General features: G+C 48.4%; 8 protein-coding genes and 1 long non-coding RNA gene across 15 annotated transcripts; 2 read left to right on the top strand and 7 right to left on the bottom strand.

Annotated features, from left to right (window-relative positions):
* Positions 1-55,745: 55,745 nt before the first annotated feature.
* On the bottom strand, positions 55,746-65,996 carry TFAP2C (transcription factor AP-2 gamma). 3 transcript variants are annotated; one of them, XM_078057321.1, is made up of 7 exons: positions 64,701-65,996; positions 62,595-63,080; positions 62,423-62,474; positions 60,996-61,212; positions 60,323-60,441; positions 58,322-58,466; positions 55,746-57,208 (listed from the first exon to the last, which is right to left on the bottom strand). In XM_078057321.1, the coding sequence occupies exons 1-7, from the start codon at positions 65,034-65,036 to the stop codon at positions 57,037-57,039; spliced, it is 1,527 nt and encodes a 508-aa protein (XP_077913447.1). In that variant the 5' UTR covers positions 65,037-65,996; the 3' UTR covers positions 55,746-57,036. The 3 variants fall into 3 exon arrangements, with proteins under 3 accessions (XP_077913447.1, XP_035976946.1, XP_035976943.1); XM_036121053.2 differs by having other exon boundaries at positions 55,746-57,322; positions 64,701-65,025; XM_036121050.2 differs by lacking the exon at positions 64,701-65,996 and adding an exon at positions 63,301-64,366 and having other exon boundaries at positions 55,746-57,322.
* Positions 65,997-136,343: 70,347 nt separating this feature from the next.
* Positions 136,344-141,508, bottom strand: LOC118553849 (protein FAM209-like). Its single transcript, XM_036121049.2, has 2 exons — positions 137,745-141,508; positions 136,344-136,769 (listed from the first exon to the last, which is right to left on the bottom strand). The coding sequence occupies exons 1-2, from the start codon at positions 138,132-138,134 to the stop codon at positions 136,518-136,520; spliced, it is 642 nt and encodes a 213-aa protein (XP_035976942.1). The 5' UTR covers positions 138,135-141,508; the 3' UTR covers positions 136,344-136,517.
* A 137-nt stretch (positions 141,509-141,645) lies between these two features.
* On the bottom strand, positions 141,646-180,336 carry RTF2 (replication termination factor 2). Of its 2 annotated transcripts, none has more exons than XM_036121045.2 (9): positions 180,185-180,336; positions 175,882-175,976; positions 175,084-175,177; positions 173,095-173,234; positions 168,886-168,964; positions 146,474-146,587; positions 143,442-143,496; positions 143,225-143,320; positions 141,646-142,363 (listed from the first exon to the last, which is right to left on the bottom strand). In XM_036121045.2, exons 1-9 carry the CDS (start codon positions 180,251-180,253, stop codon positions 142,185-142,187), a joined length of 921 nt encoding a protein of 306 aa, XP_035976938.1. In that variant the 5' UTR covers positions 180,254-180,336; the 3' UTR covers positions 141,646-142,184. The 2 variants fall into 2 exon arrangements, with proteins under 2 accessions (XP_035976938.1, XP_035976939.1); XM_036121046.2 differs by having other exon boundaries at positions 141,646-142,360.
* Positions 150,855-162,889, top strand: LOC118553845 (putative beta-1,3-galactosyl-O-glycosyl-glycoprotein beta-1,6-N-acetylglucosaminyltransferase 7). Its single transcript, XM_036121038.2, has 4 exons — positions 150,855-151,695; positions 156,043-157,071; positions 158,014-158,109; positions 161,210-162,889. Exons 2-4 carry the CDS (start codon positions 156,102-156,104, stop codon positions 161,431-161,433), a joined length of 1,290 nt encoding a protein of 429 aa, XP_035976931.2. The 5' UTR covers positions 150,855-151,695; positions 156,043-156,101; the 3' UTR covers positions 161,434-162,889.
* A 6,133-nt stretch (positions 180,337-186,469) lies between the features above and the next one.
* Positions 186,470-227,482, bottom strand: CASS4 (Cas scaffold protein family member 4). Of its 2 annotated transcripts, none has more exons than XM_036121031.2 (7): positions 227,153-227,482; positions 207,750-208,172; positions 202,549-202,650; positions 194,252-194,332; positions 192,052-193,362; positions 190,468-190,545; positions 186,470-188,444 (listed from the first exon to the last, which is right to left on the bottom strand). In XM_036121031.2, exons 1-7 carry the CDS (start codon positions 227,186-227,188, stop codon positions 188,034-188,036), a joined length of 2,442 nt encoding a protein of 813 aa, XP_035976924.2. In that variant the 5' UTR covers positions 227,189-227,482; the 3' UTR covers positions 186,470-188,033. The 2 variants fall into 2 exon arrangements, with proteins under 2 accessions (XP_035976924.2, XP_077913446.1); XM_078057320.1 differs by having other exon boundaries at positions 207,912-208,172.
* Positions 227,483-234,374: 6,892 nt separating this feature from the next.
* CSTF1 (cleavage stimulation factor subunit 1) lies at positions 234,375-244,459 on the bottom strand. Of its 3 annotated transcripts, none has more exons than XM_036121037.2 (6): positions 244,312-244,459; positions 241,420-241,620; positions 239,549-239,826; positions 239,204-239,401; positions 237,972-238,362; positions 234,375-234,989 (listed from the first exon to the last, which is right to left on the bottom strand). In XM_036121037.2, exons 2-6 carry the CDS (start codon positions 241,586-241,588, stop codon positions 234,730-234,732), a joined length of 1,296 nt encoding a protein of 431 aa, XP_035976930.1. In that variant the 5' UTR covers positions 241,589-241,620; positions 244,312-244,459; the 3' UTR covers positions 234,375-234,729. The 3 variants fall into 3 exon arrangements, with proteins under 3 accessions (XP_035976930.1, XP_035976927.1, XP_035976925.1); XM_036121034.2 differs by having other exon boundaries at positions 244,272-244,458; XM_036121032.2 differs by lacking the exon at positions 244,312-244,459 and adding an exon at positions 244,097-244,191.
* Positions 244,422-269,584, top strand: AURKA (aurora kinase A). Its single transcript, XM_036121042.2, has 9 exons — positions 244,422-244,660; positions 248,337-248,383; positions 251,342-251,621; positions 253,141-253,195; positions 254,459-254,650; positions 255,789-255,927; positions 265,960-266,108; positions 268,683-268,857; positions 268,983-269,584. The coding sequence occupies exons 2-9, from the start codon at positions 248,342-248,344 to the stop codon at positions 269,166-269,168; spliced, it is 1,218 nt and encodes a 405-aa protein (XP_035976935.1). The 5' UTR covers positions 244,422-244,660; positions 248,337-248,341; the 3' UTR covers positions 269,169-269,584.
* On the bottom strand, positions 250,444-253,088 carry LOC118553850 (uncharacterized). The gene is made up of 2 exons (XR_013442099.1): positions 252,331-253,088; positions 250,444-252,266 (listed from the first exon to the last, which is right to left on the bottom strand). It is a non-coding gene; the product is annotated as an uncharacterized LOC118553850 (long non-coding RNA).
* Positions 269,585-271,554: 1,970 nt separating the features above from the next.
* FAM210B (family with sequence similarity 210 member B) lies at positions 271,555-280,729 on the bottom strand. Its single transcript, XM_036121048.2, has 3 exons — positions 280,482-280,729; positions 274,025-274,200; positions 271,555-273,823 (listed from the first exon to the last, which is right to left on the bottom strand). Exons 1-3 carry the CDS (start codon positions 280,665-280,667, stop codon positions 273,607-273,609), a joined length of 579 nt encoding a protein of 192 aa, XP_035976941.1. The 5' UTR covers positions 280,668-280,729; the 3' UTR covers positions 271,555-273,606.
* Between the last annotated feature and the right edge of the window lie 3,005 nt (positions 280,730-283,734).

Below are 283,734 nucleotides of genomic sequence, written 5' to 3'. Positions count from 1 at the left end.
CATGACCTGAGCCAAAGGCAGTCGCTTAACCAACTGAGCCACCCAGGCGCCTGATATTTTCTATTCTATTCCTTTTTTTTTTATTATTGCTTATCACAACCAAGTACATATCATGAGTCATGATGAGTCATGACCTTCAGTTTGAAAACCCTGCTCTCATCTGCAGGGATTCCATCTGCCACCATGGGCTGGGTACAGAACCCACAGGAAGGACTGTCTTGAACTCTGTAATGAAAAACAGGGTCCTCGGCTTATGAAACGTGCTTCTGGTGGTAAAGAATGCGATGTATTGGGTAGAAAATGTCAAGTATCAGCAGGAATACTTTTCTCTGTTGGCGCAAGGTACTGCTTCTGATGTAGAAGAAAGACTTCTGTTTTTAGGGCGTGAAGAATTGGCTGGGGCCAAAGGACTAAACGCACTCTATGCAAAAGGGCTTTCTAGAACCCAACTAGTAAGTCAAGACTCACTGTCTTTTCCCTGCAGATGGTGGGTACGCAGCAGATGTCAGTTCATTAATGGAGCCAGTGCAGAGGGATGGGTGGAAGCAGGAGCTATGTGGACAGGTGGGTCATGGGTTGTAATGCCTTTGTCCCTGGTGTTACCCGTGTGCTTTGGGCTGAAGTTCCATAACCCCCAGCAGCCTAACATGGGGATAATAATTGTGCCTACCTCTAGAGTTGGTGAGAAGGTAGGTAGAGGGTAGAAGGAAGGTGATATAGACCTTAAGCTCAATGCCTGGCATATAATAAGTACTCAGTAATTTAAAATACACACACTCAGGATGGTTTCCTCTCTATAATTTCTCTATTGAGAGATTCCATCATTTTAGAACAAGACAAAGTGTAAATGAATAAATGAGTGTGTTTCTTCCTTGAGATGGTGTCTGAGCTAGCGATAATGAGGAAATGGAAATTTTGACCATGTTACTCTGAGCTCCTTCAGGATCCACCCCTTTGTGGGTCTGATGCACTCACAGCGGGGCTTTGTTTTACCTACCTGCAGGGAAACCCACTAAAGTCAGGGTTCTGTTGCCTTCTAGCAATGCCAACGTGAAGGAAATTCAGATTGCTGGAGAGAGGTGGTTACAGGCGGGGAAAGGCTGCCCAGCTGGGGCATCTCTCTTCCTGCACCTGTCCCCCACCCACTGAGCCCAAATGACTCCCCCCGCCAACCTCTGGGCTCCCATTTTAGCCCCCCTCCAGTCCATTTTCAACACAGCAGCCAGAGAGGTCTTCAAAACCCTAAATCAGATCGTGGCACTCCCAATGCCTTTTAAATAGAACTCAGTTCGTTCCTGCAGACTGCCAGGCCCAGCAAGTGGGATCTGGTCCCTGCGTCCCTCTCCAGGCTCATGTCCTCACTATCCTCCCTCGATCACCAGCCTTTGTTCAGTTCCCCTCACAGGCCAAGCTCTTCCTTCCTTGGGGCCTCTGCATCTGCTGTTCCGGGAGCCTGGAAGGTTCAGCCCAAGGATCTGAGCTCAGATGTCACCTCCTCTACAAGCCCCCCCTGATTACCCCATCTACCACTGTCCTCCCCACCCTCATGTCTGTAACACGTTGCTCATTTTATTGTCCTGTGGCACTGATCAGGGCCTGAAAGTACCCTGTTTATTCCTGTGTTCAGTGTCCGTCTCTGCTATAAGAATGGAGAACCCATAAAAACAGGAACCTGGAATCCCAGAGCCCAGAAGAGTTCTGGGCACGTAGTAGGTACTCAGCAATGAAAGATCTGAACTTGGACGTGACTTTTCCTAAATCATAAAGCCGGAATGGGTTGCAGTTACACTGGGTATCCCAGAATTTCACAAACCTGCATATGACCTTTGGAAAAACTGTGACAGAGATGCAGTTTAATCTCTTCTAGAAGGTTAAATCTTGCTATAGAATTTTTTTTAAAACTAAATTTGGGTGTTTGGGCTAAAAAAGCATAACGGAATAAGAACCCATTATCTGTCCCCAAAGGGATTCGCTTACTTGCCTCTCCTTAAAAATTAGCAAGTCACTGAAGTAATATGTCAAGGGTCAGACAGGAACCTGAGAGGGAGAACAGCCAGATGGCTCCCCATTCATCTGCTCAGCCCAGAAGCACACCTGCCAGCATCCGTCAGCGACCTGTGCCAACGGAGGTCACATTTCCAGCTGGGTTTCCAGAAGCGCCTCATGGAAAGCAAGGCTCGTGGGCCACTGAAGCAATGGTCGCAGCTCACCGAGGACACCACCGTGCGCAGCTGGGAGAAGATTAAACGGTGACAGGCAAGTAGCCACAGCCGTCTGCCCAGTTCTTGCCCAAACCCCACAACTCAAGCCCCTTAGTGGAAGTGAAATAAGAAAAAAAAAAAAAAAAACACAACGTCAAGTACAGGCCAAAATCTGTTTTGACAATCACCAGGCTTTTACACTTAAAAAGAAAAGAAAAAAAAAAAAACAAAAACCCTTTCTGTCCTTCCACATAACCCTGAGGTGGTCCACCAGCCATCCTGATCCCAAAACGCAGGTGCATCCTGGCCTCGGCCATGGGGTAGGGAGTTTGCAGGAGTGAGGGTGCGCTCTAACATCACTGCGGCGAGCATTTGCTTGAGGTCGGCCTCTAGAAGATGTGAGCCTCTCTGCTCACACTCAGGTTGCTCACGCCACTTGGTGGCCTGGAGCCTTGTTCGTCCCATGAGCGTTTCCTGGGGCAAGTGAACAGCCCCACTTCGGCGGCGGTGGACAGAGGGAGGATTCCGGGGGGAAGGCCCGGGTTTGCCACGCCGTGGCTGGAGAGCATCCAGCTGGGTTCTCCTGAAGGAGCAGGACAGCAAGAGCCAGCCAGACCTGACCCCACCCTTTACCAGCTGGATGAGCTTGGGCAGAGCACAGGACAAAACCAGCCTCGGTTTCCTTATCTACGTCTTTGTTTCCTCCTGTCCCCTGGGCTGGTCTGGAAACGATGAAATGAGATGATGTATGCAACCACAACCCCGAACACAGAAACATGACTTCCATTCACAGACCCCCGACACACGTGCTTTGGGGCCAGCCCTTCTCAAACCGAACCGTGCCTGCAGATGACCAGGGGGTCTTGTGAAAAGTCCGACTCAGGGGGTCTGGGGAGTGGTCTCAGATTCTCCATTTCTCTCTCTCTTTTTTTAAGATCTTATTTATTTATTTGAGAGAGAGAGAGAGCATGAGCAACGGGCAGGGAGGGACAGAGAGGAAGGGAGAAGCAGACTCCCAGCTTAGCGGGGAGCCCGATGCAGGGCTCGATCCCACGACCCTGGGATCATGACCTGAGCCGAAGGCAGACACTTAACCGACTGAGCCATCCAGGCAGCCCTCAGATTCTGCATTTCTATCAAGCTGCAGATGACATAGGAGCTGCTAGTCTGAGGTCCTACCGAAGACACCAGAGCAGTGCAGTTGGCCGCGCAGAAATAGGCCCTATTTGGACAGTAGATGTGGTCCTAAAACAACATGCCCGAGTGGGGTGTCCGTGTGGTTCCATGACTTCCTCACAGGCCCCCCCAATAGGTCATTTGTGGTCACAAGCAACACTGGGTGAGGGAATGTGCCTGGCTCAGTTCAGAACCATCCAGGGGCACCTGGGTGGCTCAGTGGGTTAAGCATCTGCTTTGGGTTCAGGTCATGATCTCGGGGTCCTGGGATGGAGCCCCACATCGGACAGGCTCCCTGCTCAGCAGGGCGTCTGCTCGTCCCTCTCCCTCTCCTTCTGCCTCTCCCCCAGCTCAAGCTCTCTCTGTCTTTCTCTCAAATAAATAACTAAAATCTCTAAAAAAATAATTAAGGGGCACCTGGGTGGCTCAGTCGGTCTCAGGGTCCTGGGATGGAGCCCCATGTCCGGCTTTCTGCTCAGCGGTGAGTCTGCTTCTCCCTCTCCCTCTGCCCCGCCCCCCACACTCATGCACGCACTCTCTCTCTCTCAAATAATAAAATCTTTTTTAAAAATTAAAAAAAAAAAAGAACCATCCAAATGACAAAACGAACGAGCTAAGGCTTTACGGCTTCTAAGCAACATCATCAAACAGGAAGAACAAGTCATTGTCCCTCAAAGCTCTCTACAAATGCATCCACCAGGCTTCCCAACCACCTCCACCTGGTACCCTACCCCACCCCCTTCACTTCCAGAGGAGGTGCGGAGGAAGAGACGGTAGTGACTTGAGCAGGACAGCACGGCATCCTGGCAGGCGGTCTGGAAGAGGCTGCAAGGCTGAGGTAATGGGGCCCGCCCTCCGTCTCCCACACTGTGTCTCTGTGTCTCTGCTGAGTTTCCCCCACCCTTTCCCTTCTGCACACAGTGAGCTGCTTCGATTGTTTTACTCGTAAGTCTGGTCCAAACCACAGTGCTTGGCACCACCTTCAAGCCTCCCATTTGCCAACCTCTGTTTATCAGATCCAAGGCGTGCTCTTAGGGGCTGATCGGCTGACAGGAGCCCTGTTTCCAGCCCTGTTTTTGAGAGGGAAGTCCAACTGTTATATAAAGGCCACTTGGAGCCCCATTCTTTCCTCCAGCAGGAAAGTGCTTTTGGAAATGACAAGGTAATTGGCAAGATGAGGATCACGGTGCGCGTCGCTGGCTCAAATGAATGACAGTCGTTTCTGTCGTGGCCTGTCCCAGCCTCCCTGCTTCTGGGTCCAGTCGGAGGGTCCCGGTGGGCAGGAGAAGAGGGGAGGGGATCAGAGGGAATCTTTAGATGAACTCTGAGCGGAACACAGGACAGCCAGTGATCTCTTCGGAATGTGAGTCTGATCAAGTCAGCTAAGCCTCTTACGCCTGTCATCGCTAACTGTATGGCACTCCTAAGACCAACCAAATCCTTGAATGGCCACAGACACGTTTCCCAGGCTAGTCCCCTGCCAGCTCATCTCCGGCCACCCCCACCTCGCTCACTATGCACCCGTCACATTGGCTTCGTTTGGGTGTCCAATACACATCCCCTTCCGCTCTGTGCTTTTGCACACGCTGGGCCCTTTGCCTGGAACACCGGTCCCTCTCTTTGCACCTGGTCTAAGGCCCCTGTGCTTTGGAGCTCCACTCAGCAAAACTGTCCCTAGCCTCCCTGATTAGGTCGAAGCCCCCTTTTAAAAGCAGCCAGAGCACCTGTCACCTCCCCTCCCCAACAGCAGTTACAGCTGTGTCTGCACGTTCACGCCTCGGATCTCAGCACCGGGCACAGGCGAAGCACTGGATCATTATTTGAGTTCCTCTCAAAGTTTCCTGCACTGCAGAAAAGTGCCCTACAAAAATCCATTTTCAGGCAAATAATCCCAAACAAAGGCGTTTCTAGGCTAAGTCCCCCCAGCCTCCCCCCAGCTTCCCAGGCCTTCCTTTCAAGCATACATCACACACTGTTAGTTTTATGTCTGTCTTTCTTGCCCAAGTGTCAAGCGGGCAGATGGGGTGGGCTTCTAGATAGAGACCTTGTGGCAAGAACTTGAACGCAAAGGATTTCCTTGGGAGGTGAGCCCATGGGACATCTGGTGAGGGGGTGGGGATGAGAGAAGCTACGTTATCAGCTCCCACCCAAGTGACTTAGCAAGTGACGGATCTTAATGCTGCTGGGGAATCCGGCAGCTGTCCCAGTGGAAGGGTTGATGCACCGCTCCTCTGTCATTGGCTGAGGACTCCCGCAGGGGACATTAATTCCCAGCACTCGGCCTGCCCCAGGAACCACAGATCTGACACTATTACCACAGAAAGCCCTTGGGCAAAGAAATGCCAGCCAGGTGGCAGCCAGCGGGCTGGTATGTGCTGACATGGGAAGGGCAAGCCCCCGCCCCGGCAGACCTCCCCCCCACCCCCCGCTTCATTTCCAAGGGAGAAAAAGGTCACTGTCCCTCAGTTGTCCCTGATGATAATTTCCTCCCTTGACCATTCTTGGTCCCATCCCGCACTTCCCAAGAGTGTATTGCCTTCCCTGGCGGGGACCAGTGGCAGCCGACAGGACAGTATCCCTGGGCCACAGGCCTCTGGCCAGCCAGGGGGTGAGGGCTAAGTGTCCTTCCCTGCTCAGTTGTGTGCTAATGGCCCCCTGGGGACAACAGGGCTTCCATTTTCCCCGTTCTTGCTTATGAATGCCTCTTACTACAGCACTTTGGGCAGGCGAGCTTCTACCACTGAACCACCCATGCGCTGATATACTACGGTACTTTGGGGCACTTTGGGAAATGCACACAGACTCAGCTAAGTAAGGTGACAGAACCATGAGGGATTTCCTTGTTTTCAGGCACCTTTTCTAATCTTCCCAGTTAAGTTACAATAAACATCACCAATGAATGGAAGGAAGGAAGGAAGGAAAGAAAGAAGGAAGGAAGGAAGGAAGGGAGGGAGGAAGGAAGGAAGGAAGGAAGGAAGGAAGGAAGGAAGGAAGGAAGGAGGGAAGGAAGGGAGGGAGGATGGAAGGAAGGAAGGTTGGCGTCTACCATCATTAGTCTCTGACTCCAAGCACAGCGGTTTTGCCAATGCTTGGAGAGATGTGCTGGTAGAGATTCTTCTTTGGGGGGTGGCTTCATGCCTAGCCCCTTCAGGCCACTTAGCCTGAAGGCAGAAAGAAGGCAGAAAGAAGGCAGAATCCTCTTCCTTATTGGAAAAGACCAGAATCCACCCAGAAGCCCACCGTAGGGCAATCTATGCTTTTACTCAAGTCAAACCTCCTCATCCTGGCTACAGGTGTGACTCTGGGTCCCCACAGGTCCTTCCAAAGGCAGGAATATTCTCTCCACACCTCCCGGCCAGCTCTGGCTAAAGAACCAGAACTGCCTACAGATGACTTTATCTTTTCTTCTCAAATCCAGGAATTGGGGGGGATTTGCCTTGGGTTATACTATAAGTGAAAGATCAATTAATAAGAGAAATCTCCACAATTAACACCAAGTCACCCCATTCTGCCTTTTCTTGTTAGCACATTTCTTTAGAAATTAAAGCAAACAAAAAGATGAGGGTAGAAACATTCCTTCTTTCTTTTCCCCAACTGGGTCTCATCTGAAAACTCAAGCAACTCCTGGAGGCATCACTGGGCTTACTTGTAAGTAAATCGATGCCCATACACCTACAGAGACCTGTGTCTTTCCATTCATTGAGGGTCTCCTGCAGGCCCTGCTCTAGGCCGCTTTATTGCCTTATCAGGTTTAACCTACAGTCATCTAGCAAAAAAGGGACGTTCATGATGTGCATGTTCCCAGTGAGGACACAGACTCCCAGCACTTCGGTACTGACTTGCCCCGTTGTCAAGAGGGCTCAAAACCAGTGCCCTGGCCAGCCGAATGCTACCACTGTTGAGTGCCCGCGGCTGAGTGCCCACACTCTAGAAAACACAGAACGAATATGGCCTGTCCTAAGCGTTCAACGTCCACGATATCCCGTTGGTCCCACCTCAGATGCAGGACTTCACTGCGGAGGCTTCTCCCAGAGCTGCTGGGATGTGGCGAGATCCACCGCGCCCCGCCTCCAGGACGGACCACAGAGCGCTCACCTGCTATCCAGGTATCTGAACACCCCGATCGTCCAGTGTCGGTTCAGAAAATAAAAGGAAGAAGCAAAGCAAGTGTCCAGATTCACGACCACAAGCAGTGGTCAAACAAAGAAAAGAACCCAAGACTGGGGCCTGCGCTAAAGCACGTAGGGGCTCAGTCTCTCTTGCTCTCCAGTTGGCCTCTTAGCCTTGCAGTTTCATAGAATCACCCACCCACTGCCCCGCCCACTCCCTAGCCCACTCCCTCTGCCCACTGCCCCGCCCACTCCCTAGCCCACTCCCTCTGCTCACTCCCTCTCCCAGTCCCCCACCCCGTCCCCCACCCCCTCCCCCACCCACTCCCTCACTCACTTCACCCACTCCCACTCCCCCTCCCCGCCCGCTGCCCCTCCCACTGTCCCACCCACTGCCCCGCCCACTGCCCCGCCCACTCCCTCTGCTCACTCCCTCTTCCACTCCCTCACTCACTTCTCCACCCACTCCCACTCCTCCTCCCCGACCACTGCCCGCCCACTATCCCACCCACTGTCCCGCCCACTGCCCCGCCCACTCCCTAGCCCACTCCCTCTGCTCACTCCCTCTCCCACTCCCCCACCCACTCCCTCACTCACTCCCTCACTCACTTCTCTACCCACTCCCACTCCTCCTCCCCGACCACTGCCCGCCCACTGTCCCACCCACTGTCCTGCCCACTGCCCCGCCCACTCCCTAGCCCACTCCCCTGCTCACTCCCTCTCCCACTCCCCCACCCACTCCCTCACTCACTTCTCCACCCACTCCGACTCCTCCTCCCCGCCCGCTGCCCCGCCCACTGCCCCACTCCCCCTCCCCACCCGCTGCCCCGCCCACTCCCTTGCTCACTCACTCCCTCATTTGTCAAAGAGGAATCAAACCAAAGACAGCGCACAGGGCCTTGGAGCCCCTCACAGTAGGCACCATCCCTCTGATAAAAGGGTCTTTATCCATTCATTCATTTATTCCACAAGTAGGTACTGAACATCTACTCCAAGCCAGACGCTGGGGACCCGTGCTGAGCAAACAGGCTGCTTCCTGCCCTCACTTCACTGACAGAGCAACACAGCGCTGAGGTTAAGAATGGAGGACCGGGAGCCCTGCATTCAAATCCCAGACCCCTCTTCTTTCTAGCTGTGTGTCTTTGGGCACCTTACTTAACCTCTCTGTGCCTGAATTTCCTCTACTATAACAAAGGATCCTGATGGTCCCTACCTCATGGACTTAGATGAGCAAATCCACGTAGTGTTTAGAAGCGTGCCCGGCATATAGAAGCACGCAGTAAGGGTTAGACTGCTCATTTCAAGCAAGTGGAGAAGACAGACGTTACCGGGTAAATGTCTGATTCCAAATGTCCGTAGATGGGTGTCAGTGTAGGAAACTTCCACCTGTTAGTACAGTGTCTAACTGATTTGCAATCGTTCCTTTTTCTTTGCTGTGCTGGAAAACTCCAATTTTTGAGAAGGGTAGAACAGCTACGGCTCCCACCCCATGGCCACGCCTAGAAAGGCAAGTATTTTCCCTCACCTGGAGCCGCCTTTGGCCCCTGAGCACCTCCCCTCTCCAACAGCTGAGAAAGGGAACCCAGGTTTGGTGGCCAATGACTCGGGCATGTGGGCATATGGGCCTTCGAGGTCTCTGGCCAGAGAAAAGAGGAGACAGCGTGTTTGTGGCCCCAGAGAGGACGGGGAGGATCCCGAGGCAGGAGCAAGGCAGGTGGCCCATGCCCAGGGTGCGGGGTTCCTACAATTCCCAACCTCGCACCGCACATTCACCTGCTTCCTCGTTTTCCATCTGGCCCACCTCACCTCTCACTCACTGCCAGGTCCACAGCACCCAGAGCTGGGGAGGAAGCTGACGGCACACGTGCTAGGAAATCGGTCAGATGGCAAGTGGAAGAAGGCAAGGGGCGCTGCCAGGCCCAACACAAGGCCTGGGAGACGCTGGGACACTCGGCAGGGTGGGGAAGGGGGCGTCCCCCACATGTCCCTGAGCAGGATGAACCCCCTTCCCCCCACCCCCCGCCCCTACCATGCTGGGCCCTGGCTCATCCCGATGCTACAGGCAGAGAACCATGCCTGACCCTTCCCACAGGCGGGGCCACTTTTCAATGACCTGCTGGGGGCAGAAGCCCCTCCCTGAGAGAGGGCTCCGAACGGGGGTCTGCACTTACACTTGGTGGGGAAGGGCTTCACCCTAAACGCTCGACTTCTCCCTGGCCTGTCCCCGCTTCTGCCTGCCCAGCCCCCCTGCGTGCTGGTGGCTGAACAAGTTCCTGGTCCCAGGGACCCGGGTGGAGCTGCGTGCTCTGCTTTTGGGGGGTGGCAGCTAACGGCTGTAAGGCTTGATAGAGCTTGCAAACTGCTGGCCCCGGGAGCGCCCAGCTCATAAAAGTGTCACTTTGGCCCAAGCGGCGGGTTTGTTCTGGTTAATGATGTTGTAAATGCGCTGGCAACAATTTTAATCGGGAGGAATTGTGATTTAAGTTTGAATCGCATGGAATTACCGCTTCTGTGGGCCAGAAATGGTCAAATATTGGCAACTCTATTTGATTATGGTAACGTAAAGTGAGATTTTTCACTCAATCCTGAAAAACTAAAGGCAGCAGTGGGCTGGGGTGAGACATTGGGTGCCCCCCCCCCAGGCGGCAACATGTCAGTTTACCCCAGACCCCACCAGTCCCTTTCGCTCACCAGTCCAGAGAGGCGCTGGCTGCCAGGCAGCATGGAATGTCTTATGCGGGAGTAAGTTAGTTTTTCTCGTTATTCTTGTCACTCCTCCTTTTGTTTTGTCTTCCATTCATTCACTCATTCATTCAACAAGACGTTTTGAGTGCTTACCATGAGTCAGGCACTGTACTCAGCACTGAGGATAGAGCATGGAACAAGACAGCAGAAATGTGGGGGAACACAGACAAAACTGATATAAATCCATATTGTGGGTGGTGATAAATGCTAACGGAAAGTCAAGCAGAGAAAGTGGGCTAGGAGTCTAGGGCAGGGGGCGAGGAGATGGAAGGGGAGGCTCAGGAAAGCCTCCCTGAGAAGGTGACACGGGGAATCCTGCGGGAGGTGAGGGGTGAACCCTCAGAGCATGCCAGGTGGAGGCAGCCGCACGAGCAAAGGCCCCACGGCCAGAGCAGGTGTGGTGGGTGCCAGATAAAGGGAAAAGAGGATATTTCCTGTGTTCCATCTGTCAAAGCGTGGGGAGGCAGGAAGATCGCTAGAGCTTAGAGTCGATGTATTGGGAGAAAGGAGAGAGCGTGTTTTCCTTACATCACGGTTTCCGCGACCCATGTGGCCCCTCAAGAGCCCGTGTATGCGAGCCCTGCATGATGCTGGTCATGTTTCAATGGAAAAAGAGCAAGAAGCTAGGCAGGCTCGAGGAATAGAAGGGCCCCTCCTTCCCCTGTGTCCTCTCAGTACAGTGACCACGTAACCTTTCATCAAACCGGGACACAGACCCGAAGCCCCATCACCTCTCCCTTGGACCACAGGCCCCCCCCACCCTGATATTCTGGCTGCTTCTCTGCTCTCGCCCCTTCCTGTCCATACTTACCAACCCCAGCCCTCGGATGAGCTGAGGAGAACAGGAGCTTTCTCCTTAAGGGGGCCAGGGTGTAGGGACCTGAACAGTCTTCCACGTCAGGTGTAGGGGTAAACATCGGGACATTGCCTCTCCTGGGCAGTTAGGCAAGATGTTTCTGGAAACATGCATGGCCCAGCAAGTCCAGCACAAGGATCTGTCTTCAGAAATAAATCTTTAGAGCAGTACATACTAAGCTTCAAGGATATTTGCCACAGCAGAACGCAAAATAATTTTTAAGTGGAAATCAGCTAAGTAGCAGGAGGGGGTTTGTTAAATACATTATGACCTATCCATCAATTTGAATACAATCCTTACATTGTAAGAAGCAAAATTACACGGAGAATATTCAAGGGCATTTTGCTGAGTGAAAAAAAAATATATATATATATATATCAAAGGTGATATACCATGTAATTCCATTTATATGACAAATGGAAATGACAAAATTATAGAAACGGAGAATAGACTAGCACTTGCTTGCGGGGGAGGGGGCTGTCACTATAAAAAGGTAACAATGAGGGGTCTTTGAGTGGCACTTGTTATGGGCTGAGTGGAACCCCAAATTCCTGTTCAAATCCTAACCATCAGTGTGACAGCATTAGGGGGTGGGGTCTTTGAGAGGTGCCAGGTCACAAGGGTGGAGCCCTCATGGATGGAATTAGAGTCCTTATAAAAGATGCCCCACCTTCCCTCCCCCTTCCCTCCCACCACGCGAGGACAGAGAGAAGGTGCCTGGCATTGGGAGGGCTCGTAAGGGTGAGCCACAGATCCCAATAAATCGGCAGCATTGAATGCTCAGATAGAGGGGTATGCTCTGTGGTTTTCCATATATTCTAGATTTTCTCTCAGTAAGTAAGTGCTATGCTGGTATTTAAAAATTCACTTCTTGGGATGCCTGGGTGGCTCAGTTGGTTAAGCATCTGCCTTCGGCTCAGGTCATGATCCCAGGGTCCTGGGATCGAGCCCCGCATCGGGCTCCCTGCTCAGCGGGGACCCTGCTTTTCCCTCTGCCTGCCACTCCCCCTGTTTGTGCTCGCACACTCTCTCTCTCTGACAAAAAAAATAAAATCTTTAAAAAATAAAAAATAAATAAAAATTCGCTTCTTGGAGGAGAAAGAAACAAAACTCCGATTGGAAGGAGGAAACTTTATTTTGCCCAGACTCAAAACCCTCACCCCTGCCCAGGATAAACTGTCCACTTCCTGATTCTCCAACACACCCCGACTCCCACTACCCCAAAGCTCACCCCATTGTCTCTGTCTATACACACCCACCCCTCTTCACGACTCAGCTCAAATGTGACTCTCCAAGAACCACTGCAGGGGCTGACCCCACGCGGCTTCCCCATGCCAGCATGCCTCTCCACATAGGATTCCTCAGAGTGGGACTGATCTTTTTTATCTTAGTCCCCTTATATTTATTAACCCAGGGCCAGTCCCCTGTGGGGGCTCCAGAAACTACCACGGAAGAGCAGAGGGGCGGATTGACTCCTGATTCCGCCCCCAGCAGCCATGAAACTGGGAGGCTTCTTCACCCATAAGCGCCAGGAACAGCAGGTAGGACTCTCACAAAGATAACACGATCTCTTCCATAATAATAATTCTACAAAATAATTGCTGTAAATTTGGAAACGGGGTATGTCAAGTGCCCAGTGCAGTGGCTTGCTTCCTCGTTCATTATATTGATTAATAACCGAGAATGACTACAAAGGCAAGCTGTGCGTGTGGCGTATGTGGCCACGTCACTCCGAGATCCCCAGCGCTCAGCCGGTCGGAGCACTGAATGCCATGGCCAACAACACCTGGGGGTTCAGGAACCTCAGGACCAAAACAGCAGCATTGGACTAAGGAGGAGGACAAGGCTAGGGACGGGAACAGGATGGGAAGGGGACGGGGGGTTCGAGGGGGACGGGAGGAAGAAATATTCTCGGAGCAGGTTTCTATGCCCTCTTGTCAACGCTCTGCAATCTTCCCAAGAACCTCCAAGGTGGTGGTCTTCATTCCCAAATTCACCTCATGGTCCAAAATGGCTGCTCCAGCCCTACAGCCGTACATCCAACTTCCAACAGCCAGAAGAGGAAAGGGAAGGAGGAGGACGCTGCCCAGAACTTACACACACCAGCTTCTGCTGATATCTCACTGGCCAGAACTTAGGCACATGGTTTCAGCAAGCTGCAGAAAGCCTGCGAAATTAAGTCTGTATTCTAATGACCTTGTGGCCAACTAAAGGTCGGAGGTTCTTTTATGAAAAGCAGAGTCTCTACCGTTTACATATGAGGAAACTGAGGCACAGACAGGGAAGTAACTTGTCCATGCCAACGTAAGTAAAGGAGTCCCTGGGAGGTAAATAATGGCTCCTCCGAAGATCTCAGGTCCCAATCCCTGGAACCTCTATGTGTGAGCTTATTAGGAAAAAGGGTCTTTGCAGATGTGATTAAATTAGGGCTCTTGAGATGGGGAGATTATCCTGGGTTACTCAGTGGGACCGAAATGCAATCCATGTATCCAGAGGGAATGTGAACATCTCAGCCTTGGAGAGGTGTGGCCGCAGTCAAGGAACACTCGCAGCCCCCAGAGGCTGGAAGAAGCAAGGAAGGGTCCTCCCCTAGAGCCCCCGGAGGGAGCACGGCCCTGCAGACACCTTGATTTCAGCCCAGGGACACTGACGTCAGACCTCTGGCTTCCAGAGAAAATAAATGTCTGCCGTTTGAAGTTACCAACATTGGTGCTCGTCTCTTACAGCAGCCTCAGAAACTAATACAGAGTCTTCAAGCAAACCTAAAGCCTGGCTCCAGAGTCAGTGGGGGAAAATGCTAGGGACCCTTCCCAGCACTGTTGGTCAGAGATCCAGACTCAACTCCTACCCCTGCCCACTGTGTCAGGCCGCGGGCCACAGACACTGGGAGAAGGGGAAGGCAAGCTCATCACCCGGGGTCCGCCGTCTGCCCCAGGGCCACAGGATGCTGGTAATGTCATCAGCAATTTTCCCACCCAGGGGCTGGCGTGAGCAAGGGGGAGGGACCTAATTGAAGAATGAGCTCACTGGGAGGGTTATTTATTCTACTTATTCTATTTATCCTGGGCCATCAGCCGCTTCCGTGTGGTGCCCACGCGCTGAGACAGGTTTTGAAGTGTCCCCGGAGAACTCCTGCAGCTCGTGGGCAAATCTCGGGGGCATGCACGCCCCGAGCCTCCTCCTCTTTCTTGTAAATGTTTTCTTCTGTTTTCCCTTCTGCGTGTCTATTTCATATCCTACCCTAAGCCTCACCACGTTGGGTTGACTGGCGACTGGGCTGACAAGCCACCCAAAGCCTGGGGCATGTTCTCAAAACCTCCCTTTCTCTCTGCCCTACATGGTGTCCATCCCCCTATCCTGCTGATGCTGCTTCCAGAGCTACTTCCACGCCATCCCCGTCCCTGCATCACCACCATCCCCGACCTCATGCCGGTCTGCTCCCTCTCTCTCCTGACCCCAGCTGCCCCCCTCCCAGTCCACTCCTCGTGCTGCTGGGGTCCTTCGCACCAAGGGAAAATCACATCAGGCCACCGTGGGGGTTTAGTGTCCCCCCAAATTCATGTCCACTCAGAACCTCAAAAGTGACCTTCTTTGGAAACAGGGTCTCTGCTGATATAATTAGCTAAGATGAGCTCACACTGGAGCAGCTTGGGGGGGGGACCATAAAACCGGTGACTGGTACTGATGAGAAGAGCGGACACGCAGAGATACACACAGAAGGCCCTGTGAAGGCAAGGGCAGAGGTTGGAGCGATGCAGCGGCAAACAAGGAACGTCAAGCATCCTTGCCTAGAGCATCAGAGGGAGCACAGCCCTGCGGACGCCTTGATCTCAGACTTCTGGCCTCCAGGAGTACAGGAGAAAATGTCTCTCGAAGCTCATCTCCTTGGCTCCCCAACTCCTTCAAGGTCTGGCCCGGCCTGTACCCCGACAGCAGCTCCCACCCTATCTCCCTCTGCCTGCCTTCTGCTTTTATTCCCTCAGTGTGTCTGTGTCCTTTCCCTCCATGTCTTGTTACCTCTGCTCTCTCTGCCTAGAGCCCTCCACTGAAGGGGTGTTGGTGGCAGCAAGAAGAAGGAGGCCCAGGGCCCAGTTCTCGGAGCCTCAGTTTCCTCCCCCCACCCGCCCCCAATTGATACCACAGTGCATCTAGCCCGAGTGCGGGTGAAACCTGGAAGAGAACATGGCTCCCACTATTCACTGATTTTTCCAGGACCTTCTGTGTGTTTTCAGTTTCTGAGAATCCAGCTCAGTGTCCTTCACTCCAAAAGGTATACCCGAAATATTAGCCATATATGGACTTCTTTTTTTTTAAGAGCATGTCTATTTTAGCTCCAAACTCTGAACATGACCAGTTGGATATTTTCCATCTGGCACCTCAACAACCAAATTCTGTGACTTCCAGGTCATTCCACAGGTACTTGCTTCGTTTTCTCCCTGTGAAAGGCCCTTTGTTGCTCCCAGGAAGTGTCACAACAACAAGGGACAGTTAATTTCACTCCTCTCCCTGGGCTGGACTCAGGCCAGGAAGGAGGACAGGCAAAGGACCATGGGGATAAGGGTCAGACCTCCCACTAGAAGGTAAGCTCCATGAGGGCCGAGGCCTCCGGTCTCCTGCCCCCCAGAGCCAGCCCCGGGGTGTCGAGTGAATTAGCCACGGCAGACATCTCTTGCTCCATGCCCAGAGTCTGCTCAGCTCTTTCTGCGGTCCTCAGCTCCCCTGATTTACTTTATTCCTTACATTTTTCTCACTCAGCTCTCGGGGAACACATGAGAACCCAGGCCAATCAGACCATTCTGTTCATTGGGTTCAGGGATCAGCACGCGACCCAACAGGGCCGATGACTCACAAGGAGATTGTCACTGAGCTTCGGTAAAGTTCTCCCTGTTCCTCTCATTCTGGAATCAGGGAGGCCATGTTGTCCTCGAGGAACCAATGAAGGGGAGAGAGAAGTCGGTCCTTTTTCTATTCTTAGAGCCCCAGATCCAGCTTTCCCTAACCAGACTTGATTTGCCACCTGGATTATCATTGTTACGTGAATCATTCATTCTTCTTTTTTTCCCTTTTCCTTAAATTAGTTTGGATTGAGTTTTTGGATGCATGCGACCAAAAAAAGTCCTGCCCAATATAAGAATGAATGAATGAATGAATGAATGAACTATCCTCCAGTTCCAATCAATCGCTCTTTTCAGCACCATGCCCACATATCCAGAACACAGGGCTTTGCACAAAGATGAGGGAGTTTAGGACCCTCCCCTCAGACTTCAGAATTCAGTGTGACCCAGATGTCCCCTGAGGCCTCTCGACCCTTGAGATGACCCTCATCTTTCCACTCCTGTGACCGCCCTCCCCAAAGATCTTCCCATTCCAAAGCTCTCCCCAAGACTTCTGTGAATTTCAATGCATCTGACCTTCTTGAGGGCCCCTCAGATTCCCTGGATTAACATGGTGGATGGTCCTCCGGCCGCCTCTCTGTGCCTTCTCTCTTGCACACCATAAAAAGCCAGATGGGAGAAGGGGCCCTTCCTCAACTTCCACATACCACCCCCTTCTCCAGTCTCCTGAAACATTCACGGGGAACAGTGGGAAGGGAAAGACATGTGCTCAGCACCTGGGCCTACAGCTCAGCATGCACAGAGCTTCTCCTTGATCTTTACACATCCTTGTTCTGGAAAGACCTTCAGCCACACCAGCCACTGGGGTCGTCACTGATTGGTCCATCACACATGGCTCCCAGCTCCGTGCGAACTCTCCATCTACCCCCTGCGACCCTGCGCAGGTCCCTGCTCCCTCCAATGCAGACTCAGCAAACATCCTGCAGAGCCTCCCCCTCTAGCAACCTAGCGCTTTGTTTGCACGAAGTTTCCTCCCTCATAAGAGTTCTTGGAGCCACTGTGAAGGTTTTTAATATTTTCCACTGTCTTGCAAAGTTAAAATTATTATAGTTGCCATTTAGAGGGAGCACCTACAGTGGGCCAAACCCCATCCTGGGCCTATTTTTGCTGATGGTGAAATTGAGACTCCAAGAAATTAAATAAACTTGCCCAAGATTGCACAGCTTATGAGTGGAAGAACCCAAGTCCCAAAGCCCAGACTATTTTTCCAGCTGAAACGTTCAGTCCTCGAATGGCACCTCCTGCCTTTAGGCCAGTGCTGCCCAGGCCGCTGTGGTGACGCATTGCTCTCCGTCTGGCCACCCACGATGCCCGCCATGTGAAGACATCAGACAATATGGTCCCTGTGACCAAGGGTCTGAACAGTGAAAATTTTATTTTCATTAATTTAAATTTAAGTCTACATTGCCACACGTGGCTAGTGGCTCCCAAATTGGATACCACCACTTTAGAAGAACCTGTTTATTGGTCTGAATTTAGAGCTTTGTACAAGGATGAAGGGGACCCTTGGTGTCTCAAAAAAGGAGGGACACGGCTCGGTCTCACACCTCCCTGTCACGTGAGCTGACAGCCCACAGGCAGCTGTCTCATTCCAGGCCACCCCTCCCCAAAGCCCATCTCTCATGTCTCCCCCCAGGACCTCACTCTATTCCTGGAGGGAGCTATGCTCTGGCCTGGCTGGCCCAGGCTGGGCCCTCTGCCTAGAGGACGAGATCTCCATCCTCTGTCCCACCAGCCCACTGACCTGGTTAAGCCCTCCTTATTGTCAGGGTCTCAGCTGACATGTTGTTCCTCCCAGGAAATTGGCCTTGACCCCTGAGTTGGGTCCACAAAGTGCACTGCCTTTTCCTTTAGATGCTCAGCACGGTCCTAACTGTGTGCAAACTGCTCACATGATGGCGGTCTCCTCGGCTTCCCTCGAGGTCAAGCAGTGGGTCTGACTTACCCTGTTCTGTATCCTTTGCAGCCAGCTCAGAGCTCAGTGCATAGTCGATGCTCAGGAGGTATTTGTCAAACAAATAAATCAGTCAACTGAGCTAGAGACTGAAAAGGCCCAACATTACGTTCCCTATAGCTCCCTTTGGACCTAGACCATGAGTGGGCAGTTTTTCTTTAAACGACCAGGTAGCAAAAATGTTAGGCTTTGTGGGCCATACAATCCCTGTTGCCACCACTCAATGCTGCCATTGTAGAACAAAACAATTGGAGCCGCCATAAACAACATGTAAATGAATGGGCATGGCTGTGTTCCAATAAAACTTTATTTAGAAAAGCAGGCGGTGGAGGCGCCTGGGTGGCTCAGTCCGTTAAGCGGCTGCTTTCGGCTCAGGTAATGATCCTGGGGTCTTGGGATCGAGCCCCACATCTGGCTCCCTGCTCAGCGGAGAGCCTGTTTCTCCCTCTCCATCTGCCTGTCACTCTGCCTACTTGTGCTCTCTCTCTGTCAAATAAATAAATAAAATCTTAAAAAAAAAAAAAAAGAAAAGACAAGCAGGCGGTGGGCCAGATTTGGCCCCCAGGTGGTAACTCCCCATCTCTGCCCTGGACTTGAGTGGGGAACGTCAAGTGGAAAACAGGGAGAGAGGGGCAGCAGCAGAGACCTCAAGGCTCAGTGCCCCCGAAGGAGGGTGACAGAGCATTTCCTCCAGCTTTCTGTACCTCCACTGATGGGGAGCAAAAGGAAAGTTCCTCAGTGGAGCACTTGGGCAACACGGGGGATGCTTCCTAACGCTGGGGAAGGGAGTGGATGAGCCCAGGTCGCTGGTTTGAGACTCTGGCCAGGGCACAGAACCAACTCCTGGAACTGGGGAATTCACACCCACAATGGAACCCATTGACAGAGAACAAGAGTGGTGTTGAAAAGCTGGTGCGTTTCTTGTCATAGTTCGCCAAGGGGATGTGGTGAGCTGGGCTTTCTCCACATCCTGCTCTTGCTGCAAATCTGGCACGGAGGGGCCTTCCTGTCCACAGGAGAGCCCCCCACTCCTGCTCCTGAGTCACGGAGTTCTGCTCGGGAGCGCGTTCAGTTCTTTGTTGCGGCTGATGGAGCCCGGAGCTGGTGCACGCCACCTCCAAAACCGGCCAGTGATTGCTCCGGCCAGTAGCTGGGCTGCCGGGGGGCCTTCCCCTCTGCCCCAGCCTCCCGGGGATGTGGCTGTCTGAGCAAGAGATGGAGGGTTTTTCTATCTGCTACCTTGGAATGGGCGTGTTTTGCTGTTTGTTTAACTGGTGCGTTTGGCTTGGTGTTGGGCAAAGGGACTTTCTCTTTCATAAAGGCCGGTCTTTGTTTCGCAGGTATTCATGAGAGTAGCTTCCATTGTGGCCCCAGTGCATCTGCCCTGAGGGAGGGTGGAGGAGGGAGGAAAGGCATCCGAGCCCTTGGCACACGGTCCTCTGGCACAGGGTCCTCTGCTGACTCCACACTCGGCCAGGCGTGCGCCCATCCTTGCCCACGGTGATAACCTGCACAAAAGACACCCTCTGCTCTCCTGGGGCAAGGCAAGCTCCAAGGCAAGGAGCTCCCCAAGAAGAGAAGCAGGCAGGCAACCCACGGGCCAGTGCAGAGGCCGCAGGCTTTGGGGGCCGACGCCACTTCCTCGGCTTCACCACGTGGAAACCTTAGGCAAGCGCCTGAAGGTCTGAGAGGCTCCTCATCCCCAGTTACGCGTCCTGTCCTAATGCTGGTGGGTGCTTTAGGAAAACCGGGTGCAGAGTGCCTGGCACAGAGAGAGGATCTAGTAAATGGGGTCCCTGCTATTCTAAGGGCCTTCTATTCTATTGTCTTTGCTTCTCCTGCTGAGGAGCTTTATTCTCTCAGAACGGCTGCCCCTGGAGGCTACAACCGCGGCCACACTGGGTCAAGCCTCGCAATCATCCGACATCACTAGTGGAATTGACAGAAATCCCAGGGAAGGGCTCCCATTGGCTTAGCCTGGTCACGTGCTCTGACCCTCCAGCCCAGTGATTGGTGCGGCTCGGTCACCTGACCACAACCCGGCTCCCGGACAGCATACTGTGACTGACAGTTCTTCCAGAATCGCTTAGCGCCGTTTCCCAAAAGGATGGCACAGAGATTCATGGAAGACATAGCAAAACGTACCCACCTCCCACCCACTTCATGTGAGAGCCTGCCCGGGAGCCCGGGGTTGCCGCGGGTCCCCCGGAGACTGTCAGGAAAAGCCCAGAAGCACGCACGGGGCTCCGGCGGCCAGGAAGCTTCCAGCACTGGTCATCAGGCAGGTGCACCACCTCCAAGTAAGCAGAGGCCCCCGCGGCTGCTGGAGCTGGAAGTGTGGCCTTTCCGGGGGGCTATCACCTGCGGAATAGACGCAGAGAAGGAGGACAATGGAAAACCGTCACAGCACGTTCTAGAACACCTTAGAATAAGAGGGACTCAGGTCTTCTCATTTGGATCTGAAGACAGGGCCGGAGGCGCCACGGCTAGCAGCGTGAGCCCCTGGGTCCAGGAGGTGAGGGTTCAAATTCAAGCTCTGCCACTCATTCGTTTGTTCATTCATTCATTCATCCAAATATATGTATGGATCCCTCGCTATGGGTCCAGCACTGAAGAGACACAGTGGTCGACAGACACGGCCCTGCCACCACGAGGGGACCGTGTAGCCAGGGAGGCTGTTGTTAAACAAATACAGGCCCCGTTAGTACATAATCCCAACGTGAAACAGATTCTGTGCTGCAAAGAATGGAAGGGAGGGGGTGGGAATTTGAAGGAAGAAAGTAGAGAGGCAGGGGTCTGTTCGAAGGCGTGTCTGTTAGGCCAAGAATCACGCAGCAGGAGAGAACAGGATGTGCCCCAGCTCTTCTAATCACCGTGAGGAACAGAAATGATAGGGGTTCTGAGGAGGGAAGCAAGAGATAAGCCTACCATGAGACACTCAGACATGTCACCGGCGGTGTGGACCCAGTGAGAGGCTGAGAGACGTGAGTGCCCACCCCTCTCAGGTGTTCTGTGCTTGGACTGGGACTCCCCTGGAGCTAGGAATGCCAAGCGAAGGATTGTACTGCCACAGAACCGTTTATACCTGATGCGGTGGGCATTTGCTGCTTGGGTCTGCCCCACACCCCTCCTGAGGAGCTATTATTCTCCCCGATCGATGCAGGGCTGCCAGAGTGACCCAAATTAAGCCAATTCTGGTGCCCCATCCCCTCCATTATCTGAGGCAGGAATGGGAATGGAGCCAAAACTGCAGGGAAAGCAGAGATACTCAGGGCTAGATGATGAGAGAGAAATAAATAGCCATCCTCTGAGCCCCTGGATCCCGCCACACCTGAGGGCAGGATATCTCTGATTTTTTCTTTTTCTTTTTAGATCCATGAGATGATACACTTTTCTCTCTCTCTTTTTTTTTTTTCTAAGTAAATCTGAATTTTGTTTCTGACATCTGAAACCCAGATGGACATAAATTCAGGATGTTCGAGACCGGAGAAAGAGAATACATTGCAAATGCCATACAATACATGACATCTCTTTGGAGCCTGCGAGGCACCTCAGTATAAATATGTTAATAATTCTAAAGCAACATGGACAAATACTCACCCAGGTTGGGATCAATAAAGAAGGGCTACAGAATAGCCTCATGTCAGGTTTTGCTGCCAAATGAATTGTACCAAACATAAGAAAAGCATTTTCTGCTTTCACAATGTGTTAGGTTTTGCATTTGTGGCTAAGGGATTGTGGATCTAAAATACCACAGAAATTCATTCAACGAGCACTTATGGAACACTTACTGTGGGCTGGGCCCCACGCAGGGTGTTTTCCAGAGATAACTTTCTGAGCCTTTACCGCAAAACTGGGTCTTAGGAAGACGGGTGACCCTGCCGAAGTCATACAACCCTAAGGACTGGTCTTGGGACACGAACCCAGGTTTGGCACCAAAGTGTGTACGTTTCTGTCACCCAGGTAGTTTGCAAATCAGTCTGCACTGAACTTTCCATTAGTCCCCAGCAAGATGAGAAAACTAAGGGCACGATGTTGACTTTTTCTCTAGGTAACATGTATTAAAACCTGAGGACTCACTTTTACTCTGATCATCTACCTGCTTTCTAGCATTCAAATGTCCTCTCTTGAAGTGACAATGACTCTAGACTCCTTTAAATATGGAAAATAACCTTCACCTCTACAGCATTGACCAAAAATTGGTGAGAAGACGTTCCCAGCCTACGAAATTCAACAATCCGAGAGGCCTAGAGTCCACGGCATCCACCTGCTGAGAGGTGGGTCCTCGTGGCCAGCTGCAGGCAAAGCCTCTGCTCGCCATCCCGTCACCCGTGGCCCCGGCGCAGAGGCTAATGGGAAACGACACGTGTGTACTCGAGACCCAGCTGACTCCTGAGTGGCTCCCATCAAAAGCAGCTTTCTCTCTGCAGGAACATCTGTCACATTCACACCATGCCTGTCACAGAAGCAATTGCTGAATCAGTTCCCCAGGGAGTGAGAACCTGACGTCTCATTTGCATGGCTGGGGTTTTGGGGACTGGAAGTGCTGCCTGTCCCTATTCTATCCCCAGAGTTGTCCACGGCTTTTAAGAGATGTCTTGAGATTCCCTTCTTGAGACAGAACCTCTAAAACGCCTAGCCCCGTGCCTGACACAGTAGGTGGGGGAGAGATACCAGGTTCCTTCTCTCTGAAAAAGGATGAAGAGGATTGTCTTAATAAAAGAAACTGCTCCAGGGTGTGAGGGAGTCTGGTTTTGGTCTAACAGAGAATATTTTTAAAGAAAGGCTTCATTAAAACCACGAAATACCAATCCACACCTATCAGAATGGCTGAAATCAAAAGGACTGACAACCTCGGTGCGGGGGAGGGTAGGGAACCAGAGCGCCCGTACACCGCTGGCGGTAACAGAAACTGATATGTCCAGTATGGAAACCTGTCGGTCAGTAACCACAAAGTACATGTGTGTACCCTGTCACCCAGCAATTCCGCAATTCCAGAAATGAGCATTATTTCCTCCAGAGTATAGACAAAGCATTCGTGGCAATTTTATTGATAATAGCTCCAAACTGGAAATAACCCAAATGTCCATCAACAGCAACAAAAAAAGTAATACACTAATACTAGAGTACTATGCAACAGAGAAAAGGAATGAACTAGAGTTACTAAACCACAGATGTTTGCTGAGCAAAAGAAGCCAGACACAAAAGAGGATGTATCATATGATTCTATTTACGTGACATCTGTGATAGTTAACTCAATGTGTCAACTTGGCTGAGCCAAGCTGCCCAGACAGAGGACCAAACATTATTCTGAGTGTTTCTCTTGACAGTGTTTTGGGGTTACATTAACACTGGATTCTGAGTAAAGCAGATTGCCTTTTATAATGTGGGTGGCCCTCATCTAATCAGTTGAAGGCCTGAATAGCATAAAAGACTGACCTCCCAGAGCAAGAAAGAATTCTGCCAGCAGACGACCTTCACACTTGAACTACAATATCAGCTCTGCCCTGGGTCTCCAGCCTGCCAGCCCACTCTTCAGAATTTGGACATGCCAGCCTCTCTAATTGCAATTCCTTAAAATAAATCTTCCTCTATATATTTAAACATCCCATGGGTTCTGTTTCTCTGGAGAACTCTAATATGACATCCATAACCAGTAAAGTTCATCTTTGATGATAGAGATAAGATCAGCTGTCACCTTTGGTTGGGATATCAAAAAGGAGGGAGATGGAGGAGCCCTCTGGGGTGTTTGCGATGTTCTGGATCTTGATCTGGGTGTTAGCTACCCAAAGGATTATCTTTGTAAAAATTCATCAAGCTGTATCCTTCAGATCAGTGCAACTCATTTTATGTAGGTTATACCCCAATAAAAACTATAGAAACAAAACAAGACAAAAACATTGTTTGTCATCCCCCAGGCTCCATGCAACCCAGGGCTCCTTCTCTGCAGCGGGGCCCACGGGACTGGCCGGCGTGCCCAGCCGCTAGCCTACGGGATGAAGCTGCATAGCTCAGAACTCACTCATTCCGCAACAAACATTCAGCAAGATTCCTGGGCACTAACCACTGGGACACAGAAGGCTCGTTCCCGCTCTTAGGGAGTTTACGCTCCACTGTGGGAGTGGGGAGTTGCATTTTAATTACAGAATCACACACATAAACGTAGGATCCTTCACAACCCAGACAAGTGCTGCAGGAGGGGCTGCTTCAGTGAAAGCTGAGACCCTGGGGGATTCAGCCCGTTTGCACAAATCAGGAGGAGATCTTGAGAAAGCCGGAACCGAGCTGAGGTCTGCAGGCTGAATTGGGGGTGAAGAGACAAGGGAGGCGGGATAGGCTCCTCTCTACAGAGGGAAAACAAGGTGCAGAGTCCCCCTGGCTTAGAGACCAGAGCAGCCACGAGAGAGAGGGCAAGGCCAAGTGCTGGGTGAAAGCAGAAGGGTCTGTGGGAACCAGACCACCAGACCACACTGGCCCAGAAGGCCGGGACAATGCTCTGGGTTTGGTGTAAGGCCGTGCTTCTCAGCTGGGAAGGGGTAGTCTGGAGGAGGCAACCCTTCCTGGGGCCCTTCGGCAACACCTGCAAACATTCTCAGTTGTCCCAACTTGGCGGGGGCGGGCAGGGTGCTTCTGGCATCAGTAGGCACAGGCCAGCTTGCCAAGCATCCTGCAGTGCACAGGATGCCCCAAGCGTCAATGGTGGTGAGGGTGAGAAACCCAGCTCTGAGGGAATAAGGCCTTTGTGGTTATAAGCAGAGAGGACAGGGCATTTTGAAAATTTCCTCTGACGACAGTGTGGAGAATGGAACAGTCTGATGATAATAATAATAACAACAATAACAGCCAATAGCAGCTGCTGCCTCTTTACTGAGCACCTACTATGTGCTAGAGACCATGCCACCACTTTATGCACATCAGCTCACACGATCCCATGACAGCCCCATTTTACAGATGAATAAAGTGAGTGCCAGGGAGGGCGATTCATTCACCTGAGATCACCCAGCTGGAAGGCGATGGACTTGGGCTCTCGAGGCAGGCAGCGGCTTCCGCCCGGCATGAGCAGGGCAGCCTTCCGTCGGTGGAGCTCCAGCTCAAAGACGCGTGTTCCCTCCTGCTGGGGACCTAGGGGGCTGCTGCTGTTAAGCCTCACGCCTCCCAGCCACAAACTGTTTGGACGTCATAGTTCTCCCCCACACATGACCCGAGGATGACGTGACTAATCATGCCTGCCGCATGGAATTATTCTGGAGAGTAAACAGGTGCAACCCCACCCCCTGGTCAATTAGGGCTGTCCTTTAATCCTGCCCGCGACATCGAACACGCTGTATTAAGACCACATTTCTTGCAGGCACAAAAGAGGGAAATCACGTCATGGCGCCCAGAAAGCGCTCCCGGTTCCTTGTGGCAGGGAGGCGTCCAGCCCCCAAGGGACACCCCTCCCCAGCGTCCTTTGTTTCATTTCCATACGGGGAAAGATGCGCCCCAGCACGTGCCGAATGCCGGGAGGCTCCTGCCCGGCAGCCCCAGGGGAAGAGCTTCTCCGGGGAGAGGTGAGGACCAGGTGGCTGGGACTAGGAGCCTTCCCTGGGATGGTGCTAACCCAGAGATAGGGGTAGAATCGCCGCGGACAACTACTAGGTACCCATCCTCCATTCTTCCGGTAACAACAATCCAACTTTCCTTTGGGGAGCCATCCCTCCCTCACGTTCAGTCTGCATCAGCCTGTGGTCGATGCCCCGCCCACTCCGGGTCACATGACCCCCCATGGCCAATCAGCATGTTCCAGGCCAGGCCAGGGAATCCCCACAGGCACCTGCCTAGACAGCCTGCTGAGGCTCAATCCTAGATACTCAGAATTATTGCAATAAAGAAAATCTCTCTCTTAACTTGGAAGGTCTGAGTCTGACTAGGGGTCACCTCACGAGGACAGCCAGTGTGACAGTAAAGCCAACAAAGAAGAAGGTAGTGGGGGCACCTGGCTGGCTCAGTCGGAAGAGCAAGCAACTCTTGATTTTGGGGGCCTGAGTTCCAGACCCAGGATGGGTGTAGAGATGGGTGGGTGGATGGATGGATGGATGGATGGATGGATAAGAGTAGAGCCCAGAAAGCTCGAGACCACGTCCGGAGAAAGTCATGTTGAGCCCCTAGATCCATCTGTGCCTGCTGCTTGCATATACTTGAACTTTTCACATACACAAGTCAATAAATTCTATTTTTTGCCTAAGCTGCTTTGAACTGAGATTCCTGACACTTGCAACCAGGGAGCTTCAACAGTGATCTCAACTCAATCCCATAAGTATCTGTTGTGCCTGATCAGGCTCAGTCCATACCAGCCACTGTAGGTTCTTAAAGCAAAGCAGGCTACAGGTCTTTAGCCATGAAGAGATGACAGAAAAGAAAAACCTTTTCTGTTACCTGTGTCTAGGCAATAAACAGACTCAAAAGCAGAAGGGTCATCCAGTCTCTTTCCATTGTGAATCACAGAAATCTGACCGGTATATGCTTAAAAAACAACGTATTGGCTCTTATATCAATGATTTCAATTTCAGGAAAAGGTTGGATCTAGGTGCTCAAAGATGCTTTCAGTAATCCTCCTACCTCTTAGACACACACACACATCTGCTCTCATGTAGACTCTTACTCTGGATCACACCTTTTTGCTGTATCTGTCTCTCCATCCATCTATTCATCCTTCCATCCACATACACATTTCACTGATTCTCAGGTACATATTTTTTCACATATTAATATCTCTGAAATCAGAATGTGACTTCTATCCAGAAGTATGTCACCGTTTAATTGGCAGGCCTTTTTTCCTTCTTAGTTTTACATAAAACACTGAATCGTATGTCTTACGATCAAAAGGATTTCTTTTCCATGGCTAGCTCTCTAGGTATCAGCCTCTCCCACTGAAGAGGGATTTCTTCCATGTAGTGGGGGGAGAGGGAGCATGACCAGAGACAGCTCTAACATCCAGAGGAAGGGGGAGCTGAGCTCCCCATGTGTGTGTATGGAATGACAAGGAAGGATTCCGACTGGCCTGACACAGGTCATGTGACCATCACTGTGGACAGGGACATGGGAGGGAGCGGAGAAGGCTGTGATTCGCCAGGCCCGCCCACACACAGCACCCCAGTACTCCCAGCCCAGCTTCCACAGTCAGATCCACAAGCAGAACAGGAGGACAAACAAGGGGGCCAGGGATAAGGAAGGGATGTGGGACAAACATCATCGACAAACGTCTTCAACCAACCACATTTACGATCCTGAATATTACTCAAAGCTGAGGCAGGCTGACCGTAGAAAAACAAATGAAAACAAAGAGATGACCCATAGAAATCACTCTCAATGCCCCCTGATCAGCACTATACACCGTCCACTCTTCGGTGCATCTCAGAGTTTCCTGCGACAAATCACTACGCGGAAAGCTAAGCTGCGTCAGCTGGCTCAGTCGCCCGCTTGCAGACCAGCGCAGTTTCCAAAGGAGCCCGCTGACACTGGCTTGGGCTGCTCAGCCCAGCACGCGGCCTTGGCACGGCCTGGCAGCCTGCGACAAGAGGCAGACAGACCTCACACATAGGGCCAGCCCGACCTCCACACACATGGCCCCCAGCCTGAGCTGCTTCTTGGCAACCCTGCTCCCCAGGTCTCCACAACGGGGTCACGGGTGGGGGGGAGAGGAGCGGGGCCTCGGATGGCTCCACTCCTGGTCTCTGTCCTTCTCTGGTGTGAGCGACAAACGCTGGGAGGCCCATGCTTGTGCCAAAGTGCGTGCGTGTGCATGAGTGCATTTGCACACATTTGTACGTACCTATATGTGCTTATGGGGCACATGCGTACATGCAGAAGGACGTGTACATATGTACCTGTCCACCGGTCCTGCCTCACCTGGGGCTCCGCCCCCTCGGCCACCTGCTGCCACGCCCCCCCAACCATCCCCAGTGAAGACTGACAGCTTTCAAAGCTTTTACCTCTCCACCTCGTGACCTCCATTCACTGCCCAACACCCCAAGGAGGCCACATGGGTGCTACCATCCCTACTTTCGAGATAAAAAAGAGAGCTACTGGGGCGCCTGGGTGGCTCAGATGGTTAAGCGTCTGCCTTCGGCTCAGGTCATGATCCCAGGGTCCTGGGATCGAGTCCCACATCGGGCTCCCTGCTCCTTGGGAGCCTGCTTCTCCCTCTGCCTCTCTCTCTCTCTGTGTCTCTCATGAATAAATAAATAAAATCTTTAAAAAAAAAAAAAAAAAAAAGAGAGCTACTGAAGCAGCTGCCTATGGTCACCCACCGGTTAGCAGTAGGACAGACCTTTGTCTCTGACTTACATCCCCGTGATCCTCCCCCGGAGAGGGAGGCCTCAGACTCATTCAGATAACAAAGCAACATGTCCGCCCATCCTTTCAACTAAACAAGCATTTCCTGGGTGCCTCCCAGAGCCCAGGACTGGGGCCAGGTGCTTTGGATACAGTACCTCAATCCTCCCAACAGCCCACCGGCTCCATTTTGTACAGGGAAGCTCAGAGAGCTTACGCAGTGTGCTCTAGGTCCCGCAGCTGCTGTAGTCGATGCTCCAAGACCAAGGCTGGGAGTGGGAGCCCAGCAGCTCACAGCTGAGCTCCTCCCTGGTAATTGCCCTTGGCCTCAGAGAGCTGCCTCATCTGAGCCGATGGCCCCTTCCCTGGGAGGCAGACTGCATCCAGTGACTGGTAGATACAGTCTTTCCCTTGGTTGGGGACATCTCTGAAGGGCCAACCCAGCTCAGAGCCCCGCCAGGGGACGTGCTGAGACCCCCTCTGCCCAGTCCAGCACTCCATTAGTCATCCTGCACACAAGTCTCTGGTTCCAAGTGTATTTCCCAAGGCCCAACTGAAGACAGGTAGGAAGCCCTGGGCTGGGACCTGCACCCAAGGCTGATGGGCTCCGATGTCCAGCGCTTCCCCACCTGCCCGCCTGGGCCTGACCTCTCACCTGCAACACCCCGCGAGGGGCCTGCTCCCTCCTCCACCGCCAGGGTAGGGGAAGCAGTGGGTTGTCTTGGAATGTGGAGCTGCCAAAGGCTCTGGCAGGAGAGCCCGTTTGTTTTCCTGGAATCTTGACTCACCAGCCCAATTTAACCCCTTGGGGGCCACACTGAACCTACCTACCTCCTCCATGCAGCTTCGCCCTGACCCCTCCCTGAGCTCTCCACACTCAGGCAGCCCCGTGTGGTCTGCTGATCCGTCAGCCTGGAATTTTCTTCCGCACGCTCCAGACAGGCTGCCCCTCCCTTGTGCCTCAGCTCAGGACCACCTGCCCTCCGCAGGTCCTGCCAGCACAAAAGATTCTTCTGAGGCACTTGGAATACTCCTAACGCTCAGGCTACTCCTGGGGACAACGACATCAGCGTCTCTTGGGAAAGGGACATTCGGCCTGAAGGTCCCCATGGCAGAAGGCAGCAGACCTTTCCTATAAAAGGCCAGATACGAAATACCTCCGGTGTAAAGCCCTTTGTCTCTACTGGAGCCACACGTCAGCCCCTCCCAGACAGCACAGAAGCCGCCATAGACAATACGGGTGTGCTGTGTTCCAATAAAACTTTATTTACAACAACAGGCTACAGCTGGACTTGTTTGCCAAGCCCCCTACCCAAGATGTGCCAAGATTGAGAACTACCACTGCAAAACAAGCTAAAGACAAACAACAAACAAAACAACCCTGTCACTCGTTGTGCGAATCGGATTCTCTCCCTTGTTCGCACCTTTAAAAAAATTCCGAAAGAAACAAGCTCGTCTATCAGTAGGGACAGCCCCCGTTTACACCTACTGTCCCAGCGTAATTAGCGAAAGTGTTCGGTTTCGCTCTCAAAAACACCCTGGTGTTAATGACAAACATCAACAGGTTGATGATGAGTCGGCCATCCCCAATCTTCAGCCCCTTATTTCAAATGTTTGTGTTACCAAAATGACCTCCCACACAACAACCTCACGCTTTTTGGGCCAGTTAATGAAATGATCGATTTTTGCAACGGGAGCCTAGAACCTACGTTTAAGCTAATCACGAAAAGAAAGTGAGCGACTAAATCCTGCAGGCAGAGAAGAAATGAATCGTGAATCTGGGGCAACTGAGTTGAATGGATGCTCACCACTGCTTTTCAGATATTTAAAGACTGTCCTATTAGTTTGAAGTTGGTCGTGTTAATCAAGGCCATTGCTCCTCCCAGAGCCTCCAGACCTGGGAGGAAGGGCGGATGAGCAGGACCCCTGCCTGGTTCAGCGAAGTGAAGGAGGGCACTGGTGAAGGGGCTCATGGCTCCCCGTTCAGAGCAGAGCCAACTGGCTCCCTCCCCTGCCAGCAGAGAGGGCAGTTGGGACCCAGGCCAGCCTCAGATGGAGACTTTTGGATGTGGCCCTGGCTCCCGGGGGGCATGGGGAGGCTGCAGCTGCCAGAGTCACTTGGCAGAGACCCGGGGTCAACTGCTGGCCCAGGGGAGGCTCTTCCTCCAAGCTGGGCGTATTTAGGAGCCAATCCTTTGGTCAGAAGGGAAGGAAACACATTCACAGCAGCTTAAGCACCCCGGGGGGGATCTTCGGTGGAGAGAGGGCTATATCACAGAAACCAGGGATGGGAAGGTCAGGGGCTCCCTAGGAACTGAAGACCGGGAGGCCAGCAAGAGTCACCCTTGGGGACTGCTCCCTATCTCTGCTGCCCCGAAGCATTCCTCTGCTCTCTGCCCTGCCCCTGCGTCCAGAGTTCTGTTTTCTGTTGGTTTTTCACCATCTTTCATTTGAGAACCCTCCCTGGAATGTCGAGTGATCTGGGCTATTTATTCACACTTACAAGTGAGACTCAAATGCTATTGGGTGAAGGATGAGGCTCATCAACCCAGAGGTCTCCCAGTAGGGGTCCAAGGTCCCAAGTCACTTCACTGGGAATGGCGCCTCTAGGACTTGGCCTCCTGGTTTCTCCTGAAAAGCCCTGCCAAACCTTACCGATACAAATTTGCAGTATTTGGGGGCACCCTTCTATTAGGGAGATATTTGTTGTTCCTCTGAAATTCAAAGGGAACTGGGAATCCTGCACTTTTACCTGGCAACCCTACCTGAGAAGAATCCTCCAGACTTCGCTCCTGGCTGCTAGCATTCTGGAAGCTGGAGAAGACACTGAGCATTTCACTGCTCAATCAGTAAACCTTCCATCAAACTCCCTGTTTCCAGCACATGATCTGCAGCCCTGTCGGGGTTGGCGACTCCAGACTCAGGTTCCTCTAGCTCCAGCCTTCAGAGGAAACATCTAGTCTTTTCCTGGGATGGGAAGGGGTAGATACTGAGCTAACTAGTGGTGGAAAGATGCTCCTTGTCAAGTCTTTCAACCAATCTGCCTGTTTTCCTTCTCACCCCAGGGAATCCCTGAGATCTCCCATTTCTTTTTTTTTTAAAGATTTTATTTATTTATTTGACAGAGAGAGACACAGTGAGAGAGGGAACACAAGCAGGGGGAGTGGGAGAGGGAGAAGCAGGCTTCCTGCCGAGCAGGGAGCCCAATGCGGGGCTCGATCCCAGGACCCTGGGATCATGACCCGAGCCGAAGGCAGGCGCTTAACGACTGAGCCACCCAGGCGCCCCGAGATCTCCCATTTCTGACCATTTCTGGGGCTCTCTGTAATGAATGAGCTCACTCTCCCCACCCCCACAGACAGAACTGCACAGAATTCTCCGGGATGATAAGCAAGTTACCGTTCCTCCGCTGGCTTTCCTGCTAGCAATCGCTCTGAATCTCTCCTCTCCTGCTCTCTGTCCGGTGAACGCATGCTTCTTCATTCCTTCGGGGCCTCCTTGTGAGCTCCGGGCAGGGAGGGGTGAAAACCATGTGGGTTCAATCTGCCTTGCTGAGCTGGTGGTCCCTGCCTCTCTCTCCCTCTCTGAGAGTCTGCCTCCCCTGCCACGGTCATACAGGCACAGACATGGCCCCCGGGAGCCCACTGGACAAGTCAGGGGAGCCCACTGGACAAGTTCAATGCCAAATTCCAGGGAAAGAGGCTCTGATTGGTGTCCTCTGGGTCAGGTGTCTGCACCTGATTCAGGTAATCATGCAGAGACAGGTCACCCGGCAGTAAGAGCCCACACCTATAGAGAGGAGGACAGATCTCAAAGAAGGGGGCAGACACCCCAAATAATGTCTAATCCAGGGTCAGGAATATTTTGTAGGGGGGAAGGACAAAGGGAGAGGGAGAGAGAGAAAATCCCAAGCAGGCCCCATGCTCATCACAGAGCCTGACGCAGGGCTCCAACCTACGACCCTGAGATCATGACCTGAGCCGAAATCAAGAATCGGACACCCAACCAACTGAGCCACCCAGGTGCCCCATGGGGTCAGGAATCTTTGGAACATCCACTGGCTGTGGCTAGAACCTTAGACTATCCTCTGCCCACCTGTCCACACCTGAGTCCCTACTCTCACCTCTTCCCATCCCTGCTGACATCACTTCTTCTGAACTCCCACTGCACAGGGAGGAATGAATCACGATTTTCTGCAGCACCTCGGTCACCAGCTCTGCCAATCCTACCTCAAAACACGATTTTCCAGACTGTCCACATCTCCCCGTCCTGGCCATTACTCTAGCCTGGGCCACTGTCACCTCCTCCCTATTCTGCAATAGCGTCCTAACTGCTTTTCCTTCTCTGACCTTGTTCTCCTACAATCCAGGCTACAGAGCAGCCAGAGTGGGGTTCTTAAAACACGAATCTGGGGCACCTGGGTGGCTCAGTTGGTTGAGCATCTGCCTTTGGCTCTGGTCGTGGTCCCAGGGTCCTGTGATCGAACCCTAAAGTGGGCTCCCTGGTCCGCAGGGAGCCTGCTTCTCCCTCTCCCTCAACCCCTCCCGTCCTTGTGTGCTTTCCTTCTCTGTCTCTCTCAAATAAATAAATAAAATCTTCAAAAAAGAAAAAAAAGGACAAATCTGATCATCTGGTCATTTGCTTAAAACCCCTTCTATGCCTCCCGCTGCCTACAAGGAAGTGTCCCAATACCATGATTGGCCTTCTCCAGCGTCATCTGCCACCAGCACACACACAGTCTCCTGCCGTGACACTCGGCTTACGTAAGCCTCTTTACCGAAACACCCTCTTCCTTCATCTCCCCAAGACTCGTCCCCATACCACTTCCCCCCAGAGTCTCTCCTGACTGATGCAAACTCACACAGCAGCAGAGGACCCTTGGCTCTGCTCCCATATGATTCCCTCTATCACTATATTCAGACCCCGGCAACAGACTTGTATAATCCAAAGTGGTTTCACAGACAAAGCATTAAGCTCTTTAATATATAGAAGCCTCTTACAAATCAATATTAAGAAGACATCTGAACAGAAAAAAATAGCAAATTTACTTAAAAAGCATATTTATTTAAAAAAATAAAAATAATAAGCATAATAAAATATAAAAATATAAATATAAATATAAATAAAAAATAAAAATAATAAAGTAAAGAAAAAAGACAAGATGCAAAGAAATGTGTAAAGTATAAAGGTATAAAGGATACAGAGGGTGTAAAGGGTCTATACCACACACTCCTATTCGCACAGACTTTCTGGAAGGAAAGCATTAACAGGTTAACGGTGGTAGCCTCCAAGGGGAGGGGTGAGGGTCAGTGAGGAAAACTAACTTTTCAGGAAATATATCCCTTTTGTTCAGTTGGAACTTTTTTTTTTACCACACTCATTTTTTTATTTTTTTTTTATTTTTTTTTTATTTTTTTTTTTAAGATTTTATTTATTTTTATTTATTTATTTGACACAGAGAGAGAGACAGCTAGAGAGGGAACACAAGCAGGGGGAGTGGGAGAGGGAGAAGCAGGCTTCCCGCCGAGCAGGGAGCCCGATGCGGGGCTCGATCCCAGGACCCCGGGATCATGACCTGAGCCGAAGGCAGACGCTTAACGACTGAGCCACCCAGGCGCCCCCCACACTCATTTTTTTAATCCAGAATTTTTTTTTTAAGATTTTATTTATTTATTTGACAGAGAGAGACACAGCGAGAGAGGGAACACAAGCAGAGGGAGTGGGAGAGGGAGAAGCAGGCTTCCCACGAAGAAGGGAACCCGATGTGGGGCTCGATCCCTGGGATCATGACCTGAGCTGAAAGCAGACGCTAAATGACTGAGCCACCCAGGTGCCCCAAATCTAGAAATTTTTAAAATTAAAAATAACAATCCAGGGTGGTATCCCCCCTTCCTCCAGTTAGTAAATCCCTTACAGGCAGAAACACAGTCTGACTCATCCCTGGGCCTGGGAGCCTCACGATGCATGCAGTTCCACAAGGAGCTCGACTTTCCAAACAAATGACCCCTGCCCGAGCCGAGGTCCTGGCCTGACACCCACGCTTCCTCCAGGCCTAGGTCTCTGCACATCCCGGGAACCATAAGCAGTGGCTAAATGTAAACGCTCCTCACCCGGAGTGCTGTCCCCAATTCCCCCACCGCCCAGCCGTCCTCTGCCAGGCTCCCCTCCCGCCTGCCCCACCTGCCCTGGTTCACTGGGTTCACTCGGGAACAAGCTCCCCAGGGTGTCTGAACAGATGCAGAGGGAGCGCTCACCCTCCGCCGCTTCCTGGCCGCGTGTCCTCGCAGGGAGAAGGAACACGGCCTGATCTGACACATACTGAGTATAACTCATTCTTGCAAATCTGTGTCGGGCACCCAGGACGGGCCAGGTTCTGTTCTAGGCACAGCCGTGAATTGTTCAGGAAATACCTCTGTGCTCAGGAGCTAGTGGGGGTGGTGGGAGGTCTGTCTCCTACGTTTGGGGGTGGAGGGTGGGTATTAAATAAGAAAATGTGTGCAAAGGGCTTAGCCCGTGGCTGGCACACATTGAGGCCAAAGCAAACCAGCATGATTACCAGCACCCTCCTCCTCCTATACCATCAGCCCTTCCCCCGTGTGGCCCAACGACTCAGAGGCAGGAGATCTATCATATATATATATACGTCTTTTATAGATGATAGATAGATGATAGATAGATAGATGATAGATAGATAGATAGATAGATAGATAGATAGATAGATAGATAGATAGAGTAGCATACCTAAGCAGCAAGCCAGCATCTCATGGACATCACTAATATGGGCCAAGCAACCGTGCATGACCTTTAGTGTCCCTCTCACGCGGGGGAAACATCATTTCTGGTAGTAACTGAATATAGTTTAAATGCTTAAGGGGATGGGCGCCTGGGTGGCTCAGTTGTTAAGCATCTGCCTTCGGCTCAGGTCATGGTCCCGGGGTCCTGGGATCGAGTCCCAATGGGGCTCCCTGCTCAGCGGGGAGCCTGCTTCTCCCTCTCCCTCTGCCCCTCCCCCCTGCTCGTGCGTGTACTTTCTCTCTCTCTCTCTCAAATAAATAAAATCTTTTTTAAAAATAAATAAAATAAATGCTTAAGAGGAGACAGGAGTGATTGAAATCTCATCAACGTGGAGATAACGTATACAAACTGCTTGGCAGAGTGCCTGGCATAACATGAACATCCAATGACGAAGATCCCTTTCTATTATTACTGTATTTTCATTTTTATTTATTATTATTTTTCATTAAGTCGTCTGCCTATGGGGTCCCTCCCCTGCAGTCCCATCTCCAACTCCAAAGGGAAGTGTCCCCAGGATCCAGCCCCAGCTGCAGATAATGCCCTCCTGTCCCACTGGCCCGAATGCAGCTGCAGGAAGAAAAGCTGAGAATTCCTCCTTCCAAAGGGTTGTCGCAGGAGTGGATCCAGCCCTGGTGAGGCGCCTAGCTCTGCCGTTCCCTGGCCATGTGACGCTGGGACAATCCATCGTCCTCTGGGCCCATTTTGGTCTCCTCTGGCCCGTTGGCAGGGCCGTCAGGAAGCGCCGACGGAGCGCGTACACCAAGCGTCCCAGGCATGGATCACTAGCTTCAGGGCAACCCCTCTCTGTGCCCCATTATCAACAGAAAAGTCTGGGTGTCCGGCCCGCACCTGACTTCCTCCCGGTGGCCCTGCCCTGGAGGCCGGGCCTGTGGCCCCAGATATCTGCAGGTGGCCTGAGCCACCGATCGCCCCTGACTCCTCAGGGGAGTAGTTGTGGCTGAGATGCGGTTATGCATCTTCAGGAGTTGCCCTAGGTCTCTCCCTCCCACCCTGCTGCATCGGGAGGTGTGGGCGATCCATCGGTCCCTCACGGCGAGGCCGAGGTCACGGTCAAGGTGGTGTCAGCAGGTGTCTCCACTGTGAAGTAACTTCTCCCCTTGTGAGAAGGTACTCTGAGGCGCTGTACCTGCCCTCCTATTACTCCTACAAACTTCCCACCCACTCTACTAGCTCCTGGGGCCGCCCAGATAAACCCCCACTGCTTTCTCCCACGGCGCTGGAAGCCAGAAGTCTGAAATCAAGATGTGGGAAGGGCCATGCTCGCTCTGACAGCTCTAGGGGAGGCTCTTCCTGCCTCTCCGGCTCTGGGGCTCCAGGCCTTCTTGGCTTGTGGCTACATCACCCTGATCTCTGTCTCCATGGCCACGGGGCCTCCTCTTCACGTGTCTGCATCTTCTCTTCTGTCTCTTGTAAGGACACTTGTCCTTGGATTTAGAGCCCATCTGGCTATCCAGGATGAGCTCAGCTAGAGATCCCTAATTTAATGACATCTATAAAAACTCTTTTTCCAAATTAGGTCACAATCATGAGATCCAGGTATTATGACATGGACATTTCTTCTGGGGCCACCATTCAATTCAGTGCACCCAGCCAGCCCCATCCTTGCTCCTCTCATTGAATAACCAAATGAGTTGGTCCCCCAATCCCCTTCCTATCCATCCCCTGCCCAAGGTGATCTGAAAACATAACCCTGAAACCCTCCAGAAGCTTCCCGGTGCTCCCAGAATTAGGTCCAAACCCCACACCTCAGACTGCAAGGCACTGCCTGCCTGCTGTCCAGCGTGGTCCCCACCACTGGCTTTCCCACGCCACCAGTCAAGCCACCCTGGCCTTCTGCCGACTTCTCCCCCCGGCCGGGTTTGTTCTCATCTCAGCACCTGCTGTTCCTGCTGCCAGGAATGCTCTTCCCACACCCTTTCCAGAGCAGATCTTTGTCGTCCTTCAATTGTCCACTCAAAGGGTACCTCTTCCAGGCAACACAGACCACCTGGTCTACACTGCCCACCCTCTGCCCCGACCATATGGACCTCGAGATGGGCTGCGCTTTTATTGTATTTGACCATTTTCTTGTTTATTGTTTGTCGGTTCCTAGATCATAGGGCTTCGCCTCATATAATGCCTGATTCATGATAGAAACCAAAAATCTACTGAATGAATGAATGAATGAATGAATGAAGTGCTAAGCATCTAATGGTACCTGGCACTCAGGAGCTGCTTTGCACATATGCCAGGCCCAGTGGAACCAAGATGAGCAGAACATTTTCTGCTCATCCGGTGGTCCATTCTCAGTCCATCTTCCCCTAAGCTGTGGGTGAGGGAACACTAGTAAAATCAACACATCTTTACACCAATGCCGCAGAAGAATCACCAGAAGTCATCAGCCTCCGACACATCTCATGGGGGATCACGGTGGAGGCTCGGCTCCCGGAGCCCAGCGCTCTCCTCAAGAGGCGAATCCAGCCTTAAGCGCAGACTTCCAGGACCCACCTGGGTGGATGCTGGATCCTCTATCCCCCATCTTCCCACAGCAGCCCCAAGTGGTGGAGGCTTGTGGCTCCCGTCCCACGGGCTGTCTCTGCCATTTCTGGGGGAAAAGCACCTTCATTAAGTCATTTGGGGAAAACATTCCTTTCATGTACACCCCCCAACACTCACCCACTTTATGCCATTTGGTTGAGACAGAGATATGGCCAGCCCAGATTCACTGCCTCGCTGTCATGTGCTGAACAAATGTTTATTAGGTATTAATCTTCACCATAACGACAAGCTCTTGCTGAGCTCTCCTTGCCCTGGTCCCCTCTTTCCCTTTTTGTTTTCCTCCATAGCATTTGTTCTTATCGAACATGCTATCTACTTCACTTGTTTATTTCTTCGTTCACGGACGTGCTGGAACAGAAGACCCAGGAGGGCAGGGATCTGGTGCATAGGTGTCATGGACTGGGCATGCTCGGAGTGAATCCATGGCAGAAATGGATTCCCACTGTGTGCCAGGCACAGTGAAAGGGGCTTGACATATATGATCTTTATGACTCCTCAAAATAAGCCTCTTATTTGGGGGACTACCCTTACTGCTATCCCCATGGAGGAAATGGAAGCAGAGAGGTTAAGCAACTTGTCCAGAGACACACAGCTGGTAAGAGGTGGAGCTGGGACTCAAACCCAAGCAGTTTGACCTTGAACACTACTATTCAGTCGCTCTGCCTACCGGAGGCTGGGCTGGACTGGAGGCGCACAAACATGGATAAAATGTGGCTTCTGACCCCCTCTGGATCCTCCCGTCACCAAAATGAGCATGCAATCAATCCATTACAGCATCCTGCTAGATGGGCTATTTCAGCCAGGGCAAAGGAATGACAGGTCAAGTGCACCTGGAAGGGTCCAAGAAGTCTTCTCCAAGGAGGATCGCAGAGCCAGACCCGCCCCATGAAGCTGCACATTCACCACCAGCCTCAAACCCTGCGTCCGGACCTCTCCTGGTGCGGGTGTCCCTGCTGTCCCCAAGAGGCACGCACAGCTACACTCTCGGTCCCACGTGGGGCCGCCCGCCAGTACTGCCTTAAAATAAAACCACACGCAGGACCCAGACAGCGGGCAAGCACCCAACAGCAGTGGATGCGCATGGCCCCGGGAACCCTCAGCAACTAACTCTCCACGGGACCAGCAGGGAAACCGAGGCTGGCGAAGTTTCATTTATTTACCCAAAGCCACACTGCTATGAAGTAACAGAAACCGGACTCCAACCCAAGCGGACCCTGCCTCCAGACCTCTTTTCCAGACCCTTTCTTGGTTGTTAGAAAAAAAGCCCAGGGGCGCCTGGGTGGCTCAGTCAGTTGAGCATCTGACTCTTGGTTTCGGCTCAGGTCCTGATCTCAGGGTCATGGGATCGAGCCCAGCACAGAGTCTGCTTGAGATTGTTTCTCCCTCCCCCTCTGCTCCTCCCCCTGCTCATGCTTCTCTCCTCTCTAAAACAAGTAAGAAAAGAAGGGCATCTGGCTGGCTCAGTTGGTTAAGCAACTGCCTTCAGTTCAGGTCATGATCCCGGAGTCCCAGGATCAAGTCCCACATCGGGCTCCCTGGTCAGTGGGGAGTCTGCTTCTCCCTCTGACCCTCTCCCCTCCCATGCTCTCTCTCTCAAATAAATAAATAAAATCTTTAAAAAGAAAAAGGAAAAAGCCTGTTTGTTCAACGTCAACTTTTAGAAGATACCATAGTTTTTCTTACCTTTTTTTTTCTTTTAACATTGCGGTTTTTTGAGGTTTTTGAAGACGGAAAGTCCATAGAAATAAACGGAAAGTGGGTGGGGTTGGGGTGTTAAGACTAGAAAGCGGGGGCGCTTTCTAGTGTATGCTCTCCTGAAGGGACCCCAGTTCTGCCCTTCCGTGTTCCCTCTTATGAATGTAATGAGCAGGGGCACCTGGGTGGCTCAAATGGTTAAGCGTCTGCCTTCGGCTCAGGTCATGATCCCGGGCTCCTGGGATCGAGCCCCGCATCGGGCTCCCTGCTCAGCAGAGAGTCTGCTTCTCCCTCTGCCTCTGCCTACTCTCTGCCTACTTGTGCTCTCTCTCTCTATCTCTGTCAAATAAATAAATAAAATCTTTAAAAAAAAAAAAAAAAAAGACTAGAAAGCGGGAGTACCCGGTTTGGGAATTGAAAATCACTGGGTGGGGCGTGCAGATTTTCATTTCTCATGCAAATGTATCTGTCCCAATCCTGAAAGGCAGGAGGTCACTCCTCCGCTTTTTCCAGCTTTTTCCTAGTGGGGGGCTAAGAGTGGGGTCCACACAGTTCAGAGGCTCCACCAGACACCACTCAGGGGCAGCATTCCTGTGGAAGGCGGGGCTCGCCCACCCACCGTTTGGTGGTCCCATCTGTGAAATGGGAAGAGGATGGTACCTAACGCAGAGTGGAGTCACTGTGAGAATCCCATGGGGCAAAGGGCATCAGCCCAGGGGACATGCAGTAACTGGTGACCGTCCCCATGGCTAGACGTTGCCTCTGTGGCCGACACCAGGCCTATTTGAGTCCTCACCAGATCCTAGAAATGAGCTGGCGCATAGTAGGTGCTCAGTGAATACCTTATAAATGAGGGAATGATAATGAGGGGCCTAGGGGCGCCTGGCTGGCTCAGTTGGTGGAGCATGTGAATCTTGATCTTGGGGTCATGAGTTCGAGCCCCACATTGGGCGAAGAGCTTACTTAAAGGGAAAAAAACACAGAAAGAAAGCTCCATTGGCTGTCTTAATATCAGATAATGAGGGATCCACAGGACTTACCAAAAGGATTTCAAAATTCCTGGGTTGGTCAGGATGGCCTGTGAGCTCTTTGCCATGTGTGGGGCCGAGTGAAGCCTTGTCATGGGGCACAGTGCAAAGTGACAGTGGGAAGGTAGGGGCTGTGTGGTCTCTAAATTCCTCTGAGGTCAGAGTGAGCTGTCAGGGTCCCAGGGTGCGTCCCTTGGCCTGTACTGGACCAGGCACATAGTAGGAGGTGCTCCTGGAAACTTACTCATTACATTCATTTTTTTTAAAAAGATTCATTTATTTATTTATTCATGAGAGACAGAGAGAGAGAGAGAGAGGCAGAGGGAGAAGCAGGCTCCCTGCTGAGCAGGGAGCCCGATGCGGGACTCGATCCCAGGACCCCGGGATCATGACCTGAGCCGAAGGCAGACGCTTAACCATCTGAGCCACCCAGGCGCCCCTGCTCATTACATTCATAAGAGGGAACATGGAAGGGCAGAACTGGGGTCCCTTCAGGAGAGCATACACTGGAAAGTCTTTTTCTTACATCACAGTTGGTTTTTTTGTTGGTGGTGATGGTTTTTTTTGGGTTTTTTTGTTTTTTTTGACAGAGAGAGAGACACACAGAGAGAGAGGGAACCAAGCAGGGGGAATGGGAGAAGGAGAAGCAGGCTTCCCGCGGAGCAGGGAGCCCGATTCGGGACTCAATCCCAGGACCCTGGGATCATGACCCGAGCCGAAGACAGATGCTTAACGACTGAGCCACCCAGGCGTCCCTCATCACAGTTGTTTTTTAAAGAAAAGCAGCTAAATGGGGGCCGCCTGGGTGGCTCAGTCTGAAGCGTCTGCCTTCGGCTCAGGTCATGATCTCAGGGTCCTGGGATCGAACCCAAGTTGGGCTCCCTGCTCAGCAGGGAGCCTGCTTCTCACTCTCGCTCTGCCTCTCCCCCTGCTTGTTCTCTCTCTCAAATAAATAAAATCTTAAAAAAAAAAAAAAACCAGAAGCAGCTAAATGATTTCAAAAGAAACTAGACACAATGGAGAGTCTCCACCATAAATTCTGGAACCCCTGGTCCCTTGTATATTTTCTGGAAGCTCAAGGTGAAGGAGCAGCAGAAGTCTGGTGAGACTCCTTTGGATTCACCAACTTGGGATCTCACTCTATGGCAAGCGGGCCCATCATTAAGGTCCTCTTGCCTCTCTTCAGGGACCTTGTCCCGAAAGGTTGGATTAGTGCAATTGTCCTTGCTCAGAAACCACCACCAAGCAGAGCCAACCAGGACTCACAGAGCGAAGAGCTGCTAGGGGTGTTTCTGGCGGCGTGGGGACCATGCCCTCTGCAGCATGCGCCTCTGATCTGGCCATCCCTCCAGGTAGAAGCTCCCACCACCTAAACTGTGAATTTGTCCATTTGCGGGAGAAAGCCCAGAACTCCTCAGCAGGCCACACACTCCGGCTTGAGGAAGCAGGGACATTGGCACAGGCAAAGGCCTCCTGCGGGGTCTCAGGGGCGGGGTTGCTGGGCCTTTCTCCTTTCTTTGAAACAGCTTTATTAAGGTAGAACTTCCATCCCACAAGTCACCCCGGGCAAGCGTGAAGCTCTGAGACTTTCCGTGACTTCTGGGGTTGCAGACTCATGACCACTATTCATGTTGAAAACATTTCCATCACCTGAAAAGCGGCCCCTCATGGAGAAGTTTTCTGAGCCATTCACTCTTCCCCTGTGACTCCCGAAGGTCAACTTCCAAGGCCACAGAGTGAAGATAGCCTCATGAAGGACCCGGTTAGGCCCTGTTCTCCGTCCAGGGCAGGCAGCCCTTTGGGGAGGGCGCTGTGTGGTGTGCATACCGTCCCACAGGCCGGCACCACCACGGCAGCTCCTGGGGACAGAGTATGGGGGTCCGAGGCGAGGTCTGCTCTGCTCCGAGCACGAAATGGACCAGATCTTGAGAACCAAAAGAACAAAACAAGAGGTTCTATTGCACTGCAAAGCTGACACAAATCTGGTTTTTGTGATCTTTTTGTCCGAACCCCGATGTGTCAACCAAAGCCCGCATTTCTCAGGCTGCCGGGCTCTGGGCCCCAGAGATGTGGCCGGCACTTGGGGGATGCACTTGGGGGATGCACTTGGGGGATGGAGGAGGGATTGAGTGATGCCCTCAAACCCGTTTGAGTACACGGGGCTCAACAAACGTTTCCCAACTGCAGAGTTTATCAGAGCCTTTGGAGCGCGAATCTCCAAAGGTGGCTGCTGGACCACAAAAGCCGTTTTTCAAGGAAGAGGGAGCTGGCATCTAGAACACTCCTGAGCACCTCCGGGCTCCAAACATGGATTTATGAGACATGGTAGCAGACGCTATTGTGTGTTGGCACCTGCCTCAGAACAGTGCTCTTGGGGCTTTGCCTGGCTCTCTCGTTGGCTAACAGCACCCCATTTCAGAGGGTGCTGGAGCTGAACCCGCAGCCCTCCTCCCCCACGGCACCCAGCTACCCTCCTCGTGAGGTCATTCCTCAGGCACGGGGCCCCCAGGCAGCACTCAAAAAATAACTGTCATGAAAAAAATAAATAAATAACTGCCCCGGAAGGACATATGGCTCCAAGTCGTTTTATTCAACTGATCATTTGCAAATATGCCCGATTCTGGGTAAATGAATGGTCCATCCGCACGATGGAATACTATACAGCTACAAAAAAGTGAGGCATTCCTTTATGTATCGACATGGAAACATCTTCAAGGGGTCTTCTTTCCTCAGCCGACCGCTCCTGCAGCCCTCCTGCCCCCCTGTCATCCTTCCAGTTACAAAGAACAAAGACCTCGGCCCAGCCTGGACTCCTGCTCTCTGACCCACCACATCCCAGCCATCAGCAAAGCCCCTCGGTTCTGTCTTCAAACTCTATCCCCACTCTGACTGACCTTCCAGCAGGGCTGCATTTCAGTCCCTGGGCTGCTCTAGCAAAGTGCCACGAACGTGGCTAAAAACCAGACACCTGTCCTTTCAGGACTCTGGAGACTAGAAGTGTGACATTGAAATGTCAGCAGGGCCGGGTTCCCGCTGAAGGTTCGAGGGGCGAATCCTTCTTTGCTTCGCCCGGCTGCTGGCAGCTTCGGAGCCCCTTAGCCTGTGTCAGCGCCGATATAAAATCTCCCCTCCACGGTCACCTCACCTTCTCTGTGTGCATCTTCCTGGGTCCTCTCCTTTACATGAGGACATTGGCCATTGGACTTAGGGCCCCCCCACCGAAGATGAAAGTACATCTACAAGGACTTATGTCCAAACAAGGTTACATTCTGAGGTTCCAGGTGGACATGAATTTCGGGGGACACTACTCAACCCATTACACTAAGTCATCACCTCTTGTTTGATGATGGCTGTAGCCTCCAAATGTTTATAAGTTTCTGACCTTGACCCCCTTAGTCTGTTTATAATATAGCAGCCAAAGCCGTCCTCTACATAAACCGTCCACGGCTCCACCTCGTCCCGAGCAAAAGGCACGGTCCTTACGGAAGGCGTGCGATCCTCCAGCCTCAGTCCGTCCCACTGCTCCTTCACGATGCCTTGGCACTTGCTGTGTCCTCGTCCGAGACCATGATGTCCCCCCACAGCCTGCTGCCTCACCGTCTCCATGCAACACGTCTCCTGCCACAGAAATGTCCTGTCCTGTCCCTTTTTAATGTTTCTCCAAAACACTTCTCACCATTGAATACTCCGTGTTTTTATGTATCTACTGTGCTCAGGGGCTGGGTTCCCCACTGGAATGCACCACGTGAGGACAGATTTCTTTCTGATGTGTCCCTAGCACCTAGAACAGTGCCTGGAACACAAGGACACTCTGAACTTTGAACACTGAGTTCAAAGACGTGTGGAATTAATAAGTGGATGAATCTGTGCTAAAAATAAAAGAGGGCATCCGGAACGTGAAGCCCCATCATTATAGATTACTGGGGAGGAGGCAAGGGTAGCCCACTAATATTGGGTATGTTTCTTTAAAATGTATTTATCGCAATAATGGGATGCTTTTCTAACTATCAGACCAGCAAAAATTAAGAATGTAATATTCCACTGTGACAAACGACTGGAGACCCAGCCCTTAACGTCGGTGGCAGAGTTTCTCGGGTCATTTTCTCTGGGGGCCAACATGGCCAGTAGAACCAACAAAGCCGTAGAGACATGCACACCCTCTTGGGCCAAGAACTGTACTTCCAAGATCCTTAACTTTCTCTTCACTTGTCTCTTGATCACACAAGCTCCTCCTCCTTGGGTCTGGCTTTTGTCAGCTGTAAACAGAAGGTTGGAAGACAGGTGCCCTTGGAAATTCCAGTTCCACCTCCAGGAGTCAGAGGGAGGCGGCTGGGACCCCATCTCAGCCAGGGGACTTTGGGCCACCACCCTCAGCCTGAGTTACTGCGCAGACAATGACAGTATCTCCCCGGATGGTTATTTGGAAAATTGAAATAAAATAATGCATGTGAACTAATATAACATTAAGTGTCAACTATACTCAAGTTTTTGTTTAATTGGAAGAAAAAAAGAAGTAATGAATGTAACGCAACTGGCCTAGACCTTGGTGCATAAGCAGCGCTCAATAAACAATATTGTTGTGATTTTAACTCTTTTAAATAACTATTGAAAGGGCATAAAAGTAATTTACCCTTCAAACTATTTCTTTTTTTTTTTTCCCAATCAGTGGTTTAGCCAATGACCTCTACAGTTCCTTCCAGTGTTGACAGTCAATAAAGTTCTAATGAGCCCTACCCTTGGGCTCACCCTACCCCACCTCTGCTGGTCACTTAAACCTGAGTAATTTTTAATTCCAAGCTAGACCACACCAGCCCCACCCAGTGGGTGGGCTGATTCCTCAGATTCCTTGTCCCAGTGTGTCAGGATATCGGGAGGTTATCAGGCTTCAGAACCAATATGGAGCCCATCCTGGTGGTGTCATGGCAGCCAGAACATCTGCTTTGGAGCACCAACACTGTGGCTACTTCCATGGAAGGGCCAGCCACAGGCACCCTGCTTTAATGACTTGAGTCCCTGCTAAAAGAAGCTGAGGACAGTTTCCATGGTGTTTTCCTTCCCTGTGACTGAACTTATGAGTCTTACTGGCACAAAGCTGGTCTACTGACTCTTCTGCATCTTGGCAAATTTCGCCGAGACCCAACCCTGGAAGTTCCACACGATCCCTCCCAATTCTCCCCCCCATGCCCAAGCTCCTCCAACTCATCAGCAAGTTCTGTCAGCTCTGCTTTCAAAATGTCCTAGCTCTCTTTGGCATGGCTCCTCCCAGCTGGTAAGCCACCACCAACTCTTGCCTCTGTGCCTGTGTGGTCTCCTAGTTGGGCTTCTGGCTTCCACTCCTACCCACTGTGCTTCATTCTGCCAATACAGTGATTGTTTGTTTGTTTTTAGCATAAATCCAATCACATCTCTTCCTTCTTATAACCCTCCAATGGCTTTCCAAGTAGAATCCCAGTTCCTTCCCAAACCTGTAAGACCCACAGATGTGGCTCTGGCTCTCTCTCTCCCCCTCCTCTCTCTCTGGCCTCATCTCTCCAGCCACGCTGGTCCTTTTGCCGGGAGAGCTCTGTTTCTGCCTCTGCACAACTGGCTTTTTCTCACCCATGAGCTGAAATGTCACCTCCTAAGTTCAGAACTCCTGAACATCCTGAGTAAAGCTTTGCCCCACCACCACCCCCTAACAGGTCCATTCATGTAGACTGCCACGGTGTGGATGGGAATGCCTTGAGGAGGGCAACATGGCAGCATCTACAAAAACTAAAAAGGCGATCCCACGGCCAGGAAACCACCCATCAGTGACTTGCGAGCAAGCGCACTCACTGCAGCCTTGTTTATACCAGCAGGACACTGGAAACATCCTAAACCCCACCAGGAGAGGATGGATAATCTGAACATCACACACAAAAGGACACCTTGCAAAAAAAAGGCAGCTCTATACGAACTGGTAAGGAGCCATCGATGTGATATATCAAGTGAAAAGAGTGAGGTGCCAGACTGTGTGTACAATATTTGGGTTAAAAAAGAAATACATGTAATCGTGTGTCCGTGCCTAAAATATCTTTGTGCACACCTAATTGGTAATGAGACTTGTCTCTAGCCAGGGAACCAGGTGGCGGGGAGACAGGAGTGGGAGGACTCTCATCTCTACATACCACTCATGCCATTTGCACTTCTCCCCCTTGGCCCCAGTTTACACAAAATGATAGTAATAATAATAATAGATGCCCACCACCCAGACATGATCTTGATTGTTTATTTGCAGGTCTTCCCCTTCCAATGCTTTCTGAGAGCAGGGAGCTTGTCTCTGAAGGATGTAACTTTAAGCTGAGTAGTCACAATTTCATGGGCGCCAGAAACAGTGCCCCAGGCCAAAAATGAAATGGTTCCCCAGCTGCTGCAAAATGCAGGGAATTTCACCCTTTAAAGGTTTTCGTTTGCAGAAACTACTTGAGCAGCAACCGTTCTACTGGTTCCCCATTCTTTGCCTATGTGCACGAAGAGCACACCACATTGGTAGTTATATGTGCATGTGATTGATGGACTGATATCTGGTTCCTCTAACAGACTGTGGGCTCAAGGCAGGGTCCAGGGCAGCTTTAGCTTACTAAGGGACTAGGGTGGTAGATAGAAGGGTGGATGAATGGATGGATGGATGGATGGATGGATAGGTGGATAGGTGGGTGGGTGGGTGGGTGGGTGGGTGGATGGATGGACAGATGGATGGATAGGTGGATGGATGGATGGATGGATGGATGGATGGATGGATGGATGGATAGGTGGGTGGATGGGTGGGTGGATGGATGGTTGGCTGGCTGGATGGATGGGTGGATGGATGGATAGGTGGGTGGATGGGTGGATGGATGGATGGCTGGACAGATGGATGGATAGGTGGATGGATGGATGGATGGATGGATATGTGGGTGGATGGGTGGATGGATGGATGGATGGATGGATGGATGGATAGGTGGATAGATGGACAAATGGATAGGTGGATGGATGGACAAATGGATAGGTGGATGGATGGACAAATGGATGGATGGATGGATAGGTGGATGGATGGATAAATGGATAGGTGGGTAGATGGATGGATGGACGGATAAATGGATAGGTGAATAGGTGGGTGGACAGATGGATGGATGGATGGGTGGATAGGTGGGTAGATAGGTGAATGCATGGATGGGAGAATGCCTTGCCTTGACAGAGATTCACTTCAGCAAATCCTGACCTTTTGGTACAAATGAATTTGTTCACTCAGCCTATGGATATTTATTGTACATCTATAAAAGCCAGATTCCCAGCTGCATACTGGAGTTCAGCTATGAACAGATCACAGTGACTCCTTCAATGGCAAGATCTGGGAGGAGGTGATGCAACACTACACAGCTGGTTACCACCCCATGTGACAAGAAGTGTGATGGGAGCTGAGGGGACCCCTAAGTCAGTATCAGCTTGGGAAGGCTCCAGGAGGAGGTGCTGCCCAAGGTGAGACTGGAGCTGAGAAAGAGGTGAGCCAAGTGAGGCTGCAAGAAGACAGACAGAGAGCTTAAACCATGGGAAGGGCAGGAGTGATGGCAGAAGGAGCCCTGAAAACTGAGGCGGCACCATGCTGGAGACTGAGGGAGCCCCTGAGCTTGCTGGCAGGAGCCCATGCTCCCACTGCTCTGCAAAGGTGGAAGGGGCTTCCTTTCTTCTCCCCCGTTCCCCTCTCCGCACTTCCTTTCCTGCTCCTCTCCTCCCCCCTCTGTCCTTTTGTTCTTTGACCAAAGGTTGTTCCATTCCACCTAGTTCAAAAAAGGACACTGACTTTTATTGAACACTAATGTGTGCCAGGCACTGAGCCAAGCACTTTGCACGAGGTAGAGCATTTATCACTCAGTTATTTCTATCCTGCTTCTAGCCCCTCCCTTAAAGACAAGGCACAGGGAGTCCCTCCCAGGAATGTCCCTCAGCCTGCCTGCCTCCAGACAGGATGCTGCTTTCGAAGAACGGTACCCTGGAGCCAGAGCGCTAGTCTGAGCTATCCCATTCACCAAGTCTGGGCTATCCCATTCACCAAGTGAGAGACCTTGAGCAGGCAGCTCACAGCTCTGTGCCTCCATTTCCCCATCTGTAGAATGGGTGCTATACCTACCTCCTACAGTTGTTGGGAAGAGTAAATCAATATGAAAAGTGTCTAAAACAGTGGCTGGCACATAACAAGGGCTCAATAATGTAAGTTCTTTGCGTTTCGGGCCCGATGGCGCTAGGTCAGAAGCACATCCCCTGGAGGCAGCCAGCCCCGCTGTGGGGCGGGCTCCGACCTTCTTTGCTGGGTGAGTTTCAGCCGCTGCTCACCTGGGTCTCTGAGCCTCTGTAAAATGGGCTAAAACAGGGTCACCGGGGAATTAAATGACATAATGCAGTGTTTTCTCTCTTGGTCTGTGGGCTCTTTGTTTCACAGAAGCATTTTTTAGCTTTCTAGTGTTTTTGCTAAACCTAGTGTTTTTCTAGATTTGAGAGCCGGTTTTGCTTGTTTTAATGTGCAAGATAGAACACTCCAACTGGACAAAATGACGCAGAGTGGAAGATCTGTGTCCCTGCCACCCCACCCCTACCCATCGGAAGCCCTCACTGGCTCTGTCTGTCCTCCCCAAAGACTTTCCAAGTGTGTGCGAGCAGTAACAGTAATGTGCATCACTTTTGTCCACAACACGAAAGAAATCCTTCGTGGCACTTCAATTCATTCTCTTGTCAGCTTGAACTACTTAGCAACAATGGACAGAGAAAACAATGAAGAGGAAACAGTTGAGAAAATTCTTTCTGAAGATTTTCTTAAATGGTTGGTGCCTTCCACCACTGAGGTTTTTTCTGTCTTGTGGGAAAAGAATATTAGCGGATGTCAGAAGTGAAACAATGTCTCTGCTCTCAGAAAATCAGGATTTCCTGCCAAAGAGAGTAAAAAATAGGAGGGAAGGGGGTCCCCATCTCGGGGGAGGGGCGACCTCCTCTCTCCGCGCACCTGTCCTGGCAAATGGCTTCAGGTGTGAAACCACAGCCTCAGATCCAAGGTTAGGAAAGGGCTGCGCTGGGATGCACAGCTCTCTCCTCGGGATCTGCACAGGCTCCCTCCATTCACTGATTTAAACATTCACTTACGTATTCACTTAACACTCATTCCTTTCTGTAAACATTATGTCAGGTTTTTTACTTATGAAAGTAATGCTGATTTTTTTTTTTAAGATTTCTTTTTTAGATGCTCAATCCCAGGACCCGGAGATCATGACCTGAGCCAAAGGCAGATGCTTAACTGACTAAGCCACCCAGGTGCCCCTATTGTTTGGTTTCTTTTCTTAAACTTGAGACTATATTGGGGCACCTGGGTGGCTCAGTCATTAAGCATTCGGCTCAGGTCATGGTCCCAGGGTTCTGGGATCAAGCCCCACATCTGGGCTCCCTGCTCGGCGGGAAGCCTGCTTCTCCCTCTCCCACTCCCCCTGCTTGTGTTCCCTCTCTCACTCTCTCTCTGTCAAATAAATAAAATCTTAAAAAAAATAAACAAACTTGAGACTATATAGAATCATGTGAGGCAAAAGTCATCCACTGCACAGAAGTAAATTGTTAATGGTTTAAATAATGCATCTAGATTTTTTTTTCCTATGTTTAGAACAGTATTATTCAAGCTCTGGACCCCTGACATTTTGGACCCGATCATTCCGTGTTGCAAGAAGCTGTCTTGCGCCTTGTTGAGTGTTTAGCATCGACCCACTCACTATGTGCAATTTTCCCTCCCCCAGTAGTAACAACCAAAAATGTCTCCAGACATTGCAAATGTCATCTGGGGAAAGTTGCACCTCCTTCCCAGACCCTCAGGCCCAAACATGATTCCCCCTCCTGGTTCATGAAAAGGAACCACTGAGGCAAGTTTTGATGAAACAGAGCCCCCAGTCTGGGCCATCACCCCCCACACCCACCTCCTGGGGTAAGAAGAGGAAAGGGTGGGGCTTGGGGACCAGAATAATGACCCAATAGCTTGGTGCTCCTATCTTCTCCATCTTCATCAGTCCCCACCCTGTCCTCCTGGCCAAGGAGACTGGTTGGCTCTTCAACGGACATAAATCTGCGGACCCTTCCTCTGTCGTCCCCAGGATCCAGGAGGACTGCCAAATTCCAGAAGCTACTCTGTAGAGTTTATGGCTGCTTGAAAAGTGCTGCAGGTGCCCTCGTGGAATCTGGCAGACTCCTATCAGCTCCACCGGTAAAGCACCTATGGGCACCCAAACTCCCTCCCTCCCCTCCACCATCCAAGCCTCGGTTTCCTCCCACGTCCCAGCCTCCTGACTGGTCTCCCTGCCTCCAGGCAGCCCCACCAATCTAGTCCTCCCCCAGCTGCACGAATTATCTATTTAAACCCAGACCTGGGTCAAAGTCGCCTCTCATCAACGCCAGCCTGCCTAGGAGGGAGAGCAGGAAGAGACCCGTTCCCAGTCATCAAGAATGATGTCAAAACCCTCAACCTAGCAAGATGGATTTCAGACCCTGAAAAAGGGAAGTGGGGAGAAGGAGGGGCTGACTACTTGATCCAGATACACATCTTCCTGAAGAGAAACTTTCCCCCAACGTGTGCATCTTAGCTCAGCAGAGCACAGGATGAAATCCCTTCTGGTGCGTCGGCTCCGGATGCCCACGTGGCCCAGAGCAATGAAAAGGCTCCAGAGGAGGACTGTTTGCAGGGACCACCCCAGAGACCCCACTCTAGCCCAGCTCGGTCCTCGGGATTCAACACAGGTGCTTTTTGAGCAAATGCCCTGACCTGGGCAATGAGCTAGCCAGTGTGTGGTTTAGATGGATATGGTCCCTGGAGGGCAAGATCGACAAGGTCCCTGCTCTCACGGACGAAGACTCTACTAGAAAAGCCAAACGATGGAACCACGGTGTCCCCAGTGCCCTGTGATCACAGGGTGCAGCAGGAGCCCAAGAGGAGGAGCCCATCCCCTCGAGAAGATGCTGGGCACACAGAGCAAGTCACATCCCTTCCTCTCCAGAAGGGATGTGACTCAGTAAAATTTTAGAGCTAGAAGATACTAGATGGCAGTGGTTCCTAAACTAAGGTCACCAAGAGAAGCTTGTTTTTAATAAAATGCAGGTTCTTGGGGTGGGGGGTGCATGGGGGGCACAGTCAGTTAAGTGGCCCGCTCTTGGTTTCAGCTCAGGTCATGATCCCAGGGTCCTGGGATCGAGCCCCACATCGGGCTCCCTGCTCAGCAGGGAGTCTGCTTCTCCCTCTCCGTGATATCTCTCGCTTTCACTCTCTCAAAAAAAAAAAAAAAATGCAGTCCTTGACCCAGTTTCTGATTCAGTGTGTCAGAGGCAGCAGAAGGGCGTTAGGATCCTTGCAGAACCTCCGGTGACCTGCCGGGTTTAACAGCCGCTATTCTGGGGCAGTGCTGGGAATACCCAGAGGTACCCAATTAAATACAACAAGCACAGAGGAGGAGTGAAATGGGCCTCCGGGGAGTTTAGGATTTGCTTTGGCCAGAGATTCTGGGGTGACTGCCCCCCGAGAAGCACAGGTGCCGTCAGCAAGCAGCTCCTTCCAGCAACACGGCTGCTGAGCAGCAACAGGTCGGGGGAGCCACGGACTGTGAAAAGCCTCCATCTGTTAGAGGGGCCTGGCCCGGTGGGGAGACCACAGAGGTGGCCGGCTCGGACGCGGGCAGAGGCGACACCCCACGTGTAGAAAGGAACCCAGAGAAAGATCAATGGGGGGAGAATAACAAGGGAAGAAGAAAGGAGTCCTTCCCTGCTGTGTCCGTTTCCTCGGGCCACCAGCCGGGCAATGTGTCATCTCACGGTTCTGGAGGCAAGAAGTCCAAAATCAAGACTGTCAGCAGGGCCGCCCTCCATCTGCAATCTGTAGGGGAGAGTACCTTTCTTTGCCTCTCCTGGGTGCTGGTCGTGACGGCTGGTCCGTGCGCTCCCTGGATGGTAGCCACATCTGTGCGGTCTCCCCTGCCCCGTCGGCACACGGCGCTCGCCTTCATGGGTCTGTGTCTGCCTCTCTTTAGGAGGACACAAGCCATACTGGCTTCAGGCCCACTGCACTCCACTCGGACCTCATCTTAACTCAATCACCAACAATAGCCCTATGTCCAAATAAGGTCGCATTCTGAAGTACGAGGGTGAGGACATAGACATACCTATTGGGGAAGCACGGTTTCCACCCAGAACACCCATGAAGTCCTCAAAGCCTTCCAGTCTCAGCAAGTGCCGGGAGGCTGGATGCCTTCCATCCATCCAACTCTGACACCCACCTGGGAGGGTCACTCCTCAAGACCAGGATCCTTCCTTGGAAAATGTTGAGAAACAACAAGGAACGCACCATGTGTCATGCGAGGGGGGAAAAAAAAACACTTGAGATTTGACCTTGGAAAACACTCTCCACCAAGCTGTTCCTTGAACAGGTCCCTGGAATTATGCCTTTCGACTCTAATTTCCATGCTTTTCTTCCACCCATCTTCCCCATCAAGATGTTATCCCAAAGAGGCAGGGAAATTACAGTGTTTATGATGGTGCCAAAAATAACTGAGCATTCCATGAAACTATCAGCTCCAATGCAATAGTGATTTTTTAAAAACCAGGAGATCAAGTTTGTTTCTCAGAAGATGATGCTCCGTGTTCCTAATAGACAGAGGTTTTCAAGGTGTGGCACGCCTTACATCAGTAGGCCCTGGGCATGGTGCCAGCCTGGGTTGGCCGAACCTGGAGGGGGCAGATCTCGATGGCTTGAAGTGTCACCAAGCCTCCCCCCCCAAGTGGTGGCCTGTGGATTTCAGAGAAGCAGATGAAGACTATGAACTAGAAGAGAAATCCAGGGTAACCAGGATCTTCAGTAGTTATCACATCAAGGGGCAACAGCTAACCCTGGGAAGAATACACCTGTGCGTGCGGCATCGAAATTTCAAAAGTAAACTTTATCTCCCAACGAAGAGAAAACCCTCACCGCCCACTGAGCTCAGGTGCCTAGAGGAGATGTTTGCTAAGAATCACGGCCACGCCAGGGAAAACAGAGAGCTCCCTCACCTGGAAAACACACTCCAAGGAACCCTAGACTGTTCTCCCTTCCTCTCGCGACCAAAGATAGCTCTACTTCCCACGTTCTCCGCCTGCTTGTGAAGGAAGGCAAATTCAGCTGCCCCCTCGCCACCCCACGCTGCTCCCCAGCAAGAGGAAAAGACTAGGGAGATGTTCACAAGTCCTGGGAAGTCACAGAACCTCGACGGGAATTCACAACAGCTGGTAACTGACATTTCCCCCCAGGAAACCAGGCAACGGGCCCCAGAAGCCCCACCGCTGCCAAGCCTTGAGGAGTTTCTGTCTCTCACCCATCCATGACCCTATCTTGTTTTGTTTTTAACATTCAAATACAGGAACTTAAGGTCTCAGAATTCAGCCCGCCGCTAGGCCCCCCAAGAAGAAAATACTGATGGCCATCATTATGGAATCATTTCAAATGAGAAACAGACTAATCCGTCCCTTTGCTAACCCGCAACTGAAACCGTGGGCACGTGCAAAAGACAACCGTGAACTGCTATTGAAAACACCCACTCCTGACCTTCCACAGAACTTCTAAACGTGCCGTCTGCAAGGCAGGAGGGCATCTAGGTGCCAGGTACCTGGACGGGCAGGTCTTGGCAAAAGACGCACAGCCCTGCCGAGGAGTCTCTGCCATGAGGAATCTCTCATGCGTGGAGCGCTAGGCAAGAGCGTGCCTTCGGACAACGACGGCTTTTCCTGCAGGACAACCAGGAAGCAGCATCTTCATTTCTTCGCCCAGAGGGCAGACTTCACGGCATCATGTGCCTTCATAAAAGCGAGCTCAATTTGTCAGCCAGTGGGCCAACTATAGGGCGAAGGGAAAAGAAGTGTGATCCTCACCATCGTGGGGCTGGAAATAAAACCACCCCGGCCCATGAGAAGCTACAGCAGGGCACCCTTCTCCCACAAACAGGGGCTTGAGGGAAAAGCCGAGGCAACCATAGTTTTTGTAGAGACCTGTTGAGGGGACTTGGCTGTTTCGCCTATCAGCTCAGAGGTGTTGGGAAGAAAAACCTATTATTGTGCCCTGGACCCAGGGGACCCATCCGCCATCCATGGGCTTCAGTGGGAACGAGGATAAAGGACAATTGAGCAGTGAGCCAGGCACAAGTCCTGCTTATGACTCACTTCAATCCTTGGTTGACTTTGGGGCATTTCCAGAACATTGTCTGCATTGCAATTGGGTACACCTCCTAAAAGCCAGACTCTAGTCCAAAAGCAGGTTAAGATGCTGATAAGAAAACAGTCCTTTTTCCTTCAGCCCTTTCCCCCATAACTTCCTTTAAACACCCAATGTCTCACATCTTGATTGAGAAATAACCGCCAACCTAAGACCTCTTTTCACTCCTCTAAAGCAAAGCAATTGTGAACTTGACATATCAACCAGATAAATCCAACTTAATAGGAACATTCAGTGGCCAAGGACAAGCTGCCAAGAGCAAAGTATTAGGTTGGCAGAGTTTAAATTACTTCACATCCAATGCCAACACAAAGTCAGGAATTGCTGAGCTTTTGGTAGAGTTATAAATCAAGGATTATGAGGCTGGAGTTGAAGAAATGGCCTTATCCAATGTGGAAAATCCTTTTGCTCCCACTTCCCTTTGAAGCCCTGCCTCTCGTGCCAAACTATAAACATATCACTTCCTGGAGGGTACGCCAGGACACTTCAACTTGGAATCAAGGACCCGGGGAGTACATTCGAGATCCTCACAAACATCCAGCAAGTCCACAATCTCTGCCAGACTCTTCTGCTCCCCAAGCAGCCCGCAGAGACCCAACGGCCCACTTACCAGGCAAGCGAAATGGTTAGGGTGCCTCGGACAGATGCGCACTGCCGTGTGTCCAAAGATGGGAGAATTTCACTGATTTGAAAACACCAACGAAAGCCTACACTTCCCGCTATTTGCACTTGGTTGAATGCAAAAATCCTCCTGAGGAATGTCTGCCCAAGGATTACCTACAGTCATTTCGTTTCCATTCTCAAAATTTGGAGGCGGCAACCTGACCCTACCTGACCCTAGCTGTTTCTCAAAAGGTAGTTAAGCTTTAGGCAAGAGACGTTATTCCAACACTGCGGACTCTCTCCCTCCGGAAGAAAGGGTCCCGCACGCTTCCAGACAGCCCTAGCGGCGGGAGAGGGGTACTACACACAGCAGAGGGCCAGCGCCGAGGAGCGCAAGGCCCTCCTGCAGCCGAGATGGGACAGCAAATCAAACTTCAGACCTCCCTTGGCACACAACCTTCCTGCTCAGTCCCATTAACAAAGCCACAGCCGAACCATAAATTAAGCTCTGCCACTACTCCACTCATCCCAGAGACTTAGAAAAAACCAAGTTGTAACCCGACGTTCACGGCTTCTATGGAGAATACTTTTTATTATACAGGTATTGTTATACACAACAATTACTCGGGGAACGTTTACAGCCATTTCCAAAAACCTCCATTTCACCCCCACGCACGGTACCACATACCCATCTTCCGGTCCAGCATGATGGGAATGAGACACAAAGTTACTGCTTTGTGAACAGAGTTTCAATTAAATAGAATCTTCCGCATCAAGAACAGAGCCCAGGATCCTCTTAATTCTTAATACCCTGCGTACATATGAATAAAACCTAAGAGAAGTGTTTTAGATTACCCCATCACCTTTAGAAGTTAATATTAAAATCGAATCCCATTTGTCAAAAGTCTTAAGAAGTGCACCCGTATTTACAGACCCCATTAAATTATGCATAAATAAAATCTGTACACTCAACGCACTGTTTCTCAACATACAGAGCCTCCTACGGGACGTGGGGCGGGCAGCAGAAACAAAAACAAAGAAACAAAAAAAAACGCTTCATGCCTACCCCTTTCAAGTTTACTCGAAACACCAAGATGTGAAATAAATATGCAAATAAAGCTTCAGTACCTTAAACGAACATGACATTTCAGAGTCTCTCATTTGAAGAGTTAACTCTCCGAATTAAAAAAAAAAAAAAAAAAGACAAAAAGAAAACACAAGATCATCAGCAGGCTTCATTTCTACAAGTTTCGTAAAACCCAAAGGCCCCCTTTCAACGAGGGGTTTAAGAGTGTCAAATACCACCTATTAAACTAGCTGCTAAGCAGAGAGAATCTTTGCTTCCTACGGTCTGTAGGATTTGATACCTGAAGAAGCCAGATAAATACTTTTAGATAAATATTGAGTGGACACAAAAAGCCAACCATTACCTTAACACTGCAAGTTACTGTCGATCTGAATCGCACCAATCTGACATTTCAACAGCTACCGGTGTGGGTTTTCTCATGAGCCCCGGGAATTTATTTAAAAGGTTCTAAAACTTGTAGCACCACTTTCAGAGAAAAGAATGGGGTTCAAAAGAATAAAATGAGCTTAATGAACAAAGAACCAGCACTTGTCACCTTCCGATCCCTTGTCCAGAGTTAAGGAGACACACTTCAGCGCTAGAGAAAAGAACACTAAGGAATCCGGGAGGGCACGTCAAGATCCAGAAAATGAGTGGAGGCCTTTTTCATGGGAAGGTGGGTCACAAACTGTCCCCCGGCAAGAGGGGTCTCCCAGCCTGTCCGGGTCGAGAATGATCGTGGAGTCCTTTTCCTTCGAGACTCTTCAGCCCTTGGCTCACTCCCATCCTTCATTTTCTGTGCTTCTCCATTTTCTCCAGGGTTTTGCTAGAATCAGCTGGACTCTGGTCTCCGGGGTTCATATAGGATTTGTCTATGACTATCAGGGCCTCTTTGATGTAGTTCTGCAAGGCAGACGCAGCCGCACAGATGGCCTGGCTGCCGAACCCGTGGGTGATCAGGCTGAAATGAGACAAGCAGTTCTGTATGTTCGTCTCCAAGACCGGGGTGGGCCGGTTGTTGCCGTTGGGGGTTCGGTCTTGATTGAGGAGGTCTGTGAATTCTTTACACACCTGCCTGGGAGGACAGTCAACACACACCTGTGAGCTCCATCTAGCTCGCGACAGGGCAAGAGGACAAAGCCCAATCACCCCGAGGAGGACACCCAGGAGGCCACCAGAGCTTTCAAAAGAAATAGACTTTGCTACAAATAGTCGACTGCTTCACACTTAGCGCCTATTACGCGCCAGGCTCTGAGCTCAACTCTTTGCAAGCACTCCCTTCTTTAATCCTCACGGGCAATTAGAAAAGATAACGGGATTAACCCCAGTCAAAGGGCCAAGGTCACCAGGACTAGTGCAGGAGGTGGGGTCAGGATTCCAGCCCAGGAGGGTACTTAACAATGGATAGCCATTTATTTGGTACAGCTCGGTACCCAGACACCCATTTCTTCTTCAAGAACCCCAAGAATCCACATCTCCCCCAAAACTCACTGTTTATACAGGGTAGGTCACTCTGCTTCCTTTTGCCCCATTTCCCGACTGGACGACTTCTGCCTCGTTTACCATAATTTTAAAAACTAATTTACTGTTGGCTTTCACGAGAAATCCTGCAGCTGCATTAAGCAGGGCTTGAGACACTTAGCTTGCCCACGTGTCTCCTACAAATCCAACCCAATCGTTACATTTAAAAAACCAAAAATGTCTTTTCAGGAGGCAGAAGGCACCCACAATCTTGACTGGATGTGACCAGTGTTTCCAACACATTTTTGTAAGATATGGAGACACAATAATGAAAGGGTAGTTGAACTCTTCTGAGCTGCCTAACTGAGCAGCTCCAAAAAACACTCACTACTGAGCAATACATTCATTTTACTTCTTCTTCTAAGTCCTACCCAAGAGTCCATCTATCTGCCTTGTCAAAGAAAGTCCCCTGGCCAGCTCCTTTTGCTCCACACCTTTGTTTACCGAGCCTTTCTTTCTTGAGCACCTGGGACTGTTACTGGGCACCCCTCCACCCCCCAAGTTCAAGATCAGTAGTAACACCCAGCCACCAAATTCAAGTCTGGATACTCACTGGGCAGCCAGCAGCATGTTCTTCCTAGCTGTCATCTCATTCCGCCCTCCAAGATGAGGTCTCGTTAGATATTCCGCCACCGGTTTACTAGGAAATTCTGCTTCACAGACATAGGCAAAGTCCCGAGCCAAATGAACAGCCTCACCTAAAATAATCAGCAGTGACAAGAGACTTAGAAGGCCCGCAGTCACTCCCCGCAAACCTCCCTCTCCTCTTTTTCTAACCCGGAGGGTCCACCAGTCACTTGGCACTTTAAAATGAAATCACCCACAAGGAAAACAACTCAGCGGGCAAGTGGCACTTCCTGGGTACTTTCGGTGGGCTCGCTCCCCTGGGAATAGAGCAGGAAAACACACGGCGTGTGGAAAAACTGACTGACATTCTTCACTGCCCTGGAATAACGCGAACCCATCTCGGACCCCGACTTAAGATTCTCTGAGACACATCCATGCTTTCTCTCGATAAAAAAAGTTATCACTGTGGAGAAGTCGGGAAATTTAAAGATGAGCACGTTGCACAAAAGTCAACTGGTCACTTCTCTTTATGAAACCGTGACCAAGTCTTTGACGGAGAACCTTCTTTTTAAACCAGGGGTGCCCCATTACGGAAGGAGGCAGGGCTCAGGGATGTTTCTTTTCACAAAGAAAGGCAGGGCTGGGTTTCCACTGGAAATGTTAATGTGAAGAGCCCAACTACCAACCTGGACTACCCACGCTCTTTTGTCCAAATCACTCGGGGATCAGAGGGAGAGAAAACCAACGGGACTCATTTCTGACCAGAGATACCTGGGCCAAGGCTGGCCAGAGCTTTCCAGAAACCCAGAGAGTGGCACCCCACCCCCACCCCATCTCCTCCACTTGCCTCCCCAGACTTACTAAATCAGAATCTGAGAACCATTGTTCTGGCACACACTTTCTTATTCAAGCACCTCAGCCTGGCTAGTAAGAAAACCTCGAGGAGCCACATTTATGCGCCACGCACGCAGAACCCACCATTCTCCATGCAGGACAGCTGTGCTCCAACAGGCAGCTAGCTAACAGGCAGCTCCTTTCTCCCTGCCCTGACCTCCAAAGACACTCGTAAAAAGGTAGAGCCGGGCTCTGCCAAGTCCCTTTCAGCGCACAGGAGCGCCATTAGACCAGGGACAGAAAATGTTCAAAAGACTGCCTGGCCACCAGGCGACCACCCCTCATTGGCTCCCCCAGCCCCGAGCGGAGCCCAGCGCCCTGCTGATTGGGCGAGGGGGCTGCTCCGGCCTTCAGGATCAGCCCCTCCGCGCTCCACTCCATTTTCCCCGTACACAGCAACAATGAGCTGGTTTTTGAAAAAAAATTATTTCACTTTTCCCTTAACCGCCCCCCCCCCGCCCGGCCCCCACTTATTTTTAAAGGCTGTAATTGCATTCTTGGCTCCCTTCCAGATTGGGGGTACAGGCCCATTCAATACACTAAAATGTTACATCCTACGATTTTAGGACTGGGGAGAGGGGCCCCACTAATTTTTTTCTTCTTGCGGGAAATGAACAAAGGGCTTGTGAATTGGGTTAATCCCACCGTCTACAAGGGCTTTTCTCTTCACTGACCACAATCCTGATATTGCACAGCTACCCAAGCTGGAATCGGTGCTTCTTCCCACCCAATACCACAACCAGCTTTTTAAAAGTGTGCCAGGTGATCGATGCCATCTTCCAAAAACTGGTTCACTTGGAGGAAATGTCCCAACACCCTAACGGTGAGAGTTCTTAGGTCAGGGAAACCAATTTCTTTTACAGTGATTTTTCTGGAGAACCCAGAACAGGATACTTAAGCCGTCACAGATTTAAGTGTTAACACATTTGATAAAATTACTGTGATTCACTGCAATGAACTCATGACAACTCATCTTCATCTCTGTTTGTGACAGAGCCGTTTTTAGGCTTTCCTTCAGGGATTAAAGACACAGACGACAGACGACACAGCGCCAACTAAAAACACCATAAAACAAAAACAAAACTCCACTGACCTTCTACTAAGGACGTCAGGAGAGTGACGTGTGCAGCTTTCCGTCTCCCGGCTGGCAGATTCAACCCGATCTTGTCCAACTTCTCCCGCAAGGACCGGCCTCCATTTTTAGATTTGGCTCTGGGTACAAGAAAGTGAACTGTAGCTATTCTCAAAACATCACACTTTAAAATTCTAAATTCCTACACTGCTGCGATCAAAACGGAAATCTGTCAGAGTATCTACATTATGTGGATCATAATCAAGTGATACAGGGAGTCCCCTGTAATTAATGCTCTTTCTTACCATCACCAACATTTTTTTTTTCCAATCACAGAACATTGCAAACTGTGCTGGAGTGGATAAATTTACACGTATAAAAACTGTAGCAGCCCCCCAAGCCCCCTGGGGCAACAAAACCCATGGAGCATCCCCCCCCCCCAACAGGATGCCACCACTTCATACATGGAATCAAATCCTAACCAAATGATAATTTGTGAGCGCTGTTTTAGCACTTCCTTCTACATCTGGCACTTTCTAAAAGAGAAGGAATGTACTAAAACTCTAAGCCGATTAGAATTCAGTGTTAAGCATAAAAGTTACATAAATGTTAAAAATACCTCCTTGGTTCTTTTATGTTATTCACCTTCCAACCACCCAACCACCAACCACCGTGGCCGTGTGTCCCCATGTACCTTCTGAGAACACCTCCCAGTAATGAGGCATTTAAGCATTCAGGCGGGGACAATCGCCTCTGGACTTCAGCAACTGTCACTTTGTATTTAGAGGTGGAGCTGAGGAGGGACAATCTTCCAGGGACCGAGCAGAACACCTCACTGGGATTCATCACAGCCCCCACCAGCTCCTTCTGACAAGGGAGACTCAGGGGGTTCTTGGTCATTGAAATAGGACCTGTGAATGAAGATCACAAGTGACAGTCCCGAGAGCTGCACTTAGGAAAAAGGGACCTTTTCAAACCACTCACCAAAGCCAAAAGAGCTCTGTAAGCAAACAACCTGCATGTTAAGACTATGTAAATTGCAAGCAGATTTTTTTTTAAGTCATATTCTTCAAAGATAATCAAATCTGAAATTCACAAGTTAACACCTTAACAAAGCTAATTAGTCACGACCCCAAGCATGGAGGGTTTTCATTTTCGAACCACTGTTAAAATCTGTTTAATTAGAACATTTGTTTTCAAAAGACTACTTCAGTCCTAAATAAATGGCGATTTCTTTTTTTCTTCCTCACTCGACAAACAACCAAAATCACCAGACACATTTAGATCCTTTGCTGACAACTTTCAGTGTAACTGATCACGGTAAATTTAAAAATACAAACAAACCCGTTCTGTTACAAGTTTCCTGGGAAATCCAATTTATTTTCTGAGTTTTTCTTCAAAAACCATTTCCCAACTGATTTCCAGCAGTTTAACTTCCAGTAGCTGAGAGTAACTACCCTTCATCTAGGAGGACTACTCCATCTCCCAAATGGCCGGACTGGTAATCCTGTCAGTACACCGACTTAATTTCGTCAAGACACTCCCAGAGTGATCCAATTTTCCAGTCCCCTCCCCCACTACCCTCCATAAACCCGAGCTCTGGCACATCATCCCACCCTGGTCCTTTTAAAGCTGTGTATTTGGTAGGCCAGAATGTTTCAAAACCTTTTCTTGCAGGTCAGGATTAAGGATCCTCAGCAGATGCACATTTGAAATGGAAAATAGAATCACATCCACTCATTCAACAATTATCACAGAATCGACCACCCAACTAAGGTGTGTGGTGTGTTTTCTTCCAAATTAAATCACAGTGTTAACTCACTCTGGAAGACACACTGTAAAAACACCATCCAATTCAAGGGATCATATTCCCCAGGAGAACGCTATGGAGTAACAAATCCTGATTAATCTCTTAATCGAGGCAGCTCCTAAGAGTTTTACTACCATCCTTTCTCATTTAGTTCGGAAAGAGATCTCTTCTTACTCCGAAAAACCTACCTTCCCCCAGCCCCAGTCAGTCCCTTCCCCAGCACAAATGTCCCAAGCCAGCCACCAAATGCCCCCCACCTTGCCAGGTCATGCGCAATCGGGGGAGGAGAGAAGTTTGCTCTCACTACCTACCTTTGCGAATAACAGTCTGATCGTGCAGAAGCAGGTGCTGGTCGTCAACACTCTGGGGAAGAAACGACAAAGTTTCCCTTAAGTTCGGGGGAGCGTGAGGGGGGTGGGGGTAGGAGAAGCTGGGGGGCGAACAGGTCTGGGCAGGAGGGGCAAGAGCCGAGGCGCCTCTCACCTGCACCTCCTCCATCTGGTGGGCCATGTCGTGGAGCCCCAGGTTCTCAGCCAGGCCCGCGGCATCCAGGGCGTGCGCGTGGGGCAAGAGCAGGTCCGAGCGGCGGTAGGCATCCCTGCGGGCGCTCATGGCACCACCCTCCAGCCCGGAGAGGTGGGGTAGCAGGCCGGCCGGGCGCCCGTGGTGCGAGGGCAGGCCAGCCCCCTCCTGGCTCTGGCGGCCCGGCCAGGCCTGCTGCTGGCTGCCGGTGGGCGCTGGCTGGTGCAGGGGGTTGATGGCAGCGGCGTAAGCTTCTCCCAGATGCGAGTAGGGGTCGGCCGACTGCGAGTAGGCCAGCTGCTGGTAGGGCGGTGGAAAGTAGGGTGGTGGCTGGTATTCGGCGACTCCAGTATGGGAGAGGGGCGGCGCGGGGCTGTAGAGGTGCTGCCCGGCGGAGGAGAGGTGGGGGAGGCGCGGGTTCCCATTGCTGCTCGCGTCGTGGCGATCCTGGGAGAGAGAAGTAGAGACCCCGCTGCTACGAAACCCCGCTACTGCGAACTGGCCGCAGCCACTACGCTGAGGGGCGACCCCCCAGGGGACCCAACGCACCAGCCCGGACCCAACCCGCGGGGCCTGCCCTCCAGCCGGAAGGCACCCGGAGGCAAAGTGCCCCGGGGGATTCGTTGCAAAACCCGAGTCCACGGAGTAAAGAGAGACTTCGAAAAACCTGGAGGAACGCGGCCTCAAAGCCCGGCGGCGAAGGCCTGGGCCCTGCGACGCCCGAGGCGCTCTGAAGCGCCAAGTCCGAATCCCAGGCCTTGGGCCAGGAGAAGCCGAGATCCGGGCCCGGCGAGGAAGTCGGCATGCGGCGAGCACGGTGCGCAGTGCGCTCGCTCACTAGCCCGCACATGGCGGCGCCCGACCAAAGAACCGGGGGAAGCTGCGAGCGCGGATAAAGCGCACAAAGCGGGAAGTGCGCGTCTTCCCCGCCCCAGGGACCCTCCCCTTCCACGCCCTCAGGACAAAGACCTCCGGGTGAGTGACGCTCCCTAGCAGGCCTGCCACCCAGCGCCGCCCGAGGAGCTCGGGAAGGAACGCACCGCAGCGGGGGCTGCCCTGCCTGCTAGCAGCGTCCCGACCAAGAGGGAATAGCAAGTGAGGCCGCCCTGCCCGGCCACGGTCAGTGTCCCCACAAATCGGGGCACAGGGGGAGAATTAAGGACCCCGAATATTGGGCAACCTTGCCTGCGCACGTCCCTCGCCCCAAGGCTATCCTACTTAATTCTTAAAGGACTTATCTCCCTGGGTTCGAGGGGTCACAGGGGGAGCGGGGAGCCGGGAGAAACATGGCACTGTCGCCCCCTAGTGGAAGTGCCCGGGCCTGCCGACAGGGGCAGCCCCTTGAGGTCCCGCGGGCGCGCAGCCCTCCCGCGGCCCCCCAGGCCCGGCTCCGCTCCGCCAGCGCCCTGGCGCACACCGCCCGCCGCCCGCGTCTTCCTCTTCCCGCTCGCCGCCTCCCTCCCTCCCACTCTCCGAAACTCTAGCTCAACCTGTCCGACTGGCTGGAGCACTCCCGAGCGCTTACGGCCCCATCTGGCCTCAGGGCCCCCCCACCAGCACTCCCCAGCCCCCACTTCTCTTAAAAGCCAAACTTCTGTTGTTTTCTTGTTTCCCCGAGGAGTTAGCGGGGCAGGTGACAAGCCCGCCTCGGAGGAGACTCTGCAAAGGTGTCGCCGGCAGGTCGCCTCGTCTGACCCTTTGGACGGAGATACGCTGCGTAAAAGCCACGTCTAAGGGTTGTAGACGAGACGCTCTTCCGAGAAAAAGGGAAGAAGGGCTGGTTTGCTTCGCGAGAGACCGACCGGTAAGCTCTGCGGGTGGGATCTGCCATTCTCTCTCCAGGCCCTGTTCCCGAGGGTGGATGTTTAGGAAAAGGCCCGATTCAGGAAGAGAGCCCCGGAGAAACGGACTAGGGGGCGTCCGGAAAAGTGGACCCCGTCCCATCGAGGGGCAGAGGCTGGTGCCTGCTCGCTGCTCCCGCGCCCTCGCCCAGACCTGGGTCCAGCGGCCCCCGCCTCCCGGGCTGTCCTCGGGCGGGGCCAGACTGCGCCCCTGCGCCCAGCTCACCTCGCAGTCCTCTTCATACTTGACATTATCGGTTATTTTCCACAACATGGCGTCCGGCGTCCCCCAAAACAGGCGCCAGTTAAATCCAGGCTCCCCCCACCCCCCGAGCGGTAAATCCAAAATGGGGGTCACGGTGGCTAGGCGTCTGCCGCCGCCCCCGCCACGAGAGGGCCTCGCTGTCCCGGTCACTGGACGCGCATCGGCGGCTCTGCGAGCGTAGATGCTGCCGCCGCGCGTGTACAAGCCGCTGCCGGGGACCCGGGAAGCCGCGCCCGCACTGTGTGTCCCGGCAATAGCCGGGGGACCCGGGCGCCTTAATGAGAAGGAAATTATCATAACTCCTCCCCGGGGGCCGGCACCAAGGCCCAGGCGCCGGGCGGGGCAGCCCCCAGCCAGTCCCAGCCTAGCTCCGCCCTGCACCCCGGCGGGGCGCCGCGCCGAGAACCACGCTGCGGGGGGCGCGGAGAGGAGGCGAGTCTGCGGCACCTCTCTGACAGCCGCTGACCTGCTAGGTCGGGGTCCCCCTCGCGCCTTCCATCAGTCATCCCCAACACGCGCACACCTTGAGGTTGGCAGAGCTGGGGCCCGGGATCCAAATACCTAAGACCCCCCCCCCTCTTTTTTCCCCAACGCGCCTTACCCCATCCTCCAGAAGACGTTGTCACCTGGACTTAAGAGACCCCGCGTTCGGGTCCCTTAACAGCTGGGGTCCCCCTTATCTCCTAAAATGTCCACCCCACGGAGACTTAAGGTTTGGGCTGGGATCTTGCAGCCGGAGCCCCAATCCCTCCGAGAGACGCCTCCCCTTCCCTCCCTCTCCGTGGTCATAGCGCCAGCCCATTCCTCCGAGGGGCTGGAGGAGGGAAGGCCTTCAGGGGAAGTCGGCCCGGAGCGCCACGGAGCGGGCGGGCCTCCACCAGCCGCGAAGTCTGGACAACGGCGTCTGGCCGCCATCGCCCCAAGCTGCATCTCCGCCGCTGACTGCGGCTGGGGGTCACCCGCGCGCCCTCACCCAGCCCTGCCCAGCCCTGCCCAGCCCTGCCCAGCGCCGGCTCGGCAGCTGCCTCCGACGGGCCAGGCACTCAGAAGCTTCAACTCACCCGGGAAAAGAGGTGCGGGGCCGAATACAACAACCCAAGCGCCACGCGCGGGGGAAGGGAGAAGAGGGAGGGGCCGGAGAGGGACCCCGCGGGAGGGGTGAGTACCCCCGTTCTGAGGACGCAGGCTGAAAACGAAACTTACACAGAAACGCGGCCTCTAGCCCCAATATTTATTTGCCACCCAAACTTGAATGCAATGTGCAATATTAAAGAAATTTTTAAGAAACGAAATCCATTGGCCCAATTACTGTAATTGACCTTTTTCACTGCAAGGGGAAAGTCGCTAATTTTCAAGGGCGAATTTTACTGGGACGTCCCATCTGACTCCTGGATCTGAATTTAAACATTCTGAGAGAATTGGAGAAGGGGACTATTTCGATCTGATTCCGAAACCGATTATGCAGTAATTAATACCCATCGGTGCAGTGCTCCGGGCCTGGAGTGGACCCTACTCCCCATCTACAGAATGATTTGCACACACCACCTTCCTGCTCCTTCTCGGGTTTGTGTGAGCTTTGGCATATCTTTAGAGCCAGATGGGCCTAAAATAGAATAACTGAAATAAAAATGGGCGTCCTCCAAGTGAAAAGTCCTCTCTTGCCTTAGAGTAGACAGATCCGAGGTGATAGTCCTACCAAATGTGAGAACCAAACCTGGAAGTGAAACCACTGGGGGCTTTTCGGGGCTTTGCACTAAAAATACAAAGGACAGTGCACACGCTACCCCGGACACCTCGCTTCCAAAACACCGAGGCCTGGGGTAAAACAACCGAAAAAGCAGCGTTCCTGGTATTCGGGGGTTGGGGGAGGGGTGGGGATGGGGGGGCACCTGTGCCACGCAGGAATCGGACACGGGCACAGCAGGACGTGGAAGGTTGGGGTCCCAGGCGCTCCCGAGAGGGAAGCTGCGCGCCTCCTTCGGGCACTCCAGACTCCCAGAGCGGTGACGCGGAGGCTCTCCTCCACGCAGGGCCTTCTAGACCTGGGTTTGACTCAAAGACCCCGCCTCGGGTGCAACTTGAACAAGTTGTCTCGTCCACGCGGGCAACTTTCCCCCCCAGGCAGGTTTGGAACCTGGGCAGGGCAGAAACGGGCCAACCCCCCACCCCAGGCCCCGGCTTTCATTCCTTCCCGCAGCAGCTGTGGCCGAAGCAACCCGTAGGGACAGAGATGCCTCCTAGCCCGGGGACAGAGCCCCTGAGGGACTGCGCGCCTCCGTTCGGGGAGCCCCGGGGACCTAGATGTTTCCGAACCGCTTGGCAAGGGCCATTCATTCCCCGGGCAGCGCCCGGGTCACCGGCGCTGCCCCCTCTCCCAGGGGCATGCGTTCAAGGCAGAGCGCGGCTTCCGCGCCCCGGATGGAAGGCGGCGCAAACAAATCCTCAATCTTCCCGGCCCTGGAGACCCTGCCCAAACACGCGCACCCTCGGCTCGGGGCGGGAACCCCGGCACGCGCGCGCCCGGGTCGGCGTGCTGGAAGCCTCAGCCCTTCCTTGAGTCTACTTTACTTCTCTCTGCGGAAAGCAGGGAGCGAATGGCTCCCGCACCCAGGACGGACCTCCCTCCAAAGCCCCCGCCCCTCGCCGCGGGAAGACCCGGGCCTGCGTGGCCGCGCCCCTGGGCAGCCACTGCTCCCGGAAGGGTGCCCCCTCAGGACCCTCCGAGGCTTCGCAGCCGCTTAACTGTAAACAGAACTAGGGGATCCCGGGGGTGAGCCTCGCAGAACGCCACGCAAAATCGGGGGTATGGGGATAGAGGGTTGTCAGCTGCTCCCCTCTGTCGCCCCCTAGGGAGGCTGCGCTCACACACGCTTGAAGCCGGGACCCGAGCCCCCAGCCCGCTCCGATGGCCCAGGAAACCCGAGTCGGGAGACGCGGAGGCGTCCGCGTAGAGGCGCAGGCGGGAGTCCGCCGCCGCCGCCGCCTCCAACTTCACACCCCCGCAAACCAGGGAAGGCGGCGGGGCAGGTAGAGCTGGATTGGGGTTGGCCTGAGACTTTTCCCGCCCCAGGGAGGGGGCGTCTGAGCTGCAGGTGGAGGCCCCAGAGCGCCCTCGAGGACGCCGCGCTGCGCGCAAGGTGTCTGTCCCGCCCCTTGGAGCTGCGTGAGCTCCCGCAGAGACCGCGGTGAAGTGGCCCTCCGGGTTAAGCAGAGCCGAAAAGCCGGGGCCTGCAGCAGTCGAGGAGCGTGCCCCTTCACGCACCCTACCCTCTATTCCACAGCCTCCGTTCGCGGCACCGTCACCCCACTGGACAGACACGCTTGGCACCAAAGAGTGTCCCCAACTGTCTAAGACCACTAAAGGGGCACGCCCTGGGGCGCCACATGCCTCATTTCACAGCCACTCCAAAATAACAGCAATAATATAAAAATAGCAGGTTGTTTGGATAGTGCGCAAAGCGCCCGCCGCACACACAGAGCCTTCTTACTTAACCCAGGGTCCAGCCCAACTCCATTTACTGCTCACTTCTAAGAGCACGGCTACAGGCCGGGTGCTTGCAGGGAGGGGCTTCGCGGCCTGTAGCCCTTCCTCGAAAAATCTGCTTTTTACAAATGGACAGAGAGTCGCGGAGCTGAGGGAGCCTGCAGGACCCAAGCTCCGGGGAGGGCCGGGCCCATCTCTGTCCCGGGTCTAGTCCGGGCGCTCGTTTGAAGAGCGCTCGCCCAGCGCAGAGGTCGTGGGTATAGTCTCTAACTTGACAACCACAACCCCACTTCTCAGCAGGCGAAGGTGAATTTTTGGTCGTCCAACTACCTCAAAGCCACAAACATGCCTACTATTCGAGGCCACCTCCCTAGCGGCTCTCTTGGAGACCTGTTAGAGACAAGCCTGGCTCTCGACGCCCCCCCCCCCGCCGCCGCCCCGGGGGACCGCAGCCCTCCAGAGGCCACGCTTGGCTGCAGAGTGCCTGTCACTTCCCCACTATATCCCAGGGCCCACCCGTGCGCAGCCTAACCGCTCCGAGCGCAAGCAGTAGGACCAAGGCTCCAGCCCAGCGTCCCCGGAGGCCTTCTCCGCTCAGCGTCCTGGAACACCATACACCTCCAGGCCAACTAAGCCCGGCGGCCTTAACGCATTTCTCTGATCGCCTCCAGGCGACGAGGAGGCCCACTGGGGCCAGGGGCCGGGTGACGCGGACTCGGCTTCCGGCGCCAGGAGTGGGCAGCGCCCGGGAGCCACCCTGCGCCCCCACGCGCGCCCTCCCCACCCAGCGGGCATCCTCCCGCATGCCTCTCCTCCCTGCCGGTCTGCTCTCCACCCAACACCTCTCTTCTCACCCTTAGGAGCTGGAAATTCATGTCGCCAGCTCTTCAACCTCTGTGAGTTGAGGATTTTAAGAATGGGAGCAACGCTGTAAGAGATCCCCAAGGGCCGAGTCGTGTGCCGAAAAGCGCTCCGAGGTTTATTTAATTAACGGAAGGGGGAAGTGCAGGGGGGTGGGGGGGTGTTCAATTCACAGCCAAAACCGGCTATCGCGATTGGAAGACACACCTGAAAGGTCGTCGTTACTCCTCCCCTGCCCTCCTCCCCTTGGAAACTATAAACTCGCCAATTGAAAAGGGTCTTCCCTGGCGTTTTGAATGATCTTTACGCCTGTATGACAAGCAGTACGCACGAGGACTGCTTCCATCACGAAATTCTCTTCAACGTCGTCTACAGCTTGCGGGCAAAGGACATTTTAAATCTATTTGGTCTCCAAAGCTAGATCTATTAACATTTCTGTGAATTCTCAGACGTCATTTCTAGCTCTGATCGGACTTGAGGCACCTCACAGGTTTCCAGGTCCAGCTAAAACTGAACCAAGGCGCAGTGAATTCCCTGGGGGAGAAGGAGGTGGATGGATTTGGGGCGTCTTCCTTAAGTGCCAGAGAAACTTGCCTGCACTTTGGTTATCACCGCTCTTTGCCTTAAGAACAGAGGTGAAGTGCTGTTGTTTACAAAAACAAACAAAACCCTCCAAAACAAAAAAGCGAAAAACACAACAGCGGAGAGCCCAGTAAAATGCAGTTTTCTTAAGGAAGACGGTCAGCACAGAAATAAATGCCATTTGTTGGCTGTATCTTCAGTTTGAACCTCCTGGGGCCCGCTGAGATCACCCAGACCAGCAGGAGAAGTTGGATATGCTCAGTGATGGTCCCTCCTTCCCTGGGTCCTTGATGGTTTTTACACAGAACCTGCCCAGGCAACCCAAAGTGCTTTTTTTCCCCAGGGAGGTGAGTTGAAAACTTACCCAAGATTCCTTTACATATGCCTTTAGAAGAGAAAGAAGGGGGAGAAAAAGGCAGAAAAACTGCAGGTTTCAACCCCACCTACTGGTAAACGCTTCCAGTTTCTGTTTCCCAGGTATCTTCAAAGGCACGTTTTTTTTTTTAAGTGCACCAAGAGATTTTCATGCTAGAACCATCCATAGAGGGAAATGTACATTTTTACATTTCTCAAAACAAAAACGGATACAGGCACAACCACGATTTAGTGTAAAGCGGTTTAAACATGGTTTCTTAGCCACCGCCAATTTGGGCAAAAATAGAATACAAAACTACAGGGAAACTGAGCTTGGTTGAAGATATAACTAGGATTTTGATTGTTAATATTCTTCTATTCTAGGATCAACACATGCTGTGCTTTTTGATCCTGTTATAGGAATAGCTACAAGGGCCACAGGCCACACAGTTTTGGGGTGGCCACACCCAGGCAATAGAATGGGGCTGGGGGGAGGGGTGTGGACAGAAAACTGACTTTACTTCCTTATGGTTGGGGTTTTGTTTTCCTTTGGGAAGGGGGTTGCAATTAATGTGTCTTGCTTTAATTTTTTTTTAAGTTTTTATTTAAGTAATCTCTACACCCAGCGAGGGGCTCGAACTCATGACCCCAAGATCAAGAGTTGCTCACACCTCCAACAGAGCCAGCCAGGCGCCCCTTGTTTGTTTGTTTTTGTTTTTGTTTTTTTAATGAACACACTAATCACCGTTAACATCCTGAGTTTATTTCAGAATTTCATCCAGAGAGGAAGATTTGTATGTTGTTGTTGTTGTTGTTGTATGTTTCTGGTCCTCTGTGTCTTAGTTTCATAATTTAAAAATACAATAGCCACTGTTAATATCCAAATGTAATGTTTGACTCCAGAACCTGGAGCACCTCGTACCGTCACAATTCATAGTCATGAAAACCTGGCACCGGGGCAAGGTCTCAACCTCCCCACGGTCTTTCCTCTGGTGGGGTCTTCAGGGAAGCTGGAGTGGGACCCCTTTTGGAGAGCTCTCAGCTTCCCCAGCAGCCCCATGGGTCCTTTCGCCTTTGCCCACTCTTTTCAATCCCACAAGCCGGGCTGCAATATCTTCCGTTTACCCCCGGCATCTTCCTCACGTGGCACACAAACGTTGGTTTCCCTGGACCTGCTCCCAGGCTCCAGAGTTCTGCGTGTAAGAACTCATTTCGGTGGGGCCTTCGGCCCAAAAACAACAACAACGTTTAAAAAGCCAAAATGGCACCATGGCAACCCAGGGATTCAGAGGGGAAACCCTAGCCAGCAAAAATCAACACCAAATTAAAAGCAGAACCTAAAAGAAAGAAAAGATATGATTCCTTAGATCCACTCTATACTATAAAATAAATACCTGTCTCCAACCCTTTTGAATACCAGGCACACCAACCAAAAAAATTGTAAAGACTAATACATCTATATATACATTTTCCTCACCTGAACAAAATCTTTAGCCTCCAAAACTAATAATTAGAAATGTCTTGTACCAACATTTCCTTTTTCTAAGAAGCTTAGATATGCTCAAAGAAGATTCAGAACACGACCCTGCCCTAGTTTATCCTATTAAGCAATAATGCGTGTTTATTTTGCTGCAAGATGCTTCTGCTGCTGCATAAGCAAACCAGTTACAACCAAGTCCAGTTGCATTTATTTGTCAGTTGGAAAGTTGGAAAGCATCAGAATCTGGGACAGAGCACAGAGCAGTGATTCCCAAAGGGAAGTCCATGTCCAGGAGAATCTGTAATACCTGTGTGAAAACTCTCAATTCTCAGGGGCCACCCCAGCCAGACTCACTGAATCTAGAGGTCCAGGGGTAGAGCCAGCAATCTCTGTTGTGGCAAACCCTCCAGGGCATCCTGGTACACGCTGAAGTCGGAGACCCACTGGCATAAGTGATTCCTAGGAAAACAAGTGTGAAATCATTTCCTCCCTTGTTCGTATGTGAGACTCTGAAACTGTGTATAATGAATCAAACTTGCATGTTCCCAAACCATAACCGTGTAAATTGGATTCCTCTATCCGTCTCCAGGGTCTAGGTCACATGAACTCTTTTTGTATTGAAAGGTTGTTCTTTAGTCTTATCACAAATTTGTCTTTTAAACAAACAATATACCCTACTCAAAACCATTCATTTATTTTTTTTTTAAGATTTTATTTATTTGTCAGAGAGAGAGGGAGAGCACCAGCAGGGGGGAGAGGCAGAGGGAGAGGGAGAAGCAGGCTCCCCGCTGAACAAGGCGCCCGACACAGGACTCCATCCCAGGACCCTGGGATCATGACCTGAGCCACCCAGGCATCGTGCAAAACCACTCATTTAGATTTTGATTTTGTTTTGTTTTAAAGAAACAAGTCTTTCATTCATGTGTACGTGTCATAAAAATTCAATCATTTGTATAGACTTGGAGGAAAGGTGAAGAGGAGGCAAGGAAGTTTAAGTCTTTTAAACTTTTAAATATGAACTTATAAAAAAAGCATCTGATGGCTTCTCCCTGTCTATGTCCCTTCCCCCACCCAAAGGATTAGATTATAAATCCAATTTTTAATTATATCCAGGAAAACACTGAGGCCCCAAAAGAGGTGATTGATTACCAGAAACCAAGTCTTCCCCAGCCCCATCCCATCCAAATACCCAAGTCATCTGTTTCTTCTTTTGGACCCCCCATCATTCAGACAGGTCCGAAACCACAGGTTCCCCTCACCTGGACCAGCTGGCTGCCCCTATGAATCTTGGTGACCCCCAAAAGAAGGGCAAGTCAGTTTACTTGCAAGGTCAGTAACAGGAGGGTAATGACCAGGGTTGGAACCAGGGTGAGTGAGCAAAATTTAAGACACCAAAAAACTCAGTAATCAAGACAACATTTTAATGCAGGATTAAAAAAAAAAAAAAATCAAAGGAGCACAAATAAATCCTTGATGAACAAAATACTGAAATTGTAAATGAAGACAGGGGGTCTGTTTTGTGGCCCAGTGGTAGTGTGTAATGGGAAGAATTACTTCCAAGCAGCCCCCAGTGCCAAGCCTCTCTGTCCCCAAGCAGGTGTCTGGCGAGAGACGCTGCCTGGCGAGCAGATTGGGCACGCAGGGGCTTTGTATTGAGCCCTGCTTTTGACTGTAGAGCTTTTTTTTTTTTTTAAGATTTTATTTATTTACTTGACAGGGAGAGAGAGAGCACAGGCAGGGGGAGTGGCAGGCAGAGGGAGAGGGAGAAGCAGGCTCTCCACTGAGCAGGGAGCCCAGCGTGGGGCTCGATCCCAGCACCCTGGGATCATGACCTGAACTGAAGGCAGATGCTTAACCGACTGAGCCACCCAGACACCGTTTGACTATAGAGCTTTTATTAATTTTTTTCCAAGTGGGAGGATATTTTATAAGCATATATAGGCACACCTGTTTTTCCTTTGCCTCAGGCTCCAAGCATTGCCTTGCCCTATCTGGCAGGGCAGTGGGGGGAAGCCAAGGCCCCACCATCCTAAACACAAGAAAACAGGGGGCCCAAATGCTTGAACGTCCTATTGTATTCAGGCTTGCCGTGATGATGGAAGGCCGGTGGTGTCTGCCTGTCCTGGAATGAGCCACACCTCCATCTCTTACTCCCATGATTAAGACCACAGGGTTGGGAGCCCAGCCTCCTCCAAATCCCAACTCTTTCTACCTTCAGCCAAGTACTTAAAAGCTCAGTGCCTCAGTGTTTACATCTGCAAAATGGAGAGGGTAACCCTATCTCGTGGGGTTGGCGACTGATGATTAAATGAGATGATGTATGTAAAGTGTTTAAAACAACGCCTGGGGGCACCTGGGTGGCTTAGTCTGTTAAGCGTCTGCCTTTGACTCGGGTCATGATCCCGGGATCATGGGTTCGAGCCCCGCATCAGGCTCCCTGCTCAACAGGGAGTCTGCTTCTCCCTCTCCCTCTGCTTGCTGCTCCCCCTGCTTGTGCTCTCTCTCTCTCTATGTGTCAAATAAATAAATAAAATCTTTAAAAAAAATAAAAAATAAAATAAATAAATAAATAAATAAATAAAGCAATGCCTGGCAGGGGCGCCTGGGTGGGCTCAGCCGGTTGAGTGCCCAACTCTTGATTTTGGTTGATCTCAGGGTTGTGAGATCAAACCCTGCGCTGGGCTCAGTGCTTAGCTTGGAGTCGGCTTCTCTCTCCCTCAGCCCCCTCCCCCGGCTCTATAAATGAATGAATGAATGAATGAATAAATAAATAAATAGGATAAAACAATCCCTGGCATATAGAAGCTTAATGTCTATGAAAGCTTCCTCATTAGGCTTTTTTTTTTTTTTTTCACTTTTATTTGGCTTTTTTCATATGTCTGCTAGCTGACACGTACTAACACCATGCGTGCCTTACTGGTCTAAGCTTTTTGCTTGTGTTCTCTCATTTAATCCTCCTAGGAACTCCTTGAGGTGGGGACTATTACTTTCCTTTTTTTATTCAAATCCTTTGTATCACTTTATTCATTTATTTATTCGGGGGGGAGGGGCAGAGGGAGAATGAGAGAGAGAGTCAGCATTGCACAGCCTGATGTGGAGCTTGATCTCAACCCTGAGATCACGACCTGAGTTGAAATCAAGAGTCCGATGCTTAACCCACTGTGCCACCCAGGCGTTCGTTACAGGACTTCTTCTCCATCGGTGCCCGCGGTCCTTGGTCATGCCGCTTCGAGGGGTGAAGAGGTAGACCAGAGCGGGGGGCAGCAAAGTAAGGTTTATTGAACTATAGCAAAGTGATAGTACAAAGCTCCCGAGGAGGGAGGGTACCTGAGAGGGTTGCCCTTTACTTTCCACTTGGGGCTTGCAGGAACGCAGGAATATAGCGGTTGAGTAACACGTTTGGGGCCAGGCAGGTGGCAGGGAGGGGTAAATAAGACACGAGGCGCTAAGTTGTGGATGACTAAACACACACCCTGATGAGTCGAGTTGTCTCTTGAAATAGCCTGTGGCACAGACAGAACGTGGCCACAGGCTGTTTAGGGCCTGGGGGCCCCCAGGGTGAGGGCTGGGAGACTTTCTGGGGCCTGCAGAAATGCAGGTGTTCCCTTCCCAGGTGTGATGCCTCCCAGCGGAGCTGGGTTCATCCGAACCTGGGGTAGCTAGCGGCACGATCTCTGGGCTCCTTTACACCCCCATCAGCAGGATAGAAACAATGCCGATTTCCTTGCAATCACAATGTGGGGAGAGAGTCTTTTACCAACCCTTCATTTGGGCCAATCGGGTGGCCCCAAGGAAAATGCTACACCTGATTTGCATCTTTTCAAATATTTGTTGGTCATTTGTGTTACTTCTGCAAACCGTTACTGCTGCTTGCCCATTTTTCTATCTAGGTATCTTTTCTCTGATATTTTTTATTTTTTTCTTTAAAGTTTTTCTGCTTTTTTTTTTTTGAAGTAAACTCTACCCTCAATGTGGGCCTCGAACTCTACACCCCCAGACCAAGAGTCACATGCTCCCCCGACTGAGCCAGCCCCTGTCCGATCTTTGTTCAACTACTTCCAGAAATTGTAGTTAACGTTTAAATCTTCGATGCAGTGGAGTTGAAGGGGACACGTAATGGTGGTCTAAGGTAGACAGACCTAGATTTTATTTTTTTATTTTTTCCAAAGGAGAGATCATAGCCAATTGCCTTCACAGTGCAGGTGGAGCGAACTGAAATGCCACTTTTAATCACGTAAGTTGCCTTTTATAAACATGTGGATTTTTCTGCCCCCTTATCTGTTTCCTTTAATAGTCTGTTCCTATGCCCATGCCAGACTCAGTTTCGGTGATTGTACCTTTTGCCCTTGTTTCCCTATCTGTCTTGTCTCCTTGATTCAAGTCTTCCAGAATAGTCTCATGGTCAATATGTCACGTTCTTCCCCACCGCCTCACACAAACTCGCGCGCGCGCACACACACACACACGCAAATCTTGCTTCAATTTTGAGTGGGATTACTCAGAATGTATAAAGATCTGGCATCTTTTTTCTTTTTTTTTTTTTTAAAGATTTTATTTATTTATTTGAGAGAGAGAGAATGAGAGAGAACACATGAGAGGGGGGAGGGTCAGAGGGAGAAGCAGACTCCCTGCCGAGCAGGGAGCCCGATGTGGGACTCGATCCAGGGACTCCAGGATCATGACCTGAGCCGAAGGCAGTCGCTTAACCAACTGAGCCACCCAGGCGCCGCTGGCATCTTTTTTCTTATTTTTTATTTTTTAAAGATTTTATTTATTTATTTTGACAGAGACAGAGAGACAGCGAGAGAGAGAACACAAGCAGGGGGAGTGGCAGAGGGAGAAGCAGGCTTCCCGCGGAGCAGGGAGCCCGACATGGGGCTCGATCCGAGGACCCTGGGATCATGACCTGAACCGAAGGCAGACGCCTAACCGACTGAGCCCCCCAGGCGCCCCAAGATCTGGCATCTTGATACGAAGCTGAGATTTGGTCTCTTTTAGGTCTAGAAGAAAAAGGAAACCACCAGACCTGAGGCAGAGCTCCTAGTTAAAGCGTGGTTCTCAACAGGGTGATTTTGTCCCCAAGGGGACATTTGGCAATGTCTGGAGATAATCCCGGTTGTCACAGCTCAGGAGAAGGTGCTCCTGGCATCTCGTGGGCAGAAGCCAGGCAAAGTGCTAACACCTGACAGTACACAACACAGCCGCCCAGGACAGGGAGAGAGAGAGCACAGACAGGGGGAGTGGCAGGCGGAGGGAGAGGGTCTGACACCTGGTCCAGTGTCAGCAGCGTCGAGGGAGCTTGAGAAACTCTGAGTTACTTTGATTTGTTAATCAAAATCCAGATGGGTGACCCGGAAGATGGCCAAACTGGCAGAGCGCTCAGTGACTCACCTGCAGCTCTGGCTTAGGGCTTCTCGAGGTTCCGCGGGTGGCAGCCCGGGATGGGGGCAGAGGTGAGGCTGAGGCAGCACCCAGGGTCAGCGCTGTCTCCCTCTCCTCTTCGGTACACTCATACGGGTGGGAATCACAATTAGCCCTTGCAGTATATATATATTTTTCTTTCCTTTCTTAAAGTTTTAAATCAACTTTATTGAGATCTAATTGCATTCCATGAAATGCACTGAATAAGTGTACAGTTTGATGAGTTTAGAAAACCAAGATATAGAATATTTCCATCACGGGGCACCTGGGTGGCTCAGTCAGTTTAGCATCTGCCTTTGGCTCAGGTCATGATCCCCAGGTCCTGGGGCCGAAGCTGGCTCCCTGCTTAGCGGGGGAGTCTGCTTCTTCCTCTCCCTCTGCCCTTCCCCCCTGCTTGTGCTTTCTCCCTCTTTCTCATTCTCTCCCAAATAAATACATTTAAAATATATATATATTTCCGGGGCACCTGGGTGGCTCAGTCGGTTGAGCATCTGCCTTCGGCTCAGGTCATGATCTCAGGGTCCTGGGATCGAGCCCCGCATAGGGCTCCCTGCTCTGCGAGGAGTCTGCTTCTCCCTCTCCCACTCCCCCTGCTTGTGTTCCCTCTCTCGCTGTGTCTCTCTCTGTCGAATAAATAAATAAAATCTTTTATATATATATATATATATATATATATTTCCATCACCCCAAACAGTTCCCTCCCACCCCTTTGCAGTCAGTGCCCCTCCACCCCATCTCCAGTCCCTGGTGACCATCAATCTTCTTCCATCACTATAGATTATTTTAAACTGTTCTCAAGTGTCAGCTGTCATAGCAATAAAATGTACACAAGTATGTACAGTTTACATCCGGCTTCTTTGTTCAGCATGTTTTGGGGGTTTATCTATGCGCTGGTGCACTGGTGTTTCTTTCCTTTGCAATGCTAAGTAATATTCCGTTGTGTGTATGCCACAGTTTGTGTATTCTTTTGCCTGTTGGTTGATGGACAGGTGGATTATTTCCAGTTTGGAACTTGTCTTAGTCAGCTCAGGCTGCTATAACAAAATACCATAGCCTAGGTGGCTCATAAATGTTCTACATCACTTTCTCCCAGCTCTGGAGGCTGGGAAATCCAAGATCAAGGCTCCTGCAGATTCAGTTATCTATTGAGGGCCTGCTTACTGGATCATAGTTGGCCATCTCCCTGTATCCTCACACGGTGGAAGGGAGCTCTCTGGGGCCTCTTCTACAAGGGCACCAATCCCATTCATGAGGGTTCCACCCTCATGACCTAATCTCCTCCCCAAGGCCCCACCTCCTACTGCAACACATTGAGGATTAAGTTTCCATGGATGAACTGGGGGGGGGGTGGGCTGACATAAACATCCAGCCCATTGTAGGATTATTACAAATAAAGCCACTTTGTACATTCATGTACAAGTCTTTGTGGGGACATATATTTTCCTTTTCTGTGCTTAAATGCCTAGGACTGGTATTGCTGGGTTATGTATTTATGTATATAGTAATGTATACAGTTATATATAGTTACACATATAGTTTTTTTTTTTTTTAAAGATTTTATTTATTTATTTGACAGAGAGAGAGAATAGCGAGAGCAGGAACACAAGCAGGGGGAGTGGGAGAGGGAGAAGCAGGCTTCCCGCAGAGCAGGGAGCCCGATGCGGGGCTCGATCCCAGGACCCTGGGATCATGACCTGAGCCGAAGGCAGACGCTTAACGACTGAGCCACCCAGGCGCCCCTACACATATAGTTTTATATATAGTTACATATGTGGTTATATACGTAGTTTTATATACAGTTATATTAGTAGTGTATATAGATAGATAGATAAATAGATAGATACTTTTTTTTTTTTAGTATACTCTCTACACCCACTGTGGGGCTTAAACTGATGACCCCACATCAAGAGTCACATGCTCTTCCGACTGAGCCAGCCAGGCGCCCCCAGGAGATATATACATATTTTAAGGAGAAGTAGCTCATGCAATTACAGAAGCTGACAAGCCCCAAGAGCTGCAATCAGCAAGCTGGAGACCTGGGAGAGCCAATGGTGGTAACTTCCAGTCCGAAAGCCAGGGGGCCCAAAACCCAAGACAATTTGATGCGTGAATTCTAGTCCAAAGAGTGAAAAAGACCAGTGTGTAGTCTAGCTCAGCAGCAAGCTGGAGGACTTTCCTCCTCCTCAGCCTCCTCCTTCCATCAAGCCTTCATTTGATTGCTTGAGGGCCTCCCTATTGTGGAGAGCCATCTCCTTTACTCAGCCCACGCATTCAAATGCTGATCTCATCCAGAAACACCCTCACACACCCACCCAGAAGGACTTTTGACCAAATGTCTAGGCAAACGGGCACTCTGGTCAAAATGACACATACAAATAACCATCAGGACATCCCAGCAAAGACGGGGTTGTGGGGTGTGGGGTGGGGGCATGGGTAGAGTCCCTGAGATTTCTAGGAACTCTCCAGTTCCTCACATTCTAAGCAGCTCAGCCTCCCTGACTCTCTTCTCGTCCTCCCTGTCCTGTCTACAGAATTTCCCAGGTCTGGTGCAAAATGAAAGTCCAGGTCCTGGTCAAAAGTTAAGATTTTCAAGATAGTCATAGCAGGGTATCAACCCGAGCACGAAGCCCTTGTCCGCTTGGGACCCCAGGCAGCTGCACACATCACACCCCCGTGGACCTGGCTTGCCTCCTCTTAGGCTCTTCTGCCTTGTTCAGCTTTGCCTGCCCTGTGTCCCAAGCCCAAAGGCACCACTCTGGGTGGAAAGCTCGGTGGTGGTGGTGGTGGTGGTCGTGGAACATGCATCACTGCGTCTCGTTCGGGACCACGGTCCCGGATGCTGGACGTCCACTGTCTGAAAAGGGTTGGTTCGCATACTTTGTCCAGCTTCCCGTTGTTTACAGCCGGAAGGCAACTTCAGTCCAAGCTGCTTCATGGGCCCTAGAAGTGGAAGTTTCGCTTCATGTAGTCTTGATGCCTCTGTGATCCAGATATGGTCTCAGGCAATTGAATCATTTTTCAAATTCCATTGCATAGTAATACATGAGTATATTTGTCTTCTAAAAAATTGTGAGAGACAACAGGTAGGAGTCTGGTCCCATTGGATCACCATTCCCAGTTAGTTACAGGTCTCTCACCTCCCTCGCTCCTGCCTCTCAAGGGGGAACTGATGATCAGTGGTCGGTGTAGCCTTGGTCTCAGCATTTACCTGCATGTTTGAGAACCCACAAGAAACATGGAGTCTTGGGGAGCCTGGGTGGCTCAGAGGGTTAAGCGTCTGCCTTCGGCTCAGGTCATGATCTCCAGGTCCTGGAATCGAGCCCCACATCGGGCTCCCTGCTCTGCAGGGAGTCCGCTTCTCCCTCTCCCTCTGCCCCTCCCCCTGCTTGTACTCTCTCTCTCTCTCTTCAATAAATAAATAAATCTTAAAAAAAGAGAGAAGAAAGGAAGAAAGTAACACAAAGTCAAGGGCACCTGGCTGGCTCAGTAGATAGAGCATGCAACTCTTGATCACAACCCCAGGTTGTGAGTTTGAGCACCACGTTGGGTGTAGGGATTACTTAAAAATAAAATTTAAAAAAAAAAACCACTTTGTAAAAAGAAGAAAGAAACACAATAGGCCTTCTATGACCCAGCAATGCCACACCTGGGCATTTGCCAAAGAGAGATGAAAATGTACGTCCATAAAAAGAGATGCCCAAGAATGCTCTGAGCAGCTTTGTTTATAATAACCCCAAACTGAAAATAACCCAAATGTCTATTAACAGTGGGGTGAATAAATACATTGAGGTATACCTGTACGATGGAGTTCTGCACCACAAGGAAGAAGCATGACCCACCATTAGATGCGAGAGTCTGTTCGAATCTCACAGACATTAAAGCAAAAGAAGCCGGACACAAAAGTATATCCTGTGGAGGTTAAAGTTCAAGAACAGGGGAAGTAATCAATGGTGGTAGAAGTCAGAATAGCGGTGACTGCACTAGTGGTAGGGTGAATGGAGAAGAAAGGGCAGGAGGGGACCTTGAGAGGTAATGGAATGTTCTAGGTCTTCATCTGGGTATTGGTTACAGGAGCATATTTACTCTGTGACTGTTGATTGAGCTGCTCACTTAAGATGCCATGCTTTATTGAATTCTACTCGATTTTTAAAAAGTGAAAACAATAATATAACTAACCCCTAGGAAGAAAATAATTAAACCAAGTATGAAAATCACAAGGAAGTGAATTGAGCCCATGTGACTGATGCTTTAGGTTTAATTGTATGTATAGTGATGACTTTTGTAATAACATTTTTTTTAAAGATTTTAGTTATCTGTCATAGAGGGAGAGAGAGAGAGCACAAGCAGGGGGAGAGTGGCAGGCCGAGGGAGAAGCAGGCTCCCTGCTGAGCAAGGAGCTCGACGCAGGACTAGATCCCAGGACCCTGGGATCATGACCTGAGCTGAAGGTAGATGCTTAACAAACTGAGCCACCCAGGTGTCCCTGTAATAACATATTTTAAATAATGTATTTTGTAAGTCTATTTTAAATTTTTGGGTTTTTTTTATTTTATTTTAAGTAAGCGCTACGCCCAACGTGGGGCTTGAACTCACGACCTCCGACCCTGAGATCAAAAGTCAAATGCTCTTCACACTGAGCCAGCCAGGCACCCCTAGTCTATCTTAAATTATTTGAGGTCTTTAATTATATTTGTAATTCACATTCAGATACACAAAATAAAAACACACTACTGCTTTAAACTATATAAGGGAAATTAGATCTCGAATTAACATCTAAACATTAGATACTTAAGAGAAAAAAATACGTGTTTAAATGCTTTATAATGAAATGGTGTCATATGTTACCATTCTGCCACTTGTTTTTTCCACTTAGAAATGTATCTGGGCGGGGAGGGTGCCTGGGTGGCTCAGCCAGTTAAATTTCTGCCTTTGGCTCAGGTCATGATCTCAGGGTCCTGGGATCGAGTCCCCAGTTAAGCTCCTGCTCAGCAGGGAGTCAGGTTCTCCCTCTCCCTCTGCTCCTCCTCCCAGCTTGTGCTCTCTCTTTCTGTCTCAGATAAATAAATAAAATCTTAAAGAAAAAAAAAAAAAGAGGACACCTGGGTGGCTCAGTCAGATAAGCGTCTGCCTTCGGCTCAAGTCATGATCTCAGGGTCCTGGGATCGAGCCCCACGTCAGGCTCCCTGCTCAGTGGGGAGTCTGCTTCTCCCTCTGCCCCTCCCCGTGCTTGTGCTCTCTCTCTACCAAATAATTTTTTTAAATTACATATATATCTTGGGGGTGCCTGGCTGGCTCAGTCAGGAGAACATGCAACTTTCATCTTGAGGCCAACACTGGGTGTAGAGATTACTAAAAAAATTTGTTAATTAAAAAAGAAAGAAAGAAATATATCTTGAAGCTCTATTTATTTAACTCATGACCCTGAGATCAAGACCTGAGCTGAAATCAAGAGCCGGATGCTTAACCAACTGAGCCACCAAGATGCCCCTAAAATCTTTTTTTTGAGAGAGAGAGCGAGCACGCATGAGTGGGGGAGTTTCGGGGGAGGTGCAGAAGGAGGGAGAGAATCCTAAGCAGGCTCCACGCTGAGCACAGAGCCCGACGCGGGGCTTGAACCCACGACCCTGAGGTCATGACCTGAGCCAAAATCAAGAGTGGGACACTTAAACGACTGAGCCACCCAGGCGCCCCTTGAAGCTCTGACCATGTTCTAATACCTGATTTTTAAACTGGTGCATAGAATTTTGTAATATGAACTCTGGTGCTTTACATTCGTTACCCAGCGGCAGGCATATAGGAGGTGCTCAATGAATACTTGTTTTATGAATGAAAACTCCCCTTTTCTCTAAACTGTAAAATCCTTGAGGGCCGAAGAATGTTTGTGCATTCCCTGTATCTAGGGAGAAGCCACATCACACATACTGGTTAACTATAAAATCTCTTTGACTCTACAATGCTCCCATGAGTCACATCTTAGCTCCCTCACCACTAAGAGGGGGCAGAGGAGGCTCAGAGAGGCTACATAACTTGCCCAGGGCCACACACCAAGTGAAAACCGGAGCTACAAGCTTCGGGTTCTGCAAAGTCTGAGCTTCGCTGAGATGCTGAGCCTCCAGGGAAGGCTATCTCGCCACACAGAGGAACAGGAAGAGGAAGTTCAGGGAGGAAGATGAGGAGGGAAGAAGTCAGGGGAGGCTGAGGAGGAGGCCGCACTGCATGCAGGGTCCCTGGGGCTGGTTGGTGACCCCCAGCCCCCTCTGACCCTCCTGCCCTGCCCATCACCAGCCTGGACGCTCCTTAGAATCTGTCCCCTTAGCACATGAGTCCTTTTCAGAGGGTCATGAGGTCACGACTATTTTGTAACATGTCATTTGCCTCTCTCACTGTGTGTGCACTAGAATTTTCCACAGGCTACATGATGTGTGATATCACCACAAACTGAAGACAGAAGCGGATGTGAGAATCCAGTTGCCTTCTATTAAGCCAGATATTAAAGGGAGTTGCGGAATGTAAAAAAAAAAAAAAACAAGACCACCATTCTCACGATTTTTTTTTAGTTTTGGAAAATATGGTTATTTTTTTCTATAAAATGTTTTTAGGTTAAAACATAGTGGGTTCGTTGTTACTTTCAAATAATGTGGTTTTTTCTGAGTAGGCTCCAAGCCCAGCGTGGAGCAATGCAGAGGCTGAACGCACAAGCCCGAGTTGTGATCAGGAGTCAGACACTTAACCAACTAAGCCCCCCAGTTGCCCCTCAAATGAAAATTTTTAAATGTCTCAGTAATTCCTAATACAGTAAATATTGATAACCCACATCATCAAAGCTTTTTGAGAATTTCAATAATTTTTAAAAATGCAAAGAGGTCCAGGGAGCCTGGGTGGCTCAGTCAGTTAAGTTTCCCACTCTTGGTTTTGGCTCAGGTCATGATCTCGGGATCAAGGGATCGAGCCTGGGGTAGGGCTCCGCACTCAGCAGGGAGTCTGCTTGGGGACTGTCTCGCTCCCCCTGGACTGCCCTCCAAAATAAATAAATAAATAAATCTTAAAAAATAAAAATAAAAAAATAAAGAGGTCCTTAGACCAAAACTTTGACATTCTCTGCCCTTTGGTGTCCTTGGTATGTGGCCACCAAGCAGGTGCTCATTTATGGCACGATGAAGTGGATGCATGAAGGGATGTATGAGTAGGAAACGAATCAGGAATTATGGTTTTGGATACATTTGAGGATAGATGATCTACTGCTTTAAACATCCACAGAAGGAAGAGAAGCAGGAAGGGAGGAGAGCATTCTTCCTCTTGAGAGTTTCCTCCTCTGTAAATGGACAATCATAAGCCTCCCAGAAGAATGTTCTGCTCAGATTCTTCCGTGAGCGCAGCCCTCAGAGTGCCTGGCGAAGGAGAGGGAGGACCAGGGGACGAACACCAGAGAAACCCCCTGGATGCTTTGCCGTCTTCCAGCCACCGTGGGTAGGCCTCCAGTGGAAGTTTCCGGCCCACGTTCTCCTATCCCCTTGAACCCTCCTCCGCCACCCACCTCCAGATGCAGGGATCTCCCATCTGACTGAAGGGAAGAGAAAGTTCAGGAACCATTGAAAGGAAACCCGACAAGATCTGGGCAGAACCAGGGGTCTGCCTGTGCACCTCTGAGAAGGCAGCTCGGGGCGGGGAGGGCAGTGGGGTCTGGTTTCCAGTGCCCAGCTGAGGGTGGAGGCCAGGGTCCCAGGGTTAATACCCGACCCTAATTCCACCAGGAGGGTCTTCAGTCAGACAGTGGAGAGAGGGAAGTGTCGAGCGGCCATCACGAGGGCTGACCCCTTCACAGGGTAGGAGGTGCCTGGCGTCCCCAACCTCTTGGGATTTGTTTTTTGGGGTGGATGGCGGGGGAAGGCTGAGGAGGAGGCAAGGCCTGGCTCTTACTGGACCTGGTGTCAGTCCTGTATGTCACCTTCTCCAACTGGCCTTCCCCAGCCACCCGCATCCACAAGGTCCCCTCCGCCCTGTGATTCCTTATCTCTGCCCCGAGTTGTCTCTTTTGCATTCCTTCATTCCACAAATATTTATCCATCGCCTGCAACGTGCCAGGCCCTGTGCTGGGAAGCTCCTGGTCAACCAGGCCGAGGCCAAAACCCCCGTCTTCGGGGCCCTACTGTCGCCAGTGGGAGACAAACCTTGGCAGAGGATGATTCCTCAACATTTACAGAGGTGGCGCTCGGAAGAAACGGGGGTGGGGGGGTGTTGCGGAAGGAAGGCAGCCTGGCCCGGTCCCGGCATGGGACAGATTTCCACAGGGGGCAACGCTGCAGTCCTGACAGTCCTGAAGGACAGACAGCTCCCTAAGGGTAGCTTAGGGAGGGCAGGAGGGAGCCCCAGGCCCGGGGATGTCCTGAGCAGGAGCCCAGCTCCTGAAGGAAGCTAAGGTGGGGTCAGGAGCTCAGGTTTTCCGCCCACAAACACTCCTCCTATTATCTTCACAAAGCACTGCCCTGCCACAGTGGGTGTTTGGTAAATAAGAGGCTCGTCCTAAACTGCAGGGTGGTGGATGAGCTTGTCCTTCAAGCAGGCGCCGGATGCCCTCCGAGTGCCTCCCCGGGTGCCCGCTCTGGCTGGGGGAGGAGGCGAAGCAGCAAAGCCCGTCCTCCCACAGAGCTTACCATGGGGGGCTTGGGATCGCCGAACACCCACAAACCTCATCCCTAAGACAGGGCAGGTATTAGGGAAGGGGGGTGGTGTCTCAGAGGCGACTCCCCACTGCCCGCTTGAGGGATCCCAGGCACACGGAGGAGGTTTAAGCCTTGCCCTTCAGGGCCAGGTCAGCCGCTCAATGAAAGCCGCTCTGACACCTGGTGCCAAACCACTTGTTTTAAGATGAAACCATCAATTACCTTGCCCATTTGAGTCACCTTTTAATATAGTCAATGGTCCAAGCAAAAGCCACCCACAGGCTGTTTCAGTCTTGGGTCGCGTGAGGATTTGGGAGATTCTGCACCACAGAACCTCACGGATCAGCCCCCATAGGATCTACGGGACTTGCGGAATCCCGCAGGTGCATTCTGCAGTGTAAAGGCAAGAAGTGAAGGTGTTGGGTCAAAGAACGTAGCGGTGCTTCATTTAGTTTCCAAAACGCTGCGACGAGTTTAATGAGACACCGCAACGGTGCAGAGAGGGCCCAAGTCCTCTCAAGGTCACCTACAATGGGCGGCCGAATCAGTACATATTAAAGAGTAGAAACTTCCTAGCTTCTCCCCAGAAGTCACCACGATTAAGAAGTTTGGTGAGTAAAAAATAATAATAATAATAAAAATTAAAAATAAATAAAAAAGAAGTTTGGTGAGTGTCTTTTGAGTCCCTCTTATATATATTTAAGTCCCTATTTCTGCACATCACTTTTCTAAAGAAGATCTTATTCTTCGCTATTTTATAGGAATTTAGCACGTGGCAATATTCTTGGCTAATCCTCTGCACTGCTATTTGTGCGTCAGCAGCCAGATCTCTCCGCATCCGATGGCGGAGGTGGCATGATGATGAGCAGCTTCTCTCATACTTATTGACCACTTGCATCTCTTCTTCTGTGAGCCAACTGCTCATGCTCTCTGCCCACGGTTCGACCGCACCCTCCTTTTACCTGCGTCAAGCGTAGTCTCAGAATCTGTCGAAGCCACACGCAACTGGGAGATGTGCATTCGTGTGTGTTTGAGGCTGGAGGAGGTGACTCATGTGACAGCTTCCCCATGGATAGAATCCAGCTGGCAGCCCCAACCGCATTTATTTTAAGATCCCTCCCATTTGAAGCGCTGCCTTTATCATTTCTCAGGCTCCCTCGCGGGCATGGGTCTGTTGCTGTATTCTGCCCGTCCTGCCGTGTTGGTTAAACAGCGGATTCCTCCGGTACCAAGGTGGAGCGCGAGGGCTCCCAGCCCTGTTTCCACACCTTCTCTCTGCCTTCCTCCTACGCAAGAGCTTCAGGGTCTATTTGGTTCTTCTCCAGCTCCCAACCCTACCCTATCTTCCCCCGCCATCCACCCCAAAAAATCCTGCTTTAATTTTGAGTGGAATTACTGTGAATGCATAGACACATTTTGAGACACCTGGGATCATTATAATGATGAGGCTGAGATTAGGTCACTTTTATGTCTAGAAGGGCGGGGGAGCCCAGCTTCTTAATGCAGAGCCCTCAGGTTAAAAACATAAAAATCCAGACGGGTGACCTGGAGGATGGCCACAAGGGCATAGAGTCCTCAAAGACTCACCTGCAGCTCTGGCCCCAGACTTCTGACACAGCTCGGGGGCAGGGGCGTGGCCACGCCAAGGCTTCCAGCCCTTAAGCGAAGCACCAGCTCCAGGGCTAGGTGCAATGTATTCTCAGTTCAGGAGTTGTTCATATCAGCCGCCTTTCCTCGTAGGAACTGGTCCTATAAGTAGAATCAAATAGATTTTTTTTTTTAAAGCTAATTTACATACTGATCGCTATTAGGTATTTTCATTGTTCAAAACATTTTAGTAGACTTTCATTTAGCAAATATTTATCCTATACTTCACATCCTAGCCAGGGAGAAAAGCCCTGAGCAAATAAATCGGCCACATCTAGGTCCACATCTGGAGATGAGGTTCCCGGGACAGGCGAAGCAAGAAGAGAGAAGTGGGGGTGCTGGGGTGGTGGGGACCAGGCCTCCAGAGCTGGTGCAATTGAAATCGGTGGTCAAAGGGAGGCCTCTCCCCCAGGTGAGGGATCACAACCTGAATGTGTTTATTCATCTGTGAATTTACTGTCCATCTCTTCCCTCGAGTGAGAATGTCAGAATGGCGGGGACCTCATCTGTCCCCAGGAGCCTGGCTGATGCTTGCTGCGTGGCGGGCTCTCTGTTGGAAAGACTGGAAGGGGAAGCAAGATCTACATCTCAGGGGAAAAGTGGGTTAATCCAGAGTGGACTGGCTACCGCACTCTATTCAATGTAGATAGATAGCTTCACACTTTACTCACCCATGATTTTTTTTTTTTTAGATTTTATTTATTTATTTGAGAGACAGGCTGAGAGAGAGAGAGAGCACGAGCAGGGCAGAGGGAGAGGGACAAGCAGACTCCCGGCTGAGCAGGGAGCCCGACACTGGGCTCAATCCCTGGACTCTGGGATCATGACCTGAGCCAGAGGCAGACGCTTAACCGACTGAGGCGCCCCACCCATGATTTTTCTTAAACTGCCACTGTGGTTTCAGTGGGTCCGGGGCAGGGACTTCGCACCTGCTAACAAGCTCCCAGGCGACGTGCTGGCCTTAATCCTCGCATCTTGCTTGCCATTAAAGCAACTCACGGCGTTTGCCAATTTTTGAAATTTTGTCAGTTTTCCTCGGAAGACTGAAAAAAAAAAAACAACAACACTCAGTTGAAAGGGGTCTGGTTATCATGATAAGAAATGATTAAGTTCTGTTGGGAGCGGCAATCCTGTCCCCCGCAGGGGTGGGGGTTTAGAATAACAAACAAGCAAGCGAACAAAAAGTATCTGTTAGAGACACACATTAAAGTTTTTCTGGGAGAAATGACATGAAGTCGGGGCTTTGTTTTAAAACATTGAGGCAGGGAGTTGAGAGAGATGGTTGAAGCCCGGAGTGACAGGACCAGTGGTTAAAAACAGCGGAGGGTCCAGGGTGAAGGGTGGGTCGCCGGACAATTCTCTCTCCTTCGGGATGTGTTTGAAAAGTTCTAATAATAACAAATAAAATGGAAATAAGGCATGAGCCCGATTTTGAAGAGCCGCAAACCTGTTAGGCAGAGTTGAAGCAGGGTCAAGCACGCAATAGCTGCTAGTATTATTCTAATGAGTGACATTATTATTATTTAAAAAACCGCAGTCAGCAGTTATGTCTGAGCATGGTGCTGGGGGAGCAGATTCAGAAAGAGGCGCTTGCTTTGTGGGCTCGCTCCTTCTCTTCTCTTTTCTTCTCTTCTCTTCTCTCTTTTTCTTCTCTTCTCTCTTTTTGCGGGTGGTGGGGTTTAATTCCCTTCTCTTCCTGTGGCCATACCCAATGCAGACCCCACCAACTTTACTGCCTAAAACTACTATTAACATTTTCTCTTAACACAAATATTCACTTAACAAAGGAGCAATTGCAGATCTAAGGAACAACTGTTTATGGTGGCAGGGAGCAGGGCAGGTGAATGGGTGGGGACAGGGGTCTGCTTTGTTCCCACTTCATAACTTCCTGTTGGTTTTCTGTTTTAATGTGTTTTTTTTTTAATGACCCAAGAATGCATGACTATGCTTCAGCTATAAAATATTCTTGATATATGTACAAGTGTACAGCACAGAACATAGAAATGTCTTTCCTTCCCCCTAGCTTTTTCCCAGAAGCACACATTATTCCTGAAGTTAACCAGTTGCTTCTTTCAGACTCTTTCCTCTTCAGTGCCCTCCTTGTGATGATGCCCAGGAGTTCCCTAGTTTCTCCCCAGAAGCAACCACGTTTCAGAAGATGCATAGATGCTTGGAGTCCTTTTTCTATGTATTTAAGATATCTCTGCAAACCAGCTTTTATACATATCCTATTCTTTGCTATTATGCACAAATCTACCACTCAGCAATATTTTTGGCCATCCTTCTGCATTATTATCTATAGCTATATCTCATTTCTAAATATCTGCAGAATTGTCCACTTTACAGAATTTAATCAATAAATAACCACAATAATTTTCTTCTGGGGGGTAGAGGAGCTCAGCACGATGACTAAGACTTGAAAGTTTTGCTATTCTAGGAACTGGAAAGATATTCCAGAGAATCTAGAACTTTTATCTTATCGGGTGGAGGTGAATATATGAGACAGTCTACACCCCATAAGTGTGGTGATTAAAGGGAAGCCCAGCTAGGAGACCAAACAACAAAACAACTCACAGGAACCATGTCTGCAAGAGCCCGGTGGGTGGGCATGATTTCTCTCCACTTCCCAGGTGTAGATGACCGTGAAAGGTGGCTTGTTATCAAAGTTTAGCCAAAATGATGAATGCTCTATTACTCAGTGGCTCCATGTTACTCATACAAACAGGATTGCTGCACCGAAGCAGATGGGGAAACAGGCTTGTCTGTTACTAAAATGCCTACCACGAAGCTGCAATTTTGAACACCCTTAAAAGATGCTACAGTGCCGGCCACTTGGAGACTCGCTGCCTGCCAGTAGCTAGAAGCCCTCTCGAATGTAATTATTAGCATGCCTTGAGCCTTTCCTAGGCACCAGACAGTAGGGTGTTACCCTGTCAATCCAAAACAACCCATGGACCACCTACTAAGCACCGCCCATGATTATAGGTATTGGGCATAGAGCAGTGAACAAAACAGAAATCATATCTGCCCCATGGGGTTTCTGGTCTGTCGGGAGAGACAGCCTCGATCACTTATCCAGAGCTGCAAAGAGTCAAAGTGTGATGGAGGAAGGAAGATGCTCCAGGCCAAACACATAGCATGTGCCCTGCTCTGAACCTAACTTGAAGACCATCACCTACGGACTAGCAGGACAACTTTGGACAAGATAATTAACTGTTTAGAACTTATTTTTTGTCATCTGTAAAGTAATAGCTCAGTCACAGCTCATGTGACCGTGAGCCCCAAAGGTGCACCCTTTTCAGCACATTAATGGGGACCTCCATCGGAGAAGCTTGGTGAAGAGACTGAACCCCCTCCCTGTTCACTGCTGGTCAAAGGTCTGGGCACAGCTGCCTTTGAATGTGGGCACCCCAGCTGGGCTCTCATCCCTAATCCTGCTGTGAACCCTAATCCAGACCTTTATCTCTGGGAGATGGAATTGGTGGTGGGGGGTGGGGAATGACATTCTCTATGTGTTGTTCCAACATCCTTTTCCATAAATGTGTTCTTGGGATAATAATACCAACTTAATTTTTTATTAAATGATCTGGCGTTGGCACGAGGGCAGTCAAAAAATTTAATGGACCCAAAAAAAAAGGGCGCCTGGGTGGCTCAGTCGGTTAAGTATCTGCCTTTGGCTCAGGTCGTGATCCCAGGGTCCTGGGACTGAGCCCACACCAGGCTCCCTGCTCGCCTTCTTCTCCCTTTCCCGCTCCTCATGCTTGTGTTCCCTCTCTCTCTGACAAATAAATAAATAAAATCTTAAAAAAAAAACAAAAACAAAGGGCGCCTGGGTGGCTCAGTTGGTTAAGCGACTGCCTTCGGCTCAGGTCATGATCCTGGAGTCCCGGGATCGAGTCCCGCATCGGGCTCCCTGCTCAGCAGGAAGTCTGCTTCTCCCTCTGACCCTCCCCCCTCTCATGCTCTCTCTCTCTATCTCATTCTCTCTCTCAAATAAATAAATAAAATCTTAAAAAAAAATAATAATAAATAAAAATTTAAAAAAACCCACAAAAACGTAATGGACCTAAGACATTTAATACCCTATCCATGTATATATGAGGGTTTGGCAAATGGTAAAAGATTTCATTTCATATCAGTGGAGAAAAAACAGGTAATCCATACGTGACATTAAAAAGAAGCATTTTGCAGTGAAAACTTAACTCCTTATTCCAAAAAGAAGTACAGTGATAGCAAAGAATTAAAGGTATAAAGGGAGAAAGGAATAAACAAATTTAGTAATGGACATGACGTTAACACCACAACACGAAGAATAATGACAAAATTTACAACATAAAACTTTCAAATATGCAATATTTTGGTATGAAAAGCTACCTGTGTGCTCCCCCCACCCAGCAGGAAAGAACACATGACAGCAAGTCAGCAGCTTCAGCAAATAGAAGTTAGAGTATGTCCTTCCGTACATGTGCCTTTTCTTTGTATTTCCCATGTAGGGTCCAGGAGGTACACACGGGTACAAAACTCAATATAAATGCTGGCACACTGGGCCCTTCTGCAGCCTGTGGTTTTCCTCTCCATGACATGTCCTGGGGATGGTCTGTGTCCGGACAGGTCGCTGTCTTCCAGGAAAGCGCAGACCCACAGCTGTAGCCCACAGTGGTTGACCGCTGGCTGCCCAGCCCTGTGCTGAGCTCCCGACGCCGGTGCCCTGAATTCTGGCCTCATCCCGGACCGCGCTGGGAGTTCGGTTTACTTCCTATTTAACAGATGCGGTCACTGAGGCCCAGAGAATCCACGGGTATGTCTGGGCCTTGGGACCCACATAGGAGGAAGAACACAGAACAAAACAGATGCTGGCCCAAATCCTTCCCTCAGCGGGGTGGCCCCCCAGGCGGGCCTTTGAAAATGCAGGGACCCCCCCCTGCCCCGTGGGAACGACAGTGGGCAGCGGCCCAGGAGAGAGCTGAAGTGCAGCCCCTGCCTCCAGACAGGTCCTTCTGCTCTCCTGCTGGGATGGAGCCCCGTTCCCCCAGTTGGCCATCTTCCCGGACACTGGAGCAGGGGTTCTCAAAGCAGGGTTCCCCCCCAGGCAGCGTCTGCAACACCTGAGAACACGGGAGAAATGCAGGTGACAGGGCCCCGGTTCTCGTGAAGTGAGTCCTGAGATGAGCCAGCAGCGAGTGCTGAATAGATACTGCTGGTCCCTGCCGCAGACTTCCCGAATGCCCACCAGCAGCCAGCAGCTGTGCACGGCCCTTCTCGTGCACACCTGGATGGAAAGAAGCCCATTCAGGAGCCCGGCTCAGACAGCAGGACCCTCACCCTGGCTGAGTATCGCTCCGGTGTAGGGAGCAAGAGGTGGGGTCAGCCCTGGAAGTGGGCTTGCAGTTTCTGGCAGTCTGAAAGTAGGGCTCGATCCCAGGACCCTGGGACCATGACCTGAGCTGAAGGCAGACACTTAACCATCTGAGCCACCCAGGTGCCCCAAATAATTAATTTTTAATGATTAAAAGCAAGACATATGCCTGCCCCCCAAAACAAATGGGAATAGCACAGAAATGCAGAAAATAAGGGCTTGACTTCTCCATTCCCCAAGACATCTACCTCCTCACTGTTACATTTTAAAATGTTGAAGTATTTTACGGATTTGCAAAACAGATGGCCCACTGTGTCTAGCATCCCCACGGCTGGAATGCCTTCTTCATTGCTGTTTTGGAATGACTTTGTGACCCACTCATGTCTAAGTACAGAGAAAGTTCAAGTGTCCTTCTTGGGGAGCTTTCAGTCCAAACAAATCTAAGACATGTGGCCCTGACCTCACACCATATCTCTTCCTGTCTTCTTGGTCTTCTCTTTAACACTGATCTCCATACGTCAGTCCCTCACCAACGAAAGAGGCTTCTTGGGACACCACCTCCTCCATGAGTATCCGTCCCACCATTTCTTGATCCATCAGTTTGGTCCACCCACAGTCCCACTGCGGAGCGCGATGGGTCGCTATCCCTTCCCTGTCACTCTGCGCACATAGCTTAGTTTTGCTCTACGTATCTGTCTTTCAGAATTTAATGCCTCGGAGATAGATTCACTGACCTGCCTCCTAACACGTTCGTCTGGTACTGCACTATTTTGCTTGCTTTAGAGGAAGTGTTAAAATCTTTTCAGGTATATCCTCTTTTATTTTACTTTGCAAAATTGGAGAAAAAAGAATTAAAGGGGGCCAGAGACCCTGGTGGTTGGCTCCTTGGGGACAAGGGTCATCTTTGATTTTGCATTTCCAGTGCCTAATGTGATCAACTCCAGAATGGACAGTTGGGAGACCTGGAAGTCCCCATTGTAACCCAGTGGTCACATCTCCCATCAGTAGCTGGTACAAAGAGCCCTACAGAGCATAGAGCAGGGTTGCCAGATAAAATACAGGATGCTTTTCTTTTTTTCTTTTTTTAACAAATACCTTTTTAGTAGAGGCAGGTTATAAAAATGTAATTGCATAGGGCATAACTTATACTAAAAAAGCATTCATTGTTTATCTGAAATTCAGATTTAGGGCATCCTATATTTGTATCTGCTATGTATATCAATCCTACCTATGAAGAATTCTTTTTTTTTTTAAGATTTTATTTATTTATTTGACAGATAGACACAGCCAGAGGGGGAACACAAGCAGGGGGAGTGGGAGAGGGAGAAGCAGGCTTCCTGCGGAGCAGGGAGCCCGATGTGGGGCTCGATCCCAGGACCCTGGGATCATAACCTGAGCTGAAGGCAGATGCTCAACAGACTGAGCCACCCAGGAGTCCCACCCTGAAGAATTCTTGATTAAAAAAAAGTTTAACATGAATCTAAGCATTAAGCCAGCAAACTCAGCTTCCAGTTTACAATTTATAAGTTTACCAGTTTACAAGGAAGGATTTAAAGACACCACCAGGGAACAATGAGACAAGCACAGTGTGGTACATTGTGAGGGTCCCTGACCAGGTGTGAGGGGCATGGGATGGAAGACTATTCTGCATTAGCAACTCAGGAGACATAATGCAATGCATGAATTCTGATGTGATGCTGGATGATGTGTGTGTGTGAGGGGGGCGGGGGGACAAGGGCCAGATATATTTTCGATATACTTTCTAGAGTTTTGATGGAGAATGGAACTCAGCTTTCTAAAGGAGGTCCCCAGGCATGGGGCTATGGTGTACGGTCAACTGTTTGCAAATTAACTGCTAAAAAAGATACTTGAAAATTTACAAAATCATAGGAAATGAAATCAGAAGGCAAATGACCTAGGATGGAGGAGCCTGCCTTTTATTTTCTACCTTTGTGTGCTCATGTACCTCAGTTTATCTGGATCTTGGGCATATCTTGGTTTTGTAACTAAAAACCAACAATTTCGTTAAAACTAAGACCAAACACACACACAAGGACATGAAAGCCCATCAGAAATGGCCTTAGCACATGCCCTTCCCTCTGCACCAAGATGCTCAGACTCAGGCAAGCTCCCACTTTTGGAGGGTGGCGGTAAGAGGCCCCTTAGTGCTCCTGGGTCTCCGCACTAGGCCCTGGCTGCCCTGAGTACAGAGACCATCTCCTCTTCCTTATTTCCGTAAGGGCCTATTTTGTGCCAGACTGTGTGCTAAAAGGGACCTGAGCTTGTCCTATTGAGGGACAATGGGAGACTACTGGGTAAATGTCTGCACACACTGGGCCCCCAGTTCAGGTAAATGGGCTAATGCCCAGCAGCAGGGCTCAGACCCAGCTCTTTCCTGGCTCACTCCGTCCACTACTGGTCCGGTCACCCACCCGGGGAGCACACCATGCTGAGGACAGGATGGAGGCCAGCATTTGTTCTCCCCAAATCTCTTCAGTAAAATAATAACAATGATGGTGATGATGATGATGATGATGATGAAACATTAACTTAAACACAACTTAAGACAAAGGCTTTAGTTTTGATGCAAATTTTTGGGAGAAAAATGATCATTAATGAGTGAGAGGCCAAGACTGCCTCTTCGAATGGAAATTTCCAGATTGGCTCCTTGGCCTCAGTCACTGCGTCTGTTGCATGGGGAGCACGAAGGTGCCGTGGTCACTGTGACCAGTAAGTGAAACCGTGTACGCGGGTGGCTGGGCACAGCGCTGGCCACTGAATGTCCATCACTGTCAGCTACCATTGAGGCCGGACGGGAGGGTCTCCGCTGAGATTGAGAATTATCCTGACATAAAGCAGCTGGTCAGGAGAAAAGCACAAGAGTTTTATTAAATCTTTCCATGCCCATGGAGGCCTTCAGAAAGGGAATGAAGCCCTAAAGAAGGGACCAAGGCAAGAAGCTTCTATACCTTTGAAATAAGGACAAGATAGTCAGGAGGTAGCAAGACAGAAGGGTTTCAGCTGTAAGCTGCAGGAAGTGACTAGGAGCTGCACAGGCGGGTGGTGGGGGGGGGGGGGACCAGCAGAAGATAAGGTTCTGTTTGTGGGCTTGTTTGAACAGATCCAACTCAGCACTGATTCCCAGTCTCCGGAATGTTCTCCTCTTCCTAGTACGGGGAGGGCAGGCACCTTTCTCATGGGAAATTTTATGGCCTGTTTTTAGGTAGAAAGGAGGAGGTCGGGGAGCCCTGCCCGCATCCGCTGTTTCTCAAGTGCCTTCAGGTCAAAATAATCAATATGCCAAAGCAGCGTGCATGGGGGTGGCGTGTTCAGAACTCTATCCAGGCTTCACATGCTTCTGTGCTTAAGCTACATGTATGAACACAGGGACTGTCCAGGAATACCGTTGCTAAGAAAAAGTTTGCAAAAGCTTTTCACACATCCACTAGGATGTCGGGGATTGGAGACCAGGGAACCCCCATGTATTGCTGGTAGGAACACATCATGGTGCAGCCATGGGGAAAAGTTTGCAGGCTCCTCAAAAAGGTGAACATACAGCCACCATATGACTCATCAATTCCACTTCTAGGGATACACCTCCAAGAATTAAAAAGAGGTATTCAAACAAAAGCGTGTACACAAATGTACATAGCAGCACCATGCACAAGAACCAAAGGTGGAAACATCAGCAGATGGATAAACCAAATGAGGCTCATCCATCCAATGGAATGAAGTATGAAGACTTGCTACCATATGGATGGACCTCAAAAACATCATGTTAAGTGAAAGAAGCCAGTCACAAAAGAGCACATATGACATGATTCCATGTTTAGGACATATTCAAAATAGGCAAATCCACAGAGATGGGTCTGGGGTTCCCTTTCAGGGTGATGGAATGTTCTGGAACGAGATAGAGGTGACAGTTGCACCACATTGTGAACGTATTACATGCCGCAGAATCGTACAATTTAACATGGTTAAAATGGTTTTATGTTATGTGGATTTTATGTTATGTGACTTTTACCTCAATGTAAAAAAGGTGGCATATCAATATGATAGCTTTTATACCGATTTTAAAACCTGCAGAAGACGTATCAATACCTCCGCAGGGAATAAAAGAATAAAAACGTGAAGGGGAAGAAAACTCCAAATTCAGACAGTTTGCCTTAGGGAGGCTGGGCGGAGTGGGGTTGTGGAGAGCCCCCAGGGGTTTCGGCGCTGGCTCCCATGTCCCCTTCAGGAGCTGGGAGCTGAGCACGCAGGAAGTCTTGGTATGTAATGTTCCCTCTTCTTACTTCATGCCTGAAATAGTTTACATTTGAAATCCTTCTGGAGTGAAAGGGGTCAGTCTTTTTCTTTATCGTCCTGGTGTTTCTGTTACCACTTCTCTCTTCTTTCTACCATTTTCCTGGTGAGATTTTACTTTACGCATTTACCAATTTGCCAAATCTGTCCTTTCTTGGGGACTAATGAAGAAGTGTCTTTTTTTTTTTTTTTGTCTTTCAATAATATTATTTCAAAGGATCAATTCTCCACTGATGTGAAATGACATGTTTTACCATTTACCAAACCCCCACTGAGCTGACTGCTTTTCCTTCTACTAGCAACCACCTTCTATTCCTTTTGATCAAAAATTGGAATAATCCAAGAACACCTGGGTGGCTCAGTCGGTTAAGCGTCTGCCTTCAGCTCAGGTCATGATCTCAGGGTCCTGGGATCGAGCCCCGCACAGGGCTCCCTGCTCTGCAGGAAACCTGCTTCTCCCTCTGCCTGCCGCTCACCCTGCTTGTGCGCTCTCTCTATCTCTGACAAATAAATAAATAAATCTTTTTTAAAAATCTAAAAAAAAATTGGAATAATCTGTATTATCACCACAAGGACATATTTGTAGCAAACAAAGCTGAAACAACACGTAACAGGTGCAGTTTCCCATTTTCGGCCCTCACTAGCAAGTGACCTAACCTCTCCGTGCCTCAGTTTCCACACATCTAAAACAGAAATGACATTCTCAACCTCTTGGAGTTTGGGGGGAGGGAGAAGTGAAAAGCAATGTCTGCAAAGCCCTTGGTGAGCATCCAAAGTGGGAGCTTCGACTCTTAAGGAAGGACTCACTTTTGTGGTGAGCTCAGCGTCCACGTTTCTGGGGCACAGGCACTGGAGAAGGCCTGACTAATTCTCGGACTGGTGTGAGTCATATGTGTCATCTTCTCAAGCTGGCCTTCCCGGGCCAGCTGGGTCCACGAGGTCTCTCACCGTGTGATTCCCTATCTCGGCCCTGAGCTGTCTCTTCTGCATTCATGCATTCCACAAATATTCATGGAGCATATGCTATGTGCCCAGCACTCTTCCAGGCATTTGGGATTCAGCAGTGAACAAAAAAACCCCTACAAATCCTGTCCTCGCAGATTTTCCATTCCAGTGAAAGAACCTAATAACTAAATAAGTCAGATACATAGAGTGTCAGAACCCGCCAAGAACCCAGGAGAAGAATAGGCAGGTGAGATGGTCAGGGACAGTCACTGGATGGCATTTCACCAGGGCCTCCCCAGGGGGCATTTGAGTTATTATAATTCGCAGTGTTTCATTTGTCAGTTTCCTTATTTATTGCCTGTTGGTCTATGTCAACACCCCACTGGTGTCCACTGCAAGGTAAGAGCCCCAGGAGGTGGGGCTCTGGTCATTGGTTCACTACGGTGTCCCTAAAGATTACCTCAGTCCCTGGAACATGCGAGCCCTCAATGCGTATTCATAGAATGGCAAGGGAAACCCCCTCTCCAGCAGTGGTCAGATCTCGAAAAAAAAATTATGTTCAAGTGGAACAATCCAGAACTGGCTGATAGCCTCTCAGAAGAATTTCATTCAAATACCTTACAGGGCTTTGCCCATTGCCCACAGCTTCCCAGTTTTTATTCTGGCCTCGAGGAAAAGTTGGAAAATACAAGTGGACCATGGGAATAAGAATGACGGGTGCTCAGACCTCAGGAAAGGTGACAATTTAGCTACAAATGCATCTGATTCGGGCCCACAGTGTTATTACTGGTGCTAATACCTTTATCACCCAAGGGACCTGGAGGCCAAGTGTCAGGGTGCTCATATGATTTATCAGACAGGGCATTTTTGAGAGTGGGGTGAAGCTAGTAGTTGCCATCATGAGATGCCAACCAGGAGGATCTAGGAAACCTGTCCAGTGGTTCTCAGGGGGTATGAGTGGGGCGATTTGGGCCCCAAGGGACATTTGGCTATGTCTGGAGACTTTTGTGTTTGTCACGACTTGTGGTGGGGGTGGGGGGGTGCTGCAAGCAACTAGTGGGCGGAGTCCAGGGACACTCCAAACATCCAAAGGTCAGCAGCGCCTGACCTGGTTTGACCTCTCACCTGCTTCAGAATGGGATTGGGGGTGACTTTTCAGGCTTTTTTGGAGGGGTCTAGGTGAAATTTTCATTGTAATTTTAATTTCCTATTGCAGCTTCCCAGCCCTGGCAAACAAACAAACAAACAAACAAAAAACAACTCTAACTTGACCCGGGAAGCCCCTGAGCTAGTAAGACCAGCATTTGCCCACAGTGGAACTGAGCAGGGCTAAGCGCCCCTGCCCCCTTCCCTGTCCCTCCCGCCCCCCGCCCCCGGCCCCCCAGTTTAAGGTTGCTACCTTCCTGTTTGTTTCAGCGCCCTGTTTTCAAGGCGCCTTGAATACAATCCCTTTTGTTCATGCCACAGAGGTAACAGACTCAACGGATTTGCATTTCTAGGCCCTCATCTGGGCAGTTATATGAATATCAATGCGCAACAGTCCAGCACCAACACTCGCTTTGTTCTCTGCACTCCACCTGGGATGGTACCCTCCCGGGGCCTCCTTACATTTAGCGCCGGGCGGCCCTCCATTGTGTGCATATACCTTGATGTGCAGCCATTAGCCCCTTCCCCCTTAACGGACCTAAGGTTATTCCAGTTTTTCCTGTTATTACAAAGGGAGATAAAAGGAGCATCCTCGTGCACACCTGTTGGTCTCGAGTGTTTCGGCAGAGGAGGTTCCAGGAACTGAAACTGCTGAGTCACAGGGTCGGCTCAGATTTTATAGGGTGTTTAAAAATTCTCCATAGTGGCTGAAGTTTGATTACCGGAGCCATATATCCCCTAAGTAAGTGCATATAGATGTGGGTTCATTTCCTCCTCGGAGTAAAAGAGCCCCACAGGTAAGACCAGACAAAGGCATTCCTTAACATCTGTTACTATTAAGAGGAGACACTAGTTTATCAGAGCCAAAAATTCCCATCTGATTGGATGGTGATAACTTTGTGAGGGCCAAGCCCAAGGTATGGTAATTACAGGAAAAAATCCTGTTTGCTGGGGACACTGGGGTCAGGCCCCAGGCCCGCACAGAAACCATACCTGAGAGAGGCCAGTGCGTGGGCAGTTTCTCTCGCTTCCTGGGCCTGCCCAACTGTGGAGGGTGGATGGTTATCAGGGCCCCGTCAGGTGGAAGGATAGAGACCGAGATGAATGCCCTGTTACTCAGCAATTCCTGGGTGCTTCCTTACGGGGAGGCCCCTGGCGAGCGGTGGGCGCAGCCCGAGTCTGGGACTGAGTGCGCACCTCCGGGCTGGGTCCCAGAACTTTGGGGCGGCACCTTTGAGCCTGGGTCTCTGGAAGGGAAAAGCTGCCCTGTGTAGAGTTTGAACACTTCCGAGGCAGCGGGCTAAGCATTTGCATGTAAATGACAAGCGTCTTTCGAGGACAAAAGCTAACAGTCGGGATGAGACAGACCTGGTCTGCGCTCCCATGGGGCTCCTGATCTAATAGGAAAGATGGATTTAATATAAAATCACACAAATGGATAGTCACAAAGTGTGGCGTGGAGCTAGGGGTGGGGGACTACTCCCGGTAGAAGGAATAGCACTTGACCTACTATGTAATTGGCCAAATTCTGCCCCCTCAGAGTGTAGTCTTAAACAGGTCACTCAACCTCTCTGAACTTTCCCTACAGATTAGGAATAATAACCAGAGATTCACTGTATTGAGCTGTGCCCATGTAATTTATCATCTACAGAGGAACACTTTTGAGAATAATAAAAGGGCACGATTGCTAATGAAGCCAGGAGGGTAGGCATAAACCAGGTTTCCTGCAGGCAATCAGGGTGCATGGCCCCCCATTCGCGTGGACACATGGTGTGTACCTGGCCAGAGCCACTGTGTTCCTGGCTTCATGCTTGGATCAGGAAGTATTGTCCTGATTTACGGATGAAGAAATGGAGCCTCACCCAGAGAATTCACCTGCCCATATTCACCTGGAAAGTGGGGGAAGAAGCCCAGATTTTTACGCAGGACCGTTTGGCTCCCGGATCCAAGAAGGGAATTATTATGCTCTCCTGACATTAGGTTGACATTCTTGCCTTTAGGGTTGTTGAACTGCTGAAAGGGAATCAAGTTGTCTGGCCTGTAGGAGGCACTTGGAAAAATGGGAACAATTCTTAGTGTTAATAGTGAGAACTAAAACCAACATCATCCTTTTGTTAAGCAATACTGAGATCAAGCAAAAGTCACCTCTCTGCCTGTCCCGGGAAATACCTGCTCCTGGAAGATAAGATTATGCATCGGCTCTCACTTCAAAACCTCGCCTCCCTGGCTCACCATTCCAAGGCTCTTACGTCAGAACCTCTGCCCAGTCCCCACCCGCTCCTTGCCTTGCAAGATCCGCTTCAAAATCCCGCAGCCAGGGCCCTAAAACCCTATAAATACCATCCCTAATTTCCCTAATTTGAGACTCTGTTGAAGTGGTGTTGTCCTTTACAGCAGGAGGTCTAATAAACCCAGTTTTGCCCGATAAACAGGTTTTTCTGGTGGAATTAAAGTCTAGGAAGGCATTTAAAAATGTTTTTTGTTATTTTCCTAAATACAAATCACTAAATGTGGTGGACATAATAATGGCCCCCCAAAGACATTCACATCCAAATTCCTGGAACCTGGACTATGTCACCTTTCATGGCAAAAGATACTTTGCAGATGTGATTAAGGTAAGGATTTTGATATGGGAAGATCATCCTGGATTATCCGGGTGGGCCTGGTGTCATCACAAGGATCCTTACAAGAGGAGATCAGAGTCAGTCGTAGATGGTGTAGTGGAATCAGAGGCTGGTGGCTTTAAAAATGGAGGCAGGGAGGGACACGTGGCTGGCTCAGTCGGTTGAGCATCTGACTCTTGGTTTCAGCTCAGATCACAATCTCAGGGTTGTGAGATCAAGCCCTGTGTCAGGGTCTACACTCAGTGCAGAGTCTGCTTGAGATCTTCTCCCTCTACCCCTACTCATACTCCTGTGCTCTCTCTCTCTAAAATAAATAAATAAAATAAATCTTTAATTAAAAAAAAAAAAAAGATGGCGTCAGGGACCCTGAGCCAAGAATGCAGGTGGCAGCTAGAAGCTAGAAAAGGCACAGAAATGGATTTTCCCCTAAAGCTTCCAGAGGGAGCCCTGCCAACTTGTTTTTTTTTTAAGATTTTATTTTTAGGAAATCTCTACGCCCAACGTGGGGCTCGAACTTACAACCCCAAGATCAAGAGTCGGATGCTCTACCGACCGAGCCAGCGGGCTCCCCTCATTTTAGATTTGTCTTCCAGAACTGGAGAATAAATCTGGGTTGTTTTAAGTCACTGAGTTGGTGGAACTTTGTTACAGCCACCATAGGAAACAAGCACAGCAGACGTTCAAGAGTGAGAAACTGCTGTTTTTCGTTGATGTCGGCAGTCTCCGGAGCTAGATTACCTGGGTTCAAATCCCTCCCCTGACGCTACCAGGCTGGGCAACGACGTTGGTTGTGTTACTAAGTAACTCTCTGAGCTTTGGTCTCTTCCTTTATCAAATGAGGATGATATAAGTAACTGCCTTGTAACATTCCTCTGGGGATCAAACGAGAGCTAAGGTGTAATGAGCCTACTCAGTGCCTGGCACATAGTAGGTGCTTAATACATTCATCTCAGCACTGAGGTCAGGAATGGAGGGATTCCTCCTCGTTCATCTTCTCAGGAGAGAGTAGAGAAAGAGCCTGAGTTACTCGGCTAACCAGGCAGTCTCCCCTCCAAGTCCTAACCCGGCGGCCCCGCCTGCCTCGCTTCCGAGATCCGACGAGATGGGGCGCATTCTGGGCCGTGTGGCCGCAGACACCCCGGCTCTTCTCCCTTACACTGTCGCTCTATGTCACTGGCACAGAGCTCATCCTCCGGCATTTCGTGTCTTAACCCACGCAGTCAGTTGTGTCTCTTGACGAAATAACACCCCCGGGCCCACGGCATGTCTTTCGAAGTGGCGAATGCGTCTGTAGGAGCAGCAAGCAAGGTGCAGAAGGACACACGGGCCAGGCGGCCGGGAAAGAACTCGGGGGGCTGAGTTTCCCTCCCCCTGCCCCTTCCCCTCCTGCTCCCTCTCCCCTTTCTCCGCTGCCCCCTTTCCTTTGTTCCGTAGATTGCACAAAATACTGAGGAGAAGGAGAAAGGCAGGAATGGGGGTGGATAATCATGCGAGGGGTTTGAAACCAAAGTTCCAAGACAACAGACAAAGAAGCAAACTCTACAAGTAGATTTTCAGGAAACTCTCTTACACACACACACATTTCTAGAAGAGGGAAAAATGGGCTTCAGGAAGCTGTAAAGGGCCTGACATAGCAATGCCAAACCTGGCATCCTGGGCTCCTTTTACTTTGGAGACGGGCCAGACCTTCCTCCCGAGGTCCCCCGGAGACTGGAGCCTCTGACCTGAGAGGTCCCGAGGGAGCTGCAGCCGTGGCCCTGACCCTCCTCTCGGACTCTGGCGGCTTCCGGCTCTGGACATGGCCTTGCGCTCAGTCTAGGGTTCAACACCGCTTTCTCCGATGGGGGTGAGCCCCTTCCCAGGTACTGCGGAGGCAGCGCCATGCGTGTGTGTGTGTGTGCGCGCGCGCGTGCGAGTGTGCGCACGTGTGCATGTGTTTGTGTGTGTGTGAATGTGTGTGCACGCGCGTGTGTGCGCGTGAGTGCTCGAGTGTGTGCGTGCGCGCGCGAGTGTGTGCGTGTGTGAATGTGTGCGTGCACGCGTGCGCGTGTGAGTGTGTGCGTGCACACGTGTGCATGTGTTTGTGTGTGCGTGTGTGAGAATGTGCACACGCGTGTGTGCGTGTGCGCGCTCGAGTGTGTGCGTGTGCGCGCGTGAGTGTGTGCGCGTGTGTGAATGTGTGCATGCATGCGTGCGCGTGTGCGTGTGCGAGTGTGCGAGTGCTCGAGTGTGTGCGTGTGTGTGTGTGAGTGTGCATGTGTGTGTGGGCACAGGGAGCCGGCCAGGCACGCAGAGCATGCACAGCCCCGTGTGGTTGGTGGAGCAAGGTGCTCATGCACGTTGGCCCACCACCTCGTCCCAGAGGAAGGCTCAGGACCACCCAGAACTGTGGAGAAAAGATACGAACCGCCCCAGGCCTGGTCCCCGACTGCCTTTGAAATGCTGGCCCATCCGCTGGGCTGGGCACTTGCTCCCTAACCCTGCCACCAGCCGGGACCCAGACCTCTCTGCCTCTGGGGCCTGGGCCTGGGTGGGTGCAGCGTGGGAATTGACTGCGTGCTTCAGCGTCCTCGAACATTTTTGAAATAATGACACTATTTTTTTAAGATTTTATTTATTTATTTGTCAGAGAGAGAGCACAAGCAGGGGGAGTGGCAGGCAGAGGGAGAAGCGGGCTCCTGCCGAGCAGGGAGCCGCATGCGGGACTCCATCCCAGGACCCCGAGATCTTGACCTGAGCTAAAGGCAGACACTTAACCAACTGAGCCACCCAGGCATCCCTAAAGACACTTATTTTTAATGTTATTCTGAGAACAAGATTTTTCTGAAAACAACTAAATATGGTCCTAGTTCAAAGATAAACAAAAAATTGGAGGAGGGAGTGAATGCTTTAATATACTCATAGATTTTTTGTATGATAAAAGGTATCATTTCTCTATCAGTGAGAAATGGTTATCCAATAAATCACAGGAAGTTCCATTTGGAAAAATAAAAATAACTCAATAAAGCAGAGCTTTAAAATGAGAATATGGGGGGACCCTGGGTGCTCAGTTGATTGCCTTTGGCTCAGGTCATGATCTGAGGGTCCTGGGATCAAGCCCCACATCGGGTTCCCTGCTCAGTGGGGAGTCTGCTTTTCCTTCTCCCCTCTCCCTGCTCATGCTCTCCCCCCTCTCAAATAAATAAATAAAATCTTTAAAAAATAAAATAAAATGAGAATATGGGACTTGAGCCATAAGCCTCCAGCTGGGCCAGCTTCCCAGGTGGGCGACCAAAAAGGCAGACCCCTGTGGGAATAACATGGGCCCCATTCCAAAATCCTGCTGGACCCTCAGAAATTCTCTGATTCAATCGATCTTCATCTGTTTATTTTGAAGTTGAAGCCTTTGAGCGCCTCCTTACTTTGTAGCATGAAAAGACATTCCAGGATCATCTTGTTCTACTCCTGCCCCAGCCCTAGGACCATGCAGTTCTCTATGGAGTCCTGCTTCCTCTTAGTGCAGAACAGAATTTAGAAACCAAGATCTGGTTGCTAGGTGTGCTCACGGCTACCAGGGTGTCCCTGCTCCCAGGCCCTCTCAGTGGACAAGGATAGGAAATGTGCATGCATGTACGAATATTTACATCTGTATTTATTTCTACATCTGTATTGAAAACCATGCATTCGTATCAATCCTTGCAATTCTAAGTCGGTTTCATAGGATTCATTCTAGCATTCCCTCCTTCCATATTTGGACCTCTTTTCTCTAATACTAATAGGAAGAAACATGGATCCTGTGATTCTCAGTGTATTTACTTATTTTCCCAATCCCCTGTGTGCAGCACATCCCCTGAACCCCTGGGCCCTGGCTCTCAGACACCCCCCTTAGTTGGACACCAAGCCCCGCAGGGCTGTCACCCAACCCTGTTCCAAGGGCCACCACAGGAGGGCTCCATCCCCATGTATGTCCTACACCTTCAGTTCCATTTGACTTGATGACACTTATGGAGGACTTTTGCATCTACGTTCACAAATGGTATCAGATATGTTTTTTTTTTTTAAAGATTTTATTTATTTATTTGACAGAGAGAAAGAGAGACAGCCAGAGAGGGAACACAAGCAGGGGGAGTGGGAGAGGGAGAAGCAGGCTTCCCGCTGAGCAGGGAGCCCGATGCGGGGCTCGATCCCAGGACCCCGGGACCATGACCTGAGCCCAAGACAGACGCCTAATGACTGAGCCACCCAGGCGCCGTCAGACATGGTTTTTATTTCTTAAAGTTTCTTCTCTGGTATTGTACCAACATAAATCTAGCCTCAGAAAATGAGATGGGCAGTTTTCTTTCATTTTTTTTTTTTAATCCTCTGGAGCCATATAGAGATTATCTAGGTTTTGGTAGAACTTTCCTGCAAAATCATCGGGGTCCTGTGGAGTGTCCCCTGGCTGTATGTTAGACTGCTGGGACAGGTGGATACAGTAATGTGATGGATACAGGTCTCTCGAGGTCCCTTTAGGGGATGTTGGAAGGTTCTAGTTTCCCAGAAAATTGTCAGTTTCCTCTAAATTTTCAAACATGTGAGTATAAGTCTGCCTCAAAGTGTTCTCTTATTTTCTAACTGGTACATTTGCTCCTCTTTTCATTCCTAAAATGTATATTTTCTTTTTAACCTGTAAGTACTATCATCAGCATTTTATCTACTTTTTATTTTTGAAGAGCCAACTTTTGGTTTGTTGGTACTCTGAATTGATTCTAATGAATTCTTATTATTTTTTCATTCTCTTCCTCCCATTTTCTTTTGGTTTACCCCAATGTTCTTCCTCTAATTTGTTGAATTAGACATTTAACTCATTTATGTGCATGTGGGGCCGTCTCCTTCCCTGTAGGTATCACCTTAGCTGCATCCACAGGGCTAACAAGGTCAGGTTTTCATTGTCATGCTGTCGTAATATTTTCTCATTGACATTATGATTTCCTATGTAACTCAGGAATGTCTTCAAACTTACACAAACATATAGGATGTTCTTGGTTTTCTTTCTATAGTGTTACATAGAAACATCATAAAATTAGAAACCCAAGGACAAAGGGAGCGATTTGTTCCTAGCAAAACTCAGGTGCAATTTTTTTTTTTCTCATTTACACCAAAGACAATATTTTACATGCACGCCATGTGTGCCTTTCAATATGACTTAGAGTTTGTGGGGAGGCACTAGCTGACCTGTCCGTGTCCGTGCCTCGACCCCACGAACTTGAACTGGCCCGCAGAGATGGGCGTGGTCCGAGACAGACATAAGGCACTGGGGCAGAGAAAAGATGCCCTCCGGTTCCAAGGAACCTGGAGACAATGGGAACTGGAAAGAAAACACCCAAATTCATCATCCATCATGCGTTCATCCACTGAAAACCAGTCTGCTGTCTGTGGAAGGCCTCCTGAGGTCACTGATGCCCCTGCTTAGTCTGAAGTCCTTCTGAGGAAACACACAATGGCAGTCAAACGGGGACTTTCCCGTCGAGGACACTGTGCAGGGATGACGCGAGGCTCAGGCTGGGACACTGGGTAGCCCAGCAGCCGAATGCTCGGGGAAGGTCAATGTGTGGTTTGGGACCGACCTCTGTTGGGGGTTCAGGGGCAAGGATCCTCAGATGGCATCTGCTCCCCGGCCCCACCCACTCCTCAGGCTCTCCCAGGACTGTAGGGGCAGATTTTTTTCATTAAATGATGAGGTTGCCATCATCCCTCAGGGAACTGGGGTATTTCCAGCAAGGGATGCCCCTAGTCCTTTTCCCAGGGGTATACTGTTAAGGGGGGGGTAGGAAGAAATCCCCAGAGACGTTCACACTTTGTACCTTCCTAACTTTGGAGGCTTCATTCATCTGGGTCCTCAAGCAGGTGGGGGCTGGGTGGATGAGAGAAGGAAATGTGGTTCTTTTTTTTTTTTTTTTTTTTAAGATTTTATTTATTTATTTGACAGAGAGAGTGAGAGAGAGCACAAGCAGGTGTGGGGCAGAAGCTTTTCTCCATGCCACAAATTCTGCGCACCTGGAGCCCGGAGCCCCACTCAGGTTCTGTGGATGCCTCCTCGTCAGCACAAAGAAGGACTCGGCTTCCAAAGAGCCATGACCTCCATGGTCTCTGTCCTTACTGGCCTGGTTCCTGAACCCCGTTCCGGGCGCCCACGTGGGAACTTCTGCCCTCGCATCCTCGCTGAAGCCAGGGGAGCAGTGAGTCCACATTCTGCAGTGGCAGCCTGGAAGAGTCTGGATTTCTACTTTGCTCTCTCCCTGAGTCTGTTTCTTCCTCTTTAAATAAGGTCACCCTAACGACGCCCAAATCCCTTCCAGGACAAAACATCCAAACCACCTAGGCATCTTATTTTCTTGTTTTTAGGTAACACTGAAGACAGATTTCGCCCTCAGAAAAACTATACCCATCAACCACTATCAGGAGCGTTTCCAAAAGCCTATGATAACGAAAATCCTATTTCTCATTGGGTCTTTACCGGAGAGATGAGAGTGTTGCTGTCCCCACGATTCAGATGAGAAACTTGAATTCTTCAGCCATATGGCTGGGAGTGGACTTGAACATAGACCTTTAGACCCAAGATTCTGGTGGGACCACAGACTGGGGTCCAAATTCTTGTCTCCACCACTGCAGGGGCCCTGGAGTGTAGGACGGGCAGTGTGTGGTCCCTAAGTTTGACCACAAGATGGCAAGCTGACTCAAGGCATTGCCATTAACAGGGGGGAGGGGGGAGGGGGGAGGGGGGAAGTTATCTGGTGTCACAAATATGTGTTGACACTCTCAGCTAATAATTGACTTTCTTTCTCCAGTCCTGGATCTGGCTTTCCAGAGATTTGCAATGATATTTTTAAAAACAAAAACAAACAATCAAAAAGAAATCAGATCAGGTGGTATATTTCATTTCCAAAGGGCTTCTCCCCGTACTGAGAATAAAATCCATACGGTCAGGTGAGACCTGGGCCCTGCTCCCTCCTCCTACGCTTTCTGACCGCTACAAGAGAGATACACGTGCTCTGGGAACCCTGCCGTCCAGTCACAGGACGCCCCGCGAATCAGGGAGCGGAAGCTACACCCGCTCCGTGTGTGCGGCTGAAAGTAACCACCGGAGGCCAAGAACAGAAAACCCCGAACTCCGGTTGGAGAGTTCCTTCATTCATTCCCTTGTTCCATTCATTCGTTCATTCATCAGTATTGATCCAGCCCCTTCTAGGTGCCAAACACTTGCAATACAACTAGTGGTGATGCCACAGGGTGTCAAAAATATGCTCTAGCCAGCCTCCTATGTCATTAGAGTCTCAAGCCATCCCAAATATCAATAATGGCAGTAATAATACAAATGAAATGAAATTAGCCAAAGATGTGTTTCAGGGGCGCCTGGGTGGCTTAGTCGGTTAAGCGTCTGCCTTCGGCTCAGGTCATGATCCCAGGGTCCTGGGATCGAGCCCCGCATCGGGCTCCCTGCTCGGCAGGAAGCCTGCTTCTCCCTCTCCCACTCCCCCTGCTTGTGTTCCCTCTCTCGCTATCTCTCTCTCTGTCAAATAAATAAATAAAATCTTAAAAAAAAAAAAAAAAAGATGTGTTTCAAATTCCAGAAGATGGCGTTGTCGTGATTCAACACGTGAAAGGCAGAGACCAATTCTATAACATGTCATTGGAATAAAAGGACCACCCATCAGGAAGAAAGAAAAACCTGGTTTCTATAAAACCCAGTTAAGTATCTTTTTATGTGAGCAAAGAATAATTTCATTAATCAAGTCTCTACTTTGATTATTTCGTTTTTTGATGATCAGTCCCAATCAGCTGATCACATGATTCACATATCAGGTAGAGATTTGTGTTTTTCTAGTGCTGTGTAATTACCTTATCCCATTTCCGCTAAGCCCTAACAAAGAAGTCAAGTAAAAATGCTGTGCTTATTATGCAAACACAGCTTTCCTGATCTCTCCTCGGGGAAGAGAGGAGATTATGACTCAGTTTTTTGGTCTGATTGCATTTCGTTTGTTTTGGGAGGATGAGTCAGGGAAGGCTTCCTGGAGGAAATGACATCTAAGCCAAGCCAAGGACAGAGGGATAAATAGGAGCTAACCAGAAGTGGGGACTAGGGTAGGGTAGGGACGGGTACCCAAGAAAGGAGTAGCAAGTACAAAGGCCTGGAGGGGAAGGAACATTCCGCGACCTGACCTGTCCCTGACTCTGGGCCCTGGAGGGCACCCTGGCAGGGGAGGTGAGAGAGGCAGGAAGGGGCCAGGCTCTGAAGGGTTGTGTCAAGGCTTAAGGAGGTCAGACTTCACCTTAACCGCAATGAGCAGTAAGGAGCATGAAATGGTTTTAAGCAAGAGACTGACCTGATTCAATTTTCATTCTAGAAAGATCTCAGCAGCAGCAGGGCAATCATCAGGGTAGGATCCCTACAGGTAGGAGTTGCTGGTGGATAGGGTAGCGAAGTGGGGGTGAAGGGCCTGGGACCTGAGGGACATCTGTGGAGCAGAACGGCAGCTGGAGGTGGACTGAGAGGGCTTCGGGGAGGTGGGGGAGTGAAGGAACCAGGGATGACAGCTCGGGCCTCTGGGCTGCAGGGCTGTGCAGTCCCGCCAGTGAGGAAGCCTGGGGAGGAAGAGCTTCGTTCTGGACACGTGGGGTGTGGAATGCCCGAGAGACGTTCACTTGGGGGTGTCAGTGGGGGGAGCGATAGGCGTGGGAGCCCCCAGCCCCTAGATCATGGGGAAAGCCCCGGGAGTCCAGCTCTGCAGGACCCAACACTGAGAGAGCAGGTGGGGAAGGAGGCGGGGAGGAGGCCGGGGAGGAGGCCGGGGAGGAGGCCGGGGAGGAGGCAGGAAAACCTTGAACGTGTCAGAAGGAAAGCAGGGAGGGAGTTTCTGGAAGGAGACAGCGGTCAGCTGGGTCAAGTGCAGCTAAGAAGCCCCATGACAGAGGACTTGAAGGTGTCCATTGTGTAGCGGAACCTGGGCGCCGGTGGCCCCGGCAGGAGCGAGTTCGGGGGGCCGAAGTGGGCGGGAGAATGGGTGGGGGTTGCGGGAACAGAGGCAATGGGCACAGAGAAGCTCGTTTCTGAAGGAAGGCAGGGAAAGGAGGATGGACGCTGGCGGGGCACCCGGAGCTCAGAGGGTTTCTGCTCTTGCTAATATGGGAGCAGCTCTGTGGCTGATGAGATGCAAGGCAGAGGGAGGGCGGGATGAGTCAGGAGGCGGAGAGAGAATTAAGACTTGCCGTCCTGGAGGAGGTGAGAGGGCGGGAGCTGGGGCACCATGGTCCGGCTTATGCAAGAGCAGGTTGTGCGCTTCCTCCATAAAGCAGGAGCGACAGGGAAGGGAACACGAAGGGAGGAGTGGGCTGGGATGACCACAGGACCGCACCCTTGGGCGCTGGAAGTGGGGAGTCAATCTCGGGGCGTGATGTGGCTTGTCTCCGAGGTCTGAAGCAACCGGCCCTAGAGGTGAGTCGACTTGGCCCTCGAGTGGAGACCCAACCCAATGCAAATGCCCTGGCTCACCCACCCCGACGTTGGCAGCCCTGGGCTCCCTTCCCTGCGAAGCTGCACGCAGGGGGAGCTCCACCCAGCCAGAGGCAATCCAAACAAGGCCTGGAGAAAGTAGTTACCAAGAGAATTCTTTAGCAATCCTTCAGGTCTTGTCTCTGCAGAGAGGAGATGAGTAATGGACAAAGGGCCTTAATCCTCCCTTAATCCCGCACTGTGCCAACTCGGCTCGCACTGCCCGCCTGCTTAGTGACGTACTTGGGAAGAGGCAGCAACTGACTTAGGGTATTTCAAGAAAAAGAAAGGGAAGGCAGAAGGGAGGTGGGAAGGAAAAAGAGGAGCAAAAGAGGAAGATTCCTGAATGTCAGGGAGCTTGAAGGAGAGAAGCTCCCGGAGTGACTTAGCCCATCTGCACACGGCCAGGCTCTGCGCGGGCCGGGGCTCTGGCAGGTGTGCTCCGGCATGGAGCCCCATCCCCAGCCGGGCTCCGGCGGCAGTAAGGCAATCTTGGCCCAAGGCTGTAAGTCAGTAACAGCCATCACAAGTCCCCTCCGTGGAGCACCAAAGTCAGGGGCTCTGTGGGCGTCCCCATAACTCAGGAAGGACCCTTGTTCTGCAGGTGGGGAACCCAGGCTCAAAGAAGGTAAGCGCCCGGGCTTGCCCAGCCAGTGAGCCCAAATCCAGAATCTGAGCCTCTCTGAAGGCAAGGGGGCTGGAGGGCATCGTGGTTTCGTGGTCATAGGAATCCTGTTAGCTGCGTGATCTGAGAGAGGTTGCAAGGACCGACCTTACGGAGTGGTTCCAAGGTTTAAACGAGTTCATATTTACAGAGTACACAGGAAACATAAGTGCTATATTGTGTTTGGCCATTGCACTTGGGGGTCATCTCCCCACCTCCCCATCTGATTAGCACCCCAAATAAGCATATCATCTACATTCCTAAGATGCTGCTTCAAGACAAATTTGTGCATTTCAGGAAGTCCCCACTCCTAACCCTCCTTCTCTTACCTGCAGAATTTCAGGAACTGTCAGTCTACTTTTTCCTTTTTGGCTGTCATGGCTATTTTGGTTTATTTTAAGTGATCTTTACACCCAACATGGGGCTTGAACTCACGACCTCAGATCAAGAGTTGCCTGCTCTCCCGACGGAGCCAGCCAGGCACCCCTGTTATGGTTATTTTAATTAAAATCATTTTGGATCAAAGCAAGAGCTTCTGAAGATACTCTTTGAACAAATCTTAACTTCCCAAAAAGGAAAAAAAAAAAACATAAAAGGTATTAGCTACATTTCCAGGTCACCACTCTGGCAATTTCACCAAACAACTAAAACTGTCTTTTTAGCCGCAAGTGAATAAAATGAGAACCAAAGATGAGTGAAATTTGCCTCAATCAGTATAATTTTTTTTTTTTAAGGAATTTTATTTTTTATTTTTTTATTTTTATTTTTTAAAGATTTTATTTATTTATTTGAGAGAGAGAGAGAGAGCGAGAGCAGGAACACAAGCAGGGGGAGTGGGAGAGGGAGAAGCAGGCTTCCCGCCGAGCAGGGAGCCCGATGCGGGGCTCGATCCCAGGACCCTGGGATCATGACCTGAGCCGAAGGCAGACGCTTAACGACTGAGCCACCCAGGCGCCCCTCAATCAGTATAATTTCATGCTCTTTGCTCTATGGGTGTCCATCCCTACTTCCGGTCCTTATTGCAAGACTCTTTGAAAGGTTTTTTTCTTATATTAAAAGAAAGGCTTTAATATATTTAAAGGAGAGAAATGAAGAGCATCCAAAAGTAAAAAACCATGTTTCTTTCCTACTACTACACTCTACACACACCAGATATATTGGGGGAGGGGGGCTCCCACATCAACCAATTCTCCAATGCTCTGGACATCAGTTGGGTGCCCACGATTCAATTCTATTGTGACGATAACTCCCAGAGTTAGAGCAGACCCCACGGGTTCAGGGCTCAACCCTGTAAGTCTGTCCCCCACTTCAGATGCTGGACATCCAGTACCTCTGACCCACTGGCTATAAATTAGGGTTCCCATGACCTGCCCTTCAGGTTCAATCATTTGCCAGAAGGTTCACAGAACTCAGGGAAACAGTGTAGTTACTAGATTACTAGTTTCTTATGAAGGATACAACTCTGGGGCAGCCAGATAGCAAAGATGTCTAGGGCAGAGTACGGGGGAAAGGGCGCAGAGCCTCCGTGTCCTCTCCACACCTGCCACGTCCTTCCCACACCTGCCACACTTCCAGCACCTCCACAGTTTCACCAACCTGGAAGCTTCCCAAAACCTGCTGTTCAGGACTTTTTATAGAAGTGCCATTCCTTAGGCAGGACTGAGTAAATCACTGGCCTTTAGTGTGATTAGCTCAACCTCCAGCCCCTCTCTGCTCCCTAAGGGTCAGGGGCTGGGGCTGAAAGCATGGACCCTCCCAGCACAAAGTTGGTTACCCTGGCAACCAGCCTCCCTCCGGAGGCTACCCAGGAGCTCCCCACCTTCTCCAGTCATCTCATTACCGTACAAAAAGACACATCACTTTGGAGATGCCAAGGATTTCAGGAGCTCCGTGCCTGGAAATAGGGACAGAGACCAAATATATATTTATTATGTCACAGCGTCTGGAAATGAGTAAGGAGGTACTTAGAAGAGTCATTTATGTACCCCAAACTCTCTAGGCAAGTGGGCATATTGGAGTTCCCTTTGGTGGTCTGCTCCACAGGACCCATCAGAGCCCTTCCCTGGGATTTTTCGACTGGAAATCTTACAGTTCCTCCCTCCTGTTCTTCAGGGAGGAAAACATAAATGTGATTTGGTCAAATTCTAAGACACTGAGTATGATTTACTGAACGGCCAGGTCATTGTCACTTAAGATGACAGCTCTGACCCCAGCAGTTCTAACTTTCAAGTTCTCATCCTTGCTGTGTCATCTCTTGGCAGGACTCAGTCCTGGCGGCCACGTGAAAGCTGACTGGGTGGTTGGCAAGAGAGGAAAGGCTACCCTGTCCCTTCATCTTCACCGCTAAGCCAAGAGATACAGCTCTATTTATTAACAGCCTGCCTTCGAGTTTTGCCAAAAGCCCAGTTAATACTAATGAAGCCGGCTTTTAATGTGCTTTTGCCTCTTGACCTAAAATAAGATTCAGGCATTCCTGGAATGGCGTGCCCAGCGTGGCCCTTACCACTTCCTGTGGGGAAACACTTCTGCATGGATCCATCCTATGATTCAGCATAGCCGTCAATCACAACATCCCAGCTCAGTATCTCCTGATCTTGGAGAAGAAGAGCTCAAGATCCAGATCTGGCCAATCACAGTGCCCCGTTTCACTAGCCACAGTGAATGGCCCAGGAGTGGGACATGTGACCCCAAGCCAAGCCAATCAGATTCCTTGAAATGGGAGGAAAAGGAGATTTGACTTCGAGGTAGAGACACTGAAAGGATGAGAGATGGGATCTTAATGCTCCATACTGATTGTCCCCAGTCCTGGTTGTATATAAAAATCACCTCGGGCTGCCTGGGTGGCTCAGTCGGTTAAGTGTCTGACTCTTGGTTTCGGCTCAGGTCATGATCTCAGCATCATGGGATCGAGCCCCGCATCTGGCTCCACGCTATGGTCGGAGTCTGCTTAAGATTTTCTCTCTCTCTCTCCCTCTGCCCCTTCCCCCCCAAAATAAATAAATAAATCTTTAAAAAAATAACCATCTCACAGGCTTGTTAAAAAACACAGGTTCCTAGGTGAGAACAACTGAATCAATGTCAGGTGAGGAAGGACGTGGGAATCCAGATGTTTTCATCAGCAACATGGGTGATTTTTGTGTAGCCTGCCTGGGTTGACCTCAGAATTCGGAATCACTGATTTATGACACAAAGAAGCCTAGATATGAAGTGAAGAATTCCATCAGCTGCCAGGATATTTTTCCTATAAGGTACTACATATCCATATATTTCAGGATGCGCTAGATTTCCTCCTTGTTCTCATTTCATTGAACAATAATTCTAAAATGTTTGCATGTGGGTTGATTTATGTATATATTTCTCACGTACCCTTTGCATCGACCAAAAACAATACGTCAGCTGTTTTTAATTACTCTTGGGAAACTGTGTCTTTGAGTGTCACATTGCATGGAGAACGGATGATGGGGGGGCCCATCCTTTCATTCAGGTTTTAGATATATATTTCTCTCACAGCCAGCGAAAGTGAAATGAGCCTCCCTGACAACCAGACACAACGTTTCCAACAGAACATAAACAGTGCTCGGAGTAGGTTGCAGACGAGGCTCCACATGGTGCCCATAAAAATAATGCACAAGCCCTCTCTCTTACATGAGTGACTGACAACTCCTCAGTGTCTGTTCCAACCCTGCTTTACTCCAGCTGGATACTGCTTCCATTGTTAAGATAGTTGCCAAATGGCCCATCTTTTCAACAGCGTCCAGAACTGGCCCGTTACTGGCCTGTTTCTCGCATCCCTCCCTAGAATCATCCAGCACAATCTCCAGCTTCCTCCATCCTCCCCTTCCCAAGAATCTCCCAAAGGCTCCTCTCCCCTGGGTGCTTGCAGCAGCAGCTAATTCAGCCCATCTTCACTCGACTGTAGGAATGTTCCTAATAGGATCTGGTCGGTGGGCTGCTAGACCATGACGCGTGCATGCAGGAACACGCTAGCTACTTGGTTCTGATGCTTTTCACTACAGAAATGGAATCATGGCTCAAGCCGGCTTAAAATGTGGGAGCATCTTCTGTCCCATAAGAAGGGCAGAAGCAGAGCAAGCCTGAGGCCCTCACTGGGCTTCAGCTCCATTTCCAACTCTCCCGGCTCGATTCTCTTCCCCACGTCTGCTTCATTGTCCCATCGTGGTTCCAGGCATCCTGTCTTGTCCCCAGGAAGAAGAGCAGACGGGCATCTCCTTCTGTGCATCTCACATAGGAGGAAGGAAACCTTCCCCAGGAGCCCCTCGGCAGACACCTGCCTTCTTACGTCATGGCCATAATTACATCCCAGACTCGGGTCCAAGACACCTGCCGGGAGGGAAATGGCCACCGTGACAAATTAATCTCAAAACACTTGTCCAGAGTGGATGCCAGCACAAAATCGGGGGCCTCTTAGGAAAAACGAAGAGAACGGATGTTGAGTAGACTACCCATAGTGCCCGTGACCGTCCTACAGTGTTGTTTGTGTGCACATCCTTGAGTGTGGGCTGGTGGCGGAGGTTGGCTTGTCTGCCCAGTCTAAGATTCCCCAATTCTCTAATGACCGTGTATCATTTCATAATAACAAAAAATAGAATTTCAAATAAATTTCAAATAAACTTCAAAGTCCAACATGTTTTTTTAAAGCAATGCTATCAATTTGAAAAATGAGCAGAATGATTGCCTCTTATTTCTTTCTGGCTTTTCCAGTTTCTCTGTAAGTTGGTTGGGAGGTGACGTATACATTTGGGGTGTCAGACACAAAAAACCCAGGGGTATAACCAGGCTTGAGAGTTTTGGTTTTTCAAACTCCACTATTGGTACAAGAAACACCCTACTGGCTCAGGAGGAGAAAGGCTCATCTTTTTCAAGTGAAAATGCTACTAAGGAAACTTGGCAGAAGTCCGAGGTTATAGGGTGCAAAGACTATAATTCCTCTTTTATATTAAAAAAAAAAAAAGGAAAAGCATAAGAGGCAACACTTTCCAAACAGTTGTCTTCTCCAGGGGCTCCCGAGGGATCTAGGGCAACAAAGAACCCCATGTCATTCACAAGTCCAGGTAGGGTTTCTGCCTAAGTAAACCCACAGAAGAATCTGGAGAGTGCCTTGGAACTAGGAAAACTAGTTCAAGCTTCTGCCTTAAATCCTCTCCATTGATCCACAGGAAGACTCCCAGCCCAGCTTGATGTACAGTGGACCTTAGCAAGCAAGGAATCCTTTGCTCCGAATAAGACAAAGCTTAAACTGTAATTAAGAGAGGGAGAAAGATTTCAAGGAACTCCTTGTACACTGCTGGAAAATAGCTTGATGTAAAGGGGACCCAGATGCAGGGAACAGAGGACTGTCCTGGACTACCAGGACAGAGTCAGCGGGCTTCCTCGGCAGGTGGCCTAACTTACGGGTTTGCAAAGTTGCAAAAAGATCCAGATGATCAGATCCATGGGTCATGAGAAGTGACTCAGAAAATGCCCCTTTTTCAGCCTGTCAGAGCTTAGAGACCCAGGCTAGGCTAGGAGAGGCTTTGAGGACATTACTTATTGCTTCCCAAACTCACAGGGTGTCTTCCCATGGCAAACCAGGTTTCTGGAACATTCACCAGGGAAATGAATGCCCTCCCAGAGCAGCTTTGGAAATGCTAGTGGAAGGGAAGCAAAATGCAGTCATTAAAAAGGATAGTAAGGGGTGGGGGGTACATGGGTGGTTCAGTCAGTTGAGCATCCGACTCTTGGCTTAAGGCATGATCTCAGGGTTGTAGGATGGAGCCCCGCATCAGGCTCTGCACTGGGCGTGGAACCTGCTTAAGATTCTCTCTCTCTGGACTCTTAATCTCAGGAAACAGAGGGTTGCTGGAGGGGATGGAGGTGGGAGGGACAGGGTGGCTGGGTGATGGACACTGGGGAGGATATGTGCTATGGTGAGCACTGTGAATTGTGTAAGACTGATGAATCACAGACCTGTACCCCTGAAACAAATAATACATTATATGTTAATAAAAAGAAAGAAAGAAAAAAAAGATTCTCTCCTCTTCCTCTGCCCCACCCCATCTCTAAAATATAAAAGAGTAAAAAAAAAAAAGTAAGGGAAGATATTTACTGACTTGAAAGATATCAGAGTATATGGCAGGGTTGGCAAACTCCGTTAAGGGCCAGATAGAAATTTTCAGCTTTGCGGTCCGTATGGTCTCAGAAGCTGCCATGGGCAGTACGGAAATAATACAGTTGTTGACCCTACAACAGCGCGTTGAGTAGCTGTGACAGAGACCATATGGCCCCCAGAGCCCCAAATATTTACAATTTCTGGCCAGTTACAGGAAAAGTGTGTGGATCTCTGTCTGAATCTATTGGGTGGATTAGGAGCCAGGGGAGGGAAGGAACTCAGGGGAAGCTGCCTCCTTGAAGAATCCCTACCCTCATCAGTATCAGAGTGAGAGAATGGGGGAAATCACCAGGTGCTCCTTCAGGGGAAAAAGCCTAGAGCTGGGGCCAACACACCTTGCATGGGACTCGCTCCCTCCCTCTGGGATGCGGGCCCACATCCCCCAGCTGTGTCTAGGCTGCAAGCCTGTTTCCCTTTAGGTCCTCAGGGATCCGGCCCCACCTACCTGACCCTGATCCCCACTGCTTCAGGCTTTCACTTCACGTTCCCATAAAGACAGTATTTGGTGTTTCCTTCCTCCAATTTCCATTCATTCTTCCTCTGAAAACAAGTACCCCCAGCTCCCTCTACTCCTCCCGCCCCACCCGGGCCCGGTGTCTCCCAAGGTTGACCAAGGAGGGGGCCTGGCCAGTCAGCACTCTGCCGCCCCTTAGCCGCAGGGATGGGTCAGGGATGATGATCTAGAAAGAGCCGATGAGAGGTCATGAGACATCTGTCAAGGAAGCCAAGGGAAAGCCTCCGAGGCTGTGGCCCCAGGGGCTCCGGGTGGCAGGCTTGCAAGCACGGGGGGAGGCGGGGGGCTGTCTGAGAACGGAGTCAAGAGAGTAGAAAAGAAGGCAGCAATAGAGAAAGAGACGAGATCCCGAGCACGTCATTGGACAACCTGGGTCCTTAGCCCCATGTCTACCCCTGATTTGCACTTTCCCGTCTTCTGAACGTTTTCATTCCATTTGGCCCTATTTGGGCTTGCGACAAAGAGTCTTAACCAGTACATCCTGCCTCTAGTTCTCGACACATCTCCCGCAGTTCTTCCCATCTGCGATGCCCTTCCCAGTGTGGCCCTCCTGGCCTCCCCCTGCTGATTGTCTAGGGCTCAGCTCGGAACCGCCCACCTCCTCCAGGAAGCATTTCCGAAACCCCGATTGATCACCCTCCCAGGCTTGCCTGGCTACCCCACCCTGGTGTTTGCATAAAACCCTCTGTGTCCTGATTTATAGAACCCCGTGTTTGTGTAGTGACACCCCAGTATGTCTTTGTATCCTCCTACTGTGCTGGAGTAAGACAGAGACTAGCGGCCATGGACTTTGGAATCAGGCATGGGTTCAAATCCCGGTGCTGCAGCTCACCATCAGGCAAACCAACAAACTGCTCAGAGCCTCACATCACAAGGCTATTATGTAATTGTGCAAAGTCCTCAAGGCAGCGGAAGATTTTTAGTTTGATTTTTCTTTTAAAAAATTTTATTTATTTAGGGGCGCCTGGGTGGCTCAGTTGGTTAAGCGTCTGCCTTGGGTTCAGGTCATGATCCCGGAGTCCCTGGTTGGAGTCCCATGTCGGGCTCCCTGCTCAGTGGGGAGTCTGCTTCTCCCTCTGCCCCTCACCCTGCTTGTGCTCTCTCTCTCTCGCTAAAATAAATAAATAAGTAAATAAAATCTTTTTTAAAAAATTTATTTATTTATTAGAGAGCGAGAGCGAGCACGAGTGGGGGGAAGGGCAGAGGCAGAGGGAGAAGCAGACTCCCCACTGAGCAGAGAGCCTAAGGGACAGACGGACGTGGGGCTCGATCCCATGACCCCAGGATCATGACCTGAGCCAAAGGCAGATGCTTAACCCACTGAGCCACCCAGGTGCCCCCACCTAGGGCTCTTTGTAAGCAGAAATAATCTCTGGTTAATTTAGGCCAGAAAGGAATATATTTGGAAGCTAAAAATACCAACGGAAAACCTCACTAGCTGGCCTTAGGCAGGACGTTGGCCAGGGCGGCTCTGGGCTACAGGCCATGTCATCTGGGTGCTCCGGGCTGAGTGAGCGGTGAAAGTGTTCAGCCCTCAACTCAAGAGTCAGGGTTGGAGGGGAACAGCAGCTTGGCTGCCCGGGCGCTCAGCTCCTGTTGCCAGGACAGGACGTGGTCCCAGCAAGACGATGTGCGGCACCAACTTAACTTCCCCGCGGTCACTACGACATCTGCCGAGACCCTGTCCTCAGGGTCAGGTTCACAAGTGCTGGGGGCTAGGACTTCAACATATCTTCTTGGGAGACAGAATTCAACTCACAACATACTCTCTCCAGGAAAAAAAAATCCTATTGGAATCTTAATGGGAATTATACTAAATTTATACCGTAATTTTTCCCTGCTCTTACTCAAGCACATGGCATGTCTCCTTCTTTGTTCCTATTTTGTGGAATATCTTGTTTTTATGTATTTATCTTGAGCCCAGCCACCTGGATGGCACAGATGTTGTGATGTTTTCAGTTAAGATGAGGTCATACTGAAGTGGGGGAAGGCCCTTAATCAACCATGACTGGTGTCCTTATAAAACAAGGAGAGACCCAGTGAGGTGACCTCCACATAAGGATGGTGGCAAAGCTTGGGGTGACGCGTCTACAAGCCAGGGAACGCCAAGGATTTCCCGAAACCACCACAAACCACGAGGAGAAAGACATGGGACAGATCCTCCCCTAGACCCTTCAGACCCAGCAGGGCCCTGCTGACTCCTTGGATTTGGACTTCTGGCCTCCAGAACCAGGAGAGAATAAATCTCTGTTGTTGCAGGCCCTCCAGTTTATGGTACTTTGTTCTGGCCGCCCCAGGAAATGAATACAGGGCGGAATGAAATGAATGTTGAATGAATGAATAAAGTGAAAATCCTGACTCAGAGGGGCTGATAGACATTTCCTTGGCCAGGAGAGGGTATATTTGGAAAATTCCCCCAAACTGCAAAAAATAAAATAAAATAAAGTAAAATTAAATTAAAATAAAATAAAATAAACAAAGCTGGGCAGAGGGGCTTATCAGCACAACCATCCGGGTGGGAGTCCATTAAGACAGGAAGCTTTCTGGAGGGTACCAGCTGCTGGATCCCGCAGCAGGATCTGGCAGGAACTGGTGAGTTTCAGGAACCAGATCCCAGAAGCCGGGGCCCCTCCTGCCCCAGCCCCCCTACGTCCCCCAACACACCCATCTCCACCACCTGTCCCAACAGCTCCCTTGCACACGAAAGGTTCAGAGGTGGATAGAGTGGATCACACAGTGTCTGAGAGCAGAGAGAGCTGTGGCCAAGGGGGGTGCAACCTTCCAGGGCCACACCAAAGGGTTTTTCCTACCTGGAAACTATGAGCACCTTCTCCCTCGGCTCATGATGCCCCGATTTCCCAGAGGCCTGAGTCAGTGGGAAGAGGTCCACTTTCGATCACGCTTTGGTCAGTGCTGGGCCAGGCATCCAGCGGTGGGTTGCCAGATAACACACAGAAGGCCCGGATATATTTGAATTTCAGATGAATAAGGAATATGTTTTTAGTATAAATATGTCTCAAAGATTGCGTGGCATATACTTGTACTAGAAATTATTCATTGAGTATCTGAAATTCAAATTTAAGCGGGCATCCTGGATTTTTATTGGCTAAGTCTGGCACGCCTCCGTGGAAAGCTCCTGGAACCTAGAATCCGCCTCTGATTCAAAGCCTCATTCACACCTCTCCAGATGGGTGACCATGGAGCTGCTAATCACCCTCCATCATCATAACCCTCTGACGGCCCCTGAGCCTGGGGCGTCTGGAGTTGAACCCCACAGCAGATCAGAAATAGCAACGTGCTATTGGTGTGGCCCCTTCAAGCCGTGTCCTCGTTTCTCCAAGGAGTGGCTGCTGGCTGTGACCTCAGTCCTTACTCTGACGGCCTCGCACACATCTCAAGAGACCAGCAGCCTGGGAAACCAAGTGTTTGGGCCAGCGGGTGACTTTGGTTTGCTGAATGAGGATGAATGTTTGACCTCTAACAACAGACAGGCTTTGGGCTCTGGGGGAATGGTATTGAACCCCATTACCGTGCATCATCAAAAACAGTTCAAAGACCTAGAGTCTACTTGGTCCAAAGGCAGAGAAACATGTAACACAGCTCACGAGACTCAAATTTTTTGAACCCTTTATTCAAGAGACTTTGTTTCCCTGGACATCCAAAGCACATTCTTTTTCCTGGTGTAATAAAGTCTTATTATAAAGCACCTACTGTGAGCCAGGCGTCACTGTCAGGATTTCACGGCGCTATGCTAATGAATCTTGGCAATGATCCTGTTCCATCACCCCAAGGCAAACCTCATTCTGCAAATGAGGTTCAAAGAGGTTAAAGAAATTGCTTAAGGGAGCCCAGCTGGGAAGAGGCAGCGCTGGGTTTAGGAAGGTAGGACTTCCAGATGCCAACTCCCGTGCCCTTAACCACTGCCTCCCCCCGCCCCCGCCACAGCCAATGGCCCACGTCCTGTCTATTCGTCTATCCTGTGACAAAGTCTTGTGCCTCCGGGAAGCCGGCCCGGGGCGGAGAGCTGTGTGCCCATCACCTTCCTGTCCACGGTGCGGGCAGGGGAGGATGCTGAGCCTCACGCTGCACGGTGGCTGTCTCTCTAGCCTCGTCCCTTCTCTGAGAACCCTCCCACCCCGCACGCAGGGCAGGTACCAGGGACTGGGAGGGTGGCGGTTGGGGGGGGGTTGGCCCAGGAGAAGGCAGTTCCCATCTCCCAGCTTCTCCCCACCGACCCACTCATTTTCAGTGACGTCAGACCTCTGCCCCGACACTGTCCTGCTCGTTGTCCTTGTGGACAACAGGAGGGAATATGCTAATTAGACGTGCAGAACAACACCAGGGACTGTGCTGATAGCCCAGAGGACGGGACCCTGTGCTCAGAAAGGCCCCACGTTTGATTCAATGCTTTTCTGTAGTTGTCTTGAAATTCACGACTTTTGGATGAGAGGCCCCGACGTTTTCATTTTGCACCAGGCCCTGCAAAAAGCACAGCTACTCCTGCCCAGAAAGAATGAGGAATCTTCAAGGCTCCTTTTTTTTTTTTTAATTGTTGTTGAAACTGCAGATGAGCTTGAAACCTGAAGGGAAAGCGGGTGGCCTTCCTCCTTCCTCATTGCTCTATCCTGGCTTAGCAGCCTTGGGCCGCCGGCTCAGAAATCCCCTTCGAGGAGCACGTGAAGCTTCTACTGGGCAGCTACCCAGCTTCCCCCGGGGCCCAGAGCCCCTCAGACAAGCCGGGGAGCTGAAACCCCGGGGCCCTGGGGCTGGTCACCTCTTGAGCCCGAAAGCATGGAGCCAACATGATTTGGAGGCAGGTGAAGATACAAAAGCAGGAGCGAGGTACAGGGCAGGTTCTCAGGGCCCCCCACCATCACCTCCGTTTCAGCCACGAGAGAAGGGAAATTCAAGAAGGTGGGTCACTAGTCCCAGGTCCCACGGCAGGAAGTGATGGTGACCCAGAGCCCAGAGCTCTTTGCTGGACTAGCTGTCGGATTGCGTTGATTAGGTGAACTCTGTGAAGCCCGTGAGCCCGGCTTGCAGGAAGATGCTAGTCATTGGTGACTTCGGCGTGCGCGAGCAGGGAGCAGGGGTGGGAGGGGACACTGGGCAGGTCAGCGGAGTGATGACTTCTGTTGAACAGTTTTGGAGAATAAGATGAGCAGAAGCCTGCAGGGCATTCCCTTTCCCCGGGCATGCTAACCACCCTCCGAAGCTGCCAGGCTTAAAGGCTGACACCAGGTGTGGGGGCCTCGTGGCCTCAGGATGCTGCTGGAGGGAGGGCCCTGGGCTGACTTCCAGCAGACTTTGGCTAAACGGTCACCCAACCGCACTCCCTGGGCCGTTCCCCAGAACCTCCTAAAAGCAGGGCACAAGTCTCCCCTGTGAAGCCATCCCCTCTCCCAAACCAGGAAGAGGAGCACCACTCATCGCCCGAGACAGAGAGCGGGCGCTGAGGTTCGTCTGCATGAACAGAGCTCACTCGCGTAACCCTTACCGTCCATCGGTTTCCCCCATATATCCTCTGGTCACATCCCCAAGGTTTAGCAGCCCTCAGCGCTCAAACCCTCTGTCTTCTGTTAAAGTGGCACATGACCTACTGAGTCTATCACTTTTTTTTTTTTTTTTATTCTAAGTAGGCTCCATGGCCAGTGTGGAGCCCAATGCAGAGCTTGAACTCACAACCCTGCGATCAAGACCTGAGCTGAGATCAAGAGTCAGATGCTTAACTGACTGAGCCACCCAGATGCCCCTCTCCACTTCTTTAGTTTCACTTTTTTTCTGTGAATTCCTGTGCACATGAATATTCATAAAAATCATATGCCTGGGCGCCTGGGTGGCTCAGTCATTAAGCGTCTGCCTTCGGCTCAGGTCATGATCCCAGGGTCCTGGGATCGAGTCCCACATCGAAGCCTGCTTCTCCCTCTCCCACTCCCCCTGCTTGTGTTCCTGCTCTCGCTCTCTCTCTGTCAAATAAATAAATAAAATCTTAAAAAAAAAAATCACATGCCTTTTTCTTAGGTTGAGTGATCTTTTTTAGTTTAATTCACAGGTCCCCATGGCTAGAATCTAAGAGGGTAGAAGAGAAATTTTTCCTCTAAAACAGGGATCACATCATAGGCGGTCTTTTGTGCCTGGCTTCTTTCACTTAGCATAAGGTTTTCAAGGTCCATCTGTTTTGTAGCATATGTCAGTCTGCATTCGTTTTTATGGCTGAATAATGTCCCATTGCATGGATAGACCACATTTTATTCATCCGTGTATCAGGTGTAATGGACATTTGAGTTGTTTCTACTTTTTGGCTATTATGAATAACAGTTCTGTGAACATTCATGTACAAGTTTTTGTGTGGACCTATGTTTTCATTTTTCTCCAGTGAACATCTAGGAATGGAGTTGCTCGATCATATGGTGACTGTATGTTTAACATTTTGAGGAAATGCCAGACTTTTCAAAAGTAACCGCAAAATTTTACATTTCCACTAGTATTGTGTGAGAGCTCCAAGTTCCCTACCTCTTCCCCAACACTTGTTACCATCTGTCCTTTTTAATCCTAACTGTTGGGGCGCCTGGGTGGCTCAGTCAGTTAAGCATCTGCCTTCGGCTCAGGTCATGATCTCAGGGTCCTGGGATCGAGCCCCACATCGGGCTCCCTGCTCAGTGGGGAAATGTCTATTTATGTCTTTTGCCCATTTTCAGTTGGGTTATTTGTCCTTGTATTGTTGAGTAGTAAGTTCTTCATATATTCTTAGAAAGATTTTATTTATTTTTAGAGAGAGAGAGAGAGAGCAAGCAGGGGTGGGGAGGGGCAGAGGGAGAGGGAGAGAGAGAATCCCCAGCAGACTCCATGCCCAGTGCAGAGCCCGAGCTCACAACCCTGAGATCATGACCTGAGCCGAAATCAAAAGTCTGATGCTTACCCACCTGAGCCACTCAGACGCCCCTTAATATATTCTTTTTTTCTTTTAAGATTTTATTTATTTATTTGTCAGAGAGAGAGAGCACAAGCAGGGGGAGTGGGAGGCAGAGGGAGAAGCAGGCTCCCTGCTAAGCAAGGAGACTGACGTAGGACTCGATCCCAGGACCCTGGGATCATGACCTGAGCCGAAGGCAGACGCTAACCAACTGAGCCACCGAGGCGTCCGCCTTCATATATTTTTAATATTAGACCCTGGTCGGATATAGGACTTGCAAGTGTTTTTTCCTATTCTCTGAGTTCTCTTTTTGCTTTCTTATAATTTCTTTTGAAATGCAAAAGGTTTTAATTTTGATAAAGTCTAATTGATCTATTTTTCTTTGGTTACTTGTGCTTTGGGTTGCTTAGCTTTCGTAATCAAAAAACAAAAAAAAAAGGAAATGCTTTACAGAAAAATAGGCCCAGATGAAATGCAGTTTATTTATTCAACTGCATCTCTGTCCTCAAGGAGCTAACACTCAGCTGACATTCGGTGGGACTTACCCTCAGTGGTTAATGCTTTTTATCTCACTCTTGGTTTCCTCTCCAGGTTGCTAAGCAAAGTCTTTCATATTCTGAGGAACCAGATGGCCCATTAAACAGCTTTGAATTTAAGTGGGATGAGTCATCATATAACGGTACTTAGGAATTCTAAGATTAGTGAAGTGTAAGCCATTTTAGGCTTTTTGTTTTCTGTGTCTTGACTGGCCCTAGCAGCAGTGTTTGCTGACTGAGAAGCTATCCAAACACTGGCAGATGGTGGTTGTGCTACTTGAAGTGACGATCACCAAGTCCTGCCCAATCTGGAGAAAAACGTACCATATGCCTTCGTAATAACCAAACAGGGAAGAATCTAGACATCCCTCAGTTAGGAACTGATTAAATTATGGTACATCCGAACTCTAGAATGATGAGCCCAAATGTGTTGAGGGTAGAGAATTGAAAATGTAGGGGAGGACAAGCTTTTACTCTACCCTCTTAGGTTAGGTACCCGGGGGTTGTGAATTAAACTACAAAAGACAGAATAACTGGAGAAAAGACACACCATTTTTCTTAATATTTATGTGCATGGGGGTTCACAGAAAAGAAAGGAAATTCAATGAAGCAGTTAGAATTAAGGCTTAGATACCATTTTAGCAAAAGAAAGAGAGTTTAGGGCTCAAGGGGTAAGTTGTGGGGAAGTGGCTAGCACATATGTGAGGGACTAATGGACTATGTTTTAAAGTCTGTTTATGCAAACTCATCCCGGTTTCAACTTCCATCTTTGGTGGCAAGAGTCACTCTTCTCTCCCTGGTATGAGGGAGGAGGAGACACTTTCCTCATCGGGAAATTTATGTCCTGCTTTTAGGCAGAAAAGGGGAGAGAAGAGAATTGTTTCTGTCTCACATGCCTTCAGCTCAAAATAATCGTGATGCTAAAGCAGCATATTTGAGTGACATGTCCTGATTGTCTTCACAGGGATCCAATTACAGCACGATGAAGGTATAAATCAGGATGAAGTGTCCTCCGGAGGAAGGAGAGGCTTTCTAGGAGAACTTCAGGGCCTTTGCACCTGCTGCCCACCAGGGAGGGCAGCGATGCAAAGGCTCAAGTGGCCCCTCCTCTGGTGTATTTTTCTTCCCAGCATTTATCCACTCCTGACATGCTGTTGTATGTTTATGTGTTTATTGCCTTGTCTCTCTCACCTAATTGTCTACAGCCTCCAATCAAATTGCAGGATTTGACCACCTCTGTGCTCCCAGAGCCCACACGCTGCCGGCCTTTTGAAGCCAAATGTTTGAGTGTGCACATCGACCACTCTGTTTACCCATCCATCCCCCTGTGGACCCTTGGTTGCTTCCGTGTCCTGGCTGTCATGAATCCTGCAGCTCTGAGCATTGCTGTGCAAACATCTCTTCCAGATCCTGCTTTCGATTCTTGTGGGTTTCTACCCAGAAGGGGAGTTGCTGGGTCCCGCAGTAATTGTGTTTTTTAGCATTTGAGGAACCTCCACACCGTTGTCCATGGCACGTTCTCACCAGCAGGTGCACGGGGGTTCCAATTTCTCCACATCCACGGAAACACTGCTGTTCTGGTGTTTCGATAGTGGTCTGCGGTGGCTGTGGGGGGGGGGGGGTCTCAGTGGGTCCACGTCTGCGTTCATTCATCGCTGTTGGTCACCCCCACCGAGCTCGTGCGGAATGGTGCTCACCGTGTTAGCTGAATGACGACCAGATGGATGTCCGAACGAAGGAGGAATGAATGCGTGGGAGGAGATGGAATTTCTGGAATAATGGAGTGGAGTGATGTGCGTATGGGTGGTATCGGTCCAGACAAGAGGCAAAAGCTCCAGATGTGTCTGCCTGACGTCTAAATCCACACACCAGGGAGGGCAGCGAGCAGCCCCGTGGTCCCCCAAGTTCAAGACTTTGGGAGTCCCTCCTCAGCCTTCCAAGTTCTTCCCAAGCCCAAACCCCGTTGCCCACCCAGGGCAGGGCTGTTTCCTGAGTGGCCGGGAGTGCACTTGGTGGGGCTTCTCGGTCTCGCAGAGACCCGAGCCCCAGAGGGTGAGCAGGGTCTGCCGGGCTGAGCAGAGGAAGGACAAGGACAAGCGGGAGGGGGTCCCGCCCTCAGGGAGCTTAGAGTCTCCTGTGCCCTCCCCCCAGATGGAGGTGAATCCAGTTCACACACAGTGGAGGCGGGGAGGGGGGACCGTAACAGGCACAATCACGGCTCTCCCACGATGTCACACAATTGTGTGTTGGAGTTTCTCCAGCTCGTTAGGGAGGGGATCAGTTGGACGCTCCCGCCGTTTGGAGGGACACCTGGAAGAACCACGCAGGGGCGCGCAGTGGGGACTCAACCGCAGACACAGCGCGTAAGCACATCCCACTCGACGCAATCCTTCTGCGTGTTCCGAACACAAGTGCTTTGCGTATTATCAGTTTTCCAAGGTTTACAGGATTGTTAAGTAGCTCGAAGACCCGGAAGAGCTCCCTGGAAGATGCCTTGTTTCTCAGGAGAGAGCTGCTCACAGGCTTTCCCAGCAGCAGGATCGTCGTAACCCCTCCGAGGCCTGAAGTTGTCCTGTCTGGTGTCCCCACCACTGCCCACCCCCCACCCCCAGCTGTGACAGTCCCCTGAGAACAGAGACCATGTTCTTCTCCCATAGGTGGCCCGGGATGGGTAGGCTGCCCGTAGCTGTCCGGTGAGGGATGAATTGCAGATTTGGGGAGCGGGAAGGAGGGAGCCCTCTTTCCCGGCTTCTGGGGATCTGATATTCTCCCCCATGGCTCCCATCTCTTACAGAGGAAAAGTCCAAAGTCCCATGGATGGTCTGCGAGGCTTCCTTGACTGGCATCCCACATGATCCTTGACTGGCATCCCACATGATCCTTGTCTCTTACCTCTTCTCTTCACTCGGCCCCAAGCACATTGAGTGCCCCTCCATCAAGCCGGCCATGCTCCTGCCTCAGGGCCTTTGCACTTCCCATTACTTCTGTCCTCCAAACTCTCCGAGGGCTAGGCTGTCCTCATGGTTTACTCCTCAGTGAACCCTTCCTCGACCCCAACCATACCGCTGACCGTAAACCACCCCACTCACCACCGTCACACTTGCACACATACCCCTTCCCTCGCTTCTCTGTCTCCACGGTACCCGTGCACACCTGACAGGCTACATATTGGACTTAGGTGTGTGTTTATGGTCTCCCTCCCCCAGGCAGGATGTTTATCTGGGCTGTTCTCCACTTTCTCATCCCCAGAGCCCAATCCTTGAGTGAGTAAATAATCAAACGGCATATATCAATTGTTAATAAAAATAATGGTATTATTATATAATGGCTAGTACTACGAATGCTAGTTGCTCTTAGTAATAAAAACATGATGACCACTCTTACTTCACCTTACCCATTACCGTCAAGGGCCCTTGAAAGCAGAATCTTGGAAACCGGGAGCGCTGTTCTCTGCGGTGGGCGTTGTCTGCCACCTCGTGGCTGTCTCTGGAACTGCAGGCCACACAACGCGTTCCAAGAGCCGTTTCAGGGTTCTCTGCCCACATTCGTTTATAAATCTGTATGGGCATCTCTGGCAGGGATGCACACGGGCACCCCCCACCTGAGGGAAATTTGGCAATACCCAGCAAAACTACACGTGCACTGCCTTTCTACCCAGCAATCCCATGTATAGGCATCCACCCTGAAGATACCCCTCCAACAACACAAAAACACTGACGTACGGGGTTATTCATCGTGCCGTTATTTGTCATTTCAAATTATTGGAAACCACTTGAATGTCCGCATTGAACAGTTAAGCAAACTACCCTCAGTTTTGCTGCGTGCACACCATGAGTACTCTGCGGGCAGGAAAAAGAATGAGGAAGGTCTCTGTGAGCCCATGAGGAGCCATATGCAGGACCTGCTTTTAAGCAAAAAAAAAAAAAAAAAGCAAAGCCCCAAAGAATATTGGTAACATGGCATCCTTCACGTGAGAAAGAGGGCCTCTAAGAAAACACACGTCTGTTCATTAGTGCAAGAGAAACACAAGAAGGGTAAAACAGAAACCAAAGAGGCTGATTCTTATTCCGTGGGAAAGAGGTGGGGAAGAGGGAATGGGGTCCACGCACCAGGGACAGGGACAGGGACAGAGCAGTAGTTCTTTGGGAATATCTTTTCCTGCATCTTTGACTCTCAGAACCACCGCGCTACGTCATATACCTTCATAGACAATGAAACAAGCAAAACCAGCCTGGATATGGGGGAACCCAAACTGGAATGGACCTAACACATGCCCATGGACTCACCATCCCACTGAAGAGGGGGCAAGAAAGGAAGTCGTCCAAGGAACTCTGGAAGAAGCACCTTGACTGGATGCAGCAAGGCTGTGGTCTAGTTAGTAAGTGTGCTCCTCGTGGGGTCGGGGCTCGAATCCTGAACTACTTCATGTGTGTATAAATCCGTAAATACACATCTTGAGAGCTGGGTCTGTCACTGTAGGAGGAAGGAGCTATAAATAGGGGGCGGAGGGGGGTGGCTAGAATGAACCGAGGTATTGGACTGGAATCAGAGGCATTGGGATTAAGTCACGGTCACTGATAAAGAAATACAGACCGGAGTGGGGGATGGGTAAGTCACGCGAGTTTCCCCGGTCCCCGTGGAGGGGGCCGAGAGCTGGGACAGCCCCGTGCAGACCAGCACAGCAAAGAGCCATTCTCCAATGCAAGGAACAAGGTCTCTTTGGAGCAGTGGTTGATTCCAAGGCAGGGAATGAACAAGATGACCCTGGAATGTCTGGAGTCGCCAGAAAGTGAGAAATTGCTCCAAAAAGGGTGGGGCTTGTTCAAAGTACACAGGAGCCGACCTGAGGGAACTGACGAAGTGTGAGCAAGGAAATAAATAACAACAATATTGGATTTTGGGGTGCCTGGGTGGCTCAGTCGGTTGGGCCTCTGCCTTTGGCTCAGGTCATGATCCCCGGGGTCCCAGGATCGAGTCCCACATCGGGCTCCCTGCTCAGAGGAGAGCCTGCTTCTCCCTCTCCCTCTGCCCCACCCCCCCGTGCTCCTCTCTCTCTCAAATGGATAAATAAAATCTTCAAAAAATACTGGATTTTAATACAATAAAATAAATATGCCTATACTGATACCAATAAATAATCAAATAAATGGGGGAGAAAGGACAGGTCTTCCTTATATTAGTCTTCCAATTAATAAATGAAGAAGGAAAGAGGGAAATCAAAATCACCATCAGGCAAATACCAATACCACTGAAATAATTATTGCAGAAAAGACCCGCTGATGGATGCTCACATTAGTGGGTGAAAGTTTGAGGGGCCGATTGGTGTAGACTCAGGGCGTCCTCTAAGATATTCCTACCTTACAGCGAAGAACCCAGCAGGCACCACTCTAATCAAACGATGAAGGTCAATATCAACAGTGTTGGGGCACATACACCATACCACGTCTCTGGTGCTCTTGCCGAAAAGGCCTAACCTCATTCCCATCGTGAGAAAACAAGCATCACTCAACCCAAATGGAGGGACGTTCTGTGGAAGAGCTGATTGCTATTCTTCAACACCGGCAAGGTCGTAACAGGCGAGCTGGGGGACTGTTCCACTGGAGACTAATGTGGGGTGGCTGAATGCGCCGTAGGCTGCTGGCTGGGATCCCAGAACAGAGAGGAATGAGATGAAATTCACTTTAGTTAACGAACAGTGTTGCACCCATATTACAGCTTTTGGTTGTCATGATTCTACCCTGGTTACCTAAGAGGCCAGCGTTCGGGGACGCTGGGGGAGGGGTGTATGAGAACTCTGTGCTATTGTTTTCTCTAAATCTGAGATGAGTTTCGAGTAGGTTTTCCGAGATCTGGATGGAGTACCCATTATGTGCCAAGCTCTGTTCTAGACCCTGAGGACGCAGCAGACGCCATCCCTGTCCTCACGGAGCTTACATTCCAGGGGACACAACAAGAAACAGCTCAGTAAAAAGCATAATGTCACACAGTGATGGTATTGCCAAGAAAATGAAGTGGACGATGTGGTTAGAGTGGCAGGGGAGGTCAGCTGGGTGGTCAGTGGAGGCCTCTCTTGAGCAGGTGACCCTCTGGGCAAAGATCAGAACGACAAGCATAGCAGCCAGGGCCGTGACATCTGGTGGAAAAACTTACCATAGGGAGAGAGGCCATGTGCAAAGGCCCTGAGGCAGAAATGGTGTGGCCTAACAGGTCACGGGGCTCAGAGGTGGGTTGGATGCTTCTGTAAGTCTGTTGGGAAGGCCCAGAGGGTATGCGTCCTGGAGTGCTACAATTCCCATGTGTTTATTTGTATTTCATTAGGACTTCTAGATTTAATGCGTCTCCCTCGCTAGAACATAATGTGGAATCTCACTGTAAAATATTGCCCACCAATCCAAAGTTATAAACATTTTACTGGGGGGCCAAAACATACCCTTTCCCATATGACCTGGCGTAAATCTGGGCGTTTATCCCAGAGAAATAAGACTGCATGTCCACACACAAACCTGGACGTGATCCTCTGTAGCAGATCTTTTTGTGAGAGCCCAAACCTGCAAATGGCCAAAATGTCCCTCAGCAGGTGGATGGTGAAATGTGCACGGAGTGTGGGTGCAGAGACCCACTCGCAGGGAACACAGATGCAGAGTGGAAAAGCCAACCTCGAAGGTCACACATGCTGGGTGAGTCCTCACTCATGTAACATCCTCCAAACAACATCTTAGAGATGGAAACATGCACGGTTGCTGGGGTGGGTGACGGGGGCAGTTCCGGTGTCCACGTGGGGGCGGCGGGCGGAGGTCTCCCGAGCCGGCACAGACCTGTCTCTCGGATGTGGGGGCGCGTGCGCCAGCGTCCCCGTGGGGTAAGATGGCACAGAACCCTTCACACACACCATCCCAATGTCAGGTCCTGCTTTTGTTTTCGTCCCGAAGTTACGCCAGACGCAACCACCGCGGAAAAAGGCGATTCTCTGTTCTACCTTTGCAACTTCTTGTGAATCTATCCTCGTTTCAAAATAAAAAGTTAAAAAAGGACCGTGGGCCACGTAAATGTGGCAGGAGCAGGGAGAGTTTCGGTCCCCGAGCCAACAGTTTGTAACCTCTGGTTTCAAGGAACAAGGTATTCCCTTTTTTTTTTTTTTTTTAATTTATCTATGTAAGAAAGTGGCAGAGGGAGAAGCAGGCTCCCCGCTGAGCAGGGGGCCCGATGCGGGGCTCGATCCCAGGACCCCGGGGAGATCATGACCTGAGCGGAAGGCAACTGAGCCACCCAGGCGCCCCAGATATCCTCGTTCTTGATCCTCGGCCAATATTCCTTTGGTCCCACTTCTCGGATTCAGAGGCCGATGCCTGGGTCAGAGGGAAGGTGGAGGCGTCATCCCAGGCATCAGAAGCAACAGGTGGAGACCTGGCGTGTTTGTGTGTGTCCGCGTGCGGCATTACTTTTTTCTATTTCTGTGTAAAAAATTCCCACAAACAGCGGCTTAAAGCAACACGCATTTATTATCTCCCAGCTTCCGTGGGCCGGGGGTATGAGTTCGGGGAGCGGACTCCTCTGCTCGGGGCCTCACCAGGCTGAAATCCAAGTGTCAGCTGGGGCTGGGGTCTCACCCGACTCGGGGGTCTCTTCCGGGCCACTGGTTGTTGCTAGGACCCATCTCGTCACTGTGGTGTGACCGACAGACCACCGGGAGGGTGTCTGGGCTGGGACGGAGCCTCATAGGACACGCTGCAAACATGGGAGTGACCGCTCCGTCACATTCAAGGGAGAGATTGATTACGCAGGGCTGCGTGCCACCCGGGGACGCCCAGGCTTCCGCCCCCATCGTGCCCAGATACGGGAGAAAGGCCTTGCAGATGACCACGCCAAGCAGGGCACCGGCGGCCCTCCCACTTCTTTGTTAGCCCCGGACCCCTCTCGCCAGAGCGGCCTCCCTCTCTGCAGCGGGGTCTGGCATGGGCCCCAGGCCTGGCGCTCACACGGGTGTAACCCGTGCCCCTGGAGTGGCTTGTTTCTAACCAGTAGCTGATGTGACAGATGTCACTCCTGTGATTGCCTGACTCCTCCCACTGTCCTCGAGGGAGCAAACCCCTGTGAGTGCGCCCCCAGCCCCCCAGGTGACCACAGGGAGCCAGCTGTTATCCTTGGCCTGTCACGTGCTCTTCTGAAACCACAGTGTGGTGACATGCGGAATTGAGTTTATGCTAGGACAGCAGAATTCAGTAGCTTTCTTCAGCTCTAGATCCCGAATCGAATGCATTTTTGCATGAAAATATTGCATGAAATTGACTGGGTTAAGAAAACAACTGTCGTCTAGGCCAAACCGTGGTCTGCAAAGCTCTGTATGAGGCTAGGCAGAGACTCAGGGACACTATTTTATAGAAATTGCTACATCCAGGGGCGCCTGGGTGGCTCAGTCGTTAAGCGTCTGCCTTCAGCTCAGGTCATGGTCCCAGGGTCCTGGGATCGAGCCCCGCATCAGCCTCCCTGCTCAGCGAGAAGCCTGCTTCTCCCTCTCCCACTCCCCCTGCTTGTGTTCCCTCTCTTGCTGTGTCTCTGTCAAATAAATAAATAAAATCTTTAAAAATTAAAAAAAAAAAAGAAATTGCTACATCCAAACACACAGCAGATTTTGTTTTAATGTAGATCCTTGGTCAACTTGCTCTAAGGAATTGTGAGGTTTTGCCTTTTCTTACAGTCCCCATCTTTCTTTGCTCACGACCTGGACAGGCCTACAAAAAATGTGATTTATAAAATTACATGTTAGCCTAGCAGGCAAATGTGGGAGGTTTGTGAAGTTTACAGCTGAATAGATCTGCTTTTCTTGAACACTCTCCCTGGTTGTTAACATGTAAATAAGATTAGCATAAACTAGGGGTTGGCCAGCTTCCTGTAAAGGGCCTGGCGGTAAGTATTTTCAGCTTTGTGGGCCATAGGGTTTGTGTTGCAGTAACTCAGTCCTGCCTGTGAACACAGAAGCAATGAACGCGTGTGGCCATGCACCAGTAAAAGTTATGGACACTGAATTTTGAGTTTCGTGTAATTTTCATGTCATGAAATATTACTCCTCTTTTCTCAATCATTTAAAAATAGAAAGGCCATTATTAGCTCGTGGGTGGTGTAAAAACGGGCAGTGGGCTGGATTTGGCCGTGAGCCATGGTTTGTTGACCCCTGGCCTTTTAGATGCTCTCCAGTCATCTAAAATCTGCGCCATGTTCAGATCACAGTGTTAGGGAACCTGGACTGGATCGCCCGACGGAAGAACCGAGCGGCACCTGGAGATCTTGGAGGATCGGAGGTTTATTTATCGCGGGCGGGCTCAGAGGAGTGTGGTCTCCAAAGGTCTGAGCCCCGAGCACAAACATAGGGGGCAATTTATACACTTCTACTTCCGCATACTTGGCTCTTTCGGCGCCTGCGCGAGGCCGGGCAGGGAGAAGGACCCAGAAGAGCCTCGGGGCAAGGACTGGGACTCTCTCGCCGGCCATCTTAGGACACAGATTTTCCTTATCAACAGGTTACAACCAGAATATTTTTTTGATAAGACAGAACGAGATGGGCAGGTGGCTTTGGTCTGGGGTCTGAGACACACACACACACACACACACACACACACACACACAGACCCACACACACAGACACAGCCTGAAGAATTTGCCCAAACCGTGGGGATTCAAGGATGGAGATTCAGGACTCCTCTGCCTTTGGACTGAGAAGTAGGGAACCTTCCATGGTCTTCCCCACTGGCTTCTCTCCCCAGGCCTGCACCTGAGTGTCTGTAGAGCTGCCCGCTGACCTAGATCGAGGGTCAATAAGCTAATTTAACAGCCTCTGGTGAGTGTAGTTCCCATCAGCCACACTAACATGCCAAAATCTCCCTATTTTTAATACGTATTATAAACATTCATATCGACTACTTTGGGAAGCCCTGGCTAGCTCATCTGTAACCAAATTCCATTGAAAATACAGATCAATTCTCTATATCTTACTCCAACTAGGTATTTGGTAGAAGAAAAAGTCAATACATGTCATCCATGAGACGGAACGAATAAAAAGACTTTCCTGGTGGGAAGAAAATCAAATGTTTCTAGAATCCACCACTCCCTGACATACGCATGCATGCACACACACACACACACACACACTCTTAATTCAATCATTTTCTTTTAAACCTGTAATTAAAGTTGGCCTTTGTAATAAATTATAAACATAAAAATTGGTTCCACCTTTTGCACAAATAGTTACTACAAAAATAACTACAATGAAAATGGTATCCACATCTTATCCCAAATTTCCTAAGCCTAATTGTCCTCCAGAGGCCCCGGGCGCCATAGCCGAGAAGGTTGCCTCCACTACGATGTTGCTAGTCTGTGCTCTTCTCAACACTCACTGGTCTGGGGAGGTGAGGAAGGCAAAAACAAAAGACTAACTGCTGTGGTTACTGGCCTCACATTTATTTTTTCTTCCAGTTCAAAAAAAGAGAAAAAAAAAGAAAAGAAAAAGAAAAGGTGTCAACTTCGAGAATTCTTTTTCTTCAGAATAGTTTTATTGGTTTGCATATGGTTTGTCAACACTCAACTTTGTCTCTCCTACTCTGACACACAAATCCATTCATTCAGAGTCTTCTTCGCCCCATATTTCATAGATGGTAATATTGTGTGGGCCTGCAGGTCCCTCCATGTTCTGAAGCTTACTGCCAGTTGCCATGGCGATTTTCAGATTCCGCACCTTGGACACGAATTTCACAAGGTCCCTCTCCAGTTGGGTTAAGGTATTGAACGCATAGTCTTTGTTGGGGGAAGCATTTTGATTTTTCTTTGGTGGAGAGCGAAATGAACAGCCTCGATGGGCAGGATTCTGCTCCTGTCAAGAAAGATATTCAGGGTGAATAATATCGTTGCCTTTGCTGGTTTTGACACAGTTCCAAGAGAGTCGGGCTCCCCTAAGAAAAGATGGTTCTAGCATTGCACTCTAGTCCAGGGATTGGCAAACTATGGCCCAGTCTGGCCCACCAGTTGTTTTTATAAATAAAGTTTTATTGGAACACAACCTTGCTCATTTATTTGTGCATTACATAAGGCTGCTTTCATGCTAAAACAGCAGAGTCGAGTCGTTGCAACAGAGACTGTATGTGTTGCAAAGCTGAAAGTAGCTACTATCTGCTCCTTTCCAGAAAAGGTTTGCCAACCCCTGCTCTATCAGTTTGGACACAGCGTCATGAAGTGTTGGGGCCGTCTAGCAGAGAACATGCTGTATTTCTCTCCCTTTCCCCGTCTGTCGCTTGTTCAGCCACTTCAGGGAGGAGGTGCTACTTCTTTATACATTTATCCCTTCACAACAGGTCTTTTCCTTTACCTGGGATAATGATACCATTTCCATTCGGTTCGGCAACTTGTAAGAAATAAAGAATTTTAAAACAACAACAATAAGAAGAAATAAAGAATTTCTTCTAGGGAAATTAAGAATCAGGAGCAGTGAATCTGTCTCTGTGAGTAATTTTGACCTGAGACACACCAAGTTCTCGAACCTCTCCTTCATTAGGAAAAAACTAATTTAATAGGGTAAATATCAAACCAAGCTTTTCTTTAGCTGATCAACAGAAGGTCATCTTCAACCGTTAGCCCTGACCCCTGAGGGTCTGGGGGCCGTTGTCTTCCCCAAGGACACGTCAGGAAATGAATGTGCCCGCGTGTCGCAGGACCACGGGGTAGGTGCTTCGCATCCTACTTCGTTCTACCGAACGGCCCCGCCTATAAGGATGAGAACATCGTCTCTCTGGGCCTGACACGTCTGAGACGGAACGAACCAGTGCGGGGTAAGAAACGGAGCCATCCTTACCTTACTCTTCTCACTTTCTCCTCGAAACTTCAGTATCACATACAGTACAACAACAAAAAAAAGCCAGAGCCATTTGCTCCCAAGCCAGCCTTGGGCGTGCTCTGGGAGATTCTGCCTGATCCGAAAGTGCCCTCCGCAAGGCACCTTCCCCGGGGGTTCTTTGACTTTCTCTCTCAGAGGAGGAAACATAAAGGCGTAGCCGCAGGAGAGGCACAGCGGCAAGAACAAGAACCATGTTAGCGTCCGCATGGTGAGCAGAGATGGGGGACCAAGTGGCTCATGGTGGGTCTGTTTGCCTGCGCACCTGGACACTGGGGCCTGGGGCCGGGCCGTTGGTGACGTCACAGAGCCCATTGTGATGACTTCCAGCCAGAGGATAAGGAGGCCCATGTGGTCGCTGGGGAGCAAGGCTCAAAGGGAGGTGGAGAAATGTCCAGCGGGCGTGAGAGCGGGAGGACGGGCACCGTGGGACGCCAGCTCCCTGCCAGAACGTTCTCTCTGACCCCTGGGCTCTACCGGGAGAAGCCATCACCTATTTCTGTTTCTCGCCTGTTGAATCCAGACATGATGGTGAGCAGGGTGGACCGGGCACACGTCCCTGCAGGACCGAGAGCCGGGTGGGAGGGAGGTGAAACCAGAGGCCACGGACTAGGAGCCACTTGTTTGGTTTGGCCTGCCTTGTTCCTGAACATGATTATTTGCCAATATTTAGATGTTGGAGGGACTTGACTTTTAAAACCAAGATTTTTGGCTTCCTTTGAAAATAGGGATGATCTGATCACACTGGGATGTTCTCTGCTGGAGCCAAATAGGCCCTCTAGGTGGCCGTGTTCTCCTCAGGCCCCCACTCCCTCTCGCCTCCCACCTCCTCGCTGATCGTCCCTGAGTGTGCAGCGCCTGTGCTGAGTAAGGGAATAAATTACTTCATTAAAATTGTGGTAAGAACAGAGTACTTTAAGGGAATAGAACGAGGGGACGACTCTAGGTTAGGTTATTCGGGGAGGTTTTCCCAAAAGACATTCGGGTCGTTTGAGGGGCGATGAGGAGGTGGTTGGGTCAACGGCGGGTGCTGATATCTGCATGGGTGTGAAGACCCGAGGGAGAAGGGCCCAGCCTATAGGACAACCGAAGCCAATCTCGGGAGTAAAGCCAGGGCTCACTGCCCAGTGTGTTTGAAACCATCAGTTTTTATTTTTTTAAAAGATTTTATTTATTTATTTGACAGAGAGAGAGAGACAGCGAGAGAGGGAACACAAGCAGGGGGAGTGGGAGAGGGAGAAGCAGGCTTCCCGCAGAGCAGGGAGCTCGACGCGGGGCTCGATCCCAGGACCCTGGGATCACGACCTGAGCCGAAGGCAGACGCTTAACGACTGAGCCACCCAGGCACCCCCGAAACCATCAGTTTTTAAAATGACACGAAACCGAAAAAATCCGGGAACACAAGGCGGCTTGCACCTGTTCCCCCATGTCATCTGATTGACAGACTTAGTCCCTAGGAATGAAACATTCTGCTATCATCAAGGATCCGCTGGGAACCCTCCCTGGGCCTCGAACCGTGCTGAGCTCTGGGCATTGAGCAGGAAGTTCTGTAGGACTACTTGGAACCCCGGGAAAGACAGCTCCTACATGTGTGCAGCTCCTGGGGAGGCGGGGGCCTTCCTGCAGGAGGCGGTCTGCGCGGGCCTTGCAGGGATGCAAATCCAAAGGGCTGATTAGAAAGTAGGCAGTTAAGTAAATCCATTCCTCGAGAGGGGCTCCTTTGTAGCTGCTCCTTCAGGACGCAGCTGGCCGGTGTCTGGAGGGGGTGCCCGGTGACCCTCGGGGGCTCATCCTTGGAACCGAGACTCGGTCTTGGCTCTCCTGAGCAGCCTCACGTGGCTCTTGTGGGACAGTCGCCCCTGTTGCCCAACTACGGCTGCAGAGTATTTTGGGGTGGTCCCGCGTCTACGTGTACCCCGTATGTGAAGTCACCCCCCCAAACAGTGCTCTAAATGTGGCGGTTAGGGCGTGATGCAGCGAGGGGCGCGCAGACTTCCCGTACATGATGACCCCACACAACGGGAATGCTCAGGAAATTTCGTCCCACCTGATTTTTGTTATTTGAAGATGTTGACATAGATTCCACGATAGGAATCACACTGTTTTGGTTTATATTGTGTTCAAAAGTCTGAAAGCACTTTTCAACAGGAGGATGAGTGGAAAAGCAGGTAAGAAGCGGGAAGATCTTTGAGCCAGAATGCTCTCTGGGTCAAAAGGCAAGAACAGGTTCCCGGTGTGGCGTGGCGATCTCAGTTCATCGTGCGGAGGCTTTAATTCTATTTCTCGGAAATACAAGACCGTGAAACAGCCTGCGCCTGGGAGCCCCTGCCCGCCCGGGTCCTGCCTGGGTCCCGGCCGTCTAGCAGGGCAGCTCGGGCCCTGTGGGGCGGGCACAGGAGGCAGGGAGCTCGTGGGCGCTCCTTGCATCCCGCGTGGAAGCCTTGCACAGCTTCCACGGACTCCCCCACCGGGCCAGTATTGGCGGGAGAGACGGCGCGGCGCCCTGACCTGACCCGAGCTGGGAGCGCGTGTGCAGTGCTGTGGGAAGGGAGGTGGTCACGGCCCCCCTCTGTGGGTCGGTGAGTCCCAGGAGACGAAGCCCACCAAGGGCTCTGCTCTTCGGGTGAGCCCTCAACACGGCGGCAGCTCCGAGCCGTCACTGCCTTGCTCTCCTTCTCCTGTGTCCCAGGCACCCTGCCAGGCCCAGGGCGACACGGGCAGACTGTTCCCCACCTCGAGGACAAGTGCCGCTCCTCGGGCCTCTGAGGACTCGATGCCTTGCTGGACACGAAAGGCTGGAAGGAGTCTCCACAGCACGCTCTCCTCCGGGGGCGGCGGGGCTCTGGGCGGGGAAGGCGCAGGCAGAGGCCAGAGGCCGGGGCTGAGGGGCTGAGGCTCTAGCCTGGCTGCTGGAAGGGGGCGGGCGGGGAGGGGGTGACAGGCAGAGTTGGAGGTGACCTTAAGGGGAAGCGGGCGGGCTGAGCTGCTCAAGTTTTAAGGCTGGGGACCCTGTGACGGGTCATGGGGAAAAACTGGAGACAGTCAAAATAATCACTGCAGAATAAAATTAAGGCTAAAATTAGGAAAATCGAAGTTGGCAGAAATAATGGCTGTTGATATAAAAGATGCAACAACTAGGAAATGGTTTAACCGGGCTATACAGGAAATGGGTAAGGAGGGACGCCTGGGTGGCTCAGTCAGTTAAGCATCTGCCTTCAGCTCAGGTCATGATCCCGGGGTCCTGAGATCAAGCCCCACATCGGGCTCCCTGCTCAGCAGGGAGTCTGCTTCTCCCTCTCCATCTGCCTCTCCACCTGCTCATGCTCTCACTCTCTCAAAAAAATAAAATCTTAAAAAAAATTAAAATTAAAAAAAAAATGGGTAAGGAAAAGAAAATGGGCAATTCAGCTTTGTTCTGGAAAAGTCCACAACAAAAATTCACTGAGGTGAATAGAATTCTGATTAAAATGCTTCTCTTTCCAAAACAGAGACGCCCAGGGGCCGAGCTTCCCAGCCCTCGGAGACAGGACATGGGGACCCGGTGCTCCCGCCCAGGCCTCCGGCCTCCCTCCCCGGCTCCGTTTCCTGCGCGCTGATGGAAACCAGCCAGTCCCGCCCGGAGTACAACTGTCTCCAGAAAGCCGTGCTGACATGGGGTATTCTTAGCTCTGAATCAGCCGTCCCATGGGACGTTTCAATGCCTGACGTCAGCACAGCTAAGAGAGACTGATTGTACACAGAATTCCCTTCATCATCTGAGAGAGAAGGGAACTCACGTCGTGGAAACACTCTGGTCACTACCCATGGAGAGGCCGTAGTTTTCTTACTAAAACACTACGGAAGAGAGAAAAATACAGACAGATGAGAGAAAAGGCGGACTTGCTTTATTTTTATACCAAACCCTCAGGTGCCCAACTAAAAGGCTCTCGTCTTGAAAGTGATAAAAGAAAGACCGTCCCTAAACACTCGACCGGCCAGCTCTGCTCGGGGGGCACGGAGGCTGCCGGCAAATAGACGTGCAGACCGAGTGCATGCAAAGCTCACTTCCTAAAGTACCATTTCGCTTGGCCTGTTCCACTGTTGGCAGCAAAATCATTAGAATTTTAGGCAAAATGGGCCAACCACACACCCCAAGGAATCTGGAGTCTTTATCTCAAGCATAAAAAATGCAGCCAACGCATGTCCCGGGGCCGTGGGGAGGGCACGAGCCTGTGGGAGGGGGCGGGCAGGGCCAGCACGTCACCGCGGGAACCCAGGCGCCTCACAAGCACGAGCGACCACACCAGCTCCGAGGTTTGGGGGGACTTTATAGCTCGGCGCAAAGGGGGAGTTAGCAGAGAACGGGGCACAGTAATGCCCACGCCACCCACCCCATGGAAACCGGACGGCGCCTGCGCGGCTTCAGAAACAGTAGGACGTGTGGGTGACCCAGTGGGCGGACTCCTCCTTGGAGCGCTTGGCGGAGCTGTGAGTCGTGAAGAGGGACTTGTAAGCTTCCGATTCTTCGCTGTCGGCAATGGACCTCTTCGTGGTTCCACACAGAGGCTTCCCGACTTTTCCAGAAGAGCTCCCATTTGCTGCTGGAAGAATGAGAAGCCAAATACTTTAAGGTTGGGCCTACAGATTACTCCAAATTTCACATTCTTAAAAAGGAAAAAAAAGTCTGTTAACAGCAGGAATTTTCCTCTTCCTTCCTTGGGATAAATGTCAAAGTACATCCTCTCAACTGCCAACTCCTAAAAACAGATGAAGCTACTACATTTAAGTCTATCATTGAAAACCACACCAGTAACTGTTTGCTATATTCTCCACTCTGGTCCGAGCCCCGTGAATGCTGGAGATCAGATCATCCTCATGAGGGGTGCTATCAGCCTGTCTCACAGGGGCAGGAACAGAAGTACCAGGAGGCCGGGTCCCCTACCCCAGGCCAGGTGGCCACTCCGTGTAGGGTGGGGACTGGAATCCATTAACCACTGTGGGTGCCACTCACAACACGAGGTTACACCTTCTTTTACCTAATACATCTGTGTTTCCTTTTTGTGAAATCAATCTTTCCTCTGAGTTAAGGGTAGTGAGGAGAAATGCAGTGAATTCTGGGCTATGTGCAAACAGCCCTCTGGGACGTTCCCGCCCAGTGCCCCAAGCCTCAGACACTAACCAGTCTCTGCAGTAAATCTGAGTCCAGCTCCCTGTGCAGCCTGGGTCTCCTGGCACCAAATGCACTCTCAGTAAAACAACAATGAGCATCTAGGCCCAGACTCCTTCCACCAGGCTTTGGGGTAGAGTGACTGTTTCTTAGCCTCCAAGAGAGCTCAATAAACTACTTAGAGACATGACTTAGGATGAGCCTGAGCTTTCGAATTCACTCTAATAAAACCGTGATATCACCACCTGGTTTACCAGCCCTCTAAAGAGCTCCCCGTTGCCTCAGCAGGACCCACCTGCACTTTTGGGAGCTGAGCTGGCTTTCTTCTCTCTAGAATCAAGGCTGGTTTCTTCAGGCTTCCCAGTCTTAATTTTTGATGGCCCTGGAGATTCTGTTAAAAAAAAAAAAAAAAGGTAAGCCAAACAAAAAACAAAGCAAAAGCATGAACTTTTGAAAGAAACAGCTCCACAGCCTTATTTTTGCTAAAATAAGGTCCTCTCTTAGTGCCTTACCTTCACTGACACCTGGCTTTGAGACAGACTCCGCCGCCTTGGGCTTCTTTGCTTTCTGTAAAAAGAAAGAGCAAACTGGAGACGTGCTTGAACTCTGTTTCAGTCTAAGCGTGGCTGCCGCTGTCCCGGGAGCCCTGCCGACAGGCCGATGCAGTTCATACCAGGTAGGTGCTCGTTCCGGAGCAGACTCCGAGACCGCAGGAGTCCTAAACCCTGACCCTTGGTGTGTGTCTCCAGTTAACACACTTGTGCCTCAGTCAGAAATATACCTGGAGAGATCTGCCTGGTTCTCTATTTATATTCCAAAAACCACATTCTCAAAACTCTTAAATGAAGACCCCAGATTTCAGTGATAACCATGTTACCAGTGACTTCTGTACACAAAAGAGCTGTTAAACAAGTAACGAAGTATAGCTGGGCACCTGAAGTCCAGCCAGCAAAAAATGTACTGAACCTAACCCAGTCCAGTCACTCTCGTTCAGAGCTGTCAAACTGCTCTGATGTTAGTTTACTGACTATACAGACTTGAGGCTAGGGACACCTGGCTGGCTCAGGCGAAGCGCGTGCAGCTCTTGATCGCGGCGTCATAGGTTTGAGCCCCACGTTGGGTGTAGAGGTTAGTAAGAAAAAATAAAACAAGAAAGACCTGACACTATGCTGAAGGATGCTTTAGCCAATTCTCCTAAACTCTGGATTTTTAAGCACTAGAATTCTGTCACTCATAATAATTACATTGGTCAGCAAAAATTTAAGAAATGAAACTAACCATTCTACAATCTCACAGCTGTGTGAGAAGGGATTCAGTCAGAGAAAGCACAAACAGAAGGATGTTTATTCGGGGAGTTTACTTTAACATGCCACTTTCCTAACTATCCCAGAGGTGGCGCTAAAGACACACGGCCTAATCATTTCGGAAGGCTGCCGTCACCGGAACACGTGGGGAACAGACCTTCCTCAGGCACGGGCCTTGAACGTGTAATACAGACATGCAGAGCGACCTACAATGCTTGTACACAATGTAAAAACTTCCTGTTTGTTTCACACACGCAAGGCACACATTCAAATCCGTGAGGATGATACCTAGTCCTCAAAAAAAGACAACTGTGGATTTTGAAGCCTTTCATTCACAGCTGAGGTTCTATAAAAAGCAAGAGCAGCAAGAAGTTAGGAAATGCTATGTCCTATCTTCGGCTGAGAGTGTATTTGGGAAATATTCTGGTATCCTGGTAGCAGCCTCTGAGAGGCATTCCCAGAAGCCGCAGGGAGCATTTTGCGGAGAGGGGTGTGCGGGCCCCGCTGGGCTGTGAACACCTTGGCAGGAACTCTGGGACCGGAGACCACTCACCACGGGGGCGCCGTTAATGACCATACAAACACCAGGAGCTTCCTCGGAAACAGATTTTTTCGCCTTTCGTGCTTTTTAAAAACAACTTGATCCATGACAGCAAAGAAGAACAAGCAGATCCTTTTTGATAACTGTCAAAAACATCTCAAGCTTTCTTCTTTTTTGCTCATACGATAACAAAATCACATTTAGAAAATGAACAGAGAATGAGTGCACTTACATTCCAGGGGGATAGGGTCCTGCTCTTTCCTCTATGATGATTAAAAAAAACCACAACTCTGAAAAATCTTTAATTATTACGTCACTGGTAAATGCATGCCACACAGAGGGAGGCTATTTTCCCCCACAACTTTATGTCCTCAGGACACTGAAACGGATTTTCTACTACTTCAATCATTCCTCTTAGTTCTGAACACAGAATTTCTCCCACATTTACCCTGAACCTAAACTTTTTTGCTAATTTTTAATTTTATAAATTAAAATTATGATGAATTTTTAAAATTTATTATTTTTAACAATCTCTACACCCAACATGGGGCTGGAGCTCACAACCCTGAGATCTAGAGTCACGTGCTCTACGGACTGAGCCAGCCAGGTGCCCCTAACTTTTTTTTTTTAAATATTTTATTTATTTGACAGAGAGATACACAGAGAGAAAGGGAACACAAGCAGGGGGAGTGGGAGAGGGAGAAGCAGGCTTCCCGCCGAGCATGGAGCTTCCCGCCGAGCATGGAGCCCGATGCGGGGCTCGATCCCAGGACCCTGGGACCATGACCTGAGCTGAAGGCAGACGCTTAATGACTGAGCCACCCAGGCGCCCTATAACTTATTTTTTTTTAAAGAATGAAAAACTTGCTGTCACAAAAGATCATAGGGATCATCTGTAAATACTTAAGAAATAATGAAATTTGCTGCTGGATCCAGAATGTATGGCACATAGAACGACTTAGCTGATAAAACTGTTTTGAGCCTGGTCATTATGCCAAATCAGGAGGCAATGAATCCACTGCTTATGGAGTGGGATCTAGACCCAGGGCCACAAAACAAAGCCTTCCCGTCCCGCGTCCACGCAGAGCTTTGGTCGCAGCTGGGGGTCTGTGGCACCGGCCTCCCTTCCCGAGAGCCGAGGCAGCCCTCACACCTAGAGGCCCCGGCCAGGGCTCAGGAAGGCTGGGGGCGGCTCCCAGTCATGGGGAGGCTGCTTAGCCCCTCACTACCTGAGGTGCCTCAGCGGTGGGTGGGGATCGCAGGCTCCCAGGCCCCCGCAGATCTCCAGGGGACTCCCCAGGACATTCAGACCTGGGCGGCACAGGCTCTCCAATGTGCTGCTCACTTCTACTGTACAAGTTTTATACACCCGGGACGTAAAGTCAGCACAGCACAGAGGTGGTGGCTGCCCCCCCTCCCCTGGGCTGCAAGCGGGCACGAGCGTGGTGACCCTCCTGAGCATGCCCGCCCCATGCAGGTGCTGTCACCAGCCCCACGTCACGGATGAAGCAGCTGAGTGAAGGGGGGCAGAACCGCTGTGCCCCACACAGTGAGCCCAGGCCCTTCGAGGTTGTAAAAGCGCCTCAATCACTGCACGCCCAAAAGCAGGGCAGTTTGGGGGTTTGCCACCGGCCCCACGGCAGAGGCAGCTGGCAGCACCTGAAGACTCTGGGAGGAGTGGACCCCAGGGCTCTGTTACCTTCCCCAGCTTCGCCCTCAGCCTCCTCTCCTCCATCCTCCTCTTCAGCGTTTCCACGTCCTCCTTGGTGCCATTGAGCACGATGACGTCGTCCTCCTGGAAAGCAGCCCCACACTGGAGAGGGCAGAACACAGAAGAGACTCCATCACCACGCGGTGGGCAGCTCAGCTACCCCCCGACGCTCCCCGAGCCCAACCACTGCTCTGCGAACCCTCGGGAACTTCCTGCCTGTACCTCGGCTTAGCCAGCTTCTGAGTGTGAGCCCTGCTTTGGCAAGTTCTGTGTACGGAGTCAGCGTGGCAGGCCCAGGAGGGCTCTGAAAGGGCCTGGCTCTGCAAGGCCAGCCCCACACTGGTGTCTGCGAACCTGGAGGGCGCCCACCATTTCCTAACCGCGTCGGGCTTCTTTCCATCCAGGTGTGCGCCGCGGCCCCGACCCCCAGGTGTGCGCGGGAAGGGCGGTGCCCAGCCGCTGGCTGCTGGTGGGCATTCGGGAGAAGTCTGCGGCAGGGACCAGCAGTATCTATTCAGCACTCGCTGCTGGCTCATCTCAGGACTCACTTCACGAGAACCGGGGCCCTGTCACCTGCATTTCTCCCGTGTTCTCAGGTGTTGCAGATGATGCCTGGGGGGAACCCTGCTTTGAGAACCCCTGCTCCAGTGTCCGGGAAGATGGCCAACTGGGGGAACGGGGCTCCATCCCAGCAGGAGAGCAGAAGGACCTGTCTGGAGGCAGGGGCTGCACTTCAGCTCTCTCCTGGGCCGCTGCCCACTGTCGTTCCCACGGGGGGGGGGGTCCTGCATTTTCAAAGGCCTGCCTGAGGGGCCCACCCCGCTGGTCACTCTCGGCCTCAGTGACTGCATCTGTTAAATGGGAAGTAAACCGAACTCCCAGCGCGGTCCGGGATGAGGCCAGAATTCAGGGCGCCGGCGTCGGGAGTGCAGCACAGGGCTGGGCAGCCAATGGTCAACCACTGTGGGCTACAGCTGCGGGTCTGCGCTTTCCTGGAAGACGGCGACCTGTCCCGACACAGACCATCTCCAGGACACATCTCTGTGTTTCTGACTAGCTTCCCTGGGAGAAACCTCACACGCACATGGCTGTATGTGTCTTGGTGGGGAAAGTGGCCTCTGTGCCCCTTCATGGAGGGAGAGTGCACGGATTCCTGCTGACACCGCCTGGGTCTCTGTCCCTGACCCTCAGCCACACAGCCTTACCAGCCTGCTGGGATAAACACGAGCCGTGAGCACAATCACGTGCTGACCCCAGTGAGGCCTCGAGAGCCTACCATGCCCGGAACAGGAACAGCCACAGACCCAATGTACCCAGAATCTCTTTTCTACAACACATTCTCAGCACAAGACATTGAAGTGCTCTTCTTAAAAAGCTGCCGAGCTTTTCCCAGCACCTCCCAACACACAGGAGAGCCAGTGGACATGTGCTGACCCCCCAGGCGCTGCCTTAGCTCGGTTATTTACTGGGGTTCTCACCTCCAAAACCCACAGCACAGGCCCAAGGCACCTCCTTTCCTAGGAGGGATCTGGTAAGATGTCACAACTGAAGAGACCCCCCCCCACCTTTGGCCCACACATCCTGAGATCAGGGCCACAGAGAAGCCCTATGAACAACAGAAGGGGGGCTGTTACGGCACCTCGCCGGGACTGCCTTCGAAGAAAAGGAGCTTGTTTTTTGCCATCACTGCAGGGAGGCCTCCAGGCTCTGCAGGAGGAGGCCTCCTGGGAAGTCCCATGCTGTGGGAGATTTGGCTAGTCTTCCCTTGGGGGATCTCCTTCTTGAGTAGGGAATGAAAAAGGATCCGCAGGAACAGAATCAGGTGGCAGATACGGCCCAGTGGGGCTGGGGCTATGGCGTCAATAACCCTCCCGAGCACACAACCAAGAGGTAGAAAGGAGTCTCCGTTTGTTCCATTAGCCTGCCCCCTCCTCCTTCCCCACTCCGGGCTCTCTGCGGCTGATTTCCACCAGTCCCTGGCACCCCCTTTCCTGGAGTGTTGGCGGTCAACAGTCTCTCTCCTCTACATGTGACTGTTTAGTTGTCTAGATAGGGCTGTGGACCCCATTCTACCTACAGCTGTGCTGTGCTGTGCCCAGAGTTATATTTTTAAAGTTGAATTAGCCACTAAGCATAAAAAGTCGGGAACCTCTCATGCTAAAAATTGAGATATCTTGCTTTCTCCCCCAAATTCAAAAGATCCATTAATACTAAACCCACACTCTCAAGGCCTCAATTGCTGGGACCTGAGAAGGGCTGCCCCCTAGAGCCTGGGCACGACCCTCCCACTGGCGGCAGGCCCTGTCACGCTCCTGGTGTGTGCCTGACCCCGGCAGGCTGCTGCCTGACCCCCGGAACTTGGCTGAGGGACCCATCCGCTGGGAGCATGTGAAGCCAGAGCAGGAAGCAGATTTCCATCCACGGTGCCAGTGGCCAGGCTGGGGCTCTTCTCTACGTACTGAAGGGTTGAGGGAGGGTTACTTTCGAAAGTGAGGGGAGGGCTGCGGCGGAGACACAGCTGACCCAAAGGGCCGGACCCTCTCTGCTTATAAAGTAACACATATCATGAGCGAAAAACACCCGTATTTTCCTGCAAACACACTTTCCATGTGTACAGTTACTGCACAGGTGAAATCATGTCTTTATTTTAAATTAGCCTCCTTTTATCACTTATAACTTAGATGTCCCCAAAATGGAGAAAATAAATCACAGCACATTCTTAAAAAGGAAGGGCAGAGAGTTATTTCAGAGTTTCTGACAATGTAGAAAGTGTCTATTAAGCTAAAAGAAAACGACTACAAATTACATATCCTTGATCTCTGGATATTCACTTTTTTTTTTTTAAAGCATTAGGAAAAAAAAAAGCCAGCAGGAAAGTGCCAAGGGAACGGGTAGAATTACGATAATATGCTACTCTATCTGCAGATCTGGATCACGAACAATTGGAAAAGTGGTTTCTCAATCACTGTTCTTACAAATAATATTTGCAACAAACACCGGCATGCATCTCAGACCCCAAAATCCCACTTGTGGGACTCGTTTCTTCTCCGCCACCGAAGGCTGTTTCCTGTGTAGTACCCTGTGGCCCACAGTAAATGAACGTGTGCCTCTATGTGCGTACTGACTTTTAAAATAGTGCTTCCCTCTGTCATACCGTAAGCTCCCAGAGGGACAGACTGGCCATTATCCGACTCGGCTGTGGCCCAGGGGTGAGCCCAGGGCCCTGCACACAGTGGGCACCTGGGAACTAGTTGCCGCGTGCATGAATGAAAACACAGCCCGGAGAAATACTTCAAACCAGGATGAAAGGGAGTAATACTTTAAAGCCAAATAGTTCCCCTGAAAGGTCGTATGAACTTTACACTCCCTACCACATGTAAGAGCGCCCATCACACCATATAATTTGAAGGAACAAAAACACACTGATCTGAAAGGTAAAAGAAGGTAGCTCCTTTTTGGCTTCAATTAAGAAACAAAAATCCCCACTGCATTCCTACTGCCTCTCTCGCAAATTATGTGTATATGCTGTAGGTCCACTTTATTAATTAGGATCTTTTTAAAGAGTTTATTTGAGAGAGAGTGAGAGCGAGCATGCGCCGGCAGGGGGTGGTGGGAGGGAGAAGCAGACTCCCTGCTGAGCAGGGAGCCGCATCCGGGGCTCAATCCCAGGACCCCGAGATCCTGACCTGAGTCAAAGGCAGATGCTTAACTGACTGAGCCACCCAGGCGCCCCTATTTATTAGGATCTTCATTCAAAAATTTTTTACTTTAACCAATCTGTATAAGAAATTGATACATGAAGCCTATTGACCTTTGATCCACTTATCACAATAATTGCTCCCCTGTGTTTGGTTTTATTCTGTATTTCCCTTCGAGCTATGGAAGCGTAAAGCTGTATGCAGGCCACTCTATGTTCTCAGCTGTTTCTTCCACTGCTTTTTGCTTAAGAGAATCTTCCTCCTTCCAGGTTTAGGCTGTGAGGTCCCAGGTGGAATCCAGCATCAATCCTCATCCCCTCGGGACGGGCCACTGTGAAGGCCCAGCTCACGAGCACCCACAGGCTGACCTGTCCAACAGGCACTCAAGGTGCAGGGGCCCAGCGGCGGTGGCCTTTCCTCTCCTGATTCTTGCCCAAGAAACCTCGATCCTGGCATCGGAGGATGTCCCTACAAGCATATACAAGGTCTCACCACCACTGAGAGGCAGCACGAATCTGTTTCTGTATAAAAAGTACACATACCACACACAGCCATGCCGCAGCCCCACGAGCTTAGAGAGACTCGACTCTATCCGCCCCGTTAAGAAATCGTTCTATGGCCACAGCGCCATCTGTTCCACAGAAGAGCAACAGGCACCTCGAGTCACCTGCAAGCAGCTGAAGCGAATCTGCACTCATCTGACTAAATGTCAAGCTCAGGTGCCTGGATACCTGCAAAAGGAGAAGTCTCCACGGCATGGGACTCCTGTCTCTTGGCTCCATTATTCTTAGGTCTGTCTGGGGGAAACCCGATGAGACAGCAAGTAAGGGAAGCTTTGAAACCAGAGACGGGAAAGAAGGGAAGAGGACAAGTATCCAGCAGCGGAGAACAACAGAAGGGCAGAGTCACTGTCGGTGAGGCAGAGGCCCCCTCAGCTATGTGCCCTGGCCCAGCCCCGCCCCTGGGGGAGCCCCGAGCACCAGGCCGGGCACAGCTCCCCTGCGTCCCTGAACTGGGGCCCTCTGGAGAGCCGTGCTGAAATGCTTGGATTGTTCCAAATGCCATTTAGGAAGAAAACAAGATTTTTAAAGGACTTTTATTATTTATCCCTTTAATAAAAAAGGGTCAGATAACCACATCTGGCCTCCGATTTTTAAAAGCATTTATAGAATTTGCCCCTCGACTGCCAGGATCTCATCCAGGCTTCAGAACACCAGACCGCTCTGCTGCCCTTCATCTGGGCCAGGCTGCTGACTCGTTGTGTTTCCTAAGGCAGTGATCTGGTCCTGGAGAAATACTCAGAGAAGCAGCCACTACTTTTCAATCTACAGGTCAAAACCAACAAGAATAAAATCCTCCAGGGATGAAAGGGTAACAAAACCTGCCAAACAACTCTGTTCATGTGATTTAAGCAGAAGCCACGGGAAGAGAAGCACTGATTGGAGAGAAAAACCGGGCTGGGCACGGACACCGCCAGCATTCTGCCCCTCGGAATCTGAGGAGCAGCTTCTGGTAAGTGCTTCATTAAGTGACGTCCTGGTCGTGAATGGCAGAGGCTGAGCAGGTACAATTATTAAAATAAAATGTTTTTCTTTGCCTCCTTTATAGTTTTAAAACAGAAATATCGGAAGATCAGTAATATTGTTCAATGCAGATAGAGCAGGCATCTTTTTCTCTCAAAACCAACCCTCCGGTTTTTGTTTCAGCCAAAGAAAATAAAAGTGGAATATTTTCAAGTTTGAGATTTGATTTTTTTTTTAAGATTTTTATTTATTTGACAGAGAGAGAGAGGACAAGCAGGGGGAGCGGCAGGCAGAGGGAGAGGGAGAAGCAGGCTCCCCCTAGAGCAGAGCCCGATGCGGGGCTCGATCCCAGGCCCCTGGGATCATGACCTGAGCTGAAGGCAGATGCTCAACTGACTGAGCCCTCCAGGTGCCCCTTTCTAAGGCCTTTAAAGTAAATATTTTATTTATTTATTTTTTTTAAAGATTTTACTTATTTATTTGAGACAGAGAGAATGAGAGAGAGAGAGCACATGGGGGGGGGGAGGGTCAGAGGGAGAAGCGATGCGGGACTCGATCCAGGGACTCCAGGATCATGACCTGAGCCGAAGGCAGTCGCTTAACCAACTGAGCCACCCAGGCGCCCTAAAGTAAATATTTTAAATACAGTTTTTGTGAGAGAAAAAAGGGTCTAAAACTCAGTCAGACTGCACTTCTTAATGAGCTGCGTATTCCCCACACTTGAAAAATACCACTTACATGCCTTGGAAATTAGTTCAGTGATAGAAAAGTCACCTGTTTAATAATTACACTTTCATGATGGCAACAAAAGTCACGTTTACATTATAGACAAAACCACAACAAGTCACCAAGAATCAAGGCTAGGAAATGTTTGCAAAGCTGAAAATGGCACAGACCCCCCCCATTTAGAGGACCGACTGGCCAGCCCCGAAGACGCGGTGCCCACGGGACTGGCCCAGCGCCCACTAGCTGCTGTGTTGCTGCCACAGCAAGAGCTACGACCGCCCGCGCCCCCGGGGGCCTGCCTGCCTGAAAGAGCCTGTGTTGAAGCGATGACAACGAAGCTCAACCGCTGGTGACCCAGGTCCCCAGGGCCGCGGCCATTCGAGGGGACACCTACTTCTCCATCACAGAGGGAACCCGAGCTGGAAGGAAGGTGAACCGGGCAGCCGTGAGCGCTGCGCGGCCAGAACTGGAGGCAGAAAGGCAGCAGATGAGCACAGCCCAACTCACACGCCTGTCTCTACAGAAGGGAGGGAAAACACTTAGCCCAGGTATGACCCTGAAGGACAATGGATTACACACGGGGCTTGTCCTCATGTAATTATTACAAACTACTGAAAAGATCCGATTCCCTGTGGTGGAGCCACAGTTTACATGGGGTGTGATATCAGCGAAGTGGGGCTAACAACAGTTCTGTGATAAAACGAGACTCTCTTACTTTGACCACAAGCCTAGAAACAAAACCAAAGATGACAAGCCTCCAAACCTCCCAACCTCCTCCCCATGCTACGGCTCTAACACAACGCAACAAACTACGGCACGTGGCTGCCCTCTAACCAAAATCTGTCCGAGTGGTTAAAAAAGCTTTATTTTAATTTCAAGAAGGTATTTCCTTCCTGCTGAATTTCTAGGTTTTGTTTATTTTACAGACCAGATAGGAAATGTGTTCATTACAGTGAGTTTTTGTGTTTATAAAAAGTATAAAAGTATATATACATATAAAAGTATATATATATAAATGTATAAAAAGTATAAAAATGTCTTTAAAATTATGCCATTATGTTTCATGTTTGGGGCCATCCACAAGCGTTTACTGACCTGGCATAGAACACTGTAACTTGGCATATTTGGGCAGGGACTGCTTTTTATTTTTGAAGCGGGATGGATAAAAAGGAACTATACAAGGAAAATACATACATTTTTTAAATTCACAACCCACAATCAGCATTCACAGCTTTTACTGGTTCACAGTTTAAGAACACAAGGGGAGCTCAAAAGGCTGCCTAGTCCATGCTTCATCCAAATGGCATCTGTAATAATGACGCAGAAGGGCAAGGGGCTAATGTCAATGTGAGCTAGAACACTGCTCAGAAGCAAATGGGCTTTTTAAATAGGCAATGATATGACTTTTTATTGAAACCAGGAGCCAGGATTTATAAACAAGAACAAAGTAATTACTAACACATAGATGTTTTACCTGATGATCAGTCTTCTTCCTAAATTTCAAAGGTGATGATGCCTTCATGCATTAATAATTAATCAAAATGCTTTTGGTCACCTTTGTTCCTGCTAAACCTATTCAGGCATTTCTGTAGGGCTCCAGAAAGGCAACTCAATTATTATCAAATAATTTCATTAGATAAAGATATTTTATTTTTTTTTTAAAGATTTTATTTATTTATTTGACAGAAGAGAAAGAGATAGCGAGAGCAGGAACACAAGCAGGGGGAGTGGGAGAGGGAGAAGCAGGCTTCCCACGGAGCAGGGAGCCTGATGCGGGACTCGATCCCAGGACCCTGGGATCATGACCTGAGCCGAAGGCAGACGCTTAACGACTGAGCCACCCAGGCGCCCCAAGATATCTTATTTTTAATCACTGAACCCCTCTTTAAAAATAATCATAAACTCATGTCAACAAGTCAAATTCTGCCATCACAAAACTTCTCTTGATTTGTTGCTTCATTTACTGGAAAGAGTTATAACATGATACAGAATAACAGCATAAAATGAACTCTGAATAATGCAGAACAGGACAGTATCTATGTCCAAAATAAATATTTAAGATTTTTTTTTAACCTGCCAAGCTAAGGGCAGTAACACATGAAAATATGCTCAACATCATTAAACATCAGGGAAGTGCAAAGTAAAACCACAATGAATCACCACCACACACCTATCAGAATGGTTAAAATAATGAATCTGATCGCACCAGGTGTTGGTGAGGCTATAAAGTGACTGGAACTCTCCTACACCGCTGCGGGGAAGGCAAAATGGCACAACCACTTTGGGAAAGAGCGGGCAGTTTCACTGTTAGGTATTTAACCCAGAGAAACAAAAACACAGGTCCTATTACCACCACCCTGGAAACCTGCTGACTTAACATTCCAGAAGTTTTTACACTAAGGGCTGTTTTAATAAAACTGCCATTGCTCCTAATTTGGAATTGTGTTTAAAAGGAAGAGAATATACTTTCACTAACTGCCCCCACTGTGCCAAAACAAAATCTTTTTTTTTTTTTTTGAGATTTTATTTTTATTTATTTGACAGAGAGAGAGACAGCCAGAGAGGGAACACAAGCAGGGGGAGCAGGAGAGGGAGAAGCAGGCTTCCCACAGAGCGGGGAGCCTGATGCGGGGCTCGATCCCAGAACCCTGGGATCATGACCTGAGCCGAAGGCAGACGCTTAACAGCTGAGCCACCCAGGCGCCCCCAAAACAAAGAAGTATGCAAACATCATGATTATGAGCTTGCTGAAGTAAGTCATCAAGATCTTCTATTACGTCAGGGAATGGAAGGAGATCTCCAGCATCACAACTATTGCAAATGGCTACTCAGTGCAATGTGCAGCCTGAGTCCATCCAGGATGGCTGTGCCCAATTTTGACATCATGTTATGGGTAAATAAGCACTGGAAGATAAACCACAAACCCACAGTGTATCTTTTACTTTTATAAACATGATTTGTGGATAACTTTTCAGTTTTCCCAAAGGCTGATATATATTTCAATAATTTGAATACATCAGTGTTAATTCTGAGTCGGCATAGGTCACCTAACCAACTACCATATGTTTTGGTGCTGAGGGCTATACTTTTCAATAAAGCTGCTGAAATACAAAAACAAAAACAAAGGGCCAAAGACTTGTGCGTGAATGCTTATAGCATCTAGTAATATCCTAAAACTGGAAACAATTTCACTGTCCACAACAGATGAACAGAGAAGCTGTGGCATGCCCACGCAATGGAATCCTGCTCAGCAGTAAAAAGGCAAGGACGGTGATAAATGCAATGATGTGGGTGGAATCTCAAAATCAGTATCCTAAGTGAAACAAGCCAAGCAAAAAGCACACGGTGTAGGGCTCCATTTATATAAAGTTACAGAACATGCCAGCAAATCCACTGATGGATTTGCCAGAGACAGGGTGGAGTAAAAGGGGCCCGAGGAAACTTTTAGGGGTGAGGGGAATGCTTGTCATGGTGACCGTGGTGATGGTTTTGCGGGAGTGTATGTATAGAAAAACTGAGCGTGTTATACACCTTAAATATGTGCACTTCAGTCACGTTGCAGGTTGGGGGAGGGCTGCCGCACCCTAAATTCTCCCTCTTGTTCTCTTAGGAAGCTTAAAGGAAAACATTTCATACCATAGTGATGAGAAGGCCCTTGGAGCCTGAAACATGAGCCAGCTGCGAGCCTCGAAGCCCGGACTCCTCCTGGGTGCAGGCATATGCATCTTCGTTTTTCTGTATTTCCGGACTCCAACCCCTGAGGAAGCAGAGGAGGAACCCACCTACCCAGCAGTAGTGGAATGTGGCTTTTATCCGGACGAACTGTGTTCAGCTTTATTTGAAGGGAAAGGGGCCGCCCTCCAAATTGCAAGATTTTGCAAAAACCCTCATGGTTCTCAAATTCTTGCTCATTTACGCACACCAGGAAATTGCTCTAGGATTTCCCAGGAGTTGCATTTCATAACCAGACCCTTGTCTGCAGAAGAGAGCAATTTCTCTTTGGCATATATTATAACAATTCACAAGGAGCTGGCAATGTTTGTGCAGCTTCTCAGAGCTATTTATGTGCCTCAAAACGTTTACTGTATTCATGTTGATGAAAAGGCCCCGAAGAAGTACAAGACTGCGATGCAAACCCTGGTTAACTGTTTTGAAAATATTTTTATTTCATCAAAGAGAGCAAGAGTGGCTTACACTGGCTTTATAAGACTCCAGGCAGATATTAATTGTATGAAAGACCTGGTCCATTCCAAATTTCAATGGAACTACGTCATTAACCTTTGCGGGCAGGATTTTCCAATAAAAACCAACAAAGAAATCATACGCTACATCAGAAGCAAATGGAATGACAAAAACATCACTCCTGGAGTAGTTCAACCACCAAACATGAACTCCAAGACAAGTGAAAGTCAACCGGAATCCACCCCTGAAGGAAATATCTACGTATCTCCAAACAAAAGATTCAAGGACGAACCGCCCCGTAACTTAACAATTTATTTTGGAAGCGCTTACTACGTCCTAACGAGGAAGTTTGTAGAGTTTGTACTAACTGACAGCCGCGCAAAAGACATGCTTCGGTGGTCCAAGGACATCCAGAGCCCGGAACGACATTACTGGGTGACTCTGAACCGACTGAGAGGTAAGAACAACCCAGCAATGTGGCGTCTGTTCAGATCAGAGGCAACAACAGAAGTTTACTCGAGTGAAAACGCTATTTCACTACTTTACTATGGCTCGGTAAATAGCTCTGCATTTTGCAAGACCTTTCACTTGAGGAGTATGGGAGGGTCTGGTTTTAGGGGTCTGAAGTTTGCTGAGGGTGCCCCATGTTCCCAAACCAGCCCAGTTGCTTTTTTGTTCCCTCTCTGAAAAGAAGTCCTACCAGCATCTGAGCAGAAATCTTCAGAAACTTCTTCATTCAGTCATTAAATACCACTACGTACCTACTAGTGCCAGACATTATGCTAGGGGCTCTTTAAGAAGAGAAAATATTAAAAGTAGTAATTTTTTGGATGGCAGATAGGATACCTCAGATAGGTTCCCTGAGAGGCAGAGGGAGAGCTGATGTCCTTCTTTACGTGGACTTATTTTCTCTTTGCGTAAAGCTGAGCGGCTCCTGTAGGGGATGTGACTTCAAGTTCGAACAGCTAAGCTAATCGGTCCAGATGACAGTGCAAACACTGGATCCAGTAGAAACTGGTTAGGATCTTATTATAATCTCTCATATCCACTGAAAATCCTATTTTCGAATCCCCTCAGAGGGCTATCATGGGGAAAACACAATCCCAAGAGACCCAACATCATCAGGCCAAGGGTGCGTTGTACGCGTTCGGTGAGTTACTGGGGATGGAGAAAGGGATGAAAGCGAAGCACAGTGCCGGGACACGAGGCCAGTGTGGTGCTCCCCAGCCGCCCCCAAAGTGTTAGCCCCTCATCAGACCACAGCTGAACACTTAGAGCGAGGCTGGACCCCCACCCCTGGACTCCTGCCTGTGCAGGAAGGGGGAGGGCTGGCGCAGAAGTGGTAGCCAAGGGCTGAGGAGCTGCCTGCGCTGCAATGCCTGGTCTGCTTCCCCCGCAGACGCCCCGGGAGCCACACCGGAGGCCGGCTGGGAAGGAAATGTTCGCGCTGTGAAGTGGAGACATGAGGAAGGAAGCGTTCACGATGGATGTAAAGGTAAAAATCAAACCAAACCAAAAGCAAGCCTTCCCGTTGTAGGCAAACTTGACAACTGCTGCCGGGGTAAGGTCGGGAGACACAGACGACCGTTAGCAGAAGTAGTGAGGGGATGAGTGAGGTTCCAATTCCATGGGGTCAGTTTTTTTAAAAACTTCTTATGTAATTATAATACCTAGCAAGCAAAGCGCACAAATCATAAGTATTTGGGCTGATGCATTTTCACAAAGTGAACACTAAACCGGGCTGCAACTTTAAACAATACACAAGCTAGCCGGTTTCTTCCACCTGCTCCTAGAATTCAAACTCAACATTTATTTTAAAAAGCTCTGGGTCCCCCTGTGTCTCTACTAGAATAGATGAGGGAGTAACACAGGTGTATGCTCCAGAGCAGGTTCTTAAGTAGTTCTTGCTGAAGGAAGGTCTTTTCGCTTTCTGCCCTCAGGAGACTCTCCCCGGGAGCTGTGAATTCTTGTCTGGTGTCCCAGAGGTTTTAGTTACCAGGACAACAGAGAAAAGACAGACCTGGGGTAGGGACGGCAGTGTCCCTCTTTGGTGGACAGGCTAGAAAAGCACTGGCTGACAGCAGGTTCTCAGGCATCACAGTCTGGGGGGAGATGCCTAGGGACTGGGAGGACCGGAACCGGGCTCCTGTCGCGTTGTTCAGGCCTACTCTCGGGGCGCCGGCTCTCCCTGACCCCCCTAAAGCCCGGGGTAGGGCGGCTGCCTGAGAGGAGCACACAGTCTCGGGGAGAAGACGGAGGCCAACGGTCACAGCGCCACGTCCACAAGTCCAGTGGGGAGAGGTGCAAGCACTCTGGGAGCCCGCCCGGAAAGGAAAACGAGGTGTCCAACCTTTATGGGGCCGCCAACCGTGTGGGACAGAGAAGGCAGGAAGAGCGGGGCAGACGTGCGTGCAGGCGGCCGGGGTAGAGCATCCTCTGTCCGAGGGGATCTGGCCTTCCCAGCCACGCAGGAGGGACCACCACATACAACCACCTCTTCTCATTGTGCATTTGGGTGTGGTCCCCGGGCTCGAGTGACAGTAGACCAGCTAGCCACCGGGCTCACCCAGTTTTCAAGCTGTTTAAAAGACTGACCAAAACGTAGCAGGTTGCAGACAAATGAAAAGTGTAAAACCTAACATCACAGTAATTCAAAGACGAGCAATTCCTGCTGCCATGTACGCAGCCACCCTCCTCTGACAGGTACCAGGTCCGGAAGGGCTAGAAGAATTTTCTAGATGTTTTTAATAAATATTTTAGCCAGGATTCAATTAGGGAGCTATTCACACAGTAAGAAGGTGACAGTCAAACAACAGGCTAAGGAGCAACCCTGACCTTTCTTTAGAAAGCAGGTGCTTGTTGCCATTACACACTAGGGTTGACAAGACTGGTAAATAAATGCTCGGGTAGGGGTGGGGCCGGGGGCTCAGATTCCTCCTGAAAACATGATCACTCACAGTATAAGAAGTCAAGAAGGGCTGTTGCTATCAATAATAATGATTTAGAATTCTTAGAGTGACAACCTGAATATTTCAATGTTTGTCAAAAAGCCCAATTACTGTGAATCTTAACAAAAATCATCATTGCCCCAAAGTAAACACTTCAGAAAGTTCTTGCCATTGCTCACTTCAGTGTGCAAACCATCCATAGTAAAGCAGCAATGTGGCCCCTTCCTCAGGCCGAGCACTGGCGGGTGAGTGTGGCAGACCCTGCCCCCCTTCCAGAGCCCGGCTCTGGGCCTGCAGTCCATCCTCACAATGACTCGCAGCTGTTAACTACCATAGTCACACTTTACAGAGAAAGAAGCCCAGGCTCTGAGAAGTGAGGTCACTCCCCATGTCACAGGAAGTGGCAGAGCCGGGTCTCAAACCAGGAGCTGCTGCCTGGGGCCCCTCCACTGGATGAGCTGACACAAAGAGGCAGAGTCACCCTGTTGTTATTTGTAATCACCAAAACAGCACGAGCCCGACTCTGAGGACTTTCCATTCGCTTGTGTTCCCTTCCGGCTCAAACTCATGTGTGTGCAAATGACAGAATTATCCAGTTACAATCAAGGTGCAGCTGAAAATCTTTTCACTCTGTCCTAAGTTTTTCAGACTGCCTGTCTTCATATTCAGACTTTTCAACTGGTGAAATGTAATTCTACTGATACTCCGTGACACTGTACCAAGAATACCTACCAGAAAGATTTCAGTCATGACGACAGCTGCGGCTTAGAGCGCTCACCCTGCGAGAGCTACTTGGCCCTTTACCGGATGAGCGCCTGCTCGCCAGGGGAACGTTCTTTCCACCTTTTTCCAGGCTCACCAACAACACTGGATGATTCTGTGCATGGAGTTCCACCCCTTTCCTATATTTCCCTCAGACAGGTTTTTAAAAGTAGGATGACTGGGTTGGTGTGGAGAGAAAGGAGGGCAGAGCTGGGCACAGAGCAAGGTCTCCAAGATGGGGAGACCGTTCCCTCACACGCAAACTGAGCGCTCGCTTCTCTGGGAACCGAAGGTGGAAATGGAGCCACCTCAGGGTGCTGGTGGGAGGGTGACAGAGAAGGAAGCGCCAAGCACAGCGTCAGGCACATGAAACATGCTACTGAGCTCATCTCGAAGGAATTCAGCACTGGATTCTAACTATCATTCCAACTTTAATTCCTTCCATTTGTATCACACACTCACTCTGCAAGAGCAAGAACCGACGGCAGCAAGGACCTGTTACCACTGATGCAATTCTTGTGAACTACCCACAACCGAGGAAAACAAAGTTCGTAGAACCTAACAGAATTTAGAGTGGGCCAGGCAAATGAGTGCTATTACACCTCTCTCGTGTGTTCACTAATAACGAACATTCCACAGCATTCCCTTAAAGTAGCCATTAAACATGCCAGAGATCACTGACAGAAAAAACAAAAACAACCCTGTGCCCACGGATTCAAAATCCAACACAGAAGCCCCGGTCAGAGCGATCCGGGAAATCATGGTCGGTCTGAGCTCCTGTGAAGCAGGGGCCTTTACAGATGATCCCGGGAAAGTGTCCCTTTTTGTGTGTGAATGTAAACTGACGACACAAAGGCAGCTCGGTTTTTGTGCTTCTTTCTGCAGGCCGCTACGTCCACGAGAGCTGCGTGTATGGACCAGGAGACCTGCCGTGGATCATTCGGTCGCCTGCTTTGTTTGCCAACACGTTCGACTCAACAGACCCTCTGGTGGTGACGTGCCTGGAGCGGTGGCACCGGCTGCGGGTGCTGCGACAGGCAGAGGCTCCTGTGCAGCCTCAGTGGCGTTTCCCACAGGACGGTCACTTCAACAGGAGACCGAGCCACTGAGCGGGAAGCTGCAGAGTGTTTGCTTTCTTACTGCTACGCACCTGTTCCTGACTCGTAATAAGAGAACTCTGACCCAAAGAAGGAAGAATGAGAAATGATTCCTTGATACAAGCTAGTCATCAGATGAATTTAGAAACATGCCGTTGACAAGCCGTTCCTATTAATTGTAGGCCACTTTTTAGCTTTGAGCAAGAAATCAAGAGAGGAAAAGTGACTCAAAGTACTGCTGGGGGCCCCTGGACCTGCCAGCTGGACTGCTTCCGTAAACAGTGGTGGCAAATCAAAACCTCCCAACACTAGATCCTGACTCAAGTTAGATAAGAACACATCTTATTTCTAAGATACTATTGTGTATGAGATTCTAATAAAGAACAAACTCCCACTGGAAACGAAACTCTGCTTATCTACAAGAGTCCTCTTTGGCTGCCAATAATGTTAACTTTGTTCTGGTAATCCTAGAAAAACACAGAAGAGTCTACTTCCTTTGGGTAAAATGAAACTAATCCAGAGTGGAAGCACACTTTCTTAAAAAGGTTGCCATACGTTTCCGCAGCCTCGCGGCGCTAACAGCACCGTCTGCCCTGATGGCTCGCTCTGTGCTACGTCTGGGCTGCCCCATGCCAGTGACCACGACCACGACCATGACCACAGGGCCTTTGGGGCATCTGAAATGTAGACAGTGTGACTAAGTGAATTTTAATCTTTATTTTTAAAAAATGTAATGAACTGAAATTTAAATAGTCACATGTGGCTGGTGGTTACCATACTGAACAGCACTGGCCAAAGGCAGGAATGATCTTAATTTTCTCTACGCACAGATTCGGGTCTCCAAACAGTCCATGGCTTTTTCATCATTCTGTGAGGACTTTCTCTATATTCTCTTTCTCTAAAATAGATTGTGGCATCGTACAAGACTGAAAATGTGAAGTGGCACAACATGGAACAACCAAAATAAAGGAAAAGCAGGAACCACAGGAGAAGACACTAAAGAAATAAATGTGTAACTCACAAGCAGAGTCTAAAGCCTCAGTGAACTGAAGCTTTGCAATAAAATCAAATCAACTTAGTCAATGCAAATAGCCCTTGGAAACCACAAAGCTAAATAGAAGGAAAAGAGGCTCTGAAAGCAGGTCCCACAAATCAAATGTAAGTAACCACAGAACATTAAAATCTTCGTTTCAACAAACATTTCTCCCACTTAGACACCTAATTTCAAGGAAAGCACACACAAAATGTTCAGACTGTGAAAGACGAGAACGCAAGAGCCCCACGACAGTACAGCTCTGCTTTTCTACACATTTTTATAGGCAAACACAGTGCTCACAAATGGTGCCAACTGGCTACGTTCTGAAAGCTCAAATTCACCACGACTGTGTCTCCTATATTTTATGACAACTCACTAGCAAGTTAAGGGCAAAACCCATTAAAAAATAAAAGCTTGTATCTTTTCAAGTTACTTGAAACACAAGCCTGCCTTCATTTTGTTTCAATGTCAACTGAATATTTCATTTCAATGTCAATTCAATAGTCACACATTAGAAGGGTCTAATCCGGGAATCTACTTACCAGATTTGCCACAAGGATGAAGCACTTAGAATGATTTCTGACTCATCTCACAGATGAGGAAACTGAGGCACGGGGCAACAGTGGGACTTTCCAGGACCACATGGCTAAACAGGTGGAGCTGGGATTTGGACCTAAGCAGGCAGCCTGGCTCCAGAGTCCAAGCCTTTACTACACCACCTCACCCTCATACAAAGAAACGAACTCAAACACAGAGCCGCCCTCCAAGGGATCAGATATAATAGAAAAAGCTATCTCAACAAATCATTCCAGTAAAGATAAAATAAATAAATAAATAAATATATAAAAATAAAATAATAGGGGCGCCTGGGTGGCTCAGTTGTTGAGCGTCTGCCTTCGGCTCAGGTCGTGATCCCGGGGTCCTGGGATCGAGCCCCACATCGGGCTCCCTGCACCGCGGGGAAGCCTGCTTCTCCCTCTACCACTCCCCCTGCTTGTGTTCCCTCTCTCGCTATGTCTCTTTCTGTCAAATAAATAAATAAAAATCTTTAAAAATAAAAAAATAAAAATAAAATAAAATAAAATAAGTAAGAGTAACTTAAAGGCATGATGCAATGAAGCAGCAGGAGATTCAGGGAAGGACAAGCTGGGGTTTCAGCAGCGTGCCGGGGGAACAATGGGAGCCGAGGGTGACAGACAGGCAGCCACCAAGGCTGGGACAGGCCAGGGAGGCCAACAGAAAGCAGCAGCCTCCGTTGGCATTAGAACCAAGAAACTACTGTTCACTCTACTCTGAGTCAGACTCTGTGTTCATTTGTAATAAGAAAATTAAATCACGTGCAAAAAGCATGTCTGAAACAGACCACTACTGACTGTACCTTAAAGGTGATGCATTAATTGGGATCTTGAGATAATTTCCCTTTTTCACAGTAGTACCTTCTTGCTAACAATGTAGACTCTGCTGTTCCATTTTTCTATTAGATTTCTCTAACATGTGAAAAAGTTCAAGGCTGCCTGTGTTGCATGTTATGCAGTTCCCTGAGGTTTAATACCTCCAAAGACCATAAAGATCGCAGAAAGCTAAAATTACCCGCCGGATGTCAGAGCTTGAAAAAAAATCAGCATTCGCAGACCACTTTTGAAGATACCACTTTCCCTAATATTTTCTCCCGTTTCCATTCCTTCCCCACGAAAAGACAGCAAAAGAGTAGTGCCCGGCTGGCTCAGTCAGTGGAGCATGCAACTCTTGATCTTGAGGTGGTAAGTTCAAGCCCCATGTTGGGCATAGAGATTACTTTAAAAAAAAAAAAAAGAATCAGCATGAATGTAAATTTTTGTTTCACTTCTGACTTTAAAATATCCACATATCCCACTCAATGACCACAAAGCCTAAATAAATGAAGCAGTGGCAAGTCAAATGCTACTGGTCACAACTCTAACCTCTAAATCAGGGATTCTCAAACTTTATAGTGCACGCAAATCTCCACGGCGGGGGTGTGAGGGTGGGGAATCTTGTTAAAATGCAGATTTTGATTCCACAGGTCTGGAGAGGGACCCAGGAGTCTGCATTTCTTAAAAGGAGGGGAAAAAACCCCTCCCAGGTGATACCAATATTACAGGACCGTGGATCATGCTTTGAGTAACAAGCACATCGTTTATTTGGCAAACTAATTACTCCAATGTGTTTCTCTTTATTACAAGAAGGGAAGAAGACAGTGGGGAATACAATTAATTTTTTGGCTAGTCACTTGTTTATAGCAAAAACAAACCAACCAACCAACCTAGCAACTACATCTCTCTGGAGCCTGTTTACAGAAATCAAGCGTGCACGCCGTGTGTTTCAGAACACACAACCAGAGCGATCTCAAACCCTTGAGTCTCTTCTAATGAACTGAAAAACCAAATGTATATGAAACTACAGAGTGGGAAGTAGAGAAAACGTTCACCCTAAATATCCCTGAGGTTCCCAAGGCATTCTTATGACACTGGTTTCTCTAAATTTCAGACATTACTTAAAAAACCAAAAATATTTGTTTTAGACTGATGCTGTGGCTTCACCTCACTTCACTGACATTTCCCTGATGCACTGCAGTTCCTGGAGCTGCACATGACTCTTCCTTTCGGCAGTCTTGGCAGAAATGGCTGCTGTCCACTTCTTCCTGGGCATCCAGCTCTAGTACCTTTCCCAGGCTTCCCTGCAGTTCGGTGTGGCCACACGACTGAGCGATGGACAACGGAACGGGAGCAGAAGCGATAAGCACCACTTCCCGGCCTGGGCCATAAAAATCTCCTACGCTGTATGCTCCCCGCCCTGTTCCCATCAGTCAGCTGAGTGCAGAATACTCCAACCCCAGCAGGAGTCCGAGTCCTTGAGTTTCCCTTGGAAGAAAGCTGTCCGACCAGGAACTGTCACTGCATTAGACACCTGAACGTGAGGGCTGTGGGTCATAGCAGTTAGCCAACCTTGAGTGATACATTTAGTATTCCTACACTTTAGAGACTTGAATTTAGACACAGGAGTTGATTCCTGATAGCAGTATATAAATTTGTCATTTATTATTTTAAAATGTTATTGTTTGGAATCTGGATCTAAAAGGAAAGTGTCTAAGAATTTATTATAATCCTTCATTTTACATATTAGAATCTGGGGCCCTGAGAAGTGATATTCCCAAGCCAGCGCTGGTGTGTGACCCAAAGCTGATCCATACCAGGCTCTCAGTGTTGGTTATGTGGATGAACGCCTCCCACTCAAGTGGGCCACTGGCTGTCCCATGCTCTGTGATTTTCTAAATTGCACAGTGTCATACGCTGAATGTGTCCCCCACAAAAAAGTTGAAGTCCTAGGCCTCAGTATGTCACAACGTGACCTTCTTTGGAAATCAGGTCACTGTAGATGTAGTTAAGACGCAGTTACTGGGGTGGGCCCTATTCCAACAACTGGTGTCCTTATAAAAAGGAGAAATTTGGACACAGAGACAGACTCCACAGAGAGAAAGCCATAGGAAAACATGCAGGGAGAAGACGACCATCTCATAGCCCTCAGAAGGAACCAGCCCTGCCAGTACTGTGATTTTGGACTTCACGCCTCAAGAACTATGTGTAAATTTCTGTGGAGTCACCCAGTTTCTGGGGCCTTGTTGTGGTAGCCGGTATTAGCAAACTAATACTTGGAGTTTTTTCCGAAAACATTTCCCGAAACTTCCTGGAGGATAGCCAGTGTTCTGTCTTGCCTGCCGGAGGTTTCGACAGCCATGGCAGCCGCCCTCATGAGACAGGAAGAGCTGGCGCTCCTGGTTCTCACCTGCCCTCTGCCCCCTTGTGCAATCCTGACACCCTTAGTTCCCCTTTCCACCTGCTTCCTTCCCTTCCTTTGAAGTGCCCAAGGTGCTGACATTTAAAAGTTCACAAGCGTCCAGTAAAACTTCTCAAGTACCAAAAAAAGGTTTCAGACTTCCCTTGCAATTATTTCCATAAAATCAACTTCTCTGTAAAGCTCTGTGCAGGCAGTTCTGTTTTGCTGCAAGTCTGTTAACGTGGTCACTGATGGATGTGTGAGGTCAGCCTATGAAAAGGACAGCTTCATGCCATCTAAGGGATGGTGACCAATACGGGCAGAAGAAAATAAAAGTCTGGCTGCTTTGGATCAGTCAGTCCCCCAAGCCTGGCTGCCCACTGGAATCGTTCTGGGAACTCTCAAACAAAAGCAGAAATCCCTGGGGCTCTACCCCAACTGTGAAGATTACAGATTGAGTGGGTCTGAAACAGGGGATGGAGCATATACTATTGTGGAGGTTCTACCGCACAAGCCTGGTTTGGGAGCCACCGATTTAGGGTATTTGGCTTCTCTAATAAATTTCAGCTTAATCTGCCACCTTCTCATATTTCTTTTCTTTCAATCCTGGAAGCAGACTTCCAGAATGTACTTGCAAATGTCTAACACATAAACAACACCTTCCATACTACGTGGGAAAACACACAGACCTGAACACAATGTATGCGGAGTTGCCTTCCTGCCCGAAGGAGCCCCAGGCCAGCCATGGGCCGGCTCCCACGGTGCTTCCCCCACAGAAGCCCCGCGCACACCTGCTGCCAAACAGCTCCTCTTGGTCGGCCGTCACCCTCCGTGCGTCCTGCACAGGCCTACATTTATGCTCCCAGAGGCGTCAACGGCGCCGCACCGCACGCCCACCTGGACCTGCTCCCTGGGCTGGCCCTCGAAGTTTCCACCATCCAGTCCGACTCACTTCCCAGGCCTCTCTCCCGGCTGGCACAGGCCGCACTGCCCACGTGAGGACTACACCTCGCACTGCACCTCCGTCTCCACGGGCCCTTCTGATGCAGCAGCTGCTCTCTCCCTCCTCTTCTCAAGAGCCCCCGCCACCCCCGCCGCCCCCACCCACATCCTACCGCCACCACGTGCGACCTGTCCCATAGCTTCAGGCATCCCTGCCCAGGTACCATCAGTGTCTTGGTGTATTTCTGTGAACGAGCCCATTGTTTCTCATTTTACTTAAATTTACTTTAAACGTTAACATTATCTCCTGCCATAAATATCAAAGCAGAACCCCCTGCCACTACGGCAGCCTCTCTCCGAGCTCCGGGACATCGCCCTGTGTTCCCTTCCCAGCACTGGTCACAGTCACCACTGCCGTGCTCAGTTCTCTGAGCACCCCTCTCCAACTGGACTGTGGGTTCCGTGGAGGCAGGGGCTGTATCTGTCTTACCCACCAGGCTATCCCACCGCACCGTGCTTAAGACAGAGGAGGGCCCCTCACAGGCGTTCAGTGAAAGCTGCTGAATGAAAGAACAGTTCACAACAGGGAGAAGCAGGGCGAGGGGCCCAATGAAACCCAAGCAGAGTTAATATGGGTGAAAATACAAACAGGAGCTGTTGGCATCCATGACATTAAACTAAGTGATAGGTTTTCCGTGGCCAACAGAACACCAGAGACACAAACGTCTGGGTCTGCGGCAGCAACACGGGAAAGCAGGGCCATCAGCATTTCTGTCATGTGAGCTGCATGGGGGAGCTCCTACATCAGGTATTTGCTCCCTCGTGTGAGCACTCACTGAGGACATGCGACATGCTCTGGAGGTGAGAGATGGACAAGTCTTGCTCCTTGCTCTCAAACACTCACGGATGGAGCACAGAGGATTGTTAGGGCAGCGAAAATGGTAAATACATGTCATTATACATTTGTCCAAACCTACAGAATATAGACACCACCAAGGGAACCTTAAGAGATTTGGGGTGATGGTGTGTCGATGTAGGTCCATCAGTTGTAACAAATGCACCCCCCCACCCCGTGGGGGCACTGATAATGGGAGAGGCTGTGCGTGGCGGCTGGGGGGGAGGGAGTGCAGAAGGAATAGAGAAAATCCCTTACTTTCCTCTTAAGTTTGTTATGAAAACTACTCAAAAATAATAATAATGAAATAAAGTCTTACAGAAAAAAAAAAAGGAAAAAAAACAACTGTTCCAGTCCAGTGGGGAAACCATGATGTAACTACCAATTACATTCTGATGAGATCAGTGGTATAACAAGGTGCCCAGGGAATGGGGAAGGTGGCTTGGCAGCAAGGGTTCACAGAGGAAGCAATCGCTCTGGAGCTAAGGTTCACGGGGGGCATGACCTCCCCCAGCTGGCAGGTCAGGGCAGAGGGAACAAAGGCACACACAGGAGGTGGTGAGGCGGCCCGAGCTCGGCCGGAGCTGGCCAGGCAGGCAGGGACACGTCACAAAAGGCAATCTGAGTCTACACCCAGCAAGGATGAGCCATGGAAGGGTTTTAAGCAGAGAAACAACGAATTAGATCTGTTTCAGAAAGAACTGAAAGATGCTGAAATGCCACATGGAGGGAGGGACCCTAAACCATCTGATTTCCTCAGCTACTAAGACGGAAAAAATGATATATGCCAACAACTCACTGTGTGACAAACTTCTGCTTTTATCTCTTTCAAGGCTCGTTCAGAAAACACACAACCACAGCACCGCAGGAAGCAAAACCTGGAGAAATAATCCAAAATGGAGGATGACTTAAATAATAATTTAAAAATGATCACCCAGATTATCGGTTAACATTTGTTCAGTCTGTACAAAGGCCAAAAACTACAAAGAGAAAAATGGTCACATTTGATTCCGTTAAGGAAAAAGAAATTAGTATGTCCCATATATATTTATTTATATACTACTTTAAACCAGAAATATAGGCCATAGTCCCATTCCTGGTCCCTTGTAATAATCCTTTAGAATAATGTCTCTCCTACAAAAAAAAATAAATACGTTAAAGAAAAAAAAAACCCACAAACATAAAAAGTCAAAAGACAGAACAGGAACTCTTGGGAGAGACTATTTTAAATATGTATGAGATTCAGTGTTTTTTTTGTTTGCTTTAGATTTTATTTATTTATTTGAGAGAGAGAGAGCACAAGCAGAGTGAGCGGCAGGCAGGCAGAGGGAGGAAGAGAAGCAGGCACTCCACTGAGCAGGGAGCCTGATGTAGGGATCGATCCCAGGACCATGGGATCATGACCTGAGCCGAAGGCAGACGCTTAGCTGACTTGAGCCACCCAGGCGCCCCGAGATTCAGTGTTTATGAATATTCAGAAAGGTCTCAAAAAGCAAAAATAAACAATGTATTAGAAAAATGGGCAAAGGCATTAACATGCGATTCATGGGAGAAATATAAATGGCCAAAACATAAAAATGCTTAACCTCAACTGTAATTAAAGAAATTCACTGCAAAACAATGATGTGCCATGTTTTACGTATCCGGCAGTAATGAGAGAGACTAAAGTTATCCAGCTAGAAACAGAGGAAACAGGCATGTCTGTTGGTGGTGGGCACAACACAGTGCGTCTTAAAAGGACAATTTGTCAGTATCGAGGAAAAAAAGCACTTTTTGGAGCATCTCCTATAGAAACATGCTCACGAGCGTGCAAATGCATAAATATGTATTTATGAAGTTGTGTAGGACAGTGCTGCTCGTAACAAGGAAAAAGAGGAAAGCACCTAGATGTTCATCAACAGAGGAATGGTTACATAAATTATGAACACTCACACAGCTATTAAAAGAAGCAAGGTAAATCTGTATGCGAGGCCATGAAAACATGCTCACATTAGACAGAGAAGTAGGAAACAAAGAGGTTACAAGATATGTCTAATACGTTTCCACGACTCTAAAGAATATACATTTATTTATATTTCCAATGTCAGAGGTGTAGGGAAGTGTGGAGTATGTGTGTTGGTGCTGGGCAGGTCTGGGGTGGGGGGGGCGGCGCTGAAACTCCAAACAACTAAGAATGCTGCCATGGGAGGCGAGGACTGGGGGAAAGGGGCAAAACTCACCTGCACATTTTACTTTATATATTCCTCTAAAAATGCCACAATAGAAAGTCCCTCCAATTCCTTAGGGATTATAGTGGATACAGATTGCCTTAACAAAAACCCAATTAATAACACTGTACTACATTCATTTACTGTTGTTTAGGACCAAAAAAAAAAAAATCCTTTTTTATGGATACTTACTAATTATTAATAATTTAGAAAATTATTTGTTTAAAGATTTATTTATTTATTTGACAGAGAGAAGCAGCAGAGGGAGAGGGAGAAGCAGACTCCCCGAGGAGCAGGGAGCCCGATGAGGGACTTGATCCCAGGACCCTGGGATCATGACCTGAGCCGAAAGCAGACACTTAACGACTGAGCCACCCAGGCACCCCAGAAAATTATTTTTCTTTAAACAAAGGCTCAATGTTTTCATTACACTAGTCATTTATTTCTATTTTTCTCTATATTTAAATCTTTATTATATAGGCTTTAATAAATGTATGATTTTCTAGTGTGGAGGCCATATTAATAGCAGGAGGGCAAAGCCAAAACAGGCAAAGCTCAATTAACTGGGAAGAGAGAAGAGAGGAGATTAACCAGTGAAAAAGGGGAAAAACTAGGGAAGCCACAATCGGAGCAACAGGCTACAGGTAACCCCTGCTCAAGACCCCAGAGTTGAGTCTGTTTCTGCTAAGTTCCTCTTTTGAGGTGAACCATGGTTTTCTTAAAAAGAAGTGGGAAGCCAGACACAAAAGGTCAAATACTGAATGATTCTATGTATAGGAAATCTCCAAAATAGGCAAATCCATGAAGACAGAGAGCAGACCGGCAGTGGCCAGGGGCTGGGGCTGGGGGAGTGGGAAGGGACTGCTCTGTGGCTACGGAATTTTCCTTTGGGGGGAGGGAAATGGAGGGAAATGGAAGCAGACAGAGGTTGGTGGCTGCACAGCATTGTGGTTGTACCAAACACCCCTGAAACATGCACCTTAAAATAGTCACTTTTATGTTACAACTTTAACCTTGAAATAATGTGTGTGTATACCACATACTGAAATGCACACAAAAGTGGGATGAGGTGAGTCTACTTCCCCAGAACTTTAGCTTTTTATTTATTTATTTATTTATTTTTTCCTAACCCTAACCCTAAACCCAACCCCAACCCCAACCCAGAACTTCAGCTTTTTAATTAATGCATTACTTTTTCTTTCTTTCAGCTTTATTTAGGTACAACTGACAAACACACATTTTCTATATGTAGGGTGTACAACTTGATGATCTGATGTACGTATACACTGTGAGATGATCATCACTATCAAGCCAATTAACATATCCACCACCTCACAGAGCTACCACTAAATGGTAAACTCTGAGAGGCTTAAATGATTTAAAGTCAGACTATCTGAAGAATATAATCTTTTTTAAAAATTAATTAATTAGTTGATTTTTTGATGTAGTGTTCCATGATTCATTGTTTGCGTATAACACCCAGTGCTCCATGCAATACGTGCCCTCTTTAATACCCATCACCGGGCTAACCCATCCCCCCACCACACCCCCCAAAACCCCTGAAGAATATAATCTTTAAAAGCCCCTTGGGCCTAAAATTTTACTTCTCTCCAAATCCACAAAGCCACAGGTTATGCCATTTCAGGGCATGGTGGTCAGGCTGTCTGGCCTAGTATGCCACGCACAGCGCACACACGTCTGTTCAACGGATGTGTACAAATGTGCCAGAATGCTCCAGATTCAATGTGGTTGTTTATAGCTCAAAGTTTTTACTTACTTGAGATTCTCCCCGTTTCACCCCCACCCATTTCCTGAATGAAAATAGTAAAAAAGTACTACCTTTCAATAAGTAATATGTTAGATGGAAGGTTCCAGATGGCAGGTGGGACTACCAGTTATTATTTCTAAATGGTGGGAAAAGAGTTGAAAGCTTTGGCTTACTGAGACATTCTATAAAAAGGCACCTGCTACAGTCAACATTCATATTTTTTAAGGCAGAAATATACAGGTCACTTATGTTTGCTATAGAACTCTTGACCTTAGGATTTCTGGTGCTCTAGTCAGAGGATTTGTTCGCTACAAATTCAAAGCAAGTTATCATTATCAGCTAGGTCTTCAGCTGACTGGCTGAGCACGCACTGGGTGACACTGTTTTCCACCACACAGTTTTCAGCAACTGTAAGGAAATCGGAGCTGCCTGATGGGCAACATTTGTCCTTTGCTTTATTCCCGTAAGAAAAAACCAAATAATCCAACTCAGGTCTCATAAAGTGTCACAGGAGAAATTTTTAAAATCCCTCTTTACTCTAAGTGCTCCTACTCTCAAGAACAGCAAGCACAGACACCAAAGTTGAGTGGACTTGGTGGGACACCACATGAGAAGCGGTTGTGAGGGAACGAACATGGTCTCACGGCAGCACCACTGCCTCTCAGACACAACCCGAACCAAGGGCACCTTAAAGAAGACGGTGTGATGAGGGGCCCCTGGGGGCTCAGTCGTTAAGCATCTGCCTTTGGCTCAGGTCACGATCCCAGGGTCCTGGGATTCAGCCCCCTCCCCCCCCAATCGGGCTCCCTGCTCTGTGGGAAGTCTGCTTCTCCCTCTCCCACTCCCCCGCTTGTGTTCCCTCTCTCGCTGTCTCTCTCTGTCGAATAATCGAATAAATAAATAAAATCTTAAAAAAAAAAAAAAAAAGGAAGAAGAAGAAGACTGTGTGATTATAAAGCTACAGCACAAACCCTAACAGCACCAGGATTATCTAACCAGACTCCACACCATCTGCCCCACATCCCTTACTGACCTGTGCCGGCCATTCATCTCCAAGCCCACAACGGGGCAGATGAAACGTGCCCGCTGGAGGTCATCGTGTTTGTCACCTTTCGTGTTTCCTTTGTCCCCTTCCCAGGCAGGATTATCAGAAAGCCTTAGTTCTGTCACATTCTGTGAAAAACCATCCATAGTTTAAGAATTCATCTGATAAATGGATCATCCTTAGCCTCAATAACCACCTAAATCGATAGAGAAATTGTTATTCCAGTCCTTTCCCATCCAAACCTTTTCTTCCTAGCTCCTTTCCTTTGGCCATCGATTTTAACATGGATAAAAAAATTAAACCATAAACTGCAATAGAAAACAAGAGTTTTAAAATTCACTGACTGGCAAGTGAATTAGTTAATTTCTATTTTATAAATATTTTGCTATCTAAGGAAAAGTACCTTTGGACATGAAAAATAAGTCCACTAACAGAAAGTTCTGTATTAATTTCATCCAGAAAGGAACATTTTCTTTCCCTGCAAATGAATCCTCACTGAGGCTGTTCCATATTCCTGGTGGCCCATGTTTATTTAGTAATTGAACAGACAGGGGCGCCTGGGTGGCTCAGTCGTTAAGCGTCTGCCTTTGGCTCAGGTCATGATCCCAGGGTCCTGGGATTGAGCCCCACATCGGGCTCCCTGCTCGGCGGGAAGCCTGCTTCTCCCTCACCCACTACGCCTGCTTGTGTTCCCTCTCTCGCTGTCTCTCTGTCAAATAAATAAACAAATCTTTAAAAAAAAAAGGTCATGGATAGTGAGTATTCTCACCTGTGAGATGAGATAAATAAAATCTTTAAAAAAAAAGAATTACTAATTTGCCTGAAATTATATCTTGTATCCTGTAATCACTCCAAGAATTCAAACAAAAGGCCTAATACAATAAAAAATTTACAAAGAAAGAAGAGAAAAACCCAAAGCCTTATACGGAGAGCCAGGGGCTCTGGTTCTGGGTTGGTGCTTCATTAGCTATGTGGCCTCAAAAAGCCATGGATAGGGGCGCTTGGGTGGCTCAGTCATTAAGCATCTGCCTTCGGCTCAGGTCATGATCCCGGATCAAGCCCCCATCAGGCTCCCTGCTTCGCGGGAAGCCTGCTTCTCCCTCTCCCACTCCCCCTGCTTGTGTTCCCTCTCTCGTTGTCTCTGTCAAATAAATAAACAAATCTTTAAAAAAAAAAAAAAAAAGTCATGGATAGTGAGTATTCTCACCTGTGAGATGAAGTGTCTGACAAGGTTGATGGTCCTCAAATTCTCTACCACCTTCCTGATGTTTCTCCCATTGACCAGATTTGCAAGATTTTGGTCTCTTAATCAACTTCCTTTACTAAAAAACTTGTTTTTCCATTTTATAAAAGAATTTTAACTGTCAGTCAGAACGTCTAATTAGCAGGAAATACCACACTGACTTAATAATGATCTACCTTATAAAATTCTCTAATTCTGTGTCTTCCAAATCAAAAATTCAAGTAGCTGAGTTTTAACTACAAAAATGATGTCTCCAAACATTTATACATCACATTGTTTTCAAAGTTCTTTTGCACATATTAAATTGTAACAAATTTATAAGGCAGGAAGGACAGGCATAGGAACTCTTAGCTTGAGCTTTAAGTGACCTGCCCCAAATCACACTTTCTTTTCTTTTCTTTTTTTTTTAAAGATTTTATTTATTTATTTGACAGAGACAGAGATAGCAAGAGCAGGAACACAAGCAGCAGGAGTGGGAGAGGGAGAAGCAGGCTTCCCGCTGAGCAGGGAGCCCGATGTGGGACTCGATCCCAGGACCCTGGGATTGTGACCTGAGCCGAAGGCAGACGCTTAACGACTGAGCCACCCAGGCGCCCCCAAATCACACTTTCATTAGGTGGCTGGGTGGGACTAGAATTCCAAATTTCTGAGTTCAGTCTATAATGTACATGAATTCTATAAAATAAACGTTAACCACTGAGACCCCTGGAGAACTTCAGAATCACTGGTCTTACCTTAATGCTTTTAATGTGAGATGCTGCCTTCCCAAGAGCCTTTTCCGAAGATTTGTCCAATAGAAACTCAATGACGGCATCTTTGTTATAAAGTCTGCAACAATAAGGATGAGTCAGAACATTCTAGCACCAGTCAACCTCCACACAAAGGAGTAAGACAAAATTCAGTACAATCCAAAGTCATTTACATCTGATAACAGGAATGCCCTGCATTATTAAAAAAGTAAATTAAATCCTGTCTCAACTATTCCCAGAGTATACAAAGAAAGAAACTAGTTTAAACCAAGGGTTGCAAACTGGTGGTCTGAGGGCTGAATGTGATCTGAACAGGATCTTAAAAATTGGGAAATGTAATGTAAAAGTACATTTTCAACTTTTCCTGGGAAAAACAATCAGAAGTTCTGGAATCACTAGGCCCACATTCTTGAACTGCAACAACTGGCTGGAAATGAGTAGCAGCTACCCTTTTAGACAGGACATGAACTGTCCAGTTTCCTCCAGTCCCCACCATTCCCTACGACCCCACATAGCTCCTTCATGCATTTATGTTCATAACCGAGCTCCTACTGGCCCCTGAATTTTCAGATCCTGGATTAAATAAACCAAACTGAATAGAAAAATGCAGAAGTATGTTCAGAGACAGGGAATAACCACCTAGGCTTCACAAATTTGTTTGAGATGATTCACATTTCATGAATCAACTGCATTTACACATTAAAATTCTTTTTTCTTCACATTAAAATTCTTTTAAAAATTAGTTAATAAAAACTCATCTCAATTAAGTAAAAGGAACCATACCTGCCAAGTTCACAGGCAACTATTGGTCGCCTTAATATTTCTTGACTTAGAGTACAATAGTTCCATTGGGCCACTAATTCAGCATCTTTGTCAACCTAAGAAAAGAAAAGAAATCCTTCCAATTAACTTTCACCTCTGAAAGATATATGATCCACAGTTCTACCTATAAGGGCTTATTTAGTTATACCACATGTGATGATTTTTGCCTTTTAAATCAAAGATAGTGACACATGAAGCTGGGATTAAAAAGTCCAAGTAACTAATACCATGTCAAATCAAGTTCCCACTAAACAGGACATGTCAACAAAACAGTTCATATCAAGTCATTAAATTGCTTATACAAGCTGCATATAAATATTAGTGTCTGTATCTATTTTTTATTTTTTATTTTATTTATTTTTTCTTTTTTTTAAGATTTTATTTATTTATTTGAGACAGAGAATGAGATAGAGAGAGAGAGCATGAGACGGGGGAGGGTCAGAGGGAGAAGCAGACTCCCTGCCGAGCAGGGAGCCCCTTGTGGGACTCGATCCCGGGACTCCAGGATCATGACCTGAGCCGAAGGCAGTCGCTTAACCAACTGAGCCACCCAGGCGCCCTGTATCTATTTTTTAAAGTTTATTTATTTTTTTAGTAACCTCTGCACTCAACGTGGGGCTTGAACTCACGCCCCCGAGATCAAGTGTCACACGCTCTTCCGACTGAGCCAACCAGGTGCCCCTAGCATTTGTACCTTAACAGTAAGTTAGAGAAGCAGGACAGAAAAAATAAGCAATACAGGCTAATTTCTATCAGTGGGAAAGGCTCCAAAGTTTTAGCTGAATTTAAAGACTGAGAATCTAGAAAATAGTTATTTTTTTTAAGTTCAGCACAAAGACTATATAATTCTTTATAAAAATCAAATCCAAACACAAGACCTTCTACTGCCCTCAAATGATATTTCACCTATATAATATTCCAAGTCCCACTATTTTCCCCTCCTAAAATGCCAAACCTGGATAATAGGAGGGCACAAGTGGGAGAAAGTAGGGAGAGGAAAAAAAAATACGGAAAAATTCCCTTAAATTTACTTTTTGCAGTAACAACTGCTTGTTTACTGTGTGCCAAGTGCTGTGTTAAGCAGTTTCTGTGACTTAATCTTTTAGCCCTCATAAAAACCCTAAAACTTAGTATTTTTACTTTGTTACTGAGGAGATGGAGGTACCAAGAGGTTAGGTTACATGTCCAAGGTCTCACAGCAAGCAGATGAAGAAGCTAAGATAAGAACCCAAGCAGGCTGGCTCCAGAAACCAAGTTTTGTGGGTTTTTTTTTTTTAGATTTTATTTATTTGACAGAGAAGGGGGGAGGGGCATGGTGGAGGGGAGTCTCAAGCAGACTCTGCGTTGAGTGCGGAGGCCAAGGAAGGGCTTGATCCCATGACCCTGAGATCATGACCTGAGCCGAAACCAAGAATCAGACACTTAACCAACTGCACCACCCAGGTGCCCCAGAGACCATGCTTTTAATCACTACTTTCAAAAAAAAAAAAAAAAATCACTACTTTCTACCGATTTTCTATTATTTCAAATAGAACAAAATAAAAACAAAACCCACACTATTGCAACTGTTATTCTATCCATACCCCAGATCCAAGAGCTATACTTTGGTTGCTTAAATAACTTTTATCAAAATTCACAGTGTAGCCAAGCCCCAAGAAAAACCTGCCACCAGTGAAGTCGATTTACTACACCCATTGCAGAGTCAAAAAAGCCACGTTCAGCAAGTCCAGGATCTCCTTTCTGGATCCCTCACCTGCTTTACCCATAGTACTTTGCTGATTCAAAAGATAATTGGGATAGCTGGGGACAGGGAGAAAAGTGATAAACTAATCCTTACCCAGGTTGGTAACGCCAAAAAACTTCTGAAACATTTTTTTTTTTTTTTTACCAGGGTCTCTCCTCAGGGAAAGGTCTTAAATTACAGCAATGGTTTTACCAGACCAAACACACCATGTGAGTGATCAAAAATATTAAATTATTATATATCTATTTGAAATGTAAGCAATGCAAAGCCTGAACTCTGTTCACTGCCGTGTCCCCAGGGCCTAGAATAGTGCCTGTGATAACCATTTAATAAAGTATTTGTTGAATAAATAAGGATAACAAAATCCATCCTGCCTGAGCACTCTGGTTGTCTCAGATCACCCTTTCTTCTTTTCTGTCCCCTTCTGACACCTTACCAAGCTTTTCATTAAGCTACTCCTCTTCAGCCCTGGTCACAAGTTAATGAAACTAGCTGAATACTTTTTTGGAAAAGCTCTCATGAGTGTTAACTATTTAGCATTAGTCTATGCATCTGCAGGTGTGAGGAGAGGGAACACTCCATCCTCTTGAGAGTCCATTCATTCTCAAATTCAACACATTTACCAGATGTCTACTGTGTGGTGGACAAAGGTAAGACACAAAGTCTCCATTCACGTCTGAGAAAGACAGACAATAAACAAATGAAAACAGCGATAAGCACTATAAAGAAAAGTAAAGCAGCAAAAGAGGATAGAGAGCAATGGAAGTGAGATGTATTTTGGCAACAGTGGACTGAAATGACATCTGAGGAAAGAACTGAATGAAGTGAGGAAACAAATGATATGAACATCTCAGTGAAGAACATCATCAGGTTGTGGAAATTACACTCCAGGCTGAGAAACAAAGGCCTGTATGGCTGAAACAGAATGAAAGACCCGGAGAGGGGTAGAAGATGAGGTGGAGCGGCAAGGCATCTGATCACACAGGACCTTGTGGGATTTTGTTCTGAATATAACAAAAAGCTGCTGGAGGATTTTAAATATAGTAGTGATACACGAGATTTACCTTTTAAAGATTTTACCTTTAAAGATTTTCTAGCTGCTCAATAGAGAATATATGCAGCATCCACATGTGCCAAGCACTGTATTAGGTACTTTACATGCCTTCTGTTATTAAAAAATAATTACTGGGGCGCCTGAGTAGCTCAGTCTGCCTTCGGCTGGGGTCATGATCCCAGGATCCTGCGATCAAGCCCCACATAGGGCTCCTTGCTCAGCAGGGAGTCTGCTTCTCTCGCTCCCTCTGCCTACCGCTCCCCCTGCTTGTGCTCTCTCTCTCTCTCTCTCTCTGTTAAATAAATAAATAAGGGGCGCCTGGGTGGCTCACTTGTTAAGCATCTGCCTTGGCTCAGGTCATGATCCCAGGGTCCTGGGATTCAGCCCCCCCCCCCCCAAATCGGGCTCCCTGCTCCGCGGGAAGCCTGCTTCTCCCTTTCCCACTCCACTCCCCCTGCTTGTGTTCCCTCTCTCACTGTCTCTCTCTCTGTCAAGTAAATAAATAAAATCTTAAAAGTAAATAAATAAATAAGCAAACAAAATCTTAGGGAAAAAAGTAATTACTAATGCGGGGCACCTGGCTTAGCTGGTAGACCACGTGACTCTTGATCTCAAGGTCATGAGTTCAAGCCCCACGATGGGCGTAGAGATTATTTAAGAAATAAAGGGTTAAAAAAATAAAGTAATCACCAATGCTAACTTTTAATTCCTGAATAAATGGTTGGAAATCCTGGCTTCATTACCTGTCAGTTGTGTGATCCCGGTCATGTTACTTACTCAATTTCCCTGTTAGTAGCATGAAAATTATTATATACAATTTTTCTCAGTTACCTGGGGGAATTAAGAATTATCCACTCATTCACTTACTCACCGTATTTACTGTGCCAAGAACTGTGCTAGCTGTAGAGGGGAAAAGGTGAAGACTGTGCCACAGGGAACTTACCTTTCTCTGTGACTGACATTAATCAACCATGAAGGCAGTGTGCAGGGTGGTAAGATAGTTTTTTAAGAGAAAGACCTGATCTCATGTGGATAAGAGAACCTTTGGGACGAATTCCCGGAGAAAATGAAGTTAAGTGTGTACAAAGCTCAATAAACAGCAGCCATTTGTTTCATCGTAACTAACGGCAGACAAGCTTTAAATCCTGGCCCTGCCACTTACTAGGGTTGCAACTTTGTCCGCTTGGCCCTCAATTTCTATGTCTGAACAGCGAGGCTGATGACAATACGTGCCCACAGGGCTGTCGTGAGAACTGTGCGAGCTACCGCACATTAAGCGTACTGCCAGGTGAGTGGCAACAGTAAGCACTCAATAAAAGTCTGATACTAATATTGTTGTTAATTCTGAGTTCTCCAAATGAGATAAATGAGCACGGCAGCGTCAGGAACGTCGGTAGCTCCCCGCCCTTCCTTCGCTCCCTGGAGAACCCCCTACCGCTGGTCCCCACCGGACCCACGTCGCTGACCTTCTCAACCTTCTTCGGCCCCTTCACCAGTTCGTGTCTCTTGGGGATTGTTCCTCCGTCGCAACCCATCGCCAGCCAGGAGTCAGAGTCAGTAGCGATATCCCGCAGCGACCACTTCCGGGGGTCCCTGGCGACCTCTGCAGTCACTTCCGGCGCGCAGGGATGACGTACCACGCCCGCCGAGGCGCAGTGGGGCGGACCCGTTGCCAAGCCCCGGTTGCCATGGAGAGCGTCGCTAGGCGCTGGGCGAGGCGCCGCGGCTAGGGCTGCCGGAGCTCCAGCCAGTCCTTGCACTCCCAGGGGCTGGCGGAGCGTCCACGTCTCCCGGCTCGGCCGGTTCCTTCCTCCTTCCGGTGGGTGCAGGGTTTCTGATGCACCGTGGCGACCGCTCGCCGCGCTTAGGGGGCAGGGGTGACTAAAGAGCACCCCCGTTCTTGGGCCCCGTCCCACCCCAGCGTGTCTGACTGTGGGTCTGGCACATCCCCGCGCTCTGAGCGCTGCGAGGGAAAGGGCCGCATTTTGTTAATGCAATTAACGATGCAGGTGAATGGCATCTGTTATTTCAGATAACAATTAGGTGTTTAAGTGAGAACTTTTTATGGAGCACCACGGTGACTTCAGCACTCACAACAAATCCTGTGACGTGCTGTTATAGGAGATTCTGGGGGACGTAAGATTCTCTAAGGCCTGAAATTTTGACACTGCCGTGCATACGGTCTATAGAGGAAAAGTTGCAAGGAGTCTGTATGTGCATGTATTTGATTCGCAGCCTCCTTTATTTTTTTTATTAAAAATCAGGTATACTGAACAGAGGCAGGTATAAAAGCCACACTGATGTTTACCTGCCTTTTCCGAGAGACACGTTGTACTACGTCTGTAACGAGAACCCAAATCCCTTGCAAAATCCCTGCTAAAATCCATGACTGTCTGCTTCTATGCTCTTGACTATTTTTCCAGTTGTTCCTTTAATTATTATAAATATTAGGGGAAAGTCTAACCACAGCGAGTAAGGTGGACCTACGTAATTGGATGTTACCTTGCTGACCAAAATGAGACATAAAAAAAAAAAAATCTGAAATATTCCCCAGTTGGGAACAGAAAATATGTGGATATGAAAACTTCACGGATTGTAACATAGGATTATCTGTTACTGCAATTAATGGGAATTAAAAGAAAATCAATCCTTTAATTCGTTGGTCTCTCATTGCCTTATGATTTATTTATTTATTTTTTAATTTTATTTTTTAAGATTTTATTATCTATTTGACAGAGAGACACAGCGAGAGAGGGAACACAGGCAGGGGGAGTGGGAGAGGGAGAGGCAGGCTTCCTGCTGAGCAGGGAGCCGGATGCGGGGCTCGATCCCAGGACCCTGGGACCATGACCTGAGCCGAAGGCAGACGCTTAACGCCTGAGCCACCCAGGCGCCCCACCTTATGATTTATTTTTATACCAGTCACAGATATTGTAAAGTCTGTGAGGGTAGGGACTTTGCTTTAGTCCCCATTGTGTCCCCAGTGCATGGAAGAACCTTTGGCACACTCAATATTCATTTCCTCAATAAACCAAAAAGGAAGTACTGACACATTCAAGGAGGGTGACAAGTCCAGTTTTGGTAGACCCTAAAACTGGTAAGTACTATAAGAATCCATTTACAAGTAAGGAAATAGAAGCTGGGAAAGATCAAAGGACTTGCCCAAGGTCCCACAGCTAGTAAGAGGGAGAGCTAGGACTGGGTTACAATATTAGTTTTCCCCCCTCTGTCCCCAAAGGACAGAAAATCAAGTTACAGAATAGCATAAATGCAAAGATCTTTAAACAGACTCTCAAACCAATGCCCTTTTCTGGAGACTCAATCTTCCCCTCCCTGAGTTCATTTGGAGAAATGAAAATAAAAATAACTACTCTTTATTAAACCATGACTGTGCACTGGGAGATTTGGATCATTGTTTCCTCTGTCTTCATAATTTAGGAGGTAGGGGGTATAATGCCTTCCATTTTCCAAATGAGAAACCTGAGACTGAGGTGTACAGTCTTGGGTCAGGGGCCCACAGCAGTCGAGTAAAAGGAGTACAAGATGAGAGGCTTTCTCAGATGAGGCCCATGTGACTACAAATGCCGTGTTCTTTAACCTCTCCCCAAAAGCTGCTGTGAAGCCCAGCAGGGCCAACTGGGTGGATGTTGAAGCTCTCGGGCAGCTGAATTTTTTTTTCTCTTCCTCCTTGGTTTCCTCATTTAGAATATTGGTTTTTAGGCTGCTCTGTGCTGTAGACGATACACAGCTTAAGCTTTTGTAGAGTTAGTATCATCAACAGCAACTAATTTGTGTTGAGAGCTGGCTGCGAGTATCAGGTCCTATGCTCAGGGCTTTCCGTGATTTGAGCCATTTTGTTCTCAGCACAGTAGACAAACTGGTATCATTAGCTGCCATTGCTTTCCACTGCCTTTGCTGAGTGAACTGAGACAGGATATTCCCTTACAAGGATCTTTGATGACAACTTCACCCCGGTCAAACTGTGGATTTAAAGGGCAGGAGAGGAATAAAACCAGGAAAGAGAAAACCATCATCCTGTGGCAAAACCAGTATTTCTTAACCTCTTTGGGGTTATTGGACTTGATAGAGAATTTGATGAAAACTTTGGACTTATTCCCCAGAAAAATATCCAGTGGTACATAGAAAATTTTGCTACTGTTTACACATCTATGTATTTCATGCATCACCCACTGAGGCCCAAGCTAAGAACAAGTACTCTAAGTGCTCCTACTGCCCATTACAATCTTTCCCAAATGTTCCAGCCTTCCGAACCTTGAGGGTTTGACTTCCGGTGAGTACTGCCCATGCGCTCTCCCATAGCTGTTTACAATTTTGTCTGGACAAGGCAGACAGGCAGAGTGACTCGTTTTAAGAGTTAGCATGAAAAAACAACAACAAACGGCTGTGTGTTAGGATTCTTTAAGAGTCTCACAACCATCACGTATAGTTACACTTCTGAGGATGTCCCAAAGAGGGTTAAAGTCAAATAAAGTGGACAACTAGAAGTAATTAATCCCGACATAATTCAAGACAAAAAAAAATTACTTTTAGTTTGCAGTTTTAGGGAAACATTAAACATATCTCAGGAATACACAGGGCTTCCATGAACTGGCCTCTGGCTACCCATCCCAGATCATGTCACCCACTTTCCCTTCCCTCTCTGGGTTCCAGCCACACTGGCCCCATCTCTCCCTTGAGAGCTCCAGGTTCGTTTCCACTTCTGGGTACTTGCCTCACGGTTCCCTCTTCAGGAACACTCATTTCCCACTGTTTTCCAGGCTGTCTCCTTTGAGTGACTCAACGTCTGCTCCTGGCGGGAGGGGGCGGTATCTCTGCAGAGCTCCTTCCCCGACCTCTCCCAGTAAAAGAGCACCCCCTGTCCATTTCTCTATCCACTACCCCCACCTTGATTTAATTTCTGCATTGCACTTACCGCCACTGACCTCGCGTTATAAATTTAAATTTTGATATCTTGTTCAACATGGACTTCTTTGCATTGATTGTGATTTTTAAAAATACTGCATCAAAATACAATGTATCTTGATTACTAAGTTTTTGGGTGCCCCCTTATATTTTGATTTTAAGGAGAGTGCCTCACTCACCCCACCTCATCCTGGCCCTGGTTTCCCATCCCCCTCAGCTGGAATGAAGGCTGCAAGGTGCAGAAGCTTTGGTTTGTCCCCTGCAGTTCCTCTAGTGATCAGTAGAGGCCAGGTAGATAGGAGATGCACAATGAATATTTGTTCAATGAACGAACAAAAGGAAAAAGGCATTAGCCAATCACCTATACAAACGGGCAACTTTTGTAAATGGGCAGCCTTTGGAGACCTGGGTGCATCCTTGGGGAGAATATAAAATTTTAAAAAGATATTTTATTTTTTTTAAAAAAGGATAGTTGCCCCCAAACCAGAAACCCAGCTCCCCAGGGCTTGTCACACTGGAAGATCTCTCAACTAGGCTCCTCACCACTTCCATCCTCCTGATGAAATTTAACTTAATTGAGGTCAAGTTGCTACCACCACCACACCACCCACCATTTCCTCTTCCTACCTTGAAAGGAAGCAGCACAGAATTCTGGGCATGAAAGAAAACTACTTAGCAAAACATTGCTAAAAGTTAAAAAATGCAATATTCTTCTTTTAAATGTTTTTCAGAAGCAATTATCCTATCGAATTAGAGGAAACTCATCTCATAACTGCCCTCTTTCAAAAAAAAAAAAAGGAAGGAAACACATTTAGCTAAGAACAGCAGCTTTTATTATTTTCAACCCAATGGTTTTGTACTTTGTCAACAAAGGCCCTTGGTTTGAACTCGTCTCAAAATACATGTAGAGACAAAAAAAAATATAGACAGATATGTCTCCCTATATGTTTATCTACCTGCCTATCTACATACATACATCTGTAGTGTTCTGAAAGCAATAGGGATCTGTTGATTACCTGTTAGAGCCTCTCACATATGAAGGACCGGAAGAGTAAAAACAACTAAAGCATTAGAACAGGGTCTGGAATGTAGTAATCACTTAATAAATACATGCCGTTGTTATTACTATGGTGCAAAAATCATCTTGCCGGCTGGAGTAAACAAGTCCTGGTGCCTCCCTGCAACACCCTCCGCCCACCCCCCCGCCCGCCGCCCTTCTTCCAACAACATTCCCGACTTGGGTTGGGGCCCCTGTTGGGACACGGTTCTTGGGGCCTTTGCATTTTTGCATGTCCTTTGAGCAGAGGCATTGATGACATTTTGTTCTGAATTACCTCTTCAAGGCGGTTTTTAGCAAACGCCCTGGGAAGACAAAGATCATGTCTCTCTCCAGAGCAGAAACGCAGGTGTGTTTGCTGTCCAGTATCAGAAAGACAATGTCTTGCTCTGAGGCAAGACTTGATCAGGTTTGCACAGAGGTCATTGGGAAAGACTGGGGCTGCCTATGCTGAGTTCTTTGGCTTTGACACAAACTCAGTGTGTGCATAGCCTCATCTGCATCCTGTTTTGCTCTGCCCTGGGACTTGGGTTGAGGTGGAAATGATATAAAGATGAAGCACAAGCTGCTTGCAAGGCTGTAAGGAAAATCCTTTGTCTCTGGGCAGAAGAATTAACATAGCAGGCGTCAATAATATCCTTAGAAAGGCTGGCTTGCAAGCTTGGCCTTTGGTTGTTTATAAAAACCTGGATTTGGGGAGGGTGCCCACCATCCCCAGAGTTGATGAGAATGGGTCAGCGTGCCTAAGCTGTTTGTACAAATAATGTGGTTCATGCTGGACACCTGCTTGCCTTCGAGAGTCTGGAATTCGGGGATATGCCATGTACAGGTTGCCTACATGATCAGCCCCATGGAAACCCTGGATGGGAGGCTCTCGTGACCTGCCCTGGCTGGCAACATCTCACCGGTGCTGTCACAATTTGTTGCTGAGGGAATTAAAAGTGTCCCGTGTGACCAGGGAGAGAGGACTCCTGGCCACTTGAGCCTGATTTCCTTTGTACTGAACTCTTTGAGCCTTTCCCTTTGCTGTCTCTTTTCACTGTAATAGATCAGAGCCGTGAGTACGAACGTAATGCTGAGTCTTGGGATTCCTCCTTGCGAATCATTGGACCTAGCCGTGGTCTTGGGGGCCCCAGACATAGTCTCTGATCCCAGAATCTTCTGTCTTCTTGCAACATCCATGAAATTGACAGGCTAACTTGTTAATTTAAAATAGGTGGATCTCAGGGGCGCCTGGGTGGCTCAGTCGTTGAGCGTCTGCCTTCGGCTCAGGTCATGATCCCAGGGTTCTGCGATCGAGCCCCGCATCGGGCTCCCTGCTCGGAAGGAAGCCTGCTTCTCCCTCTCCCACTGCCCCTGCTTGTGTTCCCTCTTTCACTGTCTCTCTCTCTGTCAAATAAATAAATAAAATCTTTAAAAAAAATAATATAAAGTAGGGGAATCTCAGACATGTCATAGTTCTTGGCAGGGCTATTCTTTCCCTCTCTCGGGACACATGCGCCTGTGTGGAGGGCTGAATCCCAAGTCTAAGTCAACCTGGGTACTACATGCCCTCCTTGTTGTGGGGCTTTCAGGGACAGGCACCTGTTCTAAGCTAGTCCAAGCAGAATCAAGCCTCTTTCTTCTCTTCTGGCCACAAACCAAGGACATAACCTGGGGCAGCCACCTTGCAATCATGAGAGTTAACACAGAGAAAGTGGGACTGAGAAACTGGGCACCCACACCAGCCGACCTTGAACCCAGTCTGCCCCTGGGTTATTTTAAGATACTTGAGTCAATTAATTTCCTTTATTGCTTAAGAAAGATTGGATATGGTTTTTGATCACTTGCAACAGAAGGAGTCCTAACCAATACAGATCACAGCTGTTCAAAGAATGTGGCCTCTCTGTTCTAAATTAGAGAACCAAGCAAGCCTCACAAAGATACGGTCTTTCTTTAGAGACCCTAGGAGTAACTCGGTGAAAATAATCAGCTAACAGTCAACCATTTAGAAGTGCCTACTAAGTGCCGAGTAGCAGGCAGGCTGGTGACATTTCAGATGACTTCCAGCCTGAGGCTGCTGGTTCCAGGCTACAAAGGTGTTTAGTGGTTGAGATGTGTATAGGAGACATGGACCTTCACTTGAAGTGAAGTAAAGATGATGTAACCATAGCAACATGAGCTGAAGACCCAGCTGCAAGGAGAGGAAGAGGAGGTGGTTTGCCTTGAGGGGAGCTCTGCACCACTTTCAGATCTGTGCCCAGCAATGGATATCCTGTCCACACCACACCTTCTGGTTGCACCACCATGAGTGATGGCTTTGTTTTTGCCATACTAGCCTCGTGCATGGGCACTTGGTGTCTACTGCATCTCCCTGCACACTTTGGGGAGAAGCATTTGAATAAGAAAAGTAAACATTGATGGCTTTGCTTTGGTACCAGAATCTGGGTGACATGGATCACCACCTCTTCCAAAGAAAGGATTGCTACGAAGAATGCTTAAATTCATGATTATATTTACATAACTTTATAAATGGTAACAGATTTGAGACTGTTGAAGCACAAGCTTTTTCTGAGTAAACATACTGAATTTATCAACATAGGCTATTATATACAAAATAAATTAATAAGGAACCCAACAGAACATGTTGTGTTGTAAATATGACATGCATCTTTAACTCCGTTATGATAAAATAGAACATATATATATAGCATATATATATATATACACACACATACGTTATATATATATATATATGTTGTATAAGATGCAGATACAGAATTTGTACCAAATCTCACAAAATTAATTCAGTCCAAAATGAAAAACTTATCACATTTGCTAACAGATGCAACAGAAATTCATCATTTGAAAATAAGTCTCTCCTCCTTTACTGTCTCCCTAGCACCTGACACATTGTGTATGTAATTCTTCATCACTTATCGTCTATCTCCCCACTAGATGGTAAGCTCCCTGAAGACAAGGCCTTTGTATGATTCACTGCTATATGCCCAGCACCTAGAATCTGACATAAGTAGATGCCCAATAAATAAATATTGAATGAATGAATTTAAAGCAGGCATACATTCAACCAATATAAAATTGGTTTCTACAACATCACTTCATACACTGACCCCACATGCTATGCTAAAAACTTAGCAAGGTTCTTACTTAATACCTGGCTCTCTGCAGCATAAGCCAACGTCCTGGGGTTGTTTAGCCACTTGGTAATACCAGCTTCTGCCCATCAGTGCATCCCTAGGCTGGCTTTGCCCATAGGACAGAGTTGCACAGGTTGGGGCTGGGAAGCTGAAGCTAAGAGGTTAACCTTAGGGAGGGAGAAAGAGGGGGAAGGAGGCTCATTCCAACATCCCTCTGAATTGCCGAGTGTGTTGCTCCAGCTTCTGGGCCTCGGCCTGGAGGTGCCCCAGGGCTGCAGGGCTGGGGTACTTGAGCACGGCGTGCTTGGTGGCCAACGCGAGGTTCTTGAGCAGGCTGCAAAGGTGATTGCTGCCACAGAGAATCTCGTTGCGCACGTCCCTCTCCTGTGTCTCTTTGCACAGCGTGTCCACCAGCTTCTGCCCCACCATGATGACCAGCTTGCTCTGCGTGATGAAGATCTCAGGGGGCTGGCTGTTGCTGAGGCTGCTGTTAAACACGCCGATGGCTTTGAAGAGCGCCCCAAAATAGAGCCGGCAGTGTTCAGAAAGGTGGAATCTCTTCTCGGGATTCTGCTGACTCAAAGGCTGTGGGATAGGGGAGCTAGGATCCTGGAAAAGGGAAGAAAACAATTGATAAGAGACAGATTTGATCACCAGGCTGCGGTTGTCTCCTGTTTCCTATTTTGCTCAATTTTCTAGACTTTTTGTAAGAAAAAATACAGTTTTGTTTGGGATGCCCCACAGTGCACCATCTGCCTAACAAATTAATCTTTTCAAAGCACTGTTACATATAAATTATAGTATTTATATATACAATCTTACCTATTGTGTTGTCTATATAATCTTACATGTTAAATATATAAAATCTTATTCAATACTCTCAACAAACCATTAGCAGCCCATCCCAAGAAGCACATTGACAATGACTAAATCTATAACTTCAAAAAAAATAAAAGAGGGATGCCTGGGTGGCTCAGTCGGTTAAGCGTCTGCCTTCCGCTCAGGTCATGATCCCAGGGTCCTGGGATCAAGTCCTGCATCGGGCTCCTTGCTCAGCGGGGAGCCTGCTTCTCTCTCTGCCTGCCGCTCCCCCAGTTTGTGCTCTCTCTCTCTGACAAATAAATAAATAAAATCTTTTAAAAAATAAAAGAAAACTTGATGGTGAGATTTTAAAATTTACTCAAAGAACAGATTTTAAAGGATTAAAAAAAAAATCCTTTCTAATTCCAACATCGGCAGTAAACCTGAGCCCCCAAAATTTCTGGAAGAAATCCAAATATGCTGACCTATCTGCCTTGATATTATATTTCTCCAACTTGCTAGTAAGATTTCATCTAGAATTTTACTTCCATGAGTTGTATTTTCTGAAATGTGGAACCAATGTCTTCCAAAGCCTAGGCACTGTTGAAAGGTTCTCAGCATCTAACTTAGTGGCAACCCCTCCAGGTAATCACCCAAACCCCGTTTGTTAGGACAGGTGGGGAGACTGGTGCTCTCTGAAGTGAGGGGGCTGCCCGTGGTCATTCATGTAGCAAAATGAAGAGCTGGCGCTCTAAGCTGAGTCGGCTAAGTCTGAATTCTTAGTCTTTTTGTTAAACTGCTCGCTCTCTCATCCACCTGCGATCTCAAAACTCACAGCCTGGAAGCACTCAGACAGTGTGAGAGGGTCTGACTTTTGTGCCCCCCAACTTCGTGTGTTGAAACTCTACCCTGTTACGTGAAGGTAGCAGGAGATGAGCCCTTGGGAGGTACCTGGGATTGGATGAGGTCCTTTGGGTGGGGCCCTGTTATGGGATTATGCCCTTGTCAGAGCTCATTTCCTTCTCTGCTCTCTGCCATGAGAGGACAGAATTAGAAAACAGAGGGGATCCCTCCCCAGGACCTGACCATGCTGGCTCCCTGACCTAGGACTTCCAGCCTAGGGATCTCGTTCTAGTTTGCCCCTGAGAAGACGAATGATCTTGTCCATGTCATGAGACATCTTTGTCCTTCCCTCCTCTACCCCCACCCACCCCCAGCCAGGGAGTTGATCTGTTTCACTGATCCCCAGGCTTCAGGTATTCAGACAACCTTCACAAGTTATGCCCTTTTTGCCTCCCTCTTAACCTGACTTGCTTCATCTTTGTCTTTAAAGGAATCCACTGGTTTTACTTATACTAGTTTAATGGAAACTCTTCAGATTGGTAACTGGAAAATCATTGTCATTTGCCGCAAGTAGAAGGTAACCAAAAAAATAAGCACAATGATAACATCTTTGACTAAAAAAAAAAAAAAAAAAAAAGGAAGAACATCGAGTGTCAAAGAGGTGTTGATGATACACAAGCTCCAAACCAAAACAGTTTTTCTATTGTAATCAGAAGCATTAAAAGAGGATGTCAAAGGTCATGTCAGTCCCACCCGTGATAAACCTGCAGACCACCGAGAACTATGTCACTAATGGTTCAAGAATCGTGCTCCACATACTGGGGTTCACTGGACTTGTTCAGGGCTCCTTCTACTGCAAACAGGAAAAACTGTCACAAAAACATCTACTCCCAAAGGGGTCATGGCTAGAATGCCGACTTGTTCATAGCAGGAGACATCTCGAGCGATAAAGGGTCAGAAGTCCGGGAGAGCCAGCCCTATCACTTACCTGTCCTTCGAGGTTTTCGGTTTCATCCAACCTTCCTTCCAAGATGGGTTTTTCTGTCTCTTCTAGGTTAGGCAGCTTCTGAAAAATAAAATCCCTTCCAATTACCAACGTGAGTGGTTTTTACACTGTACAGAGGTATTTAAGTCCACTTTAAAACTTGAGCATTTTTCTTTATATTTTTGTCAATGGTTCTGCCTCCGGATGCCTTTTTTTAAAATTTAAAATCAGTTAATTAACAGATAGTATATTATTAGTTTCAGAGGGCTGATGCCTTTTTTTCAACAAAGGAGACTTTGCAAGACCAAGGGCTGAATTTTGCCTACCAACATGGCTTGATACAAGGACACATGAGTTTTTTATCTTTTTAACATTTTTTAAAGGTTTTTATTTATTTGACAGAGAGATAGAGAGAGAGCACAAGTAGGCAGAGCGACAGGCAGAGGGAGAGGGAGAAGCAGACTCTCCACTGAGCAGGGAGCCCAACGTGGGGCTTGATCCCAGGACTGACCTGAGCTGAAGGCAGACGCCTAACCGACTGAGCTACCCAGGCGCTCTGGACACGTGAGTTTTTAAAAAATTGTATATATATATTTATATTTATATTTGTGTATAGTATACCTCTTTATCTATATCTACATCTTTAAATTAGGGAATGAAAAATACCCATGTTTCTAGCTTCTCTAGAATGTGTGAAAGCTGTTACACCAACCAGCAGGTATTTTAACAGAAGACCACACAAGACTGGGGCTAAACCTGGTGATGGGTATTGGGGAGGGCACGTTCTGCATGGAGCACTGGGTGTTATGCACAAACAATGAATCATGGAACACTACATCTAAAACTAATGATGTAATGTATGGGGATTAACATAACAATAAAAAATGCCACTAAAAAAAAAAAAAAAGACTGGGGCTAAAAGGGCCAAGGTTGTCCCCAGGTTACGTGCTGTGCCTCTTGGCACTTGCAATCCTTGAACCAGAAGTTCCCTTTCTACAATGTCTGAACTCATGCAGCAAAGAATTTCTAACAGTAACTGCAGTCTGGAGGCTGCTAAGACCATGCACAATTTGGAAGAGTGTTTACACTTCCTCTTCTGTTTCTAAGACACACAAAGACAATGACTAAATCAATAACTTTCAAAAATGCAAGGAAACTGGGGAGTGAGATTAAAAAAAAGGTGCTCAAGGAACGGATTTCAAAAGGTTTTCAAAGACCTTCCTAACCCTAGTATTAGAGATAAACTATCCCTTGGGAGCTTCCAGAACATCCTACGTGCCTTAATATTGAAGTGTTTATCTTACTTCTTAATAAGATTTCATCTAGAACATTACTTCCATGAATTTTAATTTTTTTTAAATGGAACCAATGTCTCTCAAAAATTATTGAAAGATCATTATCTTTCAATATCCAATTATAGTTCTATAATTATAGTTCTATAATTGGATATTTTTATTATTATTATTGGATAATAAATATCCAATTATTGAACTATCTAACAATTAGTGAAAGGCTCTTAGCATCTGATGGGCGACCCCTCCAGATGAAATTTGAAAGCCTCCTTCTATTATACCACCCTGAACTCACCAGTTCACAGGTAATTGTCCCGTTTTTCTTTAGTAGCTCAGGGGAGTGTTCACTTTCCTTTTGTTTATTAAAAGGAGCACTTCTTTGGTATGATTCAATTTCCCTTTGGGGAAGCTGGGTGCATTTTGCAAGCTTCAATTGTGCATTGGGGGTCATTTGCAAGGTATCTTCCTTTTCACAGTTCTGCTTGAAAAGGAGCTTCCCATTGGCAATGACAATGGAGGCAAACCTCTTGATGTCTTCTGGAACCATCCGCGCCACCATGACAAATCTCTCGAGGTCATCCAGGCTGTTTTGGACTTTGTCCGTCGCGAGGACTTCCAAGGACCAATTGCAGCTATCCAGGCTTTCCTTTGTTCCAAGCAGGATCTGGTAGGAATTGGAGATGGTCTGTAGCTGGTCCCTAATTCTGGCCTGAAGGTTAGTGTCGCTGAGGTTACAGGCCGTCCCACGGACCCCACGGGCAAAATCCAGGAATGCTCTCAAAGATTCTTCCACGTGGTCAGCGGCGCTGCGGATGGCGCTGAGGTTGGCCTCCAGGTAGTCTCGGAACCTCCACTTCCTGCTGACGAAGAGCATCAGGCTGGCGACAGAACCGGCCACCTCGTGCTGCAGAGCTGCTACCGTCTCTCTGGCCAAGTCCGGGTCCAAGGAGAGCTCCTTTCCTGACTCCTCCGAGCAGGAGCTAGACGAGGAGTCCGTGGACAAGGAGGAGCACGAGGAAACAACGCTGGCTCTGCTGTCAGAACTGGAAACGGACAACCTGTCCGGTTCCGGAGACAGCGAGGGGGCCTGGCCAGGGAACCACGAGGAGCTGCGGTCCGGGGCATTCTCCGGAGCCCCGCTGACTCTCCCCAGCTCCTTCACGGCCGGGGGGCCGCTCCGCATCGCTTTAGGGATGTCATAAATGTTTGGCTTGGTGTTCTTCTGTTCCACCCGGGGGTTCAGAAAGCTTGAAGGCACCTTGTAACCAGCGCCCTCGTCCAAGGGAAATGTGTCCCTGGGTGCCAGGGATTTATAAGAAGGAATTTCTGGAAGGCTGAGTTTTTTCTGCATGGGCACATTTTTAGGCAGGTGTGGATAGAGGGACCTTGCTCTGCTGTTTGGAGGATTCTGGAAGCTGGACATATACCTGGGTGGAGTGTGGGGCTCTGATTCTTCCACAAAGCTGCTCAAAGATGCATTTCTGCCATTGGCTTTTTCTGGAGACACTGGTGTGTCATAAATCCATTCTGATTTCTGGAGGCTTGGTAACGTGTTGTAGCTGCCTCGCCTCACGGCAATTGCCGACACCAGGGGAGCACTCTGCCCCTGTGAAGAACCACACAAAAATGCCCAGGTCAGTAGCAATAAAAAGAGGGTTTGAGCGACTCATTTGACAAAGGTGCAATTACACTGAGGACCTACTAAGTGCTGGGTACTGTGCTTCTTACAAATCTGATTGTCACTCCCTTCCTCAAGCATCTTCAGTGGCTCCCCATTGCCATGATCACTCAAGACCCTTCATCATCTGGTTGTACCCACCTTTAAGCTTCCCCACCACGGCGGCCACCAGCTTCCTTGTGGGTCCAGTCACCCCGGCGGTTCACCTTCCCCTGAACTCAGAGTGCTCCCTTAGTCCACTGTAGTTCATTTTTCCCAAACCAGTCCTTCTGTTCTACATGCCCTCCCGACCCGCTCCTTACCCTCTAACAAACTCCTATGCATCTCTCACAACACTTCAGAGATGTTTTTTAGGGCCTTCCCCAAAAAACTTGGGCATAGGTATATGTATTGTAAATGTGTGACAATTCGACAATGAACAGATTTTCAAATTAAGGCATGTCCCTTATAAACAAATAAAAATCTACCTTAACACAACATATCTCTGAGGTACAGAAGAAGAAGAAGAAGAATTTGCCTAAGATCTACTGAGCTTTTGCTCTGTGCCAAACACTATACCTGTACGAGGTTCTCCACGAGAATTATCTCAATCCTCACAATTAGTCTGTCATGAGAAACTGAGGCACGGAGAAGATAGAGGACTTGCCCAAACCACATTACTCAACCTGTTCCTTAATACCACTGCCATCAGGAGTTTCAAATGAAATAAGCTCTGCTATGAGGAATTTGCATTCCCAATTTTGACCAAGCTGATAAAACGTCCCAGAGGATGCTCACATTTTCCTAGCATCAGATCTCTGTGCCTTGTCATACTTACATGTGGTTGGCTGGCCAAGGGACCAAGTCCTGCCTTTTGGGGGCTGGGGGGTATATCATATAACAGCTGCTTCTTTGGCTCCTGGGGAAAGACAGAAAAGGATAACTTGGATTTTTCCTTCCTGCGCAAACTCTGCCCACTCCAGTGTTTTGTTTTGTTTTGTTTTTCCAAATGAAAATAGAAATCACCAAAGACTTTGGGGCTTTTGGTCATGATGCTCGCATGGTGGAAGTTTATGTGGTTATGTTTTCAACAACGGACTTTGTGCTTTAAAAAGATGCTCTCTTGGGATGCCTGGGTGGCTCAGTCGGTTAGGCGTCTGCCTTCGGCTCAGGTCATGATCCCAGGATCCTGGGATCGAGTCACGCATTGGGCTCCCTGCTCAGTGGGGAGCCTGCTTCTCCCTCTGCCTGCCGCTCCCCCTGCTTATGCTCTCTCTCTCTCTGATAAATAAGTAAAATCTTTTTTAAAAAATAAAAAAATAAAAAGATGCCTTCTTGACCGAAGCTGGGGACAAACTATAGAGAGAATGAACTTGCCTAAAAACAGGGGCTCATTTGCATCTGTAAGTTAGCCTTAGGATTGACTAAGCAATACATGGAATTGGGACTTAATATGCTTCTGTCTTTCTTGTTTGTTTTTCTCAGCAGAAATTTTCCAGTGCTTGTAATTTGTGTGTTCATCCTGCAAATATTCACTGAGTGCCTGTTAACCACCAAGACACTAAGCCAAATGACGTATATACACCCAGTAAGGAGCAAAAGACATGGTGCCCAAACAGATGATGTGCATTTTTTTTTCTTTTGGTACAGCAATTAGAAAACACATATATCAGGATGTGCAAAGTAGGTGTGTATTCCAAAGTGACAGGGAGAAGCACCGAAACAGGGTCTGCACAAAAAGAGGGAAAATGCTGGACTCTGGAGAGGGGGTTTCTTTGGAGAGAGCCGAACTGTGAGTTTCCTACTGACTCCTTCTCACTGGGGAAGGGTAGGGTGCATTTCGTTCCCCTCAGGCAGAGTGGAAAGTGCACCAATGGGACCTTCAATGACGAATTGTGCCACCTGGGTGTGGGGTCGTGGTGCACAGGGGCTAACTCCGGCTTGGGAGAAGCTAAGGGTGAGAATCTGATGGCTGTGCTGGGGATGACCTGTTCTCGAGCGGGGACCAGCGCGAAGAAAGTGAAGCAGCTGCCTTGGTCAAAACAGTTGAGGGGGCCCCAAAATTCTTGGTCATCAAGGTAAATAATAATGGGATGCAACATTTTTTTAAAAAAAATCACAATGTGAAAAACCCATGATGAACAAAATATTCAATAAAGACAGGGTCAAGAGGGCAGGAGTGAGGGTGAGGTGAGTGAGGCGAGTCCTGCACATACATCTTTAAGACTTTTGTGCCCAAGGCGTAGCCCTGCTCCTGGCGTCTGTCCTGGCAAAGGGAGCAAGTGTGTTCATCCACGGGCCACAGGTGCAGGTGCAGGCAGAGGAGAAGAGATGCTCAGCAACAGGTGCAGGTGTGGGGAGAGGAGAAGAGATGCTCAGGAACAGGTGCAGGTGTGGGGAGAGGAGAAGAGATGCTCAGGAACAGGTGCAGGTGTGGGGAGAGGAGAAGAGATGCTCAGCAACAGGTGCAGGTGCAGGCAGAGGAGAAGAGATGCTCAGCAACAGGTGCAGGTGTGGGGAGAGGAGAAGAGATGCTCAGGAACAGGTGCAGGTGTGGGGAGAGGAGAAGAGATGCTCAGGAACAGGTGCAGGTGTGGGGAGAGGAGAAGAGATGCTCAGGAACAGGTAAGGTGTGGGGAGAGGAGAAGAGATGCTCAGGAAGAGGTGCAGGTGTGGGGAGAGGAGAAGAGATGCTCAGGAACAGGTACAGGTGTGGGGAGAGGAGAAGAGATGCTCAGGAACAGGTGCAGATGCGGGGAGAGGAGAAGAGATGCTCAGGAACAGGTGCAGGTGTGGGGAGAGGAGAAGAGATGCTCAGGAACAGGTACAGGTGTGGGGAGAGGAGAAGAGATGCTCAGGAACAGGTACAGGTGTGGGGAGAGGAGAAGAGATGCTCAGCAACAGGTGCAGGTGTGGGGAGAGGAGAAGAGATGCTCAGCAACAGGTGCAGGTGTGGGGAGAGGAGAAGAGATGCTCAGCAACAGGTGCAGGTGTGGGTAGAGGAGAAGAGATGCTCAGCAACAGGTAAGGTGTGGGGAGAGGAGAAGAGATGCTCAGCAACAGGTAAGGTGTGGGGAGAGGAGAAGAGATGCTCAGGAACAGGTGCAGGTGTGGGGAGAGGAGAAGAGATGCTCAGGAACAGGTGCAGGTGTGGGGAGAGGAGAAGAGATGCTCAGGAACAGGTGCAGGTGTGGGGAGAGGAGAAGAGATGCTCAGGAACAGGTAAGGTGTGGGGAGAGGAGAAGAGATGCTCAGGAACAGGTGCAGGTGTGGGGAGAGGAGAAGAGATGCTCAGGAACAGGTGCAGGTGTGGGGAGAGGAGAAGAGATGCTCAGGAACAGGTGCAGGTGTGGGGAGAGGAGAAGAGATGCTCAGGAACAGGTGCAGGTGTGGGGAGAGGAGAAGAGATGCTCAGGAACAGGTGCAGGTGTGGGGAGAGGAGAAGAGATGCTCAGGAACAGGTGCAGATGCGGGGAGAGGAGAAGAGATGCTCAGGAACAGGTGCAGGTGTGGGGAGAGGAGAAGAGATGCTCAGGAACAGGTAAGGTGTGGGGAGAGGAGAAGAGATGCTCAGGAACAGGTGCAGGTGTGGGGAGAGGAGAAGAGATGCTCAGGAACAGGTGCAGGTGTGGGGAGAGGAGAAGAGATGCTCAGGAACAGGTGCAGGTGTGGGGAGAGGAGAAGAGATGCTCAGGAACAGGTGCAGATGCGGGGAGAGGAGAAGAGATGCTCAGGAACAGGTGCAGGTGTGGGGAGAGGAGAAGAGATGCTCAGGAACAGGTGCAGGTGCAGGCAGAGGAGAAGAGATGCTCAGCAACAGGTACAGGTGGGGGGAGAGGAGAAGAGATGCTCAGGAACAGGTAAGGTGTGGGGAGAGGAGAAGAGATGCTCAGGAACAGGTGCAGGTGTGGGGAGAGGAGAAGAGATGCTCAGGAACAGGTGCAGGTGTGGGGAGAGGAGAAGAGATGCTCAGCAACAGGTGCAGGTGTGGGGAGAGGAGAAGAGATGCTCAGCAACAGGTGCAGGTGTGGGGAGAGGAGAAGAGATGCTCAGCAACAGGTACAGGTGGGGGGAGAGGAGAAGAGATGCTCAGCAACAGGTAAGGTGTGGGGAGAGGAGAAGAGATGCTCAGCAACAGGTGCAGGTGTGGGTAGAGGAGAAGAGATGCTCAGCAACAGGTAAGGTGTGGGGAGAGGAGAAGAGATGCTCAGCAACAGGTAAGGTGTGGGGAGAGGAGAAGAGATGCTCAGGAACAGGTGCAGGTGTGGGGAGAGGAGAAGAGATGCTCAGGAACAGGTGCAGGTGTGGGGAGAGGAGAAGAGATGCTCAGGAACAGGTGCAGGTGTGGGGAGAGGAGAAGAGATGCTCAGGAACAGGTAAGGTGTGGGGAGAGGAGAAGAGATGCTCAGGAACAGGTGCAGGTGTGGGGAGAGGAGAAGAGATGCTCAGGAACAGGTGCAGGTGTGGGGAGAGGAGAAGAGATGCTCAGGAACAGGTGCAGGTGTGGGGAGAGGAGAAGAGATGCTCAGGAACAGGTGCAGGTGTGGGGAGAGGAGAAGACATGCTCAGGAACAGGTGCAGGTGTGGGGAGAGGAGAAGAGATGCTCAGGAACAGGTGCAGGTGTGGGGAGAGGAGAAGAGATGCTCAGGAACAGGTGCAGGTGTGGGGAGAGGAGAAGAGATGCTCAGGAACAGGTGCAGATGCGGGGAGAGGAGAAGAGATGCTCAGGAACAGGTGCAGGTGTGGGGAGAGGAGAAGAGATGCTCAGGAACAGGTGCAGGTGCAGGCAGAGGAGAAGAGATGCTCAGCAACAGGTACAGGTGGGGGGAGAGGAGAAGAGATGCTCAGGAACAGGTAAGGTGTGGGGAGAGGAGAAGAGATGCTCAGGAACAGGTGCAGGTGTGGGGAGAGGAGAAGAGATGCTCAGGAACAGGTGCAGGTGTGGGGAGAGGAGAAGAGATGCTCAGCAACAGGTGCAGGTGTGGGGAGAGGAGAAGAGATGCTCAGCAACAGGTGCAGGTGTGGGGAGAGGAGAAGAGATGCTCAGCAACAGGTACAGGTGGGGGGAGAGGAGAAGAGATGCTCAGCAACAGGTAAGGTGTGGGGAGAGGAGAAGAGATGCTCAGCAACAGGTACAGGTGTGGGGAGAGGAGAAGAGATGCTCAGGAACAGGTGCAGGTGTGGGGAGACGAGAAGAGATGCTCAGCAACAGGTGCAGGTGTGGGGAGAGGAGAAGAGATGCTCAGCAACAGGTGCAGGTGTGGGGAGAGGAGAAGAGATGCTCAGCAACAGGTGCAGGTGTGGGGAGAGGAGAAGAGATGCTCAGGAACAGGTGCAGGTGCGGGGAGAGGAGAAGAGATGCTCAGCAACAGCTGCAGGTGTGGGGAGAGGAGAAGAGATGCTCAGGAACAGGTGCAGGTGCGGGGAGAGGAGAAGAGATGCTCAGGAACAGGTGCAGGTGCGGGAAGAGGAGAAGAGATGCTCAGCAACAGGTGCAGGTGTGGGGAGAGGAGAAGAGATGCTCAGCAACAGGTGCAGGTGTGGGGAGAGGAGAAGAGATGCTCAGGAACAGGTACAGGTGTGGGGAGAGGAGAAGAGATGCTCAGGAACAGGTGCAGGTGTGGGGAGAGGAGAAGAGATGCTCAGGAACAGGTGCAGGTGTGGGGAGAGGAGAAGAGATGCTCAGCAACAGGTACAGGTGTGGGGAGAGGAGAAGAGATGCTCAGCAACAGGTACAGGTGGGGGGAGAGGAGAAGAGATGCTCAGCAACAGGTAAGGTGTGGGGAGAGGAGAAGAGATGCTCAGCAACAGGTACAGGTGTGGGGAGAGGAGAAGAGATGCTCAGGAACAGGTGCAGGTGTGGGGAGACGAGAAGAGATGCTCAGCAACAGGTGCAGGTGTGGGGAGAGGAGAAGAGATGCTCAGCAACAGGTGCAGGTGTGGGGAGAGGAGAAGAGATGCTCAGCAACAGGTGCAGGTGTGGGGAGAGGAGAAGAGATGCTCAGGAACAGGTGCAGGTGCGGGGAGAGGAGAAGAGATGCTCAGGAACAGGTGCAGGTGTGGGGAGAGGAGAAGAGATGCTCAGGAACAGGTGCAGGTGCGGGGAGAGGAGAAGAGATGCTCAGGAACAGGTGCAGGTGTGGGGAGAGGAGAAGAGATGCTCAGGAACAGGTACAGGTGTGGGGAGAGGAGAAGAGATGCTCAGCAACAGGTACAGGTGTGGGGAGAGGAGAAGAGATGCTCAGCAACAGGTGCAGGTGTGGGGAGAGGAGAAGAGATGCTCAGGAACAGGTACAGGTGTGGGGAGAGGAGAAGAGATGCTCAGGAACAGGTGCAGGTGTGGGGAGAGGAGAAGAGATGCTCAGCAACAGGTACAGGTGTGGGGAGAGGAGAAGAGATGCTCAGGAACAGGTGCAGGTGCGGGGAGAGGAGAAGAGATGCTCAGGAACAGGTGCAGGTGTGGGGAGAGGAGAAGAGATGCTCAGCAACAGGTACAGGTGTGGGGAGAGGAGAAGAGATGCTCAGGAACAGGTACAGGTGCGGGGAGAGGAGAAGAGATGCTCAGCAACAGGTACAGGTGCGGGGAGAGGAGAAGAGATGCTCAGGAACAGGTACAGGTGTGGGGAGAGGAGAAGAGATGCTCAGGAACAGGTACAGGTGTGGGGAGAGGAGAAGAGATGCTCAGCAACAGGTGCACGTGTGGGGAGAGGAGAAGAGATGCTCAGCAACAGGTACAGGTTTGGGGAGAGGAGAAGAGATGCTCAGGAACAGGTGCAGGTGTGGGGAGAGGAGAAGAGATGCTCAGCAACAGGTGCAGGTGTGGGGAGAGGAGAAGAGATGCTCAGCAACAGGTACAGGTGTGGGGAGAGGAGAAGAGATGCTCCGGTACAGGTACAGGTGTGGGGAGAGGAGAAGAGATGCTCAGCAACAGGTGCAGGTGTGGGGAGAGGAGAAGAGATGCTCAGGAACAGGTGCAGGTGTGGGGAGAGGAGAAGAGATGCTCAGGAACAGGTGCAGGTGTGGGGAGAGGAGAAGAGATGCTCAGGAACAGGTACAGGTGTGGGGAGAGGAGAAGAGATGCTCAGGAACAGGTACAGGTGTGGGGAGAGGAGAAGAGATGCTCAGCAACAGGTGCAGGTGTGGGGAGAGGAGAAGAGATGCTCAGCAACAGGTGCAGTGTGGGGAGAGGAGAAGAGATGCTCAGCAACAGGTGCAGGTGTGGGGAGAGGAGAAGAGATGCTCAGCAACAGGTGCAGGTGTGGGGAGAGGAGAAGAGATGCTCAGCAACAGGTAAGGTGTGGGGAGAGGAGAAGAGATGCTCAGCAACAGGTGCAGGTGTGGGGAGAGGAGAAGAGATGCTCAGCAACAGGTACAGGTGTGGGGAGAGGAGAAGAGATGCTCAGCAACAGGTGCAGGTGTGGGGAGAGGAGAAGAGATGCTCAGGAACAGGTACAGGTGTGGGGAGAGGAGAAGAGATGCTCAGCAACAGGTGCAGGTGTGGGGAGAGGAGAAGAGATGCTCAGCAACAGGTGCAGGTGTGGGGAGAGGAGAAGAGATGCTCAGCAACAGGTGCAGGTGTGGGGAGAGGAGAAGAGATGCTCAGGAACAGGTACAGGTGTGGGGAGAGGAGAAGAGATGCTCAGGAACAGGTGCAGGTGTGGGGAGAGGAGAAGAGATGCTCAGCAACAGGTGCAGGTGTGGGGAGAGGAGAAGAGATGCTCAGGAACAGGTGCAGGTGTGGGGAGAGGAGAAGAGATGCTCAGGAACAGGTGCAGGTTTGGGGAGAGGAGAAGAGATGCTCAGCAACAGGTACAGGTGTGGGGAGAGGAGAAGAGATGCTCAGGAACAGGTGCAGGTGCGGGAAGAGGAGAAGAGATTCTCAGCAACAGGTGCAGGTGTGGGGAGAGGAGAAGAGATGCTCAGCAACAGGTACAGGTGTGGGGAGAGGAGAAGAGATGCTCAGGAACAGGTGCAGGTGTGGGGAGAGGAGAAGAGATGCTCAGGAACAGGTGCAGGTGTGGGGAGAGGAGAAGAGATGCTCAGCAACAGGTACAGGTGTGGGGAGAGGAGAACAGATGCTCAGGAACAGGTGCAGGTGTGGGGAGAGGAGAAGAGATGCTCAGGAACAGGTGCAGGTGTGGGGAGAGGAGAAGAGATGCTCAGGAACAGGTAAGGTGTGGGGAGAGGAGAAGAGATGCTCAGGAACAGGTACAGGTGTGGGGAGAGGAGAAGAGATGCTCAGCAACCGGTACAGGTGTGGGGAGAGGAGAAGAGATGCTCAGGAACAGGTACAGGTGTGGGGAGAGGAGAAGAGATGCTCAGCAACAGGTGCAGGTGTGGGGAGAGGAGAAGAGATGCTCAGGAACAGGTGCAGGTGTGGGGAGAGGAGAAGAGATGCTCAGGAACAGGTGCAGGTGTGTGGAGAGGAGAAGAGATGCTCAGCAACAGGTGCAGGTGTGGGGAGAGGAGAAGAGATGCTCAGCAACCGGTACAGGTGTGGGGAGAGGAGAAGAGATGCTCAGGAACAGGTGCAGGTGTGGGGAGAGGAGAAGAGATGCTCAGGAACAGGTGCAGGTGTGGGGAGAGGAGAAGAGATGCTCAGCAACCGGTACAGGTGTGGGGAGAGGAGAAGAGATGCTCAGGAACAGGTGCAGGTGTGGGGAGAGGAGAAGAGATGCTCAGCAACCGGTACAGGTGTGGGGAGAGGAGAAGAGATGCTCAGGAACAGGTGCAGGTGTGGGGAGAGGAGAAGAGATGCTCAGCAACCGGTACAGGTGTGGGGAGAGGAGAAGAGATGCTCAGGAACAGGTGCAGGTGTGGGGAGAGGAGAAGAGATGCTCAGGAACAGGTGCAGGTGTGGGGAGAGGAGAAGAGATGCTCAGAAACAGGTGCAGGTGCGGGAAGAGGAGAAGAGATGCTCAGGAACAGGTGCAGGTGCGGGAAGAGGAGAAGAGATGCTCAGGAACAGGTGCAGGTGCGGGGAGAGGAGAAGAGATGCTCAGGAACAGGTGCAGATGCGGGGAGAGGAGAGGTGGGGAGAGGAGAGGCTCGGCGGTACCTGCTGGAATGCAGAAAAGCAATCTGCCTGACATGGGGAACCCCACAGGCCGGGCAGGACCAGGGCCGACACTCACCTTCAGGGCTGGGGGGCCCCGGCTCTGGGCTGGTACATCATACACCTGGGAAGGCAGCGTTGGCAACGAGGCCCAAGCAGGTCTGGGGATCGTGACGAGGGCCTTGGGGAGACAAAGAAGAGCCAAGGGAAGGAGACGTCACTGCAGAGTCCACAGATCACGTTCCAAGTTACCCTCACACAACAAAGGCAGCCCGACGGTGTGGAGGCCATGTCCCTGCACCCCTGGCTGGCGGCCCTTCGCTCAGACCTCGGACCCGGGACATGGGAGGGGAGGTCCCGTGGTGGCGGCCAGTCTTCCTCACGTGGGGGCCCACAGCTGCCTGCGTCAGCCTCACCGGGGCAGCAGGCTCAAATGCAGATTCCCGGGCCCCGTGTCAGTTGTACTGGGGTCTCTGAGTCCTGCGGGGAACCTGGGAATCTGCAGTTTCAGTGAACTTCCCAGGTGATTCTGAAGTTCTCGAGGGATCCGGGGCTGTGATTCCAATCTGGGGGTGTTACTGTGTTCATCTGATGATGGTGGGGATGCAGCAGTGAGCCGGACAGGAGAGGCTCGAAGGGTGTGAAGTGAAGAGACTCAAGGGGGCGGGGAGGGAGCAGGGGCCTGTCACAGGATGTGTCACTGGGGATGAGGGTCGATGGCGCAGCAGGAGGGGACCAGACCAAGGTGGCCCTCAGCCTTGGAGGCTGTGCCTGTAACTGGATTCGAGTGAATCCTCCAGAACTCATGAATGTCCACTCTACACCGGGTACCACACTGGCTGCTCCAGGGGCCGCAGCTTCCAGACCCAGCCAGAGAGCCAACCACCTGGCGAACTTCAAAATGATACGGTTGCCCGGCTCCACGTCAGACCTCTCGAACAAGGACGTCTCCAGGAGGGGCCCGGGAATGGGTGATTTATATAAGGGAGTGCGTGCTGTCTGCCAGGGTCAAGGTCTAATGGGGGAGAAATAAGGTGGGGACACAGCCAGGACGCAGGCTGGAAAGCGAGACAGGGCCTTGAGGAGAGGAAAGGGTCAAGTCCAGAGAGTTGGCGGAGGGAGACTGCATTTCCCACTGGGTCCCCAGGAACCTGTCACTGGAAAGGGCTTTCTGAATTGGATCGTGTGGACGGAGAGGACCTGAATATGTGCAGCCGGGGAGGGCAGTCTAGGTAGAGGAGCAGCTTATGAGGACTAGATCAGAGTCCCTTTGTTCACGAGGGCGACCCGGCGTGGCGTGAAGGAAATGCGAGTATCTACTTATTTATTTGCTCATTTTGGGTGAAAGAAAGTGTACAGCTTGAGGCGCTGGTAGGGGACCAGCGGGTCCCACCACTGATCAGGCTGGGATGACGGACGCAGATAAAGCAGCCGCAAAGCGAACGGGACAGACATTCCTCCCCAGGACACAGTCAGCTGTCGAGTGTCAAAATAACCTCCCTCCAAATGATGACTGCTTCCTCACTCACAGAGAAAACTGGTTCTCTAAAATCCTAGGCTCTTGGGAGCATTGCGTCTGAAGTTCTATCAATGAGAAGGAAACATCCCACTCTCATCAGAGAAGCAGGCTCACTTTCCGTCCCCAACACAGAGCTTGTGACACGAGGTATCAGATGCGACATTCCCCATCTACGTCAGCCTGAAGGGTCCCAAAGAGAGAACAGCCTGCTTTGAAGTCTGGGCTGACGCTGAGCCCTTTACACACTGCCCTGTTGTGCATCGAGCCTATCAAGACAGGCCTTTGTATTCACGTCACCTTTTCCCAACCCCATAACTAATCATGCTCCCTTATCCTCTGTTTGTGAGACAGCCCACGGTTCCTCTGCTCTGTGAACCCTCTCTCTATAGTGGGGCAATAAAGCTGACTTTGTCCCTCCTGGTCTTAGGCTGATTGGTCTACACTCCATGCTGGGTTAAATCCAAGCTCCTGACACGCCTGCCCTGTCCAATTGCCAGGCCATAGGCCGTCACCTCCACCTCCAGCTTATTCTGTCCCCTGCCACAGAGCTTTTCCAAATGCACTCCCATTGCCTCTTACCCTCTAAAACCCCAAGCCCTTTGTCTTTCTGTAGCTGACTTTGTGGGTAGACCACCCACGGAGGACAAAGGGGCTTTCCTGTGTGTGGAATTTCAGGTGGAGGAAGCTGGTTCAGAAATGCCCAGTGTTTCTTGAAACACAGAGGTTCAAGGTGGCAATCAATTAAGGAACATGTCTGAGAACCACGATTTCAAAAAAGGGGGACAAAAGGAAACTCCAGTTCAGGAACTAGTGGGTCTGAGAATAATTCCACCAGGAAGTTGGACCCTTTTCACTTGAAATATGAAAGATTCCCCTTTCTGAATTCAAACCAACATCAAATATGTTCTTTGTATGGTGATTTAAAAAAAAAAAAAAAAAAGTCAGGCCAGCATATTACATTAAGGAAGTTGGAATAAAAAGTAAAACAAAGCTCAAGACAGTGGTTACCCTGGAGGAAGTGACCAGAAGAAAGCGTGAGGGGGCTTCTGGGGTGCTAGTTTTGTTCTGTTTCTTGATCTGGGTACTAGTGACTAAGCTATCCCCTTAGGATCTGTAGGTTACTTCTCAGTAAAAAGCTAATTTCGAAGAATAGATAGCATCAGCCACAGAGTCAGGAAAACGAAGAGCAAGGGCATGCAGAGTCTAAGGGCATGGGCAGCCACGTGTGGGCACAAGGAAGTTTCGGTCCCTGGTATTCATTCCCCTGTGACCCTGGCTGGGCCACTTCACCTCCCTGGAAATTAGTTCCCTCGTTTGTAGCATGACAAGGCCACCGAGGCCTCTTCCAGCGATAGAGACGTCTGATCCTGACACGTGGATTCCTTGATTAGACAACTTGAGAAAAGTGACATATTTTCACCTTTCTTGGTTTTTAATTTTTGGCCAACCTTAATCTAGTGATCATCCATGCAGGGCTAAGGGGAGTCTGTGAAATGGGTCACCTGGCCCAGTCCCATGCCTGTGAACTGCCCGTTGGAAAACAGCTCAAAGCTAGTGGCCGGATTTGCCTAGTTCTATCGAGCACTTCTGCCCACCAAGGAGTCAGGGCTAACCCCCAGACTACTCGGATCGGAAGCTTCTGAACTGGGTTTCATCCACTTCTTCTAGCTCCTTTCTTCTTGTGGTAGAAGAAGGAGTGAAATTATTTAGAATCACCAGAAGGCACAGCTTCGAGGAGCACTTAGAAGTGACGTGGCAAAACAGAGAGGTATAGAGGGGTGTTGGGATGGGCCCACTCTCCCAGCATGGTCGTGGCTGCCCCGGAAGCCAGGTGACCACACTACTGATTTCCAAGCCACAGGTGGCATTTCTTGCTCTCAGAGACCCCCCCTCCCCTCCCCCTGCCCCTGCAAGCACATTGAAGGCGATACAAACAAAAAGTGGGGGAGGAGGGAGAAAAATGTAGATGGAGCAGCCACAGAGGAAACGGAAGTAGGAGAAAAAGGCAGGAAAGTTCCCCAGGTGTCTTACTGGGCCCACTTCAAGAGCCCCTGGTTTCTGAATTCCCCATCGTGGTTGTGGTTTCTGTCCACGGCCGCAGCCTTACAAGGCGGTGGGTGGGGGGCTCCCATCACAGACACGCTTCACGTCAAGGGCACATCTCCCAGCCAATGCCCTGACCCTTCGCCGAGTTAGGTTTAGAGAGTAAACGCATCGTTCTCTTTATTGCGATGCCTGTCTAGAAGTTGAGGTCCACGGTCACTTCATTCATTTAACAAACGTTAAAGCGGTAGGAGCCTTCCCTGGGCTCGGGTGCCTGGGACACCGGGTGAACAGAAGACACGGCCCCCGTGTGCCTTTTAGGGAGAGGGGGAAACCCAACTTAACTTCGGCAGAGACTACTTGCTCGTGGAGGAATCCCCACCAAGGCCCTGCTCTGAGTCAGCTGCTCAGACAGCAGCTGAGCGTGCCAGGCCTCCCGGTGGGCCAGCCGTTCCAGGGTCTGCCTCGTGGGCTGCCGCAGAAGGCGCGACCAGCTTCCTTGTGGGGTTCACGGGGGGGGTGGGGAGCGGCCTTCCTGGACGCAGACCTTGCCAGGACCCCTGCCCAGAGCTGGGGCCAGGTGGGATGTGTCCTTTGAGCTGAAAGCAAAGTGTGCAGGAAACACCCACAGTGACAGAAGACCATGCAAATCTGTTCTGCGTGCTTAACACCTCATCAAGGCCCGGGCCTGGGGACAGCAATACATTACTTTTCTCTTTTCTTCTTTAAATTCCTTTCCATATAAAAAAAAAAAATGTTTTCATTCTGCATCTACCTAGTGCTTCGTTTCCTCTGTTTTTTTTTTTTTTTTAATTGCTATTTTTGAAAATTGCAGATGTCATACATAACCGTATAGAACACACAAATCAACTTCCTGATCTCTCTGCTCATTGACTGGGCACCCGCCCCAGGCCAGGCGCAGGGGCAGGTGCAGGGGACATAAGAGTGACCAACTCCACTTCCTAAGGGGACCTCTGTAGGTGTGTGTTCTTTCAGTGGTGAGCACGCACGCATATATACACACAGATCATTTGGGGTTTTTTGTTTTGTTTTGTTTCGTTTAGTTTTTGTTTGGTTGGTTTTGTTTAAATGGTTATTTTTTCTCCCTTATATGTGCCTCCTAGAACGACTTCATTTTTTTTTGACAAGCGCCTAGTACGTTGTAGGGATAACAAACATTTATGCAACCAATCCCCCCATTAGCAAACATTTAGGCATCTTAGATTTTTCCCTATAACAAAAAATGCTATTATGACCATGGCCTCCTCACCCAGATATGTTTGCCTCCTTGCGTATTTCTGTAGCAATTCTGGAAGTAAAGTTTCTTGGCTGAAAGGAATATAGATGTTAAATCTGTTGGGTAACGTCTTGCCTTTGAACCAATCACTAGAAGTCCTAGTGTCCAAAAAGGCCATGGTGGAAGTCCTTAATACTTTCATGAACAGCTCCACTAAGCTTTCAATTTCCTGCCAAGCAGGGATGTCTTGGAGAGCAGGGGGCAGGGGGTGGGGTGGGGAATCACTAGAGTGCCGAGAATATTAGTGAGAACTGAACTGGGGGCCAAATACGAGCTCCCCCATCATCACCCAATCAAAGGGGTCCAGGTTCCCACTTTGCACATTGATCCTCCCAATGGACACCAAGAACTCAAGGGCGAGGTCAGCCCCTGGGAGTTACATATCCCTCGACCCTTCTGTTTTATTTGGAAACATGCATACCTGTTTCGGAAAGCTTAAAGTCTTTTCACAGACGATTCTGGCGTGGGCAGGTGGGTCAGGGAATTCGTAGACTTGCGTGGTGGTGGGTGGAGGCCCCTCTACCCAGCCCTTCATGTGCTCATATACGGGGCCTGGAGTCGGGGGCTTGAGCAGGGTGGGTACCTGGTAGGTCTCCTCCGAGTTGGCGAGAGCTTCCTCCAGGCCTCTCAGGAAAGGGGGACAGGGCCTGTCAGCGGGGGCCTCAGGGAGGATTTGGAGGCGGTTGGCAGGGGCCAGACCTTGCCTTCCGTGGAGCAAACACTTCCACCAGCCCTCGCTTTCTGGCACGTTTTGTTCCAGAATGGTCAAGATGTCTCCTCTGCAGAAAGCCAGCTCGTAGGAGCAGTCTGGGTGGTTGTCATAAAGTGCTCTGGCCAAGAGTGTCTGGGGACAGGAGGAGAAAGAATTCATTGTTATTACTGTTGCCAACAACCGCTCCACCAAGCCCTTGGCTTAGAAACACATTCTTTTTTTTTTTTTTTTTTTTTTTAAGATTTTATTTATTTATTTGACAGAGAGAGACACAGCGAGAGAGGGAACACAAGCAGGGGGAGTGGGAGAGGGAGAAGCAGGCTCTCCACTGAGCAGAGAGCCCGACGTGGGGCTCAATCCCAGGACCCTGGGATCATGACCTGAGCCGAAGGCAGACGCTTAACGACTGAGCCACCCAGGCGCCCCTTAGAAACACATTCTTATGTTTCCCTGACCCCACAGGCTTTTGTCCCTACTCTTTGCCTGATTTATTCCGACCCATCCTTGGGGTCTCTGGTGGAATGTCATCTCCTCAGGGCAGTCTAACCCGTCGAGTCTCCTGACTGTGCTCTCAGGGCACGGTTTTCATTTGTGATGACCACGAGCTTCTCGGGGGAGTGCAGCAGAGCACATAGTCGGATTGAAATCCCAGCTCTGCGACTTCTTAGCTGTGGGCTTTGGAGCAAATTAGCTACTCTCTCTAGGCCTCAGTTTCCTCGTCTGTCAAATGGGACTAATGATAACATCTTCCTCAGGGGGCAAGAATGAAAAGCGTTGTTAGGTACATAAAGCTCACTGAATAGGGCCTGGCAGTTAGTAGGTGCTCAGTAAAGGTCGGCTGTTACTGTCCTAATGATCATAGTGCTCTTTGTCTCGTTGTCACTATTTTTCTCCTGAATTGGATTCTAAGCTCTGTGACTGCTGGGACCATATCTCACTTATTTGCTGCTCTGTCCCCACCATCAAGAACAGATTCAGGTGCATGAGAGATGCTCAGTCAATGTTCATTAGCGGGTAGCGATGAAATAGAGACACAGGAGTTAGTGACTAGTCTATGGTCACACAGCCAGGATCGAAACCCAGTCAGGGGCCCCTGGGTGGCTCAGTCGGCCAAGCATCTGCCTTCAGCTCAGGTCATGATCTTGGGGTCCTGGGATCGAGCCCTGTGTCGGGTTCGGTGCTCAGCAGGGAGTCTGCTTGTCCCTCTCCCTCTACCGCTCCCCCTGCCCATGCTCATTCTCTAAATAAGTAAATTCTTAAAAAAGAAAAAAAATCAACCCAGTCAGTCTCCCTAATTCTCAGATTCATGCTCTTTCTGTAAGCCACATGGTCCTCAAAGGAAAATCACCCTGTCTCAGGGGCAGCAATGGGTAAACCTCCTTCTTATATGGATTTTTGCTGTAATTAAATGAAAGCAGTTTGTTTCTGTGGGTTTTAACATGATCACCTGTTATTATATCAATGCACACTTGTCACAGAAAAACTAAGAAATACAGAAAAGAAAAAAGAGGTGAAAATTATCCATAGTCTCACCACTTAGAGGTAACTTTTCAGACTATTTTGGTATTTATCCCTCCAGTTGCTTTTTTCTTCCTTCGACTAAATTTAGTTAGTTATACCTCTTATACTCATAAAACAAAGCAAAAATGATGAGCCATCCCGTTACATTTGTTAAGAAGTGTTGGTTTTATTTACTTTTTTGCATAAAGTTTTTCTGTTACAAAAATGGAATCGGATGTCCAACTGCTGAAAAATATCATTTTAAACACACAGTAAGGTCTCTATGTATTTAGAGAAACACTGTTGCATGTCTATGTGAGAAGCATAAGTAAAGTCAGATCCTCCATGCAGAAACTGACAATCCCACATAAAATCTACTGCAGTTGAGGTCCTAGGAGATCATGAATAAGTTTTGCACATGGAACTTTCTTCTTGCTACAAAAGCAAGAACAGAGAGAGTACAAAACAATGATAAGCAAATAGAAGAAAACAGAAATGCCTGCCACAGAGAACCACTGTCACTCCTTTGGTTCGTGACCCCTCAGATCTTGTGCATATTCGTTCATATACATACCGAGAGTCAGTTGTATTTTAAAAACCTCATGGGATCATATGCTACATATGGCTTTATAATCTGCTTTTTTTCTACTTAATAATAGATTATGAACATTTTTCCGTGTTCATGAACAGCTTTCTTCACTCAGTATCTTTTTAAATAGTGGTGCCATTTTCCACTGTGAGGATGAACCATGCTTGTCCTTCCTGGTTCTGGGACATTTTAGCTAATTCCAGTTTTTAGCTATTACAAACAGTGCTAAGATGATCCATCTTCATCGCTAAATATTTGCAACTCTCCTTATTTATTTCCACAGAGAAATGTCCAGGTGGGTGAAATCCTTAGGGCTCCTCCTTCCCTCATTGCCCTTGGGCATGGTTGACTCATGTACACTTCCGTCCATTGTGAATGAGACTGTCCATTTCCTCCCAGCCCATGACCCTCAGCATGAGCTCTCGGTTGGATGGTACATTTGTTTTAAAATCTTTGTCATGGAAACTTGAGAGGTTTTTGAACTCATTCTTGGAAATTAACTCATTTTTAAAAAGAAGGAACATGGTCCTGAAGCATTAGAGGTGTGTGTGTTGTGAAGGATATTCCTGCCTGTGGGCGTCTCCTCTCCCATCCCGGGTGAACCAGAAACCCTCCCCTGGGAGGGAGGCACAAATCTCACTGGTTGGAGGTGGAGTGAGTGTATGGGGTTACACTGAAAAGCAGAGAGCCCAGTTAGGGCTAATAAACACCAATTTCCTTCTGGGTGTGAGGAACTCCATGACGTGTCCCCTTGGCCACCTACGTATTCCTTCAAAAGGGCAGCCGACCTTGGCTGAATGTTTACGAGCTACGGCACTGTTCCCCGTGCTTGAGTTTGGGGATACCAACTTTGATCATGTGATGACCACTCTGTGAACTTCCGAGGCTCCCCCGTAGCCCCTGCTCTCCCCAAACCTTCAGGGTACCCTGAGAGATTGCACCCCCGCCTACATCTCTAGGCTCGTGGTATCACTTCCTCATCAGCCCCATAGGAGCACTACCCTTTGTGGCGGCTTGAGTCCTTTCCACAGGCTGTTCCCTCTATCCGAGAGTCAGCAGTTGTGTGCCTAGTCAGACCCACTCTTCTTTCCAGACTCCTCTTAGATGTCCCTTCTTTGCAAAAAGATTCCTTGACACCCAGACTCCTTCAGACTACACTAGTCCTCCCCATTTTTTTTGCTCAATGCTTTTCCATGTCAGGACTGATGACACTCACATATAATTCATTAAGTAGGTGATGATCATCTATTTGGTGTCTATGTCCGGGCTAGAGCACTGGCTCCGGAAGAGGACACCTTCCTTGCTCTAACTGCATCCCCAGCTTCCAGCACACAGCAGGTGCTCATTGGTTGCTTTTTGAGTTAATGGGCGGAGAAGGCTGAGTAATATAATACCCTTGTGTTCAAGTCTTTGGGAGATAAAGGGACATGCAGTATCGACATGAGAGCCCCTGTGTCCTTCTAGAGTAGGGTAAAAAGGAGGTTCTCTGAGACTCTCTGCCCATCCCATTAGGTGGCCTTTGGTGAGAATGACCACCAAGATGTCCCAAAGATGGGCCGCAAGACCCAGCTAGTCTGCACACTCAGTGACTGTCCCGTGAATGTAGTGTGAGTGCGTTTCCAGCCTGCGGAATCTAGCAGAGATGAAGCACTTAGAGAGAAGAGAGTTTTAGAATCTTATAAAGAGTACCAATTAAAGGCCAGGATTTAGTGAAGTTCCATGTTACTTTGTAGATTTTGTTCTAGTTAATAATAATCTCTGTATAGTAAGAAAAGAACCTGAAAGGTTATGGTTTATTACCTTGTCAGACTTGAACCAGACTTATAACTAAGCCCTGCAATCCTCTCTTAATAATCCTTTATTAAATTGCCTACAATTACCTAGATTCCTAAATGCTCTTTGACCCAGATTGAACATCTTACTGGTTCTCTCATTAATGAATCCGTTTAATAAAATCTTTGACATGAGTTCATTGTATGTTCTCTTGAGGTTCATGAGTTTGCCTTCCTGAACATTACACTTCAACTGTCCACACTGGCGAGAAAACAGAAACACAGTCTGCAGCCAATCACCACAACTTCACGAAATACACTTGACACATCCATAAAAGAAAAAGCTGATCATCTGAGACGTGCCTGCATTTGTCTAGAGATAAGATCACGCGTGCGTACAGAGAGCAGTTGCTGCAGTGTGGTAGCTGCTCGGAAACGTCCAGATTGGCACCAGCTTCATCGGTGGATTTGCCTGTTGTGAGAGGCAGGGACTGTTTCCTAGAGAACAGTGGGCTCGTACGATCACCCGCTCCAGCGGGCACCCACAGCTGTCCAAGATGGTCAGTCTTACTACTCTGCTTCCAGCCTGCAGTCTGCAGTGCAACCCCGCCTACCTTACCGGCTGTAAACTCCCGGCAAAGGCAAATCCCATGTATGGCGCTATCACTTAATTCCCTTTGTTCTAATCGGCAGGGATGTCTCAGGACACCTCATGCAATCAGTCAATGTCTCGGAGTTTTAATAACAAAGCCCATCAAAGTTTCTGTTCCAGAAGAAGAATGTAACACAAGTGAGGGATCTGGAGGGCCCTTCACCTAGAACACAGAGGACCATGTTGATGGGGCCCTATTTTGTGTTGGGAGCGATGCAGTCATTGTATCACTTAACTCTCAGAAGCCTCAGAGGTGGGTTTTCTAATCCTCGTTTTACAGAGGAAGAGACTGAGGGTCAGAGAGGTCAAATGACTTGTCTAAGGTCACTTGGACTCAAACTGCTCTTCTCACATCCATTATTGCACCATTCATTCCCCTTACAACCCATTCTCCAGACATTTATACACATACATATTTATATCCTTAAATCAGATCGTGTTGGTTTCTTATTTAAAGACCTCCAATGGGCGCCTGGGTGGCTCAGTTGGTTAAGCGACTGCCTTCGGCTCAGGTCATGATCCTGGAGTCCCTGGATCGAGTCCCGCATCGGGCTCCCTGCTCCGCAGGGAGCCTGCTTCTCCCTCTGACCCTCCCCCCTCTCATGTGCTCTCTCTCTCTCATTCTCTCTGTCTCAAATAAATAAATAAAATCTTTAAAAAAATAAAAAAAAATAAAAAAAATAAAGACCTCCAATGGCTTCGAAATCCACTTAGAACAAAACCTGCGTTCCCTGTCTGGTCGCCCTCCTGGCCCACCACTCTGCCTGTTTATTTTCCTTCAGTCATGTTGTTTTCTCCCTTTTCCCAGAGGCACTAAGCTTGCTTCCACCTCTGGACCTTTGCCCTTGCTACTTCTCCTGCCCAGAACACTCTTCCACCAGATCTTTGAATGACTGGCTCCTCTTTCAGATCTCAGCTCAAAGGTCACCTCCTGCAGAGGCTGTCCCTGCACGAAAGTCACCTCTTGCCGAGGTGTCCCTGACCACCCACGTAAGGCTGGTCTCCTCCTTTGCGTCCACACAGGACTGAGACGCTGAGCCTCTAGGCGTGCTGAGGAGAGAATCGAGTCAGGGCGAGCCAGACTTTTTTGGGGCGACGGGTGGTGTGGGGAGGAGAAGCGGTGGCAGCAAACACTCACCGCGCCCCTATGTCCCTGGCACGGGGCTAAGCTCTTTATAGATAACACTTGGAAGCAACCACCAGCCCACCTCAAGAGAGCCTAACAGCGATTGCAGTACTCTCTGAGGCCACTCACAGGGTTTTTTTTTTTTTTTTAATAGGGTGTTAATTTGGAAACGTCTGTGTAGATATTTAAGAGATGAAGGAAGACATATGTTTATATTTTTGTCCCCTGTGGGCACACTGGCAGTTAGATTCTGTGAGCAGTAAAAGAAATATCCCTAACTAATTTCCAAAAAGGGCATCTCCCTCAAATGCCCACCTTCATACAACAGCTGGAAGAGGGGAAAGGAAAATGGAATAAGCATTTGGAAGAAAGAAACAAAGACAAAGGGTAAGATTCTCTCTCTGGAGAGACCTTCACACAACCGCCGGATGCACTGTGTTCATCTATGTTGAATCAGCAATGAGCTATGGGATTAATTAGCTACAATTGGAGAAATCTGGGATGTTGTTCATTCGTTCGTTCATTCATTCATTCATTCATTCACGAAGATTGTATTGAGCGTCTACTATAGACCCGGTGCCCTGCTGAGATGCAGCAGTGAACAACACAGGTCCTGGTCTCGTGCCAATCTACGTTCCAGCGGAGGAGACAAACTCCAATCAGATTTTCACAGAAAGCAGTATAGGGTTTCTACCTCTCTTCCGGACAATGAAGGAAAACACAGGAAGTTATGAGGAGTATGGGTGTAGTGAGAACAGGGCTGTGGGAATTGCGCTCTGGGGCTGAGTAGGAGTTAGTCAGCTCAAGAGTGGGGGAGGGATCCTCCAGGCAGAGGAAGAGAAATGTTTGAGGGCTGGGGGAAGTGATGGAGGGAGAGAGTGTGTGTGTGAGAAGTGGGTGGTGAGCTGGAGGAACTGAAAGATGACCAGGCTGGCTGGAGAGAAGTAAACAAAGGATCCGGAGCTTGATTCCGTATTGGTTGCTGTTTATATCTGGTTGCTGGGCGAGACGGATCGGAGGGAGCAACTGTGAGGCCAAAGAGGCTCGTCAAAGCCAATCGCCCAGGCCAGGTGGGAGATGCCCGCTCGCTGAGGTGAGGGTACAGGTTGGATTTAGGACAGCCCGAGGGAGGAGGTGGTGGAGGATCGCATGCGATCTTTAAGGCGAGTCTTGAAAGAAAGGGCAGGATTGTAATTACCAGAGAGGGGAGGACGGACGCAGTACGGACCAGGGAGAGTAATCGCTTCTCGGGCTTTCTGTCTCCAGCAGTGGCATAGAGAGCCAGTCCCAGCAGCTACCGCTCTCAGCAGAAGCAGATGGAACGAGCCCGTGGAGGAGTCACCCTCGGAAGCGTCAGTTCTGGGCTTCTTCATTCATCACCCTCTAGACCAGGAGGGTGCGCACAGCTCCTTGGGAACTCCGCAGGAGCCCCGCCTGCCTTTCCGCTTTACTTTCCATTTTTCTTTTCTTTACTTCCCTTGAAAGAGCAGAGCGGCAGGAATTCAGAGCGTTAGAGCGGGACAGCGACCCTGGATGCCGTCTTCTGGGTTCGCCTCATTGGAGAGCTTTATGTGCCTGAGACCAGGAAGGTTACTGACCTGCCTAGGGTCACACAGCGGCAGGCAGCAGCGTGGGGATTCAAACTCGAGTCTGTCTGATTCCACAGCCTGCTTTGCCAGCTTGATGCACGGCTTCTCCAAATCCAGGTCAACCTCCTGCTCTGATCTGCTAAAGTCTAAAAGCATATACTTTTAGAAGAAGCTGCTTTAAAGACATCCATAGACAGGAGCAGCGAACTCACATGATTATAGGAGCTGGGCAGAAAGTATATGGAGGCAGGCCGGGTGGAAGACATTTGGGAGTGCTGGAGACTGTGGCACGCTCACACAGATTTTAAAATACAACTTCTTGGGCCAAGTGAAGTGCTCTGCTGCTGAGTCCAGCCCATGGCTGGGGTCTTCGAGGCCCCATGCCGCTCTCCTTTGCAAACCCAAAGTTAATGGGCAGGAGGCTGGAGCATCTCGACTCAATGCAGGGCTCCTGAGCGAACAGGAGATTGATTGGCTTTGAAGTGCCCCCTCCCACCCTGTCCCGTTACGTTATGTTATGGCCAAGACTTTGTGCTAGCTGCTCACAACTTGAGACTCTCTCTACCCTTTCCTGCTTGCTTCTCTCCTCCCCCTCACGGCTGACACAAGCACTATCCCTCACCCCCTGTACTCTTGTATTCCTAAAATTAAAAGTTAGTAAGCAGGGGGATAGGAGAGACCCCGAGATGATTTTCCTTCTAAGTAGCCAGAATATCACCATTTCCTTGGGAACGTAAATCATACCACAAGGTCTCCAGCTCACGGCAGGAAATAGTAAATAAGTAAGTGCCCCCAAACAAGAAATAAGAGACTCTACATGTGGCAAGAACCTTGAGCGGCAAGTGATGAGTGGACCCCCGCTCTTACACCATCATAGAACCTCATCACTGACAAAATGGGCATCTGTCTTCTACTAAACTCCTTCTTTGAAAAATGTCCATGTTTAGCATTTTAGCTTCTTTCTCATAGATTCCATGACTTGTTTCCAAGAATTCTTAGTTTTAGGAGAAGGTGGCAGAATTGTTCATACTTCCCCTCTGAGGATCATGAGAGAATAGTAACACATAAACCACAATTCTTTTTTAAAGCATACACCGTAAATATTTCAAAGCCTTTGATGTACGGCAAGTATGAATCTCTGAAGTTCATAAAAGCTTCCCCTGGATGTAGGAGCTTTGACTTTGAGATCAGTGAAAGCTTCTCTTATAGATCTTTATGGGGCAGCTGAACCCAGACTCAGAACATCAGGAGTAGACACAGAGCGGAGAAAGCCCTTTGATCGTCACTAAGGACAACAGTCTCCCCTCGAATGCACTGGAAGAATTCACTGGAAGTATCTCATGCTGTGTAAATACACAGATAGGCTTGGAAAGATCAAAGCAGAGAGAATGGTGCTATCAGTTGGCTTGCTCATGTTTATTTTCCATCATTTTTAAAAACACATTATGTTAAAGAAAAGTTTCCAAGAGCGGAAGCAAAATCCCCACACCACCTCCATTTTCTCATCCATATTCTCCAAAAAGGGAAGAAAGACAGAGGAAGAAGGACAACCCTGAGGAAGAGACAAAGTAGCTACATGACACTCGTTTTGTGAGAGGTTTTGATGGGTAACAACATTCTGTGAGGTAAGATGACAGGGTAGACGTGTTTTTAAGGAGTCCTGGCAAAGATAGTCTGGAAAGAATTCTCAGTTTGCAAACCCCACATAACAATGCAGCTTTCTTCTTACACATGCTGTTGTCCCCTACTACTAACTTCCTGTAATTAATCAAAGAGAAAGAAATTCCCTTCGGTCTTTTGGCTGCATATTGAGTCAGGCATCACGTTACTTTTGTTGTTTGCTATTTAGCCAAATAGGATGAGGATAGCTCAGTCTTTCAACTTCTGTGCCAGGCACTGCAATAATTCGCCCGGATTATCTCTCTTGGTATTCACAATCCCATGAAGCCGATACTGTGACTCATACTCTGTTTGAGAGGTGAGAAAACTAAGGCACAGAGAGGGTGATTAAGTAGCTTAAGGCTGCTCAGAGAGCAAGGCACAGAACCAAGAACGCAACACAGGCAGTTTCGACCCCGGAGTCTGCCCTTTCGGCCCACAAATCACAGTGCTTGGCACAGACTCTGCTGCAAGACGGCATGTGCGTCTTGATAGACGAGCCAATGACAAAGTGTGCTTCCGAGAGGGATGGTAAACTGAGAAGTACATTTTAACTCAGGTGTGTACGTTGCCTGGTCATTTATCAGAATTGGATCCTGCCCTAAGAATTCAGGACACAGCTTACATGTAATTACTGGTAAATAATGATACATTTTTTATAACAGAATACCATACAGCCATTTAAAAGAACGAGGTAGAATTTATATGAGTTGAAATGGAACAATGTCCAAAATATAGTATTAATTTTTAAAAAATCAGGATGACAAACTGTGTGTATGGTATGTCCCCATTTATGCTGTTGTGAGCATAGCTTCTTTCTGAAAGATGACGTAAGTTTTTGGTTGGGGCTTTTCCTCTGGCCAGGGGGACCAGAGCCCCGGAAACTATAGACATTTTGGGATTAAAGGAAAACACGCTTTCAGTCCATGCTCACTGGTACAGTTAGAATTTTGTAAACCATGAGTATGTGTTTTAGTTTTAAGAAAGGATTCTGTTCTATTGGAAGAAAATGGCTTTATGTTGGTAAACTTGAACGACTGGCGGTCATTAATCACTCCCGTCCATTCTACTCTGATCGGATAGAAGGAACCTTGCCTCCAAGTCAACTTCATCTCGGCTGAAAGCAGTTTTTCCCACACAAAGTCATACCACCAACAGCGAAAACTAGGACGACCTGTTTTAAGACACCAGAACTGGTGTTGCCTGTCTGTACCATGGGGAAGGGCAGCGAGAAAGACCTGCTGCCCCTTCCTCCCCCCCCGCCCACCCTGGGGCTGTATTCTGAGGTCTGCAGTTGAGATGGGACCACCACCTCTTCCTTTTCTCCCCACCCCACCACCCCATTTCCTGTGTTCCATGTGTCCCTCCTTCCTTCTTCCCTCCTCTTGAAGAATCTCCCTTGGAAACCATTGTTCAACAAAGAAGCTATTGCCTTAACTTCTGTTTTCCCTCACAGATTTCAATAGCTTTCCAGAGCAACACTGACATTGACAAGTACAATTATTCCGCAAGGTTTAGGGAACTAAGTGTCACGGAAGATAGCAAAATGGTATATTTCCTAATCAGAACTCGCCCTGGGACTTGCAACTGTATTCGATTACTCGCCTTTCATGTGTCATGCTAATGTGGTGAGAGAGTTCGCTGGTGGTATCCTGGAGCTTGAGACGGCTCTGCTTCAAGAATCTGCATTTTAGTCTCGGAAATATTTAGGCTTTTTTTTTTTTTTAATGAGGTGACAGCTGAGTAATTTCTTGCATCATCCTACAACATAAAGAAGGGTTGTTTCTCTTGGAGCTGGTTCTTAGAGACTTAGCAAAGTGGGTAAAGGAGAGACGCTGAAGGAAAGCTGCTGTTGTCTGCCAGAGAGGCCGTGGGTATCAGCAAGCTTCGGCTCCAGCAGCCTCTGAAAAAGTGGATGAGCTCTCCAATGAAAGGTTCCAGAATGTGGACAAAGTGACCTGAAGTCATTTAACTGGAAGTGAGACACCGAAATACCTTTTTCCCCCAATTACCTTTATGTTTAGAGTAACACTTAAGCTTAAAAAGAAAATTAACCGAGGGGCACCTGGGTGCCTCCAGTCGGTTAAGCGTCTGCCTTTGGTTCAGGTCATGATCCCAGGGTCCTGGGATGGAGTCCTGCATCCAGGGAGCTTGCTTCTCCCTCTGCCCCTCCCCCTGCTTGTGCTCTCTCTCTCTGATGAGTAAATAAATAAACTTACAAAAAAAAATTAACCAAGTAGAATATAGCTTTTTAAACCAAGTATAAATTCTCCCTTTTTGGTTTCAAAGCCAAAAATGGGCCATAGAGCAACTTTCAATTACTTCCACTGGTGTGATAGCTATCTGAGGAGCATCATCACCTGCTCCCCTAACTTAGGGGAAAAATTTGAAATAACAAGTAACGGACCCCTTAACATGGCTAATTTAGAGTCCCAAACAGTTTGAATAGTTGCAAGAAATGATGCCAGCAGAGAGAAACTCAGATACTCACATTCACCTTCATCTTGATCCTTTAAAGAAAGTATTTTTAAAGGTGATTATTCCATATCCTGGAAAACACTGACAGAAATCGCTTGGGAAGGGAAGTTCTTCGGTGGCAGTTTGTGTCAGAATGCCGAGAGGTGTGGGTCTCAAACATTTGTGTGTGAACAGTGTGCTTTTCCTGCAGCAGTTCTCGCCAGCAGATCTGGGCTGAACCCAACAGCCCTGGGCAAGGATGGGGCCGGCCACACCATGCATTCCCTCCATCTGCCCCCTGCTTCCCCCCTATCCCCATCCGTCTGGGTGCCAATAGCCATTGTGGTGGGAATAACCCTGGTGAACTTGGAAGTGAGAAGCTATGTGAGAGAAAAAGAACAACTTAAGTCAAAGAGTGATTCCTTGTCTTCCTAACACCTGTAAAAAGGGCCCTGGATGACGGTGTCATCTATGAAAAAGCACAAAAGTGAAGTGATTTCTCCACCGTAATATCGACCTCTGATCCCTCCAGCTTTCAATTCTTCCTGATGGTTCAGATGAAAAAGCCCCTCATCACAGGACTTCCGTAGCTGCAGAAGGTCCTGCCCACTGATGAGACTTTGAGGAAGTGACTGGCCAGAAAAAAATTCCAAAACTGCCCAATGGAAGTAAAGTATTTTCTTCCCTGAGGCCTGAATTCTGTGGTTTTCCAATAGGTTTGGGTCTCGACCAGATCCACTTGTTTGAATCTACTTCCCCTATTCATGGGAACCTTGCTAGAATGTACTTTTAGTGCTTCATTGATTTGACAATTATATATTAAGCACCTACTGTATGTCTGACGACGTGGGCTGGGAGAGGGGCGGGTGGAGCGAGCAGCACCAGGTCCCCTTGATCTAGGATCTCAGGATTGAAATGATGCAACAAGAAACCAGGCCTTCTAGTAATTGATTTTTTAAGATACGGCCCAAGACGGGCCCTGTTATACCAAACTGTGTCCTTCAGTCCGTAGAGCCCTAGAGATCCAGCAGTTCTATTCCTTGCCGTCCCCCCTCCAGCACCTCCACGTTCACTCCTGGCCAGCCTCGTCCTTGGGTTATTGATTAAGATACCTCGTTTGGAAAAAAGAGAAGTTGGAAGCAACTTCTGGAAGCTTCCTTTCCTCTCTTCCTTCTTTCTTTCTCTCTTTTTTTGAAGGGAAGAGAAGAGGAAAGGCAGGGGGGATACAAGAAGGTGTTCTATGCGATCGTACCACCTCCGACGAGGAGGACACTTTATCTAAGACTGTGCTTCTTCAATTCCATATGTCTATTAATGGCTTCCGGTCATAGCTATGTGCCCTCGGTACTTTTTTTTACTTAAAGTAAAATGTTAAATGAAGCCAATTAAAAACAACTCTCCCTAAGCAACGTTACTTATAAAATTACGTTTGATGAGCTAGTTTTAATTTTTTCTAATGCACATGACAATACATAACTGACATTAGAAAAATGTTCTATTCATGCCCTGCATCTAAGATCGTCTTGGATGCCAACAGTCAAGGTCCCTGCACGGTGTGATTTTTTCCATCTGGTTGATCAGGAAGAATTCAAAGCTGGCCCAAGCCATTTAACAGATCACAGAAAAATAAGGAAAGGTTCATGCCTGTTCACCAAATTCTCCATCCCCCAGGGTCACTTCTAGGGGTGTTAGGAAAGCAAGGAGCCACCCTGTTATTTAAGCTCTTGGTCTCCCCCTCTGTGGGTGCGAATTTATTCCAGTCCCTGGGCTTATTCATTTTGTTGTTAATAACGGGCTACAGATAGACCCATTGCAAGTCTTACTTGGGAGACCACAAGGAAGGTTAGGGATGGGTGTGTGTCACTGGCCATGTTGATCTCACGATGCTCATTGATCGCCTCGCTTTGGGCAACATCATGTAGGAAAGAAGCAACTTGAAGTACTCGCTGTCTATAACCGACTCTAGTGCCCTTTCAACCTCAGGGCAAGTTTACACTCTGAACCCGAAGCCAACATCCCACAAAGCCCTTTTTTACTTTCTGTTAACCAAAGGGCAAACATCTCCAAGGGAGAAAGACCCTACTGCTTTCTCATCTCATTTCTTCTGTTTTCTTCTCCCCAGATGACAGACTACCAGTAACAGATGTGTAGCAAAAGCTGCTTTTGATTCTACGGAGAAGCAACACTTTAAAGATAAAGAACAATAGTGTACATCCAGTAACTTCGAAGCTCACGGAGACATTCTCTCTGGAGTGGGGGGCCACACGGGGAGCCAAGACGTGCCCGTGGATAACGTTTCAGTGGTTTCCGTGTTTTCCTGAGAGGGGTTTGCAGATACGGCAAAGCCTTGACGCAGGACCCTGAGATGCTGTCCCAGGCACAGGACACACTGCCTTCCTGACCTTACCTGTTCCCATGGTGTGGACACAAGCGTCCTCTTCCATTCCAATCCACAAGTGGCTTATGAGCAATACAGCGGGACACGGTTCCTAAAATATTTATTTCCCCTTTTTGCAAGTCATGTTGGAGTATCCAAATATCACTTCTCCCCGCCTCCCACCTCTGTCCTTTGAAGTTATTCCCCTCCAGGCACTTGTCATTTCCTCCCTTAGTCATCCTAGTTCCAAAATGACCATGTTCTGTTTCTAGAGCTGCTTCCCCATTCAGTGATCATGCAGGCCACTTTTCTTTGAATAGTCTGGTAACTCTGGGGGTCGTGAGGCTGTTTTGTGTAGCTTTTTTTTTTTTTTTATAGTGAGCTCTGTAGCAAAATGAAACAGGAGTGACCATATAATGTGATGGACTTTTCATGAACTAAAACGACAGTTTATTATATTGAGGAAGGGGCCGAGACACTTTTGTCCTTGGTGGCATTTAGAACAGTGCGTGGCGCAGGGCAGGCCCTCGATAGTTATTGAATGAATTAAAGGTATATTGTCTGGAAATAAGGTTGGTAGAAAACAAACATCGGTTTCACAAAAAAGGGGGGTGTATATTGAACATGCAGTTCAATAAAACCTATTTACACCTTTATTTACTATTCTTTCTGTTCACATCTGCTCATGGTTTCAAATGTCAAAAGGTTTTTTCAAAAGGCAGGGCAAGCGATTTTTTTTGTCCGTGTCCATTGAGAACAGCATGGCAGCCTCCAAAATGGAAAGAGAGGCCACCCGCCCTTGTCTCCTGACACATCCCCCTGCTTCTGCTCTTCTTGGCCAACAGTCCATTTGTTGCATAGTAGCCTGAGTGATGTCTTAGAAAGATAAATCAGACCATGTCATCTCCTGCTTTAAATAGGCCAGTGGCTTCCTTGCAGTTAGAATGCACCTCAAAGTTCTTACAGGACCCACAAGGTCCTATGTGAACAGGACCCTACTTTTCCCTCCAATCTCATTTCTGCCCACTCTCTCTCCTTGTCCCTCTGCCCCAACAACGCTGGCCTTTTTACTGATCATCCACCATGCTGAATTCCTTCCCCCTGCAGGGCCTTTGCCTTTGCTGTCTCCTCTGCCGGGAATGTTTCTGCCATCATTCAGGTCTCCAGAAAGGCCCCTTTCTGTCCATCACCTCTATCAGATCATCTTGTTTTATTTTCTTTATGGTAGTTATCACCAGCTGAAACCATTGTGTCCAGGTACTCATCTACTGACATTCTGACCTCACTAGAACATCAGCTCTGTGTTGATCATCCGAACCCCAGGACCCAATAACTACATGCTGGGTAGATGGCTAAACGATGGACAGTGAATTGTGTTCTCAAGCTGGCTGTTGGACCTGGGCTGTTTTGCCTTGTGAGGCAAGTGAAGGTACGGAGCTGCTGCACAAGGTCACTGGGAGGCTGCAGGTCCTTGTGACCTTGACTTCAGCGGCAAAGGCTCAGATCTAAGGCAACACCTGACCATGGGAGCAGGAAGGGGGCCAGTTCTCGAGAGTTGAGGCTGAGTGGGTCAGGCTGGGGCCAGAGAGGGGTCAGGGAGCTTAGATTCCCAGGTGCCTGACAACTAGGAAGTCCTGTCTGTGACCTTGGGGCAGGGCAGGGCTATGTCGCAAGGGTTCCATCTGCACTCTCTGTGACCTCCCGCTGATTCACACACACTCAAAGCGTTTATTGGGCACCTACTATGGGCAGGCACCGCTGTAGGCAGTGGAGATGCAACACCAAATAAGAAAGCCCAGCTCTGTCCCTTGTGGAGCTCACGCTCCAGAGGGGAAGACAGATGATGAACAAAGGGAGAAACAATTGGGAAAGATGATTTCAGATGTTGATAAAGGAAGAGGAGGCAGAAGATGAGAATGACCAGGGAGGGTGTGGCTGGGGAGGTGACTTGGATGGGGCAGTCCAGAAAGGGGTCGAGCAAGCAAGTGAGCAAGTGTGGAAGATGCTTGTGGGGAGGCCCCAGGGATCCAGCCCCCAAATGGAACATCCCAAGGCAGGGGAAGGGGAGGCAGTGAGGTGGGGGGGGACCTGGTGGGACGGGGTCAGGCTGGCCTTGTGGCCATAGTAAGTTCTCTGCACACATTCCCTCTTGCCATTCCTCAACAAAGACTGAGTTAAAATGTCTTGCTTCCCACCCCAGAGGTCCTAAAGGCACAAGGAGAGCCTGCAATTGCTCCCCACCCACAAACGACGTCCCCAGTGCTCTTGCCCAGAAGCACTGAAGCAAGCTCCATCTGGGCAAGCGGCAGACGCATCGCCGTTGGGTCTGTCTAGACCAGCCCTGGGAATGTTGGCGATTTTAATTCTACGTCTTTACTGTGATCCTCCTGGAGGGGCTCGAGGACGACTCCACCCAGAATTGGAATGGAAGAGGGCTAAAGGATATTTGCTTTTTACTTGAGGCCGGATCCGAAATGTTAAGGACATCTAAGAACATTTAAATGTGTGTAAAACATAAATATTATTTTTGATCAGTTCTCTGGACATCTACCCTTTAGTCACAAGGAAAAGACACTTGTTTGAAAACTTTCAGAAAACTAAGTGAGCATACGGCCATGTTGACAGAAGAGAGAAAGTACCGGTTGTAGAGAAAATACTATGAGAAAGTAGGTTTAAAATAGAATCAAGTTTCAGAAATTCTCAGAAAATGAAGGAAAACAAATACCATGCTTCTTTGACTCTGTAATTCTCCTTCAATTCTAGCGAGACAAAGATGTCTGTGCCCAAAGATGCCAATTTCAATATCACCTCTCATGGTGTGCACTCGTGGGCACACACGTGCGGGCAAACGTGCACACTCAGGAGTGAATACAATTCATAACACATGGGACTCCATCACTAAAGTACACGCAGACTCTATTTTCATAAATAAGGCACTTTTGAAACTACCCAAAATCCCAAACAAAGGTTTACATATAATAAAATCACTTATTCACCCTGTCTTCTAGACCTAACTTTCCAGCATTTCTCGAACGGAGTTGAACATGGAGTCAGCCAGCTACCGTCCAGTAAGCCAACAAATGACGTGTTAGACAGACCACTTTGCCACACATGACGAGCTTCTACCTCTTGCAAGTGTACTGCTCCCAGCGTTTCCTATCACTAATATCATCATATTTATCTTCCAGTTTCTCTTGGTTTTATACAAGATTTAGGGAAAACCTAATGAAAGTCAGCTATACAAAGGCTGCTGGGCACAGAGGTAAAGACTCTACTTATACGGAACTGTTGGGTGACAATCAGCAGCACCAGGGGATGGCGTGATGCGCAGTCACTGGTCACCACCCACTGTCCGCAGGCCACCTTCAGGGTATGAGAGGTGTTCCGGGGTGCCCCCGATGGACATGAGGGTGCTTCAAAGCCAAATGCACCAAAACTGAGAACCACTTACATGGTATGACCCCTGACTGCATTGTGTCACCATCTAATAAAAAGCAATTAATTAACAATAATCAAGGCGATGAACTGTGCTAAAATAAATGGAACTCTAATATGTATTGTTAATTGTAAAAGGTGAGAAGCTCAACCGTTGTTCAGTTAGTGCTCCTGTTTGTAGAAAGCCTTTTATTTATTTTTATTTTATTTTATTTTTTTAGATTTTATTTATTTATTTGACAGAGAGAGACACAGCGAGAGAGGGAACACAAGCAGGGGGAGTGGGAGAGGGAGAAGCAGGCTTCCCGCGGAGCAGGGAGCCCGATGCGGGGCTTGATCCCAGGACCCTGAGATCATGACCCGAGCCCAAGGCAGAGGCTTAATGACTGAGCCACCCAGGCGCCCCTTGTAGAAAGCCTTTTAAAAAGTATATTATAGGGGCGCCTGGGTGGCTCAGTCGTTAGGCGTCTGCCTTCGGCTCAGGTCGTGATCCCAGGGTCCTGGGATCGAGCCCCACATCGGGCTCCCTGCACCGCGGGGAAGCCTGCTTCTCCCTCTCCTACTCCCCCTGCTGTGTTCCCTCTCTCTCGCTATGTCTCTCTCTGTCAAATAAATAAATAAAATCTTTAAAAAAAAAAAATAAATAAAAATAAAAAGTATATTATATCATATGTGCATTGACAGTTTGTAGGGGACCCAACAAACCCTGAGCTGAGGTTGCCTCTGGGCTAGGAGTTGAAGATGTGAGTTCTTGCCCTCGTACTGCTGTGATGTAGACTGAGTATTAGAAGGATGTTATTAATTCAACGTTAAATTTCCTTGCCTGTGATCATATTGGAGTTGTGTAGAAGAATGTCCTTGCTTTTAGGAGACACATGTTGAGGTGAAGTGTCATTTAGGGGTGAAATGTCATTATGCCTACAATTTGTTTTCAAATGGTTTAACAACAGTAACAACAAAGTGTGCGCACACGTGTGTCTAAATATACACAAGTAGATGCAGACAAATGTGACAAAGTGCCAGAAATCAGTGAATCTAGGTAAAGGATATGCAGGGATTTACTGAATTACTTTCCCCCCCCCAGTTTTCCAATGGTTTAAATTTTTTTCAAAGAAAATAGTTGGGTATAAAATTCTAGGGTAGCTTAGATATTTACACGCAATCCATATAAGAGAGGCTGTCATAGGTTACTCGGTTACATAAATTCCACTGGTGACATCCATTGTTATTATTTTAATAGTAAGTAACATATATGTAATTCAAATAAACAAGCTTTCCCTTTAGTAACTGTTTCATTTTTTTCCTGTTCTACTTCACATTTTAAAAAGGCAGAGCGAGAAAATCCTTGAGCTTCATTTTCCTTGTGTCCCAGCTGTTTTTCCTTTAAAGCAGCCATTACAACTTTCTAAATAGTGACTCTTTTTTTGATTCATGCCACAGACTTGAGCCCCACTCACATGTACCAGTATAAAAGTTCCCGGGAAATGGTGTGCGGAATGCCCCCTGTGGACTCAGCCCACGGGAGGCTGAAGCCAGATCTAGACTCTGCTCTTGGGAAGGAACACAGAATCAACCAGGTCACCTGGGAGTGACACTAAGTGTCTGCAGGGTCCAGAGAGAAGAGAGGTCAAGGTGGGCTGAGGCCAAGCCTCACATCTTGCTCGAGAAGTTTGTTAGAAAGCGAGTGGACCCATAGGGATGGATGGGTTGTGTCGTGAACCCCAGAAACTGGCTTCTGCTAGGAAGTCATTTGCATCCATCTCTGAATCAAACTGGCAGTAGCTTTAGAACACATTATCTTTTCCACACTAAACTTACGTTAAACTTCTCCATCTCAAACTCACATGTTACTAGTATTTACGACTCCACTAGAAACTTGGAACGAAAATCGGTCACTGTCCTTAACCATAACGGGTTGTTTTGCCCCCGCCCATCCAAACAGCCCCCGTCACTCACCTTGGGCGCACCATCCATGATGCCTGCCCCCTTCATCTTGGTGTGGAACAGCTCCCGTGAGCTCTCCGGCTGGTATCTCCGGCTTCAGAGGAGGATTATGCAATGTCACCGCATGCCTCTGGCCGGTTCTCAGAAACTGAATTCTATGGAGTTATCTGACAACACAGGAAATTGTCAAAACGATTCTCCCAGCACGCAAACTTTCTGGAAAGCACAATTAGAGGAAAATGAAGGCGCTGATGGAGAGGGGACAGAAATCCAGGCCACACTCACTCCTCGATGCTTGGCATCTCACTTGGTCTATAAGTAGAGATTGTCACACATTTGCTACGTGAAACCACAAAAGAAGAAAAAAAACAAAAACGCTCTTCCGCTTTATAGGGTGAAGTTCCTACTTTGAAAGCTCAGGGTATGAACGCTCCGCATTCTCGTCCCCATAAACACTGTGAACAACTTGCACCAAGCTCATTCTTCTGATTAGAGGCCGCTAGGCCAAATTGGTGATCGTGGTCAGTGTCTCTTCCTTCCTGCTTCCTAAACTTGCCCCTCAAACAGCCAGGAGAAAACAAGTCAAGGGGAATGCCCTAAAGGACCTAGTCCCGACCCATCTCTCCTCCGATACACACTGCTCCTCGCTCTGACCCCATGCTCACCTCCTGGTCTTGGCTCACAAAACTTCATGATGAGCATTTTCCGAGCGCTGACTCTGTAACAGGGCTGCTGAGCACTTTCCAGTACAGTTAAATTATCTCTTAAATCTCACCCACCCATCGTCTGAACTTGAAACCACAGCACTGGCTCATTGCAGTTCAGCATTACTTGCCAAGTCTTTTTACTTTCCCTAAATTCGGACTAAACATTCAGAGAGAACGTACAGGGAAGAAGACTCCTAGTTAGGCACATTCCCGGTTTTATTTCATTTAAATGAACTGGTACCCATTCTTCCGAGCCTGGCTCAGGTTGCATTTCCAACAGGTGGTCTCTCCCTGTTGCTACCTTCCTGCCATTACAGCGCTCACTGTCTGGTCTGCAAGTCTGAGCGACGGATAGGACCAGGAAGGACTTACTGGTGGGAGTAGCTGACTGATTTCTGGCTGAGACAATTCATATTTTAAATTGTTATCATCGTTGGAAGTTAACTTCCGGGGCCAAGTAATTGACGTGTCGCAGATGGGAGCACATAACCGGGAGGGAACAATGACCCCACAGAATGAGAACACAAGCTGACTTAGCAACAAGTTCCAAGTGGAGATCCACAGAGAGGACGATAGAGATGGGAGAATGGGGAGTAATTCAGGGAAGGCTTCATGAGGAAGGCAAGATATGAGAAGCAGGGGCCGATCGGTATAGAGGCAGAGCTTGTTTCTAGCTGCAACACCATGAATATGCAAAAAAAGAGATGGAATTAGCAAGTTCCATTTAAGGTAACCAAGCAGATTCAGATGGAAGAGCAATGAGTCCTAAGGGCTGAGGTTATGAATGACAGCCTGGACTAGCAGAAGGATTTTATCCTATTAGTTTTTACAGATAGGACAAATCATTAAAGCGGTACTCCTGCAAGGCATAGAGATAGAAATACTTGTAAGGCAAAGCCCTCTACACAATGGCAGGTGATTTCCATGTCGTTGAATGTGAATCTGGACATTGTTCTGGGGTATGCCTCTTCGCTCCTGCTTTCTTCTGGCCCTAACCTGCACCTCTGTGTTGGTGGGCGTGGGTCGTCCCGCATCTCAGATGAGGAAGATGCAGGCACGACTGAGCTAAGCCTGAGGTTCACATTTCCAGGGTGGGATCGATTAACCTCAATTTGATGCTTCCATGTATATTTAGATGTCATTATGTCATGATTTTGTTTTAAAAAGTCCTTATCTCTCAGACATACATACTGAAATATTTACAGAAAAGATCTGAGATTTGCTTCAAAATAATTCAAGAGAGGGGAAAAAGGCTAGAGGTATATGTAAAAGATGACCTATGAGTAGCCAGCTGGGGAGTCTGAGTGATGGCTACATGGAAATTCATTATAGTACTGTTGACACTGAATTAAAAAAAACAACAGCTTTATTAAGATAGAATTCACATACCACAAAATTCATCCTTTTGAAGAGCACAGATTCAGTGTTTCTTTGTTTGGGTTTTTTTTTTTTTTTTTTAGTATATGCAGAGTTGTGCAACCATCAGCACTATCTAATTTGAGAATATTTCATCACCCTAGGAAGAAACCCATACCCATTAGCGGTCACTCCTCATCACCCTGTTGTCCTCCAGCCCCTGGCAACCATTGTTTTTTTTTTTTTTTTTAAAGATTTTATTTATTTGACAGAGAGAGACAAAGTGAGAGAGGGAACACAAGCAGGGGGAGTGGGAGAGGGAGAAGCAGGCTTTCTGCTGAGCAGGGAGCCCGATGCGGGGCTCGATCCCAGGACCCTGGGACCATGACCTGAGCCGAAGGCAGACGCTTAACGACTGAGCCACCCAGGCGCCCCGGCAACCATTGTTTTTTAATTGTATAATGGACCTTTGCATATATTTGAAAATAAGTAAAAAGGATGGACAAACTTGCTCAAGGTCACACAGTGATGGGACTGAGGCAGAATCCAGACCCAAGCCTCTCAGTAAAAAGCTAGACTTCATGCCAGGTCCAGTCTGGACAGTTCCCACCATCTTGGCAAACTCCTAACAGTGATTCTTCCCACTACTGAAGGGCCGACCCTGGAGTTCCAGATACAGGTTAGAATGCTGTAATTTGCATGTTTTCTTATTTATTCACTTATTTAGGAGAAACAACCTAAATTTAAAAAACAGAACGAAGACACAAAAGTCATAGATTTGGTCCCAAAAGGAAACAGACTCACTCTTAACACGGATACCTAGTGTCGCATTTTGTGAATGTGGGGCTTGGCTTCTCAGCCTGCTATTTGGCCCTGTCATTTTTCTGAATGAAAGCCCTTAGACATTTTGCTGCAATCCATTTGTATTTACTTTTTTAGGCAAATGTGCCCTTCTGTGCACAAATATTGCAAGAATTTGCTATTCTAGGAAATTGGGTGGCTTTCGTAATATCCTGCTGACTGAAGGTTGAAACAGCTAGAGTTCAAGGGAACCAACTCCGAGACTCTAATAAGGTAATTTCCCCCCTTCTCTTGACAAACGCTCCTGAGAACAGTATTTTGGATGAATTTTCTCTTCAAAGCCTGGAGTATCTGACCACTTCACTTCTATAGCTCCTAATAAATGCACAGGAAGGTAGACTGCTTTTGTAGATGGGACTGTTTTTTGGGATGCTTTATACTGTTTTCATGCAGGCTTTGAGCTCTCAAGCTCCTTGAGGGGTGGTCTTTGAAGGCTGGTCACTCAATGCCTGAGTTTTTAAAGTGAAGCTGGACACCAGGTGAAGAACATCCAGAGCATTAAAGGCTTAGCAGGAAATGTCAGACTGCATGGTTTTAAAATCATCTAGTAATCTGGCAGCTGTTAACCTTAAGAAGATATCTCAAATACAGCTCTTTGGGTGAAAGCAGAATTTCATAAATTGTCAACAAATTCACCTAAATTCCCTAATGCATGGATAAAACAGGGAGGACTAGGATTCTAATTGTCAGTGATGACTCTGTTTGATAGCCTGAATTTTGATGCCAAGGTGGAGAGGGAAAAGGAAGCAAGACATGAGAAACAGGATGCAAAAGAAATGCTGTGGGCATCAGGTGGGCCAAGAGCTGGAGGAGAGGGGCTGAGTGTTAAGAGTAGCTCGAGAAAACCCCAGGGTAGAACATGGGGGCACAGGCAAGGGGTCGCTGTCAGGTGAGCGACCAGGCTGTGAAGAGTAAATTGGCCAAATGCTGAGTGGGAAAGAGGCTTCACAGATTAAAACGCCCACAAAGGGAGTCGGAAGGTAAAGGAGAAAAGCTCCAGAAAAAGGCCAGAAACCTAAGGAATGAAAGTGATAGAAATGTCAACTATTGGGGCGCCTGGGTGGCTCTGTTGGTTAAGTGTCTGCTTTCAGCTCAGGTCATGATCTCAGGGTCCTGGGATGGAGCCCCATGTCCAGCTCTCTGCACAGTGGGGAGTCTGCTTCTCTCTCTCTCTGTCGAATAAATAAATATAAAAAATCTTTTTAAAAATGTCGACTATTTTCTAAAAGGTTTTTGTTGTTGTTCAAATCCCCTTTGTCACTTTTTAAGTCTCTTGGTTCTCAGTCCTGTTTCAGCTTTTCATATTCGATGCACTCACATATCGTGCATCTGATTAATTCCAAGTCTTTAAGTCTGACTCTGTCTAGTTTCTACTGCTTCTCATCATAGGGGGGGGTTTCCTTACATACTTGATTATGAACCCATGGTTCTCAGAGCTGGATCTGGGAGAACTGGGGCCTGGGGTAAAAATGTGTTCTTCCTTCATCTGTGCTGGCTTCTGTCAGGCGCTCTTGGACTTGCTTTAGATTCTCAGCTCGCTTTTCTCCAAGCCACAGAGCTAGTGCGAGTGGTTTGTTCCCACCTTATGTGGACAAATAGCTTGTAGATGGGATTGTCAGAGAAGACCCTCCCCACAAACCTGAGGCAGCACCCAGTCAGGCGGCTATCCTCTCTCCGGGAGGCGGGGTTTTTGTCAAGTTCACCCTTTTAGGGAATGGGGCAGTTTCTGGGTTCTGGGCTTTCTTCCTAGGTCTGGACCAAAGCTCCCACCATGTGAGGTCAGAGCTCAGAAATCATTAGGCTCCAGGGGATTGACAAATGTCCTCGGTGCAGCTGGCTGCCCCCTAGCTCCTGAGTGTCTGGATTTGTGATTTCTGGTTGTTTTGCCTCTCAAAAATTCCCTGAGAATTTCTTGCTAGCTCAGCTATTCAGAGATTAAAAATAAAAATAAATTCTATACAGGTGAGTACTGAAAGGGCTCTCAGAGTACCTGGTCCACCGTATTTTCAGAAACAGAAGTCTCCCCCTCTCCCAAACCTGTTTCTAGCATGCAGTGTTTAAAAGAAAAAAAAGTGCCTTACTGACTGAGTGCATGTTGGGGATGATTTTGATTAAGCTCTTTAATCACAGATAAAGAAGCTGTGGCCCTGCAGAGAAGTGGCTTGCTTTACTACTAAACAAGTCAGTAACAGAGCTGAGACGCCTCCCCCATCCCACAACATCGCCCTTCCTAAGGGAAACCAAAGTCTAAGGTAAAAGGTTGGTTTCTCTGACTCATCAAAAGAAATGGAATTATACTTTAGTTTTAGGATAAGGTACATAGCTAAAGGAGATTTGGCTATAAAAATCTGACTTCTAGAACGAAACACTAAAGAAACAGTATGAAAAGTACCAAAGTTATAACTGCTGCTTGACAGCACACGTTCAAATATGGAAACATTCAAAGCAAGGTCCCCCAAAAAAGAACTAGCTTTAAATTATCATTATATACAAAAAGTTTATTTTAGAAATCACATATCTTTAAAAAATAACATAGAAGTTATAAGTTTTTATCCTGGCTTATTATTCACTGTTTGAAAGCCAGGGTCTTCCGTGGTACAGTTAATGACATGCTGATGTCAAGCCCATGTAATAATCCTGGCATTTATACCAGTTCAAAATATTAATGTGATTTTTATTTTATTTTTTTAACGATTTTATTTACTTGAGACAGAGATAGCAACAGAGACAGGGAGAGAGAGCAGGAGTGGGGAGGAGGGGATAGAAGCAAACTCCCCACAGAGCAGGGAGCCGGACACGGGGCTGGATCCCAGGACCCTGGGATCGTGACCTGAGCTGAAGGCAGACACTTAACCCACTGATCCACCCAGGTGTCCCTTAATGTGATTTTTAAAAGAAAAAAAAGTCTGTTTTGGAAACACATAAAAGTATCTTGATCTTGTAAGTAGGAGTCCTGAAACTACAGATCCACTGGTGAGACTATTCCAGAAACTGGAAAAAGTAGGCATCATTATTTAAATTCATGAACAGTTAAAAAGACCCAGTGGAACTTAAATTGGGGAATGCGACGGGGTCACTCTACCGCATGTGGTAGAGCAGAGGGACGTGGAAATGTTCACTCTCTGTTGTAGTTTCATAGGGCCAAAAGCAAAAGAAATAGCAGAAAAAGCAGCGAGGAGTTCTGGTTGGTAATTTTTTATGGAACTGGTTATTCTTGTTCCTGTTCAGTAGGTTTCTTCTAATCTTACAAAAGCAGCACCCACAGATGGCCAAGTTCAAGTGCTGGAGAATCAGGACACAAAATAAAAATAAATCCAAACTCACTATATACCAAAAAATATAGCTCTTTGGAAATCTTAACTAAAACTCTGATTTAACACATTAAGCATGCCTAAAATGGTTTCATAGACCAAAGAGTTGAAATGCTCCTTGAGGATGACTAATGCAGAATTTTTATGCAGTAAACCTCAGAAGATTTTAAAGTTCCTATAACATAAAACACTCACTTTAACTTTAATCTATTTAATATTTTTATCAAATGACCCTAGATTCTATTTCTAGGTACTCCTACCCAGATCATGAGGTTCTTGTATTTGGGGATAAATATAAACCAAAGTCTATCTTTCAGAGGGGAGGTTAGGGTTCCCTGACCTAGCTTGAGCTGAATCCAGAGAAATAGTGTCACTTTCTAAAAAGTTTTGAGAAAAAGAAAACCCCTATCGGTTGGTTAATTGCAAAAACCTTCCAAGAACATAGCTCCGGTGTGCATCCACGATGAGTAGTGACAATTCATGCTGAAGAGAGCTGAAAAATGAGATTTAAAATTACACAAGAACAAAGTCAATCGATATTAATCATCTGTGAAACAAGCAACACCGGAGAGCGGCAGCGGGGTCACCTAATTTTGATTAGATTGGATGGATCTTCAATTAGGTTTTCCATCAACCGGTAATAATCTTATGAGAAGTATTTACTGAAGATAAGCATTTGCAGGCAATGAAAGGAGAAGGTGGGAGGTATGATGAAACATATTGTCTCCTACAAATCTTCAGGAAAAACTGACCGCTAATTTTATTGAAGTGAAAAAGGTGTAACACTAAAGCTGGAGATTCGAGCTTTATTTTCAGAATGATGTCATTTTAGGATAGAACTGACGGATTCTCTGAAATGGTTTTAATATGGCACAACACTCTTGATTCTCAGAGCTGTATGCCTACTTATCTGCCCAAATGTATTCTGCAAGGAGATATATAGACAAAGAGGTTGTAGAACAGGCACAGAAGTTGACAAAACCACCAAATGAAAATTCCTCAGGACAGATCCACTTGAGATCTAGAAAGCACTTTAATACTCTATCCTTCTTCAAATGATCAAGAGATTCAAGAGAAGTGGCAAGTCCTGTATTTACAAAACCGATGAAAATCACACTGTAATAATCAGTGAATGCAGAACCACCGCACAGATCTGCGTTTCCAACTTTTCCCACCATGATTCTACATCAAGGTAAAAAAAGATTCTTTTGTACAAATCCAAGAAGGATGGAGAGGTGGCAGCACGACTGCCAGGTGGTGCAGTGACTCACTACCGGAGCTGGAGCTGGTGATGGGATGCAGGGGCAGGAGGGGCACAGTCCTCGAGAAAAGAACCCCATATCCTGGAGGCGGGCTAGTCCGTGGTTGATCTCCGGTACCAAAACCGTGCTCGGAAGTCATCGCTGCACGTCATGAAGCCGGGGTTGGTGGGCGAATGCACGATGCAGCGCACGATGTTGTTGTGGCCCAGGGAGAGCAGGTTCCGGCGCTCGGCTGTGCGAGAATCCCAGCAGCACAGACTGATGGTCCTCTCGTCCGGCAGCAGTACGTAGTCCTCGGTGTGGTTGAACACGGCCTGCGTCCGGTGCACCTGCCGCCCGCTCAAGCCGGCACCTGCAAAGAGACGAGAGGGTAAGGGTCTGAGTGCCAGGGCTAGCTGCCCACGTTTACATTTTCCATCCTCAGACTGCTGTACTTTGGTTAATTATCCCGTCGATGGCAAAACAGCATTTTAAAATGGAAGGAACACACATTTATTGTGCAATTTGGGACACTCCACGAAAGTATGCAGAAGAAAATCACCCCTGGCTCACCACCTCGGGCAACTAACTGTGAACGCTCTGATGTACTTCTAGGCATACAAACATCTTTAAAAAAATACAAAATTGGTGCTATATTATATGTCTTTTCTGTCATAGTTTAAATCAACTTTTTGATGGGTACATTCATTCTTCCATGTTTTTTTACTGGCTGCAAAATACACCACTGTTAGGAAGCACTATTACTAGCTAATTCTTTTCCTGCTAAGCATTTAGTTTGTATCTGACTGCAAATAACACTGTGACCAATTCTTTGTATCGAACACATTATTTCCTCAGGATTAAATTCCTAGAACAGAATTACTGGGATGAATGAACATCTGCTCTCCAAAAGGAAGCTTTAGGCTTTTTTAGGACCATGAAAATACAGATTTTATGTTTAAAATACTGTATGAAGCATAAAAAATAAAAACTGCCTGACAGTTTTACACCCAGAGTCAATATTTTGACGAATATCCTTTCTCAATATCTCTGTATGTTGTCCATCATTTGTAAAGCAGAGCATACATCATGTGCTTTTATTCAACAGTCTATAAAGATGGAATACAGTTTAATGGATAAAAATATAAGTGTTGGTATCAGATCTGGATTCAATACTTACTAGTGATGTGAACACGGACAAATTACATAGCCCTGTCACACCTTCAATTTCTCTTCTGTTCTGTGGAGGATAATCACAGCACCTACCCACAAGGTGGTTGCAAGGATCAGCATGAGGTATAACACATATACAGCTTTGCAGGGTGAGTATTTACTTTTAAAGGCTGCTTACCATGAAAAGGATGCTGAACAACAATTTACTCAAAGCTTTCTGGTGGACATTTCTGTTATCTCTCCCTTTCCCCTACTCTAGATAATGTTGGGATGGACATCTTTCTGTGTGTGCCTGTGCATGCTTGACGAGAGAGTCTTTTTAGACTGAATTTCTAAGAGTGCAGGGCGCCTGGGTGGCTCAGTCGTTAAGCGTCTGCCTTCGGCTCAGGTCATGATCCCAGGGTCCTGGGATTGAGCCCCGCATCGGGCTCCCTGCTCAGCGGGAAGCCTGCTTCTCCCTCTCCCACTCCCCCTGCTTGTGTTCCCTCTCTCGCTGTCTCTCTCTCTGCCAAAAAAAAAAATCTTGAATTTCTAAGAGTGCACATAGTGGGTCCAATGCTGACAATTTTGATAACAGGACACCAACCTGCCCTTTAGAAATACTTTACCAGTTGACACTCCTAACAATAAGATATTTAATTTCCTAAAATGTTGATCAATACAAGATAAGAGCAATCTTTTAAATTCCCGCCATCTGATGAGTACAGTAAGATCCTTCCATTTTCATTTCTTAGGTTTACAGTACTGCAGGTCACCTCGCTCTCCTTGAGCTCACTGACCACCGATATGTGTCCACTTCCCATGCTATGCATATTGTTTCCCTAGTTCAGCATTTTAATTTTTAGTGTTTTGAATTAATTTTTAACATTGAAATTTCTAATGCTTGTTAGTCTTTCCTTGTCTTTCATTATTTCAAGAATCCTTTGAATTCTAACTAAACATTGAAGCTGGAAACACAGAACTAAGCATGCTGACATGGAGTCTTAACCTGTGAATCAGAAAATGAGGGAATTTGTATATAAATTCAGTATAATCTCATTTTAAAATCAAATCCCAATTCTCCACCAAAACAAACCAATCAGCCACATATAAGCATGAAACATCCCAATATTCACAAAACAAAACAAACATAATAAATCTTGTGAGAATCTAGTGTGTACCCTTCCTGATACATCACACTCAGATGGTGGTTGTTACTTCTGAAGAGGGAGGAGGCTTTCCCACTTTTACTTTGATCATCTTTGTATCTTCTTTTTGCAACAAGCACACAGTCCTTTAACAGTAAGAATTAAAGAAATTCTTCAAAATAGCTCCATACAAAAGTTTTTCAACAAAGTCACCAAGAATTATGATAAAAATGACTCTTCTCAAGACTTGCTAGTTAGTTGTACCGTGTTATGTCAGAAGGCAGACGGATGGCAGGAAGGGAACTCTGGTTACCAGGAGATCAATCTGAGGGGGTTATGCTGCACCCTAGTGGTTCAGATGTCTCCGTCTCCACCTCTTCAGTTTTCTTCTCTAAAAGGCTAACTAATAACCACCACCGCCCAGCCCTTACAATGCGTTGTTTTCTTATAGAGTTCTGGTCCTGGTGATTTTAGTGTATGACACAAACATCTCACAACAGAGGAAACCAGCTGAAGTTTCCTGGAGGTCTTCTACCAAACAACAGCCTTTTCAGCTCCAAGGAACAGGGAATGAGACAAAATATTTTACCAACACTCACTGCCAAGTAACTATTAGGGCTACCTGCACTCTTAGGAATAGGCCAAGATCTTCCCTCTCAGCCTTCTTTCCCTAATGCACAGATTTACTGAGATCCACTAACTCAGGCTTTTCTCTGGACTGCTCTTATGTTTGAGGGAAAAAGGCAGACCACTGGTCTACAAATGGACCACCAGAATCTCAAATGTTACTTGCATGGAATCAGATCTTGTTGAAGCTGTAACGTATGGAGAAGAACAAGGTTATGAAACTATGGTTCTATTTCCAGCTCTGCTTCTTACGAACTGCAGCCTTGGCTAAACTACTTAACGTCTAAGCCTTGGTTTCCTATCTAAAAGAGGGATCACATCTGCCTTGCTCAACGCATACATCTATTGTGTGGCTCTCATGAGGATTTAAGAGCTCTGGAAACCATAAAATGCTACAGAAAAAATGTTAATAGCAATTTTTCGCATACCTGTGTATCTGACCAGCGTTCGTCCTGTTGATATCTCCCAAAGTTTAGCTACAGAGTCTTTTCCACTGGAGAGAATGTATTTAGAATTTTTGGAGAAAATGGCAGAACAAACTTCAGCACCATCATGGGCTTTCTCAAAAGTTGTGATGCATCGATTCGAAACACCATCCCATAACTTGATGCAGCCATCCTTGCTACCAGTTACATACATATTGGCACTAGGATTGTAATTCACGGAGCATATAGCATCGGTGTGTTGATCTTGAGGATTGCAAGAGACAAAACACTGAAATGTATTGATATCATAAAGCCGAAGAGTAGGATGCTGAGTCCCAACAAGTATAAAGTCTCCGGAAGGATGAAAAGAGATGGAGCGTAACATTTCAGCTTCCTGTTAGGACAGAGACATTAACATTAAGTGACTAACTAGTGAACAATTAAATCCAGAGGAAATGTGGAAAATATTTGGTTGATGGAAAGAATACATAAAACAACGGTCAGACGTTACACAGGTATAAGAAGGAACAATGAACTTTCTAGAATACAAGAAAGTATCATTTGAACAGAGATTTCAAAAACTATTTACTGGTGAGATTATTTATTCCAAAAACCACAGAAGCGAGCTTCGTTGTTTGCAAATGAACACCGGGTGAACTCAGAATGGAACATTATCAGGCTAGGATACGTGCACATGTGAATGAACAAGGATAAACACAACTTGTACACGTGAATAGCTTCTTCAATTTGTCCCAGGTCTCCAAATATTGAGTAAAAAACTAAGTGAAATTATTAAAAAGTAGAAGCCACTACCAAAACATTAGTATTTCTGAACTGCAAATTCAAAATGTGGTACCAAATGTCACTTTTCCAGGAAACATCTGATAGTTTCAACTGAATAATTTTTTGATTCTCATTAAGTTACATTTCAGCAAAGTTGATTTGTCTTTAAACAGGGTTCCGCAACCTTTAAAAAGTGATACAGATTCTGAACCCTTGTTGCATAAACTGGCCAGAAGTCCTGACTGGCCAGAAGAGGTGGGCACAGGGCAGCATGTGGACCACGTGTCCATGCAAACTGGATTCCTGAGCCACCTGCGGCATGTGTCCTTGTTGTGTCCTCCTGTTTTATACGATGATCACTGAGACTACTTTAAAAAAAGAGAATAGTCATACAATAATAGCTCTTTGTTTTTAAGAAAAAAATGTAAAGCTCCTTTCCAAACATTCCTAACCTGAATGTATTTGAAGGCTCTTTTTGCAGATGGTTTGGAATAATCAAATAATTTAAGAGTATAATCCCTTGAACCAGAGGCAAGGATCTGTTCTGTCGGGTGGAAAGCGAGACATGTGACTTCATCCACGTGGTCGTAAAGCGTTCGGATCACTGGGTGGTTTTCCATGTTCTGTTGTGCAGTCTCATTCATCATGACCTAGACCAATGAGAAAACAGATGCTCAAAATCTAAAATCTGTCTGACTCAAAATACCCAACTATGCTAAGTTTGGTCCGGTCTAAACTGGTCTCTCATTCTCCCAATGAACAACAGGCAAATAGCACGTATGTTACTGGGATTTTACCTCGATTGGCATGGCACTTTTGGCCAACATTCTTTCTGTGTCAAGTATCTTTATGGAAGCATCAGCAGATCCAGTAGCTATTAACTGCCCATCTCTACTGTAGGTGGCCACGCGGCATGGTCCTTTATGGGATGTGACATAGCATGTTTCGTACTCTGAAGCCTCTGGGGACATAGTCTGGACGTCCGCATCAAATTCCAGGTCAATTCCTGTGCCCGGGGCAACTGTGTCTGAACGACCAATTGCATACTGAACTGCAGTATCATCATTTTCCATTCCTGAAAGGAATAAAAATTAAGTGCATGAGGGGTGCCTGGGTGGCTCAGTCGGTTAAGTGTCTGCCTTCAGCTTGGATCATGGTCCTGGAGTCCTGGGATCGAGCCCTGCGTTGGGCTCTCTGCTCTGTGGTGAGCCTGCTTTTCCCTCTCCCTCTGGCCCTCCCCCTGCTCCTGCTCTCTCTCTAATAAATAAGTAAAATCTTTATAAAAAAAAAATTAAGTGCACGAGAAAATGTTATTTTAAAAAGCCAAGACAAAATTCTGGATCCAGTGTCAATTTACTCTTTCTTGGAGCTGCATGGCACCTAGCGCTTCACAAAATTATGTGTATCGACCTGGGTGCATGCAGTGACCACACTACGGGCAGTGTGGATCAGAGAAGGCTAGGCTCCAATAGGTTACATCAGCTCCCCCGATTTCTGCCTCCAAAATTTTCTACTTTAATTACAACTACAGAAATGTAAAAAAAGCAGTCCTATAGTTAAGCTGTCCATTTTTTCCCCCTTCTGGATTTTAATATTTTAGTGCTGAGATCTGTTAGTAGCAGCCTTGAGGCTCATTAAGTCAGATACAATGTTAGCATTAACACTAGTGAAACATATTGAAAGAATGTTGATATTTAAATAAACGGAAGTTTCTCAAGAAAATGCATTTTAAATTTAAAAATAACTTCACATATCATATAAACAGTATGTTTATTAGTATAAGAAAAATTAGGAATACAGATGAACACAAAAATAAAAATGACCTTCTATTAGATCACCCAGAGATAATTACTGTTAACGTGGTGGCATGATTCTTCTGGACCTTTCTCCATGCACAGTTGTTACAATTCTTAAAACAAAAATAGAACCACACTACATGATATTTTGTACCTTGTTCATTTACTCAAACAAAATAAACATCTGGCCAGTGTAATGTTTATCTACATCATGTTGTTGGACCCAATGTGATGGATATAAGAACATTCACAACTAATTCCTTATTGTTGGGTATTTCAGTTGTATTCATTTTATTTCCTCAAATTTGAACACAAATTCTCAAAATTGGCACTGCTAAGGCAAAGGGTATAAACATGTCGCTAATTCTTTATTTTACTGAGTGCTTTCTACAACCCAGGCAAGCACAGAATATATTTTTGAACAAGACAAGATCCTGATCTTTATTGAACTTGCTGTCTTTTCTGGGGAGGTACAGACTACATCGGAAACAACCTGAAACAATGAAGACAATTTCAGATAGTGATTCTGTTATGAAGGAAATGGGACTGTTGTTTTAGAGTACCTGGGGAGGTATGGGGAAGATAGTGGGTAATTTTAGAAAAGGTGAAGAGGACTCTGAAATACCATTTGAGCTGAAATCTGAAGTCAATAGTACAATGAAAGAACGCTTCAGATAATTCTTATACAGAGCCTGAGGCTAGAACCAGCTCAAAATCTTCATAATCTGGGGTTTGCTTACTCTTTCAGTATCGAGCACTGTACTTGACACATACTAGGCACTAAAACTAAACAAAAATAAGCTTGAAAAATTCTGATTACAAAAACCTCTGGAACCTTGTCATGGAATCAATGAATCTGTGTTCAAAGCTACCTAGTTTGATGAGATGCAGGAGCTGCTCCGAGGGTGCACAGACAGACTGAGGCTTGATTTCATTAATGAGGCCATTAGCAATGCTGATGTAGCCATCATAGAGGAGCTGGCTAATGATCAGCTTGTAGAGCTGCTGGCGGTCCTTCAAGCCCACTTTGGTTCTGTACATCGTGGAGAAGAGGAAGACAATTTCCTTGCCAGCTGCAAGATGAGAAAACAGGGATGGTGAAGGGCAGAGGCACTAGGGAGTCACAGAAGCAACACAGCAATCCGGTCAGCCTTGCGGGGCATAAATCCCAGCTCTACTAGTTGCATCATCTTTGGTCATCAACCTCCTTCCTCTGAGACCATGTTCCTCAGCTGTTAAGCAAGTTAGCAAAGGTTAAATAAGATGGTGCATGCAGAGCATTGAGCACAGTGGCACACAGAAATTATTCAAATCGTGTTAGTGAATATTTACAGAACTTTCCATCAATTTTTCTTCTCTGTCAAACTACCTGCCTGCCATTTTTATTCTCTATTGCTATCCCAGAATCTTGTTTGTTCTGTTATAAGACACTGACTGGTATTTGCAATAGGTAAGACAGCTGCTGTTGTTGAATGTCTAGACACTACTGTTTCCACCAGCTGAGCTGTATGTTTACTGATGTCAGCAATGTTCATTCTTAAAACACATTTTAAGATAACTAAATTTGCTAAATTACATAATTTAATTAGATAGTAAATAAAAACACAAGGGCACAAAAGCCACAATGCTTTGGAAAGATTCAAAGATGCTTAATAAAATACTGGCAAGTAGGATATGGCAAAAACAACGATAAAAACGTGGGGGAAAAAAAAGGTAAAAATCTAAAGGATTGTGCCCTTAGATTGGTTCACAAGTGCTTAAGTTCTCTCTTAGAAAGTAAAATGAAAACTGTAGATGATGGTTTCTGGTCTATGCAAAAAAATAAGTCCGACTGGTGGACACGAGTGGATTAATTTGACTTCCAAAAATCAATGTTTGTATGTGTATGTTTATCTGGACAGCGATCAGAAGGCCACAGGAATCTGGGGCCAGTAATAAGGAACAGAAGTCCCAGGCAGACAAGAAATTGAAAGTCAGAGCACAGGGGAGAGAGAGGAATACCAGAAAGGAGAGCAGTGAGCAGTAACACCAGTACTGCCTGGATTGCTGTACTTTACAGGAAAGATTCTGGAAGGGGGGTGTCTTACAATAAAGGAGTGGGGAACCATGTTTTCTAACTCCCCCTGGAGAATAACTGAAGCTACTGATCATAAGAACAGCTAACAGTTACCGAGTGTTCAGCATGCTTCTTCTTACTTAGTCCTCAACACCATCCTGTAAGGGAGGCCCTGTAATCTTGTTTACAGATGAGAAGGGAAAATAACTTGTCCAAGGGCCCATGACCAGTGCCTGGAGAAACCAGGACTAGAATACAGATGGTTTAACTCAAGGACTGTGTTGTCCCTGATGACTTTCTGTAGTGCTCCTTAAAAATTTAATGACAGGGGCGCCTGGGTGGCTCAGTCCATTAAGCGTCTGCCTTCAGCTCACATCATGATCCCGGGATCCTGGGACTGAGCCCCGCATAGGGCTCCCTGCTCATTGGGGAGCCTGCTTCTCCCTCTGCCCCTCCCCCTGCTCATGCTCCCTCTCTCGCTCTCAAATAAATAAAAATCTTAAAAAAATTCAGTAATAAACTAGCTAAAATTTATTAGACATAAGTGTAGTATATAACACAGCGTAAGCAACTTACGCATTACCTCATTTAATACTCATCTAATCCTATTTTAGAGGCAACCTGAGGTGCAGAGAGGTTAACTTACCCAGGATCAAAGAGCTTGTCAATGACACAGCCTGGATCCTTACCCAGGCTATCTGACCTCAGAGCTCCAGTCTTTACTGTGCTGCACTGATGGGTGTCAATAACAGCAGCTAACCTTTATTAAGCACTTGCCAGACACCGTGCTAAGCACTTTACAAGCGTTAGCTCACTGAATGAAATCATTCAAAGTATTTAAGCAGACATAGAAGCAACTGTATATAAATCTATGCTTGTGTAGACAACGCTACGACACAACAGAGATGATGAAACCGGCATAAAGAGGTTAGGAAGCTGGAAATAAAGTGTGGCTGAGTAACTCGTCAAGTGGCCGCCTGGACTGCCCACAGCAGAGCCCAGAACTTAACACTATTCTCTCCCGTCTCTGCACCCATGCCAGGAGCATCGCGGGGTATACAAAGATTAAGAAAGAAAAGAAAGGACGAGGCCCGCTTCTCAAGTCTCACAGAACGTTCGCTCGCTGGGCTAGTAAGTGCCTCATTACCACCCCTAATTTGCAGGTGAGGACGCCGAGGCCCCAGGACGGGAAGAACAAACCCTAGGAACTGTCTACACCCGGAACTGGAAGGGGGGCCAGGGCGAGAACACACACGCCCCCTTCACGAAGCTCCGCTACCATCCCGCGGTAGAAGCGAACTAAGGATGGAGTGAGCGTGGGAGCGAGGCCTTCGAGGAAAAGAAGAGGGTGTGCAGGCCCAGCCTAGCAACTCAGGGCGCATGCCACCCCGCTCACTATCGGGCCTTCCCGCCTCGCTCATCTTTCCTGTGGTTCCGTGAAGACCCCAGCGGACCGCACCCGCCGCTCTCCATGCATCCCAGGCCCTCAGTACCCGCTAGTCCGGCTCTCTCGATCTCCCGCTTTCTCCCAGAAAAATGGAGGCGCGAATTCTGCCCGATCGATCGCTATGAGCGCACGTTCATTGCGCACGCGCAAAGGACGAAGCGCCGAGCGCTGCGCTATCGATCGGCCCCACTCTCTCCTGCCCTTCTCGCCATCTTACTTACTGGCGCGTTGCAGTAGTTCGTTAACCTCCTCCGACTTTACCTCTTGCGCGACAACGTTGATTGGCACGAAGGAAATGCCGTCTCGCCGACAAACGTCGGATCCCGGAGAGCACCGCGGGCGCTAGAACTGCCAAAGTCTGGCGGGCGGTTGGCTCCACCACTTCCGGGGCCTTACCGGGCAAGTGCGCCTGCGCGCTGTCACCGCCTTGGACGTGACTCAAGCCGTCCGGTTGGCTGTGAACCAATCAAAAGGCAGCGCCTCTCTAGCCCAGGCCAATCAGCTTTCAGATTAGAGGGTTTAACTCTTATTTAAAATGAAGACTTTGAATCTTAACGGCTGAGCGCTCGGGAGCACTCGGCTGCCTTGGGTCAGAGGCGGGAGCCGACGGGTTCGTAGACTCTGGGACAGCTCTGTGAGACGGGTGGGCGAGGGCGGCGGGCCTGGTGGCTTTTTAGCGGGCGGCGGGACGGGTGGGAAGGAAGAGGGCGGTGGGGCTGCGGGGCCGGCGGGGAAGAGTCGGGGCGAGGCCTCCCTCGGTGCCCCGTCCCCACTGTGGTCCTCCTCGGTCCGCCTCAGTCCTTCTCTTCCTCTCCCCGCTCCCCTCCTCTGCCCCCCCGGTGCTTTCCCAGCGCCCTCCCCTCTGCTCGCGGGTACCGGGGCGCCCTGTAAGATGCCGCTTGGTGTTTACTAAACACCTGCAGTGCATGGGGTTGTTGAGTGGCATTGGGGGTGGGGGTGCTTTCTGATGGGGTTCTCGTATTCGGTGAGCACCTGGGTAAGAAAAAGTAGGAGGGCTTTTGCTCTCTGGGAGTTTGCGTTCCAGCGGGGGTGGGGCGCCAGACGACGAACTGGCCGGAGAACTTGCAAAAGAAAACAGTAGTGTGGTTTACCGGGGGCTACTCTGGATAGAATAGCCAGGAAGGACCCTTGTCCTGGATGGGTGAGTGGGTGAATAAATGAAAACTTCCTCAGAGAGGTTTTCTTTGGCTAGTGCTTCTCAAGCCGCAGATCTTGGACCGCGTTTATCGTGATTTCAGAGGGTCCTTGTGAAGAATGTAGACCCACCTAATGAATCAGAAGCGCTTGGGCCTAGAGGACTCAGGTGTCTGTAGTTTGTCAAATTTCCCAGGTGATTCTGATGTTTCATGGAGAACCAGTGATCTAGACCAGCGCATATGCAGGATCTGATTTGTTAGGTCTGTGGTTGGGCCCGAAAGTCTCCATTTCTAACAAATGCCCTCCAGATGGAGATGGAGCTACTACTGCCCTTGACTTTTAACGGTTCCTCCTCTCTCCTTAACCTTTCTTGTTCTTTGAATCAGATTCTTTTCAGCCACATACTCATTCCCACTCTCCTCTAAGTCTATGCAGACACTAGCAAGCTTGATGAAGAAAAGTCTAAAGGCACAGTGATATGTAATCTTAACAGTTTTCCTGTTTAGAATAGTATGAATATGTGGTTTGAATCGCAGGAATCTTGTGCAGGTCATTGGGTCATGTGACCCTGGCTGTGGACTGGAATCACTTGAGAAACAATTTTCCTGGGGCTCTTTCCAGAATTTTTGGATCACAATCTTACTCCATCCTGTTTATTATTATTCATCTCCCTGAGAAGGAAAAGTATATTCAATTGGGGCAAATATCTAGTTTCTGTTGAAGACTATTGAATAAATGTCCTTAAGCCTGTGTGATCTCATTAGTCTGCTGCTTGTGATCGTTAGGGAAAGTGAAGAAAGCATTAGAGCGTGTGTGAAATTAATGTTTGCACAACACAAGCTTGTAACTCCTTTTTCCTTTCTGTCATTTCTCCTAACCTGTTTGATATAAGGACTCCTTGCTCTGTAGCTGTGGTTCTATCTTCAAAGTGGAGTTATTTGCTTATTTGTGAAATGGATGTGAAAGTGTGGGGGTGGGGGACACTTTCTGATTGGATTCTAGAATTCAGAGCACCTGGGCAGGAAAAATACAGAGAGGTTTGTTTCTTGGAGTTTATGTCCTACTTACTTGATATATTGCTGTGCCTGACTCACAGTATGAGCTTAGTAAGTGTTATAAACTATTTGCATTATTGATTTGCTTTCTTAATGGATTAACTCATTCCCCAAACACTGGTGTAGGAACTACATACCAGACATGATCTGGGGAGGCAACATAAACAAAATGGGACTAAGCCCTCGCTCTCATGGAGCTTACTTTCCTTGGGGATACTGAGCAGGTAGCTGGATATTGTCTGGGAGGGCAGAAGTAAACAAATACAAGTAATGTGATGTAAGATGTTAAGTAAGGGCTATGAAGAAAAAAGCAAGATGGTCAGAAAGGAAACGTCTGAGCGGAGACTTGAATGTAATGAAGGAGCAAGCCACACTTCTATTTGAGGGAAGAGCCAAGTGGGTAGAAGAGCCAAGTGGTAGAGGGAAGTACAAAGGCCCTGTGGCAGGGGACTGCTTTGAGGAAAGAAAAAAGCCCTGTATGGCTGGTGTGCAATAGAAAAGAGGAGATAAGGCCAGAAAGGTGGTCAGGGTCCATACTCTGAGACTGTAGGCCTGTCTATGCAGGTAGGATTTTGAATTTGAGTTGAGGGACCATGAGGGGCTTCTGAACCAAGGACCAGCATAGCTGACTTAATAGTTTGCGAAAGGACCATAATGGGGCAAGGGTGGAAGCAGAGTGATCATGGGAAGCCTGTTGCAAAGAGTTGAAGGGAGAGAGCATTGGTTTGATCAGGTGGTGGTATTAAAGGTCCTGAGCAGTGATTTTAAAGGTAGAGCCTACGAGATATGCTGATGGATTGATTAGATGTGGGGTTTGAAGGAGAACCGTGTAAAAGATAGTTGACACGAGCAACTGGCAGGCGGGGTTTGCCAGTAACTGAGAAGGGGGCATCTGTGAGAACAGGGTTGGACAGATGGGGGTAGAGAGGGAGCAGGAATTCAGTTTGAGACATTTTAAAATTGAGGGGCCTCCGATTACAGGCGGAGATGTTTCATAGGTGGTAGGAGTTCAGGAAAGGTCTGGACTGGAGAAGGAAGTTTGGAGGTCCTGAGCCTGTGAATGGTATTGAGAGCCAGGAAACTGGATGAGTTCCTATAGGGAATGAAGATGGCTGCAAAAGAGTGTTTCTGGGCCTAAGCTCAGGCTGCTCCTGAGAGCGGAGGGGAAGAAAAGCTAGGAGGAGAGAAGAGGTTCTTTCTGGATGTGTTGGGAGTGAGGTGCTTGGCAGACCTTTCTGGGGGATACTGAGCGGGTAGGTAGGTAGGTAGGAGTCTGGCAGTCAGAGGAGAGGTTAGGGTAGAAGATGTAAATTCACATCATCTTAAAGATGTTTCAAGCACTGGTGCTGGATGAGGGGTGCCCTAGGAAGGGTAGGGATGAAGAAGTGGGGTCAAAGGACTCATTCCGGGTCACCCCAGACTTTCAGGTTGGCAAAAGTGAGGCTAATCGAGCAAAGGAGGTTGCAGTAGGACAGCTGATGACATGGTACCACCCTGCAAGCTAGCAGAGGCTGGGAGTGGGAAAAGAGCCACCCTGTCAAATGCTGCTGGGGGACACCAATCTGGTAACAGTAGACGTCAGTCATGAGCTGGCCCCTTGGTGGGTATGAAATCCTGATGGGGGAGGGCTAGAGGCTGAGAGAAATGGTGGATGTGGTGAGTGTGGATGACTGTTCTGGAGCTTTGCTGTTGAAGGGTGAGGGGAGAGGTGCTGTCATAGCCAGAGTCCGTTATGGGGAAGAGAGGACCTGCTTTTAAAAGGCAGCAGGGTTGGAAGCAGGCTCCTGCACTGATAAGTAATCCTTTAGAGACAAGCTGGTGGAGCGGGAGGACTCAGGGAGTGAAGCTGGGGGCTGGGGGAGGGGATGCAGTGTGGGGTGGAAGCCCCACACCTGTCCCTTATGTCACCTGAGAAAACAAGGCTCCCTGGCCAGCTTCATTTGGACAAAGAAAAAGTGTGAAATTCTGTGTTGTGGAGGCTTTTTCATCAGGAGCTATAACCCGGATCTAGCATAACTGCACTTGGAAGCACGAGGATTTGTATAAATTAAAGATGGTTCTTTTTCTTTTCAGGCATCATGGACCGATCTAAAGAAAACTGCATTGCAGGGCCTCTTAAGGTAAATTGGATAATCTGTATTCTCGATCACATTTATAAAACCCAATGGGGATTGGTTTTATATCTGGAGTTCTTTTTACTTTTACTTTGGATTGTAACTTTAGAACTCTCTGCTACATTCCTGGATGTCAGTCTCTTTTCCTGGCATTCAATAACATTTTGTGGATTGTCACTGTAGCTTTTATTTTGTTCTGCTTTGTCTTCTAGCTAGCTGTTTAAGTATCTGCATTCCTCCAATGTGTGTAGGATAATACTGTACACAACAGGTTCCTAATACTTGCTTGTGCTTACTTGCTCACCGGAAATGAAATTGCTTTGCCGTAGTTTGTTCTGGTCACGATTCAGGGAATGGTAAGCTCAGAGGCTGTCAAGCTGCATTGTAGTGACCATTTCCTGGGAGCCCACTTTGAGCCAGGTTCTGTGTCAGATGCAGGGATTACAATGGTGAAAAGCACATGGTCTTTGACATTGAAGAGCTTAGCCCTTTGGGGGAGTTATGTGAGCCAGTACCACGCCGTCATAAAATGTGTATATGAAATGACCTGAATAATTCTGCCGAGGGGTGCTCAATTCAGGTTGGGCTAGGTTGGAATCCAGGAAGGCTTCACCTAGGAAAGACCCCTAGTCTTAGAATTTAATGAATATTTGTGGAGCAGCTGGGGGAATAAGTCTTTATATAAAGATCCTTTAATATAAGTAATCCCCAGATTTTATTCCTTCTAGGAAGTCAGCATAAAAATGCAAATCTTCCTTCTTGATTTGTGTGTGTGTGGGGGGGGTGTCTTGTTTTTAGAAGTTTTTTTCTTTTTTAAGTTGTTTTGTGTTTTTTGTGTGTGCATGGTTTTTTTTTTTTTTGAGAGCATGCATGAGCAGGGTGTGTGTGGGTGGGCGAGGGGATGGGAGAGGAAGAGAGAAAGAGAATCTTAAGTAGGTTTCACACTCAGTGCTGAGCCCAACCTGGGGCTTGATATCAGGACCTCCTGAGATTACAACTGGAGCCGAAACCAAGAGTTGGACGTCCAGTCTACTGAGCCACCCAGGTGCCCCTATTTTCAACTTGTTGAGGACCCTCCATACTGTTTTCCACAGTGGCTGCCCCAGTTTGCATTTCCACCAACAGTGCACGAGGGTTCCTTTTTCTCCACGTCCTTGCCAACACTTGTTTCTTGTGTTTTTGACTTTAGCCATGCTGACAGGGTGAGAAGTTTTCATTTTCAAATAAATGGATACTTATCCTTTCTTTTTTTTTTTTTTTACTGGCTGAAAGTCTAAAATAACCAATTAGAAAAAGGCTAACTTGAGTCCTTGTATTTGATTCTCAATTCCTATGATAAAGATCATTGTATTATTTATTTTTTTTAATTTTATTTTATTATGTTAGTCACCATACAATACATCATTATATTTTTTATTTTTTTTAAAGAATTTTCATTTATTTGAGAGACTGAGCACGTGTGCACCAGCAGGGGGAGGGGCAGAGGGAGAGGGAGAAGCAGGCTCCCTGATGAGCAGGGAACCCCACACTGCCAATCCCAGGACCCTGAGATCATGACTTGAGCTGAAGGCAAATGCTTAACTGACTGAGCCACCCAAGTGCCCCTGATAAAGATCATTTAAAAAAAAAACTGCTCTGTTTAAAATGTTTGTCACTGCCTGAATGCCTACTGTGTTGTGGACATTGCTAATTTCAGAAGTAATTGACTTTTTCCTTGGAAGTTGGAAACTATCTCTTGTGAGGCACTCTGAGGCTTCCCTTGCCAGCCTTATTCCCTCATTTATGAGGAAATTTCCTCCACTGAAGTTGGAGGAAGTCTTCCACCCCATTTAGTTTGATTAGTTCAAGGTCTTAGAATTAACTATTTTTTAAGCTTATGATCCCCCTACTTACAAGCATGTAAATAATATATTTTGGCATAATTCTTTGAAGAACCTATTTGTTTCCTCTTTGCCATAGTTCTTTTGGCTCAGACCCATTTTGTAAGTACTTGGGACAATGAAACATTAGTAAATAATTAATAGTAGTAAGTATTTTGTGGGAAATGAATATGCAAAAATTCAGACTTTTTTTTTTTAAGGTTTTACTTATTTATTGGACAGAGCACAAGCAGGGGGGGCGGCAGGCAGAGAAATGGGGAGAAGGAGAAGCAGGCTCCCCGCTGAGCAGGGAGCCCGATGCTGGGCTTGAACCCAGGACCCCGGGATCATGACCTGAGCCGAAGGCAGACGCTTAACCGATGGAGCCACCCACGCGGCTCTCCGACTGTCTTCTAAAACATCTTGACTTGAGGGCGCCTGGGTGGCTCAGTTGGTTAAGCGACTGCCTTCGGCTCAGGTCATGATCCTGGAGTCCCTGGATCGAGTCCCGCATCGGGCTCCCTGCTCGGCAGGGAGTCTGCTTCTCCCTCTGACCCTCCCCCCTCTCATGTGCTCTCTCTCTCTCATTCTCTCTGTCTCAAATAAATAAAAAAAAAAAAAAAATCTTTAAAACATCTTGACTTGAAGATAACCACTGTTAAATATTTTGACATATTTCTTTGTCTTTTTTTTCTAAACGTCTGTACGGTATTGCCAAAGAAATGTCAATGAAATTGGAATTTTGGTATAAAGTTTCCGTATTGTGCTTTTTGCTAAGTAATAATTTCCAAGTCATTGAGAATTCTTGGAAAGTGTTTGATGTCTCCCTCTTCAGATGAAAGTTTAGTTAATGAACATTTATTTATGGGAGCATGATTTTTAGGGGTGGGGTGTTGGGGTGCGTGGGAGGTATCCTTCAGGTATTCCTTTCAGCTGTATATTAACCATATCCTCTGGGAGTGCTGATGAAAATAGCTTTCCCCTTCCATGGATTATCAATGACCTTCAGTATTTTGTTATACTAGAAAACAGACTTTGTGAAATTCTCAAAATACTGAGCTTTTGTTGATGAAGACATGAAATTTATTTTTCCCTCCCAACCTAGACTACGATTGCACTCGGTGATGGTCCAAAACGTGTTCCAGTGACTCAGCAAATTCCTTCTCAGAATCCGTTATCTGCGAATAGTGGCCAGGCCCAGCGGGTCTTGTATCCTTCAAATTCCTCCCAGCGAATTCCTCCACAAGCACCAAAGCTCGTCTCCAGCCATAAACCAGTTCAGAATCTGAAGCAGAAGCAATTGCAGACAACCAGTGTTCCCCGTCCTGTCTCTAGGCCACTGAATAATACCCAAAAGAATGAGCAGCCGTCATCATCAGCCCCTGGTAAATCAGCTTTTTGAGACTTCTATTGGATAGTTATTATTTCTTTTAGTTGCTTAAAAAAGGAGTGGTGGCAAGTGAATAGACTTGCATTTATTGTTTGGAGCCCTTGCATTTACATCTTTTTTTATTGTGGATGGGGGGAAAATCTGATGTCAGGTTGAAGTAGCCGTGTCTCCTGTGGGCCAGCCCTGTGCCCAGGATGGAGAGCTGATTCCTACCCTCCTGGTATGCTTGAGGAACTGAAGTTCCAGGGCTGGGAGTGTGGAGGGCAGTCGGGGAAGTGGATGGACTTGGATGGACTGAGGCCGCGGGGTAAGGTCACGGTGGGCACTGTGGCTATGTTGCGGAGTGGGGCTTCACCCCCTGTGAATGGGGAAATTGCTGAAAGGTTTTTAAGCAGAGGAGGCGCCGGACTTTTAGAAAGAAGCTTCCTCTGGATGTGTGGAATGAAGTGGAAGGTAGTGACGCTGCCCTTCGGGATAGCAGACAGGAGGCAGGCTGCTGGGGATTAGGTCAAAGACGGTAGCAGCCTGAACTGGGTGGAGCAGGGTGGATATTAATAGTTACTATTTACCAGCTTTGTGTGCTCACAGTCAGGAGAAGTGCTCCCTTCATCCGTGTTGTCTCATTCAGTCCTCGGAACCACTGTGAAGGGAGTCTGTTATTAACTCTGTTTGACAGAGGAAGAAGCGGAGAAGCATTCACTTACCCTCAGACACAGCCAGGATGGAGAAGTGCAGGCAAATTCGAGTGCTCCCTGAGGATGCAGACAGGATAGAACTGGGCAGTCAACTGGTCATAGGGATGGTGGTCGTATTGATGGCATTAATGGAGATGGTGAAGCGTGGAGGGGGAAACCAGCTGGGGCCCGCATGCAGGTATCTGAGCAGAGCGTACCCTGCTGCTGCTGGAGTTTGAAGTGGAAATGTCCTATGTAGCCTCTGGCTAATGACTTCACCCTGTTGTGCAATTTGTTTATTGTACATTTTGCTGACTCTGTGGCTTCTATTTTTATATTTCTCCCTGGCAGCTAATCTAGTGGAAGAAAGGTGGTTGGTTTATGTTTCATTGCACGGCGTTGATAACTTGTACACACATACATATGGACAGTGGACTAGCCCACCTAGTGGGGGAGAAGCTGATGAGTGGGAGCATATCATGGATGGAGATTTTGGCAATTCTGCTTTAGAGGCTCTTCATTTGGAAACTGAAGCTTCAGGGAGAATCTGCATAGTCTTGAGTCTTTAAATTTTCAGAGGGCCTAGCTGTATATGTATCTGCTCATCTTTACTCTAGAAATCTGTAAAGACTTCACCTGGTAGGAGTCAGGTTAGGGTGTGATAATCTTTTTTCTATAAAGAAAACTAAAAATAGCCCAGATCTACCATTCTGGACATACCATTAATATTTTGGTGACCATTCTTTGTTTCATTTCTGTTCATAGGTTTTTAATTACTTATAGTTATTCTAAAATAATTGTAGTTATTCTAAAAACAGATTTTTAATTTATTCTACATAGGACATAATTCTGAAAAGGAACTGGCAACAAAACAGAAAAATGAAGAATCAAAAAAGTAAGCTTTATCCTATTTACAAAGTCCTGTGCTATCATTCTATTAGAATACACCATTGCAAGTTTAATTATGGGAACACATTCAAAAATAAAAAGGTCTTATATTTTCACTCAAAATATAAATCTTCCCAAATTCTAACCTTTCAAAAGAAAAAAGGAATTTTAATGATGTTTACTAGGGACTCAAGCTTTTCTTATTGCTTTCCAAATTTAGAAAAAAATTTACTGGGGCACCTGGGTGGCTCAGTTGGTTAAGCGGCTGCCTTCGGCTCAGGTCATGATCCCAGGGTTCTGGGATCAAGCCCCACATTGGGCTTCCTGCTCGGTGGGGAGCCTGCTTCTCCCTCTCCCTCTGCCTGCCTCTCTGCCTACTTGTGCTCTCGCTCTATCTGTCAAATAAATAAAATCTTAAAAAAAAACAAAAACAAAACTTGTATGAATCTGTTACAGAAATGTGTAAAATAAGTTTCTCTCTACCCTCAGAAGTAACCACTACATAGAGTTTAGGTATGTTTCTATATTTATTTTTATTCTTATACAAAAGAGCAAGTTTGTTAAACAAAAGGCAGTCATGTTACAAAACTAAAGACACATGTATATATGACTCTGAATATTTTGACACTATCAGTTGAAGTATTCTTCGTATCTTCCCCAGATATTTTCCAAAAGTCTGCTCTCAATTTCTGAACTGTCTAGACTCTAGAATGTAGAATGTTATGTCTAGAATGTAGTAGGAGGAGCCAGGAATGAACCCACAGCCTTTTTTGCTTTAGCTGCCTGTAATAGCAGCTTTCTGAGAATCTAAATCCAGTGGTTCTCGCCCCCCCTACCCTGTAGGATCCATCCCACTTGCTTTATCAGGGTGATTCTCCACCCCAGAGAGTTAGCATCTCTGGGATGGAGGAGGAGGCTGTGGTTAGAATTCTGAAGACTTCTTCCAGTTACTTACCTAACCTTCCCTGTGGTCTTCAGTGGTGGTAATAGGTCTGTAATTCAGAGCGTAGTAGTGCCTTGGGAACTTTGCATTAGTCTTCAGCTCTAAAAGGCCAGATTGTTCCTTGTCACTGACTCAGTCGTTGGCAGGTGGGGGAGTAGGGGGTTTAATGTCGGTGGAGACTCACATATGGTGGTTATTGGCTTGGTCCTTGCCGAAGTACATACTGAATACAACTTCAAATATAAAATTATTTATAGGTATATCTACAACTTCTTAATAAACTGTTAGATAATCTTCACATTTTAAAATGTTCAAATTTTTTCCTAGAAGGCAATGGGCTTTGGAAGATTTTGAAATTGGTCGTCCACTGGGTAAAGGAAAGTTTGGTAATGTTTACTTGGCAAGAGAAAAGCAAAGCAAGTTTATCCTGGCTCTTAAAGTATTATTTAAAGCTCAACTGGAAAAAGCAGGAGTTGAGCATCAGCTGAGAAGAGAAGTAGAAATACAATCCCACCTTAGGTAAGTTTCCAGATTGATGTTCAAAAGAATGTGCTGCAGAACTTAATTACAGAGAGTTAAACAGTGGAAGGCCTGCTCTGTAGGACTGCAAAGAGTGATTTAATTCGTCATTTTTCAAGGATTTATCTAGACAAGTGCTGTGGTCCTGAAAAACCACTTGGAGGTTTGTGCTTTGTTAATGACTTATGTACATGAGTCAAGTGTGTGTGTGTGTGTGTCTGCGTGTGCATAATTAAGGGGAATCATACTTCTGAGCTCTAAGCACAGGTTGCAAACTGGCAGCCTCTGCAGGTTGACTTTGGCCAGTGGGTCTTTTTCTTTTCTTTTTTTGCTTCCAGTATTTTTTCAGACTTGAATTAGTCGTTCATACTGACAGACCTGTCTGCGTCAGGCCTGTGTCCTTCCCTGGCAACAGCTGACGGGAGCTGAGGGCTGCCATCCTGGGCGGTGTTCTCAGCTGCCCGAAGTCCTCAGCAGCCCACCTCTCCCGCCCAACACTGCTTTGAAGTTGTGTCTCCTAGTGTTTGGGGATCAAACTGCTGTGGGGATGCCATGTCTCTCTTTCTCTAACGTGCAGAGAATTAACATTTAGCTGAATTTTTCCCCCTAAGAATAAAGATGGCCCGAGGGATGGGCGCCTGGGTGGCTCAGTCGTTAAGCGTCTGCCTTCGGCTCAGGTCATGATCCCAGGGTCCTGGGATCGAGTCCCGCATCGGGCTCCCTGCTCGGCGGGAAGCCTGCTTCTCCCTCTCCCACTCCCCCTGCTTGTGTTCCTGCTCTCGCTATTCTGTCTGTCAAATAAATAAATAAAATCTTTAAAAAAAAAAAAAAAGATTTAAAAAAAAAAAAAAAAAAAGATGGCCCGAGGGAAGGAAATAGTCTTAACTAAACCTGAGGTCCATTAATACCTTGTAATGTTTGCCAACTGACTGCAGATGCGTGTTATTTTTTTTTCCCCGAGTAGGTCTGTAGTTTCAGATTCTCAAGTAGGTGGGGGGTGTGGTGAGGGGTGTGGTGGGGTGGTCTGTGACCAGAACCAATTTTCACTAGTTTTACATAAGGGGTTTGATTAGTAGTTAGTACATATTTTTGTATTTTTTCCAAAACCAGGTGTTAGAGTATTCATCCTTTGTTGCAGGCATCCAAATATTCTCAGACTGTATGGTTATTTCCATGATGCCACCAGAGTTTACCTAATTCTAGAATATGCACCTCTCGGAGCTGTCTACAGAGAACTTCAGAAACTGTCAAAGTTTGATGAGCAGAGAACTGCTACTGTAAGTTTTCATTTATTGTCCCGGCCTATACTGTTTACAGTATTCCTGTCCTACATAGCAGTGTGCCTTTCGTTATAGTCCAGTGGGTTTTGTCTTAGGAAAGAGAGCTCACTGGGATCAGGTCTTTGAATGAAAGAATCAGAATACCTTAGTTGAATCATATGTACAGGTAAATTTGGGTACCAGGTGGAATACTGTGGCTGGTTTCTTTCCACAGCTGTTTTTTTGTGGAAATGTATATATGAAAAGTTGCCCTCTTTTTAAAAAATAATTTATTGTAGAATAGTTTTGGATTTTGAGCATGTAGAGATAGTACAGACTTATTTTCTCCTGTTCATTGTCCGTTAGTGTGGTCCCTTCTAGAACCTGGCTTATCACTGGGGGTGTTGGCCTTGGTGACCTGGCTGAGGTCACGCTCGTTAGGTTTCTCCCCTGGGAAGTTTCTGTCTCTTTCCATACTGTGCTCTTCTCTGCACCGCCCACACTGAAGAAGGAGTGGGGGTTACGTCCCACCTCTACCTCTATCTGCGTATATCATTAGAATTCTTCTGCATCAGAGATTTGTCTGTTCTCAGTTATTCAGTCATTTATTAATGTGGACTCACAGATATTTTATACTTTGAATTATAATCTCATACTACTTTATTTTGCTGCTCGAAGATCTGGGTGCTAGCTACGCTCATTGCTACTGGAGTATCCTTATGTCTAGGCTCTCGGTGGACAGAACAGGGACATATATGTGTATACTAATCTGTGTATATACATGTATCTATATTTTTATCCATTTGTATCTACGTTAAGCAAAACATGAGTCCAGTGCCACATGGATCATTCTACCCTTTTCCCCGTATTTATCTGTAGCCTTGCAGTCCAACCTTGAAAAACCTGGATCCTACCATCCACCAACCATTTGATTATTCAATTCCAGTGTACATGTGTAGTGATATCAGAATAATTAACCAGTTACCCTTGGGGGGACCAACTATATGCATTTAAGGGTCATCTGTATCCTTTCAGGGCGTGAGCACAGTAGCTCATTTTTATTGCTGAATAATATTCTGCAGCATGGACATAGTTCAGTTTATCCCTTCATCTGTTGAAGGGCATCTTGGTTGCTTCCAGTTATTGGTGATTATGAATAAAGCTGCACAAAAAAATCTGCATGTGTGTTTTTGTGGGACATAAGTTTTCAACAGATTTGAAAACTAGCTTGTGTAGTAAGGTCATGTGTAGCCTTGTAAAAACAACAACAACAACAACAAAAAACAACTGTTAAACTGTGTTCCAAAGTAGATATACCATCTTTGCCCCCCTCTCCCCCATTAATGTGTTCCTGTTCTCCTCCTCCACTAGCGATTGGTATTCTCAGTTTTTTGGATTTTAGTCATTCTCATAGGTGTACGTGGTACCTCATTGTTTTAATTTGCAATTCTCTAGTCACAAAAGATGAGCATCTTTTCATGTGCTTATTTGCCATGTGTGTATCATCTTTGAGGTGTCTGTCAGGTTTTTTGCCCATTCTCAATTGGGTTTTGGTCGTTTTGAGTTTTCTTTTTTTTTTTTCAAATTTTTTATTGTTATGTTAATCCCCATACATTACATCATTAGTTTTAGATGTAGTGTTCCATGATTCATTGTTTGTGCATAACACCCAGTGCTCCATGCAGAACGTGCCCTCCTCAATACCCATCACCAGGCTAACCCATCCTCCCACCCCCCTCCCCTCTAGAACCCTCAGTTTGTTTTTCAGAGTCCATCATCTCTCATGGTTCAATACCCCTCCGATTTCCCCCCCTTCATTCTTCCCCTCCTGCTATCTTCTTCTTCTTTTTTTTTTTCCTTAATATATATTGCATTATTTGTTTCAGAGGTACAGATCTGAGATTCAACAGTCTTGCACAATTCACAGTGCTTACCAGAGCACGTACCCTCCCCAGTGTCTATCACCCAGTCAGCCCATCCCTCCCACCCCACCCCCCACTCCAGCAACCCTCAGTTTGTTTCCTGAGATTAAGAATTCCTCATATCAGTGAGGTCATATGATACATGTCTTTCTCTGTTTGACTTATTTCGCTCAGGATAATATCCTCCAGTTCCATCCACGTCGTTGCAAATGGCAAGATCTCATTCCTTTTGATGGCTGCATAATATTCCATTGTATATATATACCACATCTTCTTTATCCATTCATCTGTCGATGGACATCTTGGCTCTTTTCACAGTTTGGCTATTGTGGACATTGCTGCTATAAACATTGGGGTGCATGTACCCTTTTGGATCCCTACTTTTGTATCTTTGGGGTAAATACCCAGTAGTGCAATTGCTGTGTCGTATGGTAGCTCTATTTTCAACTTTTTGAGGAACCTCCATACTGTTTTCCAGAGTGGCTGCACCAGCTTGCATTCCCACCAACAGTGTAGGAGGGTTCCCCTTTCTCCGCATCCCCACCAACATCTGTCATTTCCTGACTTGTTCATTTTAGCCATTCTGACTGGTGTGAGGTGGTATCTCATTGAGGTTTTGATTTGGATTTCCCTGATGCCGAGCGATATTGAGCTCTTTTTCATGTGCCTGTTGGCCATTTGGATGTCTTCTTTGGAAAAATGTCTGTTCATGTCTTCTGCCCATTTCTTGATTGGATTCTTTGTTCTTTGGGTGTTGAGTTTGATAAGTTCTTTATAGATTTTGGATACTAGCCCTTTATCTGATATGTCATTTGCAAATATCTTCTCCCATTCTGTCGGTTGTCTTTTGGTTTTGTTGACTGTTTCCTTTGCTTTGCAAAAGCTTTTTATCTTGATGAAGTCCCAATAGTTCATTTTTGTCCTTGCTTCCCTTGCCTTTGGCGATGTTTCTAGGAAGAAGCTGCGGCTGAGGTCGAAGAGGTTGCTGCCTGTGTTCTCCTTTAGGATTTTGATGGACTCCTGTCTCACACTGAGGTCTTTCAACCATTTGGAGTCTATTTTTGTGTGTGGTGTAAGGAAATGGTCCAGTTTCATTCTTCTGCATGTGGCTATCCAATTTTCCCAACACCATTTGTTGAAGAGACTGTCTTTTTTCCATTGGACATTCTTTGCTGCTTTGTCAAAGATGAGTTGACCATAGAGTTGAGGGTCCATTTCTAGGCTCTCTATTCTGTTCCATTGATCTATGTGTCTCTTTTTGTGCCAGTACCATACTGTCTTGATGATGACAGCTTTGTAATAGAGCTGGAAGTCCGGAATTGTGATGCCACCAGCTTTGCTTTTCTTTTTCAACATTCCCTTGGCTATTTGGGGTCTTTTCTGGTTCCATACAAATTTTAGGATTATTTGTTCCATTTCTTTGAAAAAAGTGGATGGTATTTTGATGGGGATTGCATTGAACATGTAGATTGCTCTAGGTAGCATTGACATCTTCACAATATTTGTTCTTCCAATCCATGAGCATGGAACGTTTTTCCATTTCTTTGTGTCTTCCTCAATTTCTTTCATGAGTATTTTATAGTTTTCTGAGTACAGATCCTTTGCCTCTTTGGTTAGATTTATTCCCAGGTATCTTACGGTTTTGGGTGCAATTGTAAATGGGATCGACTCCCTAATTTCTTTTTCTTCTGTCTTGTTGTTGGTGTATAGGAATGCCACTGATTTCTGTGCATTGATTTTATATCCTGCCACTTTGCTGAATTCCTGTATGAGTTCTAGCAGTTTTGGGGTGGAGTCTTTGGGATTTTCCACATAAAGTATCATATCATCTGCAAAGAGTGAGAGTTTGACTTCTTCTTTGCCGATTTGGGTGCCTTTTATTTCTTTTTGTTGTCTGATTGCTGTGGCTAGGACTTCTAATACTATGTTGAATAGCAGTGGTGATAGTGGACATCCCTGCCGCGTTCCTGACCTTAGGGAGAAAGCTCTCAGTTTTTCCCCATTGAGAATGATACTCGCTGTAGGTTTTTCATAGATGGCTTTTATGATATTGAGGTATGTACCCTCTATGCCTATACTCTGAAGAGTTTTGATCAAGAAAGGATGCTGTACTTTGTCAAATGCTTTTTCTGCATCTATTGAGAGGGTCATATGATTCTTGTTCTTTCTTTTGTTAATGTATTGTATCACGTTGATTGATTTGCGGATGTTGAACCAACCTTGCAGCCCAGGGATAAATCCCACTTGGTCGTGGTGAATAATCCTTTTAATGTACTGTTGGATCCTATTGGCTAGTATTTTGGTGAGAAGTTTTGCATCCATGTTCATCAGGGATATTGGTTTGTAATTCTCCTTTTTGATGGGGTCTTTGTCTGGTTTTGGGATCAAGGTAATGCTGGCCTCATAAAATGAGTTTGGAAGTTTTCCTTCCATTTCTATTTTTTGGAACAGTTTCAGAAGAATAGGTATTAATTCTTCTTTAAATGTTTGGTAGAATTCCCCTGGGAAGCCATCTGGCCCTGGGCTTTTGTGTTTTGGGAGATTTTTGATGACTGCTTCAATTTCCTTAGTGGTTATAGGTCTGTTCAGGTTTTCTATTTCTTCCTGGTTCAGTTTTGGTAGTTGATACATCTCTAGGAATGCATCCATTTCTTCCAGGTTATCTAATTTGCTGGCATAGAGTTGCTCATAATATGTTCTTATAATTGTATTTCTTTGGTGTTGGTTGTGATCTCTCCTCTTTCATTCATGATTTTGTTGATTTGGGTCCTTTCTCTTTTCTTTTTGATAAGTCTGGCCAGGGGTTTATCAATCTTGTTAATTCTTTCAAAGAACCAGTTCCTAGTTTCATTGATCTGTTCTACTCTTCTTTTAGTTTCTATTTCATTGATTTCTGCTCTGATCTTTATTATTTCTCTTCTCCTGCTGGGTTTAGGCTTTATTTGCTGTTCTTTCTCCAGCTCCTTTAGGTGTAGGATTAGGTTGTGTACTTGAGACCTTTCTTGTTTCTTGAGAAAGGCTTGTATTGCTATATACTTTCCTCTTAGGACTGCCTTTGCTGCATCCCAAAGATTTTGAATAGTTGTGTTTTCATTTTCATTGGTTTCCATGAATTTTTTTAATTCTTCTTTAATTTCCTGGTTGACCCATTCATTCTTCAGTAGGATGCTCTTTAGCCTCCATGTTTTTGAGTTCTTTCCGACTTTCCTCTTGTGATTGAGTTCTAGTTTCAAAGCATTGTGGTCTGAAAATAGGCAGGGAATGATCCCAATCGTTTGGTACAGGTTGAGACCTGATTTATGACCTAGGATGTGATCGATTCTGGAGAATGTTCCATGGGCACTAGAGAAGAATGTGTATTCCGTTGCTTTGGGATGGAATGTTCTGAATATGTCTGTGAAGTCCATTTGGTCCAGTGTGTCATTTAAAGTCTTTATTTCCTTGTTGATCTTTTGCTTAGATGATCTGTCCATTTCAGTGAGGGGGGTGTTAAAGTCCCCCACTATTATTGTATTGTTGTCGATGTGTTTCTTTGCTTTTTTTATTAATTGCCTTATATAATTGGCTGCTCCCATGTTAGGGGCATAGATATTTACAATTGTTAGATCTTCTTGTTGGATAGACCCTTTAAGTAGGATATAGTGCCTTCCTCATCTCTTATTACAGTCCTTGGTTTAAAATCTAATTTGTCTGATCTAAGGATTGCCACCCCAGCTTTCTTTTGGTGTCCATTAGCATGGTAAATGGTTTTCCACCCCCTCACTTTCAATCTGGGGGTGTCTTTGGGTCTAAAATGAGTCTCTTGCAGACAGCATATCGATGGGTCTTGTTTTTTAATCCAATCTGATAGCCTGTGTCTTTTGATTGGGGCATTTAGCCCATTTACATTCAGGGTAACTATTGAAAGATAGGAATTTAGTGCCATTGTATTGCCTGTAAGGTTACTGTTACTGTATATTGTCTGTGTTCCTTTCCGGTCTATGTTGCTTTCAGGCTCTCTCTTTGCTTAGAGGACCCCTTTCAATATTTCTTGTATGGCTGGTTTCGTGTTTGCAAATTCCTTTAGTTTTTGTTTGTCCTGGAAGCTTTTTATCTCTCCTTCAATTTTCAATGACAGCCTAGCTGGATATAGTATTCTTGGCTGCATATTTTTCTCATTTAGTGCTCTGAATATATCCTGCCAGTCCTTTCTGGCCTGCCAGGTCTCTGTGGATAGGTCTGTTGCCACTCTAATGTTTCTACCATTGTAGGTTACAGATCTCTTCTCCCGAGCTGCTTTCAGGATTTTCTCTTTGTCTCTGAGACTCGTAAGTTTTACTATTAGATGTCGGTGTGTTGACCTATTTTTATTGATTTTTGAGAGGGGTTCTCTGTGCTTCCTGGATTTTGATGCCTGTTTCCTTCCCCAAATTAGGGAAGTTCTCTGCTATAATTTGTTCCATTATACCTTCTGCCCCTCTCTCTCTTTCTTCTTCTTCTGGGATCCCAATTATTCTAATGTTGTTTCGTCTTATGGTATCGCTTATCTCTCGAATTCTGCCCTCGTGATCCAGTAGTTGTTTCTCTCTCTTTTTCTCAGCTTCTTTATTTTCCATCATTTGGTCTTCTATATCACTGATTCTCTCTTCTGCCTCATTTATCCTAGCATTTAGCGCCCCCATATTTGATTGCACCTCATTAATAGCCTTTTTGATTTCTACTTGGTTAGATTTTAGTTCTTTTACTTCTCCAGAAAGGGTTTCTCTAATAACTTCCATGGTTTTTTCAAGCCCAGCTAGTATCTTTAAAGTGATGATTCTGAACTCTAGATCTGACATTGTACTAATATCTGTATTGAGTAGGTCCCTGGCAGTCGGTACTACCTCTTGTTCTTTTTGTTGAGGTGATTTTTTCTGTCTTGTCATTTTGTCCAGAGAAGAATAGATTAATGAGAGAACAAAATGCTAACAGGGTAACACGTTCCCAGAGAATATACTCTAAACAAATCAGAAAAGACCTGAAGCAGTGGGAAAAGAAAGGGAAAGAGAGAAAAAAGAAAAAGAAAAAAGAAAAGAAAAAGATAAAGATAAAGATAAAAACAAACAAAAACAGAACAAAACAAAACAAAAAAACAGAATGTGATCAAATATGATCAGGCTGGTATATAGATCAGTGCCACACACTGGATTTTGGGTATATTTTGGTCTGTTAGAAGAAACTGCCTCCCAAAATTTTAAAGAAAGAGAAACTTATATATGTACAAAAATAAGGGTTGATATGATGAAGGGATGAAATATGACTGTAAAGATGGAAATTATAAAAAATTTTATAAAAGGAATTGATAAGTTGTTTGAAAAAAGAAAGAAGAGGATTTAAAAAAAAAGAAAAAAAAAGGGAGAGAATGTGATCAGACAGGGGAGTAGAAAAAACTATACAATAGAGATTTAGGGTATATTTTGATCTGTTAGAAGAAACTATCTCAAAATTTTAAAGAGAGAACAACATATATATATATATATATATATATATATATGCCAAAAATACAGGTAACTACTATGAAGGGATAGAATATGACTCTAAAAATGAAAAATAAAAATGTTTTTTTTTAAAAAAGGGATTGATAAGATGTTGGTTGAAAAAGGGAAAAAGAAAAATTCAAAAAAAAAAAAAACAGTTAAAAAAAAAATTAACTTTGAAAGACTAAAGAATCATGGTAAAAAAGCCACGAATTCTATGTGCCGTATTCCCCTAGCGCTGGAGTTCTGCCGTTCTCATTGATCGGTAAACCTGGTCTTGGCTGGCTGTTCTCGCTGATCTTCTGGGGGAGGGGCCTGTTGCCGTGGTTCCCAAATGTCTTTGCCGGAGGCGGAATTGCCCCGCCCTTGCCCGGTCTGGGCTCATAATCTGCTCGGGTTTGCTCTCTGGAGCTTTTGTTCCCTGCAAGCTTTCCGTACAGCTTTGGAGGCGGAGAGTGAAAATGGCGGCCTCCCAGTCTCCGCCCGGAGGAGCCGAGAACTCGGGGTCCCGCTCCTCAGTGCGCCCCCAGAGAGAAGCCGTCAGTCACTCCCGTGTCCCCGGTCTCCGGCCGCACTCCGTGCTCACCCGGCCTGTGACCACGCCTTTCTATCTGGCACCCGACCCCGGGTGGAGTCTCCAAACCCAGCAGATCCCCGCGGTGCGCTCCCGCACCCCCCCCCCCCCCCGGGGGAAGAAGGTGAGTCTCCCCGGATCTGCTGCTTGTTGGGTCCCTGCTGGAGGAGCAGTGGCCCGACCGTGCCGCGGATCATGGTTTATGGCAACCCCGAGCTGAGAGCCTGCGCCTGGGCTCCGTCTCTGCAGCCAGCTTCCCTGCTCCGATACCTGGGAGCTCTGCCGCCCTCAGGCACCCCCGGTCTTTCTGTGACCCCGAGGGTCCTGAGACCACACTGTCCCGCGAGGGTTCCACCCCCCACTTCGCCACCGGAGTGACGTCCGTCAGCGGAGCCGACTTCTAAAAGTTCCGATTTTGTGCTCCGCGGCTCTATCACTTGCCAGAAGCGGCCTACGGAGGCCCCTACCCCGCTGTCTGTCCTCCCGAATATCGCCTCGGATTCACTTCTCCGCACGTCCTACCTTCCAGAAAGTGGTCGCTTTTCTGTTCAGAGAGTGTTGCTCTTTTCTTCGATCTCCTGTTGAGTTCGTAGGTGTTCAGATTGGTTTGTTCCCTATCCAGCTGAATTCCTGAGAGGAGACGAAATCCAGGTCTCCTACTCCTCCGCCATCTTGCTCCGCCCCCAGTTGTTTTGAGTTTTAAGAGTTCTTGTATATTTTGGAGACCAGTCTTTTATCACGTGTGTTTTATAAAGGTTTTCTCCCTGCCTGTGGCTTGTCTTTTCATTCTCTTACCTGGATCTAATCTTAAAGTCCAACATGATCAGGTTTTTGTTTTGAGTTTTTGTTTTTTCCCCCTCTGGATTATGCTACTTTATTTGAATGAAATTACTTGTTTGAAGAAGTAAAGGGTCTTTGGGCGGTTCTTTGTTGACTCGGCAGATGATTGGTGGTTACTCTGCCTTATGTTTCTGGAGAGTAGGGGCGTTGATTTAAATGGCATTTCTTTCAGGTGGTTGTACTTTTGAAATCACAGCACTATTGGTGAATGACCCTTTGGTCTTGTCTCAGCAATAAGACATTTTATACTTAAGTATTTGCTTTTTGGATAAGTAGAAATAGATTCATTTTACTTTTTAAATATTAGCTAACCTAATTAGTTGTCTTCTTTAATTGGCAATTAATACTTATACTACTACTACTACTCTTTAATCCAGATGGAGTTTATGTTGATATAAGCACATAGTTACTGGAAAGAAAAGCTTGATTCTTTCTAGATTCCCCAGTAGTTAGAATGAATATTTATACACTCTTGTTTCCCTTTTCTGATTTATTCAAATAAAACTGGCTGTAGAGAAATATTAGGGACCTTTACCTATATTCACAGTCTGATATGGGAGGTGTGAAGGAAGTAGGTGCTGAAGAGCTCAGCTTTAACTACTAGCTCTTTTCTTTCTTTTTTTTTTTAAGATTTTATTTGAGAGAGAGAGAGAGCGTGAGCATGAGCTGGGGAGGGGGGTCTGGGGGGAGAGGGAGGAACAGGGAGCCCCACACAGGGCTCCATCCCAGGACCCTGGGATCATGGCCTGAGCTGAAAGCTGACGCTTAACCAACCGAGCCACCAAGACACCCCTGATCTTGGTTTTATAAATGGGAATTGACTGTACTTTTGTAAGTTTTTTAAAATTGTTTTTTAATTGTTTACATGTCTGACTCCCTAATTGGTGCTAGTTTCTCAGTATTATCATAATTCATTGCTACTAGGCCATAAATTGCCATGTGGTGATGAGTTCTAGCTAATCAGTTTTTCCTATATTTCCAATATCCTATCTGCTGTATTAGCAAATAAATAACTTAGTATGGGAAAACTTGTATTTTATGCTAAACACTAATTTGGTTCAATTTTTTTTTTAAAGAGTCATTCAATTGTTTCTAGCTTTTGCGTCAATCTACAAAATCTGTTGAAATCTGTGTTGGGTTTCCTTTCAGAAGAGATGTCTAAAATTGTGTTACATAAAATATAAGATACAGACTTTCCATACTTTATTTTTTTAAATAGTATATCACAGAGTTGGCAGATGCCCTGTCCTACTGTCACTCAAAGAGAGTCATTCATAGAGACATTAAGCCAGAGAACCTACTCCTTGGATCGGCTGGAGAGCTTAAGATTGCAGATTTTGGGTGGTCAGTACATGCCCCATCCTCCAGGTATGTAACTTTAGAGGTAGAACTTACTTAGGTTAGCAAAAGCCTCAGGGACTTTCAGGAACTAAATAGAAAAACCCTTAAGCATAGATGTGTGGAATCGGGGCAGGTAACTGATGCACATACTTGGAGTAACTTAAACCTGATAGGAGTGTCTTTGAGAACGTTTTATTCTGCAACTATTTTGAGGCTTTTTAATGTGTCCTAGGCCTGGGTTAAAGATGCTTAATGTCCTTAGAGGCTCGTGAAGGGGACCTATGTGACCAGTATATGACCAAGGAAGCGTAGGATGTGTGTGGTGGTGCCTGCAGTGGGGCGGGGAGACGACACTCGGCTGCTTCCCGGACAGGAGACCAGTTCCAAGGGGTAGCGCACACAGGTCTGGAGCTGAGAGCGCAGTTCTTTGGGGGAATTTCCAAAACCAAATTGGTTTGGATAGAACTTTCGGGTGGTGGTTAAGATTCTCTGTGGTCTGCTTTTGTCAACAGCGGAGTCCTTTCTTGTCTCCTCTTCACACAGAGAGAGAAATTTAATGAAACAATTTAAATCTTAACTTTGCAAACGAGAGCTAAAATACTGTTTTAATTTAATTTGGGTTTAATTAAGCTTTTGAAGCCTCGTGAGGTAGAGCATTAAAAACATACATCTACTGATAAGTTTGTCAACTTTGGAATAGGACTTAAAAATTACAGCTATAGTACTTAAATACAGTTAAAAATTGTATAGCCTAAAATAGGTGACGTGGTGGGGGTGGGGAGCTTTATTTTTGCTAGATCACTTCTAATTGTTTACAGCAATGCATAAATCTGTTGTAGTTTTTTTTTTTTTAAGCTGGTTGTCACTAGATGGGCGCTGTTGGCATCTAGGGAGGCAGACAACAATGAGGAATTGTAGGCTTTGTGCAGTTACAGGGCTCACTTGGACTTTAACCTGTCCAATGGTGTCATGTGATGGGAAAGATCAGTGTCCTTTTCAGAAAGGATTAAGCTGTGTACATGCTGATGCTCTCCTCACCCCACCTCCCTGACATGAGCAACCGTAAGAGCTCCCAGGTGTGTTGTTGTTCGAGAACCCTCTGACTCGGGCCATTTCCACCATCTCAGTAGTGCTGCGGGGATAGAGGTCTGGAGAGGTAGCTCCTTCATCCCAGGCCGCAGGTCACCACTGAGTTGAGTGCACTCATATGTACTCTCTGGGTGCTGGGCGTGGTGACTGGCCTCAGCATGACCCCCTAGAAGAGCCAATGGCAAAGAATAACTGATAGAAAGCAATGCAAACCTACATGGTGTTCGCTCCTAGTTCAATGTTTGCCACCCTCCGCTTATTTCCAGGCTTCGTTGTTAAAAACTCAAGCATACGGAAATGCCGAATGGGTGGTTGACTGCCCAGCTGTCCATCTAGAGCCTGCATTCAGCAGGTGGTGACATTTGCCCTATGTATGGCCACACACTTGCCATATTTGGTGGTGTCTGGGTTTTTTTTTTTGTGAACCTTCAAAAATAAGTTGCAGACCTCATGCTTCCTTCTCTCAGCACTTGAGTATGTATCTCCTAAAAATAAGGACGTTGTCCTTATAATCATAACCATTATCACTCCTAAGAAAATTAACAGCCTTGTTATATTTATTTAGTCCATGTTCTGATTTCCCCAGTTGGCCACAAAATTTTAGAGCTCTTCTTTTAAGTCAGAATCCAACCAAGGTCCATCCATGCGTTGTATTTGATTGTGTTTCTTTGGTCTAAATTTAGACCAGTTGTCACACAATTTAAAATGACCCAAAATGGTGTCACTTGGTCCTTCATCCTCTGTAATTGCTGAGAACTGGAAGTAGGTCGAAGGGCCTACACAGTATTTTTGGCAAGAATACCTCATAGGTCACCCCCAAATTGAAGTCTCTTTGGTACCAGCAGTGTATCAGAGGCCAAAGCTAGTGCTTTCACAGTGGGACAGTTTTTAGTTTGTCAATCATGTCACCTGGCTCTTAAGCTTCTTAGCCTATCTGTAATATAAAGACAAATACAGAACTCCAAACTATTTACAGAGAACTTTCACGGCTGCTTTTGTATAGTAGTGATTCAAGTTTCTTATATTGTAGATCATTTAAGAAGGTTCTGGGGTTGGACAACTTTGGGGTGTGGCCTGATTGCTAGCTGTGTGATGCTGCACATCTCTCTCTGTTTTCTGTCTAAAACAGGGGATTTATTTTTTTTTAAAGATTGATTTATTTTAGAGAGCGTGTGCACATGCATGCGAGCAAGTGGGTGGGGAGGAGCAGAGGGAGAGGGAGAGAAAGAATCTCAAGCTGACTCCCCGCTGAGCACAGAGCCCGACTCGGGGCTCGATCTCACGACCCTGAGATCATGATCTGAGTTGTCGAAATCAAGAGTCGGACACTCAACCAACTGAGCCACCCAGGCGCCCCTAAAACCGGGGATTTAAATAGTACCTGCTTCATAGCACAGGATGTGGCCCAGGAAGAGCGCTCAATCAATGTCAGTGTCATCGTTAATGACATTTAGCCGTTCTTGTGCTAATACAAACAGAAACATACCCACCTGAGCCTACCTCTGTTTTTAGGAGAACCACCCTCTGTGGCACCCTGGATTACTTGCCCCCAGAGATGATTGAAGGCCGAATGCATGACGAGAAGGTGGATCTCTGGAGCCTTGGGGTTCTTTGCTATGAATTTCTAGTTGGGAAGCCTCCTTTTGAGGCAAGCACATACCAAGAGACCTACAAAAGAATATCGCGGGTAAGACCTAATGAGAAATGATCAATTGCTTCTTAGAATTCTTCTCAGCTTTAACTTTGGCTGTGAGCTATTTGTACTGTTCTCTCTAAGCTGCGTTTTGTGACTGTCAACTTATTGTACTCCAGGTTGAGTTCACATTCCCTGACTTCGTGCCGGAGGGAGCCAGGGACCTCATTTCAAGACTGTTGAAACATAATCCCAGCCAAAGGCCGACTCTCAAAGAAGTACTTGAGCACCCCTGGATCACAGCAAATTCATCAAAACCATCAAGTAGCCAAAAAAGCAAAGAATCAACTAGCAAACAATCTTAAGAATGGTGCAGGGGGAGGAATCTGAGAGGCAGGGCTGCTGTATGGTGTCAGGAACAGGCCTGCCCGTGCCCGAGGGCGCTGCCTCAGCCTCCCCACCCACGAGTCCCCTTCGGTGAACAGCGTGCTCTGGAGTGAAGGAGCCACAGGAAGTGTGGCTGTGTCGCCAGCTTCACGACCCGGAGCCTCCCCACAGCCTGGTCCGAGGGAGGCCTCCTGGTGGAGGGAGGACAGGCGCGGGGTCAGACTGCGGGGAGAGTGGCCACATCACTGTGACTCCATCAGTGACAGAGGCGTGCAATAACCTTCCAAGTACCTTCGTGTGTGTGTAACTTATTGGGTGGCCAAGCCTGGGAAAGCTGTCAGGATGAACATGTGATTCTTTCTTTTAAATGTTAAAATAAAGAATTTTGTATAGACTTCTATCTTTCTTTCCCCGGCATCCCTTTAGGACTGCGCTCGGTGTCCCACACCTCTGCCTGGCTAGCGAGTCCTCCTTGTCTCCTCCGAGACCGTGAAATAGAAACATGTGCTCTACCTTCATCTTGGGGCTGGCTAGATGAGACCCGTCTCAGCTCTTTCTAAATGTTAAAGGGCTTATTTCATGGTTTTGAGGTTTTAGTTTTTGTAAAGCACATTAAGTCACCTATAAAATGATTATAATTAAAGTTCTCCCGTGTCTAACCTTGAAATGATAATGCATATCCCAGTTCATCCTACCCTTTGGGAAATACTGGGCCGAGCATGGGCCCATTGGGAGGGTGGGAAGGCCCCTCCGTGGTGCTGTTGGGGCTGTGGTTGTGGAGCTGGCCTGGCCTGTGAACATATCCATCCTATGACGACCGGGGACACGACTTAGTAGGGGAGCCACTGACCGGAGCAGGGGAGGGGACAAGTCAAGGAGCCGGCAAAACTGTGATGGGTAATTAGGTGGGAGAGGCACCCAGAGGGAGTGGCATCTGAACCAGGCTTGACGGGAGGATTGAAAGGATGGCAAGAGGTCCCCGCAGGCCGGGGAGGGAGCAGCAGGAAACACGGCAGCACAGGGTACAGGCACACGGCCGTGTGACTGGGTGGTGGAGGGGGCACCAGGAGTCGGGGGATGGGGGCAGCCAGCGCCCTCTTCATCCTGCAAACTGTCCCGTGTGCCCAGGAAGCGTGAGTTCCTGTCCTAGGTTCTGGACGTTCAGGGCAGGACAGCAGCCCAGCTCATGGAGCTGGGATCCTTGGTGCGTCCTCATCCTGGGGACTCAGCTGAGTCAGCAATAGTTCACAGAAGTGGGTACACCTGGCCTGGCCTGGGACCTTTGGGGGTTCACAGCTGCAGGTGGTCAGGACAGAGGACGGGATGAAGGAATCGGTCATCTACATCCATACCTGCCCACTGGGCTCTGACCACGTTTTCAGTTAGATGCAAAGAGCTCTACACGTGGGGTGAACTAGTTCTTTGCAAACTGATCTTCCAAGCGTGGCTCTTAATTCTCTGAAGGAATGTTTGCTTAACCGGAATTCCTCATTTCCAGCCGTGGGGGACCAAGCCTGCTGCCCCTTCAGGACGGCTGGTAGAGGCTTCTTTGCTCCCCTTGTTGTCTGGTTCCCAGGGGACACTTGGCAGGTTATTAATATTTATTACTTTGGAGTTACGGCATGTATGTAAACTTTACACGTGAGAACACAAATACATCTTGGCTGCATGGGTAATTCTGCTCACTGCCTGTTCACTGTTGGCCTGGAAATGAGCCATGAGAGGAGCAGGTGTATCCCTTTTCTGATCTCATGTACTGTGTGCTCCTAATGCATAAAGTTACGTAGTTGTTTCTAGCTGCCAACATCTCAGCCAAAGAGGGTGAACTTGACCTTGGAAATGTTGAAGTTCCTGAAAACTAACAGAGAACTATGTTTTCATGGCCGACCTTCATTTGACGCAAGGAACTAGATACTAGAAATGACTACAAGGAAGTGGCCAACACGGAGAGACTTCCATGTCAGCTTTGGTGACACAGTGACAGAAGCTTCAGAACACAACAGAATAAAGCTGCAGGTGTCCACCCAGTTAGCCCCCTGGGATAAAGGAGCTTTTCAGTCTTGAGTTAACCAACGTTTACATTCCCAAAGTAGTATTTCATGCACCATCCACCCAAGTGATAGTATGATGTGACCAACTTCACCAGTGACACCAGCTAAACTTCTGTCATTTCCCCAGAATCCCACACAAGCAAAGAAAATAGCTCATTGTAGTAGCGCAACATTAACAAACTGGTCACACACAGGGCTGCTTCCTAATCAGTGACAGTTATGGCTTAAGTTCTTCATACACCACAAAGATGTTTGTTTCAGGGAATTTAAGCGGCTCGTTTCGTCAGATACAAAATTAGGGGTGAACAATGGCTTACATTTTTAAAACAGATGTTTTATTCCCCTAGTTCCATAAAAACAATGTAAATACAAGCGATCTGTACATCTTGCTGGTGAAGTCACGTATTCCCTGATCCTTTGATCTCGTCTTCTCCAGGTTCTCTGTTCTGTTGGGGCCCCACTGGCTGCAGGAGTGGAGTGGAGGCGGGGCTTAGAAGAGAAGGCCGTGGCTATTTGGTTTGGTGATTGGTTTTATTGCTTGCCCTGTCAGTCCACTTCCATTCCTCCAAACGTGGAATCAAAGTTTAAGATTTCAGCCCTTAAACCTGTAGGACTCACCGTCAGCTTTTTTTTTTTTTTTGCATAGGCATTACTAGGGTTCTGAGCGGTAGGGAGACTGGTCGAGAAGGTGGTTAGGAGCGGGAAGCCAACTGTGTAAACAGAGACCAGACCACAGGAGGGACTTCCTAGCACTCTTCTCAGGCATCTTGCTCAGCGGTGTCGATGTCCTTGGAATTAGATCCCAGAAAGGCAGTTCCAACTTGAAATCAGTAAAGCCTTTTGGCAATGGGATAATTGCTTTAAAAGGGGGTGTGTGTGTGGCAGGAGAATCCACTTTAACAATCTTGCAAGTGGAGAATTTGTTCCACAAATGTTCTTGTAAAAGTTAACTGAAATAACGGACATAGGTTACTAAGGCTTAACCAGGGAACGGTCAGCAGCCAGGTGGTAAAACCAGGATGGTCAATTTATAGTTCCTTTAGTTTTCTGATTGTCACATATGTAATTAAACCCCCTCCCAAATCTGGATCTCCCTTGACCCAGGTGGCAGGGCAGAACTGGTTGAATCGGGGTCCCAGTGTGGACCGTGCTGTGTGTGGATGCAGCCCGGAAGGTAGCATTACAGGAATCCCACAGAAAGGAATTCCCTCCAGTCTGCCTGCTCCTGTTTCAGGGACAAAAATGACAATTTGAATCTGTGTGCTTGTTCCGTTTTTAACTGATAATGTCCCTCACAGCAATGGGGGGGGTTCTCAGGTAAAACTGGCTCAACAGAAGGTAATAACACCTGCCCACCCTCTCCCTCCCCGGCTTGTATTATTTTGTATTATTTCACAGTATTTCACAGTTGCCTCCCATTTACAGCAAGTGCAGCTAATTTTCCTTTTTAGAGAGTGATACAAAATCTTTTTCTACATAACAATTTCAACTCAATTAAAAAATATAAGTAGCAACACAATTTAAACATTGTGATGGTAGTTCTGGAATGTTTGAGAGAGAGAAGGTTAAGCAAAGATTGTCTTAGCTTTCCATGTGTGCAGTATCCAAATTCACCCGTGGATAAGGCCGTCAGGAGCCACGTGATCCCACTACTACTGGATAAAATTCCCTTATTTTACCTAAACAGAGACAAATGACCCTGACCTACTTCACTGAAATTTGAGAAAAGCCACCTGAGGTAGGGACCATCACGTCCAGATTTGAAGGTGTTTTCGGATCAATGAAACACACCAGAAATACTTGGTTATTTTTCTTCCCTAAAACAAGTGTAATGAACGTCAAAGCATTGATGCTAATTTAGATCCTGATTACATATTGTTAAGTCAGAAATTCTGCTTCATCAAATTCAGCTGTTTTGCATCCTATCGTCTATTAAACCACAGGCAGCCTGACGACAGATACTGGAGGAACGGAAATTTTATAAAGCCAGCTTAATGAATCGTCGCCCTTTAAGAATTTGAGCGAAGATTAACCCCGGGGGCTTCTGCAGACCAGAACCTCACCAGTGATCTTCCAGAAGGAGCATTTTGTAGGCTAACAGTTTTGTTTGAGATGCCAACTCAACTTGTGATGTTTTGCTGACATTTTAGATTATGCATACAAGCCCTATGATGAATAGCATTAACAACATTTGTAAAGCAAAATAATTACAATTATTAAAAGAACCTGAATTTTGTTGCCAAAGGTAAAACTTACGAGAACACAGCAATTAGCTTCCTGTCCTCACCCTCCCCGCCCCCCAGAAAAGCTCTATCCTAAAACTAACCCAGAATTTCATTTAAAAGAAATAGGTTTGAAGAGTTCATCAAGGCTTTGCAGCTGGAGGTTTAAAAAATCCCACTTTGCGAAAATATCTGACAATGAAGGGCACAGACACTAGGGTGATGCTGATTCGCACCGGGGCAAACAGCTTGTGGATGGCGTAGGCCACCACGAAGGTACTTGTGCCCGCCGCCATTTTCGACTGCACCAGTGACTCTTTAAATCCGAGTTTAAGCAGGATTGCAGACATGTCCACACCACTGCAGAAAGGGACCAAAAAAAAAAAAATTTATCACAAGGGGTCAAATTAGGTAATCGATTTGGCGCTAAGATTTAAAGTATTTAAAAAACATGACAGAAGTGGCTAGATGAATACACATTCATAGGAAAAATGTTCTCATTCACAAAGAATCACACATGACGGTAAAAAAAACAAAGATCTGTTCCTGCCGAGATCTCACCTTGAAACCACCATGTAAAATATGCCCAAGGAGATTAGTGAGATGCCAACGTGCAGCGACACGCCAACGGCACCGTACTCTTGAAAAATCTTTCTCAGCTGCTGTGACTTGCTTTGCTTTTCCTCCCCTGTGCTGCTGGCAGGCGGGGCTGCTGTCGCAGCGATTTTGCTGGGGTCCTGTGCACAAACAAAAAGAAGGGGAGACGTTCTGGGGCAGGAGCAAGGGTCTTAGTGGCCATCAGCAGCTTTCGTGTTGTGCAGTGTTCTGCTCTCCCTCCTGCCCAGTGAGGGACCAGTTGCCCCCTTCCTCCTCAGCCAGCTGAGGCTAGTGCCCACTTCGACACTGATCGCCCTGGAAAGCTGGGTATCGGGTATGATCGGCAGAATGACGGCCCCCAGGATATCAGGGTCCTAATCCCCAGAATCTGTGACTCTTACCTTATATGGCAAAAGGATTTAGCAGATGTGATTAAGTATCTTGAGATGGGCAGAGCATCATGGATTTTCTGAGTGGGACCAATGTACTCACAAGGGTCCTTATCAGTGAAGAGAGGGAGGCAGGGGGGATCAGGGACGATGTGAGCACAGAAGCAGTCAGAGATCTGAGGAAGGGGCCGCAGGCCAAGGACTGCATGTGGCCTCTAGATGCTGGAAAAGTCGGGAAATGGATTCTCTCTCAGAACTTCCAGAAGGAACCAGCCCTGCCCATGCCTTGACTTAAGCCCATTGAGACCCATTTTGGACATCTGGCCTCCAGACCTGTAAGGTAATAAATGTGTGTTCTTTTAAGCCACTGGATTTCTGGTGAGCTGTTAGAGCATCAACAGTAACTAAAACCCTGGGGCTCACACACTTGGGGACGCCGATGGTGCTTTATCGAGCACTGTCTGCCAGCCAGGCAGTGCTCAGATGCTTCTCTCCTTCTGCTGTCGGCTTTCATCCTTGCGATCACCTTCTAGATAGATACTGTTTTCTTCCCACTTTCCTGAGGAACAACACAGGCCTCAAAGACCGAAGAATTGGCCCAAAGTCACCAAAACTAGAATCCAGGTTATCTGGGTCCACAGCCTGAGTACGCGACAACCATCCTAGACTCTACAAAACAAGGACAGTGGGTACAAAATAAAATGGAGCAGAAGCTACGGTCTATTTACTACCAGAATCAGGGTTTACCCCGGAGATCTGAGCAGATACAGGGAGGGCCGATTCCTAGGCCATAAACGCACCGGCTGGGATTTGCACAGAAACAAACTACCGGACTTGGCTTCTCTTAACATTTATTGAGCACCTACAGGGCCTGGAATATTTGGGAGAAGCAAAAAACCCAAGAATGCTGGATTTCTTTTAAAAAAGGCTCCTTCTCAATATGGAGAGTGCCTTTTTTATGAAAAGATTTCTTGAATCTTAATGACCTGTCTCAGAGCTCTTCCTGGGAGGAAGTATCTGGGTCAGTGAGCTCCAGTTTCTGCCTCGCAACACGATTGGTTTTTCCTTCATATTTTTAGAGCGGGCTGCACCCGAGCTGCACTTCAAAGGCAAGAGGGAGGAGTATGACAGCCCAGAGTCCCCAGGAGGGAGGCGCAGGACTCCCCGAATGAAAATGAAACAACACAGGGGCCCGGAGCAGCACCTCCAAACCTAGCAAGGCTCCCCGGTGCTGCAGGGGACCTCCCAGCCCTGCCCTGCTTCAGAAGCCCCTGCCCTGTGGGCTTGAGCTTTGACCAAGCATATGGGGCGGGGTGGGGGGCAGGTGGCTTTTCTCATGAGCTCCCAGGTGGCTCAAGTGCTGCTGGTCCATTTGTACCTATGTCCAGGTGCCCAGAGTCAGATTTTGTGCTCTGGGGTGATGCCTGGGCACTGGGATTAGTTATCAATTGCCCGGGGTTGCCAGGTAAACCCCTGCTTACCAATCCTGCCTCACCTTGCCAGGCTTTCCCACCCTCAGCATGTTCTCCAGGGGGGCCCTCCCTGGCCCTCAGATGCACCTGCTGTGCATCCGACGGGGGACTCCTACCCATAAGCTTCGTTCCTGGAATTCATCTCAATTTCATTAAACGCTGCTCACATTCCTGGGAATCAAATGTTACGGCCACTTTCAGAGTTATGAAAACAGAGACTTAATAGAAGGGGAGGGGCTGTTGAGATCCAGTACTGGGTCATGGATCTCAGAGAGTGCATTTTTTTTTTTTTAGAGCGAGCATGCACACGTGGAGGGGGAGGGGCAGAGGAAGAGAGAGGGAGAATCTCAAGCAGACTCCCCACTGAGCGTGGAGCCGGACCCTGAGATCATGACCTGAGCCAAAGCCAAGAGTCAGACGCTTAACCCACTGAGGCACCCAGGTGCAGCCCCCACACCCTTTTTTTTTGATTCAAGATTTTTTATCTTTAATCTCTTCACCCAGCGTGGGGCTCGAATTCACAACCCCAAGATCAAGAGTCGCGTACTCCACCGACGGAGCCAGCCAGGCGCCCCTCAGAGAGTGCGTTCTGAGAGGCAGGAGCGCTGAACCTCTTCTGAAAGGTTTTAGGGAAACCACCTGTGTCCTCAGGCTAGCCCCTCCTCTATTGAGCCAGGTGCTGGGCTTAGCGCTTTAAAGTCGTCATTTCATAAAAACCTCATGGTAACCCCATGATGTGGGCACCTCTGTGGCTCCCACTTTGACAGGCGGGAGACTGAGGTTCGGGGGCGAGTGGTGAGCAGGCTGGCAGTGTCTGGATGGGTCACTGCACGCCACCTCGAGGCCACACGGCTTCTGCAGTCAGACTCGCCTTCATGCCCTGTAAGAGCTGAACACTCCTAAAGTTCTGGAACACTTCTCCCGGACTTCAAGGCTTTGGTGGGGAGAAGGAAAACCAGCCAGTGTCCTTTAGGTTGGCTAGCACGTCTAACTTCCCCTTTTCCTCAAAGCTCTTGCCTGGCTCTGCCTCCCACCGGCCAGAAGGGCTGCTCAGAGCTCAGGTTCGCTTCTTTCTGATAAACAAGGCCCCACCCGCCTCTCGGCTGCCGAGGAAGCCCTGCTCTCCAGACGTCAAGCGCTGATAGCACAATGATCTACAATCTACAGCCCAAGTGCCAAACAACGTTCTGAGGCTGAGGAGGGAGAAAGCCCCTTCCATTTCCCACCCTTGGCACTTGGCCCGACCAAACTGAATTACGTCCCATCTGTCCATTCACCACAGCCGAGTGGAGCTGTCTCTGTTGAGGGCTCTTTTCTTTACAACCTCTATTTTGGCAAAAGGCCTTTTGGCCAAAAAAGAAAACCAAAGAGGCAGCCAGACTTCCAGCTACAGAATAACCCGCATCTCCCGCAAAACAATGGGAGGGATAAAATATGCAGACACAATGGACAATTTCCTGTTAGCTAGCAGCAGGGTTCATTGTTAACTTTCTAGAGTTAGAATCTTGGGACAATTTTCTTCCTTTTATTGTGGTAAAAGGCGGTATCTTTAAGCACTGTGAGCCATTCGGTTTTCTTCCTAACCCTGGAGGAGAACGAAGAAACTAAAATAAAGGAATTTTTGAGGGGTGGCTTGCAAGGAATGGAAACTTTTCAGACCTTCATCTCTGTAAAATATCACCCTAAGTACCTGTGATGTTATGTTAGGCAATACCCTGGGTGCATGTAACATCATACATCCCCTAGTGTCTGTACTGAGCCAAGCGCTTTTATATCCATGCCTGTGGGGGGGGGGGGGGTGAGAGAGAGAGAGAGAAAGAGAGAGAGAGAGAGATTACCTCCCCCACCCCCAAGCCAAATACTTATTAAAGTATAAAAGGCTATATTAGAAGGGGCAGGAGGGTTTGAAGAATAAGGCAAAGATGTTGCTCACATTGTCTGGAGTGACATCTGTTTTCATTCATTCAATAAGTAATAATACTAAACACAACACTACATTGTGATTATTTTGTACCAAGCACTCTTCTGAGTACTTTGAAAATATTAATTCAGATAATCCTCACAACAACCTTGTGAGATAGGCACTATTGTCATCCTTACTGAACAGAGGAGGATCCTGGAAGCCCAGAGAGGTTGAGTAACTTTCAGAGGGTCACACAGGAATTACCTGTCAGAGGTGGGATCTAAGCCTGTGGGTTCCAAGGCTTTTGCTCTGAACAACTATGCTGTGCTCCTCACTTAATCATGGATAACAGCTCTATGGGGGGTGCTGCTCTAAGTGTGGGGGGTACAGCCATGAATGAAACAGATAAAACTCTACCCTCAGGGAGCCTATGGTTTAGTGGGGAGGGGAGGGACAATAAACAGAAAAGGAAAGTATCAGGGCTGCTAGATAGGACAAGTGCTATGGAGAAACATCAAGGAAGGGAGGCAGACGGGGAGGACTGTGGGGAGGGATGCTGCCAGTTTAAGGTCATCAAGGAGGGGCTCCCTGAAAACACAGCACATGAGCAAGAACTGACAAAAGACACTGGGGCTCAAAGAGAGCAAATCATTTGCCTAAGGTTCCCCTCCCATAGTGTAAGTGTAGGCAGGCCCTGCCAGGTGACAGGACGTGAATCAGGTTAAGTGAAAAAGGCAGGATTCTCCTGTGGCTTTACCTCCTTCCTCCCAGTTAGAGTGGAGACCGCGCTAAAGGCAGACGTGGGAAGGTCTCTCAGGTACGTACTTAAAATCCTGGCATGTTTGGAGACCCTAGCTGCACTCCCTCCTCCCAATGGCCAAAAACAAGGTGCCTGTGGGTAGCCAGGAGCAGCTGACGGGGAGACCCCTGCACCTGCTCCCAGGCCCCACCAGAGATGTATTTTCTCAGGGAGATGACACTTTGAATGATGAGTATCTTTTGTCCTAACATCCTGCTAGGTTCTGATCCCACTTGGATCCTGCCCATCTACCAGACAGCAGGAGAAACAAGCACAGCTCATGGAGCCCTGTGATGTATACATTTACTGTGATAGTAACATCAATGGCTAACATTAATTTAGAATGTACCCGATGTCAGGTTTCACACCCATGCTCCAAGAAATGTGAGTTATTAACATCCCATTTTACAGATGAGGAAACTGAGAAACAGAGAAGTGGAGGGATTTGATCAAGGCCACAGAACTATTGAATAGAGACAGGAATACGGGGAGTCTTGAGACCACACTTGTTACTACTGTATACACATATCATGCACATGCATATGCATATTCGCATATGCTCTCCTCTCTCTCTCTCTCTCTCTCACACACACACACACACACACACACACACACACACACCTGCCAGTGCCAAGGCCTGGGCTGGGGGCAAAACTGATGTGGCTGATGGGACAGACAAGCAAGTCAGGAGACCATTCCAGATGATGAGTGCAGAGAGGATCCACACCCATGGGACTGAGGGAGGCCAGTGGAGGCACCCAAGGCATCACTGGTGGTCAGGGAAGGCTTCCTGGAGGAAGGGACAGGTGGGCTGATCCATGAAGAGTCACTAGGAGGCAACCAGATATGTGTGGAGGGCTCAGGATTTAGGGACAAGATCTGCTGCCTGTTGGATGGGGGCAGCAGAAGGCAGGAGGCATGGTAAGGGTGTGAGTCAAATCCCCATGGAACATTCATTCAGGAAGCTCCACTGGCACTGTGCTCAGGCCTGCTTCAGCTCATGGGATTGTCCCCCAAACTCTAGTTGGGAAGCTGCTATCTTTAGCCCTTTGAAAGGTCAGCAAACAGACTCAGAGCCTTCAGCCTACTTGGGGTGAGGTCACAGGGCTGGTGAGCGGAGGGATCCCATCCCTAGGCAAAGGGACTGCAGGAAGCCAGGTTCTGCGTGTCCCAACTCGTCAGTCCTGTGTCTCCAGACTGCGCTACTAACTACTGTTTTTCTTTCAGGAGACGAACTTAAAAAGAAAAAAAAAACTAAAAAAAAAATTTTTTTTTTTTTTAAAGAAAGTCCGTATTACTTTTCTGAAGGGAAACCAGTTTTCACTTACCATAGATAGAGGGCAACCGAAATGAAACAGGACGGAACGACACTGCTTCTTGCGCGAGTCTCGCCTGCAGCCTGGGAGGGAGGCCTGCTCTTTTGCTTAGATAAATAGGGAGCAGCAGCAAGCGATGGGAGGGTGTTCAAGAGAGCAGCACCCCCGGGGCCGTTCTCCTGGGCCCAGTGCGGAGGAGGCTCTAGCGCCACTTGAAGGGGAAACAACTCTGACAGCCATGTGAGCACGCTGCTAGCAAGTCCAGGCCCCAGCGACAATTCTCTGGGCTGCCGCCGCTGTGCCGGCCGCGGGGGCTCTGTCAGAGGCTGTGTGACCTTGGGCAGATCACCAGACCTCCCTGAGCCTCAGTTTCTCCGGCTGTCAACTGGGAGGATCGCTTCCTTGGCTTGTAGGGATTGGGGCCTCGGGGACCCCGGGGCGGGGGGTCGGTCTCGTACAGCTGGGCGAGTAAAGCTGTCCTTCGGCGGAGGTGGACCGGGATCCGGGCGCCCGGGGACCGGGGTGGGGGTGGGGAGGCTTACCTGGCGGTCGCGGCTGTCCCCGCGGACCGCGCGCAGCAGCGGGGCGTCGGGCCCGGGCCGGAGCGGCTGCAGCAACAGGGGGCGCGGCGCGTAGGGAGCGGCGGCGCCCAGGAGCCAGGAGGCGCGAGGCCGGACCCGGGCGCCCACTCTGCCCGCGGGACCCAGCAGCGCCAGCAGCCCGGCCATGGCGCGCGGCGAAGCGCTGCCGCGGGCGCAGCTGACCGGAGGGGGAAGCGAGTGCCGGTGGGCGGGGCCCGCCGGAGCCGGAGCCCAGAGCGGCGTGGGCGGGGCCGGAGCCGCGCGATCCCTCCCCGGCCCTGCCCACCGACCCCGCCCCTCCGGAACCGCACGCGGGGTGGGCGGGACCGGACCCGCGCCGTCCCTCCAGGCCCCGCCCCCCAGACCCCGCCCCTCGGAGCCGAGCCGCACGCGGGGTGGGCGGGGCCGGGCCGCGGGGGTCCCTCCAAGGCCCCGCCCCCGCCGCTCTGGAGCTCGAGCCCCGCGCAGAGTGGGCGGGCCCGGGCCCTGAGCGCCTGGAGGAGTTTACGGGGCGGGAGATTCGTGCCTTTTCCCTGTCGTCGGAGTTTAGGCGGTGTGGCTTCGGCTGTATTCTGTTGGTTGCAAGAGAGTCGGAGGGCAGCCCAGATTCAAGAGCGAGGGGGTTAGACTCCTCCGACGTGACGGAAAGTGGCGAGGTCACCTGTGGAAGGCTTATGGGATGGGAAGTACTGTTGGGACCATCTTTGAGAGATACAATCTGCCACAGTACTCAATAACTATTAACTGATGATAATGATAATAATAATCTTTGGGCTTCTACAGAAGAAGAAACAGGCTCAAAGAAATGGTGCCTTCCCTGAGGCCTCTTCATACACTTTTCATGCCTGACATCTTTAGCATTTTTTGGTTGAAACCAGAGGATCTAAATGTTGCTAGATCTTCGCTATTTTAGGCAGAAAATAATTTAGCACAGGGAATTAGTGCTTGGGAAATCACTGGAAAAGCTAGAGGAGTGGGCGTTAGGCGCGGCCCCCAGGAAAGACTGCCTGGACACAGCAACGCTGACCAGCCACAGCTGGGAAGGTGGGCATCAGGAGTCGGCCAGTGGAATGAATGAGCTCTAGAACGCACTGCCATAGCTGTGATCCAGGGTTCAGGAAACTGCCACCACTGCACCTGGTTTCCAGCTCCCACAGAACAGGTCACCGGACCCTGGAAAGGCAGCCAGGCTGCTGTCTCTGCCACGACTGCCTGTCCACACCGGTGGCCTGGCGACTGGACACCTGAATTCTGCTGCAGAAAACCCCAATCTCTGCAAACTTGTTTACCAGCAGCAAAGAGCCCAAACCGCAGGAAGATGTCTCCGCCCCTTTTCTGCCTTCAAAATATTGTGCAAGTGCATCCAATTGGCAGAAGCGAATTCATATCCAGAAGCCCAGCTGCAAAGGAGTCTGGGAATCTTTAGCTTTTCTGCCAGGAAGGTTCTGTAGAGAGATGGGATCAATGTGCCCTAATTCAGTAGGGCAGCAAATAAAAACCCTTTCTGGACCCTGCCTCCGCCCCCGCCCCCGCCCCCCACTAGAAGAAGCCCCTTCTGTCTCATTGACTAGAACTGTGTCACATGATCACTCTTAGCTGCAAGGGAATCTGGCAAAAGGAAGCAGAGTTGGCTTAGGAGCAGGCACATTGTCTTCCTAACACAGTTGAGGTTCAGTTCGCAGAGAGCTAGAGGAGGATGGCTGCTGGGAGGTGGGGTGGTAACTCCCAGATGGTGCCACAGGGCTGTGTGTGTGTTTGTGTGTGTGTGTGTGTGGCAGAGAGTGAATAGCATGGGAATGCATGTGTGCAAGTGGGAAGCAGCATACTCGAGTGTGTGTGTCAAGTGTTGAGGAGGAAGGGGATGAGGTGCTGAAGGAAGAAGTTTCCTCCTTTCCATCAGAGGAACCCCTTTTCCTAGTTTCCAAGGGGGAACACGTTATTAATCTGCTCTAGGGTCGGGGGCCTGTGATTACTCATGAGGCTTGTTTCTATAGGAATGTGGGGAAGAGATTCCTGAGCCCAAGCAGGGGGACTGTGTTAAAATGGACAGTGGGCAGTGTTTGGGAGCAATTGCTGTGTCTTCTCCCAAGGCATGTTCTCTGACCATACCTAAGTCTTCCTGCGGACAGGAGCATTTTTATTCCCGTTCTCTTTCTCTCTTTGTTAGGTGAAGCTGTTTTGCTAGATGTGACTGTTCCAAATGTTTTTGGCCTGTCTGGAGTCCTCCTTCTGTTTTTGTCCCTCTTCCCGAGGCAAACCCAACCACCACCACCCCCATCCATCACTTCTTGCGTCCTCTCTGTTCATTTCCAATCAGCATTTCTTATTCTGATGACTGTGTGCCCGCTGCTGTGCTGGCAACGAGTGACACAGAGAAAGGAATGCCTTGTTGTTTTAGGATTTGGTGATTAGCCTCATGGCTTTGGTGCAGTCCAGGCTGGGCTTAGAACCTGGCTCTGCCCTGAACCTTTGCTAAGTGACTCCAACTAAGTCTCTGCTTCTTCCCTTGTAGGAAATGGGAGTAACAGCACCATCTCAAAGGGCGCTGTGAAGGTTAAATGTGATAACACATTTCAGGGCTTATAGAACTGGGCCTGGCATGGAGTAAGGACTCAAGAAATGAAAACGTGGCTGGTAGTTCTTCCTTTTTGTCTACTCAGCTCCCTCTTTGTACTGAAGAGTTCCCCTCTCTTCCTGTCGTAGTTTGGGAGAGGCTGTCAAAATCTCAGTGCTCCACCTGCCCTCTGGTCAGGCGTTGGCCACAGGATCCAGGTCTTACCAAAGTACCCATTGTCCCTGGTATTGAGAAGAATGGGGTCATGCTGTATAATTGTATTATAACATGACTTTTTCACTTCACATGTCACTGATGTCTTTCCTGTTGAAACCACAATAATGGAATATTATTTCAAGGCCGTAGAGCATCCTATAGTGTTGATGCATCATGATTTATGTAATCCAGTCTCCTAGTGATGGATGTTATGGCCTGAATGTTTGTATTCCCCCTCCAACCCACCCCTCCAAATTCCTGTGTTGAAGCACTAACCTTTAGTATGATAGTATTTGGAGATGAGGACTTTGGAAGGTAAAGAGGGTTAGGTTAGGTTACAGCATGGGCTCTCATGATGGGATTAGTGCCCTTATAAGAAGTGGAAGAGACCCTGAACTCACTCTCTGCCTGCCATGTGAGGCCACAGCAAGAACATGGTCAGCA

The sequence above is a fragment of the Halichoerus grypus genome, chromosome 10 (genome assembly GCF_964656455.1).
Source record: "Halichoerus grypus chromosome 10, mHalGry1.hap1.1, whole genome shotgun sequence".
Lineage (NCBI taxonomy): Eukaryota > Metazoa > Chordata > Mammalia > Carnivora > Phocidae > Halichoerus > Halichoerus grypus.
This window is presented reverse-complemented; position numbering and strand designations above follow the sequence as displayed.

Bases quoted from the DNA above. Each gene is read 5' to 3' on its own strand.
- LOC118553849 (XM_036121049.2), bottom strand. From the start codon at position 138,134: ATGGGCCTCCTTATCCTCTGGCTGGAAGTCATCACAATGGGCTCTGTG. The intron at 136,770-137,744 runs GTAAGGATGGCT...CTTTCTTGACAG, and splicing joins GAGAAAGTGAGAAGAGTAAG to GAGCAGAATCCTGCCCATCG.
- FAM210B (XM_036121048.2), bottom strand. From the start codon at position 280,667: ATGGCCGGGCTGCTGGCGCTGCTGGGTCCCGCGGGCAGAGTGGGCGCC. The intron at 274,201-280,481 runs GTAAGCCTCCCC...GTTTGTGCACAG, and splicing joins GGGACAGCCGCGACCGCCAG to GACCCCAGCAAAATCGCTGC. The intron at 273,824-274,024 runs GTGAGATCTCGG...CCCTTTCTGCAG, and splicing joins TTTTACATGGTGGTTTCAAG to TGGTGTGGACATGTCTGCAA.
- LOC118553845 (XM_036121038.2), top strand. From the start codon at position 156,102: ATGAGCCAGCTGCGAGCCTCGAAGCCCGGACTCCTCCTGGGTGCAGGC. The intron at 157,072-158,013 runs GTAAGAACAACC...CTTCCCCCGCAG, and splicing joins GACTCTGAACCGACTGAGAG to ACGCCCCGGGAGCCACACCG. The intron at 158,110-161,209 runs GTAAAAATCAAA...TTCTTTCTGCAG, and splicing joins CGTTCACGATGGATGTAAAG to GCCGCTACGTCCACGAGAGC.
- AURKA (XM_036121042.2), top strand. From the start codon at position 248,342: ATGGACCGATCTAAAGAAAACTGCATTGCAGGGCCTCTTAAG. The intron at 253,196-254,458 runs GTAAGCTTTATC...ATTTTTTCCTAG, and splicing joins AAAAATGAAGAATCAAAAAA to AAGGCAATGGGCTTTGGAAG. The intron at 266,109-268,682 runs GTATGTAACTTT...CTCTGTTTTTAG, and splicing joins GTACATGCCCCATCCTCCAG to GAGAACCACCCTCTGTGGCA.
- CASS4 (XM_036121031.2), bottom strand. From the start codon at position 227,188: ATGAAGGGGGCAGGCATCATGGATGGTGCGCCCAAG. The intron at 208,173-227,152 runs GTGAGTGACGGG...TCCTGTCCCCAG, and splicing joins TCATGGATGGTGCGCCCAAG to ACACTCTTGGCCAGAGCACT. The intron at 193,363-194,251 runs GTAAGTATGACA...GGTTCTTCACAG, and splicing joins CCTTGGCCAGCCAACCACAT to GGGCAGAGTGCTCCCCTGGT.
- TFAP2C (XM_078057321.1), bottom strand. From the start codon at position 65,036: ATGATAATTTCCTTCTCATTAAGGCGCCCGGGTCCCCCGGCTATTGCC. The intron at 58,467-60,322 runs GTCAGTGGAGTT...TGATTATTTTAG, and splicing joins CCTGACGTCCTTAGTAGAAG to GTGAGGCTGTTCATTTGGCT. The intron at 57,209-58,321 runs GTGAGTATCCAG...GTCTCATTTCAG, and splicing joins AACATGCTGCTGGCTGCCCA to CCTGATCACCCACGGGTTCG.
- CSTF1 (XM_036121037.2), bottom strand. From the start codon at position 241,588: ATGTACAGAACCAAAGTGGGCTTGAAGGACCGCCAGCAGCTCTACAAG. The intron at 239,827-241,419 runs GTAGCTTTGAAC...TATTCCTTTCAG, and splicing joins CCTGCATCTCATCAAACTAG to GAATGGAAAATGATGATACT. The intron at 238,363-239,203 runs GTTAGGAATGTT...CTGTCCTAACAG, and splicing joins GAGCCTTCAAATACATTCAG to GAAGCTGAAATGTTACGCTC.
- RTF2 (XM_036121045.2), bottom strand. From the start codon at position 180,253: ATGGGTTGCGACGGAGGAACAATCCCCAAGAGACACGAACTGGTGAAG. The intron at 173,235-175,083 runs GTAAGACCAGTG...GGTTTTTCACAG, and splicing joins CTCACATTAAAAGCATTAAG to AATGTGACAGAACTAAGGCT. The intron at 146,588-168,885 runs GTGAGTTGTTGG...TGCCCTCTCCAG, and splicing joins AAGCAGAAGTTTGTCACACA to TGTGGGGCTGCTTTCCAGGA.